The sequence below is a fragment of the Saccopteryx leptura genome, chromosome 10 (assembly GCF_036850995.1).
Source record: "Saccopteryx leptura isolate mSacLep1 chromosome 10, mSacLep1_pri_phased_curated, whole genome shotgun sequence".
In the NCBI taxonomy this organism is placed as follows: Eukaryota; Metazoa; Chordata; class Mammalia; order Chiroptera; family Emballonuridae; genus Saccopteryx; species Saccopteryx leptura.
This window is the reverse complement of record NC_089512.1, coordinates 1205491-1462500: the sequence shown is the minus strand read 5'-3', so window position 1 is coordinate 1462500 and position 257010 is coordinate 1205491. Positions and strand designations below refer to the sequence as shown.

Here is a 257010-nt window from a genome sequence, read left to right as displayed (position 1 = left end):
CCCTCAGAGGGGGCTCGCCACAGAGGAAAGGGTCCCGGCCCGGGAAGCTGGCAGAGTCACCACAAACCACAGACCCTGCTTCTCCGGCCGGGCGGGCCGGGCAGCCTCCGGGAGCAGCAAATCACCGGGCCCAGACCGGCCCGGTAACGACATCATGAATAATGCAAGCCCCACGTGGTGCCCGGAACGCAGCTGCCCTTGGTGCACAGCGGCTCCTCCGGGGCCTCGGGAGAAAGGCTCTTTCTTCTTCCTCTCGTTTATTTATGAGCGAGTGTCAGACTCGCCAGGAGGCGGGAGAGCTCGGCAGACGGACGTGTCCTCTCACTCGCTCTCCGTGAGGGGACCTTGTGGCCACCCGACCGGACCCTCCCCTTCGGCAAGGCGCAGGGCGGCCACGGGCCGGGCTAACCCCCTGGTCAACAGCGGTGGGAAATGATGGACAACGCATGTGCGTGGGAGGCGCCCACTCTCCCCCAAACGCTCTTAAAGACTGTGCACCTGGTCCTCAGGGGGACGCAGACACGTGCCCGCACAGGGGCCACGGGGCCCGGCGTGGACTGCAAACCGACGTGCTGACACCAACGTGCTGACCCCAACGTCCGGTAACTGGTGGCTGCACACAGGGGGACCGCAGGGGGTGGCGGGCGTCCGGGGGACGGTTCCGCGTTCAAGAGAGCACGCCAGAGCGAGTTCCTCGTGCCGGGGGGCGGGGACGAGGGGGCTCGTGTTGTTGTCACCGCGTTTGCTCAGGAAGTCCTTTCAGGGTCTGAATATGAGGGCGGGCGTTTCTCTGGATGAACGTCAGGGGGTGGGGGCGTGGGGTGGCTGACTCATGGCCGGGGTATTCTGTCGTGAAGAATAGCATTTCCAAGCCCTGGCCGGTTGGTTCAGTGGTAGAGCATCGGCCTGGCATGTGGAAGTCCCGGGTTCAATTCCCAGTCAGGGCACACAGGAGAAGCGCCCATCTGCTTCTCCACCCCTCCCCCTCTCCTTCCTCTCTGTCTCTCTGTTCCCCTCCCACAGCCGAGGCTCCATTGGAGCAAAGATGGCCCGGGTGCTGAGGATGGCTCCTTGGCCTCTGCCTCAGGCACTTGACTAGCTCTGGTTGCAACAGAGTGACGCCCCAGATGGGCAGAGCATCGCCCCCTGGTGGGCATGTCGGGTGGATCCCTATCGGGCGCATGCAGGAGTCTGTCTGACTGCCTCCCTGCTTCTCACCTAAGAAAAATATTAAAAATAAAAAAAGAGTAACATTTCCATTCCACAAGTTCATGGTCACCTCCCAGGCTTACCTCATTGCTCCTAAACGTTGGCATTTACTTTCTTTGCCGACCCCGGAAGCCAGTGCAGGGGATGATGATGACTCCTCACAAGGAAGCACAAAGCCCCTCACTCACCTCAAGCCCCATCGCGAGCACCTGCCGTCTGTGCTCTCTGCAGAATGTGAGTAAAACCATAAACATGACAGAGCGAGGGCAGTGACCTGCACACTCCCGAACCTCAAAGGCACAAACTGTTTGTTTTTAAAATACAATGTATCGCATTTCTCTAGAATCATGACACAGAAAAGAACGCTGTCCTCAGATTAAGTCAGTGAGCAGACAGAAGACTGTGGGATGGTTCTCGGTAGACCCGACGGTGGGTTATAGATCTCAGACACAAAAAGATAGAAAAGTATGGACCTCGATGTTCTCTGGGTGTCCTAGGAGGAAGGAATATTACTGAAATAAGAAATCCGTAAAAAAAAAAATCACAGCGAGGGACAGGCTGTTCTGTAATCCAAGTCGTGTCACCTCATCCTCCAGACAGTTTCTTTCTGAGTTTCTGTGCATTTGACCGTCATTCACAAAAGAGTTGGTCCCTGACTTCTCCGATGATTAATACCATCAAGCCCCACGCAGAGTACATCGGGGAAAGGAAGACGTGGCCGTTGCTCCTGTTTATATTTTGGGAAGACCTCTCCCACTTGACTAAGAGGTAATGACACCGGGATTCAAGATCGCCAGCAGAACTCCAGCATTTTTGTTACATGGTTCTGCATCGGTGACGACCATGCAGCTAGAACAAATCAATTAGAAACACATACAAAGCTGCCCCCGTTTGTTGATTCTGACGTAATAATTTTTTTGTTAAATACAGGACCAGGCTTCCCGGGGGAATGCAGCTTTGATAGTTCCTAACGCTGAGTGACACAGTTCTGCAACTTTACGTAAACTGAGTGTCTGTTGGTCAAATAAGACCGTGTGTGAGGGGGTGGCGCAGCGGATAGAGCGTCAGACAGGACCCAGGTTCAAAACCCGAGGTCGCCAGTTTGAGTACAGGATCATCTGGTTTGAGCATGGGCTCACCTGCTTGGACCCAAGGTCCCTGGCTTGAGCAAGGGGTCACTCACTCTGCTGGAGCCCCCCGGTCAAAGCACATGTGAGAAAGCAATCAATGAACAACTAAGGTGTTGTCATGAAGAATTGATGCTTCTCATCTCTCTCCCTTCCTGTCTGTCCCTATCTGTGCCTCTCTGTGCCTCTCTCTGTCTCTGACACACACACACACACACACACACACACACACACACACACACACACACACAAGAAAAAGAATGTATATGAGCCCTAAACACGTGCAATCTGTCTGCGGACCATTCAGCTAATATCCTAAATTGCTGGACAGTCCCACAGGGAACACACCTGGGTCCTTGACAGCAAAACAGAATCAGTAAACCCATAGGAGGTTTTCTTTCTTTCCTGCTTATTTTTTGGAAATTGAAAACAGGAAGTAGTGTGTTCACGCCCCCTTCCCACGGTGGCCGCCGTTACTGACGCCAGGGGTCACGTTGGGTCCTCTGGTGCCTGGACCTCGCTCTGGGCTTGATGCTGATCGCTACAGGGGGCCAGGCTCCTCCTGGGTGATGGTGTCTGCAGGATGAAACGTCTTCCAGAATGTTTCTCTTAAAGAAGGGAATAGCCAGGTGACTGTCAAAACTGAGCACTATATTAAATACTTTTACATACTTTATGTATTTTTAAAATTGATTCATTAAAGCCCTGGCCGGTTAGCTCGGTCAGTTGGAGTGTCGTCTAGAAACGCAGAGGTTGCGGGTTCAATCCCCAGTCAGGGCACATACAGGAAGAACTCAATGTTCTTCTCTCTCTCTCTCTAAAAAAGAAAAAAAAAAAAATGATTCATTCAACATGAGTTTAACACCTAATATGACCCAGGCATTGATCTGGATGGAGGAATACAAAATTGCCTGAACTAGTGAAGGTCTCAAGCCAATTAGATTTGAGCTGAAAAGTCAAATAAGTACAAGTTAAAAAAAAATAAAAGGCAAAACTACCCAGACATTTTTAGTGAAATGACAAGATATTCTTAACTGTCATTCTAAATAGGTGGGTGATGCTTGAGTTCAGCCCGGAAGGAAACGTCATAGTCAGATGAAACGAGGTTCCGCCGTGGCGAAGTCAGGAGGACGCGTTTCTGGGGGAGTCACGGCTGCACCCGGACCCCGTGATCCGGGGGATCCCGCCTGTGACGACCTGATGTGGGAGAATGGGGGCCCCTTCGCCGGCACGGGGACGCCTGCACTTCCTATGGGCACCAGATCCTCCCTGTGAAACCAGGAGCAAGTGGAGGGCTTTGTTTTACACCCCTAAGATGTTAACGTTTCCATCAGCGCTTCATAATACAATTTCAAAGAAGATTTAAATTAACGGCAGGGCCCTGGCCGGATAGCTCAGCTGGTTAGAGCATCATCCCAAAGCACAGAGGTTGCCGGTTCAATCCCCGGTCAGGGCACATACAGGAACAGATCGATGTTCTTGTCTCTCTCTCTCTCTCTCTCTCAAATCAATAAAAAATAAACATTTAAAAAGATAAATGAAAGGCAGGAGGATGACATTCTAACAGTAAAACAATAACAAAACGGCAATGGTCTACGTAGATTACACAGCACACGAGCGGAGTACATCCTCAGAGTGATCTTTAGAAACTGGTATTGGGGTGTCCAGTTTACAGAGAAGCAAACTGAGACCCAGAGAGGGGGTGGGGGTGTGCTAGGCGCCATCCGGGCGTGCGTCTGACCCTGTCCGGGTGGTGACAGGGACAGGTGGCTCAGCCTCCCTGGGGGCCCCATCAGCACAGAGAGGAGAGGGTTCTTCGTGGGCTCCAAGTTCAGCCGAGGGCAGGGATTCCAAGTCGGCTTTCCCAGCGACGGTCAGGGTGACTTCTGTCCGCTCGGGTCTGCTTCGGAACCACGGACAGCGCTGTGTTCTGGGGTCGCCTCACTTTGGACTTGGATAACCTTGAGACCGTGGAACGTCACCGTGTGGGTTTGGAAACGTGTGATGGTATCTCCAGCCCGTGTCCGCCACTCACCCCGAAACACCACCCCGGGAAATGCGATCGGAAACCACCGCAGATGCGCACAGCGTCGCGCCGGACAGGAACGGGAGCAGCGTCCCCGTTAGTCAGGGTGGATTCGCGAGTGCTGAAATTCCTCCCTGGCCCGCGTGTGTGACCTCGTCTGTGTGCTGTCTGTCTGTGCGCGGCGCTGCGGTCCAGGCGGGCGTAGGGTTAGAAACAGAACCAGGTAACGGGGAGACAGGCGGGTTACGGAGCCATCATTTCCAAGTGAGTTTCTGGGGAGCGTGCGTGCTCCAAGCCAGCCGCGGCTCCCCCAGGCATCGCCGCCTCTCCGGGGACAGACGGGCTCATCCCGGGGTTCACAGTGCAGGGAAGGGGCTACTTCTGAGGCGAACGTACGTGGATGCAGGTTAAGAGGTAACAGGACGTCCACACGACCATGCATGGCTCTCCCACACTCACACCTCCCAGAGTAACGTCCGTCGGGGACCGCAGTGGAAATTCAATAGCAGTGTCCCCCACCCTGAGTGCGTCCCCATCATGACCTGGGGAAAGGCCGACAGGACACATGAATAAATAAATAAATAGTGGCATTTGCTGTTCACACGCTGAAGTTCCAAATAGACAAGACCTTGATGGACTGGGGACTTGTTTTCTGCAGTGTCCTCCCAGTGTCATCGGCTGAATGGGCTTGGTGGCCTCGCCACCCTCTCCACGGAAATATTATTAAGGGATGACGTTAACCGCAGATTTTTATTAAAGAGGGTGTCGCCGTGCGCGCTCTGGCAATAACAGAGTTTAAGTAGCTCATAAATAAAACAGAAGTTCACATTTTAATTGGGAGAGGTTAATATAATACAGAGCATGTTGGGGGAGAAAAAGGCAATTTTTTCAATGATTCTTGTAGAGGACAGGAGGAGCAAGGATGTTGGGATTGAGGAATCCACCCGAGGCCGACGCAGGAAAAATTAACGCCGGCCGGCACTTCCTGTCCACGACCCACTCGTTTGCCTGAAATTGTCTCGCCCCTTCCTTCTCGAGAGCCTTTCTCCTTCCTCTTGAAATATGAGTGACTGGGGAGGGGGTGGGTTGGGGGGGGGGAGGGTGTAAAGAGGGACAGATAGAAGGTGACGGGAAATGATTGGATACTGGGTGACGGGCACACAACATCATCAGCAGCTCCAATGCTATAGAGATGTCCACCTGAAACCTGTGTGCTCTGAAGGATCCAGGTCACCCTGTCAAAGTTGATTTTCTAAAAAAATAAAATAAAATAAAATAAATTATCTGAGTTTAACTTTTTGTTTTTGTGACAGAGACAGAGAGAGACAGAGAGAGGGACAGATAGGGACAGACAGACAGGAACGCAGAGAGATGAGAAGCATTAATTCTTCGTTGTGGCTCCTTAGTTGTTCATTGATTGATTTCTCATATGTGCCTTGAAGGGGGGGGAGACTCCAGTAGATCGAGTGACCCCTTACTCCAGCCAGCGACCTTGGGCTTCAAGCCAGTGACCTTGGACTTCAAGCCAGCGACCTTGGGCTTCAAGCCAGCGACCTTGGGCTTCAAGCCAGCGACCCCGCATTCAAGCTGGTGAGCTTTGCTCAACCCAGATGAGCCTGCACTCGAGCCGGGGACCTCAGGGTTTCAAACCTGGGTTCTCCGCATCCCAGTCCGATGCTTTATCCACTGCGCCACCGCCTGGTCAGGCTGAGTTTAAATTTTAAAACAACCTTATGGTCCTATTAATGCCACTCAACCAGAATCCATTTCTGAGGCCTTGACCTAAGACGACGAGAAGTGTGGGTGGCGATTACGCCTCCTCGGGAGTGTCCGCTGGGTCTTCGCCCAGGTGCCCACCGCTGACCGGGGCTAGCTTCCAGCTCTCCTCTGACTACAGCCACTCTTATCAAACCAGTGGAAACAGGCACCCAGCACGGACATCACCATTTGAACCAAGCGGCCGTCGCCGGAGGAACACCAGCTCTGGAGGTCAGGAAAAAGTAACAGAAGCCAGAAGTAGGTTTTTAAGACAGATATCAACCACTTCCGAGGACCGAAGGCTGACAGACATCCCATCGGAGGCTTCTGATGACGTGATGAAAATCACCGTGACGACTTGTTTACTGCTTTCCAAGATGGAAACCTCGGTGCGCAGACTAGATTTAAATGGTCACGTCAAGGACCGGTTCGGGGTCGAGTCCTCCCTAACGATGAGCAGACCAGAGCCCCGTGGTCCAGCTGCGGTGGGCTGCGTGTCTTGTTCACGTAGAAATACTAGCTCAGACCCTTCATCTTCCCGCGGGAGGTCGCGTTCGCGGCGCGGGGAAAGGGCAGAGGCTGAAATGCCGCGGACGCCTCACGCGGGCGGGGGAGATTCTTCTGTGGATACGTTCGCCCAGGAGTCGTCTGTGGTGTGGGACCCCAGCCCAGAAAGGGGCTTTGAAGGGAAGTGCTCTGGGGCTCCCGCCGCAGAACGAGGGGCCGGAGGAAGCCGGAGGAAGCCGTCGTGCAGACACGGTGCTGGCAAGCCGACTCCGCACACGTGACCAGCGGGATGGAAGACGATCTCTCCCGCGTGCTGAGAGCCGATCCCCTGGCCCCTCGCACGCGCGCCAGGCGGGCAGCTGTGTCGGGACGCCTGTCAGCCACTGACGTTGGACGCAGGGTCCGGAGCCAAACCCGAGACTGGCCGGTGGCTGGCTGTGGGGTGACACGTCCACCAGGGGTCGGATTAGACTCCGCGGCCCGGGGACACCCTGCCAGGGCAACGTTGTATCCACACGGCACCCCGCAATGTCGGGGGGGGGGGTCGAGAGAGCCTGAGCGTGCCCAGGAAGGGATCACCCGTCTACGAGGAAACTCGGCATCGCTGGGGAGTAGTAAATGCCACCACGGCGAAGACTGTGACGTCACGCGGGCAGGGGACAGGCAGGGAAAGTGGTTCCTGTGCCTCTTAGTTTTCTGAGCGTTGTGTCTGTCACAGCTGCAGATAATCCTAGATTTCCCTGGAAACGTCCGAGGCCGTAGAAGAGGAGGCTGCATCTTTGATTAGCATGAGGGAGTGCACGCGTGTTAGGAGGAAGTGTGTGTGAGAGGGCATGTGTGTGTGCACGCGTGTTAGGAGGAAGCGTGGGTGACAGGGCATGTGTGTGTGCACACGTTAGGAGGAAGCATGGGTGAGAGAGCACATATGTGTGCACATGTATTAGGAGGAAGCATGTGTGAGATGGCGTGTATGTGCACGAGGATGGCGCCTGGCGGGTGGGTTTCATCTTGGAGGGACGAGCTGAGCCCCTCAGAGGCGGCCAGAGACCCCGGAGGAAACCCACCGTTTTCCAAATCGCTCGCAAAGAACCAGCTCATCACCTGTCCCCGCCCACCCGGGACGTCCCGTCTCAGGCTCTCAAAGCTGACACACGCTTTTCTGTCCCCTCATTTCCGTGTCTCGCTCGGAGGCAGAAGGAAGTGGGTGGTGTTGGGAGGCAGTGGACGCAAGGAGGACTCTCTCAGGACCGGCCACGTCCGGGCATCTGCGGAGAGCCCCTGGGCAGGGGGCGTTCAGGGAGGGCTTCTGACCTGCGGGGTGTGCGTTTCAGCCGCTGCTGGGAGACAGGACTCGAGGGCGGGGTGGGGCTGGGACGGGGTGGAGCCTTGGAGCCCGGAGGTCTTGTGATGCTGACCCCAGGGCCCAGGGACGTCCGCCCAGGCTGACAGGGGACAGAGCAAACGTGAGCCCGCACGCCACAGAGCCGAAGGGATGCGGGGGAAACTTCTCCACCATCTTCCTCCATCTCAGAGACGCCCCCAGGTTAGCGGCCTCGTCTGTTCAATTCGTTCAAACTCAAATGTAATAGGGAGCTGAGCAATTTTGCCGAGACCAGCATTTCTTGGGATTAAAAATAAAGAAAGAGGGCCCTGGCCGGTTGGCTCAGCGGTAGAGCGTCGGCCTAGCGTGCGGAGGACCCGGGTTCGATTCCAGCCAGGGCACACAGGAGAAGCGCCCATTTGCTTCTCCACCCCTCCGCCGCGCTTTCCTCTCTGTCTCTCTCTTCCCCTCCCGCAGCCAAGGCTCCATTGGAGCAAAGATGGCCCGGGCGCTGGGGATGGCTCTGTGGCCTCTGCCTCAGGCGCTAGAGTGGCTCTGGTCGCAACATGGCGACGCCCAGGATGGGCAGAGCATCGCCCCCTGGTGGGCAGAGCGTCGCCCCATGGTGGGCGTGCCGGGTGGATCCCGGTCGGGCGCATGCGGGAGTCTGTCTGACTGTCTCTCCCCGTTTCCAGCTTCAGAAAAAATGAAAAAAATAAAAAAAATAAAATAAATAAATAAAGAAAGAAAGAAAGAAAGAACAAAAATGAAACTTATCCGTCAGATGTCACAAGACACCAGCCGCGGACATTCCTGCATGGCGGGTGTTGGTTCAGCAATCGCGCAGGACGTAGGCGGTTACTTTTCATTCCGAGAGGTCAGGCCGCTGCTTCCACGGAAAAGCTGTTTGGAGAACCCACAGGAGATGCTTTCTGAAAGCTCCCTGAGTTAGATTAACCGAGGACAAGCCTCTGCGTCACCGTAGCGCGTGGTGCCAGGTGCCACCCCCAGGCCGTCAGGGGAGGCGGCTCGTCCCGGCTGAACCCCAGCTGACCAGAGAGACAGGCACTGGGATGGAGCCCCGCGCTCCTGCATCGACCAGCCCCCCGGGGGGGGCGCTCTACCCTGCTGACCGCTGTGATCTCAGCATGGCCCGCGGTCAGCGTCACATTATCTTAGGTACTGGAGTCAAAGCTCAACTTGATTTTTGAAATGAATGTTTTAGTTGCCAAATAGGTCAACTCGGGTGTCACCTAAGTGACCTTTCTTGACAAAAAAGCAGAGTTTATTTCACACGACACCTTACCCTCCACCGGGGAATCGTCCGCAGGACCGCCACTACGCCTTTCTCGGTCAACAGGGTCACGACAGGGTCTCATCCGCGTGGGAGCGTCACAGCGGCACTGGGCACGGGGCCGCGGTGCTCACGTTTACCCGCACAGCAGTCCTGGGCGGTCGGCCCTGTTGTGCTCTGCTGCTGACAAAAACTAGGGACATTTCAAAATGAATATGAAGCGATAAAAAGAAAAAGGAAGCGTTTGATTTTTTTTTTCATTAAAAAAAAAAAATCAGAAAACCAAACGACAAGTCCAAGAAAGTTGTTTGATGATGCAAATGAGACGCAAATCCAACTTTTATCTCATCGGTGAAGATGCACCGGACACCAGGCTGCAAGTCCTCCTGGAGGATCTGCCTGGTCCCTGACCCCTCACTTCTGGGAGCAGAGTGTTTAGAAAGGCATACGCCCATCAGAACGTGTCCCAGCACTGTGCCCAGCTTGTTTGTGTGTTAAAGATAGAACTAAGAAATACCCAGTTGTGGCCCTGGCTGGTTGGCTCAGTGGTAGAGCATCAGCCTGGTGTGCAGGAGTCCTGGGTTCGATTCCCGGCCAGAGCACAGAGGAGAAGCACCCATCTGCTTCTCCACCCCTCCCCCTCTCCTTCCTCTCTGTCTCTCTCTTCCCCTCCCGCAGCCAAGGCTCCATTGGAGCAAAGTTGGCCCGGGCGCTGAGGATGGCTCTTGTGGCCTCTGCCTCAGGTGCTAGAATGGCTCTGGTTGCAACAGAGTGACGCCCCAGATGGGCAGAGCATCACCCCCTGGTGGGCATGCTGAGTGGATCCCGGTCGGGCACATGCAGGAGTCTGTCTCTCTGCCTCCCCACTTCTCACTTTGGCAAAATACAAAAAAAATATAAAAAAAGAAAGAAAGAAAAAGAAATACCCATTTGTTTAGAAGTAGAGACTAATATATAATATAGAATAACTCAGAAAGCCCTTCCCTCTGTTTCTACCAGAAAGAAAACGATTAAACTAAGAAGCTCAGGATTTTCATGCCCCATGTGTTACAACAGGTCAGTTTTATCCCGCTGTGAAGATTCGAGGCACTGATTCTTCCATGTTAGATGAGACCTGTGTCATTCGTAAAACTTGAGCTAATGAACGTCAGTAATGATTATGAGACAATTTAGAAGCAGCAGAAGTATAAAGTAAGAAATATATACATATATATGCACATGTATATATAATTTATACATAATATCAATACATGCTACGTCTCTAAACTGAACTGCCTGAAAAGAAAGCACCTTGACCACAGGGCGCGTCGGTTCCCACAGGTGTTATTACTTTGAAACACTCCCATCTAGTGGTAGAGTCTTTTAATTACACCTCTTTATTGAAACATAATTATAAGATGCTTCTTCCACATAATTTCATCCAAGAGGCACGTTTGCATGTTGTTTAAAGCCACTTTAAAACACAGTGAATTCTCATACCCTGTGCAGGCATTTAATGTGTTATAATGGAAACGTGATTCCTTCCAAGGAATCACAAACCTACATGACAAACGTTTTCAAAATTATAACTATTCTAAATAGATATTGCATTATAAATAAAAGGTAATTCGTTATAAACATAATTAAACATACTACCTATAAAATATATATTGCTTTTCAGTGAACTTCTCTGTGTGCGACTTGCTGAAGTGTAACCGTTCAAAAACTTTGTGTTGATTCTTGTAACTGGAGTTAATGAGTTATGTAGCTGTTTTATAAAAACGTGAGAAATAATTTTGTTTCCCAAAAGCTGAAGAGAGGGCTTGGCATTGCCTTTGGATACAATGTTTCTTTCTTCTGTGATGAGGCTTGCTGTGGGGGGGGGTCCCTGCCCAGATAGCTGCTTATTAGTTTTTTTAAATTGAGGCATAATTGACACATAAAATTGTATTCGTTTCAGTAGTACAAACAAGGATTTGCTATTTTACATATCGTGAAGCCATCCCTACAACAAACGTAGCACACTGCAAACATTAATTTTGTAAAATATGCAAAACTCAGGTCAGCTGGTTGAGACCGGTGGTGTTTTTCCCACTATTACTTGTTACATTGTCTCCCATTTTTCTCCTTCACTTACCTGGCAGCTCTCTACCTGGACTCTTACCTAGGAGCTGGGGCTGATCCCGGGTGTGGGAGCTGTGAGCCAGACAGACAGGCTGCCACGCGGGCGAACCGAGGTCACAGCTCAGGGACGGTCGCCGTGATGATATGAGCTGATCAGCAGAGACATCTGCTCTGCGCAAGGGACCTCTGAACAGACCAGTTAACACAGGATTTAGGGGAAGGAGATTCCAGACAGAAGGAACGGCGGTCGCAAATGTCCTTGGGCAGGAGCGGGGGTGGCGCAAAAGCATAGCTTTGGGGGGCTGGTGGGGCGGGTAGGAGACGGGGTCGTAACAAGGGCAGGGGCTGCCCCTACCCGGTCCTTGGCTTGGGAACTCGGGGATGTTGGCTACACCGGTGGCGAGACCATGACTACAGCGCAGACGTATGTTTATATATCAAGTCCCTGGCCTGTGTTGTCGGTGGGGGGGGGACACGACACGGGGCGGGAAGACCCCCCCACAGGGAGGAGCGGCCATGGTGGTGGGATCGGTATGAATGAAAGGGAACCCCAGGGTCGGCTCCGACAGGAGGAGACGCAGAATGAAGACAGGGAGTCTGGGCGGGGCCGGCTGTGAGGCTGTGGCCTGAGTGACCGGGGCTGGGTCACTTCTTAGGGCGGAGGACACGGGGATGACAGGCATGTCAGGGCCCAGGGCGACCTCTCTGCGTCTGGACTGGCCTTTCCTCACGGGAGTCCCTGTGTGGAACCTCTCCCCCCGTGACTCCCGTCCTGTTAGGTACACACACTTAGTAAGACGCCAGGCGCAGGGCTGGGGGGTCGGCGTTCCCGGCAGACACGAAGGTGCGTCTCCGCTCCCACAGAACTTCTGGACTCGCCGGGGCAGCGGAGACGGTACCCCGACGGTCACCTCACGGCCACACGTAAGGAAAAACTGCAGTAAAAACCACCGGAGCAGAGAGCCGTGACAGGCCCGCACGTTTCGGGGGGAGGAGGCTCCATGGAGACGCGGCCATGAAACCTGGGCGGCAGCTTTGTGATTCGATTCCGTGCGGGAGAGAGAAGGTTGAGGACCCCACGACAGGAAGGGGTTTGGGAAACACCGGGGTGATCAAGGACAGGAGGCGCGGCCCGGACCCCTTCCTGCACGGCAGCAGCAGAGGCCGCGGGGGCCGGTGAGTGGCCGGCAAGTGGCCGGTGGGTCTACCAGGGAGTGTGACCTCCGCACGGTGAGACTGGGCGGGGAGGGCGCCCAGGGACAGGAAGGACCAGGAGAAGGTGTGTTTCTGGACTGGACACTGGTCCTGCAGAGGACGGCTCTCGTCCAGGGGTCATCCTGGGTCAGGGACGGGCAAGGGACAAGGGAGGAGAGAAGGTGGGACGAGTGTCTGCTCCGTCGGGTGTTAACCCTCCGCGGCCACGCGCAGCGTGAAGGGCCTCCGGGCCAGGGGGCGGCTGCGGCGAGAGGTGCTCTGCGGGGAGCCCAGCGCACAGCACCCCCTGCGTGCCTGGGCACAGCGCCCCCTGCGAGCCCAGCGCCCCCTGCGTGCCCTCGGCCGTGGTCCGGGCAGAGCTGCTCCCTCGGGCAGAGCTGATGCCAATGAGTGGATGAGGCTCGGGAGTCGGAAGGGGCACGACAGGGACCTGGTGCCACCGTGTGCAGGAAGGGGGAAGGGGCGGGGCAGGCTGAGTGATGGGAGGTTCCCGTCCTGCCGGAAGAGCAGTGGGAAGTCGTGTTGGGGGGTGGGGAGTCCACGGAGAGAGAAGCGTGACAGGTCTGCCCTCCCACGGCCCTCCTTGTGCAGGACACACTGCAGGGACAGCCCGTGGACACGACCAGCTGGCATGAACGTGGTCCAGCCAAGGTAGCCGCAGGCAGAGCAGTGGACGGACCCAGGAGCCACAGGGCGGTGGGAGCAAGGGAATTCAGGGATGGATTGCCCCCAGAGGGGGCGGGAAGGCTGGTGTGCAGGGCAGCACCGAGAATCCCGGGACCGGGCCGTCGTGGGCCGGGCGCTGAGGGTGCTGGGGGCGCTGAGGGTGCTGAGGGTGCTGAGGACGCTGAGGATGCTGAGGGCGCTGAGGGTGCTGAGGGCGCTGAGGGTGCTGAGGGCGCTGAGGGCGCTGGGGGCGCTGAGGGCGCTGGGGGCGCTGGGGGTGCTGAGGGTGCTGAGGGCGCTGAGGGTGCTGAGGGTGCTGAGGGTGCTGGGGATGCTGAGGATGCTGGGGATGCTGAGGGTGCTGGGGATGCTGGGGGTGCTGAGGGCGCTGAGGGTGCTGAGGGCGCTGAGGGTGCTGAGGGCGCTGAGGGCGCTGAGCTGAGGGCGCTGAGCTGAGGGTGCTGAGGGCGCTGAGGGTGCTGGGGGTGCTGAGGGCGCTGAGGGTGCTGGGGGTGCTGAGGGCGCTGAGGGTGCTGAGGGCGCTGAGGGTGCTGAGGGTGCTGAGGGCGCTGAGGGCGCTGAGCTGAGGGCGCTGAGCTGAGGGTGCTGAGGGTGCTGGGGGTGCTGAGGGCGCTGAGGGCGCTGAGGGTGCTGAGGGCGCTGAGGGTGCTGAGGGCGCTGAGGGTGCTGAGGGTGCTGAGGATGCTGAGGATGCTGAGGGTGCTGAGGGCGCTGAGGGTGCTGGGGGTGCTGAGGGCGCTGAGGGTGCTGAGGGTGCTGAGGATGCTGAGGATGCTGAGGGTGCTGAGGGTGCTGGGGGTGCTGAGGGCGCTGAGGGTGCTGAGGGTGCTGAGCTGAGGGTGCTGAGGATGCTGAGGACGCTGAGGATGCTGAGGGTGCTGAGGGCGCTGAGGGCGCTGAGGGCGCTGAGGGTGCTGAGGGTGCTGAGGGTGCTGAGGGCGCTGAGGGTGCTGAGGGTGCTGAGGATGCTGAGGATGCTGAGGGTGCTGAGGATGCTGAGGGTGCTGAGGGCGCTGAGGGTGCTGAAGGCGCTGAGGGTGCTGAGGGTGCTGAGGGCGCTGAGGATGCTGAGGATGCTGAGGGTGCTGAGGGTGCTGAGGGCGCTGAGGGTGCTGAAGGCGCTGAGGGTGCTGAGGATGCTGAAGGCGCTGAGGGCGCTGAGGGCGCTGAGGGCGCTGAGGGCGCTGAGGGTGCTGAGGATGCTGAGGATGCTGAGGATGCTGAGGATGCTGAAGGTGCTGAGGGTGCTGAGGATGCTGAGGATGCTGAGGATGCTGAAGGCGCTGAGGGTGCTGAGGGTGCTGGGGGTGCTGAGGATGCTGAGGATGCTGAGGATGCTGAGGATGCTGAGGATGCTGAGGGCGCTGAGGATGCTGAGGATGCTGAAGGCGCTGAGGGCGCTGAGGGTGCTGAGGATGCTGAGGATGCTGAGGATGCTGAGGATGCTGAAGGTGCTGAGGGTGCTGAGGATGCTGAGGATGCTGAGGATGCTGAAGGCGCTGAGGGTGCTGAGGGTGCTGGGGGTGCTGAGGGCGCTGAGGGTGCTGAGGATGCTGAGGGTGCTGAGGATGCTGAGGATGCTGAGGATGCTGAAGGCGCTGAGGGTGCTGAGGATGCTGAGGATGCTGAAGGCGCTGAGGGTGCTGAGGATGCTGAGGATGCTGAAGGCGCTGAGGGTGCTGAGGGTGCTGGGGGCGCTGAGGGTGCTGAGGATGCTGAGGGTGCTGAGGATGCTGAAGGCGCTGAGGGTGCTGAGGATGCTGAGGATGCTGAGGATGCTGAAGGCGCTGAGGGTGCTGAGGGCGCTGAGGGCGCTGAGGGTGCTGAGGGTGCTGAGGGCGCTGAGGGCGCTGAGGGCGCTGAGGGCGCTGAGGGCGCTGGGGGCGCTGAGGGCGCTGAGGGTGCTGAGGGCGCTGAGGGCGCTGAGGACGCTGAGGACGCTGAGGATGCTGAGGGCGCTGAGGGTGCTGAGGGCGCTGAGGGCGCTGAGGGTGCTGAGGGTGCTGAGGGTGCTGGGGGTGCTGGGGGCGCTGGGGGCGCTGAGGGTGCTGGGGGCGCTGAGGGTGCTGAGGGTGCTGAGCTGAGGGCGCTGAGCTGAGGGTGCTGAGGGTGCTGAGGGCGCTGAGGGTGCTGGGGGTGCTGAGGGCGCTGAGGGTGCTGAGGGCGCTGAGGGTGCTGAGGATGCTGAGGGTGCTGGGGGTGCTGAGGGCGCTGAGGGTGCTGAGGGTGCTGAGCTGAGGGTGCTGAGGATGCTGAGGACGCTGGGGGTGCTGAGGGCGCTGAGGGTGCTGAGGGCGCTGAGGGTGCTGAGGGCGCTGAGGGTGCTGAGCTGAGGGCGCTGAGCTGAGGGTGCTGAGGGTGCTGAGGGTGCTGAGGGCGCTGAGGGTGCTGGGGGTGCTGAGGGCGCTGAGGGTGCTGAGGGCGCTGAGGGCGCTGAGGATGCTGAGGGTGCTGGGGGTGCTGAGGGCGCTGAGGGTGCTGAGGGTGCTGAGCTGAGGGTGCTGAGGATGCTGAGGACGCTGAGGGTGCTGAGGGTGCTGAGCTGAGGGTGCTGAGGATGCTGAGGACGCTGAGGATGATGAGGGTGCTGAGGGCGCTGAGGGTGCTGGGGGTGCTGAGGGCGCTGAGGGTGCTGAGGGTGCTGAGGGTGCTGAGGATGCTGAGGGTGCTGAGGATGCTGAGGGTGCTGAGGGCGCTGAGGGCGCTGAGGGTGCTGAGGGTGCTGAGGGTGCTGAGGATGCTGAGGATGCTGAAGGCGCTGAGGGTGCTGAGGATGCTGAGGGCGCTGAGGGCGCTGAGGGTGCTGAGGGTGCTGAGGATGCTGAGGATGCTGAGGATGCTGAAGGCGCTGAGGGCGCTGAGGATGCTGAGGATGCTGAAGGCGCTGAGGGCGCTGAGGATGCTGAGGGTGCTGAGGATGCTGAGGGTGCTGAGGATGCTGAAGGCGCTGAGGGTGCTGAGGGTGCTGAGGGTGCTGAGGATGCTGAAGGCGCTGAGGGTGCTGAGGATGCTGAGGATGCTGAGGATGCTGAAGGCGCTGAGGGTGCTGAGGATGCTGAGGATGCTGAGGATGCTGAGGATGCTGAGGATGCTGAGGGTGCTGAGGATGCTGAGGGTGCTGAGGATGCTGAAGGCGCTGAGGGTGCTGAGGATGCTGAGGATGCTGAGGATGCTGAAGGCGCTGAGGGTGCTGAGGATGCTGAGGGCGCTGAGGGTGCTGAGGGTGCTGGGGGCGCTGAGGGTGCTGAGGGCGCTGGGCTGGGCATCACGCTCTGGGAACAGGGACTTTGACACAGCCCTCCGGAGTCACCAAGGGGCGGCCGAGGAGGAAGTCAGATGTCAAAGCCTCAGACGGAAGGAGAATCCTGGGCTGAAAGTCCCCGAGATCACCTGTCTGCACGTGACAGCCAGCCTGGGACGGACTGGACAGGAGGGAGGCGGCTGCAGGGAGACCCATAGACGGAGTCCTGGGAGCTCCAGGTCCAGCGAGACTGGACGCTCCGTCTCTCTCCTGAGGAACTGCACGCAGCCCACCCCCCAGGGTGCTCCCACCGCTGCTCCTCAGACTGTGCCCCTCGGCTGCTGACTCTCAGATCAACACTGATTGCTCCTCCTGCTTCTGTTCTGACCGCCTGTCTACAAACCCAGGACGTGTCTGAACACGGTCCATCGGTCAACTTTAAACGCAAACCCCTCCTTCTCCCGCATTCCTGAGAGGTGGAGGGACGCGGGGTGACCGGCGCTCCGGCAGGATTACACACCCGGATCAGAAGCCGGACAGCTCTGCTGCCACTCCCGTCTCCAGACCTCACCGGTCACCCTCACCGGTCACTCTCACCGGTCACCCTCACCGGTCACCCTCACCGGTCACTCTCACCGGTCACCCTCACCGGTCACCCTCACCGGCCCAGCTCTGCTCCCACTCCCGTCTCCAGACCTCACCGGTCACCCTCACCGGTCACCCTCACTGGTCACCCTCACCGGTCACCCTCACCGGCCCAGCTCTGCTCCCACTCTTGTCTCCAGACCTCACTGGTCACTCTCACCGGTCACTCTCACCGGTCACTCTCACCGGTCACCCTCACCGGTCACCCTCACTGGTCACCCTCACCGGCCCACTCGGCCCCCCAGGGTCTCAGTGCTGCAAACAGGAGACGGCTTCTGCGGTTCGACGGGATGCCGTCTGTCTGCGAAGTGCCCAGTGCACATCAAACACTTCTAAAAACGGCAGTTTTTCAGGGGAGTGTCTGCGGGGGTGTCCCCGTTACCCACCCCCCAGCCTGACTTGAAATCACAGCTATCAAACGCTTCCCTAAAAGGTAACACCTCTGCATTGTTTTAGAAACGGCCAGAGGCATATACATTCTCCCTCGTTTTACATTAATCTGAGGTACAGAACCTCAGGGCGTGAGGACGTGCTGCAGGCATTCATTTTACATGGTCTGTGGCAAAGGCAGCCATCCCACTCAAGATATTTTCCGTAAACTTCCTTCCCACCTTACCGATTGCCACTTCCCTCATCGACAATCCGGAACCGGGGGCACCTGAAGACCAGGGCGGGCGGTAGGTGAGGTCCCCACACCTCTCGTCCGGACAGAAAAGGAGACAGACCCCTTGTGCGTACACGAAGTCAGACGTTTATTTGGAAAGTTGAAGCGCACGTATAATGAAAATATCTTTTAAACCAAACACAGTCACAAGGCATAGTACACACACCACCACCTACAACACAAACACATTGTAACCAAGTTCCGCTAGGAGTATCAATCTAAGTCAAAAAAACGAAACAGACCAAGGAAGGGAATCAGGTCGTTTTCCATACCCTTTGTCTCTGGTCGATGATGTCACCAATTAAAGGTACAAAGCAGGGTCAGCTTTGGCCTGACACTTCCTACGTCACTACAGGGGCGCGGGGGACTCACACACCGCCAGCCACGGAGGGCAGACCAAATAAACCCCTTTGAGAACCGGGTTCAGAATGGTGTCCAGAGCCCTATCTTCCCGGCAGGTCCCTAAACATAGTCAGGGTTTCTGTTGACGACTGGGTTTTCACGGCTTAGAAAAGCAAACAGACCAATGTCAGCCCACGATGGGTCTCTCTTTAGCTCAACTCGCCCATGAATATAAAATAGGGGGGAAAAATATTATTTGCGACGTCCAGCACAACCTCACTGTGCTTTTTGTACATTTTTTTTTTTTTTAATAAACAGGAGCCCATCTAAAATATCAGATGCCTTTTAGGGGAATAGAATAAAGCCACCGAACTCAACATTCTTTTTCTTATCAATCCACATGCAAAGCCAGCGAGGAACGCGGTGTGTGCGGCGAAGACCCTGCGCTCTCCCCTGAGGAGTCCTTCCCGACGGCCACGTGCACACCGTGCTGCTCGTTGGACGGAAGCCGTGTTTCCTTTCCTGTAGATCGTTTGGGGGTTTTTTTCCTATAAAAATATATTTATGCGCTCGCAGGACAAAAAAGCGCTGCTTCGCGGTGTGCGTGGGGGTGACCGCTCGGTGTCTCGCGAGAGGATGGGTTTGCTTGTGGGAAGTTAGAAGGCATCTTAGCTTTTTATTATTTCCCTTTTTTTTTTCTTCATAGAAAAAGAACACCCTGTTCCAAAGATAAGGTAACTGAGATCATCGTCAGCACTTCAGCTGAAGCCAAGGGGTCAGGTGACCTGCCCACGTCAGGGTTTTACGGACAGAGTCGGGGCACCGTCACCAGAAGGGGACGCACTCCCCGCCCTCAACCCTTTCCTGAGAGCCCACAGCTCTCAGGAAAATCGTCCCAGCCACAGTCCTCGGCAGTGTCCTCACTCTGTCCCCTGACTGGACTAGGAAGGGTCAGTCATGGACCTATTTCTCCTGCCCTGAAGGTTCCCTGACAGAAGCCAGTGCGTCTGCCGAGAAAACGTTGACAGACAGACGGCAACAGGCAGCCATGAGGCGGTCTCATCTTTTCATGCCCAATCGTTTCGGCCACCCGGACCCTATGAGCAGGGACATCGTGTTCCTCAGACAGCGGAAGGCGCTCTGAGACGCAGGGAAAGGAAACATTTCGTTCCTGGTGTGAATCTCTCGTGGAAGGATTATTATTAACCCTTTGAGTCACGAGTTTCTTTTTCATACTCGCTGCCCCCCGGGGGTGAGTTGTTTTGTGTTTTTTGTTGTTTTTTTTCAAAAAATAAAATTAGTTCCAGTTCCAGTTTTATTAAGTTAAAATCATGTTTGTTTGATAACCAATTTAGGGAAACAAGAAGAACAGACATTGGCCTTTTTTTAATGTTGCCTTACACCTTTATAAAATAAAAATTTCAGTTACGATCCTACTCCGGATGGTCAGGAGGCACGAGGACGTACATGAACGTTCGTGCTCCTCAAAGGATTAAATTTACTGTCAAAGTCTGCACCCAACGCTCCCCCTTACGTGAGTCTCTTAAGACCTTTCTGACGGAGGACAGAGGAGAGACGCTGAGAGTGTCCGGGACCTGACCTCCCAGGGTCTGACTGGGCCTCGCCCGTGGCTGAGAGCCAGCAGGGAAGTCAACAGGGCGAGATCCTGCCCCCAGAGAGGCTGTTCCTCAGGAGCCCGATGGGACGCAGTTCCAGGCGCAGTGCTGGGGTCTGCGCGTCCCCACACTCACCCGGGGCCCGGACCCACCTGCGCCCGCCCCCGTGGGAAACGCTCGCTTCGGGAGCGCGCTCCCACCCTGACCCACGCGTCACTGCTTCCGATGGGACGTGCTTCTCCCGCCTCCGCGTCCTGGTCGACCCACAGGCTTAAAACGACGATGACCTAATTCCACGTGAGTTCCCGCATGAAACCGTCACACACGCTCCTCGTTCTGGTCCGCGGGGAGCCCAGCCAGCTGCCGGAATCAGAACCCCAGGTTTCGCGGCAGACGCCGGCCCACGGCCAACAGTTTAAGAACAGAGTGTCGTCCGTGAGTCGATTTCACTCCCACATAATGAAGTTTTGTGGTAAGGTTAAAAAAAAAAAAAGTGTCCGTCAGCTGAGAAGCTGAACACCGAATTTTACTCACATGCATGCACAACGCGTCCGTCTCACTATTTCTAAACTGTCTCCACGTTCAACGTCAGAAGGACTCATAGCCCACCTGCCGGGAGGGAGCCCCCCGAACGGGCGCGGACAGCAAGCAGGGAAACGCCCCGCCCGGAAGACAGGCGTCCGAAACGGGGTGTCGGCCAACGGGGCGCTCAGGGGTCCCTGCTGTGAAGTCAACGGTTCCTCTCGGGGGGCCCGGGGCCGCCGGGCGCTCAACAACATCATCACCTATTCTGAAAAATATGAAAGCGTGCCCCTCCACGTGAACACGGTTATTTTCTTTATTGTAAGACTGTCGGGAGAGTGATATCAGGACAGAAACCAAGTGCTTTTGTGCAAAGTCTTCCGGCCGGAGCCACCCCCCATCACCCCCATCACCCCCGTCACCCCCGTCACCCCGTCACCCTGTGTCCCGGCCGCGGCTTCGGGCGGGGTCAAGAGCCGTGTCTTCCCGGAGGGGCTCCCCTGCTCCCGCTTCCTCCCCAACCTCAGAATAAAACCATTTGTGCTTTCAGCCGCGTGACGGTGAACATCCTATGTACAAGGCGTTCGCACGAGACACGCCTCTGTCGACACAGAAAGAAGGCGAAGCTGTCAGTGCAGGCGTGAGACGCTGGGGCGACCTCCTCGCGACCCTCCCACGCGAAGGGCCCCCCGCCGGCTCCTCCGCCCGCACGGTGACCTCTGGCATGCTGACCCGCGTCCGAGCAGAGAGCCGGAGGCTTTGCGGAGAGCCCGTCCGAGAGGAATAAACGGTCCACGCCGAGACGGAGAAGGTTGAGTTCCACTGATGGATGAGCATCTCCGGGCAGACGGTGACAGCTCGGTGAGTCCCGGTGGACGCTGACCTATGGCGTCTCCGACTCGAATTTAAATAATAAACTTTGCCTGTGTGTGGTCCACGGGCAGTGTAAATAAGACGTCTGTATTCCTCTGTCCGCTATTAAATAACCTCCTGGCCTGCGGGGAAGCGGTCACTCAGACGGCCCTGGGGGGGCCCAGCGCGTGCGTGCCCCCCGGGAGAGACCCTGCGAGGCCGCAGCGTCTGCGGACGGGCTGCGGGCAGGGCGGGGCCCAGCACGGGGCACCGACGGACACTTTGGATTCGGCTGAGGTGAGTCTAAACGCAGGTCTGTGCCGCCGTCTGCGTTTTCAGCACCGGAAAAGAAAAGAGACAGAGACAGAGGGGCCTGCAGAGCCGTGTCCCTCGCTTCCCGGGGGGCGGGGGGCTTCCTCAGCGTCCCTGCAGGTGCTGCCGTCGGGGCGGGGTGTCTGCCGGCGAGGTCGTCCTGTCCCCACGCGCAGGCTCTCGGCGCGGGGCCGCGGGGACCGGCCACGCTCCCGGCACGCGGTCAGGCGCGCAGAGGGAAGGTGGCGCTGGAGCTGCCGTTGCTCTCGGCTGAGCCCTTCTCCTTGGAGCCCGCGTAGGCGCCGATGAAGGACCCGTCCTCGCTGAACAGGCCGTGGTCGCCCTCCCCGTACTGGACCAGGCTGTCGGCGCTCTCCGTGGCCTGCGCGTCCCGGGTCAGCGACCGCAGGCTTCCCTTCAGAGGCTTCTCGTCGCTGTCGCTAGGAGACAACAGAGCACAGAACAGCGTGGGGGCGCCCTGCCTGCGCGGAGCCGCTCGCGGGGCGAGGGGGACACGGACGCGCCGGGCGAGGGGGACATAGACGCGCCGGGCGAGGGGGACACAGCCGCGCCGGGCGAGGGGGACACAGACGCGCAGGAAGGCCTGAGGCTCGGGACGGCCGTGCGAACGTGGACACCGGGTAGAGAAACCCCGAATAACAGCAGCCCACACATTTCCAACGTCCTGACCCGCCTGTGTCACCCCGAGGGCTGGAGACACGACCCCCGCCATTCAGAACATTTCTGCTTCCCTTTCCCACGGGGGGCTGGGCGGACACGGGGACGTCCGTCTGTCTGCACAGGGGGCGTCCGTCTGTCGGCACAGGGGGCGTCCGTCTGTCGGCACAGGGGGCGTCCGTCTGTCGGCACAGGGGGCATCCGTCTGTCGGCACAGGACCGGGTCACTCACTCGGTTCTCACCAGCTTTGGAACTCAGGCCACCGAGTCTTATTAACCTTCTGTCCTCACGGTCCCCCGATTCCTTCCCAAAATGACTCCCTTGCGTAAGTTACTGAATCAAGTTCTGTTCCTTGTAACCAAAGAAGGTCCTTTCTATAGTTTATAAACTCGGCTGGTTCGATTACAATAAACGGCGGGTGTCGTCAGAACACAAACGCTACAAACATCCTGTATTGACGGTTTGGGTTTTGTTCTCCGTGAACACCCGCCCTGGGTGCCTGAAAAATCTCTGTAACACGACACAGTCTTCTAAATTCCTGATCAGGATTTTTTTTTTTAAAGTAGTACTAATGACTATCAGACCGTCAAGTCCTATAAAGTTAGATGGTTTTATCAAATTTGAAAAAGGAGCCTGACCAGGAAGTGGCACAGTGGATAGAGCGTTGGACTGGGATGCTGAGGAACCAGGTTCGAGACCCCGAGGTCGCCAGCTTGAGCGCGAGCTCATCTGGTTTGAGCAAAGCTCACCAGCTTGGACCCAAGGTCGCTGGCTCGAGCAAGGGGTCACTCGGTCTGCTGTAGCCCCACGGTCGAAGCAATCAATAAACAACTAAAGTGCCACAACGAAAAACTGATGATTGCTGCTTCTAATCTCTCTCCAGTCCTGTCTGTCTGTCCCTGTCTATCCCTCTCTCTGACTCTCTGTCTCTGTAAAAAAAAAAAAAACACTTGAAAAGGGATGACTTTGGGAAAAAACATTACTGGACTGCGGCCAGCACTTGGTAAGACAAGGCGTCATCGGGCTGCTGACCCAGCCAGCCGGATGCTCAGTTCTGGACGCCGGCCGAGGGCACTGCCCCTCCTCACGTCCCCACGGGACACACGGGCTCTGGGACGCGCGGGCGGAGGTGGCGTGTCCACGGGACACACGGGCTCTGGGACAAAGGGGTGGAGGTGGCGTGTCCACGGGACACACGGGCTCTGGGACGCGCGGGCGGAGGTGGCGTGTCCACGGGACACACGGGCTCTGGGACGAGGGGGTGGAGGTGGCGTGTCCACGGGACACACGGGCTCTGGGACGAGGGGGTGGAGGTGGCGTGTCCACGGGACACACGGGCTCTGGGACGAGGGGGTGGAGGTGGCGTGTCCACGGGACACACGGGCTCTGGGACGCGAGGGCGGAGGTGGCGTCCCCACGGGACACACGGGCTCTGGGACGAGTGGGTGGAGGTGGCGTGTCCACGGGACACACGGGCTCTGGGACGAGGGGGTGGAGGTGGCGTCCCCACGGGACACACGGGCTCTGGGACGAAGGGGTGGAGGTGGCGTGTCCACGGGACACACGGGCTCTGGGACGCGTGGGTGGAGGTGGCGTCCCCACGGGACACACGGGCTCTGGGACGCGCGGGTGGAGGTGGCGTCCCCACGGGACACACGGGCTCTGGGACGAGGGGGTGGAGGTGGCGTCCCCACGGGACACACGGGCTCTGGGACGAGGGGGTGGAGGTGGCGTGTCCACGGGACACACGGGCTCTGGGACGAGGGGGCGGAGGTGGCGTCCCCACGGGACACACGGGCTCTGGGACGAGGGGGCGGAGGTGACGTCCCCACGGGACACACGGGCCCTGGGACGAGGGGGCGGAGGTGACGTCCCCACGGGACACACGGGCTCTGGGACGAGGGGGCGGAGGTGGCGTCCCCACGGGACACACGGGCTCTGGGACGAGGGGGTGGAGGTGGCGTCCCCACGGGACACACGGGCTCTGGGACGCGCGGGCGGAGGTGGCGTGTCCACGGGACACACGGGCTCTGGGATGAGGGGGTGGAGGTGGCGTCCCCACGGGACACACGGGCTCTGGGACGAGGGGGTGGAGGTGGCATGTCCACGGGACACACGGGCTCTGGGACGAGGGGGTGGAGGTGGCATGTCCACGGGACACACGGGCTCTGGGACGCGCGGGCGGAGGTGGCGTGTCCACGGGACACACGGGCTCTGGGACGAGGGGGTGGAGGTGGCGTCCCCACGGGACACACGGGCTCTGGGACGCGCGGGTGGAGGTGGCCTGTCGCAGGCGAGCCGGCTCTCGGTGCCCACGTGCGGTCCCTGTGCTGTGGTCGTCTGGACGGTCACTCCCCAGCCAGTCCCCTTGGGCCGGGATCAGGGGAGCGTGTGTGCCGGACACAGCGCGGGCTGTCCTGAGGGTGCAGTCACTGCCCTCAGAGTGACAATGACAGGACCCGAGAGGGGCACCCCTGGGGCGGGGGCAGCGTCAGGACACCTGTCGCCCAGGAGACCGTGGAGGGCAGAGGGTTTCCCGATGAGCACGGGGTTAGGGGAGAGGACGAGACCCAGGAAACAGGGCGGATGGGGCCACCTGCATTCTACCCGACGCCCAGACCCTGGTGAGCACTGTGGCCCCAGGTGGACGCCATGCTGACCTGTAGTCACCGAAGGTCTCATCCTTTCCCGACTGGACTTCCGGGTCGGGGTGCAGGTCCTCCTTCTCTTTCACTGAAAAGACAGAGAGAGAAACGGTCGTGCAGAGGAGGGTCAGGACACTTCTCCGTCCTGCCGGGCGGCGGGCATCCCTGGGCACAGCGGGGCCGTGGTGCTGACATTCCCGAGCCAGGTGGCTCTGTCCGCACCCGCCCGCCCGCTACCTCTAAAGGAGAAAGAGGACGTCCTGGGTCCCCCCTCTGGGTCATCTGAGCTCCCCGCACGCTGAGGACGTCCATGCGTTTCCTCGACATTCTGTGGGCTGCACACAGGCCTGCTGGACAGGCAGGCTCAGCCGCGGTCCCTGACTGGAGACCAGTGACTCCCCCGACCTTCCGGAAGGTGCCGTGTGCTCACATCGACCTACGTCACTCAGCTACAGAGAGAGAGAGCCCCCCACCTGGTCCTCACGCGCTCTCAGCCCAGGACTGCCTCCCTCACCCGCACACTCGGGTCGACAGCGAGGTGTCACAGCAGGTGTTTTCTGAGCAGGACCAGGAGGGACTTCTCTCAGGAGGAGGACACGACAGGAGGCTTTCCTCACGCCCCTCTCTCCATGTGCAGGGTGGGGGTGGGGCTGGGGGACCCCTAGCCTCCCTACGGTGTGGAGTCCGACTTTTGCTCCTTTCGAGAGCGTCACTTGAAGAAGCCCTTTCAGACCCCGGAGAGGGACGCACTTCTCGAGAGAGAGCTCCCAGTTAATCACCTGCAACATCCCTAGTTCTCAAACATCTCAGTCACAATAATTTACTCTTCACGGGGGAGAGGGGTAAGATGTACAACCACATACATTTTCCATGTAGTTTTATAAAAACATAGAAATCGGCCCCGGCTGGTTTGCTCAGTGGTAGAGTGTCACAGGAGTCCCGGGTTCGATTCCCGGCCAGGGCACACAGGAGAAGCGCCCATCTGCTTCTCCACCCCTCCCCCTCTCCTTCCTCTCTGTCTCTCTCTTCCCCTCCCGCAGCCAAGGCTCCATTGGAGCAAAGATGGCCCGGGCGCTGAGGATGGCTCTGTGGCCTCTGCCTCAGGTGCTAGAATGGCTCTGGTTGCAACAGAGCAACACCCCAGATGGGCAGAGATCCCAGTCAGGCACACGCGGGAGTCTGTCTGCCTGCCTCCCTATTGCCAACTTCGGAAAAAAAAAAAAAAAAAAAGACATCATGCCCCTTTGCTTGTTCAATATAAAATAACGGGTCCCCAACAGACACCTGCTGGGTGGATCACGGGCCAACGAGCTGTCACTGACCGGCTCGTCATCCGACCAGAGCTGGGGGTCTGAGCCCGCCCCCTGCCTGCGAGCGTCGTGGGCACTGACGGGGACACAGCGGCCCGAGCGCAGCACACAGATCCGAACAAGATAGAATACATGTGGAAACTGGATGACGTGAGAGCTACAGCAACCTCAGCATCACCCAGGTGGTTTTCTGTTAGTGTTTTAGGTGCCGTTGATCTGAAACAGAGCACCCAGCTCAGGTCCCAGTGAGAACGAAGGCAGCCCGACCGTGGCTGACTCTAATTTAGCGGATGAGGGGGGCTGATGCTGTTAGAATTCCTCAGCACAAAACAATCCCCGAGTTTTAGCCCTGGCCAGTTGGCTCAGTGGTAGAGCGTGGGCCCGGCGTGTGGATGTCTGGGTTTGATTCCTGGTCAGGGCACACAGGAGAAGCGCCCATCTGCTTATCCACCTCTCCTCTCCCCCTTTTATCTCTTTCTCTCTCTTCCCCTCCTGCAGCCATGGCTCAATTGGTTCAAGTGAGCTGGCCCCGGGCACTGAGAATGGGTCCGCGGCCCTGACTCAGGCACTAAGAATAGCTCGGCTGCTGAGCAACAGAGCAATGCCCCAGATGGGCAGAGCATCACCCCCTAGTGGACTTGCTGGGTGGATCCCGGTCAGGGCACATGTGAGATTCTGTTTCTCTGCCTCCCTGCCTCTTAGTTAACAGGAAAAAAATAAAAATAAAAATCCCTGGGTCATGAGTGGGACGAGAGGCGTCCTTTCTTTTTAAGAGATAAAAGTGTGTGTGTGTGTGTGTGTGTGTGTGACTTTGTGATATGTGACATTTCACAAATAAAGAAGAGATTCTGGAAATGCCGTGAGCCTCATCAGAGCCCATTCTAAGGACAGAAACGAGCAGAGTCACTGCCTGCAGATGCCAGTTCCGTTTAGTGACTTAGTTCAGGGATGGGCTTCCTCTCCATGGGGGCTGTGTTTGCTGCTCTGATATCAATTTGACTGAAATGTGTAATTAGAAGAAGAGGCATCTGTGAAGAGGGCCTCCTAGAGAATTTAATAAATGGAAAGTCACATTAGAAGTAACTCTGGCCTGACCAGGCAGTGGCACAGTGGGTAAAGCATCGAACAGGGACGCAGAGGACCCAGGTTCGAAACCCCGAGGTCACTCGCTTGAGCACAGGCAAACCAGCTTGAGCATGGGGTTGCTGGCTGGCTTGAGCCCAAGGTCGCTGGCTCAAGCAAGGGGTCACTCCCTCTGCTGGAGCTTCCCGGTCAAGGCACATATGAGAAAGCAATCAATGAACAACTAAGGTGCTGCAACAAAGAACTGATGCTTCTCATCTCTCTCCTTTCTTGTCTGTCCTTGTCTGTCCCTCTCTGTCTCTGTCACACACACAGTAAAAGAAACGATCTGCTCACCACCCCATGTATGAGTGAGACCTGCGGGTCCCTGTCCTTCCCCGCCTGACCCAGCTCACTGAGCACGGCCCCCTTGAGCTCGGCCCACGAAAAAGGGGCAGCCGCCCCTTTTTCTTGGCTGAGTAGTACTCCGTGGTAGAAAGGCAGCGCATCTCTCTGCCCCTCCCCCCCCCCGTCAGAGGATGCCAGGGCTGTCTTCGCAGGCAGCGTGACCCCCGCACGCTGGGAAGGACGCAGGACGCCCCACCTGAGTACTTGCCGCCGCGGTTCCTCTTGACAAAGCAGACCGTCAGCAGGGTGAGCGTGAGCAGGGCGACCGCGCACATCAGCCCGATGAACCAGCCCTGCGTGGCGATGTCCTCGGACAGCCCGGCGTACTCTGCGGCACAGGGGGGGTCACACGCTGGGGGCGGGGGCCACGGGGCCCCTCGGGGGAGGTTTCAGCCTCATTTCAAACACACGAGATAGCATCCGTCCCGTGTCCCCGTCCAGGGGCCCCCGAGGGAACGAGACGGGGACGGCGCCGGAGGGGACACTCACACACCGCACGCTCTCGCCCTAGGAGGGGTCCCGTGTCCCCGTCCAGGGGCCCCCGAGGGAACGGGATGGGGACGGCGCCGGAGGGGACACTCACACACCGCACGCTCTCGCCCTAGGAGGGGCCCCGTGTCCCCCGAGTGGTGCCCGGGGAGGGGGCGGAAGCCAGAGAGGACAGGGCAGGCGGGTTAGACAGCAGGACAGGCGCAAGCAGAGGCGAGCTGGTTACTGCGGTTACTGCAGGTTGCCATGGCGACTCCCTGGCTCCTATTTTGTTTTGTTTTTCTAGTTTTTATCATTATTTTATTATTATTATTATTATCGTTCGTGTGTGTTAACAAGCAGGAGATATTTCTAGGCACCTGTTCTGGTAGAAACGACAAGGGAAGGGGCCGCTGGAGCAGCACGTATCTCATACGGATACTTTTGAGACGCCTCGTGGAAATGAGGTGAGACCGCTTTTATACATATTTGTATGTAGCTCCTGCACCGCCGTGTCCGCCTGGCCCGCAGGGACAGGCACACTCTCCGCGGGACACATGCACGTCCGGTCTCGGGCTCTGCCCCGAGTAGACGGGTCCTCACCTCTCCCCCTCGCCTCAACCACATCTTCAAAAATGCTACTGTTGTCCACCCAGGTCTTAGTCAGGAGGCGGACTATGTGTTCGGCTCCCGGCTCGAGCGCCTCTGGTGGGTGGCCCGTCCGGGTCCCATTGGCTCCCTCGGGGATCTTCCCGGGGCCCCGTCCTGAGAAACGCACAGAGTGGAAGCGCACAGAGCGTTAGCGTGGAGTGGCGGGGCGGGAAAGGGACACGCAGACAAACGAGAGAGCCCTCCTGCAGCAAGTCCCCCCCTTCCGACGGCTCTCGAGCGAGCGATCGGACCCACAACATCGCTCCAGGCGGCCTCTGTCCACACGAGCTTCTGCCGCGTCCCGTCAGGAGGAGGTGGGTGCGTGCTGGCGGGAACGGTCCTGTTAACCCGCCCGGGCACGTCAGGAGGAGGTGGGTGCGTGCTGGCGGGAGCGGTCCTGTTAACCCGCCCGGTCATGTCAGGAGGAGGTGGGTGTGTGCTGGCGGGAGCGGTCCTGTTAACCCGCCCGGGCACGTCAGGAGGAGGTGGGTGCGCGCTGGCGGGAGCGGTCCTGTTAACCCGCCCGGTCACGTCAGGAGGAGGTGGGTGTGTGCTGGCGGGAGCGGTCCTGTTAACCCGCCCGGTCACGTCAGGAGGAGGTGGGTGTGCGCTGGCGGGAGCAGTCCTGTTAACCCGCCCGGTCACGTCAGGAGGAGGTGGGTGTGCGCTGGCGGGAGCAGTCCTGTTAACCCGCCCGGTCACGTCAGGAGGAGGTGGGTGCGCGCTGGTGGGAGCAGTCCTGTTAACCCGCCTGGTCACGTCAGGAGGAGGTGGGTGTGTGCTGGCGGGAGCGGTCCTGTTAACCCGCCCGGGCACGGGAACGGTTCGGAACCGGGATATTACACGCTGCCGTCCCGTGGATTCTGAACTCTCGCTAACCTAGCGGGACCCGGACTGAGGCCCCGGAGGCTCGGAGCGGAAAGCCCGCAACACTTCGCTATCTGTTACTTCTCTCCTCGTGTTCCCCGCGAGCGTCGACGGAGTAGCATCAGAACACAGCCGTGTCATCAATACGGGAAATCTGTGGGAACTTACACCGCATAAAGTGCAGGTTTACAGGGACATTTAAGTGGGAGGCACTGAGCTTTGGAACTGTTCTGAGAAACTGACACTTCTCAAGAGAGCGTGACCGTACCGAGGTATTCACTGGGAAAATTCACAGATGCAGGTAAAAGGATAACTCAAGTGTAATTAAAAGCCATGTGTACCTTCACATCTTGCAAAACAAAAATCATCTAAAGAACTTTCTCTGGCTAAGAACCAACTCTACAGAATAAGTGGAAACCAGGAAATGTTAACAATTTGTACTGAAATCAGATTCCACCATATTGAGGGCACCGGGTTCCGTAACGCTGTTCTCAGCGGGACACTGTGTGACGTGTTCAGCTTTACTTAAAAAAAAACAAAACTTTTCCGTTGGCTAGAGACTGATCGGCTAGCTTCCGACCGGTCACCAGCGGCAGCGTGGAAGACACGAGGCCAGCCGTGGTAGTGGAGCAGAGCCGTCGGACTGCGCAGCCCTGGGGACAGAAGGCGGTTAGCTGGGACTCGGAGAGGCAGGAGTGTTAATGGAAGAAAGTAGCCCAAGCCTCTGCAGCGCCCGCGAAGCAAGCCTCTCTGCTCCCCGCCCTCAGGCTCCTCGCTGGTGTCTCTCCTGCTCCCCAGGGTCCCTCCTGACGCCCCGCGGACTCCAGTGCACGCTGGGCGCACATGCTGTGTCCCAGCCGGGGAGGTCATTGGGGAGGGAACCGGTTCTGAGTTGGAAAATAGTGAGCGCAGGAAAATTTATTTTTACAAAAAGCTGTGCAGATGAGACCAGATGTATTGGCCGTTTTCAGATCAGATACTGGGCACTGACCTGTGACAGGAAAACAAAACTGACACATGAGGCCATGTGTGTGTCTGTGCGTCCAGACACGGAGGTGACCCGCATCGATCGGATCAGTGCTGGGAACTGTCCTCCGGGGCAGGGGACAAGCTGTTTATCTTTTTGGTATGAAAACAGTTCCAAAAGAAAGACATCCTCCTGCCATCCCTGTGAGTAACTTCGTGACCTTATGTCCCCTGCGTTAATTAAGTAAAATGACAGCTCCTGCCCCTGTGTGCACGGCGGCTGCCGCTGGACCGCTGTCTGTCAGTCGGATCCACGTGAACTTCACCAACAAGATGAACGAGTTCTGTGTCTGCGCCCCAGGAAAACGCACAGCCGGGCAGACCGAGGGCACAGTCGCCCCCAATGGACCGCGGCCGGCACACGCGTGTGTGCACCTTGCCCGTACTCACGGCCTGCACACGTGTGTGCACGCCTCCCCCGCCCGTACTCACGGCCTGCGCCCAGCGTGACGCTCTCCTCCGTGACGGGCTTCCCGCAGCCCGCCGAGGTGCACGCCCTGACGTAGAACTTGTACTTGGTGTTGGCGCTGAGGTTGGACAGGCGCCAGCCGGGCTGGGACGGGGCTGTGATGTGGACGTCGCTCAGGTCTCCGAGCTCGTGGGTGTCGTTTACTGACGGGACAAAGAGCAGGCCTTCAGCGCGTCGGCCTTCAGGGTGGGGGCACGCCGTCCCTGCCGTTGGCGTCTCTGGATGCCCCCGGGGGTGCCAGGCACCGACTTATTCACAGCGACCCACGTGCTGACCTGCACGAGGCTGGCACCTCTCGTGTGACCACAGCCCCCGGGGGGAGACCGAGGTCCGGCGGGAACGGCCTCCTTGCCTAGGGCCAGAGCCGGCCAGGGGCCCGGGTCTCCCACCAGTAAACACTGAACACGTGTTTGCCGGGACCACCTGGCACATTGCTTTTCCTAAAGCAGAGTCCGGCACACCTTCCGGGAAAGGACTAGACTGTCACCACTGCGGCCTTTGTGGCCCGTGGGGTCTCTGTCGTAACCACGCCGCTTGGACATGAGAAACAGCCGTGGACAGACAGACGTGAGTGGACATGGCTGGGCTCCAATAACATTTCCTTCCTGAAAACGGGCAGCAGGCCAGAGGTGCCTCCAAGCCGGTCACAGACCCGCCGCCCTGAGCTGTGTCCGGGAGAGCGTGTCACCCGCAAGCCGCGGTCACACGGTTCTCTGCACAGCGAGCCCAACGCTCAACAGAAACGGGACTGTTAACAGGGCACCCGACTCGAATGTCCACTTACTTGTCTGGAACTGTAACAGGTAGCCAGTCAAGTTCCCGTTCAGCTCCCTGGGCAGCCCCCAGGACAGGGTGGCACTGTCTCTGTCCACTCTGATGACCTTGAGGAAGGCTGGCTGTGCAGGGACTAGAGTGTACGAGACCAAGAACAGACACTCGTCACCTAACACTTTCCTTAGGAAAAGAAGGAAAAGAAGAAGGCGGGAAGGCAAGAATGGAAGGAAGGGAGGGAGGGAGGGAGGGAGGGAGGAAGGAAATGAGAGAGGGAGGGAGGGAGGAAGGGAGGGAGGGAGGGAGGAAGGAAAGAAAAGAAAAGAGAGAGAGAGGAAGGAAGGAAGGAAGGAAGGAAGGAAGGAAGGAAGGAAGGAAGGAAGGAAGGAAGGAAGGAAATGAGAGAGGGAGGGAGGGAAAGAGGGAGAGAGGAAGGAAGGGAGGGAGGGAGGGAGGGAGGGAGGGAGGGAGGGAGGAAGGAAGGAAAGAAAAGAAAAGAGAGAGAGAGGAAGGAAGGAAGGAAGGAAGGAAGGAAGGAAGGAAGGAAGAAAGGAAGGAAGGAAATGAGAGAGGGAGGGAGGGAAAGAGGGAGAGAGGAAGGAAGGGAGGGAGGGAGGGAGGGAGGGAGGGAGGGAGGGAAGAAAGAAAAGAAAAGAGAGAGAGGGAGGAAGGGAGGGAGGGAGGGAAGAAAGAAAAGAAAAGAGAGAGAGGGAGGAAGGGAGGGAGGGAGGGAGGGAGGGAGGGAGGGAGGGAGGGAGGGAGGGAGGGAGGAAGGAACCCACAGCCCCATTAGTTATAATTTTTCCTGGACACTCGACGCTGTGGCAGGAAGCACACATCCACCAGGCCTGAGACGGGACATGGTTAATCCCCCCCAGCACCCCCTACACACGGGCACCAGGGCGCACGGCGGGTCTCACCTCCCTCGGGCGTGTGGAAGGTGAAAGGTGTGCTCTCCGGGCCGGCGCCCTTAGAGTTGTAGGCGGAGACGGTCAGGTTGAACTCGCTGAACGCGTCCAGGGAGGGCAGCATGCCCTGACCCCGGGGGCCCGAGAACCTCAGGACACGCACTTCCCTGGGATGTGCCTTTCCGTCTGCCAGACTCCTCGTCTTCCACCAATTTATCTGCAACAGAACCGGGACCGTCACCACGCGGGGTTCCTCTCGGCAGGGGCGCCCCCCGACCACCACGCGGGGTTCCCCTCGGCAGGGGTGCCCCCCCGACCACCATGTGGGGTTCCTCTTGGCAGGGGTGCCCCCCGACCACCAGGAGAGAGCTGTGGAGACACACCTGGTACCCCCTCAGACGGCCGTGGACCCTGTCCTTGGGCACGGGGGACCAGGTCACGTTGATCAGCATGCTGTTCACGACGTCCACGCCCAGGATGGTCGGGGCCGCGTCAGGATCTGTGAGGGCGTGAGGGGAACGGTCAGCTTCCCGTGGTCTCCGGACGGGATGACCGGGACCTCTTTCCAAAGTGACTTTTCACACGGCTGAACCCCTGGAAAGTACTCTTGTGGACTCAGTTCCAATGGAACCGGGAGGGTTTCTCGTCCTGGGGGGTGGGCTGCCTCTACCCACGAGGGCGTCCAGTGGGGAGAGATGCCGTGAGCCTGATGGACACAGCGTGGCAAGTCCACTTGACGTCCAAAGCCTGGGTGGGCGGCTACCCTGTGGCCTGCTGCCGTGGAAGCACATGAACTGGACTAGCGTCCTCCCCGACACCCTCGGGAATGTCAGCCGTCCAACATCAGTAACGGCAGCTCATGTTAGCGGAGCGAGCGCGACCCGTCAGGCGTCGTTCAAGGGCCGGGCCCGGACGGCTCACAGAACCCTCAGAACCACCGCATCAAGTTTGGGTAGAAAAGTCCAGACAGCAGGTGAACAAGGAGTCATTTCTCCATCTCGACCTTTTCATATTTTTGGGTCAAAAAGTCACTTTAGGTCCCGGGCAAACGTGGGGTGTGACTCCCTCAGGCAATCACACGGAATGCAGGCCACGTCCTGCCTCCAGTAATCTATCTGCAAGGCTTATGATGGTGTCTGTAAGTGTGGTCACACCATCAGTACCTCGCCACTCGTGTGTGTGTGCGTGTGTGTGTGTGTGCGTGTGTGTGTGATTCTGCACACCCATCTGGGTCTGTCTCCCCTGTGCGGGGAAGGCTCAGACGTGGCACGGTGGCAGGTGACCCTTAGGAGGCTGTGACCTCTGGGGGCACATGCAGCTGGAAGCCACAGGACAGTTACCCTGCTTCACCAACAGATGTGATGAATGCAGGTCTCTGATTCTCGATATCAGAATAGCTTTATCAGGAGTTAGACAATCGCAACCTTCCACCTACGTCCTCACTGCTCTACCCGGACCCCGGACCGCGCAGTCACCCCCAGGAGGAAGCAGGTGCCGCACTGACGCCTCCCGGCTGGCACGCCCCCCACCCCCCACTCCGCAGGCCGAGACTGAGGATGCACTGAGAGGGACTGCTCTCTGGGCGGGGGGCACCACTGAGAGGGACTGCTCTCCGGGCGGGGGGCACCACTGAGAGGGACTGCTCTCCGGGCGGGGGGCACCACTGAGAGGGACTGCTCTCCGGGCGGGGGGCACCACTGAGAGGGACTGCTCTCCGGGCGGGGGGCACCACTGAGAGGGACTGCTCTCTGGGCGGGGGGGCACCACTGAGAGGGACTGCTCTCCGGGCGGGGGGCACCACTGAGAGGGACTGCTCTCCGGGCGGGGGGCACCACTGAGAGGGACTGCTCTCCGGGCGGGGGGCACCACCGAGAGGGACTGCTCTCCGGGGCGGGGGGCACCACTGAGAGGGACTGCTCTCCGGGCGGGGGGCACCACCGAGAGGGACTGCTCTCCGGCGGGGGGCACCACCGGGAGGGACTGCTCTCCGGGCGGGGGGCACCACCGAGAGGGACTGCTCTCCGGGCGGGGGCACCACCGAGGGGGACTGCTCTCCAGGGCGGGGGGCACCACCGAGAGGGACTGCTCTCCGGGCGGGGGGCACCACCGAGGGGGACTGCTCTCCGGGGGCGGGGGGCACCACCGAGAGGGACTGCTCTCCGGGCGGGGGGCACCACTGAGAGGGACTGCTCTCCGGGGCGGGGGGCACCACTGAGAGGGACTGCTCTCCGGGGCGGGGGGCACCACTGAGAGGGACTGCTCTCCGGGGCGGGGGGCACCACTGAGAGGGACTGCTCTCCGGGCGGGGGGCACCGAGAGGGACTGCTCTCCGGGGCGGGGGGCACCACTGAGGGGGACTGCTCTCCGGGCGGGGGGCACCACTGAGAGGGACTGCTCTCTGGGCGGGGGGCACCACTGAGAGGGACTGCTCTCCGGGGCGGGGGGCACCACTGAGGGGGACTGCTCTCCGGGCGGGGGGCACCACTGAGGGGGACTGCTCTCCGGGCGGGGGGCACCACTGAGAGGGACTGCTCTCCGGGCGGGGGGCACCACTGGGAGGGACTGCTCTCCGGGGCGGGGGGCACCACTGAGAGGGACTGCTCTCCGGGCGGGGGGCACCACCGAGAGGGACTGCTCTCCGGGCGGGGGGCACCACTGAGGGGGACTGCTCTCCGGGCGGGGGGCACCACTGAGGGGGACTGCTCTCCGGGCGGGGGGCACCACTGAGAGGGACTGCTCTCCGGGGGCGGGGGGCACCACCGAGAGGGACTGCTCTCCGGGCGGGGGGCACCACTGAGAGGGACTGCTCTCGGGCGGGGGGCACCACTGAGAGGGACTGCTCTCCGGGCGGGGGGCACCACCGGGAGGGACTGCTCTCCGGGCGGGGGGCACCACCGAGAGGGACTGCTCTCGGGCGGGGGGCACTCACAGTCTTCCCCGGAGTAGAGAACCACTGGCTGGGGCTCGGGGCCGGCGCCCAGGTGATTGACGGCTTGGACCTGCACGTCGTAGGGGGCGTAGACGGCCGGCGTCATCACCCGCAGGCTGTGCTCTCGGACCGTCTCCTCCTCCCACTCCATCAGGGCTCCCTGGGGCTTCCAGGCCACGCGGTACTCCAGCCCCGGTCCGTTCTGCTCCATGGGCTTCAGAGGCTAGAGCACAAGGCGGGACTCGTCAGTGACGGGGCGGGGGGGGGGGGCGGAGGGGCGGGGACAGGCCCCCTGGTGTGGCACGAGGAGGTGGTGGACAGGTCGGGTCCAGGGAGATGACCACCCTCTCTGCAGTTAGAGAACGGTAGTGAATGTTTCCGTCACTCTGTTAGGTTTGAATGTGTGTCCGATCTTCCCGCGTCGTAAGGACCCCACGGCTCAGATGCCTGGATTCTGTCCTTGGGATCCAATCTAACTTTACACAAGAATCTACTAGGAAACCCCACACAGGGGGGCGGGGAGGGTCAGCCTTCGTCCACCTGCTCGTGCCGTCCACCTGTCACCCCCTCAGAACTGCAGACGGAGGGGCCGTGGCCCCGAGTCCTGGGGCCGCGAGTGGGATCCGACCTCGCCTCCCACCAGATCTCCCCCGCCTCCCAACTCCAGCCTCCCCCACCTTCTTCCCAGGGGAAAAGCAGAGAACAATCTTTATTTCTGGAGAAGATGCATGTTTATACAGTGGTACCCAGAGCAGGTAACACCTGTCAAAAGTAACATAATGTCCCAGCGCCTGGTCATTCTGTTTCTGTTTCTTTAAAAAGAACTCCCACCTCGCCCCTCACCCCAAACACACACACACACACACACACACACACACACACACACACACACACACACACTTTACTTTGCTGCAGAGGAATATTTAGGGGCAGAATTTCTAGTCCGGGAAAGCGGTGGTTTACCCCTCACTTGTTTAACAGCAACACCTGAACTCACAAAACGTTAACGTGATGTAAACCGGCACATGAATTTCACAAACACGGGCATGTGCATTGAAGGAGAGCCGTTATGGAAAAAACACACGACAGACATGACGTCCGCCCCTGACGGTAAGGTTCTCTTCTACAAGCGGTGACTCTGTCCGTGTGTGTGTGTGCGTGGCTCAATAATGTCGCTCACGGTGTTCCCACGGAATCAGCAATGCTCCCTGACTCAACCGAATTGACTAAACTACTCGTTAGAGGCACTGGTTGGCATTAAGCGGAAAGCATAGTGTTATAAGCCGGCGAAATAATTTCAGTTCTATGTTGATTCCAAGGGGAATACTTGCATTAGCTAGCAGACACACACACTCACAAAAAAATTTTTTTTTAAAGCTAAAAAAAAGAAGGAAGGAAGGAAGGAAGGAAGGGAAGAAAAGAAGAAAAAAAGAAAGAAAGAAAGCTTCTGAGATTTCCCACGTACTCGTGCCTTCCTTGGGAAGTCTTGCCCTAAGAGAACTTTTACCCTCGTCTGGATATAAATTCACCAGGAGCGTGGCACTGCCCGGATGAACCAGGCCACGGCTCTAGTCCGGTGCCGTCCTCCAGAATGACTGTGTCCTCCGCCCGACCAACAGCAGCGTGTGTGTGCGTGTGTGTGTGTGCGCGCGCAATGGCGTCCCTCAGTGTGCACACGCCCGGCGCCAGGGTAAACAGCTACAGCAGGTGAAGCTCTCTGAAAAAACGTCAAAATGAGCCATGCCGTCATAGGTCAAGCTTTTCAGAAAGAATTTTATCTACGAGGCCGGTGGCCTCCTTGGTGGCTGAACTCCTCAAGAAAGAGCAGGGAACTCTGCTTTCGGCTTCCAGACAATGAACACCAGAGGCTCGGCCAGCTCTCAGTAGGGAGTCACCAGCCTGCCCCCTGAGCAACACGTCTCTAAAAGAGAGGTTCTTCACTTGGGGCCGGAGGGGTGTCTCTGGAGGGGTGTCTTGGGGCCTGGGGGCATCTCGGGGCCTGGGGGGGCATCCTGGGGCCTGGGGGGCGTCTCTGGGGGGGCGTCTCAAGACGAGTCCATGGACGTCCTTCAAAGGACCTGAGGAGTCCAGGAAATTATTAGCAACATTTTCCATGTTTGATCTTCAAGAAGAAGAGCCCGCACGCCCACCCTGTTTTCAAAGAGACCCAGGAACAAAGCCAGGTCAACGCCGGGTCCAGAAACTGGACAGGCGGCCACACTGCTGTCATTCCGTCTGAATACAGGTGAGGGAAAGTTCCTATTTCACCAGACCTCAGTAGAGCTGGGTGTTCCGGGTCTTGTTCTGTTTGGGTGTCCATGAGATTAGAAATTGGTTATTTTATGGAAGCTCAATTTTTCCCCCCATTTGATTTTAGAGAAATAGAGAGAGGGAGGGGGGGGGGGAGAGAGAGAGAGAGAGAGAGGGAGAGAGAGAAACATCAATTTCTTGTTTCACTTAGTTATTCCATTTTAGTTGTGCATCCATTGATTGCTTTTCATAAGTGCCCTGACAGAGATAGAAACTGTAGCCTCGCCCCGGCCGGTTGCTCAGTGGTAGAGCGTCTGCCCAGTGTGTGAATGTCCTGGGTTTGATTCCCAGTCAGGGCACACAGGAGAAACACCCATCTGCTTCTTTACCCCTCCCCCTCTTGCTTTTCTCCCTTTCTCTGTCTCTCTCTGTCTCTCTCTTCCCCTCCTGTAGCCATGGCTTGATTGGAGAGAGTTGGCCCCGGGCGCTGAGACGGCTCCCTGGCCTCTGCCTCAGGTGCTAAGAAGAGCTCAGCTGCTGAGCAACGGAGCAACACCCCAGATGGGCAGAGCATTGCCCCCTACTGGGCTTGCTGAGTGGATCCCAGCCAGGGCACACGTGGGAGTCTGTCTCTCTGCCTCCCCTCCTTGCACTGAATTAAAAAAAAAAAGAAAAAAACTGCTGGGATGATGCTCTATCCACTGGGAAACCTGGCCAGGGTTGAAGCTCAAATTTAACATACCTGTACTTGCTCTTAAGAGCAAGAGAAAATGTCAAGCAAAAATCATCCTGCTATAATCATTTAACGAATTGGGTAACAGTGGGGTCTTCCTTTCTGTTCTAAGGAATAGGACATTATCATTTTTTAAACACTTAAAACATGCCATGACATATGACCCACCGTGTATCGTAAAGTAACTTTTAGAAGATAATGCTAACCAAAATGACTAGTTATATTCAGTTTTAACAAAAGGCATTACTTTAAAAAATGTCTTTAATATTTAATGTGAGTGACTGATTCATAAAGGTAATTCACATGCAATATAGAACATGAGCTATAAACTGTAAGATAAACTAAAATTTGTTTTGATTGTAAACTAAGAAAAGGTCACCCATTAAGTTACAAAATGATCAGTGACCCGCACACAAGGCTCTGCCTCTTGCTTTCTATGTAGAATTTTTCATTAGTTACATATTACTTTATTTCTAATGCATTTGTTTACCGTCTGTCCTTCTAACCAGAACGGACGTCCTGGGAAAGCAAAGACCTTACTTTTTATTACTTCCCCGTACAAACAAGGCCCTCCTAATGCATCAATTACTCCCAGTTGGTCCATGATTAATGCTCAAACAAACAAACAAACAAAAAAACCCACAAAACAAGCAAAAATAAGGAATCGGGGGTGCTTCCTCTACTGCTGGTGCTCATCTGAGTTCTAACAATCCCTTTGTGAAAGGCCAGCTTTTCTAGAAACAGACTTCTTCTCTCTGGTCACTGTCATGGAGACAGATTCCAGTCTCTGGAGGGTCAGGGGATTCCCTCCCTGTCTGTCTGTCTGTCCACCTGGGGAACACCTGGCACCCGCCTCCAGCCACCAGGACGAGCCCCGCAAAACAAGCTCCAGTGAACAGATGTGCGTCAGCTTCGCTGGTGGGCTGGCAGGGATCAGATCTCTGACATCTCGATACAATGTCACACACATCTCTGACATCTCGATACAATGTCACACACATCTCTGACATCTCGATACAATGTCACACACAGCTCTGACATCTCGATGCAATGTCACACACATCTCTGACATCTCGATACAATGTCACACACATCTCTGACATCTCGATACAATGTCACACACAGCTCTGACATCTCGATGCAATGTCACACACATCTCTGACATCTCGATACAATGTCACACACATCTCTGACATCTCGATACAATGTCACGCACGCTGAACTGCGCCCTGAAGGCAGCTTGTCAATGCCGCTCCAGACCTCCCTGACGATGGATGACCTCCTCCCTCTTGTCAGTTAATTGCTTAAGTGCACGTCGCTTACGCTTCTAAGACAAACGGCAAACCCTTTCTTAGTGCCGGCTCATCCTCGCTCTTGTGCACCTTGGGGCATGACCTCCACGAGGGACCCGGCACACAGCCCCGGGTGAGGTCACTGACCCTGGAGCCCAGCGCCTCGGTGGCAGGGTGGGTGGGGCTGACGCCAAGGAGCTGCCAGGGCGCCCAGAGGACAGGTGCGGACCGGCGCCTGGAGGTTGGCGCTGCGCCCTCTGCAGACCTGACCCGCTCATCAGTCACACGGCGTCGCTGTCCCGCTATCGGGGGTGGCCTCTGCCTTACGGAATCTTCTATGGGACTTGGAGGGAGGGCAAGACAGAGATACTCTACAGGAATAAATCACTGACATCGTTTCGGATGGTAAGTAAATGAAGCAAATATCAAGATAACACCGTTAGCAGCTACCTCTGATCACAAGTTCAAGTGAAGAATAATATTTTTGAATATATTTAGTGTCTGTCTATTGCCAATTTTTATTTTAAGTTGGCAAAACTTAGTTTCACTGACACGGTAATAAGAGGTAGGCACGGATACAAAAATATTCACTATTTTGCAGGCGTGGGCCATGGGATTGCGGAAAGAAATCCTAACACCAAAAAGTACACGAGAGAAAAAAATCAGACTAAACTTCATACATCTTAAAACTCTCTCAAAAATCATACCTGGAGTGAGGTCTGGAAATAAATTAGTATATTCCAGCACACATTCAAAAACATTCTGTGTTCATGTAAAATTCAGTAAGTTCAACGTTTTCAGAACTATTATTAATCAGAACGGCTGAACGGTGTGATCTGCTTCTTCTAAGCAGGTTAAAAAAATACTTGCTCGTGAAGTATGTCCGCATAATAGAGGAGGGACCTGTTCACCACACGGACAGAAGAAGTTCAGAAATCACACGAACGTTTGCTGAGCAGATATAAAATGATATGCCATATTTAAAGAGTAGCATCTATTTAAAAACTTTTAACAGAGATGAGCGGTGGGGGGTGGAAGCATTTCAAGTCCAAAGACATCCATGTTTAGATTCTAGCTGGTGTGGTCCTCAGTGTCCAGGTCTAGAACATGGTGTAAATGATGTTCTTGGTGACAGGGTTGTCCTCAGAACCAGATGTATACACAAACCCAATGCTAGTGCTGCGTAAAAACGTTGACTATTATTTGGGAATCATTCTTTTGATAGACATACTATGCCAAAATTTAGTAAAAAGTTAAGATTTTCAGATTGTTTTCCTGAATGGGAGAAAATTTAAAGAATACTGGAAATAAAACTGTTAGGACTCTGAAACATTTCGTAACGAGGTATAATTAAATCAACCTGAATAAATTTTTAAAAATTATTGACCACTGTAAAATGTTATTTCACAACATTAGAATTCCAAAGATCTTTGAAACCTACACATAAAGTGCATTTACAAAATATAGTAATAGATACGGCTCTCAGAAATGAGGGGGTATTTCAAAATGAACATGAAGCGATACAATATCCCCTCAAGTTTGTGAGCAGTGAGAGAGAAATAGCTGATCTCCCTTCCCTTAAAGCAAACGGATCGAAAGGAAAGAGGAGAAAGAACACAAGAAAAACGGCAATAGAGGTCACGTACCTCCCACTTTATAATCATCTCCTTGGGTTGAGAGGCCTGAACCCGGATGTTTTGTGGGTTCCTGTCGGGAGCTGAAAAATTACAAGCGTTAACATTGTGTTTTTCCATTGTAGGGTCCATGGGCAGGCAAATCACCAAATCTCCCCCCACCCTGCAAAACTCGGCTTCGTAACTTTGATATATTTATTACTATCAAGCTCAGTTTCTAAAACAATTTAAAACAGCCTTATTGAGATTTAATCGACACATGCCATTGTGTATGTGCAAGGCGTCCCATGCAGTATTTGATAGAAGTAGATAGAAAAATACGGACATCGTATATTTATGTAATATAATCATATACGTTGCAAACGATTACCAGAGTGAGAAGAGTTCACACATCCAGCCCCTCACATAAGGCAGCTTTAAAGCGTATATTTTATCTAAAGGAGCAAAAGGGGTGTCCCTGGCATCACAGAATTATTCCACGGAGAGAAGGCGGTTTACTTTCTTCTGTCTTCATTTAAATTTGCTCTTGAAATGTTTACATCTGAATTTTAAAATCCTAAAACGACTTTTAAAAATGCGTTTTCATTTTAAACCTGCTTTATTTTTTTTTTCTATTAGAATTATCACTAGAAATTTATGTTGTACATATTTGCCTCTAAGCTAATAAAATGAAAACATCAGGTATTGATATCAACAGCCGGCCACAGGAACTAGAAATAGGAACTGCTGGGTCACGTGCCCGGAATCTGTTATACGGAAGAGCTGAGTGCGAAGTTCAGTGCCAAGTTCAACCGATACTCAGAGCACACGAGGGTCTGCTCAGCTGCTGCTCCTCCTTGTTCTCAGTCCTGAAAGGGAACTAATGTCCTAGCATATTTATTTCAGCCGGGGGATGAACGGCATGTTTTATTCTGCATTGATGACCGAAGCCAATTCAGTAACGTATCAGCACTGCCATTCTTGGAATTAAAAAAAAACAAAAAACAAAAAAAAAACAGAAAAATGTGAGTCTTAGGAATCTAGGTAAATATTGAGGTACGATAAATAAACCAGGTGGCATACAATTAATGACGCCCGATGCCCTGAAATTTAACAAGCTTCCTATAATAAGAGTTTAATTAGTGGGGTCCCTGACCTTCTCTCTGTAGCTGAACCCTCTTTAGACCTGATTTGAACGTGATCTTGGGCTCTCAGAAGTCGCCCAGTGGGACGTACGCTCACACCCCTGCCCTCGGATTTCTGGTCGGTATCCAACACTGAGGTGATTCTTCACCAGACGGCGCGATCTGAATGTTCTTCTGCGTGTTGTTAATTTATTGGAGAAAATCTAAAGCCCTTGCCTGCTCCAGAGATGACTTTCTAAAGACAGTCACTGGCTGGGGCAGGACAGAAACGTCTGCTTGGGGACCCGACGTGGACACCCACCGGCCGGAGGCGTCTCGTGGTGGTCGGACGGCTGGCTGGGGCGGCTCCTGCCGACCTCGTTCACGGCCAGGACCCTGAACTGGTACCGCACGTAGGGCGCCAAAGGTAACAGGACGGAGGTCTCCTCCCCACCGACCACGGTCAGCTCCGCCCACCTGCCGGGCTCCTCCTTGTCGCCCTCGAACTCGACGACGTACTCTGGGGGGACAGAGTGACCGCGGGCGCGTGTCTGAGAGACGGGGAGATGGATGCCTGGCAGTCACGGTCAGTCGTAAAGGGCGCTGCAGGGAGGGCGACTCAGCGGCTGGGGCCACGCGCGGGGAGGGCGACTCAGCGGCTGGGGCCACGCGCGGGGAGGGCGACTCAGCGGCTCGGAGGTCACGCTGTCTGGGGGTGAGGGTGGGCGGGGGCTGTCTGGGGGTGAGGGTGGGTGGGGTCGGGGAGCAGCTGCCCCGGGCGCCCCTACCGGTGATGTTGCTCTGGTGGCTGTCCCCCGCATCCCACGTCAGCCGCACGCTCCGGTTCTGCCGTTCCGATAGGCGGAGGTTTTCCGGGGGATCCGGGACATCTGGGGACAGACAGAAGGGGGGGCTGAGGAGGGCACAGGCGGCGGCTTCACTGCCCTGACCCCTCACTCGGGCTCGTGGTCAGCCTCCGTCCCGTCTGGGCCGGCCAGGTGCCCTCCGATTTCCTGTCACAGGCCACGTCCCCCGGCCGTCCCCTGTTGGAAGCATCACCCCTGCTCCAAGCACAGGAGAGGAAACCGTGAAGAGGTGTCAGCCCCCCGAGTCTGGGGAGCTCACAGCTTTCCACCAAGACTCTCAAAAGCCGCGGCAGGACGTCGGGCGCGGGGGAGGGGAGCGGTTCCCGGAGCCCCATCAGAGACCCGTCTGGGGAGGGGACAGCCTGGGTGGACAGAGCCGGCCTGCGGGGAGGGGGCGGGGAGGACAGCCGCCCCCACCCTCCAGGCCAGGGCCTCACGGCTGAGCAGAGCCTGAGAGGAGTGAGAGTGTGCTGACCCTGGGCGTGCAGGGCAGGCCTCCAGACCACGGAGGAGGGTTACTGCGGGAGCCAAACTGGGGGGACACCCAGCAGATGGTCCAGGGCTTCCACCGGGGGTTAATCGGGGGTAACTGCCTTCATCGCACAGTCCAGGGGTGCACCCTGCTTTCTAATGAGGACTGCCATTTGAAAAATCAACGGAAGGCATTCCCGTGCAGAAGGGCTGAATACCCCCTCCCGTCCTGGAGCCCTGGGGGCTTGGACTTTCCCCCTAGTTGCAGCCTGACCACTGCCCAGAGCCAGGGCCCAGCCTGGAGCCTGACCACTGCCCAGAGCCAGGGCCCAGCGTGGAGCCTGACCACTGCCCAGAGGAGCCAGGGCCCAGCATGGAGCCTGACCACTGCCCAGAGGAGCCAGGGCCCAGCATGGAGCCTGACCACTGCTCAGAGCCAGGGCCCAGCGTGGAGCCTGACCACTGCCCAGAGGAGCCAGGGCCCAGCATGGAGCCTGACCACTGCCCAGAGGAGCCAGGGCCCAGCGTGCAGCCTGACCACTGCCCAGAGGAGCCAGGGCCCAGCATGGAGCCTGACCACTGCCCAGAGGAGCCAGGGCCCAGCCTGGAGCCTGACCACTGCCCAGAGGAGCCAGGGCCCAGCATGGAGCCTGACCACTGCCCAGAGGAGCCAGGGCCCAGCATGGAGCCTGACCACTGCCCAGAGGAGCCAGGGCCCAGCGTGGAGCCTGACCACTGCCCAGAGGAGCCAGGGCCCAGCGTGGAGCCTGACCACTGTCCAGAGGAGCCAGGGCCCAGCGTGCAGCCTGACCACTGCCCAGAGGAGCCAGGGCCCAGCCTGGAGCCTGACCACTGCCCAGAGGAGCCAGGGCCCAGCGTGGAGCCTGACCACTGCCCAGAGGAGCCAGGGCCCAGCGTGGAGCCTGACCACTGCCCAGAGGAGCCAGGGCCCAGCGTGGAGCCTGACCACTGCCCAGAGCCAGGGCCCAGCGTGGAGCCTGACCACTGCCCAGAGGAGCCAGGGCCCAGCATGGAGCCTGACCACTGCCTAGAGCCAGAGCCCAGCGTGGAGCCTGACCACTGCCCAGAGGAGCCAGGGCCCAGCGTGGAGCCTGACCACTGCCCAGAGCCAGGGCCCAGCGTGGAGCCTGACCACTGCCCAGAGCCAGGGCCCAGCGTGGAGCCTGACCACTGCCCAGAGCCAGGGCCCAGCGTGGCCCCACACCAGCCGTCCTTGCTCCTGAGCTCCACTTCTCTGCTCACGGAGGGCAGCCGAGAGCCCCGGGACCCTGAGCATGCCTCAGACTCCTCAGCCGACAGCCCGCCTGCCCCCCACGGCGACGGGCAATGCTCCTCACGGAGGGAAAGGGAGTCAAGCGTGAATCAACTTCTTCACAGACGGAAGAGGAGAAAGTATATGAGATCAGAGTGGCCACTTAATTGAAAAATTCAAACGTATCAGTCTCTGCACAGGGCCTCGGATAATATCTGGCTGGATTTAGTCCGTCTCGCAGGAGGAAGGAACCGGCATCCCCCCCCCCCCCAGCCCGCTTACCGAGGACCGTGACGTGAGTTCGGTCGGTGACGCTGTCCAGGGCGGTGTGCGCGGAGCAGGAGTACACGCCTTGGTCCTCCGGGGTGACGTTAGAGATGGTCAGGTGTGCGCCATCGATGGTCACCCTGCAGAGGAACGGCAGGGACCAGATGAGGACGAGGACAGCACACGGGCCTTTCAGAGACACGTGCCTGGCGAACCCCCTTCCGCAAGAGTAAGAAAACCAACATCACACGATGCAAATATCATCACAGGCTGCTGCAGCACCACGGAGAACAGAGACAGAAAGCCTCACTCCTCGGACACACACACACACACACACACACACACACGTCCACACGGCCATCGGAGAACGGAGACAGAAAGCCTCACTCCTCGGACACACACACACACACACACAGCCACACGGCCACACAGCCATTGGAGAACGGAGACAGAAAGCCTCACTCCTCGGGGACACACACACACACACACACACACACATGTCCACACGGCCATCAGAGAACAGAGACAGAAAGCATCACTCCTCGGACACACACACACACACACACACAGACGTCGACACAGCCATCGGAGAACGGAGACAGAAAGCCTCACTCCTCGGACACACAGACACACACACACACACACACACACGTCCACACGGCCATGAACGGGTGCGTTTCCACTTGGCTTTGCTCTTAGTGACCACACTCCACCGCGTGCTGTGGGCTTGGGCTGTATCACCTGGTGTGTCTGCACACACACCGCACACCAGCTCCACAGGTCTGAGGAAGTCTCACCCAGATGCCCAGATGCTCGTGTGGGGACCCCCACAGGGACCAGCCCCTCTGCTTCCCCAGGGGCGGAGTCTGCCGCTCACAGCTCCTTGGAGCCAGTGCCCCGCCCGGGTGGGGACCGGTGACCTCTGCTGCTGACCCGTCCCTGCCCGTCCCTGTCACCCCCAGCAGACAGCACCGAGATGTCTGACGGTTAAACTGCGGGTTTATCTGGACAGCAGAGGGCAGGCCAGCCTTCCTTTTGCATATTGTCTGCTGCACGCAGCTTTGATCACCTGCCAGGTCATAATCAAGCTCGTTATGTGAAAAAAAAATTTATATAAATTACAACTCTTACCATACCTTAAAAAAAATATCACGTCCAATCACCTTTGAACTATGTTTGCAGCAGTTTGCTATTCAGTTGAAATAAATGCTGTCCTCTGTATGGGGACAGACACTCGAAGTGAGAGGTTTCACGCAAAACTCACACCAACTGCTGAGAAGCTGGGATCGGAGGAAACCACGGGAGCTGCGGGCAGTGTGACCTCGTCCTGCCGTCTGATTACGGGCACAGGGGCCACTGTTTCCCCGCTGTGGGCAGTGTGACCTCGTCCTGCTGTCTGATTACAGGTGCAGGGACCACTGTTTCCCCACTGTGGGCAGTGTGACCTCGTCCTGCAGTCTGATTACAGGTGCAGGGACCACTGTTTCCCCACTGTGAGCAGTGTGACCTCGTCCTGCTGTCTGATTACGGGCACAGGGACACTGTTTCCCCGCTGTGGGCAGTGTGACCTCGTCCTGCTGTCTGATTACGGGGACAGAGACCACTGTTTCCCCGCTGTGGGCAATGTGACCTCGTCCTGCTGTCTGATTACGGGCACGGGGACCACTGTTTCGCCACTGTGGGCAGTGTGACCTCGTCCTGCTGTCTGATTACGGGCACAGGGGCCACTGTTTCCCCGCTGTGGGCAGTGTGACCTCGTCCTGCTGTCTGATTACGGACACAGGGGCCGCTGTTTCCCCGCTGTGGGCAGTGTGACCTCGTCCTGCTGTCTGATTACGGGGACAGGGGCCACTGTTTCCCCGCTGTGGGCAGTGTGACCTCGTCCTGCTGTCTGATTACGGGGACAGGGGCCACTGTTTCCCCGCTGTGGGCAGTGTGACCTCGTCCTGGCTGATTACGGGCACAGGGACACTGTTTCCCCGCTGTGGGCAGTGTGACCTCGTCCTGCTGTCTGATTACGGGGACAGAGACCACTGTTTCGCCACTGTGGGCAGTGTGACCTCGTCCTGCTGTCTGATTACGGGGACAGGGACCACTGTTTCCCCGCTGTGGGCAGTGTGACCTCGTTCTGCTGTCTGATTACGGGCACAGGGGACACTGTTTCCCCGCTGTGGGCAGTGTGACCTCGTCCTGCTGTCTGATTACGGACACAGGACCACTGTTTCCCCGCTGTGGGCAGTGTGACCTCGTCCTGCTGTCTGATTACGGGGACAGGGGCCACTGTTTCCCCGCTGTGGGCAGTGTGACCTTGTCCTGCTGTCTGATTACGGGGACAGGGGCCACTGTTTCCCCGCTGTGGGCAGTGTGACCTCGTCCTGGCTGATTACGGGCACAGGGACACTGTTTCCCCGCTGTGGGCAGTGTGACCTCGTCCTGCTGTCTGATTACGGGGACAGAGACCACTGTTTCGCCACTGTGGGCAGTGTGACCTCGTCCTGCTGTCTGATTACGGGGACAGGGACCACTGTTTCCCCGCTGTGGGCAGTGTGACCTCGTTCTGCTGTCTGATTACGGGCACAGGGGACACTGTTTCCCCGCTGTGGGCAGTGTGACCTCGTCCTGCTGTCTGATTACGGACACAGGACCACTGTTTCCCCGCTGTGGGCAGTGTGACCTCGTCCTGCTGTCTGATTACGGGGACAGGGGCCACTGTTTCCCTGCTGTGGGCAGTGTGACCTCGTCCTGCTGTCTGATTACGGACACAGGGGCCACTGTCTCCCCACGAGCGGCTGACCGGCTTGCCTGTCGCTGCCGCCAGTTTCCCGGTCAGCACTCACCGCGGTTCTTGTGGTCAAGCTCTGACGGAAGGTCATCCCACTGTCCTTCCTGGTCATGTGTCCATTCGGGACGCTATCAGGGTACCGCTCACACTGACCCCCCAGCCCTGTGTTTCTCAGTGCCCCTGCACACGGGCCAGGAGGGGCAAACATGAGGAGGTTTCTTGTAGGAACAGCTCCTGGTAAGACCCATGTTGGGCCAGGGAGACGGGCCCCTGAGAGCTTCAGGTGAAGGGAGCGGTCACCGTCCCCTTGGGCAGCGTGAGCGGATGAGGCGTGGTGGGGGCTGGACTCACAGGAGCCCCGGAGGGGTGGGGTGGCTGCAAAGACAGCAGGGGGCCCCACGTCTGCATGTCACCCGACTGCCAGGTGACTGAGAACCAGAAAGCCTAGAAGCAGCCCTTCCGAGGGTCTGTCCTGGGTCGTCCCTGCGGTCTCGCGAGCCCCCCGAGCCAACAAGCCTCGGATGCCGGATGGGACTCCGGTTCACACGCAGCGAGGATGGTGCACCGTGTACGGAAGTCCGTCACGGAGACAGGAAGGTAAACACGTGAGTGGACAGTGCGGCAGATCCCTGGAGCTCTGTCGAGACCCCGGGGTCTGGACCCTGCGGTCCGACCCTGAAGACTGCGGTGGACCGACCTGTGTGTCGGAACCCCGAGTCACACCGCTGGCTGCGCCCGCTCCGGTCACACGCGCCCCCTACTCACCTGCCGTCCTCCGAGCCGCCGGCCCTCAGGGCCTCGCCGTCCTTGCTCCAGGACAGCCGCAGGCTCTGTCTCAGGTGCCGGTCACACTGGCTCTCACAGTGCAGCTGCAGGGCGTGCGACTTGGGGACGCGCGGGGTCCTCGGAGAGATGTGAAGCGTGGTGGCATCTGTTCACACCAGACAGAGACGCGGGTTAGAGCGTCGGGACACGCCCTCCTCGCTGCCACGGGCCTGCAGCTCAGTCAGCCCCAGCGGTCAACTCAGCAGCCAAACCCCCATGGGATTCCGGCTACACAGGAACACCCTGAGGGCAAGGATGACCCCCGTCCCCTTTCCACCCCGGCCGGGGCCGCTGACCGATTCCAGGAGAAGCATTCGCTCCAGCTCAGCGGTTCCCTTACTTCCTGGGCTCGGGGTGTAAGGGGTGCGAGCAGACAGGACAGGACTGTAATTCCTGCTGCTTTCGGACACGGGAGCCGACGTGAGGCGGTCCTGCTCCCTGGACAGACCCCAGGGTCTGACGGAGCTGCAGACGGGGCTACTCAGCGCACGTCGAGTGAGTGACAGGGAGTGACATTTATCTAGAAGTGAAATGGTGGGTGAATGAGGTGAAGGCATGGAGGACGGATGGATGGCTAGAGGACTGACACAGGACGCAATGCACGGCGCAGGGGAGACCGTCGGGAGCCCTGTACGAGCTGCGTCTGGTGCCAGGCAGGGACTGGAAACATTGTGGTGGGAGGGACCCTCCATGAAGCACATGAGTCTCTAACCGCTGTGCCGGGCTCCTGAACCGAATATAACATTGTCGATTGTGATGGCAACACAACATTACACAGTAACACGGGAGGAGGGAAGTGGGTGTAGGTCCAGCTCGGAGAGACCGGCCGTGTATCGGTCCTTGTTGAAGCTGGGTGACCAGGAACAAGATTATCTGAATCATCCTAAATACGTTTGACCAAAGTTAAAGTTCCATATAGCTTTTAGCACTTTTTTTTTTTAAAGAAAAGTAAATCAGCCGTAACCATAATATGAAGCTCAAATACTAGCACTCTGGTTTTCTTGAAAAATGTTTTGTTACAGTTGTTTTAAAACACGTAATTCTTACTCTCAGAGGCCGTACGTAAGGGACGTACTTCACCGCACGGTGGCACTTGGTGACCCTCTTGGAGGCCACCCATGTCTCACGAGGTGACCTATAATTCCAGTTACGTTCTAATATTCACTAAATAAGTGTTGCTTAAGGAACTAATTAAAAGATAAAAGTGTTAATGGATTTGATTGGTTTGGGTAGCACAGGCTTGACCGTCTCTCTGGCCACCGGCTGGGCCAAGGTCCACCATGGGCCAGCGCGGAGGCCGGACATGAGGAATGTGGTCACGTGACTCCCGGGCTTCGCGCTCGCTGACTGAGCCCGGCTGAGTTGCCCGCCCTCGATGCGGGCTGGCTTTATGAAGCCTAAGAGGGGTCCGCCTCACGACGGCAAAGGGCATTTTGAAAACTGCAGGTGACACTTGGCAATGCAGAGGGACAGCAGAGAGTGGCAGATGTCACAGGAGAGTATCTGTGTGCTTTTAAAGGGCAGCCCACAGGGCTGGCCTGAGCCACTTAGGACAGAGAAGGTCACAGACACAATGCATGACACACCGGAGGCACAGCAAAGAAAACAAAGAACGAAAGAAGAAAGGAAGGAAGAAGGGAGGGAAGGAAGGAACGAAGGAAGGAGGGAGGGAGGGAGGGAGGGAGGGAGGGAGGAAGGAGGGAGGGAGGGAGGGAGGGAGGGAGGGAGGGAGGGAGGAAGGAAGGAAGGAAGGAGGGAAGGAAGGAAAGAAGGAAGGAGGGAAGGAAGGAAGGAAGGAAGGAAGGAAGGAAGGAAGGAGGGAGGAAGGTAGGAAGAAAGGAGGAAAGGAAGGAAGGAAGGAAGGAAGGAAGGAAGGAAGGAAGGAAGGAAGGAAGGAAGGAAGGAAGGAGAGGGAAGAAAGGAAGGAAGGAAGGTAGGAAGGAAGGAAGGAGGGAGGAAGGGACGAAGGAAGGAAGGAGGAAGGGAGGAAGGAAGGAAGGAGGGAGGGAGGAAGGAAGGAAAGAGGGAAGGAAAGAAGAAGAAGGAAGGAGGGAAGGAAGGAAAGAAGGAAGGAAGGAAGGAAGGAAGGAAGAAGGGAGGGAGGGAGGAAGGGTATGTGTAGGGGGGAGGGAGAGAGAGAGAGAGAACTGTCAAGTTATCAGTGAAAACGGATGGTGAACAAAATGCCCGCCCCGACCTCTAAGCAGTGGCCGGTAAGAGGTCATCATGCTGACACGTTGCAAAAAGAACAAAAACCTACCCTCCCCCACACATACAGTAGGATCTTTCTTTCTTTAGTGTTTTCCTCCCAAAAAAATTCTCTGAGCAATTTAAAAATCAAAGTATCCATGAAACCCAGAGGATTATTAACGGCGTCCCGGGACTCTGTCCTGAATAGGGCCAGCCGTCTCCGCATCAGAGAGAGGAGCAGGCCTCCCCACCCTGCCCTGGTCCCGGGACTCTGTCCTGAATAGGGCCAGCCAGCTGTCTCTGCATCAGAGAGAGGAGCAGGCCTCCCCACCCTGCCTGGTCCCGGGACTCTGTCCTGAAGAGGGCCAGCTGTCTCTGCATCAGAGAGAGGAGCAGGCCTCCCCACCCTGCCTGGTCCCGGGACTCTGTCCTGAATAGGGCCAGCCAGCTGTCTCTGCATCAGAGAGAGGAGCAGGCCTCCCCACCCTGCCTGGTCCCGGGACTCTGTCCTGAAGAGGGGCAGCCGTCTCTGCATCAGAGAGAGGAGCAGGCCTCCCCACCCTGCCTGGTCCCGGGACTCTGTCCTGAATAGGGCCAGCCAGCTGTCTCTGCATCAGAGAGAGGAGCAGGCCTCCCCACCCTGTCCTGGTCCCGGGACTCTGTCCTGAAGAGGGACAGCTGTCTCTGCATCAGAGAGAGGAGCAGGCCTCCCCACCCTGCCCCGCCCTGGTCTCTGGGAGGCTGAGCTTTTATCAGTTTATTTGTGAAGTTTTTAAAGATCAAAGGGCTGCTGACCTGTCACAGTGGCTGAGCTGGCTATCACCCTACAACGTACTGTAGTGACAGAAATGCCCAACGAGGGCACACTCAGACCCTGCCAGGCCACACAAGAACACCCAGCTCCCTCTTCCGTGGTATAAACTAGCCACGGACACATCGCCGGCGTGTGCTGGGACTCTCACGATGGCCTTGGGGACAAGCCAGCCGCTAGGGCTCTGCAAACATCCCGCAGAACCTGAGCGAGGGCTCAGAGGCCAGACGCATCCCGTCTGGGAAGCGGAGGACCCGGGAGCCCGCGCGTCAACTCAGGCAGCGCGAGAACAAAAAGAAATTACTTCGCACGTCCAGGTTGGCGGTGACGGCGGTCTTGCCCTGGGCGTTCTCCACCCAGCAGGAGTAGGAGCCGGCGTCCGTCTCGGTGGCCCCGTGGATCTGCAGGGTGCCGTTCTTGTGCTGCTGGTACCGCTGGCCCTCCAGGGGCTTGGCCTCGTCCACCTTCTGCCTGTGGACGCAACGGCCAGGGTCAGCGCAGGCCGAGGCCGCCGGGCACGCGCTGAAGCCCCGCGACTCGCCCCTTCTCTGGAGCTTCCCGGGCTCCTGGGACGTCCCCCTGGGGCTCACGTTCTGCCCCACGGGGGACACGGGCGGCCGTCACCGTCTGCTCTGCCCCCACGGGGGTCACGGGCGGCTGTCACCATCTGCTCTGCCCCCACGGGGGACACGGGCGGCCGTCACCGTCTGCTCTGCCCCCGTGCACGGTGCCGGGAGGACTCGGGCCCACACCCCCTGCGTCTGCCCTATTTCTCCACGCGGTCAGAACCGTTTTGCCCCCACGTTTAATAACTGTTCTCGGGCTCACAGATGCTGAGCTCCTCAGGGTCTGAAGGGGGAAAGCTCGGAGCTGAACGAGATCATGACCCTTCGGCCCCTCCCGCTCTGCTGGCAGCTCACTGGTCATCGGAGAGGTGACGGGCCTGGGAGGCTTCCCTGTCCTGTGGGGACTCCATCCACCTTGGTGAACCCCAAATCACTCTTCTCTACAAGCACCCGTATTCCAGCCCCAGCATCCCACAGTGAGAGGCGACAGGGCTCAACTTCTATGGGACAGACTCCCGCTGCTCCCCCAGGACTCACGGGGCCGGCAGGTGCAGGGGGGGAGGCCAGGCCCCCGCGCCAGAGGGTAAGAGGCTGCCAGAGTACCTCAGTCACCAAGATAATATCTCAGTTACCAATATCTTGCCTGACCAGAGGGTGGCACAGTGGATAGAGCGGCGGAATGGGACGCAGAGGACCCAGGTTCAAAACCCCAAGGTCGCCGGCTTGAGCATGGGCTCATCTGGTTTGAGCAAAGCTCACCAGCTTGGACCCAAGGTCACTGGCTTGAGCAAGGGGTTACTCGGTCTGCTGTAGCCCCCTGGTCAAGGCACATATGAGAAAGCAATCAGTGAACAACTAAGGTGTCGCAACAAAAAACTAATGATTGATGCTTCTCATCTCTCTCCGTTCCTGTCTGTCTGTCCCTGTCTATCCCTCTTTCTGACTCTCTCTCTGTAAAAAAAAAAAAAAAAAGAAATAAAACATGTCTTCTTTAAAAAGAGGAAAAAAAAAACTAAGTTGCTACAATTAAGAATTGATGCTTCTCATCTCTCTCCCTTCCTGTCTGTCTCTGTCTCTCTCTCTCTGTCTCTCTCTCACATACACACAGATGAAGATCTTCATGGAGTGCTTTTAAAATAAAAAGAAACAACACAATAAAAATGTATGATGAAAACATCCCAGAGTTTAGATACAGGCAGGCTGTGACCCCGCCTCGCCGGCCGCCCTGGACCTCAGCCCTCAGGGACAGACGAGTGCCCCACGTGTGCCCAGTGAGTGAGCCCACCGGTCAGACCCACGCCCCAAGGTGGGCGGACGGGCCGCAGCAGCGACACGGCGACAGGGAACCGAGGCTGGTGCCGACATCGTCAGCCCGTGTTGGGGACGGAACGCAGGCTGAGAGAATGACTCAGACGTCCTCTACGACAATAAAGCGAAACACCGCTCCGTCTGCACGCGGGGTTTCCCGGCCACTTCCGTTCCCTGCGGGCAGCCATGGCTCCCCAGGAGTCCACGAGGGAGGGGACCCCGCAGGCTTGCCCGCGGTCCCGGGAGGGGGTGGCGGCCGAGTGGCCACCCTGCGTCTCCACGGGGACAGACAGCCACGGAGAGGCGGCGGCCTGACCAGGGACGGAGGAAGGAACGAGGGAGAAGCCGCCGCTGACACTCCCTTCGGAGAACGGACGTCCGCTCACCAGGACACCGAGGCCTCGGGGGAGGCGAAGTACAGGCAGTGCAGGAGGGCGCTGGACCCGACCACGGCCGCGTAGTTCTCTCCGTCCTCCGTCTGGATCAGGGGCCGGACGTCTGTCGGAACAATCACACCAGGAGCTCTGAGCTTTCGCGAGAGAAACGTCCCCTGGGCCGCCGCGCGGGGGAGGAAGGCACAGCGATGATCTCAGACCCTGTTCTCTCGTCACAAGAGCATCCGAAGGAGATACAGATTGGAAAGGGCGCTGTTCCCATCAAGCCCGAGCCCGGACGGAAGGGGGAAGGGGCTCCGACTGCCCCCGGCTGTGACAGCACATCCCGACTGCAATGTGCTGCTGAGCGTGGACCTTGCCCCTGTCCCCTGGGCGTGGCCGCGACCGGCCTCCCGTGGGGACGCTTACCGACCACATCGATGTTGGCGTTGGCCAGGATGGTTCCATGCACGTTGGAGGCCTCGCACTGGTACACGGCCGTGTGGTTGGGCTGCAGGTTCGTGAAACTCACCTCCCCGGGGGAGAGGACGTCGCCGGCGAGCGGGTTTTCTGCCGGAGAGGAACGCACGTCAGTGGGGTGAAAAACAGGACCTGAAATGTTCACGCACCATCGATGGGGCCTGCCCCGCGGGATTTATATTTTAAGAGCGGCGTAGGGTGAAGAAGGGGTCACTGCCCCGGCTCTTTAGACTCTCCCAGCATCGCCCGGGGGCTGGGATTGGTGGGCCGCCCCCCCTCGGGGTCTCGGGTCCCTCACATAACGTTTCCTGTCACAGTGTCGGCTACGTCGAGCTCATGGACTCTCCACAGTCACACCCCTGGGAAGACCCGCTGTCCCATGCAGCTATGGATGGGTGTCACCTCTCCCGTGAATGTGGGTCCCAGCACGGCCCAGCCCCCAGCTCAGGTCAGCCAGCCGGTCCCCAGCCCGCCCCTGCTGGCCGCTGCCCAGCCCTGCTCCTCTGCGCCCCTTCTGCTGGACACTGTCCATTGGCACAGTCCCTTTAGTCCGTTACCAGCCTCGGGCACACGGCTCCCCCACTGCACATTCCCTTCCAGAGACTTCCGTACACGGGCCAGCTTTCCTGTCTAACAACAGCCTCTCTCCCTCCCTCCCAAGTACCATTCTGGGAGTATCTTTTGGAATTGCTGGTACTGAACACTCTGCTGCATTGATTCGGGCCCAAAGGCCTCTGTGGGTGTCCCACAGGTGTCACCTCCTCCACGCTCTCAGAGCCTGCCGGCTCAGCCCCACCGCGGCCACTGCGGAGGTGGGCACCGCGGAGGTGGGCACCAGGGAATGGGCATCACGGAGGTGGAAGGCTGCAATCGGCAATGGCGGGGACACGGACCACGGCCAGGCCGCGTTGCTGGCTCAAGGCCCCGGCGCACGTCTGACCCTGGCCCGCCCACGTTCTGACCCTGGCCCCGCCCATGTTCTGACCCTGGCCCCTTCCACGTCTGACCCTGACCCCGCCCACGTTCTGACCCTGGGCCCACCCACGTTCTGACCCTGGCCCGCCCACGTTCTGACCCTGGCCCGCCCACGTTCTGATGCTGGCCCCGCCCACGTTCTGGCCCTGGCCCGCCCACGTGCTGACCCTGGCCCCACCCACGTTCTGGCCCTGGCCCGCCCACGTTCTGACTCTGGCCCACCCACGTTCTGACTCTGGCCCACCCACGTCTGACTCTGGCCCCGCCCACGTTCAGGCCCTGGCCCGCCCACGTTCTGACTCTGGCCCCGCCCACGTCTGACCCTGGCCCCGCCCACGTTCTGGCCCTGGCCCGCCCACGTGCTGACCCTGGCCCCGCCCACGTTCTGGCCCTGGCCCGCCCACGTTCTGACTCTGGCCCACCCACGTTCTGACTCTGGCCCCGCCCACGTCTGACCCTGGCCCCGCCCACGTTCTGACCCTGGCCCTGCCCACATCTGACCCTGGGCCTGCCCACGTTCTGACCCTGGGCCCCGCCCACATTCTGACCCTGGCCCTGCCCTGGTTCTGACCCTGGCCCTGCCCTGGTTCTGACCCTGGCCCCACCCACGTCTGACTCTGGCCCCGCCCACGTTCTGACTCTGGCCCCGCCCACGTCTGACCCTGGCCCCGCCCACGTTCTGACCCTGGCCCTGCCCACATCTGACCCTGGGCCTGCCCACGTTCTGACCCTGGGCCCCGCCCACATTCTGACCCTGGCCCTGCCCTGGTTCTGACCCTGGCCCTGCCCTGGTTCTGACCCTGGCCCCGCCTACGTCTGACCCTGGCCCCGCCCTGGTTCTGACTCTGGCCCCACCCACGTCTGACTCTGGCCCCGCCCACGTTCTGACTCTGGGCCCCAGCTGCCCGGGAGGGCGCCTGAGCCGGGAGCAGCGAGCTCAGGGCGGAGAGGCTCAGCTTTTCTGCGTAAACGACGTGACAAGAGTCCAGTCCCCTGGTTTCCTTGTACTGACCGTGTCTCCACGACACTGAGCGGGGGCTGCCGCTGAGATCCGAGTCATAGGAAACACTGGCTCTTCCACATAAAAATGTTTCTCTGCCTCTTCTCCCCCCTGGGGGTCAGGAGCGAACGTGTGTTCACACCGGACCATGAGCTCACGGGGTCGGGGCCCGTCCGTGTGTCCGGCCTGCGTCCCCAGCACATGAACAGTGGCCACCAGAGGCGGCAGCCAGTCACCACCTCCCGGCTGACTGAGAAGCATGTCGGGTGGGGGCCCTGCATTCCTGCGAGGTCCCTGTGGCAGGCAGGTGACAGCCCCCCCCGGCAGGTGACAGCTCCCCCCCCCGGCAGGTGACAGCCCCCTCCCCCGAAGACCTCCCCGGCCTCAGCTCTGCAGCTTCTGATCTTGTCACCTCACGTGGCAAAGGGACTTGACAGCCGTGATTAAAGGCAAGGACCGTGACGCGTGGGGAATTTATCCGGGTCATCCAATGACCCGGGGTACCCGGTGTCATTACTGAACTCCTCGGAACGGAAGTGACCCTCTTGGCTGTGGCCGGCCCAGAAGTGGGGACCACGGTTGGGTGTCAGAGACCAGGGGGCGCAGGGTTGCTGGCTTGAACGAAGGGAGGGGCCCCGAGGCAAGGAGTGCAGGTGCCCCCGGGCGCTGAGGGGAGCCCCCTCCAGAGCCCTGTGGAGCCGAGTGTCCCAGAGCTGAGAACGATGAGTGTGCACGTGTGAGTCACTAAACCCGCAGCGTCTCTCAGGGCAACAACAGGACGCTCACAGCCCTGCCCAGGGGGGGGGGGGGGTCATCGCCGCCGTCTCAGGAGGGAGCAGGTGGGCGGCTCTTCCAAGTCCTCCGAGCCCCGGTCGAAAAATGCCGGGAAGCCGGGTCTGACCCCGCCCTGCTGTCCTGCGCCCAACGCTGCGTCCTGCAGCCTCCGGGTGGGACTGTTACCCCGAGGTCCCCTCGTCCGCTGTGCGCCAGGCACACGCAACCAACACAGAACTTCAGGGGTCGGGAGACCAGGGCCTCAAGTGTGAGATGGGAAACAGGACCTCCGGGAGGGACGTGGCGGGATCTACGGAGGACAGCCCGGGGGAGGCGCCCCGGAAGGTCCTGAGAGCCGCCCCCCTCCCTGGGCGCCGAGCAAAGCGCAGCGGTCCTGACACACGCGGTCCGTGGTCAGCGCCACGGGCAGCAGGCCCTAGAGTGGCAGAGGTGGCGGCTGGGACAGTCATTCCCGGCCGGGTCCTCAGAGGGCGACACGCCCCCCTCGGGGCCGCAGACGCCCCCCCCAGCAAACCACAGAATGAAGACTTCTCTGGGGCTCACGAGGAGGTCGGGGTGCTGCTACCAAGTGTATGAGGAAGGTGAGGCCCGCGACCAGGGTCATTCTGAGTTCAGTGCAGTGTGATGGATAAAGCACGTGTCATTCTACAACTGTGAACTCAAGGAGACGCCAGCCCCCACCTCGGACCCCCGCCATCAGACACCGGGTCCATGGGCGTCACGGTCACGGCCTGCCCGCAAGGACCGCGGTGGGAGCAGCCCCCGGCCTGCGCTCCAAACACGGAGCGTCCGCTCCCAGGCCCCTGGGCTGTGGGCACACGCTCACGTCCAGCCCTGACCTCCTCGGCCGCCTCCTGGCTCCGCCGTGACCCACGCCCGGCCGCGACCCTGCCCAGAGAGCGCCCCTCCTCCACGCCCTCCCCGCCGCGCCCGCACTTACCCTCAATCGGGGAGCTGTTGACCCGCCACCGGATGGTGGGGGCCGGGTCTCCCTCCGCCTCGCACAGCAGGATGCCGCTGGACCCCGTGCTGTACACGGCGCTCTGGGGCTTCCTGGTCCAGTGCGGGGGCTCTGGGGACAGAGTCAAGGGCTCCTCAGAGATGACCCAGGACCGGGGGTCCCCCAAACGTCATGGCCAGCACTTCTGCGACGCACCAGCAGGTGGCAGACACAACACGGTTTCTCGGCAGTGTTTGGTGCGTGTTGTGTAAGGACAGGGTGTGCGTGTGTGTGTGCATGTGTGTGCATGTATGTGCGTGTACGTGTGCACACATGGATGAGAAATTCAACATACTAAGGCTAGGCGCCGGCAAGCACGCCTCGGCTGCCCCAGTGCCCATCTCCGTCCCAGGAAACGGGAGGAGGGACAGCAGATGGCGTGTTGCTGAGCGCTGGCCGCAGCCCACTCCAAGCAGCAGCAGGGAATTCAAAAACGCTGACGTTAAAACACAAACAAACGAAAAACACCTCTTTAATAAAATTAAAATGTTCGGCACTTATTTTAAATATTTCTTCATGGATGACTCTACAGCATTTTTATATCTGTAACTACAGCTCTCTCGTGCTCTAGGAAAGAATCAGACGTGTTATTTCCTAGAGAGAGTGTTTTATTGTTTGTTTGTTTCTTTCTTTTCTGTAAGAGGCGCAGGAAGGCCTGAGTGCAGCATCAGCGTTTTTCCCTGAAAACAACGGAGAAGGGGACCCGTTTCCCCGCGCTGCGTCCCTCTCGGCCACACGCTCCACCGCGGTGGTTCCAAGTGGGTTCGGTGCGGAGGGAGACGTGTTCCTTCGGTGCAGGCGTGACTGTCATGTTTTGTCACCGTGGGTTCATCACCGTGTCAGGAGCGCGTGAGGGATTTAGACTCAAGTGTGGCTGGTTTGGGTAATCTGATTTCTGAGAAAATTGCACATCCCCGCAGGTAGTAATTCCCGGAGTTGAGGAGTTATCTCCCAGACACACCGTGGATTTCATGTTAGACAGAGAGGCGGAGTGCCTGCGGTACACGGATATGCAAGATGAAAAACGTCACTTAACCGTCATTTCACAGCAAAGGAGGAAGATAAAGGATCACGTGAAGAGACAGTGCTTCTTAATTCACCGGGAGACCCGCAGAATATATCATACAAAGACCCCCGCCCAGTTCAAGTCCCAGCAAGAGAAGTGCTTTTCTATTTACTCCACAGAGTGTGGGCTTCGCTCTGAAATCCCGGGTTACTTACCTATATCCATCATTTACAAACTGTACATACTTAGTTTAAGTGCAATAGTCACATTAGAGACTGCATCTCACTCTCTGCGGGGAAGGGCTTTCTTTTATACATATATATATGTATATGTATATATATATATATATTTTTTTTTTACAGATGTCTATATGTAATTTTTGATAGTACTGGGGTTTATTTTTTTGTCTTTTCATAAAACCACATTAAAATTAAATACTTGAGTTAAAGTTCGACAAGCTTGAAAATTATCCTATTTTCAACTGGAATCGTTCAGAGCAGGTGAGAACAGAGACCGTGACATGCTCCGTCCACCACGCCGACTGGCGTTAACAACAGCGTGTCGTATGTTTGAGAGCCGCAAAGAGGGACATTCTGAAAGGTTCTCATCACACGAGAAACACCTGCCGCCCTGGCTGGTGACGGACGTTGACTAGAATGACTGGCGTGACCAAAGCACACGGATGCAAATGCCAACCATCACGCTGCACAAGTGCCGCTGCCTGGCTGGACGTCCACGGTGATCGTGCAATAAAAATAACAACGTGAAGGAGATTATGTCCTGACGGCCTCTCCCCACGTCCGTCTAGCGTCGTGAAAGTCGAGATTCCTATTTCTCTTCTCATCCTCCGCATCCCGTTTGCTTCTGGGCGTCTGGCTTAAATAACATCTGGAACGGTCATGGCGGAAAGGGGGCGGCCGTGGGCACCCCATCCAGCCCTTTCCCCCCGCAGACGGAGGACCGGACGGAGCTTTGAGACGTCACCTGACCCGGCCAGGTGCTCCAGGGAGAGGAGCCCCGCCTCCTGTTCCTCCTCCCTGCGCACCTGCGGAGAGACCGCGGGGGGGGGGGGGGGCAGCGCGGAGTGGCCAGAGCAAGCGTGGCGGTGATCCTAATTCATCACCGATCTGAGAGCCTGGACTGCCGAGAGGGACCAAGCCAACTTAATCTACCTTCTCTCCCTTTCTGCTTCCAAACCCAAGTTCCCCCTCCCCGGTCGGCTCAGGGAGTGCACATTTGCCAGGAATCCTCGCTAGACTTCCGGGAGCCCTTCCTCGCCGCCTTCCCTGCAGTGGCTTGGACCTTCTGATGCGTCTCATCTTCTCCCCCCAGCTTCTCCTGGAGACGGACGCTGGTCCCGAGTCAGGCAGACATGGCCGCGGGGTTTGAGAAAGACTCCAAGTCTGTCTTGCTCAGGAACCGAGACTCCTGCCTGGGGTCCCGGTGAGAGCCACCCCAACATGCATCATCTCTAGAGACCCAGGGAGCAACCCTCCCCTCCCGGGGTCTCGTACGCTTGGCTTCGTGAGAAGAGGACACATGGGGAGTAATGCTGAGTTGAACTGAACCGATCGAGCCTGAGACTCTGGTGAGAAAGGCTCAGGGAGGGAAGAAGTGGCCCCGGCCGGGAGAGAGTCACGTGTCAGCTCACCGAGGATCCTGCAGTGACAGTCAGAGGATGAGGACAGCAGGGCAGAGGGACAGGTGGCTGGGGCAGGGGGGTGCATGCAGGGACAGGGAACAACTGATGCCTTCCAAAGCCAGAGCCACTCTGTCCCCCGAAGGGGTCGGTCTGGTTGGAAAGATAAAAAAAGCCTCAGAGGAAAAACGATGGTTCAAGTGGAGAATTCTGAGCTCCATCCTTTCATCCATGACCCTAAGATACATGGTAACTGATGAAGTTACATCTGTTGAAACTTCTCTCATGTTGTCACAATTGGGAACTAAAAAGAGAAGATCATAAATGTATCTTATGCAGCTGAACACTGAGCCAGGAATGTCTGACCCTGAGCAAGCGAGCTAAGGGGAGACAGGGTCACTAGGAAGGAAACAAGGGAATTTGGGGCCTGTAACAGTGACGACACAGGTTACTTTTTAGTAACGGATTCCTATTGAATGTGTCTAGTCTAAGCAAGTAAATAAAAATTGTTGCATGTTCATCAAACTTGGATTTAATTGCAACATTTTAGAAACAGACTAGTTACTTTAAAATGAGGCTTTTTTTGAGTGTATCAATGACTAAATCATGTTTGAATTCATGAGGCCTTTTTAAAGGCAAAGCAACTGTGGATATGTAAGGACGTGTAAGTGCTTTCTTATTACACTATACACCCAAAAGTCATGTGATTCAAAGGTTGACCGTATTGTTGGCGGGGGTTTATTTTCAAATAATCAGTTCAAATGGGATTGAGGCCACATTTTCTTTTATGATTTTATAATGTTTTAGATTTAGATGTATTCAATATATTTTATATATAATTATATTAGTTTATAGGCTAATATATAGTATATATAATTTATATATATATACCACATAGTATAGCATAAATGTAAGTAACAGAAATGTTATGATTAGTATATAAATATGCTTGTATGTTAATTACATAATAATGTATTTATATTGTTTTAATTAACTTATAGGTTTCACACATTGTATAATATTATGTATTGATTATATATATATCACATACATAACTGTGGATGAAAAAGGGGCCACCTGCTGACCCTGACCAGCTCAGGGGTGGCCGGCACGGTGGCCTTGCAGACTCGGAGCCCGAGAGTAACTACACAGGATGGTCTGAGATGACAGCTTTCTAACTAAAAGCAGCTCGTGGTGGTCAGTCACGCCCTAGGCTGTCGTCTTCCCTGACAAAGGTCAACCTTTACCTTACGTGACCCTGTCTGTGGTCTCTGTGCATCAGGATAGCACACTTCTGGGAACGTCAGAGTGACCCCCTTCTCCAGACGCCAGAGGGCGCACCCCCCCATGCAGGCCCCAGGGCCCTCACTGCTGTCTTGTGCCCCCACCCTCTCTCTCCCTGTGCTGTGGGTGCTCACTGTCCCCCACCCTCTCCCTGTGCTGTGGGTGCTCACTGTCCCCCACCCTCTCTCTCCCTGTGCTGTGGGTGCTCACTGTCCCCCACCCTCTCTCTCCCTGTGCTGTGGGTGCTCACTGTCCCCCACCCTCTCCCTGTGCTGTGGGTGCTCACTGTCCCCCACCCTCTCTCTCCCTGTGCTGTGGGTGCTCACTGTCCCCCACCCGGCGCCCCCCACGTGCGGGCGGGTGAGTCCCTCCCCTTCCTCTGCCACCAGGCTCAGCGATTCCCACGTTGCTTTCCCACCTCCCTGACCGGCCGCCCAGGGGTCCCGTGACCCCCCCACCCCTTCCAGCCTCAGAACTGCCACTCTCGGGGGCATTTTCCTATCCATCCAGATTTTCCTGTCCAGCAACTGTCCGTTTGGCTCAAAAGCCTAAGAATTCTTTCTCGCAGGTTTGGACGTTTTCCTATGCCGAGATTATAAATAGAAAAACCGTGACTTCCATACAATTCTGTGTATTCCTCTGTCAGCAGGTTTACCCTGCGTTCCTTCTCCAGTGAGTGTCTCTCCCTCACACCCACGCGTGTTTACAGTCACGGGGCCCGGAGAGGTGACATGCCGGCCGATCCGGGGGCGGCCCATCGCGGGAGCTGACGTGCTTCTGCGTGCAGCCTGTGTGGGCTTAGAGCACAGGGTCCGGCTGTGAGTGGGAAGAAAGAAGGAATTTCACCCGGGGGGCGGGTGCCCCACGACGGGCACGGACGGGCTGGCTTTTCCAGGTTCACGGCCGCCGCTGCCGCCTTCGCCTTCGCCATGGGGCGCATCCCAGTTGTTTCGTGTGAGTTTCCAAGCAAGAGACAACCGTGGGGAGAGAAGAAGTTTCTGGAAGGCGGAAGACAGCTAGCTGCAGGAAAGTGAACTCGGCCGCCCCTAAGACAAGTGACATTTCTGCTGCCTTTTCTCTTGCCAACTGAGAAGAGCTCTTGAGATCGGTGGCTTGTGACCGGCCTTTGCCACACGAGGAAGGTCCTGAAACCCAGCCCGGGGCTTGCTCTCCTCCGGGGTGGCTTTCCATTCAGGGGAGAGGATGGACTGTTCCCCAATAAAACACACCATTTGCATCTCAATAGCGCTAATCGCTGCTTCATGAATGGTGGGGACAATCTGTCCGGGGAACCTGTATTCCTTTGGAGCGGGTCCCACAAGTCAACATTTCAAACGGGAGAATTTATTTGACGCCCTTGACTCTCTCTTTTCTGCAACCCTTGCAACTCTTGTGAAAGCCCGTCTCAGAGCCGAGCAACCGTGGCCAGATTGTTAAAATATTCAGCTCCTGGAGCAAGGCTCCTGCCATCTGGAAGGTTTCTCGCAGTCAGCAACTCCAGTCGGAGCGGGTGGTGAGCAATTAGGAGGGTCGGGCTCCTGGGCCGTGTTTGTGCCAGGGCGGGGGGCGGGGGGCAGGGGTAGAGACCGGGTTAGGGAGGAGCAGCCCTGTCCCGCGGTGCGGCCCAATCACACCGACACAGCCAGGACAGCTGAACACACAGCTGACGGCCGTCTCTGAAACCCCTTCCTCTCTAAAGCTCCGTGACCACCGTCCGGTCACGGGCAGGTGCCCACACCTGCGTCTGTGAGCAACACCGCCTTCGCCGATTGGGCGTTGCTGTTGCTGTTGAACACAGGGCGTGATTCTCCCGTCTCCTTTTATCCGTTCCTCCTGACCTAACTAATCGCATGTAGAGGCCCCAGAAACACGGCGTGACTCCAAACGGCCGCCCGGCGGAAACGGTCATTCTAACGTCCGTCTGAATCTGGGTGCCTTCGTTTACTTCCATTGAACTGAAACGGGGGGCCTTGACCTGGTGTTCCTTGTGCAAAGGGAAACTTTAGGAGGTGAACTTTATTGGACTATGAAGGGGTCCCTGCGTGGAACTCTAAAAGGGACGATTCCCTGCAACACAGACGGCACATCACTGCGTAAGGACACGCCCGGGAATCACTGCACTGACGTGTTCAGCACAGTCAACCACCCCCCGCCCAGGAGACCTCAGCGTCGTGGGACCCAGGGGTACTCTCTGCGCCATCACGGTCCTGCTGGGCGACCCAGGGGTCTTCACCTCTGCTCAGCACGCACGGCTGCAGTCTCTACCTTCGGGGGTTTTCTTCTTAAATGATGACATCACAGCCTACTTACTTCTGCGATGCCACAGGCAACAGCCACAAGGTGATGGATCAAAGTCTCAGTGTGCAGAGAGAGAAGCTGGATATAATGTGTTTAGATGGGGACTCGATCCTCACTCCACAAAATCTGTGATTCCTTCCTCATAACTAACGCACTGAATATCACTGAACCCCAAAATGGGGACAGAAAACAATGCATCCGGGAGAGAGGTCTGACGAGGACTAGGCTGCCTCCCTCGTTCCACCGGCGAAGACACCGGGGGTCAGAGAGGGGAGGAAGCTCATCGCGGACACGGCAGGTTCGGGACAGGAGGGAAATGCCACCTCCACCGCAAAGCCTCTTCCCCGAGGATTCGACCTGAGGCCGCGTCCTGTGTCTATCGCACTAAAAAACGATTTCCCACAATACGCCCACACAAGAGACTAGTTTTAACGACCACCGTATTTTCCTCTCCGTGAGACGCACCTGACCATCAGGCGCACCTGGGGTTTTAAGGAGGAAAATAAGAAAATAATATATATATTCTGAATCAAATCGTGTGTTAAAATATTTAATAAAATACCGTATTTTTCGCTCCATAAGTCGCACGGGCATTTTCCCCTCCACTTTGGAGGGGTGAGTGCATTTTATAGAGATAAAAATATGGCATGCGAACGAATCCCGGATGCCGTCTGTGCACTGCGTCCCTAACGTGACCTGGCCCCTTCCACGCGGCGGCGTGAGCAGATGACAGACGGAGGGACTGAGTGAACTCACGCAGGGCCCACTCCACGGTCAGCGGTGGGAGCACCCCACCTATTCCCACACGAGTGTGGACGGGTGTGGGTGCCCGGCACGTGCGGATCCCCGTGTGCGCTGGACGGGAGGCGCGCCGGCGCGGGAGGGCGGGCGTACCTTCTACGACGACGTGGAAGCTGTGGGCGGCCGCCCCCAGGGCGTTGCTGGCCTGGCAGCGGTAGTGCCCTCCGTCCTGGGGGGTCACGCCGGCGACCTTCAGCGTCTTGCCGTAGTTGTCCTTCGATTCCCTTCCTCTCGGTAAGTCGCCGCCCACTTTGCTCCACTCCACCCGTGGGGTGGGCCTGGAAAGAGACAAGAAACGAGGAGCGTCGATGAAGGTGCAGAATGACACGGGCAGGGGACCCCGGGACACGCTTCTCATCACGCCGCGCTCTGAAGTGTCCTCCCTCCCCCTCCCCGCCCCCGAGTCTGGCCGAGCGGCGTCCACACTCCCAGGGGACAGCCCACACCTTCAACGCGGACGTCGGGGCGGGTTCACGGGGTCCTGTCCCGCCCTCACAACCTCCGCCACGCCCTCACAACCTCCGCCACGCCCTCTCAACCTCCGCCACGCCCTCTCAACCTCAGCCACGCCCTCACAACCTCCGCCACGCCCTCACAACCTCCACCACGCCCTCTCAACCTCAGCCACGCCCACAAACTCCGACACGCCCTCAACCTCAGCCACGCCCTCTCAACCTCAGCCACGCCCACAACCTCCGCCACGCCCTCTCAACCTCAGCCACGCCCTCTCAACCTCCGCCACGCCCTCACAACCTCAGCCACGCCCTCTCAACCTCAGCCACGCCCACAACCTCAGCCACGCCCTCACAACCTCAGCCACGCCCTCACAACCTCAGCCACGCCCTCACCACCTCCACCACGCCCTCACAACCTCCACCACGCCCTCTCAACCTCAGCCACGCCCTCACAACCTCCGCCACGCCCTCACAACCTCCGCCACGCCCTCACAACCTCCACCACGCCCTCACAACCTCCACCACGCCCACAACCTCCACCACGCCCTCACAACCTCAGCCACGCCCTCACAACCTCCGCCACGCCCTCACAACCTCCGCCACGCCCTCACAACCTCAGCCACGCCCTCTCAACCTCCGCCACGCCCTCACAACCTCCACCACGCCCTCACAACCTCAGCCACGCCCTCACAACCTCAGCCACGCCCTCACAACCTCAGCCACGCCCACAAACTCCGACACGCCCTCAACCTCAGCCACGCCCTCTCAACCTCCGCCACGCCCTCAACCTCCGCCACGCCCTCTCAACCTCCGCCACGCCCCTCAACCTCAGCCACGCCCTCACCACCTCCGCCACGCCCTCACCACCTCCGCCACGCCCTCACAACCTCCACCACGCCCCTCAACCTCCGCCACGCCCTCACCACCTCCGCCACGCCCTCACAACCTCCACCACGCCCCCTCCACCTCCGCCACGCCCTCACAACCTCCACCACGCCCTCACCACCTCCGCCACGCCCTCTCAACCTCCGTCACGGTTTCCTCCCGGCATCCTCCTCCTTCTCCCAGCAGGGCCCACAGCACACGCCAGCGCCCCACGCGTACACGCAGTCACGGGAAGAACGGGTAACCGGACGCAGAGCTATTCCAGCCTGTGTTTCCAGTGCGAGCCCCCCACACCCCGTGGGTGATGAGAAGTGGCCAGAAGCAGCAGCCCCGTCCCTGCGTGAGTCTGAGCAGCAGAATGAGAGCCCGGGGGTCAGCCCAGGGAGCCCACAGAACCGCCCCCCTCGGAGTCCCGGTGAGGCCGGCGTTCGGGAGTAAGGCCCAGACGAGAGGGCCACGGCGCTGGCCGGCCCAGGAGGAGCCACAGTCAGGGCCGGTGGTCTCTGCGCACAGGCCCGGGGACCCAGCGGCCTCCTCGCTGTCCGGACGGGAGGCCAGGAGGGGGGCCCAGCACCTCGCCTGCCTGAGAAGACCCCATCATCCAGTCAAAACAAACAACAAATGAAGCAGAAACAAAAACCAAACTGGTCACTTGTCCCTCACCACGAGGGTCAGCCTCCTCATCTGCCCCAGTGAGGGGACTGGAGCGGGCACTGGAGCCAGCTGGGTCAGGGGACCCCATCACGGACAACAGGCCAACCAGTGGGGCGGCGGCCTGTGCTGTACACGTGGCGAGGGCAGCAGCGGTGGCCGGTTTAACTGGGACACCTCTGGGCCCCTCCAGCCGGGCTGAGGTGACCGAGGGGGAGAGGGTCATTCTGCGGCCACTACAGGGGCCTGTGCTGTACACGTGGTGAGGGCAGCAGTGGTGGCCGGTTTAGCTGCGACGCCCCTGGGCCCCTCCAGCCGGGCTGAGGTGACCGAGGGGGAGAGGGTCATTCTGCGGCCACTACAGGGGCCTGTGCTGTACACGTGGTGAGGGCAGCAGTGGTGGCCGGTTTAGCTGCGACGCCGCTGGGCCCCTCCAGCCGGGCTGCGGTGACCGAGGGGGAGAGGGTCATTCTGCGGCCACTACAGGGGCCTGTGCTGTACACGTGGTGAGGGCAGCAGTGGTGGCCGGTTTAACTGGGACACCTCTGGGCCCCTCCAGCCGGGCTGAGGTGACCGAGGGGGAGAGGGTCATTCTGCGGCCACTACAGGGGCCTGTGCTGTACACGTGGTGAGGGCAGAGTGGTGGCCGGTTTAACTGTGACACCTCTGGGCCCCTCCAGCCGGGCTGAGGTGACCAAGGGGGAGAGGGTCATTCTGCGGCCACTACAGGGGCCTGTGCTGTACACGTGGTGAGGGCAGCAGTGGTGGCCGGTTTAGCTGCGACGCCTCTGGGCCCCTCCAGCCGGGCTGCGGTGACCGAGGGGGAGAGGGTCATTCTGCGGCCACTACAGGGGCCTGTGCTGTACACGTGGTGAGGGCAGCAGTGGTGGCCGGTTTAACTGTGACACCTCTGGGCCCCTCCAGCCGGGCTGAGGTGACCAAGGGGCAGAGGGTCATTCTGCGGCCACTACAGGTGCTGCGTCCCCCGCCCCCGCCTTCTTTTTATGTTCAATAGTGAGACGTTATCCGGGGGGTTCTGAAGGTGGGAATGACCACAGCCATCTCCCCACGAGGATTCTGAAGCCCTGAGGACTTAGCTACTTTGCTTCAGGTCCTGGGGTCGCACGAGACCTTGGACTGGACGCTGCCCTCGATCCCTCCGTCCCCGTGGGCCCTCACATCAGTGCTCTCTCCGTCCCTTCTCCTCCCAGACACGTGTGCATAGCCGCGCCGGTTAGGACTGGCCAGTCACTGGACACGGGTCTCACAGTGTTGGTGTCGCCCGCCCCAAGTTGTACAGACAGGCAACGGTCAACACAATTCTCCACCCTGAACCAGGCATCAGGGTCAAAGTGAACATCCGACCCCCTGCACACGAGGCCACTCTGCTCACCTCCCTCTGACCAGGCGGGCAAGCGGGCGGAGAAGCGTGGGCACTGGCCGCGGGCCTGCCAAGCTCGCCCCCCTAACAGGTGCAGAACCCGAGTCCCCCGACAGCCTGCGTCCCGCCCCATCTGTCACCGCGGCGACGCGCCAAGTCACCGGCTGCCCTGGGCCTCCGCTCCACCCAGACCGGTGTTTTCTGAGGGTCTGTGCTCTGACCAAGTATTACATAAGACGGCCCTGGGTTGCAAGGACTTACGATGCTCACTCAATAAATGCAACAATTTCCAGATAAACATGGTGATGGGACCTAACCTGACTTTGGGTGGTGGGCACACCATGCAGGATACAGATGATGGATCATGTACCACAGAAAAGCACGCTTAAAATGTATATCATCTTATTATGAACCCGCGTCACCCCAAAGCATGTATTTGAAAAAGGGAGAGAAGAAAAAGTTGTGACTGGGTGAAGGTCCCTCTCACACTTTTCTGGGAGGATTCGAAAACGCGGGGACAAGTCCAGGTTCTAAATGACATGGCCTGGCCCCCCTGGCGTGTGTGACAGCCAGGATGATGACCTGAGGGGCCCCGGGCTCCTCGGAACCTGAACGGGGGAGCAGGACAGGGAACGAGGGGAGGGGGACCGAGACAGCTGCCTGCTCCGACCGCTGGCTCTCAGGACGGCACCCCCATCGACAGCCAGCCCATTGTCCCCTCTGCTCACGCTACCTCAGACAGACAGAGCGCTCGGACGATGAGTCCACCTCCGTCCCAGCCGGGAACCTGTGGCGTGACGTGGGAACTTCCGGCTCCACCCACAGAGGGACCCATTTTGTTAAAATAAATAAAAGGGAACGAGTGACTGTCGTGCGGGCGGGCGCGGCTTCCTGGGGGTCACACTCCTGACACAGCGGGGGGGGGGGCAGGCGGGCGGCCAGGACAGGGGTGGGCTTACTCACAGGCCCTCGGCGAAGCACTCCAGCAGGAGGGTGTCCCCTTTGAGGACGGTGACGGAGGAGTCGGAGCCCGCATCTTTCGGAGGCAGCAGCAGCTGGGGTCTCCTCTGCTTGATGGAATTTGCTAAACGGAAGAGAAAAGTCTCATATTTTTTTTTCTCGGAACTAAGAGAGTTAAAGCCCTGCAGCACTACATCTTTCTTAAAACATCCCTCACTGTGTGTCCCTCTGTATACGTGCGTGTGTGTGTGTGTGTGTGTGTGTGTGTATAGACGCAGACACAGTTACACTCAGAGAGACAGACGCTCTCTGGCCACGCGGCCCGGGCACACACAAGGAAAGGCACAGGTGTGATGACGCGTGTCGTAACCATGTCCTCGGTTCTGTTAGTTCAGACACGGCTCAAGGGCACTGGTTTCCTGAGGAGAGCCCAGCGGTGAGCTGGCGTCTGATTTTATATTCCACACGTTGGTCCTGCCTGGTCCTGTCCAGTGGGCTCCGTGTGCCTTTGCCTGGCATTTAACGTGTCCGAGGACTTGCGATGATTCCCGCTCTAGTGCAGTTTCCCAGACCCTCCCCACAGAGATCCTGATTCCAGAAGCCTGTGAACCCCCCGTGTCCTCCAGCGACTCAGCCCCGGGCTCAGGAGGAATGCGGAGGGACCCCCCGCACCCTCGTGGGCTGCACGTGGAAACGCCCCATGTCTCCCTGTGCTGAGAACCCGTTCCGAACGCAATGGCAAGTGAGGAGACGCCATTCTCCACACTGCTTCTGACGTCATTTCCAAACGGTCACCTGATGGGCTCTTCCTACTCGATGATGTCAACGTGACCTGGGCGTGGTGTGCGCAGAACGAGCCACCGTGGGTGTTAGCGGGGGGGGGGGGGGGGGGGTGGGGAGTGGAGGGGCGCAGGCGGGGCCGGCTGTGTGCCCCCAGCCCGGCTCCTCCCGAGTGCGTCTGCCGCAAAGAACTGCGAACGTGACTGTTTTTACATAGAACGTCATTAAGTTACAATGATAGACTTAATGGGAGATATCAATTACATTAATGTCTACACTAATGAAAACGTAGACAGTGCTAATGGATTTAAATACCACTGAATACGTTACTGCAATTACACGTATTTCTCCTGTCTGCTGTGCAGGTGTGACACCCACAGTTGAGATATTGACCCGAGAAAGAGTGTTGGGGTTGTCTACTGGATTCATCCACCATCAGGCTGAGGGGGCACCTGTGACCGCCCCCAGCTCCGCGGACGCTGACCGCGCATTAGACATTGAAGGCAAGCCGCCAGGCCCAGGACGTGTAGACCGTTTGCCACATTCATACCAATGCCCCTGCCCACGGTGGAGATGAGCTCACTAGGTACATAAAATCCAGGTCCACGCAGGCAACCTCCACACAGCACCAACTGTGGAAGACGTCCCCCCGGAAAAATAGAAAGTCTTTCAGAGGCAAATGCGTTTGGAAAATGCTGGCAATGGGCCCTTTCCCGAGCTGGGGACAACACCCTGTTCCGTACGAGGTGTTCTGAGAAGCCGTACAGGAAAACAGACTTTTAACTTTCTGAAACACAACCTCTCCTCCACTTCCGTTGACACTCAAAAAAGGTTTTTGTTTCCTTTCCACGTGTAACAGCTATTAACCCTTTGAGTAGTGAGTTACTTTTTTTCATGCTCACTGACTCCCAGGAGTGAGGCTGGGGTTTTTTTTTTGCAAAAATTGAAATTAGTTCCAGTTACAGTTTTATTAACTTAAAATCATGTTTGTTTGATAATCTATTTATGGAAACAAGAAGAACAGACATTGGCCTTATTTTAATGTTACCGTACATATTTTTAAAATAAATTAGCGGTACTCTGTATGGTCAGGAGGTGTGAGGACGTACATGAACGTTTGTACTACTCAGAGGGTTAATCATCTAACAACAGTGAGTGACCGTTAGGAAGATCCAACACACTTACTCCATTAAAAGTAGGTAGTTTCACATGTGTGTGTATATATCTGTATGTGTTCATCACATCACATAGACATATATGGTTATATTTATGTAACTATGCGTTTATAAATATTACCGCTTTGGGGGTAACATCGCCTCTATGTTAAGGGATTTCCGTTACCATGAACATTAGTGTTTTAACAAACTCACTAAGGTGTTAGAGGAAAAGGTCAAGCTCTGAGGTGGCCACGAGCTACAGGGCTGGAAACTAAGGCCGACACTCTACACAGGAACACTTACCCTCGGAACCCAATTGTGTGGATGACCTTGACGCATTAGCGTGCTTTACTGAAATAAAGAGATGGAAGAAAAAAAAACCCTCAAAAACATATGCTGGATGTGGACATCAACAAAGGATAAAAAGCCGCAGTTGATGTAAAAATAAAAAGTTTTCTGAGAAAACTCACAAAACGAGGTGTGTTCAGGCTTCACTAGAACATGGTCCTTAGGGAAATAGTTGAAAAAATACTGATACGGAGCCTCACCCTGAACCTTCACAGAGGAGTCCCGGGGGGTGGGGGGCTCACCCTGAACCATCACAGAGGAGTCCCGGGGGGGGTCACCCTGAACCATCACAGAGGAGTCCTGGGGGGGCTCACCCTGAACCATCACAGAGGAGTCCCGGGGGGTGGGGGGCTCACCCTGAACCATCACAGAGGAGTCCCGGGGGGGGGGCTCACCCTGAACCATCACAGAAGAGTCCCGGGGGGGGGGCTCACCCTGAACCATCACAGAGGAGTCCCGGGGGGGGGGTTCACACTGAACCATCACAGAGGAGTCCTGGGGGGGGCTCACCCTGAACCATCACAGAGGAGTCCCGGGGGGTGGGGGGCTCACCCTGAACCATCACAGAGGAGTCCCGGGGGGGGGGGGCTCACCCTGAACCATCACAGAGGAGTCCCGGGGGGGGGGGTTCACACTGAACCAACACAGAGGAGTCCTGGGGGGGGCTCACCCTGAACCATCACAGAGGAGTCCCGGGGGGTGGGGGGCTCACCCTGAACCATCACAGAGGAGTCCCGGGGGGGGGGTTCACCCTGAACCATCACAGAGGAGTCCTGGGGGGGGGTCACACTGAACCATCACAGAGGAGTCCCGGGGGGGGCTCACCCTGAACCATCACAGAGGAGTCCCGGGGGGGGGTTCACCCTGAACCATCACAGAGGAGTCCCGGGGGGGTTCATCCTGAACCATCACAGAGGAGTCCCGGGGGGGGTCACCCTGAACCATCACAGAGGAGTCCCGGGGGGGGTCACCCTGAACCATCACAGAGGAGTCCCGGGGGGGGGGTTCACACTGAACCATCACAGAGGAGTCCCGGGGGGGGTCACCCTGAACCATCACAGAGGAGTCCCGGGGGGGGTCACCCTGAACCATCACAGAGGAGTCCCGGGGGGGGGTCACCCTGAATCATCACAGAGGAGTCCCGGGGGAGGTCACCCTGAACCATCACAGAGGAGTCCCGGGGGTGGGGGGCTCACCCTGAACCATCACAGAGGAGTCCCGGGGGGGGGGGGTTCACACTGAACCATCACAGAGGAGTCCTGGGGGGGGCTCACCCTGAACCATCACAGAGGAGTCCCGGGGGGTGGGGGGCTCACCCTGAACCATCACAGAGGAGTCCCGGGGGGTGGGGGGCTCACCCTGAACCATCACAGAGGAGTCCCGGGGGGGGGGTCACCCTGAACCATCACAGAGGAGTCCCGGGGGAGGGGTTCACCCTGAACCATCACAGAGGAGTCCTGGGGGGGGGTCACACTGAACCATCACAGAGGAGTCCCGGGGGGGGGCTCACCCTGAACCATCACAGAGGAGTCCCGGGGGGGGGGGTTCACCCTGAACCATCACAGAGGAGTCCCGGGGGGGTTCATCCTGAACCATCACAGAGGAGTCCCGGGGGGGGGTCACTCTGAACCATCACAGAGGAGTCCCGGGGGGGGTCACCCTGAACCATCACAGAGGAGTCCCGGGGGGGGGTTCACACTGAACCATCACAGAGGAGTCCTGGGGGGGGTCACCCTGAACCATCACAGAGGAGTCCCGGGGGGGGTCACCCTGAACCATCACAGAGGAGTCCCGGGGGGGGGGGGTTCACCCTGAACCATCACAGAGGAGTCCCGGGGGGGCTCACCTTGAATCATCACAGGAGTCCCGGGGGGGGTCACCCTGAACCATCACAGAGGAGTCCCGGGGGGGGGGGTCACCCTGAATCATCACAGAGGAGTCCCGGGGCGGGGCTCACAGAGGAGTCGGGGGGGGCACATCAGAGAGAGAGTCCAGGCCTCTAGAGACACTCTAGTGAAGCCTGACCACGTACGTCACACAAATGATGAAAAGGTCACTCAACAGGAGACACTGAGGTGTCGCCGCCCACGTGGACTTCCCCAGAGCGGGCGGTCTGCCCTGCACCTCTGCGGTTCTCTCTCCCCTGACGACTTCCGTTCTACCTGCTCGGGCGCCCAGGCTCGAGGGGGGAGGAGAAGCCGGTCACGCAGCTTTGTCAATGTGGGACAGGCAGCCTGGCTGTGGTGACAGCGGTGACGTGGCTCCTGGCTGTCTCTGACCCGGCTGTTCCCTCCCACGTTTTCAGCCCGCGGGTCGACCCCGGGAGTCCAGGCCTGAGACAGGAGCTCGGAAAACCCCGGAACTGGGCTGTCCACGTCACGCTCGAGGTGACGGAGGGGCCTGCGGACGTCACAGGAATGCCTGGCTCTGAGACCTGAGGTTGGGACCTCTGTCCGCGGGAGGCAGGGTCTCTGCGGGGCTGGGTGAGGGTCTCTGGGTGAGGGTCTCTGGGTGAGGGTCTCCTGGGTGAGGGTCTCTGGGAGAGGGTCTCTGGGGTGAGGCTCTCTGGGTGAGGGTCTCTGGGTGAGGCTCTCTGGGTGAGGCTCTCTGGGTGAGGGTCTCTGGGTGAGGGTCTCTGGGTGAGGGTCTCTGGGTGAGGCTCTCTGGGTGAGGGTCTCCTGGGTGAGGGTCTCTGGGTGAGGCTCTCCTGGGTGAGGGTCTCTGAGTGAGGCTCTCCTGGGTGAGGGTCTCTGGGTGAGGGTCTCCTGGGTGAGGGTCTCTGGGTGAGGATCTCTGGGTGAGGGTCTCTGGGTGAGGGTCTCTGGGTGAGGCTCTCCTGGGTGAGGATCTCTGGGAGAGGGTCTCTGGGGTGAGGGTCTCTGGGTGAGGGTCTCTGGGTGAGGGTTTCTGGGGTGAGGATCTCTGGGTGAGGGTCTCCTGGGTGAGGGTCTCTGGGTGAGGGTCTCGGGGGTGAGGGTCTCTGGGTGAGGGTCTCTGGGGTGAGGATCTCTGGGTGAGGGTCTCTGGGTGAGGGTCTCCTGGATGAGGGTCTCTTGGTGAGGCTCTCCTGGGTGAGGGTCTCTGGGTGAGGCTCTCCTGGGTGAGGGTCTCTGGGTGAGGGTCTCTGGGGTGAGGATCTCTGGGTGAGGGTCTCCTGGGTGAGGGTCTCTGGGTGAGGGTCTCGGGGGTGAGGGTCTCTGGGTGAGGGTCTCCTGGGTGAGGGTCTCCTGGGTGAGGGTCTCTGGGTGAGGGTCTCTGGGTGAGGGTCTCTGGGGTGAGGGTCTCCTGGGTGAGGGTCTCTGGGTGAGGGTCTCTGGGTGAGTGTCTCTGGGTGAGGGTCTCTGGGTGAGGGTCTCTGGGGTGAGGATCTCCGGGTGAGGGTCTCCTGGGTGAGGGTCTCCTGGGTGAGGCTCTCTGGGTGAGGGTCTCCTGGGTGAGGGTCTCTGGGTGAGGGTCTCGGGGGTGAGGGTCTCTGGGTGAGGGTCTCTGGGTGAGGCTCTCTGGGTGAGGCTCTCCTGGGTGAGGGTCTCTGGGTGAGGGTCTCTGGGTGAGGCTCTCTGGGTGAGGGTCTCTGGGTGAGGGTCTCTGGGTGAGGGTCTCTGGGTGAGGCTCTCCTGGGTGAGGCTCTCCTGGGTGAGGGTCTCTGGGTGAGGCTCTCCTGGGTGAGGGTCTCCTGGGTGAGGCTCTCTGGGTGAGGGTCTCTGGGTGAGGCTCTCCTGGGTGAGGCTCTCTGGGTGAGGGTCTCCTGGGTGAGGGTCTCCTGGGTGAGGGTCCCCTGGGTGAGGCTCTCTGGGGCTGCCCTGACCGAGCGCAGGGGACACGCCCCCGCCCCGCCCCCGGGCTCACGCTGGCCTCGGCCGGAATGAAATCGCAGACGCAGCTGCACCGGGCACGCAGGACGCCGCGGCCCGCGGCTCGGACTCACAGCTGCGGACGGTCAGCTTCATGGGCATCTTCTGCACGATGGTCCTCAGCTTGGGGAAGGCGGCGAAGCAGCAGTAGTCGTTCCGGCTGTCGTTCTCCTCCACGTTGGCGAAGTACAGGTCCCCCCGCTGGCTCATGTAGACCCTCTCGTCCTGCTCGATGTGCTCCAGCTCTGCAAGGAGACGCCGGTCGCTAGCACGGCCGCGGGCGCCCCGGTCTCACCCCGCCCACCGCCTTCCACCGCCTCACGCGTGTTCTCCCTCCGCCCCTCGAGCCCGGCCCCACCCCAGCACCGTGACTGGGCAGGAAGGAAACAGAATTCGACAAAACCCCGGGGGGGGGGGGGCACACACACTCTTCACCGGGAACCAGAGGTCCCCTGGCGGACGCCTGTCCCCACCGTCTCCCCTCCCCCACCGTCTCCCCTCCCCCACCGTCTCCCCTCCCCCACCGTCTGGACCCGCGTCTGCTCTGTGGGTCCGCTCAGGCGCCTCAGAACACGGGTCCTGTTCTCATAACGGCCCGATCGTCCCTTTTATTTTCTTAGGATAACGTTTCTTTTTTTTTTTTTTTTTTTGTATTTTTCTGAAGCTGAAAACTGGAAGATAGTCAGACAGACTCCCGCATGCGCCGGACCGGGATCCACCTGGCACGCCCACCAGGGGGTGATGCTCTGCCCCTCCAGGGCGTCGCTCTGCCCCGACCAGAGCCACTCTAGCGCCTGGGGCAGAGGCCAAGGAGCCATCCCCAGCGCCCGGGCCAACTTTGCTCCAATGGAGCCTTGGCTGCGGAAGGGGAAGAGAGAGACAGAGAGGAAAGCGCGGCGGAGGGGTGGAGAAGCAAATGGGCGCTTCTCCTGTGTGCCCTGGCTGGGAATTGAACCCGGGTCCCCCGCACGCCAGGCCGACGGGATCACGTTTCTTTAAGCAAGGTCTCCACAAGTGTTGTCTCTGAGATGTGAGTCCCTCCCGGACGCCACAGCCTGGGAGTCCCAGGTGGTGGCGGTCCAGACGTCCGGCCGGCTGCGGCCAGGACTCGCCGCCTCTACTCCACCGGGCACGGCACACATGCTGTCCCCTGTCTCCCAGGACCATGGAGACAAGGTGGAGGAGCCTCCCTAATGTGCATGCCGGACGTGGACGTGGCCAGCAGAGGGATTTCAGCTCAAAGGGTCATGAAAAGGTTTTGAGAACTTAAGCATGGAGGCTCACACCACTTTCTCCGCGGGTCACGGCACGGCGCGGGCGAGACATGGCCAACACAGTGGCAGAGAGCTAGGGACGTCACCGGCCATGCGCAGCTCCGGTGTGGACGCTGTCCCGAAGGGAAGCAACCCGCTAAGAATGTGAAGTCTCTTCTTCACAAACACACCTGATCATATCACTGGCCTCTGCCCTCTCCAGACGGGAGGCAATTAAGGGATATATTCAGTGGTTGCCAAGTGTTTTCATGCACACCCCACAGTGTATACTTAACACTCGGTGCAGACGACAGACAGGTGGTTAGTTTTGAAAGTACATCTGCTTCCACAGTGATGACTGGTGAGTACTTGACCTTTGGCTCCCGGCTCATCGCCGGACATGCAGGGAACGGACGGGGACCGCCACTCACCGATGTTCATCCAGTAGATGTGCAGGGGGGGCAGGCCGGCGGGGGGGTTGCAGCGCAGGACCACGGGGTCGCCCTCCTCCACCTCCAGCGGCTCGATCTTCTCTTTGGGGAATTTTGGAACATCTAGTATAAACAAGACACGTTATGAAAGTTAATTTTCAACGTCACCAGCGGTATTTGAATCCCTTCTCCTTTTTAAAAAAAAAATTGCAGCGTTTTTCATCAATTCAACACCCCCTAATCCTGGTTCTCACCTCTCCCCTGCAGAGGGTGGGGCTGCTGGGAACGTTGGGTGCAGCCTCACACCCCCGTGAGGACACCCGGGCATTCAGACGACAGACATCGTCGCCGCGACGCCGCCCAACAAGGCCACGCGGGGCCCCCGTGTGTCACTGCGCGGAGGGGTGAGCTCCCCGTCCCGCGCTCGCTCATTTTAAGTTGCGACAGTTTCCCCCCCAAACTCGGCGGTCTCTCCGCGGGCAGAGACGTGTTCTCTCGCTCTGCGGTGATGCTCTGAACGGGACGGGCACATACTTCCATCAGGGTACACGCAGGCTAAATAAACAAGCCCACACGGGGCGGATGGCACCGGCACAGCGAGCGGCTGACGTGACCTTGTGCAGCCAGAGAGCCGTCCACACTGCAGTCCCTCCCGGCCGATGGAGATCTCAGTGCCGGGGACACCGTGACGCCCCTGCCTCCTCCTTCCTCCCCGTGCGGACGGTCCCTCAGCGGGCACGGCGGCCACAACGGGAAGGAGAGCCCAGCTGGGCTAGATGTGACGTCCAGCACCGACACCCAACAGTTATGAAAGTGTTTATAAAATAGCCCAAAGGAAACAAACAAAAAAATAGCCCAAAGGACACTCAGAATGTGTGCCATGTTGGTACCCATCCAGCCCCAGGAGGGGCGCTGGCACTGGGACCCCAGTTGTTACAGAAGAGGGGCCTCGGGGAGGTGGCACTGGGACCCCAGTTGTTACAGAAGAGGGACCTCGGGGAGGTGGCACTGGCACCCCAGTTGTTACAGAAGAGGGACCTCGGGGAGGTGGCACTGGGACCCCAGTTGTTACAGAAGAGGGACCTCGGGGAGGTGGCACTGGGACCCCAGTTGTTACAGAAGAGGGGTCTCCGGGAGGTGGCACTGGGACCCCAGTTGTTACAGAAGAGAGTCCTCGGGGAGGTGGCACTGGGACCCCAGTTGTTACAGAAGAGAGTCCTCGGGGAGGTGGCACTGGGACCCCAGTTGTTACAGAAGAGAGTCCTCGGGGAGGTGGCACTGGGACCCCAGTTGTTACAGAAGAGGGACCTCGGGGAGGTGGCACTGGGACCCCAGTTGTTACAGAAGAGGGGCCTCGGGGAGGTGGCACTGGGACCCCAGTTGTTACAGAAGAGAGTCCTCGGGGAGGTGGCACTGGGACCCCAGTTGTTACAGAAGAGGGTCTCGGGGAGGTGGCACTGGGACCCCAGTTGTTACAGAAGAGAGTCCTCGGGGAGGTGGCACTGGGACCCCAGTTGTTACAGAAGAGGGACCTCGGGGAGGTGGCACTGGGACCCCAGTTGTTACAGAAGAGAGCCCTTGGGGAGGTGGCACTGGCACCCCGGTTGTTACAGAAGAGGGTCCTCGGGGAGGTGGCACTGGGACCCCGGTTGTTACAGAAGAGAGCCCTCGGGGAGGTGGCACTGGGACCCCGGTTGTTACAGAAGAGGGGTCTCGGGGAGGTGGCACTGGGACCCCGGTTGTTACAGAAGAGGGACCTCGGGGAGGTGGCACTGGGACCCCGGTTGTTACAGAAGAGGGACCTCGGGGAGGTGGCACTGGGACCCCAGTTGTTACAGAAGAGGGACCTCGGGGAGGTGGCACTGGGACCCCAGTTGTTACAGAAGAGGGGTCTCGGGGAGGTGGCACTGGGACCCCAGTTGTTACAGAAGAGAGTCCTCGGGGAGGTGGCACTGGGACCCCAGTTGTTACAGAAGAGAGCCCTCGGGGAGGTGGCACTGGCACCCCGGTTGTTACAGAAGAGGGTCCTCGGGGAGGTGGCACTGGGACCCCGGTTGTTACAGAAGAGAGCCCTCGGGGAGGTGGCACTGGGACCCCGGTTGTTACAGAAGAGGGGTCTCGGGAAGGTGGCACTGGGACCCCGGTTGTTACAGAAGAGGGGTCTCTGGGAGGTGGCACTGGGACCCCGGTTGTTACAGAAGAGGGGTCTCTGGGAGGTGGCACTGGGACCCCGGTTGTTACAGAAGAGGGGTCTCTGGGAGGTGGCACTGGGACCCCGGTTGTTACAGAAGAGGGACCTCGGGGAGGTGGCACTGGGACCCCGGTTGTTACAGAAGAGGGGTCTCGGGAAGGTGGCACTGGGACCCCGGTTGTTACAGAAGAGGGGTCTCGGGGAGGTGGCACTGGGACCCCGGTTGTTACAGAAGAGGGGTCTCGGGGAGGTGGCACTGGGACCCCGGTTGTTACAGAAGAGGGACCTCGGGGAGGTGGCACTGGGACCCCGGTTGTTACAGAAGAGGGGTCTCTGGGAGGTGGCACTGGGACCCCAGTTGTTACAGAAGAGGGGTCTCGGGGAGGTGGCACTGGGACCCCGGTTGTTACAGAAGAGGGGTCTCTGGGAGGTGGCACTGGGACCCCAGTTGTTACAGAAGAGGGACCTCGGGGAGGTGGCACTGGGACCCCGGTTGTTACAGAAGAGGGACCTCGGGGAGGTGGCACTGGGACCCCGGTTGTTACAGAAGAGGGGTCTCGGGGAGGTGGCACTGGGACCCCAGTTGTTACAGAAGAGGGTCTCGGGGAGGTGGCACTGGGACCCCAGTTGTTACAGAAGAGGGGTCTCGGGGAGGTGGCACTGGGACCCCAGTTGTTACAGAAGAGGGGTCTCGGGGAGGTGGCACTGGGACCCCAGTTGTTACAGAAGAGGGTCTTGGGGAGGTGGCACTGGGACCCCAGTTGTTACAGAAGAGGGTCTTGGGGAGGTGGCACTGGGACCCCAGTTGTTACAGAAGAGGGGTCTTGGGGAGGTGGCACTGGGACCCTAGTTGTTACAGAAGAGGGTCTCGGGGAGGTGGCACTGGGACCCCAGTTGTTACAGAAGAAGGGCCTCGGGGAGGTGGCACTGGGACCCCAGTTGTTACAGAAGAGAGTCCTCGGGGAGGTGGCACTGGGAGCCCAGTTGTTACAGAAGAGAGTCCTTGGGGAGGTGGCACTGGGACCATAGTTGTTACAGAAGAGGGGTCTCGGGGAGGTGGCACTGGGACCCCAGTTGTTACAGAAGAGAGTCCTCGGGGAGGTGGCACTGGGACCCCAGTTGTTACAGAAGAGAGTCCTCGGGGAGGTGGCACTGGGACCCCAGTTGTTACAGAAGAGAGGTCTCGGGGAGGTGGCACTGGGAGCCCAGTTGTTACGGAAGAGGGTCCTCGGGGAGGTGGCACTGGGACCCCTAGTTGTTACAGAAGAGGGTCTCGGGGAGGTGGCACTGGGAGCCCAGTTGTTACGGAAGAGGGTCCTCGGGGAGGTGGCACTGGGACCCCAGTTGTTTCGGAATAGGGGCCTCGGGGAGGTGGCACTGGTACCCCAGTTGTTACAGCAGAGGGACCTCGGGGAGGTGGCACTGGGACCCCGGTTGTTACAGAAGAGGGGTCTCGGGGGGGTGGCACTGGGACCCCGGTTGTTACAGAAGAGGGGTCTCGGGGAGGTGGCACTGGGACCCCAGTTGTTACAGAAGAGGGGTCTCGGGGAGGTGGCACTGGGACCCCAGTTGTTACAGAAGAGGGTCTTGGGGAGGTGGCACTGGGACCCCAGTTGTTACAGAAGAGGGGTCTTGGGGAGGTGGCACTGGGACCCTAGTTGTTACAGAAGAGGGTCTCGGGGAGGTGGCACTGGGACCCCAGTTGTTACAGAAGAAGGGCCTCGGGGAGGTGGCACTGGGACCCCAGTTGTTACAGAAGAGAGTCCTCGGGGAGGTGGCACTGGGAGCCCAGTTGTTACAGAAGAGAGTCCTTGGGGAGGTGGCACTGGGACCATAGTTGTTACAGAAGAGGGGTCTCGGGGAGGTGGCACTGGGACCCCAGTTGTTACAGAAGAGAGTCCTCGGGGAGGTGGCACTGGGACCCCAGTTGTTACAGAAGAGAGTCCTCGGGGAGGTGGCACTGGGACCCCAGTTGTTACAGAAGAGGGGTCTCGGGGAGGTGGCACTGGGACCCCAGTTGTTACAGAAGAGAGGTCTCGGGGAGGTGGCACTGGGACCCCAGTTGTTACAGAAGAGGGGCCTCGGGGAGGTGGCACTGGGACCCCAGTTGTTACAGAAGAGAGGTCTCGGGGAGGTGGCACTGGGAGCCCAGTTGTTACGGAAGAGGGTCCTCGGGGAGGTGGCACTGGGACCCCTAGTTGTTACAGAAGAGGGTCTCGGGGAGGTGGCACTGGGAGCCCAGTTGTTACGGAAGAGGGTCCTCGGGGAGGTGGCACTGGGACCCCAGTTGTTACAGAAGAGGGGCCTCGGGGAGTTGTTTACAACAGAACCCCGGGAATGGACTCGGTTTGGGTTCTCTGTCTCCGTATTTCACTCTTCAGCTGTGGTTCACACCAGACGCTCACTGCCCTCGGGAGTCTGACCCCACGCTCCTTTATGGTAAAATGTCTCCCGTGGAAGCGCTGTGCGTTCCGTGCTCCGCCCGCCCCTCCGTGGCCGAGGGAATTCGCTGACATTTCTCTTATCGCTGCAGCAGCTGGTGGCAATGAATTGCTTTATTTGTGTAAAATCAAGGACCTTTCCCAGCTGGGCGGTGCGTGCGGGGTGGTTATTACACCGCGTCTCCGCCACTTTGGAAAGTTGGCTCCGTCACGTGATGGCCCCCAGAGGGTCCCCTCAAGGTCGCCTCACCCCAGCACAAGTCTGCCTGCTGACCGGTCTGGAAACACATTCGGAACCTCGGACTCCTGCTCCGCTCGGGGTCACACGCGATCCCCGTCAGAAAGCGGGGAGCCCCCTTCGCGCAGCCTCTGCGCGCGGGTCTGGCAGGTGAAGTATCAAGGCCGCCTGCCCGGTGAGCCCTTCGCTCGGACCGAGAGCAGGTGTCCAGCGAGTCACCTGCCAGGACGTCCACCTGGCGCACGTGAAGGACTTGCAGACGGCGCCCGCCCAGAGCTCGAGTTCCAATCCCGGGTTGAGCGCATCCGGCTGGACCTGGGGCCCCGCGCTCACGGGAACCTAGTTAGCAGGGTGGCTGGGTCGTCGAGTCTGGGCACAGTCGGGGACGAGGGGCCACAGAGGAAAAGGAAGACTCAGATATGCAAAGAGGACGCAGCTCTGACCCTGAGGATGCACTTCAGGGACCGACTGGCCCCGCCCCAGGTGACCCCTGTGGTGACCTGGGTGATTGACAGGCTGCACGAAGCCCTCTCCGGAGAACTGCCCCTCACGGCAGTCGGGGGGGGGGGGTACGCTCACCCCTGCATCAATTAAGTCTGGGTTATAAAATCCCACTTCGGAGAAAAGGAAACATGTGATCCGACTGGCTTCCGGGGCATCGAGAACAAACAATGAAGTGACATGAACCGTACAGTCTACTGGCCTCTGTAGCACCGGCCCTAAATCTGTGACAGCTTTTTAGCCAAAGACGAAATTAACAACCGGGAACCGGGAAGAGTATTTATATACGTAATAATTTAAGGTCCGAGACTAGAACTGACAAAGGGCGTTAATTCATCAGGTTTTGTTTTTTTATTTAGGGTTTACTCTTTGACGTTGGAACCCTTCCGGGGGTCCGATGCCCCACTAGGAAGCAAACACGCCGACGGCCGCAGACAAACTGAACTGTAACGAGGGTCACTGGTCAGCAGACGTGAATCTGCTTTAATGCAGATGAAGGGACGACTCCCTTTAAAAATAACTCCCGCCCACGACGTGGCTGGTGGTTGTTTCTCCGGCCACAAACCTCCGTGCTGCTGAGCTGGACACGCGCGGCGCTTTGCGAAGGGAACTGACCTCAGCGGCCGGGTTTCTTCTGTGCATTAGCTCGCCCGTAGTTCCGAGGAGGGGCCCCCCAAACCGCACACCCCGTCCCTTCCCTGTGCCTGGGGGAGCCGGGCTCGGCCGGGGTGCTCTCTCTGCGCAAGCGCGGGGACACCGCGTGCGGACCCAGCTGAGATGCAGCCCGTTTCCCCCTGCACGTCTGCCCCGGGAAACCCCGTGTGCCCCGGCTCCTCTGCCCCGGGAAACCCCGCGTGCCCTGGCACACCTGCCCGGGGAAACCCCACGTGCCCTGGCTTGTCTGCCCCAGGAAACCCCGTGTGCCCCGGCACACCTGCCCGGGGAAACCCCACGTGCCCTGGCTTGTCTGCCCCAGAAAACCCCGTGTGCCCCGGCACACCTGCCCGGGGAAACCCCGCGTGCCCTGGCTTGTCTGCCCCAGAAAACCTCGTGTGCCACGGCATGCCTGCCCTGAGAAATCCCGCGTGCCTCGGCTCCTCTGCCCCGGGAAACCCCGTGTGCCCCAGCTCCTCTGCCCGGGGAAACCCCGCGTGCCCCGGCTCCTCTGCCCCGGGAAACCCCGTGTGCCCCGGCTCGTCTGCCCCGGGAAACCCCGCGTGCCCCGGCACGCCTGCCCCAGGAAACCCTGCGTGCCCCCGATAGTCCGCCCCGAGAAACCCCGCGTGGCCCTCGCTGGCCCCTTCTGGGCCTCCGTGTTTATTTATCGGGAAAGCAGACGCATTTTCTCTGACCGCACCATCGGCGTAGCTCCTGAAACCCAGGCGGGGTCAGCGTGAGAAGCTCCCCCAGAGACAGAGAGCTGCACACCGTCTTGTCTTCCCGTTGGGGGGCCCCCCACACACACACACAGCCGCCTGCCGAACCCAGACCCCCGCCCCGGGAGCGCTCCAGGGGCTGACGGCTTCTGAAACTCCCTGCTTCCTACCCAAAATATGGGAGACTTCTGATGACGTATTTTATGTCTGAAGGTCACACCTAGGGGCCAAGCTGGGCTCCCTGTACCCAGATACTAGAACCAAGGGTCCCTGCAGCTCCGACCCCTGTCCTTTTCTGCGGCACCCCGGAGTCTTCTTGGGGACCCATGGAAATGTGACAGGAAGTGTCCCAGGGGCAGGACACTACAGAACAACGCCCCCATGCCGACGTGCCTCATAGTCAAGACTAGCCGGGACCAGGCGCCAGGACAGTGTAACTAAACACTAACCATGCTGGGCAGCCAGCTTGGTGAAATTGCACCAGGACTGAGTCCCCGCCAGAGGCTCTCAGGGGGGCCCTTCCCGGCACCCAGGCATGAACTCTGGTCTGTCTGAGATCTCCCACCTCCCGGTCGGACACGGCATTGCTGGGCATTCATTCGCTGCAGGACCAGGCGTTGGCAACAAAGCTGGACACGCCTTTAGCTCAGCTGGAGGCTGTGGCCTGGCTGGTCCAGCACAGGGACCCTGAGCAGCATGAGGTCAGCCCACGCGCCCCGGGGCCGCTCCTGGGCTGCTCCCTGCCTCCCTCGCACGCTGTGGGGCCCGTACCGGCTGCCCACGGTGCTCAGCAACCTCATTCACGATGTGGCCCCCAAGTCACGGGTTTGTGTCAGAGGTTAAATAAGCCACTGCATATAAATCAATTAAAAAGTGTCGGCCGTTTAGAAATCCCTGGCTACACGGTGGCTCTTGTTCAGGTAGGTCCCCATGAGGCACCCAGTCACGCGGCGCAGGGACGCATGGGCAAGGGGGCAGGGGGTGTCCTTCTCCTGTCCAGCTCTGCGGCTGCAGGCAGACGCTGAGGTTAGCTTTGCAGGAGGTAGGGAGGTCCAAGCGGAGGACGCCTGTGGAGCCAGGGTCTGTCCAATGGATTGTCCCCTCCCTCCCCAGGACCAGGCCACCCTCCTGGACCCAGAGCTTTAACTACGTGACCTCCCCTGTCCAATGGATTGTCCCCTCCCTCCCCAGGACCAGGCCACCCTCCTGGACCCAGAGCTTTAACTACGTGACCTCCCCTGTCCAGCCTGGAGAGCCTTTGAGTCCCTTGCGTCTCCCTGACCACTTGCCAAACTGCTCAGTAGGCGAGTGTCACCACCATGACGGCAGTTTCCTGAGCTCACAGGCGGGGTCAGCCCGACACCAGGTTCTATCTGCAGACCCTTACCTGACTCCCACTTCCTGTGAGAACCCCATCAGTCCACGCAGGCCTGCCGGCCAGGACCACCTGTCTGTCTGTGGGCGCCTACCGGGTCCACGCCACGGGAAAAACCCACTTCACCCACTTCACCCTGGTCCTTCCGCGCTCGACGGGGGAAGCCGCACGCTCAACGGGACCAGCGGGCTCTGGCCACTCAGCACACACGCATGCACGTGCACACACACACACACACACACACACACACACACAGTGGGAGAAACCAGCACGGGCCCCCGGGCGCGGGTTTTGCTACAGAAATTACCCTGAGGAAGCTACACGGAGAACCCAGCACACGAGACATCCAACCCCCCCCCCCCAACAGTTACACGGAGCCTGTCCTCCCTACGCCCGCTGTTTCTCAGATTGGGCTAATAGCGGGTAGAGACTCCATTTTTACTCTCACTCATTCTTTTACTTCTTGGCCTGTGAGCCAATCTCTCAGCCACTAATGGACCTCCATGCAGCGTCTGCACAAACGCAGAGAAGGAAGCACACACCACACGACACTGTCCTCCTGTTATATGTTTGTTTGTTTTGTATTTTTCTGAAGTTAGAAGCAGGGAGGCAGTCAGACAGACTCCCACATGTGCCAGACCAGGATCCACCCGGCACGCCCACCAGGGGGCGATGCTCTGCCCATCTGGGGGCGTTGCTCTGCTGCAACCAGAGCCATTCTAGCGCCTGAGGTGGAGGCCATGGAGCCATCCTCAGCGCTTGGGTCAACGTTGTTCCAATGGAGCCTTGGCTGTGGGAGGGGAAGAGAGAGACAGAGAGGAAGGAGAGGGGGAAGGGTGGAGAAGCAGATGGGCGCTTCTCCTGTGTGCCCTGGCCGGGAATCAAACCCAGGACTCCTGCACACCAGGCTGACACTCTACCACTGAGCCAACCGGTCAGGGCCTGATATCCTGTTTAAGCATAGCTAACAGATACAAAAATTGTGGCTCTCCCAAACAGAATAAAACTAAATGCTTTGAAACACTGGAGGATTTAGACATGGATACTCCTTGCAGCACTGCTGATAACAGCCAAAAGTTGACAGGAATCCAAACGGACATTGCCGGGTGACTAGATAAACCATGCGGTACATCCATGCAATGGAATATTACTCAGCAGTGAAAAGGGAACAGGCAAAAACAAACCGAAGGTGCGTACAGAGGCTTCCGTGTGTAGGGACAGTCATGGGACGTTCAGCCACTGAGCTCCCATGGAAACTTACGTGGCTAAAACCTTCAAGGTGAACAAGGAAAACATTAAAAAGGGAGAGAGATAAATGACAAAACTTGAAGCACCCAGTCTCTATTTATAGAAACATGGAATCGAATCTCCGCCGTTGAAGAGAAGACTCAATTGATAAACATTACGGAGAGCTTGACCGGGTCTCTGATTTATATAACTTCCCAGGAACCGGGGCGGGGGTCCCATTCGGGACAGAAATGGTCACACAGACAGCGGCTGGGCGGTGAAGTCATTTCAGGAGGGACCGGGCAGGATGCACAAGAAACTAATCTATTTCTCTCTTCTCAGAGCAGTAGAAAAACGGAGCCATGAGCCGCACGTGGCCCCAATCCGTGCCCGTCTCCCGACTGCGACACCGGTGGTTCCTGCCGGCTCCTTACCGTGTTCAGGTCGGTCTCCACTCGGTCGGCTTCAACAGCCAGAGAAAACATATGTTTTGGGTTTTTTTTAATCTTTTAATGGCAGAAGCGTAGACTGCAGCCTGCCATTTCCTTCTCTAGCTGCTGCCTCTGCCTCTGCGTCTCCATAGCAACCGCCACAATTCAGGTTAGGGATCAGCCTAACGCCGCCGTGTCTTCAACAACAGATTTTTAATGACTCTCTCTCTCTCTCTCTCTCTCTCTCTCTCTCTCCTTCTCTCATCTTACTGCAGTGAACTAATTTCAGATAGACAAGAGATAGATGATTAATACTCGACAGACAGAGAGATAGATGGATGACAGGTGGACGGATGACGGATTGATGGACCTGGTTTTACGATCCCCCAACCACAATTTTCACGGCAATCTTTCCTGATCCGGAATTCATTAACATTTGCTACTGAATGTCACTTCAAACGCAAACTGCCGAGACCACTTCCAGGTTCACATGTCCTCGCTCTGTTCTTTACGACGCTACAAAATTTCACTCGTAATCGCGGGACATCTAATTCAGACATGCCGGCGTGCTGCACGCCTGCTCATGTCACCTGCACCTAAGGACCACGGGCCGGGAGAATGTGAGGGGTAAAAAGAAGGAAAAAAATATGATGGACACTTACCCCCCCCCACCGCCCCCGTGGCACCACACACGGGGTGTCACCACGACCTTACTGTCTGCTGAGCGTCTGTCTCCTCCTCGTTCCCTTAGAGGCGATGGCTGTCCTGAATTTTATTGTTACCAACCTATTGTTTTTATTACCGCACAAATTTGGACTCCTAAGCAAGATGTTATTCTTGCATAGTTTTGAACTTCCATAGATACAGTGTGTGCATGTTCAATGGATTCCTACGGTTCATCAGTTTTTACTGCTGAGTTGTATTTTTCTGTCTGACTATAGAACAGATTTATTTGCTCAGTTGTACTGTAGTAGGGTTCATGTTCTCGGGTATGTGTTGTTTTTTTTAAATTTTTCCATTGATTTGAGAGAAAGGGAGGAAGGGGAAAAGACAGAGAGAGAGATGGGGAGAAAGGAGAGAAAGGGACAGACAGAGACAGAGAGAGAAGCATCCACTCACTGTCCACTTATCTGCGCACTCACTGACTGCTTCTCTTATGTGCCCTGACCAGGGGTCGACCCCGTGACCTCAGAGCGCCAGGTCACCACTCTATCCACTGAGCCATGCAGTCAGGGCCTATGGCATGCTTTCTTTTATTTTTATTTTATTTATTTATTTTTTTGGTGACAGAGAGAGAGAGAGAGAGAGAGAGAGAGAGAAACAGACAGACAGGAAGGGAGAGAGATGAGAAGCATTAGTTCTTCATTGCTGCACCTTAGTTGTTTATTGATTGCTTTTCATATGTGCCTGAACAGGGGGCTCCAGCAGACCGAGTGACTCCTTGCTCTAGCCAGTGACCCTGGGCTCCAAGCCAGCGACATTGGGCTCAAGCCAGCGACTATGGGGTCATGTCTATGATCCCACTCTCAAGCCGGATGAGCCTGCACTCAAGCCGGCAACCTTGGGGATTCAAACCTGGGTCCTCCGCATCCCAGTCTGATGCTCTATCCACTGCGCCACCGCCTGGTCAGGCTGGTGTGTATCTTAGTACCAACAACACTGGCACGAGAGCTCCTGGTGTGCGGGGAGCTCCCGACTCCTCCGATGCTGGGGGTTGGTTCCGGGTTCTCCCCGGTTCCACCGGCCTGCACGCCACCATGCGAGCTAGTGACAGTCACCAGACAGGACCCGGGGCCCCCGAATGCACCTTGCTCCTCAAGAGAGGCCCCCCAAAATGGCCCTTTCTGTTCTCCTATACTTGCAGGGAACACTCGTGGGCCAGGCACACGTGTGTTCGCAGGGAATGGAATTACTGGCACAGGTGGGAGCGTCTTCATCTACAGCGGCTGACAACTGCATCCCACAGGCCGGGCAGGGCAGGACATGGCGTGTCACACGTCCCCGGGGCTGCACGTCCCCACCCGAGCTGCGGCTCTCGGACTCTAGGACAGCGCACGGGTGCTCTGCTCACTGGGCTACCATTGGTCGGCTTCTGAATTCTCACGAGATTGAGCACATTTTCATTTTCTTGCTGGTTGTTCCCATTGAGGGGCAAGTTTATCACCTCACTTTTTGTTCCTTTGTTTTCCTTATATGTTTATAAACTTACTTATACCATGTATTATTATATCTAGTTATATTCATTGGCAATTGTTATTATTTTTTCTGGGTTCTGGTTCTGGCTCATATTTTCATTCTCTTCCTGGGGTCTTTAGAATAAAAAGAGCATCTAAAAATCAGAGGCAGCTTTGATGATTTCCTTCACGGGGCTTTCATATGTCGTGTTGATGCGATCTTACCTACCCTGATGTCGTGGACACAAAACACCTTCCCATTCCACGGTCAGTCTTTAACCCACCTGCTGGGGATCTTTTCCGTGAGACCGGACTCCAGAGGGAGGCGTCTCGAGTGGATGACCTGTTGTCTCACCGTTCAAACAAAGACAAAGTGGAAACCCAGGCCAGCAGCTCCATATCCCTCCCATGCTGTGGGTTGGTTCTGGGTTCTCACCCAGTTCCACCGGCCTGCACGCCACCATACGAGCTAGTGACAGTCACCAGACAGGGCCCGGGGCCCCCGAATGCACCCTGCTCCTCAAGAGAGGCCCCCAGAAATGGCCCTTTCTGTCCTCCTATACTTGTCAGTCAGTTTGGTCACGGTTCACAAACAAAAACACCCTGCATAGATTTTTTTTTATTCAATTATTCTGTATATGAATTCATGGAGAATTGATGAGTCCAATTTACTGAATCTCTCAGTCCATAAAAATGGTATATTCCCCCATTGATGTAGATCTTTTAAAGATGTTTTTCAATAAACGTGTACCAATGAAAACATCTGGCCACACACGGCACGGTTTAACTGCTGCAAGCCAGGGTCCTTATGCAGAATTTCTACTGTTTCCCTCCGAAATGAACTCCACTTTCTCTCGCCACGTCTTCATTGAACTGGGATTAGAAATACGGTTATGCATTTGCAAGGCTGTACGGCGCTTCTAGCTTTCTTTCCGCTACTGATTCCTAACTTCCCGGCACACGGCCACGTTTCCATCCTCGCTGAGACACCATCGAGAGTCGGGAAGGGCAGCGCGTGGGTTCAGGCTCCCTGGGCTCCGTGAGTCCTTGTGCCTCCGATGTCTTCTCTGCTCGAGTTTCCAAACGATGAGAAGATAGGGCAGAACCTCTTTCATGTGTATGATTGATCCGTCTGTTCCCTGCACAGAGCATTAGCTTCACACGTTTTATTATCATGCGCGCCTAGTGAATGGGCCTCTGGGAAGCCTTTTTAAAATAAGGTCGACTGGCCCTGGCCAGTTGGCTCAATGGTAGAGCATTGGCCTGGCGTGCAGGAGTCCCGGGTTTGATTCCCGGCCAGGGCACACAGGAGAAGCACCCATCTGCTTCTTCACCCCTCCCCCTCTCCTTCCTCTCTGTCTCTCTCTTCCCCTCCCGCAGCCAAGGCTCCATTGGAGCAAAGTTGGCCCGGGCGCTGGGGATGGCTCTGTGGCCTCTGCCTCAGGCTCTAGAATGGCTCTAGTTGCAACAGAGCGACGCCCCAGATGGGCAGAGCATCGCCCCCTGGTGGGCATGCCGGGTGGATCCCGGTCGGGCGCATGCGGGAGTCTGTCTGACTGCCTCCCCGTTTCCAGCTTCAGAAACATACAAATAAATAAATAAATGAATAAATAAATAAATAAGGTCTACGGTGACTGACACTGATGCAGCCACACCCCCTTTCTTTGGGAAAGTGTTCAGCTAGAAGGTCGTTTCTGCCTGTTTAGTTTGACGGTTCTACATCCTTACGAGGTGGGTTTGTTTGTTCCAAATAATTTACAGCTCTTCGTTCATTAGGAGCATTTTGTCTATTGGCTTTTATCTTGAATTGGTGACTTATATTTGAATGTGTTTCTACTTTGTAAAATGTCTGTGGATCACACTTTGTTATTTTTTTTTTTTTTAAGCGAGAGGGACAGACAGACAGGAAAGGAGGGAGATGAGAAGCATCAGCTCATCGTGGCAGCACCTCAGCTGTTCATTGATTGCTTTCCAATCCTTCCGTTTTCTCTCCTTTCTTGCTTTCTCCTCCTCTGCCTCACAGGACGTAGTTAGATCACCACCCACTGCGTCTGTGATTTCAGCGTCAGTGTCCTCTGCGCAGACGCACACTTTACACGAGTCGGCACTGATCAACAGCCTCCCGTCTGCAGTCACTTAAACCAGCCGCCACCCCAGCTCGTAGGATGAGGCCGGTGTTTTCCCGGTGTGTGTGGGAAGGGTGTCCTCCTCCACATTCTGAGCGGCTTATGCCTCTGAGTCACGTCAGTGCCTAGAACACTGTAAACAGAACTCTCCATATGGCAGCTGAAGACAGGCTCACGGGTAAGAATTTATTCTCCGTGCCTCTGGTGGACTCAGGGGACACGGGACCCCTTATTAACATCTGGGAAGATGAACGCCCCTCTGTGAATGCTGGTCCTCAGAGGCCCCGCACACAGAGGCCAAGCATGGCGGTGACGAGGTCACAGTTTGGGTGATCATTATTGATAAAGGGTACCCTGAACGGCAGAATACTTCCTTGGTTTCCATGGTTACTGTCTACGGCGACGTCACTGATAAGGACCGGCTGGCCTCCGAGCATCAGGGCAGGAATGTCGGAGCCGGGGTGCTTCAAGGCTCGCTCTGCGCCCCCTGACTTACAGGCAAGGAGCTGCCCGTGGAGTCCTCGTGGGAAGTGGACTGTGATGCCCCCTGCTCCAGGCCCTGACCCTGGTGGCCCGTGGGCCACGTGTGTGCCACCGGACAGCGCTGGGTCGCCGAGGGGGCCGCGTGGGGACCCCTGGCCAGGCCCAGGAACCCCATGACTAAGGAATAGCCTGTGGTCACAGGGCGTGGGGGTGGCCAGTTACTGCAGCGTGACCGGCCACGCCCCACCAGTAAGGCCACGCCCCACCAGTAAGGCCACGCCCCACCAGTAACGTGTGTAACTGAGATCTCAGCAGGAGGCAAAACCGACCCTGCGTTTTCCCAAAGCAGACACAGGCGACTGGCAGGGAGGGCGGCGCCCTCAGGCGTCCCAGGTCACCCGCGGCTCAGGGAGGGTCTAGCTGCCGCCCCCCCCCCGCCGTCTCCCGTACAAACAATGCGCCCGGCACGGGAAGCTGACTCAGTTCACTCCCGGTTGCTCCATCGCGCCCCGGACAAGACGCCCACCCAGCCCCGAGCTGGCGTCTGTGAACGCGATCTGCGTGGGCGGTACTCACTGGGGACGATAAACTCTATCTCTTCCGACATGGCGACGCCCAGCTTGTTGGCAGCGAAGCAGCGGTACTTCCCCTGGAAGTGAGCGACGTGGCCCTCGTTCGGGATCCGGAAGGTTCCTGAGTCGTTGGAGGGGATGATCCGAGGGTCGGAGAGGTCAAAGGGCTGGTCGTCTTTCGTCCACGTGAACCTGCAACACACACTCAGCTCAACGATGTGGGAAAAGCACCACGTGTCCGGCGGGACTCATCCACAAACGCAGGGAAATGGCCAAACCAAGACATTTGATTTATGGTATTAAAAAACACACATATCTGATGAATAGAAAAGAAGACATCGCACAAGCTGCTGAATGTCTGTGTCTCCTGAAACTCATTTGTGGAACCCAATCCCCAATGTCAGGGTGTTGGGAGGCGGGGCCTGTGGGAGGTGATCAGGTCATGAGGGTGGGGCCCCAATGAACAGGATCAGTGTCCCTGTGATGCAAGCTTTCCTGCCCTCTCCTCCCCCCAGCCTGTGGGTCACAGGAGGGGACGGCTGTCTGTGACCAGGGAGCGGCCTCACTACAGGCCAGACCAGCGGGCGCCTGGACCTCAGACTTCACACCCTCCAAACAGTGAGAAGTTACATTTGTTCTGAGAGCCACCTGGTCTCTGGGGTTTTTGTTACAGCACTCTGATCCGGCTGAAACACAGACGAAAACACTGTTGTGACTGAGACATTAAGACAGTAACCATTAAATTAGGCATTGTGGTGTTCTTTTCCAGTTAAAGCTATTTTTTAATCTTTCCAATTAGAAAGGCACACATTTTACTAATATTTTGGAGATGACAATCAATGTCAAATACTTTTTTTTCAATGTCAAATATTTGAGGTTACATCAACATATAATTTCGCTGAGTTTTCTAGTTACAACAGCGCTAGTCACGACAGTCAAGCATCTACAGCAGCGGTTCTCAACCTGTGGGTCGCGACCCCGCCGGGGTCGCCTAAAGCCATCGGAAAATACATAATGCATATCAGGTATTTACATTCCGAATCATAACTGTAGCAAAATTACAGTTATGAAGTAGCCACCAAAATAATTTTTTGGTTTGGGGTCACCGCAACCTGTGGGTCGTGACCCCGGCGGGGTCGCCTAAAGCCATCGGAAAATACATAATGCATATCAGGTATTTACATTCCGAATCATAACTGTAGCAAAATTACAGTTATGAAGTAGCCACCAAAATAATTTTTTGGTTTGGGGTCACCGCAACCTGTGGGTCGCAACCCCGGCGGGGTCGCCTAAAGCCATCGGAAAATACATAATGCATATCAGGTATTTACATTCCGAATCATAACTGTAGCAAAATTACAGTTATGAAGTAGCCACCAAAATAATTTTTTGGTTTGGGGTCACCGCAACATGAGGAACTGTACTGCGGGGTCACAGCATTAGAAAGGTTGAGAACCCCTGCTCTACAGTCTTATGGCCATTATTTAAGTTACTTCACTATGTCCATTTATTTCCCTTATGAGCAATACTGTGACAAACCATCGCTATTTACTTTCTGGTACTTGTCCAAATTTCTCTGTAGATCCAGAGCGTTCTTTAGGCCAATTCGTAAGACGTCAGATTGATAGACCAACAACAGAAGTACGTTTCTTACGGTTTCTGGTCTGTGCTGTGAGCTGTGCCACACAGAATTACACCCAGTTCAGCCCCCACCCTGGTAGGTGACAGGGTCTGTCCCGTGGCCAAGGCTGAAAAAGCCTTTATCAATCAATCTCACGGACACGTCACGACCTCCCCTGTGAGTTCATTCGGCATGTCACCCAGGATAGACTCGTGTGAACTTGGCTCTTCCTCAGGACCCTGAAGTCTCAGCTAACCACCGGATCAGTCCCTCAGAAGGACAGCTAACCTCCACGGGGCACATTTCCGTAGGAGGGTCCTGCCTTCTCCTCCCTTCCTGCAGCCTCCTCTCTCTCTCTCTCTCTCTCTCTTTTCTCTCTCTCTCCCTCCTCTCTGTCTCTTTGTCTGTTTTGTGTTTTATTCGTTTTACTTCCCAAAAAACTACACAGAATGTATTCCTTTAACATCACCAGTGATTATAAGGGGCCTAGAGTAACAAGTATTTAATTCATAAAAAGGACCACCCAGAGAGCATTCCACCATCTGGAGGACTAAATATTTCTATGACAGCTTTAAAAACATCAGTAACAACCTAGTCACCGAATGACGTACGCGTCCCATTTAAAGACACGCAATCATCGCTGCGCACAGAACACCATGAATAAATGTATTAACTTCTGGCTGAATAAATGCGAACCTTCCCCCAGAGAGACACAGAATCTTTCAAGGTCGGAGCGAGATTTACTTTAGAGGAAAAAAATCATCATTTCCACTGGCGGAAGATCACTGGTCCACAACCAGGCTTCGTTTTTATAGACCTGCCTGGTAGACCCCCCCTGGAGTCAGGTGCAGACTCCTGGTCCCGTGAGCGGGCTACGGCCGAGCACAGAGAGGGGGGCGGGGGGCACAGGTCGGCAGCCCTCCCTCGGACGCAGGGACGCTCCTCACCTGGGCTCGGGGTTTCCTTTCGCTTCGCACTCGATCTGGAAATACTCGTCGAAGGGGAAGGCCACCTGCACCTCCGACTGCTTTGTGATCGTTGGGACCTGTTGAACTGAACGGTGACAGAGTGTTTATACCTCAACACCCTTCAGAAAACCGAACGAGGTTCAGGGACCTGGGACAGAAATGCTTGAAGCGTGCTGTTGGTACCGATGAGTAAAAAGGACCATAAAAGAGTAACAGTTACAGAACAAAACTGACTTCTCCGCTTTGCACAAGGTGTTTAACACAATTCAGTGACCGTTGTCACGTAGCCGTACACGTCCGTTTCTCTGTAAATCCAGAGTCATGGGCCAGTGTTTAAAGCAGAAGAAAAAGAAAAACTGCTGTGTCATTGCACTTTCACATGATCTATTTTGAAATTATTGACAATTAGCCTGCATTGAGGTTTACATACATACTCTTACATATATACATACACACATGTGTACTCTTACATATATACATACATACATATGTATATTTATCATCTTCAATTAGTTCTGTCATCTTCATGGTTCTGTTTCTTTAGTTTTCCTAAAATATTACATTTAATGTATTATTTTTACCTTATTTCTTTCTGTTGAAATGTGATAACTTACCTAGTAATTTTCTTATTATTGGAAATTACAGTCCAGGCTCAGACCCCGCAGCCACACCCTGCAGCCACACCGTCCGGAGGGAGCACAGACCAGGCTCACACCCTGCTGCTCACACCGTCCAGAGGGAGCACAGTCCAGGCTCACACCCTGCAGCTCACACCCTGCAGCCACACCGTCCGGAGGGAGCACAGTCCAGGCTCACACCCTGCAGCTCACACCCTGCAGCTCACACCCTGCAGCTCACACCCTGCAGCCACACCGTCCGGAGGGAGCACAGTCCAGGCTCACACCCTGCAGCCACACTGTCCAGAGCGAGCACAGTCCAGGCTCACACCCTGCAGCTCACACCGTCCAGAGCGAGCACAGTCCAGGCTCACACCCTGCAGCCACACTGTCCAGAGCGAGCACAGTCCAGGCTCACACCCTGCAGCTCACACCGTCCAGAGCGAGCACAGTCCAGGCTCACACCCTGCAGCTCACACTGTCCAGAGGGAGCACAGTCCAGGCTCACAACCTGCAGCTCACACTGTCCAGAGCGAGCACAGTCCAGGCTCACACCCTGCAGCCACACTGTCCAGAGCGAGCACAGTCCAGGCTCACACCCTGCAGCTCACACCGTCCAGAGGGAGCACAGTCCAGGCTCACACCCTGCAGCTCACACTGTCCAGAGGGAGCACAGTCCAGGCTCACAACCTGCAGCCACACCGTCCAGAGGGAGCACAGTCCAGGCTCACACCCTGCAGCCACACCATCCAGAGGGAGCACAGTCCAGGCTCACACCCTGCATCCATACCGTCCAGAGCGAGCACAGTCCAGGCTCACACCCTGCAGCCACACCGTCCAGAGGGAGCACAGTCCAGGCTCACACCCTGCAGCCACACCGTCCGGAGGGAGCACAGTCCAGGCTCACACCCTGCAGCCACACCCTGCAGCTCACACCGTCCAGAGGGAGCACAGTCCAGGCTCACACCCTGCAGCCACACCCGACATACTCACTCCGTCCTCACGGGTAAAATCAGGTGTTCAGGCTGCACAAACTCTCCTTGGTCTTGTGGTCTCAGGGTCACTTGGCATGCTTAAAAACTGTTGATTCCAAAGTGCTTTTCTTCATTTGAGTTATTTCTAACAATGTGTACCACATTAGACACTGAAACTACTTTAGCCCTGGGCCAGGTAGCTCAGTTGGTTAGAGCATTGTCCTGATAGGCCAAGGGTTGTGGGTTCGATCCCCGGTCAGGGAACATAATAAAAACATCAAGTAATGAGTGCATGAATAACTTGAACAATAAAATCAATGTTTCTCTACCTCCCTTCCTCTGTCGCTAAAATCAATAAATAAGAAAAAAAAACATTTAAAAATTTAAAACTAAAAAAAAAAATTATTAAAAGCAATTCTATGACACATTAAAATAAGTAACGTATTTTTATCAAAAACACTAAATATAATGAGCACAGTGCCCTTGTTTTATTTTGCTGCAAATCCCTTTGATATCTTAATAAGCGTTGATTCTCACATATGTCTGATCAAAGCTGAAAGCAAAAGTTGTTTTGCTTAAAGACACAAAGAAAAAAATAACGAAAGGTATGAGGAAAACCCAGCCTCACACAGAGCTGTATTGACAAGGGCTGACAGGTGTCACAGTCTTCTCTGACTGAGGACAGTGCCTTTGGAGAGTGCACCGAACCTAAACATTGTTGCAAGGTGGAATCTGAAACCATCGCGTAAACTTGTCCCACTCGGTTGCATTTAAATGTCTTAGCCCCGTTCTTTTTCACCAAGCATGCTTTTGTAACATCAGAAAATAACCATCTGGACAAAGTGCTGGTTCACCGAGCCAGGCAGATCCGCAGATGCTGAGACATTTCATGATACAATATCCAAAATTCACACTTGTCATTATCTTCTCTGCTCTAACCAGGAAAGACTTAACCTTGGGAAGCTGTCAAGCTCAGAGTGGAGGATACAAGGTTGCTACAATTCTGATTTTCGCTTCAACGCTCAGATTTCCTCAGGGTCTCGTCAGCTGTCTGTCCGGAGGTGACGGGCTCCCTTGGTCCATGCTCAGTAAGGAACCTGGCCGGGCCGTGAGAGCAAACCCAGCCTGTCTGCTGCCCCTGGAAGGGACCAGGGTGCTCGCCCTGGTGCTCACACAAGGACGCAGTGAAGGCCCTTTGCTACACACAGAATTACTTTGTGTCTGTTTCTTCGTTCAGCCCACAGACTATGAAGAAGCAAGTACTCAAGGATGGACGTGTAACAAAAGCAATAATGTTGAATGGTTTCAACAAGGACAAGCTCAAGAAAAACTCTGTTTTTGTTTTTGTTTTACTGAGAACACATGGTCGTGAAGAACACCGTGCGTGCTGGTCTGCCTCGGCGACCGCGCCTGGATCTGCACTAAGGCAACGTTTTACCCACCCGTGCTTTTGTGACACAGTGTACGAATCCACACAGTCAAGAACCAAAAATGACACTTAAGTGTCACCATGCAAGACTTGATCTCGCGGACGCCTGAATGCATTTCTGAGGCCCTGAGCGGTCCACGGGTCACCTATGATGGACAGCCAGCTGAGCATAATAGCTCCATGCCATTTACAATGTTAAAATTCAATTTCTTTTACTTTTTGCCTAATGAATCTGATAATTGAGTTGTACTGGCTTAGGGACATTAGCCCAAGTTCAGGCTGTATCCACTGGTTATTAATAAATATTTTAGTAACATGCAAAAAACATCCACGTCATCTTGTCTCCGATGACAACTGTTTCCAAGCAGGGCAGGTTGTGAGCTTAACTGCAAATTCATACAATTTAGATGTTACTACAGCTGTAAATGGTAAGGGGCGGGGGGCACACAGCAGCAAGAGTCCCCGAGATATCAGTTAATGACTCGTGAACAACCTGTTTATCAGAACGTTATTCTGCCCTAAATTTGCCAAGGTTGTAAAGTCTCAGCGATAACTAAGTACTCGGGGAATGGAGCTCACGACCTCCAGGTGTTTATAAGAATATATGTTCCACGTTATAAATCCTTTCTCCATAATTAGGCCAATTACAGAGACACCGGACGTGTTGACATTCCGATTGAATACCTGCTTTGGTTTCATTTGCTGGTGAGTGCTCTAGCGTTCGGTAATAAGTGGGTGACATTCACCACTTCCGGACACACGCCATTAATATTTCATAACAACTGCTGTCTGAGGACCGTGTGTCCCAGAAAGGCGTCAGGAGCGGAGACAACCAGGAGGAGAATGAGGCTGTGGGTTAAGACAGACCCTCCCATCCTCACCACCAGGACCCAGGTGAGGGGATGGAGAGAGAAGGGGCATGCTCAGAGATGACAGACAGAATGGTGAGGGAGGAACTGCCCTCGGGGAAAGGGGCAGCTGTGAGCCCCTGCCCCACAGGGTCAGCAGGACCTTGCTCTCTGTTAGGCACTCCCTCCTTGAACCAGAAGAACCCAGAGAAGGTGAATTATTTCCGGGTCCTGCCAGAATTTCTGCCGCCTGGCTGGCACGCACTGTGTGTGTGTGACCAGGTAGGTTTCGGCTTGACTGAAAGTCCCCCTCGGATCGGCACATCCGTGGAACCAGTGAGTGGGATCCTCTCAGAAGGGGCAAGAGGGACACGGAGACCTGACCGCCTGCCCAGGCGAGTGGAGAAGGGACTTCTACCTAAGCGGAGGGGCTGCCCACCGCCTGTGGTGGGAGACTGCGGTGTTGCGTGGCCTGGGGGGGGCTCAGACAGTGGTTTGCAGCGCGTTACGTCACCGTCAGGTGCTTGCAGCCTCTTCTGTCCCCCTGCAGAGGGTCAGGGTCAGGTCTCTGACGGCACGTGGAACGTGTGCTCAGCTTTCTGAGGCCGAGACTAATTCTCCAGAACACAGTAGGTCTGGAAGGTCACTCCCAATGCCGAGATCCCAATCAACAGCGAGCACGTCCTGTATAGTGACCCTCAGATTCACGTATGGGAAACACGGTAGAGATACTGAACCTTATGGATAAAACATCTAAACCACCTCTCAAGAGTCTTCATTGCCCTGTACTGAAAACACAGGAGAAATTCTCCAAATCTGCACACTACAAAGTGAATACGCTATTTCAGGCACTGTGTTTGCAGATGCAATACTTTTTAAACCACTGACTAAGCACTTATATAATTTCACAGGACAGTTACTTAGATTGGCGGCTGATACCCTATGATGTGCTGATCTGTACACTATAGAAATGTCTATTTAATATATTAACTCGTTTTACATTCTTAAACATATGAGCATTTTGAAAAAGCCTATACATTTTATTCAGTTTTTTTTTTTTTTTTTGGTCATGATTGGTTGGATAGCAGTCATTTCTAAATCATAATTGCCCCTAAAATAAACCATGTTACGTATATAAAAAGAACAGTGATTGGTCGTATTTCAGACAATGTTAGTGGCAAAATGCCTCCTGGTCCACAGTGTAGGCTCCTTCGAGCCGTTTGCACAGAAGACACAAAGTCTGAGCTGCAGAAGAATTAGAGCCAGAGCCAGCGCCAGACACAAGCCGTCCAAGAACTGGCAAAGGCAGAGAGAAGTTCTGAGGCCAGCTTGCTGGAAATACAGTGGTACCTTGACACACGAGTTTAAGTTGTTTCATGGCCAAGCTCGTGACTCAATTTGCTCATGTGTCAAATCGAATTTCCCCATTTAAATGAATGGGGATGCAATTAATCCATCTGGCCCCCAAAAGCCACACGAATTTTTTGTTTTATATGCTTTTAAATGAGAAAATGTACTTTATAAATAACAAGTACATATATATAATACATATATATATAATAAGAGAGAATGTAAAGAAATAAACTGGTTTATGAAGTGTATTTACCTTCAAGGTCAGGCGAAGATGCTGGTGGTGGGGGTGAGGAGACATTAGCATAACCAGGGCCCTTCCCAAGCAGGAAGGTAATTAGCAATTTCACATACAGCTGCCCAGCACCAATTTTAACAATAAAAGCGAGCAAACTCAACACACACAAATTTTACAAACTCATCTGCCCAACCCTCCTGATTCCAGTATCCGCTTGTGACTTAAAGCAGAAAGTCCCACGAGTGACTGCTCGTCTCTCAAATCGCTCGTGATTTAAAGTGCTCGTGTGTCGAGGTCCCACTGCATGTAGAGACGAAGAGAACTCAACCCCTCCTCAGTCTGCAAGTGTCCTACTTAAAAGTCAGACTGCCGTACGAATGCCGTGCAGCGGCCCCGCGCGCCAGCCCTTTACCTGAGAGAGGTATGTCGGAGGCGGTGGCGGAGCTCAGCAGGAGGAGGACCAGGGAGGAGACCTGCCCCCCGACTCCCGGCAGCCACCCCATGGCTCCGCAGCGAGGAGGGCACCCAGGGGAGCCGCGCTCTGGACCTCTCCTCTCCGTCTGGCTGACAGCTGAGGTCGGTGGGGTTCACCTGGAAATTCAAGGAAAAGAGAAAAAGTCGGAATAAAATAGACCTGAAGCTCCTATTCCCTAAAAATGTCAACAAAGCAGCAATCCAATATGTTTTTTCTGTTGGCAATAGTTATCCATGGTTAGTAGACTTCTCGAATAACCAGCCGGTTCTTCAGATCAGGCACCTGACCCCGCGGAGTCATGGATTAGGCATCCCAAAGGTGTCGGGGGCACAGCTCCAGGACACGTCTCCGTGGACGGCGCTGTGTGCTCAGCGCCCCGAGTCAAACCTCCCTCCATCAGCGTCTCTGTCCTCCACCTCCCTCCATCAGCGTCTCTGTCCCTCCGCCTCCCTCCACGTCCCCCTCCCTTTCTCCCTCCAGCCGGCCCCTCACTGTCGTCTGTGTCTGTGAGCTGTTTTCTTTCCCATCACCTTTGTCACCAGGTCCCCAACCCCCACCCCCTCTGGCAGCTGCCCGCCTGCCATCTCTCTCTCTCTGTGAGTCGTCTCTATTGTGCTGGTTAGTTCCTTTTGTTCATCGGTTCCACATGAACGTGCAATCACCTGTCCTTCCCTGCCCGGCTTCTCCCACTCAGCACAGTGCTCGCCGGGTCCCTCCCCGCTGCTGCCGAAGGTAAGATCCCCTTCCTTTCTTATGGCTGAGTAGTATTCCATCCTGTAAATGTACCACAGCTTTTTTTTTACCCACTCAAAATATTTCTTAAAATGAAAAATAATCCGTCACGTTAGTAATAAAAAAAAATGTTTTCAAATGTCTCCTTATGTGAATTGACACCCACGTTCCTGGTGTAATTAATTATTCCAAACAACCAAATAAGATGTATTTTAAACAAAAATACTTTCATTATGAAAAGCAGAACATGGTCTGACCGCCAAAACAGAGGTCTACGATCTGTAAACTGCGGGTGGGGCTCACCCAGCCATGTAGCTGTTTCTGAGACGAAAAGTCTGAAGAGAGAAGAATATGCCCTTTGAATCCTCCCTTCCCCCCTCGTCTGAGACACCTGGGGAACAGTCATCTGATTCAATCTTCATAGTTACGTAGCTCCCGTCCCCTACAATCTGCTGTTTAATATTCTGTCCCGTTAATATTCACAGCTGAGTTCTTTAAGGGTGCCTCACGTCCTTGTCCAGTGAGCTGTCCTCTCTTCGCGAGGAGAGAGGCTCTGCAAACCATGATGTGGTTAGGAGGCCATATGTCCAGCTTCACAGGTCCCCTTCCCCGGGCTGCGGGGCTAGCACAGGGGACAGCCGCGGGAGTGAGGACCGCTCAGGCCCAGGGTCTCCTAATTCAGGCCAGGGGCCCCATGGCCTCTAACGGCCACCGCGCCATGGCTCATTGGGACCAGTTGTACAACGGTGAGGACCTGACTTCCGTTGCTTCCACGGTTTTAACTACGTGGTCTGGACCCAAGACACTCTCTCCCTGAAAAAGGAGGGAACCCTGAGCCACTGGCTTAACATAAGGCTGTAAGTTAAGAGACATGGCCTGACCTGTGGGGGCACAGTGGATAGAGCCTCGACCTGGAATGCTGAGGTCACCGGTTCAATACCCTGCACTTGCCTAGTCAAGGCACATATGGGAGTTGAAGCTTCCTGCTCCTCCCTCCTCTCTCTCTCTCTCTCTCTCTCTCTCTTCTCTAAAAATGAGTAAATAAAAAATAAATAAAAATAAATGATGTGACACATCGATGACCCCATCCGTTCCCAAAGTATGAAGGATGTTAATTCCACATCTGACCCTCTCCTTCCCGGCAGGGATTCGCTTCCATTGACCTGAGACTTAGAAGGTACGAGGCTGTTCCATAAACATCGCTGAAGATAAAATGTGACACCCCCCCCCCCAGCAAGTGGACGTGGAGGGCGCACCGTTCAGTGATCACGCTGGGAAGCGAGAAAGCGGCCGTCCAATCACGTTCCTGCGAATCCTTGCTCAGAGAGCGGCCGTCCAATCACGTTCCCGCGAATCCTTGCTCAGAGAGCAGCCGTCCAATCACGTTTCCGTGAATCCTTGCTCAGAGAGCGGCCGTCCAATCATGTACCCGCGTATCCTTGCTCAGAGAGCGGCCCTCCAATCACGTTCCCGCGTATCCTTGCTCAGAGAGCGGCCGTCCAATCACGTTCCCGCGTATCCTTGCTCAGAGAGCGGCCGTCCAATCACGTTCCCGCGTATCCTTGCTCAGAGAGTGGCTGTCCAATCACGTTCCCGCAAATCCTTGCTCAGAGAGCGGCTGTCCAATCACGTTCCCGCGTATCCTTGCTCAGAGAGCGGCCGTCCAATCACGTTCCCGCGAATCCTTGCTCAGAAAGCGGCCGTCCAATCACGTTTCCGTGAATCCTTGCTCAGAGAGCGGCCGTCCAATCACATTCCTGCGAATCCTTGCTCAGAAAGTGGCCGTCCAATCACATTCCTGCGAATCCTTGCTCAGAAAGTGGCCGTCCAATCATGTTCCCACGTAGCCTGGCTCAGAGAGCGGGTTCAATGCCCCACACCAGACGAGGACCTTGACGGACACTCAGGGTGGAGCTCAGACTAAGCCCAGGTCAAAGGATACAGATACGGCCGAGACCTCGTCACCCAGGGGCTGCCGTCGGACGGCTCGGAGCTGGGGACAGCAGCTCTGCTCAGGACGGGCTGGTGCATTTTTGTGAATCTGGACGGATTGAGTTCAGCCTCCCTGGAAAGAGGGGAATCACCCCGACCTCTACCTCGAAGGGAGTAGACGTCCCAGTTCCATCAACGGGACCCTCCCGGACGGCCGCTGCCCCCCTGCGGGGACCGGTGGGACAGGGTCAGGACGCACAGGTTCCCAGGAGAACAGACGCGCGGACAGACACGCACCCCACGCAGAAGCACGTCCAACATGAGGACAGGAAATGAAGCTCTTTGCTCCTGCACTGCAACAGCCTCTACTGTACGCACATCGCCGTGGTGACAACGTGACCACACAGGTGGCTGGAGGTTCTTCCAGCAGCTCCGAGGAGGTGGCGCCAGAAGCCACGGCCTCCCCTACGCTGTAAGAACCGGACCTGGGTGCAGGCTTGGCCCCTGTCCGTTCACCGGACTCCCGACTGAAGGCCAAGACGCTGTGGCCTGCTGACAGCGTAGCCTGGGCAGGAGAGAGTGGGGTGTGGACACTGGTCCAGCACTAGGTGGGTTCGGAGCCGCTCTGTGGAGCCCAGGGAGGCGCCCCCTTTCTGGCCACCAGCACAAGCGCACAGAGGAGTCGCTGCCCCAGGACGCAGCACCTGAGGCTGCGGGGGGCAGCGTGCGTTCACCGTAGGAAACAGAGCAGAGGAAGGTGACACGGTGCCCTCACAGAGGCGACGGGGATGGGACTCCGTGTTGGGGTCATGAGGAAACAGCCCCCAGCAATGCCCTGATCCAGGCTGCGGTGACCTTTGTACGGCTTCTGGCAGAGTTACAAGATCGTAATGAGTTTTTTTTTATTTATTTATAGAGATACAGAGAGAGTCAGAGAGAGGGATAGATAGGGACAGACAGACAGGGACGGAGAGAGATGAGAAGCATCAATCATCAGTATTTGTTGCGACACCTTAGTTGTTCACTGATTGCTTTCTCTTGACTGCAGGCCTTCAGCAGACTGAGTAACCCCCTGCTCGAGCCAGCGACCTTGGGTCCAAGCTGGTGAGCTTTGCTCAAACCAGATGAGCCCGTGCTCAAGCCGGTGACCTCGGGGTCTCGAACCTGGGTCCTCCGCATCCCAGTCTGACGCTCTATCCATTGCGCCACTGCCTGGTCAGGCTCGTAATGAGTTTTTAAAAATGTGTTCAGACTATTCATGAGTTGCTGGTAAAATAATATTAGTTGAGCGCTGCGTCCGCCATCCTTCTCCGTAGACAGGGCCTGGGGACGGTCCAGCCACGCCCAACCCTGGACATCGCGTAAGCGCCGCCCGCGCTCAGTTTCAAGCAGCACAGTTCTACTCGGGAAGCTCGGACTAGATCAGCAACGCTGATTCCGTATTATGACCATGACATGCAACGTGGAGTTCTAAAAATAAACTGAATGGATTTATAGGACAGCCGGGGCCTGTGCTGTTATAACTTAGAATGGTTTCCATGTTACTTCCTCTCCCGACAACAAGGGCTTGAGAATCACTGAACTGCAGAAGCAGCAGCTTCCCTGAGGCCCCGACCCGCTCACCGTGGGCTGGTCCCCTCACTGCCACCAACGTGTCCCTTCCCAGAACTCTTCCTTATGTGGCTGTCAGACTGGGACATGCTGCCCCCCCCCCCCACACACACACACACACCCTGGCAGGGGAGAGAGCCCCCACCCCACGATCCCAGGAGCCGGAAGTGAGATCCGACTCACTGGACACCTTCAATCTGGGGAAAAGAAAAGAGACACAAAGGAGACCAGGAGGCCTTTGTTCCGGTCCCTGCTTGGCGGGGACCATCAATCACTTTACGAGTGTCATCAACACGGGGACCCTGAGATAACTGTTAATGACTTTCAGCTCCGAAAACAAAGGGAATATTGTACTTGACGGCCAGACCCATTCACGCTGTGTCAGGTCCCTGCCGTGACAGAGGGTGGCTCAGAGCACGGGCCACCCTCCCTGCAGGCGGGCGGAGGAAGTGGGCTTCACCATAACCAGCAGATTAATGCCATTGGGAAGATGTCCACTCTAACTGATAACTATGCCGGATAAACTAATATCATTAATAACAGCGTTGATTTCATTAGATAGGAAAAGACTGTGGTTGATTGTGCTCCACGGGCCTATAACTGCCCGTGTATAACTGACATTGTAGCTTTTCCCCATTATCTACTCAAACATCCAGATTCTACCAGGGAGATGCTGTAATGACGTTTAGTCCACATTCTCTCGTCATGCGGGACGAGGCAGGAAACCGCCCCACGACCCAGCTCACTCTCCGCGGAGACAGAGAAAACGACCTTACATCCCGCCCCGCACGTCACGTTTGGAAACACCTCTCAAAGGACAGCTCACGGCCAGCCGAGGTCCCTGGGGAACTTCTGTTCTGTGAGGAACAGCACCGATGTCCCGGGACACACAAGACTCAGGTGCACAGCTCGGTGAAATTTTACCTGCGTGTAAGTTTGTGTAACCGCCTCTCACACCTCAAAGGGGTTTCCGTCACCAGACGGGTCCCGCTGGCTTCGGTCCTGGGGGAGTTCCAGCCCCTGGGAGAGAAGACCCGTTCGTGTTCTGCTGACGCCCGGGTCCCAGGCAGCTGGTGCCTCTCCCCCTCCCGGGGAGGGGGGGGGGAGTGTGGGTTACACGGACTTTCTGGACCTCGAGAATTAGAACACAGATGAGAGCCGTTACAAGAGAGCTCTGGCCAACTAGGACCGCGGGTCAACTTCGGGAAGCTGGTTCCTAAAAGACCCTCACCCCTCCCCTCACAAAACCTAAGATCACAGACGATCTCATCAATAGCTGAACAAACGCACCGTTGATGCCAGCAGGTCACCAATGGGAGCTCAGCGTTCAGAACTTCACGACTTTCCTCCTCTGTTAAATCTTCCCCTCCGTGAGGTCTCTGCGCACTCACTCCTTACGTATTTCAATGTTGTTCAGGACCAAGAAGGAACTTTCCAGAAAAGAAATGGGGCACGTCCAGGTAAGTAAAAAAAAAACACCAAAAAACCTCTTTTCTTTATTTTCCAATCGTAGACTAATGACATAAAAAAAAAAATACACGAAATTAGCAACCGTTGCGTCAGGACATCTTTGCTGAACATCAACCAGAAGCAAGGAATTTGGGATGAAGAAAATAATAAATGACACAGAAAGTATGTTATTGTAACTATTAATTGCACTTTTAAAAAATGAAAGGACTGGTTTTAAAAATACACCTGAGGTCTGGATGATTTTCATCCATCTTCCTCTCTTCTGTATGAATCAAAGGTTTTAAGGAAATTTAAACAAGGCTCACGAGTTGTCACGCACCTGCCTGGCCCACGTCCATGAGGAGAGACCGTGGCTTCCCTTAGGTGGACGCCTGGTCCCACTCAGCCCCGCTGGACCGGCCGCAACGCGGGAGGACACCGGGTCCACTGAGACGAGTGAATGGCTGAGGGAGGGAATGTCATACATGTGTCTACAAAACACAACGCACTCCGCATGAGCAGAAAAGGTCAGTGAAACCCCAAATAACACGTCTTTCTCATTCAGCACAAGACAACCAGGAAAGGGATTTTCTGAATTACTTATTAATGTAAACATGACTTTGAATAGGAAGAACATTGATCTAAACATGGCTAGGCGTCTCGCAATCATACAGGCTAACAGAAATAGAGCTTTCAATGAATCTCATTAATTTTATCAGCGTCCACCCGGGGCCAAACCGTATTCCCCGCTTCTGGAAGTTGTGGCAGGTGCCCAGAGCAGCGACGTAGGATGTTTCTGAGATTCGCTTTAGATTACACCAGACCAGGACTGGCTGACAGTTCTGCTGGCGGGTGGATTTTATTCTATTTCGTGTTGTAGTAAAACAATCTCTGAAAGGTTTTAATAACACACTTTGCTGAAATTCTAATCCAATGTAGCAAAATTGGCTACTGCAAGAATTCTGGCCCTCTTTATTTTTAAAATATCAGGTGGTCTCTGGCCCTGGCCGGTTGGCTCAGTGGTAGAGCGTCGGCCTAGCGTGCAGGAGTCCCGGGTTCAATTCCCGGCCAGGGCACACAGGAGAAGCGCCCATCTGCTTCTCCACCCCTCCCCCTCTCCTTCCTCTCTGTCTCTCTCTTCCCCTCTCCTCCATTGGAGCAGAGTTTGCAGGGTGCTGAGGATGGCTCTGTGGCCCCTGCCTCAGGCGCTAGAATGGCTCTGATTTCGGCAGAGCGACGCCCCAGATGGGCAGAGCGTCGCCCTCTGGTGGGCATGCCTGGTGGATCCCGGTCGGGCGCATGTGGGAGTCTGTCTGACTGCCTCCCCGTTTACAAGTTCAGAAAAATGCAAAAAATAAATAAATAAATAAAATAAAATAAAATATCAGGCAGTCTCTGAATACCGAGAAGAGACGTGAGGAGAATGTTCTGTAGTCAATAAAACCCGTGGTGTTCACATCACAGGGGGAGTCGCTAGAAACATCTGTGCAGACAGCAGCGCCCCCGTGTGACGGGGCTGGGAACTGCACGCGAGCCCCCCCCCCCCCCCCGGGGAGGGTGGCTGGGTCCTATAACTCGAACACCACGCAGCCCCTTCCGGGGAAGCTGTCCCCCGGGTTTCTATTGGCAACGCCTCAGACAAACTGAAACAGGCTCTCGGCCACAGAACAGACCACTGGTGGCCAGAGCGGGGGCGAGGGGGGGCGGGATGGGGAAGTGCACATCGGTGGTGACAGAACAGTCACGGGGACGTCACACCCACACAGGGAACAGAGTCAACAGCACTGTGATAACTATGTACAGTGCAGGGGGGGGTGCTCCACTTACTAAGAGGGGTCATTTTGCATGTTACATAAGCATCTAAAAACACTGTGCTGTACACCTGAAACTGATATACAATTGAATGTCAACTGCAATTAAAAAAGAATTTTTTAATTTAAATTAAACAAGCAAACTGAAACATCTCAAAGGTTAACCTCTTAAGAGTCCACCAAGCAGACAATAGCGAGCGTACCCTGTGTATAGTGCGTGCGTGCGTGTGAGCACACGTGAATGAGCGGGTGTGAGCAGCTGATGGCCGAGGGGTATTTGTTCACCCGGGAAACGTCAGCCTAAGGCTTCATCCCGCTGCACCTGGTACCGGGTTACGAGAGGAAGAACAACAACAACGGCAATAAAAACACCTCATCTTCCTCTTCCGTCTTGGAAACCACCAGTATGCACAAACAGAACCCAAGGATATGACAATGAACAGACAGGGTTGTCCGGGTGCAGACCACCAGCAGGTACCGTGTGCTGTAAGACTCTGCGCAGAGGCGAGAAAGCGAGACACCATTAACCTGAGACCACTGGAGGGCTCAGAAGGGTGAGCTCCAGCCACCGGCCTCGACTGTCAAAAGGCTCTAAGGATCCCACGGTGACTAGAAGGTCATGCTCACCGTCAGCGGCTGCAAACAGCAAGCACACGAGCAAGACACTGACAGGCCTTTCAGGGGACAGGCTGCACGGGACGGGGCCGGTCCACACTCCAGGGCAGCCCTCTGCTATCTGCCGTCCACTGCACTGCCCTGGTCACTGTGTTTTGTGCCCTCACTTCCTTTGTTCGTTCTCTGAGAGAGCTTATTGTTTAAAACATGATCAAGTCCAGACATAGTGATACTAATAACACTTTTTGGGTTTTTTTCTTCAAATCTGTAGTTCATAAAAATATACCTTTTGTGGGCCCTAGCTGGTTGGCTCAGTGGTAGAGCGTCGGCCTGGCGTGCAGAAGTCCCAGGTTCGATTCCCGGCCAGGGCACACAGGAGAAGCGCCCATCTGCTTCTCCCCCCTCCCCCCTCTCCTTCCTCTCTGTCTCTCTCTTCCCCTCCCGCAGCCAAGGCTCCATTGGAGCAAAGTTGGCCCGGGCACTGAGGATGGCTCTGTGGCCTCTGCCTCAGGCACTAGAATGGCTCCGGTTGCAATGGAGCAACACCCCAGATGGGCAGAGCATCACCCCCTGGTGGACATGCCGGGTGGATCCCGGTCAGGTGCATGCGGGAGTCTGTCTCTCTGCCTCCCCGCTTCTCACTTTGGAAAAATACAAAAAAAAAAAAAAAAAAGTAACAAAAATGCAATTATCAGCTTATATGTCATTCTAAACCAACTACTTCCCCCCCCCTTTTTTTTTTTTAATGAGAGGCGGGGAGGCAGAGACAGGCTCCTACATGCAGCTGACCGGGATCCACTTGGCAAGCCCACAAGGGAGCAATGCTCTGCTCATCTAGGTCATTGCACTGTTGCTCAGCAACCATACTTTTCTTAGTGCCTGAGGAAAACAAGAAGGAAAAGCTTCCCACCCCACAGGACCCTGGTGGAGACGGGGCACTCAGGAACAGGAAGAAAACTTCCTTCCAAAGGGGAGCCAAGGCTGCCAGCCCAGAACATGCCTCTTCGGTGTCAGAAAGACTCCGGGATGCTCATTTTTAAGACACAGCCGACACAGGAGACACTGTAAGACCAGAGCAGGACGCTGACCCTTGTGCAGGAGGCGATCACACCTGTGAGGAGGTCTCTCGCTGCGGCAGGGGAGGGCTAACACACAACCTCAACCAGCCCCTCCGTGCAGAAGGCGGCAGCCTCACCCGGGTTCCTGGGCTTCTCCTCGTCACCCCGTCTCCGGCCTCCCTCCCCTCCCTCCCCCCCCTCCCCTTCCCCCATCCGTCCCCTCTCTCCCTCCCCTCCCCCCCCTTCCCCTCCAGCGTCTTGCTCACATCCTCAACGGAAGCAGGCATGTCAGGAGAGAGGGCTTGGGCCAGGTGCGGACACGACTCAGTTTCCCGGGCGACTCCCATGTTACTGAACTTCTGTGTGTGTCTCTCCTGTTAGTTCAGTGGTCGGCAAACCGCGGCCCGTGAGCCACGTGCGGCTCTTTGTTCCCGTGAGTGTGGCTCTCCCACAAAACACCACGTGCGGGCGCCACCTCGATGAGGAATGTACCCACCTATACAGTTTAAGTTTAAAAAAATCTGACTCTCAAAAGGAATCTCAGTCCTTGTACTGTTGATATTTGGCTCTGCTGACTAATGAGTTTGCCGACCGCTGTGTGTGTTAATCTGTCTTTTTCTACACGGGAGCCTCAGCAGAGAGCCGGCAGGGCAGAAAGAAAATGGCCTTCCCTCGCCTACGCTTTCAAAGAACAAAACATTTGACCACTCTGAGGTCATGACCTCCCCTCCTTGTCCTTCTTGTTAATCTGCTTTTTGTTGCTGGTCATGTTGCTGGAATCCCTTGAGTTTAAGTCTCAGGGACAGCAGTCCTGTCCTCTCCCCCATTAGTCAAAGGGCAAAGCATGTTTGAGCAGCTGCTCCTGTGCGGCGTGGGGCCCCGGAAAGGCTCACGGTTCAATACTGCGCACTGGACGGCTTCTTCTCCAGCCCCTCCCCCCCCGCCATGGGGGGGGGGGACACACCCCTGTGAGGACAGCCAGGGTCCTCAGCCCCGCACCCCTCCCACAGGCCCCCCAAGAGCAAAGCACAGCTTGCTTTAAACAGCCTCCACTGGCAGAGAGCTGCACCCCCCAAACGGAAGTGACACAGTGGGGTCCCGTGGTGATGGCCGAAACACCCAGGAAAGGAAGAAGGAGGCAGGGAGGAAAGAAGAGGCACAGCCCCGCCTACCTGTACACGCCCACTTAAAGGTGCATGAGGACAGCAGGGCGCAGTCTGAAACGGTCAGGGACGGCGGCAAGGTGCCCGGCGCCCAGCACGCACCTCACGCGTCCACCACGGACGGGGGACCCCGGGTCAGTCCGGCTCGTACCTCCCGCGTTCCCGTGGGGAGTCGTGGGAAGGGCTGAGTCAGCTCAGCCTCACTCCCGAGGGGGTGGCCTTCTGGCAGGCGGTGAGGCAGGCTCGTTAATTATGTTGATTATATGAGCGTCCCTCCGGGATGCCTTGTTCCCGATGCAGTGTCTTACATAATAACGTAACATGCAGAAAAGCGAGAATTATTTTAAAAGTCCTACCTTCCAAAATCCAGTAGCAGTAACAAACTGGAAAAACACACAGACAAAAATATGAGAGGGCCTCTCCTCGGCGCCAAACGCACGATGAGGACTCTCGGTCCAATCTGACAGCGGTCAGTGCTGGCCAGCGGGCAGGCGGCCATTCCAGCCGGCTTGCTCTTCCGAGCGCACGCAGCTGAATGCGATTCCATGCGGGTCACAGGGGTTCTGATTAAGTTCTCTCTCCGGTTCCAGTCAGGACCCTCGAAAACCCCTCGGCTCCCGCTGCCGTTCCGAGACCTCCAGCGCCCGCCCCCCGCCCGGCAGGAGCGCCACGCAGACCTGCCGGGGAGTGGAGTCGATGTCCTCACCCCACGCGGGCTCTGACCCTCGCCGGAACTTTGACGATCACTGGACGTCGGGACACGTCCTGCCTGGCCCATGATTTCTGCACACGAACCCCACACACTTTCTTCTGTTTTATGTGCTGCTTTTATTTATTTTTTTTAGGAAACCGGGAGAAAGACCCTGCTGGTTTAGGGCTCCAGCTCTTTCTTTCTTCTCCGGCTAAGAGACATTTCTGTAATAGTGTCTGTCTCAGCATCTCTAAGCCTGCATCAATCTGTAAAAACCTTAAGACTGAACAGAAAGACAACGTTCATTTTATAAACTAACTTAAAGCACTGGGCTGTACCCACATAGTTAGATCCAAACCACCGTGTCAATCCACAGGCGCTGCGTCTGAAGATGCGCCCACAGGTCAGGTGGATAAAAACCATTAGAAAAGCAATGGCTTCTTCATTTAGGTCAGAGTATCCATTTTCCCACAATGAGATTTACCTCCTGGGCTGTGGTGAGTCACACCGGGCCACTAATGTAATAATTTATGTAGAAAATAACCACTTTAAAAGGAATTTACTGAAGGGCAATAAAAGCCGACTCTTGACCCCCAGAAGTAAAACAGCAATAAACACGTGTGTAATAAGCACATGTGTAATGAATACATGTGTAATGAATACATGTGTAATGAATACGTGTGTAATAAACATGTGTGTAATAAACACGTGTGTAAAGGGAACAGAGCGGTGTGTTTAAACACAGGCTGTGTCGCCCCTCAGAGTAACGATCCGTCCAGTCCGCAGCCAGAACCTGCCGGTTAGGCTCCCGGCTTCAAGCATCTTTAAGGAAAAAATGATGTGTCTGCCGCTCAGAGATGTTGACAGGGTTTAAAATTCAAGAGTCAGCGTTTCCGGGGTGCGAGATGGTGAGGGACGCCTTTATCCATCCCAGAGCTTGTCCGGAGCAGAAAAGGCAATAAGGAAAGAGATGATTAAAAAAATAATAAGAAGAACAGTTTTAATATCACGGAAAGAACAAGACGCATCCCTGTCAGCTTTCCTCCTCCCGTTCGGCACTGATTTAAAATCAGCACTTCTGAGTCCCCCGGCGGGGGAGGCCCCTCAGTGTGGACGTGCGGGGAGCTGCGGGCGCCGTCCGCTTGCTGGGAGCCAGCGGGAGGGTGAACAATCTCCACAGACACGTGTCGGGGATCCCTGGACGGGCCCAGCGCTCACCACAAGGACTGGCCGTCGCTCTGAACGCACCGGCCAGGCACAGCCAACGTGCACGCAGAACAGCTGATATCTCAGGAGGAAAAGGGTGCCCTTTGAAAACCTCTCATTTGAAGAGTAATAGTACGTTATGAATTGAAAATATCAATGTTCAGAAATTTTTTTTTTCCTTGACTGCATAGGCGACCCGAGTGACTGATTTCAGAGGTTAAATCAGGGTCCTAAAACTGCCGTTCCAGGGCAGCCAGTGTGTGGTTTGAGGGGTGGGGCTTCTCCCCAAAACTGGATATTTAATTCCCAGTGAGAGGGGAAAAAAATAAAAAATAAAACCAATGTCGACGTGAGGACAACTGTCCTGTGTGTTCATCAGTGTGTTTGGCAAGTGACCTCTGGAATGAAGACACAGGCAGGACGTCTTCCTAAGAATAAAGAACTAGGACTAGGCACACGTGTCTGGGAGTCTCCAGCGGACACTTCGGTGTCCCGGGGTAAACAGTGTCCCAAGCCCTTCCTGCTGGTGACTGCAAAGCTCACCGAGGTCTCTCCTTAACCGGCCTTCCTCCTGCCCGTGCCGATGGGGCCGCGAGCTCATCACGACATGCAGGCGCCCACCAGGCAAGCCCTCTGGACAGCTGAGAAAGGGCCCGTGTTACTGTGTGAAACTCTACAAGACACTTATAAAATTAGCCACACTGCCATTTACCATGTTATTTAAGGTAATAGAATTGTCATCGTAGTTGATGCTTCTGCATATCAGCACAGCACCCCCCAGCGTTCCTGGCGCGTACACACGAGGTGAGGGGTTCGTGCCGCCCTCCGGCAGGGGATCGGTCCAGGGCTGGGGGTGGGCAGGCAGGGGGTGGGCAGGGCTGGGGGTGGACAGGGCTGGGGGTGGGCAGGCAGGGGGTGGGCAGGCAGGGGGTGGGCAGGGCTGGGGGTGGACAGGGCTGGGGGTGGGCAGGCAGGGGGTGGGCAGGCAGGGGATTGGTCCAGGGCAGGGGGTGGGCAGGGCTGGGGGTGGGCAGGCAGGGGATTGGTCCAGGGCAGGGGGTGGGCAGGGCTGGGGGTGGACAGGGCTGGGGGTGGGCAGGCAGGGGGTGGGCAGGCAGGGGGTGGGCAGGCTGCAGGCCGGGACTGGTGCAGCCGCGTGTGTCCCGGGTCCATCGGGAGTGTGACTGCTGAGAGCTGGGCGCTCAGGTGAGCAGCTACGGAGCCACGAGATGGAAGGATATACGCACCCCCGGCCTTTCCTGGCTGGTTCAGGCCCAAGAGCACCTGCCTTCTCCTCCCAAACCTCAAATGCGCGTCCACTTGTCCCTCGTCCATTGCAGAAGCCATATTTGCAAGTTCACCGCGGGGCTGACCCTGGTTTGTGGTCCCCACATCTGTACTCAGCATGCTCCCGGCATTCTCTCTCTCTCTCTCTCTCACACACACACAGACACACACACACACACAGACATACACACAGACACAGACACATACACAGACACACACACACAGACACAGACACACACACACATACACAGATACACACGCACAGACACAGACACACAGACACATACACAGACACACACACACAGACACAGACACAGACACACAGACACATACACAGACACACACACACAGACACAGACACACACACACATACACAGACACACACACACAGACACAGACACACAGACACATACACAGACACACACACACAGACACAGACACACACACACATACACAGATACACACACACACAGACACACACACACAGACACAGACACACACACATACACAGATACACACACACAGACACACAGACACATACACAGATACACACACAGAGACAGACATACACATAGACACACAGATACACACACACAGACACACAAACATACACAGACACAGACACACACACAGAGACAGACACACACACATATACAGACACACACATAGACACACACAGACACATACACAGACAGACACACAGACAGACACACACATAGACAGACACACACACACATACACACATACACACACACACACACTAGACACACACACACACACACAGGCCTTGAAAATTGCGCCACTGGCACAGAGATGCCCAGCTGGGGTTGAAGGAGGTCATTCCCTGCCCTCTCTTTTCTGTCTCCAGACTTGAAAATAAGTGTCCTATTTATGACCTGCTCAGGTTTTTTTTTCTCGTTTTTATGCCTTTTGCTGCTGATGTCACTGTTCTGAATGACTCACTGCCCACAACTGCGGCACTAAGAGCTGTCGGGGTCTCGGGTACAAGAACGTGTGGGGGGCCTGGCAGGGAGCCGCCGGCTTAGGGTCCTGCAGAAATCAGCTACATGCAGCCTCAAGTCCAATGTCAAAGAGTCAACAGTGACTATCAGATAGGGTGTCTTCAGACACAGGGGGAGCGAGGCTGTGCGCTGATTGGTTGATGAAAACGTCATGAACAGCAAAGGCCCCTCCCCCGGGAGCAGGGCTCTGGGGGTTTCCGCTGATTCCGTGTTCAGGGTTACTTTATAGAATGTGACTATCCAAAGTGATGAGAATCACCTATAAAGATGTTTTTGCTTTTAGTTAGACTGTATAACAGATGTCGCAATTGTGCGTTAGTCTCAGAATAAAACCCCTTGTTTTAATCCATGACAGAAGTTCCATCAAACAAAGTCAAGGCCTAAGTAACACAGTATCCACAAATCCACCCACAAAGGTAAACACGGGATCAAGTTTTCACCTCTTTAAGTAGCAAGTATCTTTGCAATCCCAAAGTAGTACATGAATGTTTCACAACTCCCTTTAAAATGAAAAAAATTAAAAAGGTGCTTTTCAAAGTCCAATAAATTAAAGGAACACAAAGGATGTGGGGATTTTTTTTCCTTGAATTCCAGGCTTCTGGTTCACACATTCCCCCCCCCCAGATCACACTCCAAATTACCATCTGATCTGTTTTCCAAAGAAATGACTCCTGAGTGAAGGCGCCCAGACGAGGAAGCAGCAGGAATCAGCCCCGGGGCCAGACAGATCCTCAGACTCAACCACAACGGGCCTGTCCCCCTCTCACTGGGCTGACGGAAGGTCCCGGGTTCTCCAGAAACTTCCGCCTCCACAGTGGAGCCCGGCCTGGGCTGTTGAATAATAAGCAGCTTCTCCATATGGAGGGCTCTGCTGCTCTAAGCCATCCTCACCATCCTTCCTGGGGACACGCTTGACACCGAGACAGCAAAGATGCGACACCCGCCCACAGCCCATGGCCCACGGCACACGGCCCACAGCCCATGGCCCACAGCACATGGCCCACAGCCCACGGTACACGGCCCACAGCCCACGGCACACGGCACACGGCCCACAGCACACGGCACACGGCACACGGCCCACAGCCCACGGCCCACAGCCCATGGCCCACAGCCCACGGTACACGGCACACGGCACACGGCCCACAGCCCATGGCCCACAGCACACGGCCCACAGCCCACGGCACACGGCCCACAGCCCACGGCCTAGACCGAACGGGAGAGCGGGGGCTGGAGGGATTCGCTGGTGGCCCCCAGCATGTCCCCTGCTGTGACAAACAGCCTTGGTGGACAGCGGCCCGGGCAGGGGAGGTCTGTGCTCCTGGAGCAGGGCCGAGTGACAGACTGGGAGGACGGCAAGTCAGCAGCTTGGACTCATCAGCGGCAACGGCAACCAACTGCCCAACTGCTAAGTGCCTTATGGTCACATTGTAAACTGTGTGCGCACACTGTGTAAGTGTGCGTGTGAATTACCTCTGTGTGTGCACATGTGAAGTCTATGTGTGCACCTGTGAGGTATGCAAGTGAGCATGTGAATTCTGTGTGCCTGTGAATTGTGTGTACATGTGAATTCTGTGTGCGCCTGTGAATTGTGTGTGCATGTGAATTGTGTGTACATGTGAATTCTGTGTGTGCCTATGAATTGTGTGTACATGTGAATTCTGTGTGTGCCTGTGAATTGTGTGTACATGTGAATTCTGTGTGTGCCTGTGAATTGTGTGTACATGTGAATTCTGTGTGTGTCTATGAGTTGTGTGTACATGTGAATTCTGTGTGTGCATGTGCATTCTATGTGTGCACATGTGAAGTCTATGTGTTCACGTGTGTGGATTCTGCATGGGAGCATATGAATTGTGACCAGTATGTGCACATGTAAATTCTAGGTATGTACATGTGCATTGTGTGTGTGTGTGTGTGTAAATTCTGTGTCTAAGTCCATCAGTGTACATGGTTTTTCATCCCTAAACCACCTCGTGAGAAAATCTATAACCATGTCTGGCCACACTCCTGGGCAGCACGGTCCGGCCACGTGGACCCCTCGAGTGAAGCGAGACAGGGACCCCACGGACGGGCCGGAGCGCTGACGTGCCCAAGCCTCAGAGACTCGTGCAGCGCTGACAAGACCGGAGGTGGGTGACCCGAGAGGGAGGGTTTCCCGTCTGGGAGAACCGACCCGATCGATCAGGCGTCAGTGACTCCCAGGAGGCTGGGCGAGGGGCACGGCTGGGCGACTTCGCCATCAAACGTTAACGGCAGGCGCCGTGGTGAGAGCAGGTGAGGAACCAGCCAGCACTGGCCTGGACACTGGCCATCAGCCCCCAGTGGGGGACAGGTCAACTCCCAGGCCCCCCAGGCAAGTTCCTGGGGGCCAGAGTGGGAGAAGGAGGAACTCTGAAATAAGGAAGAATCACCAATGAGACAAAGCCTCCCGGCTTCTCAGCCTGACCACTGCTGACATCTCCGACTGGGTGAGTGTTTGCTGTGAGGAGGGGCCCCTCTTGTGCAAGGTCAGTGCTTAGGAGAACTATGGCCTCCACCCGGGAGAGGCCAGTAACACCCTCCCCTCAAGTGGTGATGGACAGAAACACCTCCACACATCCTCGCTTGCTCCCTGAGAGACAAATCCACCCCCGCTGAGAACCCCTGCGTTAGAGAACGTGGTTCTTACTCATCTGGAAAAGTCTAAGCAACAGCTATGAATGCGTGTGCGTGTGTGTCTGTGTGTGCATGCATGGGTGTGCACGCCTGTGTGTGCACATGTGCACGTTTGTACGTGGTGTATGTATGTGCATGCATGGGTGTGCACGTCTGTGTGTGCATGCATGGGTGTGCACGTCTGTGTGTGCACGTGCGCACACGTTTGCACGTGGGTCACTTGCTAATCATTACCTCCTAAGGTCGGGGAGGAAGGAGGTCCCTTCTCCTGCCTGGGGGAGGAGAGTGTTTACTAAACTGACCATCCACCCAGCAAACAGCATTTCTTCTGGGTCATCTCTCCGCACATCGCTGAGTCCTCGTGGAAAGGGTGGTTTATGGGGACGGACTGAGACCTGACGCGGGGCGGTGAGCACACGGTCCAGTGAACAGATGACGTGTCGTGGAATCGTGCACCTAAACCCGTATAATTTTGTTGACCAGTATCACCCTAATAAACTCACTGAAAAAAAGAAAGGAAAAGTGATTTATTGGATTCGAGTCAAAGGAGTGCTCTCGGCTGCGGGACCCCCTGACTCATGGTCGGCAGGCGCCGCTCTTGAACACGGACCTTCACCAAGCACAGGCGTCTCCCAGGTCCCGCTCACACGCAGTGCACAGGCCGGAGGCGCTCGGCCAGCTTCCCTGGAACGACACGGGTCAGCACCTCGCTGCCCACCTGGACTGTTCGGCCGGACCTCAGTCCGCTGCCGATGATAAAAGGGGTTTGCCGTGAATTATTTCCTTTCTTTTTAGGAGGACTGATTTCCCATCTTCTTGACCTATTTGTATGAAAGAATAATTTAGACACCACCCCCGGCAGGACTACAAGAGCCTCCTGGAATCAACCCAACCCCAGACGTTAGGCTCCAAACAGCCGTCCCTGCTGGCGATCAGATAAACACCATCGTCTACTGGTGACATTGTAAATTGTGTGTCGTATTTCCAGTCTCACCCTGGTTCCGACTCAGCAATGACACGCAATGGGACGGGTCTCCGGACAGCCTTCTCTCACTTCCTTCTCTGCGTGGCCCCCGGCTTGTCGGGGGGGGACCTGCTTTCACCCCAATGTCACCACCCCCGACGGTTCAACAAGCACACTGACCAGTGTGGGAATAGACCCATCTCCACGTGACGGTTCTGTCCTCGGGGAGCACACTGACCAGTGTGGGAATAGATCCATCTCCACGTGACAGTTCTGTCCTCGGGGAGCACACTGACCAGTGTGGGAATAGATCCATCTCCACGTGACAGTTCTGCTCTCGGGGAGCACACTGACCAGTGTGGGAATTGATCCATCTCCACCTGACGGTTCTGTCCTCGGGGAGCACACTGACCAGTGTGGGAATAGATCCATCTCCACGTGACAGTTCTGCTCTCGGGGAGCACACTGACCAGTGTGGGAATAGATCCATCTCCACGTGACAGTTCTGCCCTCGGGGAGCACACTGACCAGTGTGGGAATAGATCCATCTCCACGTGACAGTTCTGTCCTCGGGGAGCACACTGACCAGTGTGGGAATAGATCCATCTCCACCTGACGGTTCTGCCCTGGGGAAGCACACTGACCAGTGTGGGAATAGATCCATCTCCACGTGACAGTTCTGCTCTCGGGGAGCACACTGACCAGTGTGGGAATAGATCCATCTCCACGTGACAGTTCTGCCCTCGGGGAGCACACTGACCAGTGTGGGGAAAGATCCATCTCCACGTGACAGTTCTGCCCTCGGGGAGCACACTGACCAGTGTGGGAATAGATCCATCTCCACGTGACAGTTCTGCTCTCGGGGAGCACACTGACCGGTGTGGGAATAGATCCATCTCCACGTGACAGTTCTGCCCTCGGGGAGCACACTGACCAGTGTGGGAATAGATCCATCTCCACGTGACAGTTCTGCTCTCGGGATCACACTGACCAGTGTGGGAATAGATCCATCTCCACGTGACGGTTCTGCCCTCGGGAAGCACACTGACCAGTGTGGGAATAGATCCATCTCCACCTGATGGTTCTGCCCTCGGGAAGCACACTGACCAGTGTGGGAATAGATCCATCTCCACCTGATGGTTCTGCCCTCGGGAAGCACACTGACCAGTGTGGGAATAGACCCATCTCCACGTGACAGTTCTGCTCTCGGGGAGCACACTGACCAGTGTGGGAATAGATCCATCTCCACGTCACGGTTCTGCTCTCGGGAAGCACACTGACCAGTGTGGGAATAGATCCATCTCCACGTGACGGTTCTGCCCTGGGAAGCACACCGAGCAGAGGCAGCCACACACTTCAGGAGACGTGGGAGGAGCGGTTTTCTCCCCGGGCTCAGCGCGTCGTGCTCACGGCGCCCATAAATCACATCTGAGCGGCGGGTGAGCCCCCGTCCCGACCGCGGGTGACGTCAGCCTGTCCTTCCTGCCTTTGTCTCCGGTGTCCTCGTCCGGCGTCCCCACTGCTTCCGACGCGGACCTCTGCGCCCCTCTCGGTCATCCCGACCCTAAGAACAGCCACCATGCGTTTCCAGGGCGAGACAGCAGGGCGGGTGTGTACACACGTTGGAAGGGAACCCCCTGCAGAATAAGGGCCATGAGGGAAATGCCGGGCGGGGGGGGTTGCTCCAGAACTCAATGCATCCAGTCCCAATGAAAGAACAGCCGCGTTCGGCCCTCGGAACAGGCGCAGAGGAGAAAGGAAAAGCCGGAGGCATGTCTGTTCTCCGTGGCGCTCGACCGTGAAAACTCACGGGACGTAAGAACACGGAACTGATTCAATAGACAGAGACCCGCTGTAGAAGGCCGCTTCCCGCCAGTGAGAATCGATGTGTCCACACTCGACGGGCCCGTGAGAGCGGGGCCAAGGAGGTCCCAGCCGGCACCGTGAGGCAGGGGTCCAGATGCCTTCCTCTCCGAGAAACCGTCCGAGCTGCACACGCTTACCGCGGCCCAAGGTGGGAAGCCACGCTGGGCTGTCCACCTCCCTGTGCTTGTCCTTAAAAGTAGCTGATAAGTTGTGAAGAGTATCAGGGTGAGCATCTTCGATCGGTTTTCCTCGGAGAGCCGTCAGTTCCGCATGCTGGTCACCCGGAGGTCCGTCCCGTGTGTGTCCCCGGGAGACCGCGGAGTTCTGGCGTGGAACACGCAGAGAGACCTCCGTGGAGCCCTGAGGTCGCCTGAAACAGCCGGGAAGCGGAAGGCTCCCCTCCGGAACCAAGCTGCCTGGACTTTTCTTCCACACGTTTCTCAGCCCGAGGCCGTGTCCTGCTTCCTTTCTGTTCTGGGTGGAGTTGAGACACCAGCGTCTGGCTCCTGCTGCGGTTTGCAGAGGGGCACTCAGACCTTGGTAAGATGCCACCTTCGCCGAGTGGCTCTGGGTGCCGTGCAGGGCGTGGTCCGTCCGCTCGGTCCAGACCCCAGGCCTCTGCTTTTTGTTTCTTGAATGTGACTGACGGTAGGTTGCTCCCCAACACAATGTCTCCCCATCCTCCTGCATGGATATTTAAAAAGCCGAATCTCAGAGAGGGAAACAGGTTACGTTGGTGCCAATCCGGGACCCTGGTGACAGGTGTTGCCATCTGTTGCGACAAGCCCCCGCGGCCGTGGGTGGCTGCTCCGAGAGGCAGCGTGCAGCGATGTGACACTCCGAGAGGCCCCCGGGGTCCCTGCGGGGGTCCTGTGACAGGGATGGCATTGCTTCATGCCATCACGGTCTTTCACAGATGTGACGGCTTCCAGGCCAGCTGCCACTTAGCACAGCGGGGGCCGGGCAGCAACCGTGACATCCCCATCCCGTCAGCGGGGTGTCGTCTGGGCCAGCAGGAGAACCGCCCCGTGGAGAGTGGTGAGCAAAATTAGTTACAGAAGGCAGGGGTCACGTACACTGACTGGAGTTAGCTTCTCATTTTAATTTGCTTCCTGGACAGATTTCCACGGATTAGATGCATAAAGTGTTGAGAATTATAATTCTGAAGAGCCGTTTATCTCTTCCTTGAATTAGAGCAAGAGTTTCAGCGAGGAGTTGAGCACATTGCAAACTCTGCAGTAACCACGCCCGCCCCAGATACTCAGTCACACGCACTCACACACACATACATGGACACACATGCACTCACACACACACTCCTGTGCACACACGCACACACAAAGCATTCACATGCACACATGTGTGTGCACACACACCTATGCACAAGCCCTCACCTGGACACACACACACATGTACTTTCATGTACTCGCACTCACATGCACTCACACACACATACATGGACACACATGCACTCACACACACATACATGGACACATCTGCACTCACACACATACATGGACACACATGCACTCACACACACATACATGGACACACCTGCACTCACACACACACTCCTGTGCACACACGCACACACAAAGCATTCACATGCACACATGTGTGTGCACACACACCTATGCACAAGCGCTCACCTGGACACACACACACATGTACTTTCATGTACTCACACTCACACACACGGACACGCATGCCTAGGCCCTGTCTCTGCCCCCGAAACAAACACAAATGCACAGGCTGCCGCTAATTCCTCATCCTCTTAAACGCGGGAGTGTGACCAATGTCGCCACCGCTATGAAACTGCTCGTTAGAGAACAGAAATATGGTGAGAGGGCAAAGCCATCCACAGGTGAATGAGAGAGAAATACCAAGGAGGCTTTTCCAAACGACACAAGCCCACCGATCCTGCCCAGCCCGTAGGAGCGGGGGTGCACAGCCCTGTGAACACACACACACTCCGCTCACTCTGGGCTGAGCTGCCGTTTTAGGGGCCTCCCCTCCCCAGTGCACATACAGCCAGAGTGTGAATGGGTTACTGACCTGTGTGTATCTCCAGCTTCGTAAAACACCAACTGGCTGCCCAGCAGGTTGAACCCTGCTCCTCGCCATAGGCAACCCCCACAAAACCCTGTCTGAGGCAAGAGCGTAACCACCTTAACGTTTTAATGGCCTTCCTTCAGAACCCAAGGTGATGCGTTCAAGGTCTTTTACTAAGTGTCTATGAGGGACGAACATCACATACAGTATAGACACTCAACAGAGTGGTGAATGGAACAGACGTAATCTCTATGCTCACGACCTGGATGCTCGTGGGGAAAATACAGCCTGATCATGACAATCAATTTATAATAACTTATCTTTAAATAATCTTTAAAAGAATAGTAGTAAATAGTTGATTTAGACTTTGGAGCCCACCAAGTCTTCAAACACAAGTACTCTGATGACTAGTTTTTTAGAACAAAAATTACTTTCTCACACTTTCAAATTCTCACTTTTTTCATACACGAGATAAAATATAAAATGCTTAGAACACTGCGTGGTACACAGAGAGGATATCCAATTAAGAGTCGCTTTCGGGGGGAGATACATTCGGTGGGACATTTGAATCTATGTAAAGACAAATTAAAATAATAAAAAATAAAGAGTAGCTTTATCTTATGGCTCGAATGCCTCGTTTTACACGGCTTTCCTTCTGTGTAAGTCATCTAGACAGGTGTTCTTTTCAGACGAAGGACCTTCCTTTTGAATAGGAGTCATGGCCTGTTTTCGTGGCGGCAAATAAATATTTCTCCTTATAGAACAATAGCCCTTTTCTTAGACTCCTCACTCGATGTTCTTATGGATACATAAGACGCCAGACTGCTGGAGAAGACAGGACACCTGGTCCCTGAGTGCCCGCCGCCCACGGCACTGCACAGACCGCCTGCCAGCCAGCGGTCCCCACAGCAAGCCTGTCACTGCAGCCGACACCACCATCACCCCCCCGAGCGATGCAAACAGTGCCGGGGTGTGCGGTGCTGCTTCAGAGACGGGGCGGAATCAGAGGCGCTGGTCTGCCAACGCGCGTGTGCCGACAGAAAGAGCGGATACTACGGAGGACGCCGAGCGCGCCCACGTGTAACGGAACCACGTAAGACACCCGCCTCCGTCCTACAGACGGACGACTTCTTCTCTCAGCCTCCAGTCGGAATCTGACCGGTGAGTCGGAAGTTTAAATAACGAATTACGTTAACACAGTAAAACGCACCCACAGGAAGTCAGCACGGAGCTGGCCAACGGGTCACAGAGATGAGCGTGGCCCCGGCCCCAACACCCAACAGTCCTGTGAACTGGGCCACCCGCTGACCCCCCGACACACACACTCCCTGAGGGGCGGTTCCGTCATCAGGAAGCAGGTGGAATAATCCCCACCCTCAGGCTCCCGGAAGATCGGAGCGCCCAGGTGTGCCCCGTGCACGCCAGGCACTGGACACAGGGGTGAGCGGGGCGGACACGTCCCTGCTGACAGAGCTCGGTCTGGGACGCCCGGTCAGAGAGGGAGGCGACGCCTCCTGCCGTGTGGAGGGGCTGAGGGAGCACGGTCCACCCAGATGACCAGTGACGCCACACGTCACAGCGCTCGTCCAGGCACGGGCGCAAGTCCTCAGGGTGTCGACAACGCTCCGTGCACACCTGCCGTCGGGCAGATCCTCATCTAAGTAGAAGGATCGCAGAGAAAACACTGCGCTGACTGAGGTGAGATGCAGTCACTCTTAACAAACTGGGCAGCGGGGGCGGGGAGGGGGCATGTCCATCTGCAGGTGCCTTACCTGCTCCTGAAAACAGGCAGTTACCCCACTCTGATTGAGAAAACCACGCGAGGGGATTCAGACCCAAACGATGTGCTGCTCACGGTGAAAGGGACGGATGGGTGTCAGCCCACCCAGCACCGGAGTGAACGTTTTTCTGTGTTTTTTGTTTTGTTTTGTTTTTTTAGTGACAAAGACAGAGACAGACAGTCAGAAAGGGAGAGAGATGAGAAGCATCAATTCTTTGTTGTGGCACCTTAGTTGTTCATCAATTGCTTTCTCATATGTGCCTTGACCGGGGACTACAGCAGAGTGAGTGACCCCTTGCTCAGGCCAGTGACCTTGGGCTCAAGCTGGTGAGCTTTGCTCAAACCAGATGAACCCACATTCAAGCTGGCGACCTCGGGGTTTCGAGCCTCGGTCCTTGTGTTCCAGTCTGATGCTCTATCCACTGTGCCACTGCCTGGTCAGGACGGAGTGAACATTTAAAGCAAACACAGCCGCCCCAGATGGCGCTCAGGCCGGATCTGAGCTCAGGATGCTGGGGGTGCATGACCGGGACGCCAGCTCTCTCCTCACCGCACGTGTCCGAGGGGGTGAGCATATTCGTTCTGTAACCTCAGGACAGCCGCAGTCAGCTCAGCGGTTCTGCGTGCTCTAACGTGAGCACGGTTTAACGGAGACCACACCCGGGCAGGATGTCTGTGAGGGTGGCGTTATTAGAGAGAATTCCAGCAGCCCCCACGGCTCGTCCTGCACCTGGGACACTGCATCTGGTCCACCAGCGTTCACAGTTTTTTACTAAAAGTGTTCGTGTGAACCTAATTCGTCACCTGTCAAATGAGGAAGAATGGAGAGCACAGGTCTCCACGGAGACGGGTCAGGGACACAGGACGCTCACAGCCCGTGTGAGGGGGTGACGTCAGAGTCCCAGCAGACTCTGGCCAGCCGCTGACGCTGCGCTCCACGCACTGCGCGGGCGTCCCCCGACTCCGTTCCCTAGTAACCTGCAGCGAACGCCCCCACTGCCCCTCCTCACAGACGGGGTCCCCGCAACGTGAGGGCGTCCCCGGCCACGTCCCCTCGGCCGGCACCTGCGGTGGCCGCGCACGGTCCTCTCAGTGGTTTGTTCCCAGAGCCCAGTCTCAGCCACGTGGCCAAACCGCCCCTCGGTGAACGAAGGTGCGCTGTGCCAACAGGAGATGAACACGGCACCTGGCCCGGGGCCGCGAACCCGGGGGGCGGGGGGCAGAGTCCTGCCAGCAGGTCTCAGAGGCCTCGGACAGCATGGGGCTTCCGTCACAGGCTGCAGGGTCATTGCAGCCAGGGGACACGTCACCCCTGCCCAGGCCGGACCACACATGCGAGGTCTCTGCTGCCCAAAGTGCCGACCCTGCCAGGGGTCAGGCCTTCGGCAGGGAGCAGCGGCTGGCCAGGGCTGGGCACACAGAGTGGCAGACGGAGCCCCTTGGCTCTGGGACGCGCAGGCGGAGGCCCATTGTGAGAAGGGACAGAAGAGCTTTGTTTCCCCCGATGACACATTTCCGACAGACCCGAGTCCACTTCACGAATCAATGTCCTTTGTTAGGAGCCCGAGGGTCATTCATCCTGAGCGCCGGACCACGAGAGCTGACCTCGGCATCCCAGAGGCCCCTGGCCTGGGGCCCCAGGAGGTGAGCGATCCCTGCGGCCGGGTCGCCGTGGGCAGCCGCGCAGAGGGGACTCGGGCCAGATGGCCACTGCGACGGTGCAGAGTGACCTGTGGTACAAACGCCCACAGCTCTGCTCACTGTTGCCCCCCGAGAGGACTGTGTCCACCACGACGTCCCTCTCCACACGACTTGTCTACTCGGCACACGGCACAGTTTGACGAGCTCTCCCTGCTACTGGAATGCAAGTCGGAGTCATTTCCAGAAGGGCTCCCGGGGGGCGGGGAGGACAGCCCCCAAGGCAGGGTGGTGACCGGTATCGTTCTCCGCAGGGGGGCTTGTTTTAAAGGCGCCCAAGGGAGTAACCAGCTCGTCCAGGTCACGTGGCAAGGGGTGTCTTGTCATTGGACGACAGTTCATAAAAGACTTCAACTCACTGAACAGCTAATTGGTTATCCTTAGAGAGAGTGCTGTCTGAGGGACAGAGCGCCCGGGCAGGAATCTGGGAGGAAGACAGTGGGTGCCCCTAACCTGTCCCCAGGGACAGTGACGGTGACGGTGACAGTGCGGCCGCCCGCCCCAACCGCCTCCCCGGAGGAGCCCATCACGGCACGGACGAGACTGTCTCAGGTGCTCACACGTTGTGGGCACTTGTTTCTCCCACTGACTTCTCCGAGAGCTGTCAGGTCCTCACATATCAGCGCCTCCGGGGATGAGATGGAGTCCACCCTTCCGGAAGCGGGAGTTTATCGGACGCGTCACGAGGGGCTGGGCATCAGAGTGGGCAGAAGCAAAGCGGTCAAGGAAGCGGCCCCTCTGTCTCCCCGAGGGCTCGGGGGCCGGCACCCAGATTCGGCTTTGGTGCCGCCGGCGGGGCAGAGGGAGCTGTGGGAGGGCCCGTCGTAGGGACTCCCGTCCCTGTGCACCATGTGCAGGGCTGAACTTCCCGCGGTGCTCGTGTGTGAGGGCCTCTCTTAATTCTGCCCCTCCCCCACATCACAACCAGGCTGCCGGGAGCCGTCACTGAGGATTGCCAAGCGTCAGCAGTTCACCAGGAGCTGAGTGGATGGATGGGGACTCCGGAACCCTGAACCCCAGGACAGACTGTTCACAGGGAGTCACCTGTCCTGGGATGTTTTAGAACGAATGAGTTATTTCTTCCACATGAGGAGTTTTCACATTAAAATCCTGATTTCTGTCCTTTCTTTAAAAACATGGGAAGTCACAGTGCCCAGAGCGCCAGCCCCTGCGCATCTGGACGCGTGACCCTGTCTGGAACTGCCGTGTGTGTGACCCTTGGCTGCAGGCAGACGAAAGCAAGGAAGACCGTCCCTCTAAACGCTGGCTTAGAGAAGTTATTAGGAACAGAGACCGTGTCATTTATTTTTATTACATCATTAAAGACCGAATGACAGTCCAGCGATAATTGCATTTCACAATTATCGTCATCTAATCAAGATTTATTCCTCCTCGGAATGCCCAGTCACCTCCTGGGGCCGGTCCTCGGCCGTGGCGGACGCTCCACTCTCGGTGCTCCAGACGGGACCGATGTCGTCAAAGCCAAGGAGCCACACAGCGTCCGAGGCTGGACTGCTGCTTCAGGGTCACTGACCTCCAATTCGCATGTTTTTACAAGTAAGAAATCTTAATACACTTGCGACCTTTGAGAGCACACAGGCACTGAATGTGCTATTCAAGTAATGCTCAGATTTTAGTAGCAACTGGCTCTTCCTGTCCTGTGCAGCTTCAGGAGGAAAAATACACCCAATTTCTGAACATGGAAGTTCCTGCATCTCTAATTTCCGCCTCTCACCTTCTCCTCTCTCTCCTCCACCTTCTTCCAGTTTGGAAGGCCCAGCAGTGTCCTGGGAGGTAAAAATAAAATCAGTTCAGCTCTGGGTCCTGTGTCCGTGTTCTGCAGGGGTCCCGGGTGGGACATGGCGTGTCCGTGTTCTGCAGGGGTCCCCGGTGGGACACGCCGTGCCTACTGGCTCACGGGAGCAGGTCCCCAGCTTAGTTCACTCTCCACATGGTTCCCATTTCCTCCTGAGACACAAATCAGTCCAGTTCCCGCGGCAAGCAGCACTCGGGGCAGACAGACCGCCTGTCAGGCCGCAGAGCCAGGCTGATTCCGGAGGCTGCTGGTCTGGGAGCCGCGGCGCCACAGGGGACGTCTGGGGGGGATAATTCCATTTAAAAGCCGTTCTGGCTTTCCTAACCTCGTTTGCTTCCTGCAGCGCCCGCGCCCCGTTTTATCAGCCGGGAAGTGGGCAGGGCCCCCGCTGTCCGAAGGCCGTGGGCCCCGTGAAGCCTCTCGTGCGCAGACAGCTCCCCCAACGCAGGTGGAAACATGTGGAGCGTCGCCAGACCCGAGACGTGGCCTGCAGGTTGTACGGGACACGGCGTGCGCTCACAGCAGAGCAGTCGCACGGAGAGGCGTCCGAGGAAGCCCAGCAGCCGGGACCCTGCAGCAACGCCGAGTCAGCCCGTCCGACGGGGGCCCGGGGCTCGGCACACACGGTTCAAGTCCGGGTCCTGCCGCGGCTTAGTTACTGGGCTCTGTCCTTGTGAGAAGTGCGCTCTCCGCCAGGTCCTGGGGGCGGAGCTGGACACACCCGGCCGCCCTCCGCTGGGTCAGCACCGACAGTAAACAGCGTGACTGCTTCATCGTGGAAAGAGCGACGGTAAAAATCACGCAGGATAAAGAGAGAGCTGGCGTGTGGACGAGGAAGCCGGGGCGTCCGGCCGAGGCCTGAGGCCGGGCGTTGCAGAGAGAGCCGCTCAGGAGCCCCGTCTGGGGAGCTGTGCCCTGTGCACCGTCCAATAAAAACAGAGCCGGCGCCCCGCTTCTCAGCTCGACCTTGGGGTCCGATCTTCCATATCGTATGTCTTCAAATTCCCAATATCTCCTAGCAGCGACCCAGACGTCCCCGCAAATCCTGCCTCCTCTCCCGCACGTACACCGGGCGCCAACCACACCCAGTTTGATTAGAAAGAGGCTGGCATGACTTTAAAATAAAGAAGGTGTGGCAAAGCTGTCATATTAAAAATAAAAAAATAGAAAAGATTTAGCTAACGGAACCTTGGTGAAATGGCCAAAAAGTTGGCCATCTTTGGATGCAGTAAGAACAATCTTTTGAAAAGTATTAGAGCCAGAATGGGAGTCTCGGGTCGCTGCACGCGAGGAGCCCGCGGCACGTCACCCGTCACCCGGGTGGGTCTCGCGCTGCAGTCTGAAGGCAGTGGGAGCGGCTGCGCTCACGCTGGGGCAGCTCCCCACTGGGGGAGGCAGAGGGACCGGCTTTACTGGAAGGGGAAGCAGGGAGGTGGGGGCCGGGGTGTTCCTGGAAGAGGCTGACTCAGCCACAAAGACTCCCTTCAGACTCCCAAGGGTCCCAGAGCAGGCACTTGGCCTCGTCCCCGGGGCCCCGCGGGGCGGAACCAGGAGCCACAACAACAGACGGCTGCCGGAGAGACCCGAGCTTCAGGCCTGACGCTTACTCCAGGCGGGGGCCGCACGGCGGGGCTGCGGGGGCCACAGGAAGGGACACCCGTCAGAGGAGCGGGACCCCTGGGGTCGTCCTGCGAGGGCCGGCAAGCCCCACAGGACAGAGTCCTGCTCAGAGGACCCACGGGGCCCGACGCACAGTTCAGGGCTCGTCAGGGTCTGGCGGGTTCCCCGGGACTCCCACAGCAGGACACACAGCCACGTGGGTGTAGGTGACATTCTGAGGGGACGCAGTGGCCTTTCCAAGGGCCCTCGCGCCTCAGGGCTTGCTCCGCCCTCCGGGGCTGCCTCTTCCGGCGGCCTCGCGCCTCAGGGCTTGCTCCGCCCTCCGGGGCTGCCTCTTCCGGCGGCCTCGCGCCTCAGGGCTTGCTCCGCCCTCCGGGGCTGCCTCTTCCGGCGGCCTCGCGCCTCAGGGCTTGCTCCGCCCTCCGGGGCTGCCTCTTCCGGCGGCCTCGCGCCTCAGGGCTTGCTCCGCCCTCCGGGGCTGCCTCTTCCGGCGGCCTCGCGCCTCAGGGCTTGCTCCGCCCTCCGGGGCTGCCTCTTCCGGCGGCCTCGTGCCTCAGGGCTTGCTCCGCCCTCCGGGGCTGCCTCTTCCGGCGGCCTCGCGCCTCAGGGCTTGCTCCGCCCTCCGGAGGTGCCTCTTCCGGCGGCCTCGCGCCTCAGGGCTTGCTCCGCCCTCCGGGGCTGCCTCTTCCGGCGGCCTCGCGCCTCAGGGCTTGCTCCGCCCTCCGGGGCTGCCTCTTCCGGCGGCCTCGCGCCTCAGGGCTTGCTCCGCCCTCCGGGGCTGCCTCTTCCGGCGGCCTCGCGCCTCAGGGCTTGCTCCGCCCTCCGGGGCTGCCTCTTCCGGCGGCCTCGCGCCTCAGGGCTTGCTCCGCCCTCCGGGGCTGCCTCTTCCAGCGGCCTCGTGCCTCAGGGCTTGCTCCGCCCTCTGGGGCTGCCTCTTCCGGCGGCCTCGTGCCTCAGGGCTTGCTCCGCCCTCCGGGGCGGCCTCGTGCCTCAGGGCTTGCTCCGCCCTCCGGGGGTGCCTCTTCCGGCGGCCTCGTGCCTCAGGGCTTGCTCCGCCCTCCGGGGCTGCCTCTTCCGGCGGCCTCGTGCCTCAGGGCTTGCTCCGCCCTCCGGGGCTGCCTCTTCCGGCGGCCTCCCGGACACGCAGATGCAGCCCTGACCACCCCACTCTCTCAGCACCACCGGGCTGGCCCACAGACTCCGTCTTCTTCAGGTCGAGATGCCGCATTAATAAAATAAATTCTGTGCTTCTTATTTTTGATTAACTTACTTTTCTATTTTGGATAGAACGTCAAGATGACGTGTCCCATCGCGACCACATATGGGAAACCAACCCCAGTTTACGCAGAATGAACTACACTGAAACAGAACCAAGTTCTAAATGGACGTTGTGACCACATCAGCTCACTCTCTGACCTTGAGGTCTGGTCTCCCTTCGTGAAAAAGCGACGACAGAAAGTATTACAAATCAGTGAGACCACAGGCCCCAGACTAGCGTCCAACTGCATCTGAATTCAGCCCGCAAGACAGAATGAAAAAGGAAAAAATGTTTCCTTTTATATATGTCTGTGTCTTACTTCTATTTAATCCTAGATCGCCTGAGATCGTGCCGTATCCTGTCAGTGGTACGCAGCCCGCAGTCTGAGAAACGCTGGCCCGATCAAAGCTAATGTCCCCGAACTACAGTGACGTGAAACCCAGCCCACGAAAGCTGCCCCGGTGGACAAAGCCTGGAGGAATAATGAGTCAGGGGCCAGTGGGCACCGTGGACATCCTTAGAGACGTCTCCCGTCACCTACACACGCGTCCCCGTTCGGCTGGAATGACCCTGTGAGGACAACCACAGACTCGGGCAGGACTCCCACCATGTCCGACGCAGCCGCCATGTGCCGTGATCCGAGGCTGCAGATGCAAAGCTGTGTGGGTCAGGTCTCCCCTCGGGGCGGCACCAGGGGTGAGCCGTGTCCTACCGCGTGACGGGTGACAGCGCCGTGCACTGGTGACGGACGGCAGGCCCCTGCGTGACCTCGCTCTGCACAAGATCATTTCACCGTCATGTCGATGAGGAGGAAAACAGACGCCCGTGTCCTCTGACGTCCACCACTGTGACGTGAGGAGAACGCGCCCACGCTGTCACGGTGAGTGAGGGTGGGGGTGGGGTGGGTGGCCCGTGGGGGGGGCGTCCTGTCCCAGTGGGTCCCTGTGCCCTGAGCCTCCAGGAGGCAGTCTCGTCGCCTGTGACCCTGGACTGCAATCAGCATGGTGGGAAACAGTCACCTTCCTTGTTGTGTATCTTTCTTAAATGTACGTAGAGCTCACATCTGTTTCAACGTTCAGCATTAGAGTGTTTGGGGTTATTATGTGGAAGTTTGGTGATACCTTTGTGGCCAGAAATACGTCGTAGGAGTCTAACTTTTGTTTGTATCGATGCACCTAGGGTGTGATTTCTGACACTATGCGTCGTGGTGCTGAGCGTCCAGGGCGCTGAGGAAGTCAGTGAGGACAACACCCTGGGCACTGACCGCAGGTTTAACAAGGGGCCAGGCCAGGGCTCTCGGGAAAGGTCCACGGTATCTTTCCTCTGCGTTCACGCCCTGCTTCCCTTGTGCTTTCTCCGCCCCTCACACACACTCAAGTGCATGCACACACCCATTACCACACACACCGGTCATCTCACAGACACACACGCAGTTATCACACATGCAGTGAGCACACATGTGCACACAACTATACAGCCATCCCACATGCAATTAGTGCACACACATGCACAGTTACCACATACCTGTTATTTCTCATAGATACACACACAGTTGTCATGCATGCAGTTATTACTCACATGTGCACAGTTATACAGTATCACACATGCAGTTATCACATATGCAGTTAGCACACACACACCTGTCATCTCTCACACACACATGTACACACACAGTTATCACACATGCAGTTAGCACACACACCTGTCATCTCTCACACACACATGTACACACACATGTACACACAGTTATCACACACACACACAGTTGTTGTACACACATTATCGCACACAGGGTGGCACGGTGACCCACTGTGATCTCTGTGACCAAGAAGGCCCTGAACTCCAGGGGTCACAGAACGACCCTAACTGTAAACCTGTGTGGTACAAACAGGCACCACTGGGAATTTATGAGACGTTTTCAAGATGACATGAAGTTCTAGGAACTCGCCCGGTGACTCTGAGTCACAGTGCTGGAATGCTAGGCTTTCAGGACAGAGACTTCTTAACTGCGCACAAATGACCAAGTCAAACTCACAGCTCAAAACATCCTTTTCCCAGAAAACAGCTGCTCTGAGACTGTGATGACCGTAGGAAGCCAGGCAGCAGGCTGAGAACGAGAGGGTCTGCGAATAGCATTCTGAGAGAAAATAAAGTTCCACTTCAACTTCCTCGGGCAGGAACGGGCCCAGAGGTCAGAGCCAGGGCCGCCAGAGCTGGTGGGCGCGTCGTCCAGAGAGCAGGGGTCGGGCCCCTTTGGCCGGTCAGCGCCACGCAGGCTGGGCCTGCCGCCCTCCAGCCCCGTGTCCCCACACCAACGGTCAGCTCTCACCCCAGAGCCCTCCAGCCCCGTGTCCCCCACCAACGGTCAGCTCTAACCCCAGAGCCCTCCAGCTCTGTGTCCCCACACCAACGGTCAGCTCTAACCCCAGAGCCCTCCAGCCCCGTGACCCCACACCAACGGTCAGCTCTAACCCCAGAGCCCTCCAGCCCCGTGACCCCACACCAACGGTCAGCTCTCACCCCAGAGCCCTCCCGCTCCGTGTCCCCACACCAACGGTCAGCTCTAACCCCAGAGCCCTCCCGCTCCGTGTCCCCACACCAACGGTCAGCTCTAACCCCAGAGCCCTCCAGCTCCGTGTCCCCACACCAACGGTCAGCTCTAACCCCAGAGCCCTCCAGCCCCGTGTCCCCACACCAACGGTCAGCTCTAACCCCAGAGCCCTCCAGCCCCGTGTCCCCACACCAACGGTCAGCTCTAACCCCAGAGCCCTCCAGCCCCGTGTCCCCCCACCAACGGTCAGCTCTAACCCCAGAGCCCTCCAGCCCCGTGTCCCCACACCAACGGTCAGCTCTAACCCCAGAGCCCTCCAGCCCCGTGTCCCCCCACCAACGGTCAGCTCTAACCCCAGAGCCCTCCAGCCCTGTATCGCCACACCAACGGTCAGCTCTAACCCCAGAGCCCTCCAGCTCTGTGTCCCCACACCAACGGTCAGCTCTAACCCCAGAGCCCTCCAGCCCCGTGTCCCCACACCAACGGTCAGCTCTAACCCCAGAGCCCTCCAGCTCCGTGTCCCCACACCAACGGTCAGCTCTAACCCCAGAGCCCTCCAGCTCTGTGTCCCCACACCAACGGTCAGCTCTAACCCCAGAGCCCTCCAGCCCCGTGTCCCCACACCAACGGTCAGCTCTAACCCCAGAGCCCTCCAGCTCCGTGTCCCCCCACCAACGGGGCAGCAGGGGGAGCGGCCGGCCGTCCCGGGCCGACCTGGGCAGCAGGGCTGCAGAGCCCACCAGCCTGGATGCCTGCCCGCCATCGTCTCTTCTGCACGAGGGGGACGACACACTGATGACCACAAAGGGGCACAGTGCGTGACCCGGTGGCTGGCCGGATGGGACATTCTCTTACGTGTCACACCTGCATCTTTCCTGCTGCACTCGGGAAAGGGCAGGGGTGGACACCTGGTTAGGGAGCATTAAAGAAACAAAAACAAAAACGAGAAACAACTCCTCCTTTTCTGCGTGCATCCGAGTTCACCCTGTGCTCCGGATCAGGGTGCGTCCGGGGCGGGGACGTCCGATACCGGGGGCAGGAGGACAGCCAGTCCTCGTCCGAACGGAGCTACTGCTTTAGCAACGAGATGAAGGAAAACAACCAGTACGCTGATCAGCAACGCAATGGAGTCGCGCGTCGTCAGCGTCACCTGACACTGAGGTGCTGCATGATGGGACGCCGTTGGGGCCACAGAAACTCAATCATTCTAACTTCACGGACGGGAACTTCCTGGCCCACAGACAGAAGGCAGCAGGGAGAACAGAGTAGTCCCAGCCAGCAGCTCTGGACACTAACCCCAGACCCCTGGACGCTGCCCCCAGGCCCCTGGATGCTGCCCCCAGACCCCTGCACGCTGCCCCCAGACCCCGGTGAGGCCCTGCGCTCTGTCCTGTGCTCTGTCTAGCTCCTGTCTGCTCCGTCCTCGGAGACCGGCTCTCTGATCCCAGCTGGCCTTCAGCATGTCCCCAGCACTGAACTCTACGTGACGCATCTTCCAACGACGGAGCTCAGGGTGCGCCGCTGATGACCGGCTCGTGACTGGACGTGCCCCCACCCTGGTGGCCCGAGCGGTCACAGTGACACTTAACAGTAATTACCAGGCTTTTACCGTGGACTGACTGTCTATTAAAATATAAACTCGGTGAGCACTATTCCCACCTTTTAACTGGTGAGCAGCCTCCTGCTCAGAGGGCTTACATTAGGGGTCCCCAAACTACGGCCCGCGGGCCGCATGCGGCCCCCTGAGGCCATTTATCCGGCCCCCGCCGCACTTCCGGAAGGGGCACCTCTTTCATTGCTGGTCAGTGAGAGGAGCACATTGATCATCTCATTAGCCAAAAGCAGGCCCATAGTTCCCATTGAAATACTGGTCAGTTTGTTGATTTAAATTTACTTGTTCTTTATTTTAAATATTGTATTTGTTCCCGTTTTGTTTTTTTACTTTAAAATAAGATATGTGCAGTGTGCATAGGGATTTGTTCATAGTTTTTTTTTATAGTCCGGCCCTCCAACGGTCTGAGGGACAGTGAACTGGCCCCCTGTGTAAAAAGTTTGGGGACCCCTGGCTTACGTCATCTGAAACAGCACACGTTATTCGTCAGCACTGAGGGTCCAGTTCAAACCCACTTCAATCAGTCCCCAAAGCACAAGCTCAACAGCACTGGGTGACTGGGCGATGACGATGAGGGCAACTGTGTGGTGACATTACAGCTAACTGTCCCTTCACCTCAGTGGACCCAGGCTGAGTTACCGGCCCTCCGTCCACGGGGAGGCATGATCGCCGGACGTTCACAGATGGGCAGCACCTCCTCACAGAGGTCAACCAAACAGGAAATCAACAGGGAGCACCATCGGACGCTCTCTGACCGCGGAGGTCACTCAGAGGACGCCTGACCGGTCTCACCAGTCCTAACTCACACTCGGGGGTCCTGCAGGCCCCCATGCGGTTGGCGAGGGCCCACACTGCACCGGAAAGTCCACGAGGCACTGTGGAGCACACCCTAGCCCACAGGTTAGGAGCTGCGAGCTCTGATTCTCATTCAATAACTACGTGGTCGGCCTTGAGCGAGTCACATCGTGTTTTATCACCCGTCACCTTATCAGGGGCCTGTCCTAACCACGTGATACCTGTGAGCCCCCTTAGGGGGAAAATCAATACGAAAGCGCTCAGAGCATTTGCCACGCTAAACATGAGGCTGGCGTTTTAAAACAGCAAAACGGGAAAGATACATGTCCGTGTATAAATCCGTCTTCTCTGAGCTATCTCTGACAGCACGAGAAGATGAACTGTTGAACACAGCACAGACGGTCCCGTCCAACGAGACGTTTACGCATCTAAACACATAACGAGGTCGAAGCCGTTCTCCTCTCTCCAGACTGAGTGATGTCCTCTAACGTCACTCTGACCGCGAGAGCCATCGAGGCGCGCGCCCGCGCGTGAGGAGAGACAGGTGGACACGGCTGCGGGGACCCTCCTGACGTCGTGCTGGGTGGCGCCCCCCAGCCCGGAGACGCGGCCCCATCATTTCATCTTACAAGTCCTTGCATTTCCGTTTCCAACTCAGCCTGAGATTTTTAGGAGGAAACCTAAATGCATTTTAAACGGGACTGTAAAAAAATAAAAGGGGGACAATTACGAAGGGAGTGATTGGAGGGACGCATCATAACGGGGACTTAAACATCCCACCGCGACACTAGAGAGGCGTTTCAGTGGAAGAAATACGTGCGATAAAATTTCATCTGAGATAACAGAAACTTCCAGAACGGACTTATAAAAAATCTAGGGGAAGCTGCTGAAAGGTGGACAGTGCTTCTTTCTGATGTCTGCCCCCCCCAAAACAGCGGCTCCCTTGCCTGCTGCGGGCAGCCTGCCCACCCCGGACCTGGAGTGCCCGGGTTTACGAGGGCGGGCCAAACCACAGCGAGTGATAGCAGGAAGGGTCTTCTATTTTTATATTTTATTTATTGATTTATGGAGAGAAGGGGAAGAGAGAGAGAGGGAGGAGAAGCGGGAAGCATCTCCTCACAGTAGTTGCTTTCCCATATGTGCCTTGACCAGGCAAGCCCGGAGATTTGAACCGGCAACCTCAGTGATCCAGGTCAATGCTTTATCCACTGCGCCACCACAGGGCAGGCCCGGGAGAAAGTCATGAAGTCACTTATTACAACGCCCATTTTATAACATGAGGAAGTTGAAACTCAAAGCAATAAAACATCCCTAAAATCAATGCTGGACCCCAAAGTGGTGGAGGTGATGGTGATGATGGTGGTGATGGTGGTGATGGTGGTGATGGTAATGAAGGTGATGGTGGTGATGATGATGATGATAGTGATGATGGAGATGATGATGGTGATGATGATGATGGTGATGATGATGATGGTGATGGTGATGGAGATGGTGATGGAGATGATGATGCTGATGATGGTTGTGGTGATGATGATGATGATAGTGATGGTGGTGGTGATGGTGATGATGATGATGATGGTGATGATGATGATGGTGATGGTGATGGGATGGTGATGATGGTGATGATGATGATGATGATGGTGATGATGATGGTGATGGTGGTGATGATGGTGATGGTGATGATGATGATGGTGATGATGATGGTGATGGTGATGATGGTGATGGTGATGGGATGGTGATGATGGTGATGATGATGATGGTTGTGGTGATGATGATGATGATAGTGATGATGGTGGTGATGATGGTGATGATGATGGTTGTGGTGATGATGATGATGATGATGATGGTGATGATGGTGGTGATGATGGTGATGATGGTGATGATAGTGATGATGGTGGTGATGATGGTGATGGAGATGATGATGGTGATGATGATGGTAATAATGGTGGTGATGGTGCTGATGGTAACTAACATTTATAAGGATGATTCTATGACATAAAGATTATAACCAACAGCTTGAGGTTTGAAGAGGTTGACTGATTTGTCCAAAGCTGTGCCAAGCAGGCGTAGAGCTCAGATGTTCCACGGGGTGGTGGAGTCAGGCCAGCCACAGGCAGGGCAGAGAGCCGCAGGCAGTGTGCTGATTAGAGAGTGGACTGTAGGGCCGGCAGCTGTCCTTTCTGAGGCTCTTCAGAGCAGCAGTGTTCCACGTGCACGATCATCCGATCAATATGTGTCCCCCGTACAGAGTATGACCTTGAGGGAGCCACCTCTGTCAGCTTTGTTTGCTGTCACACCCAAAGCCAAGGGGCCGGAAACCGCTACACAAAACTCACTGTTGAACAAATGATTATTTCTCCAACCTCTGACCTCTACAGGATGGAAGAATCCGACGTGAGCCACTGGACAGCTACAGATAAGAATTACTTTCCCTGCAGTGCCGTGTGCACATGGCGCGGGTTTACAACGTCACAAATCACATGCAGCACGCATGACAGGGGAGCACAGTGAACAGGCAGGGACCCTGTCCACAGCTAAGGGACCGGCGATGCTCACACAGGGAAACACAGTCACACAAGGGCTGATGACCGGAGTAAGAAGGTGGCAAGTAGCACGTTAACATGGATGAGGGCCTCTGACCCGGACGAGACTCGATGGACAAGAGCTTCCCGATATAAGACCAGGCACCTGGCCGGGAGGAGCCCCTCGGCAGGGACCCGCACAGTGAAGCCGCGGCCTCGCGTCGGCCTGCAGACAGCGCCCTGAGCCAGGGGCCGCCCCCTCCCCGCCAGGAGCGGACAGCCCACGCGCGATCAGGAAGCTGACACGGCTCACCGTCGTTTCTACGGCAGCGCACACCGCCCTCCCTCCGAAAGGGAGCCCTTACCGCGTGGGCCCCTGCGCGGCTTCGGTGGCTTCTCCTCCGACCCCTCCCCTCGGTTCTCCAGGCAGAGACATGGGGCGCGGGGGGCGCGGGGGGGCGGTGCCCCTCTGGTCTCTGCGCACCAGGCTTCCTTCCATGGCGGGTCGTTCACGACGGGCGACGGCAGCTGTGCCCCGAGCTTCGTCTGGGTTTCCCCGATGCCCTCCTCACCCGGGCGGGGCGACACGTCTGCCTGCCCCTCCCCCGGCCGGGCCGGCGAGCGCAGTGGGGGGTTCCATCCTCTGCCTCCGCTCCCAGGGCCCCGATGTCCACACGCGGGTGCAGGTCAATGCCACCCGCTGTTGGGGGGAAGAAGGCGGCGATTTGTGTCCGCGTCACACCCGGTCTTTTCCCCAAACGTGGACACCGTGGGCCAAACGTGGCATTTTGCTGAGGAAACACAATCTTCTCTCTTCGTCGGCTTTTATTCTAAGTCATTCCTGGGCTGTGCGACGGATTTGTATGGACGTTTTATCCGTGCCGAATGCCTTGCTTGGACTTGAAATGTCCTCTTAAACATAAGGTCCAAAGTGTAAGTTTATGAAAAAGATCGCCCACGTTCTGCTGGGTCTCAGCGTCTCTTTGTAGCATTTTAACGGTCATTTGACTTCAGATACTGTGGCAACTGTTTTCCGACTGAGAGAGGACTGTGCCTTCGGAAACGTCAAAGAACGGAAAACTGCAGAGAACATGAGAGAAAAGCTACGTGGGCTGAACCTGAACCCATCAAAACCTTCCAACCCAAGGGACCGCCCGTGACAACGGAGACCGCGCCAGGACCGCAGAGTGAGGCGCAAAGACAGAGTCCTGCCCGGTGGCGCCTCCGCGGTCCCCACGGACCTCCCCGGGGACGCACCACCGACCTGCCTCTGTGCTCGGTTTCCCCGGGGCGGGGGGGGGGGGGTGAGCACGGAGTTCCCAGTTCTCAGAAATCACATCTATCCGTGCACATACGGGACTTGAGTGGACGCAACCTCAGCGAGTCTCCAGTGGAGGCGAATGCATGTGTTGGCAGCTCGGTACCAAAATTAAGTATGCGCGTGGGAGGCGGTCCAAAGACCGGGCGGGAGGAGGAGGCGCAGGGCGTCTGAGCGTCCCAGGCTGGGCGAGCAACCAGGGACCTAGCAGCTCATAAATATTTAAAGGTGTAAACGTCCAAGACGGACAGGAATGATTAATTTCTGGGACGAGGGGCAGAACGGGAGCTGATGTATTTACATCATGGCCGGAAGGAAGGGAAGGGACGCTGTCTGGTGCCGTCGTCCTGAGGCAGGAAATGCTGGTCGTTTATGCAAACAGCCTGGCGCCGGATGGGACGGCATCCTCCCCCCCTCCCCCGAAGGTCCCGTCTCAGAGATGGGGACGGGCGCCCAGTTATTCAGCACGGGGAACTTCTTTTCTGAAGTGACGATTTTAGGTGGTTTCCACTCAGGGTTTCTGGGGAAGAGTTTCATTTTGCGTAATGCTCGCTGGACAGGACCTCACGCTTCCATGTCTTAGGGTCCTGAAGCGAATCAGCCGCCGACCGAGGACAAGAGCGGGACCCCCCCAGCCGCTGGGGCATCAGCGGGGAGTGAGGGAGCATTGAGATGTGTCAGGAGCCAAGCTGAGGGGAGAGGAGGACTCCTGGCCAGCGGTCCAAGGTTGTCGGACTCAGAAAAGCAGTCCAGGAATTCGCACGGGGAGTGTCCGAGGGTTGGCCTGCCAGGGCGCGCTCCCTCCCTCCCTCCCATCTCGCTCCCCGTCTGCCGCCCCCACTCCACGACACTGTCAGTATGTGCTCGTCACTGTCAGTATATGCTCAGTTCCGCGCTCGGCGGTAACGCGGCAAGGACGCACCAAAGTGGACCCTGGCCCCACAGACAGAGGCAGGACACAAACGTGTAAACGATTCATTGCAATTATAAGGTCTATGAAGAGTTAGGACAGACAGATGCAGAATTGGCCAAGCAAGTTGAGTTTGTGCAGAGCAGTAGTCGGGGTTCTCCAGGGAGACAGAGCCCACTGGTGGGTGGGTGGTGGGTGGGTGGATGGACAGATAGATCTATAGATAGATAGATAGATAGATAGATAGATAGATAGATAGATAGATAAAGGTAGATATAGACATAAGCATAGATACTGATAGATGGATGGATGGATGGTAGATAGGTGGGTGGATGGGTGGATGGATGGATGGATATAGAGATAGGGAGAGATATACGTAGACAGATTTATTGCAGCAATTGGCTCACACGATTATGGAGGCGGAGTTGCAAGCTGGAGGCCAGCAAAGCTGGTGGTGGAAGTCTCTCAGTCTGAGTCTCAAGTCCACAGCCAAGAGCGCGGACAGCCGAGGGCAGGCGACGGGTGTCCCAGAGCAGAGAGCAAGTCCACCCTCCGTCGGCCTTCTAGCCCTCCCGCGGCCTCAGCGGACTGAGAGGTGGCCACTCCAGCTGCGAGGGCGGCCTTCTTCACTCCGTCCAGCGATGCACATGCTCACAGTGCTGGAAGCGCGCTCGCACTCCAGCGCACACCTGGACACGCCTGCACCACGCGGCACCCAGTGGACCAGGTGACGAGAGAGTAAACCGTCACGTGCAGCGTCGGAGAACATCACAGACACGGGGCTTCTCAGCACCGTCCTCCCAGAGGACAGGAGCCACGCCCTGACGCGTGTGTGTGGTCACTGCCAGTGGACGTGGACGCCGCTGGACAATAATCAGCGCCTTCATGAAAACGTCACAGGGCAGCGAGGGAAGGCAGCTGGAACCCCCCCACACGAGAGCACCCAGTTGAGACCTCCGTGAAAACCCCACCCTCTCCCACCCCCTCTCGGGGCTGCAGCCTCGTCCTGAACATGCTAGAACCCACCACGCCCGAACACCAGGAGGACCCGTGTGTGGAGATGAGCACCATCAGCCAGGCCCAGCCTGTGGCCCAGGGGTTTCCCTCGTTAACGGAGCACGTCCTTTGCTGTGACTTGTAGTCTCCGTCACTCAACTACCGCAGCCTCTGGGAAGATGCTGGATGAGCCCGTCTCTGGATAAACGACACGTGGGTCTGGCAACAGTTTCAACGCCAGAGAGACCCGCGTTAGGCAGCCCTGCACAGACTCGGGCTCACACGCCTGCGCACACCGGTGAAGCCCGTGCTGTGAACCACGTCGGGTAAGTTCGGGTGTGAGAAATACGTCCCAGCAAACGTAGTCGCCGTGTGCTCCACAGCGAGGCCCCCACACAGCAACGGGGGGGGGGGGAGCCGCGTCTACGGCGTGGTCCCCACGGCGACAGCGCGGCTGACGGGGGTGGGGGGTGGGGGCGTGTCTACCGCATGGTCCCCATGGCGACAGCCGGCTGAGAGGTGCCCAGCACCCGCGACAACGAGGCCAGCGTCAAGTCGGAGACAACGCGTGGCCACTACCCGCGAAGGCACCGCCGGGCCGTGCTGGGCGGGGCAACAGCCGGGACTGGACCCGTGTTTCTCAGGTGCCCGGCCTCTCGGGGCTCCCGACTGTGTCCAGTCAGAGCCTCCCAGGCTCAGCGGTCACTTCTCAGTACTGGGGGGGAGCTGGGGAGCTTCAAATGAGAGATCTCGAACGACAGTCATGCTTCTACGTGTGTGTGTGCATGTGCATGTGTGTATGCATGTGTGTGTGCATGTACATGTGTGTATGCATGTGTGTGTGTGCATGTACATGTGTGTGTGCGTGTGTGTGTGTGTGCATGTGTGTGCGTGCAGGCACACGTGTGTCCTTCGGCTCCACCGACGCTCCTGAGCAGCTGCAGGGGTGAATTCTCAAGCACACAGCGAGAACAGCACACGGGACCTCATTCTGTAGAACTAAATAATTTGATCACTAAGCGGAACACGGGAAGGAACATGTGATTCTGTAAACCCGAGAAAGAAGGCGTTGTTAGGAGCGAGCATGCGCTTTGCAGGTGGCTGTCCACAGTCACGACGTCAAGGGACGCAGGTACTGACACATCACCATGACACAACCACAGGTCAGGTTCCTCCTGGTGGCGCAGGACACCTGATTTTTAAAAATATTTAATGCCCCGGACATTGTCTTCCACCCTTTATTTTCCAGACGGATTTCCCATGGCCTCTTAATCGACTAGCAGTTTAGCTCACGTGAAATCATGAAAGTGTTTCCGCGGGAGAGATGCCCCCGCCCCTGCCAGCGCATCATCCCCACAGGGGTGGCTCGGTCAGAGCCAGGCGGAGCTTTCTCTGAGGACGCGAGCGCGGATGTCACACGCTCCTCAGCCCCGACCCGACCTGCAGGTGCCCACGGGGTCAGCCGGGCTGTGCCCAGGAGGCCCCAGGAGCCAGCCAGCTCCTCGGACGGGTGCGGAGTGGAGGCAAAGCCACAGCGAGTGGGACAGCCTCCTCGTGGACTTCCTGCGGTGGCACCTTTCATTGAGAAGCCCCTCCCCCGTCCCGGGCGCAGGCGTGCTGACCACGACTCACGGAATCAAGTGTCCCATCTCTTCCCGCATGGCCCTCAGTGTGGGATGGTCCCCAAGGTCCCTGTTTACAGGGAGCACACGCCCAGGCGCTGTGTCTGCCGAGAAGCTCCTCGTGCATTCTCCAGTGGGTAGCAATATACACTCTTTCTTTTATTATTATTTTTAGAGAGGAGAGGGAGAGACAGAGAGGGAGAGAGGAGAGACAGAGAGAGAGAAGGAGGGAGGAGCTGGAAGCATCAACTCCCATATGTGCCTTGACCAGGCAAGCCCAGGGTTTCAAACCGGCGACCTCAGCATTTCCAGGTTGAGGCTTTATCCACTGTGCCACCACAGGACAGGCGCAATATACACTCTTGACTGAATAGGAAGGATATTAATCCTTCATTCATATCACTCTGTCTTTAAAAACTAGGAATGATATGAATGTGTGACATTTAATTTACTTCACAATACTATGGATTAAACAAGAGGGATGCTAATACGCATTATAAAAGTAATCTTAATTTAACCAGCCTTTGCGGGCACTTACAACTATGATTCCAGTTTTCTGAGTTAGGAGACAGATGTTTAAAAGGACTAAACAGCTGCCCAGAGCCATGTCTCCCTGGCCTGTGAGAGTGGGTGTCTCCTCCTCCAAACTCTTTGAAATCAGCTACGATTCAACTTGGCGTTGACCAAAGAATGTGGAAGAGCCCCAGAGCGGCACTCGGGTCTGATGTCACGGGGATCCAAACCCAGGGGCAGCTACCAGGGCAGCTGCCGCTGACCACGGAGGGCTGAGCTCCGTGTGACCCACGGACACAAGTTCGGGCTTCCCCACTGAATCGCCAAGCCACGAGGCCGACCAGCTCAGGTGCCGGCGCTAAAACTCACTTTCCTATTCAAAACGACAGTCACCTAAATATTCCCGAGACACCGCGTCCAAGTGGGCCAAGAGGTCAGCAGACGAGAACAGCGACTTTCCGCTCAGGGCTTCGATCTTTCAAAAATAAGCATCACGGCCACGGAACTCACAACCCATGGGCCGCGTCCATACTGGTCATTCCGCTGGCCGCGCTCGTCCGCCCCGCAGGGCGACCATTACACACGCTCAGAAACCCCCCGAGCCAGCGTGGGGGGCGCATGCTCACCGTGGTCGGCTCCCCTCCGTCCTCCGTCCGCGGCGGCGGTGGCGAGCTTCACGCCTCAGTCCAGGGTCATCGTCCGCGGCTCTCAGCACCTGCGGGCAGAGTTCAAAGCTGTCCTCTTAGCGACGCTTCCCAGGTAGAGAACCACTCTCAAATTAGTTTTTACCTTCTTCCTGATTAAAAGATTTAACTTTTCTTTCTCCCCAGCCCTCAGGGGTCCTCCCCACACCCCCGACTCTCAGCCTCGCCTGTGCTGGGCAGGGACACCTGGGCTCCCCGTTGGGGACATACTTGTACACATAAAGCAGAGGCCAGACGTGCGGGAAATGGCCCCGTGGTGACACGTCCCCCTAAGAGAAGCACAGGCGTGTCTCCCCGCTCCGATGCACGAGTTTCGCAACAGACCACAGTTGGTAAGAATTTCTGCTTGGCTGGCCTCCCGCAGCCATTTTTCACAAGAGTCACTTCTGCGTAGGACGTGGGGTCATCCATCCCCGCACGGCAACAGCACAGACCGCGGTGCTGAGGGCTGTCAGAGGGTGAGCCGGGGTCGGGGGAAGGGGTCCCCGTGCAGGACCCTCCGGCTCACAGGGCCCTCCCCTCCCCCAGATGTCTCCTCAGCAAGCCGCCCGCCTTCCCAAAACCACTTGTGAAATAAAGGAAGCATGTCAACCCACATACAAGATCCTTCTACCTTCCATTCCCGGGTCATCGGGGGGAACTGGCTCCCAGCACCCACGAGCCTGCTTCAGAGACTGCCCCCTGCGGACGCCCCTGCACACCCAACTAAGGTTTGGTCAAAACAAGGCGGAGACTTCCCGCACGCCAGTCACCCTAACTCAGTGAGCGTATCATCCGAACCCCCAGTCCCCCGCGGGGAGAATGCTCACTCGTCCCGGTGGAGTCAGGACTTGGAGTGGCTTCTGCAGCTCTAACCCCTGGGGCCCTAAGGAAAGAAGACCGACTAGAAGGTGCGAGAGGGCCCCTTCCTTCTCAGGCACTGTGGGGCCGTCTCTCTGGCCCGATCCCAAGAGCTCTTGCCAAAATGTTACACACAGATTTACAACGCCTCTGGAGAGAACCTCTCCTCACGCTAGGGCTGGAAAGTAAACCCCCCCCCCCCCGGGTGAGTGTCTGAATGGTCCCCACTGCTTCCCAGCGGACCAGGCGACCCTCTGCAGGCTGTGTCCGCGTCCGTGTTTAGTGACTGTGTTCAGTCCCACCGGGCCTCCTCTGACACCATTAGCATCTGCACTATTGTAACAAACACAACTGTTTACAGACGCCTAGCCCTGCCTGACACAGCACTTAACCACGGCTCCTGGCCGCTGGGTCCTTGTCACGTCACCGCGGTCTGAGTCTGTGTACTGAGCTCGCCGGGCAAACGGAAGCCGTGACGCTGTTCTCCCACTCGAGGGCTGCAGACACGGCCATCGTCTGTGTGTGACCACGTCACTCAGCGGGGACAGAGAAGATGAAGTGTGTGTGCACTGACTGCAGAGGAGATCTGCTGACCTGCGCCCCAGTGACTGGGACTGCAGTTCAATGTGTCAGGAGGGCCTTCCCACACCCAGGACATGAGGAACGTCCCGTCATAAATGGGGTGCATTCCAAAACCCCGGGGGGCCACCTTTACGGTTCCAACATCACATCTCTCTGTGACATCGCCTCCAGTCCCCTCTGGGTCACACGGCTCCTGCAGGAGGCTCTCCCCAGGGGTCTCAGCTCTCACCTCCATCAGGGCACCGGGAGAGCCAGCCGGGCGGCCAGGAGTCGGCCGCTCCTGATCACATGTATCTGTGTCCCGCCAGCAGCCGCTACCGGGCTGAGGACGCCCCCTTCTCTCAGCCGGCTGAGGGGCTCAGGTCAGGCCTGGGTGTAAGGCCTGTGCTCCTGCTCTCCTGTGTGTGTGTGTGTGTGTGTGTGTGTGTGAGCATGAGCGTGTGTGCATGAGTGTGTGTGTAAGTGTGTGAGCATGAGCGTGTGTGTGTGAGCATGAGCGTGTGTGTGAGCATGAGTGTGTGTGTATGTGTGTGAGCATGAGTGTGTGTGTGAGCATGAGCGTGTGTGTGAGCATGAGCGTGTGTGTATGTGTGTGAGCATGAGCGCATGTGTGTGTGAGCATGAGCGTGTGTGTGTGAGCATGAGTGTGTGTGTGTGAGCATGAGCGTGTGTGTGTGAGCATGAGTGTGTGTGTATGTGTGTGAGCATGAGTGTGTGTGTGAGCATGAGCGTGTGTGTGTGAGCATGAGCGTGTGTGTATGTGTGTGAGCATGAGCACATGTGTGTGTAAGCATGAGTGTGTGTGTTTGTGTGTGAGCATGAGCGTATGTATGTGTGTGAGCATGAGCGTGTGTATGTGTTTGTGTGTGAGCATGAGCGTGTGTGTATGTGTGTGTGAGCATGAGCGTGTGTGTTTGTGTGTGAGCATGAGCGCGTGTGTGTGAGCATGAGCGTGTATATATGCGTGAGAGCATGAGCGTGTGTGCATGAGTGTGTGTGTGTGCGTGTTGTATGTGAGGCATCCTCTCTGTATTATCGGGTCTCTTCTCACTGCTTCATGGTGTCGGTCCACATCCCCTCCCCCCAAAATGGGAAGCAAACAACCCTTTAGTTTAGACTATACAGCATGTACGACTAACACATATATGCAATTAATATTAAAATACATGCGTACACACGTATGTATAAAGATGTTTTTACTCGTTCTTTTTCATTTCTGTCTTCTATTTTCTTACAGCACACCCTGCATCTGCACAGTTTGGGTTACATGTATTGGAGATATAGGCTCGAACATGACAATTAAGGCGCACACACACACACATACATACGCACGTGCGCACACACACAGCTGTACCCTAAGAGAAGCTGTTTCATTCAACCTTTGTTATATTCAGCAGAAAATGTAACCCTCTGAGTGTATTTAATCTACACGCCTTTCTCCTTTCTCCTACCACCACTGATACAAATAACATCTTATTCTCTTTTTGTTAAAGGAGAGCAGTTTGGTTCCTTTTTCAAAGTCCCTGATCTTCTTTAACTTAAGAAATACGAATCCACACACCAAACAAACACCCAGGGAGGTGCGGCAGTAATCCTGAAAGGAAATTCTGAGGAATTCAGGAGTCCGTCAGAGCAGAGAGGGCTGTGAACCCGTGGGGTCTCTGTTTCTCACTCAGCACCCGCATGACTGACAGGCCACGTGGCCTCAGCACCCGACAGGACGTCAAGCTCCTCCCCTTGAGGAAAGGACAGAGAGAGGAGGAAGCCCACTGGAGGGAAGGGACCAGGACTGCTGGCCAGCGAGGGGCTGGACAAGTGGACGGCAGAGACTGAGGCTTGGGGCCCCCTCCCTGGACAGCGCACCTGGGCAGGTGCAAAGCCGAGCCCGGGTCAGCTCCCCCAGGTCCACCCACCTTCCTGATATGAACAGCTCGCTGCCCTCAGGACACCTGGTTTCTGAGACGGCGTCCCCGCCACACGACCCCTGAACACACTCCCGCCACGCCACCTGCAAAGGCACGGCAACCTCGCGGGCTGCGTAGGATGATTCGGAGACCATGCACCCCTTTCTGCACGGCCCTCTCCACGGGTGTGTGCAGGGGAAGTTCCCCCGCCCCCCCAAATTCACAACACAGCCTGTGTAACTGGCCCCTGCACTCTAGGCAACCTCAGCAGAGACCCAGCTGTCACAGACCTCCCTGCCGGTCTGGCTCCACGTGGAGGGACACAGTCTTGAGTCCCCCAGGGCACAGCTCCTGGCTGCCGTCCGCTCTGCCACGTCCTGGCCGGGACAGAGCTCCTCAGACACACGTGGGAGGGACAATGGTCCGATGCGTGGAAGCGACCCTCGTCGGAAAAGAGTGGTTTGTCACAGGCCCTTGACCGGATGCCCCAGGTGTGAGTGTCGTCTGAAGGGGCCGGGGACACATTGTCACCACGGCCTCTCTCAGGGGGGACAGGGCAGCAGCGAGAAGGGGACAGCGGAGCAGAGAAGGAAGAGAGCGGGCTTTCTTGCAGTGTGAACGTAGGGGAGTCGCACAGCCTTTCAGACTCCAGCCGTCCGCCCAGTGAGTGCGGGACGGGGGTCCCCACCTGCAGGACAGGGGTGCGGGGGAGGGGGGGACTCTCACGTACAGTGTGCTCTGCTCGGGGCTGGGCCCTGGAAGGAGCTCAGTGACCAACGGGCCACACAGGGCCCCATCACCACCCCGCAGTCATCACTGGGGCCAGAGGGCACGTGACCAGTCCCCACTCATATGTGGCGGAAACGAAGGCACCACACACTGCCCAGGGGTGACTCGGGAGCCCCGAGAGCTGGTCTGGAGCTCACCTGGGCGGCAGCTCCCTGCCTTATTCTCACAGGTCAGGAAGGCGTTTCCTTACAATGTACTTTCCAAGTGGATGGGTTCCCCAAGGCCAAAAAAGTAAAATAAAATGAGTTCATTAATTTCCGCCTCCCCTCACTCCCTACTTACCAGAGTGGCTGACAAATGTCAAATATCAGTTGAAAAAAAATGCCTGTTCTTTGTGTGCGTGTAATTTGGAAATAAGGGTGGCTATTTTTTCTTTTTTCCTTTCAAACACGCACTTAATCTCAATTAATCTCTAAACATTGGAGATTGTCTACTGATTGAAAACACAGACTGAGAGCATCTCGGCTTTCAATCGATATCCAGGTCAATATTCTTAAGAAACTGGGATGGACAGCCCCTCATTTTCTGTTATCAGCTAACATCTGCCGGGTCAAAGTGAGCTCGATTCCGACCAAGGAGGTCCCTACCCTCCAAGCACGCGCCAAGATGCCCGCCTCCCCTTTGCTGAACGAATACAGAATCTTTACAAAGGAGACGACAGACGTTGTCCATCACAGTCTCCAGAACGGAAGCTAGAGCCCCAAATAAGGAGGAGCACACGGCAGAAATTCCTGGAGATGCCTCGCCCGCAGGGACGCACAACAGAGCCAGGACGAGGGTGACGTCAACGCTGGCTTCTAGAAGTTACCCATGAGCAAATTCTCACACAAGCGGACACCCTGACCTGGGTTTGTTCCCACGACACTGCTGAGAACACCCTGCCTCTGATCGGGGAATTAGTTCTGGTTTATTGAGAAGCAATCATGGACCCCCTCGTATCAGTTCCTCTTTTGCCACTCACAGAGGCCCCCTAAGGTGCCAGTGACCCCAGCAAATAAAACGCGCCCAGAAGGTGGGCAGCCCAGACGGAGTCCCGCTGAGGGTGAGGGTCAGAGCCACCCTGTGCACAGGGCACGGAGGCCCCGTCCACGCCTGTGCCCACACAGCTGCAGGGGGCCATGCGGTGAGAAAAGAATACCATGAATACTATTTCTCCGTCTCCCGCTATATTCTAGTAAAACATGCGTTCAACTGTTTTAAGGAGACAAATAGCATGATCAGCAAAAAGAGCGATCCACCCAAGTCAGAGGCCGAATGGCCGCCATCCCTGGCGCTGTGACCAACACGGCGGATGGACAGCAAGTTCCTGAACCAACACTGGGTCTCACTACCCCCACCTGCGACAAGGGGGTGCTAACGATAGTTTAGAGTTGCCTTTTCCCTCAAAACTCCACGACTGCAAGGAAACTGCCTTTGGTCACGGCGGCGAAGGGGGTACAGAGGGGGGGAAGGAGAACATTCACCACGCGGGACCCCGAGACTCGCGGGCAGGGGAGCCCAGGGAGACGGGGAGTCTTCTTTGGGGGGGAGGGTACAAGGCACAGGCAGAATGACATCCCGAGGGGGCTGGTCAGGTGACGACTGTTTTCTGCAGCCGGGACCTTACTGGAAGGGGCGGGGGTGTCCTCGGAGATACATGGAGACAGCCCGCATGTGGCAGGATGCTGTGGCTGTGTTAAGTCACATAAAGAAGTGACTCCCCAGGAGGGCGAGGCGCTCCACGTCTATTAACAGTCAGGAAGGTACGCGTCTCACTCCCTGAGGACATGACGTCAAGGAGACATCGCACCCCCGAGGAGACCTGCCCAGTGATGTCACGGAGACACCGCAACCCCGAGGAGTCCTGCCCAGTGACGTCACTGAGACACCACACCCCCGAGGAGTCCTGCCCGGTGATGTCACGGAGACACCGCACCCCCGAAGAGTCCTGCCCAGTGACGTCACGGAGACACCGCACCCCCGAGGAGTCCTGCCCAGTGACGTCACGGAGACAACGCACCCCCGAGGAGTCCTGCCCGGTGATGTCACGGAGACACCGCACCCCCGAGGAGTCCTGCCCAGTGACGTCACGGAGACACCGCACCCCCGAGGAGTCCTGCCCAGTGATGTCACTGAGACACCGCACCCCCGAGGAGTCCTGCCCAGTGACGTCACGGAGACACCGCACCCCCGAGGAGTCCTGCCCGGTGACGTCACGGAGACACCGCACCCCCGAGGAGTCCTGCCCGGTGACGTCACGGAGACACCGCACCCCCGAGGAGTCCTGCCCGGTGACGTCACGGAGACAACGCACCCCCGAGGAGTCCTGCCCGGTGACGTCACGGAGACACCGCACCCCCGAGGAGTCCTGCCCGGTGACGTCACGGAGACACCGCACCCCCGAAGAGTCCTGCCCGGCGACGTCACGGAGACACCGCACCCCCGGGGAGTCCTGCCCAGTGACGTCACGGAGACACCGCACCCCCGAGGAGTCCTGCCCGGTGACGTCACGGAGACACCGCACCCCCGAGGAGTCCTGCCCGGTGCACAGGCAGCCGGCCTGGGGGTCCGAGACCTGGTCCCCCACACCCCGCCCCGGAGCTGGGCTTTGGCTCCGCTCTGGGAGGGGCACCCGTAGGTGACAAGCGAACACGGGCGGGAATGTACGGGAATGCGCTGCCCTCTGCCTGTGTCGCCCTGGGAACGTCCCCTGCCTGACCTGCACTTTCTCTGCCACCAGCGCGGACACGGTCCACCCTGATGCCAAGTGCAGAGGCAGGACCAGCGTGGCCGCTCTCCCGTGGGACGGGGCCCTGACCAGTTTCCAGGTGGCAAGGCAGCGCAGAACCCCTGGGGAGCAGGCCCCGCGCCAGCTCTGGTCGCCCCACCACGACTGCTAGAGAGCGGGGAGTGGGACAGCACTGCGGCCACGGCCCAGCCATGTGTGTAGCCACGCCCACAGACACGCGACGTAGTCAGGCCGCACCGCTACATCACGTAGCCACGCTCACAGCCACGTTGTAGCCACGCCTATAGACACATGACATAGTCAGGCCGCATTGTAACGTCACGTGGCCACGCCCACAGCCACATTAGGTAGCCAAGTTTTGTACCCAGGTCACACGGTCACGCTGCATAGCCCCGCCACCCCACCCCTGCGACACCGGAGCAGCTCTAGCCACTGGCAGCCCCCCTTCCAGAGGCCGTGGCCGCTTCCAGAGCTGTGATTGCTGCCTGTCACCCTGCAGACGACAGGCGGGCCCCTCCTGCTCCCTTGGTACTGTCACCTATAGCGAGTCCAGTGGAATCGAATTTAAAACGGATTCAGCAAAAAGCGCAGACACGCCCACGTGTTCCATGACAACCGGATCACAGACACTCATCTACACCTCCACGGGTCCTCGCTGGGCTGTCACATACTTCCCATGGACCAGGGGTCGGGACCTTTTAGGCTGAGAGAGCCATGAACGCCACATATTTTAAAACGTAATTCCTGAGAGCCATACAGCCCCCCCCCCCGCCCCCCTCCCACATGACGCATTATCCAATAAAAATGTGGTGTTGTCCCGGAGGACAGCTGTGATTGGCTCCAGCCACCCGCAACCATGAACATGAGCAGTAGGAAATGAATGGATTGTAATACATGAGAATGTTTTATATTTTTAATGTTATTATTATTTTTTTATTAAAGATTTGTCCGCGAGCCAGATGCAGCCACCAAAAGAGCCACATCTGGCTCACAAGCCATAGGTTCCCGACCCTTGCTGTGGACTGAGGCCGCCCCCCCCACGTGGGAATGGCCACGACACACGTGCCGTCACCGTTCTGAACACAGCTGGAGGCGCACTGTCCTTCTGTATATGACCCCAAATGACATCATATGTGACAATGACCTCGAGTACCAGCCACACGAGGCTCCTTCCACGGGGGCGGTGAGAACAGCTGGGGTTGGGTCACGTGGCACCATGGTCAGGCTCATGGTAAGAACAGCGGGGCCACGGACGAGGGGCTGGCTGTGACCCATTCATTGTATCCTTGCCGCCTCCCCCGGGCTACATACTTAACAAACTTGCTATTCCATCAAGTCCTCTTTCAAGATGAGAAGACTGAAGCACAAGGAAGTGAACACAACCGAAAGTTGCCAAACCACTTCTCCAGCAGCCTCAAGTTCTGCCAAAGGTGGTGCCCACAGCAGGCCCCTGAAAGCAGACTCATGGTCACTGGGGCTGTGAGCTCTGTGACACACATGTTGCCCATCAAGATGAAATTGCAAGTCACTAGAAGTCACAGTGAGGGACACGTTTAGGTATGAAAGCCGCCAGCCAGCTTGGCTCTTTTTAGCTCTTTTCGTCCCGGAGCCCCAGACAAAAGGGGATTTGTTCCTTCCTTCGGGCATGTATTTACTTGACTGCTCTGTGTCCGGTCCCGTGGTTGAGGCACACCCATGACAGGGGAACCCTGTGTCCTGTGTCCCCAAAATAGAAACTTGTCCAAAACAAATCCAGCCCCAGGATATTAATCCCAAGTTCCTGCCTGGGTCACGGCACCTGCGCTTTGGTCTGAGTGTTTGCTCAGGGAAATCTCCACCCCTGACCAGCCTCCATCCACAGTTCCGTGCCCCTGGCCGCGGGCCTCACACCTTCTGCTTCCCCTGTCGTCCCCAGAGCTCGGCCAGGGCTGCCTCTCCTGACGCCCCTGGAAAGCGGACTATGTGGGTGGTCCACACGGGCCCAGATGTTACCAGGGAGTCTGCCGTTTAGTCTTGATTGCCTCCAGGGTCTCACGGCAGTGAGCCTTCCGAGACAAGACAGAACATTCTGGTGGTCTCACTATTCCACCCACAAGAAACTCATCTTTACCCTCAAATTCAGGTGACAGAGGTTTCTCAGGGGAGAACAATTACTTAAGATAGGTAACTCTGTGGGTTATTTTGCTTTATTATAAGAATAATAAATGCTCATTGAAAACATGTGGTCAGAGACAAAGGTATTTGCATGCACATATAGACATACATGCGTATGCCTGTGCATATACAGGTAGAGTTGAAGCATCCGTCAAAGATAAATAGTAACATTTTAGTGCAATTCCTCCCCAGTTGTTGAATCAGCATTTAACTAGTCTGACAGCTACATACACATACCTACATGTTTGTACACATATCAACATGTAAACACCACACACTGTGTATGCGTCCATCACATTATGAACGTCTGACCTTACTGACTACTCTACTTACTGACTACTCTAACGTATCATTTTATGATCATATGCTTGAGCTAATAGCCACACAGCCAGAAAAAACAAGCTTGAGTTGAAACATATGAAGATAACCTTAGTGACATAAAATGTTTACTCAATATAATTTATAACAATGAAATTTACATTAGCAACCTAAATGCTCCTTAATAGAGAAATAATTAAGTACTTAGAATATAGCGATGTATTAGGAAAGTCTTCAGGCAGGTTTAAAAATAACTCTTTTCTTATTTTTATTATTTTCAGTGAGGGGAAGGGAGACGATGAGACAGACGACCGCATGCACCTCGACTGGGATCCACCCGGCAACTCCCGCTCGGGGGCGATGTTTGACTCAACCGAGCTTTTTTTAGCACCTAAGGCTGACGCACCTGGACCAACAGCGCTATCCTCAGTGCGTGGGGCTATGCTTGAACTAATAGGACCGCTGGCTGTGGGTGGGCAGCAGAGACGGAAGGCGGTCTCATGGACCAGGCCTGTTTTCTAATGGTCATACACTACTTCTGGCATCAAAATAAACATGATAAATAAAAATAAAAAACACCCCGCCTCCACACACACAGACACACACAGGACGCACAGTTATCTGAGCTCAGTAAGTACCTGGCCCAACGTGTGGAGCTGGAAAGGAAGTCTGAGGGCAGGCGGGGTGGCAGGAGGAGCCTGAGGAAGGACGTGCGGGGACGCGGAGGAGCCCCACGCAGGGCACAGGCTGCGCAGCGAAGGTCGAGGGGGCGGAGACCTGGGTGCCCCGCAGCGCAGCCGAATCACACTCCGCCCTGGAAGAGAAGACCACGCAGGGCACAGGCTGCGCAGCGGGGGTCGAGGGGGCGGAGACCTGGGTGCCCCGCAGCGCAGCCGAATCACACTCCGCCCTGGGAGAGAAGACCACCCAGGGTGCTCAGCGGGAAATGCTGAGATGAGGACTCCGTCAGACCTCTGCGTCCTCCGTTACGCTCCTGGCGTCAAGGCCACCAGATGGCTCGATTCCTTAGGAGTGAAAGAAAAAGGAGGCGAGAATGGGCGGCACTGATCTTGTCGGGGGAGATGCTTCAGGTCGGCCCCCACCCCGGAGAGAGACCGTGACGTAGCTCCTACCCGAAAGAGGTCCGCGCGTGGAGAAGGGAGGACGCAGCAGGGAACGTTCCGGGTGGTGATGGGAAGTTAAACCGTGGGAACTCACACCCCGACCCCTGAGCTCACGAACCGCGGCCTGGGGTTGTCCCAGACGCCCTGCCGGTGCCGCCGCTGTTCTACATGGAGTAGCGACGTGGACCTCGCCTCCCCTGGGGAGGGGCATTGAGCCTTTGTAAACGGCAAGTGAGCCGTGCAAGACGCACCGTCCACGAGGTCGGGGTCTCGGAGCAGCATCTCCACACTGCCCGCGCCAGCCCGGTGTCTGCGCGTGACAAAGAAGCCAGGACACACACACACCACCACACACACCACACACACACACACACACACACACACCACACACACACACACACCACACACATACCATATACACACCACACACACAAACACCACACACACCGCACACACACCACACACCACACACACCACACACACAAACACCACACACACCGCACACACCGCACACACACCACACACACACCACACACACCACACACACAAACACCACACACACCGCACACACCGCACACACACCACACACACAAACACCACACACACAAACACCACACACACCACACACACACACCACACACACACACCACACACACACACACACCATATACACACCACACACACACACCACACACACACCACACACACAAACACCACACACACCGCACACACCGCACACACACCACACACATACACCACACACACCACACACACACACACCACACACACACACCACACACACACACACACCATATACACACCACACACACACACCACACACACACCACACACACAAACACCACACACACCGCACACACCGCACACACACCACACACACACACCACACACACCACACACACAAACACCACACACACCACACACACACACCACACACACACACACCACACACCACACACACACCATATACACACCACACACACAAACACCACACACACCGCACACACCGCACACACACCACACACACACACCACACACACACCACACACACAAACACCACACACACCACACACACACACACCACACACACACCGCACACACCACACACACACCACACCACACACACACATCACACACCACACACACACACCACACACCACACACCACACACCACACACCCTCTCTTTCTCTCTCTCCCCTCCCCCTCGCCCCTCTCTAGAACATGACCCAGACACCAAACAAGAAGGGACTTGCGCCACTTGCAACAGCCTGGACGACCCCGAGGACACTCTGCCGCGGGAACACGTCAGACACTGAAGGGTAAACGCGGCCTGATCTCACTTCAGCGTGGAACCCGGAAACGTCCGGCTTGCAGAAGCGGAGAGGAGAAGGGGGTCCCCGGGGCTGGGGGAGGGGCGCGGGGAGATGAGGGTCAAAGGGCAGGGCCGTTCGGGGAGGGGTACGTTCTGGGGCTCTAACGTACAGTGTGGGTGAGTATAGCGAACAGGACTGTGTTGTGTACTCGAAATCCGCTGAGAGAGTGGGTTTTCAGTGTTCACACCACACACACAATTGGCACCTGTGTGCGGTGACTGATGTGTTAATTAGCTTGATTGCTCTCATCACGGCACAATGTATACACACGGCACATCACCATGCAAATATATTCAAATTTTACTTGTCAATTATATCTCAATAAAACCGGAAATAAAGAATATAGCGTTTTGATTTTTAAAAGGCAAGCTAATGCTTACAATAATAATCAGTACACGTGGACTCACTAGCAATTTTTCTGTAAAAAAAAAACCCAAGTGCAAACACCTAACTTGCAAAGCTGTGAAAATAAACAGCTCATCAGAAGAGCATGAGTCAGCTCCTCAAACCACTCAACAAAAAAAACAGAAAACCCGAACAAACAAACCTAAAACTGCTAAAGAAATGTCCTAAGATGTGCAGAAATCCAAGGGGCGCTACTCCCTGCCCGACGCTCTGCACGGTAACCGCTTCACTTCTCACTGATTATCATAAAAGCCTCCTTCTTACCACGTGGAGTGTATCAGGAAATACGCAAAATCAGTGACAACTTCTCAGTATCTGTTCTGTACAAATAACAGCACTGTGTGAAGAGCTCCTGGGAACCGCGTGTGGGCAGAGGACGGGGACACTCCTGTGGCTCAGGAGACCACGTGGGCCGTCTGTCACAGGCGCACCATGCGGGGCGGGGCGGGGCGGGGCGGGACTGGGCACAGCCTCCTCGGGAGGTCCGCCCACCGCAGGCCCCAGCCGCTCACAGTGAAGGAGCCGCTGTGGGAATCCAGCCACAGCCTTCTGGTCGACCAGCGATGGCCGCCGTTCCTTCCGCTCCTCTGTGAGAACGGATCAGCTTGTCGGTGAGAACCGTGAGGGGACCCAGGGTTTTCTGATGTAAAGAGAGTATACAGGGTCAGTAGTGATGCGCTGAAAAGTATTCATTAAAATGAAATGTGCATTGGGCTACGTCAGCTGCAAGGACAGCGCAGGGTCACACCGACAGATCTAGGTCAGTAGAGAGTAAGAAATGATGTCTGACTGCCTTCCCAGTTAGAAAATTCAATGAATATGAACTGTTGATATAAAATGGGGGAAGCTGTCTGGTCTCCAGTCGGCACTGATCCTCTGCCCCCAGGGAATGTGAAAGAGAGACAACCTAGTCTGCAGAATTTCCGCTGGACAAGAACATGTAGTGAACATGACTCTTCTACCACATTCCCTCTGGCTCTGCCGTCCCACAGTGATGGGACCAGGTTCATGCTCGAAGCCTCCGTGATGATAACCCAGTGAAGGGCCTCTCCTCCCCACTGGGATCGCAGCACGTGAGGTCTGGAGACAGCTTGGGGCTCTTTCTGCAGGTACAAACACAACGCCATGCATACTACACGCTGCTACGCATACAAAATGCCACCATGCACACAACAATCCACCATGCGTACAACAATCCACCATGCGTACAACATTCCACCATGCGTACAACAATCCACCATGCGTACAACACTCCACCATGCGTACAACAACCCACCATGCGTACAACAACCCACCATGCGTACAACACTCCACCATGCGTACAACAACCCACCATGCGTACAACAACCCGCCATGCGTACAAACCCGCCTTGCGTACAACAGTCCACCATGCGTACAACAGTCCACCATGCGTACAACATCCCACCATGCGTACAACATTCCACCATGCGTACAACAATCCACCATGCGTACAACATTCCACCATGCGTACAACATTCCACCATGCGTACAACATTCCACCATGCGTACAACAACCCAGTGGTCAGGGTGCAGCCTCTGCTTCCTTGTCTGCGGAACGCGAGGGACCCAAGGCCAGGGGGGAAGCACCCCTTCCTCGACGCCCCCACGTGACCCGGCCTCACCCCAAGCACTCGGACACACTGATTGCCTCTCGTGTGCCAAGCGCACTAGTTTATTCTGCGAGAGACCTCTGACCGTTCAGAAAGAGGCCCCTTCCGAACTCAGGAATATTGTGCTAGGACGTTCTCCTGGCGGGGGGGCCTGTCGGACACGGGGCTCACACTGGACGCTCTGTCCAGACTGCGCAGCTCCTTGTTGGGGCTTCTGCATGCTGCTGACCCCCAGGGCAGGGAACAGAGAGCCACACAGAGTGAAAGGAAGCCACCGCATCACCAACTCCGCCTGGCTCAAGCCCTTCCCAGAGGGACCACGGTGAAATGGAGCGGGAAAGATCTATCATCAAGTCTGGGATGGGGCAGGGAGGGCGCAGACAGGTGACTGATTTGCAAGTTCACAACCAAAGCGTCAAGATGGAGGCCTAAACTGCAGGCAGTCAACGTTATTTTCAGTTTTCTCCAAACCACAGAGGAGGTCACAGAGAATACAGTCTGAGTCCAGTGGCAAGGATCCCATGAAGTCTCAACGGGCGTCTGACAATCCCACAAACTGCGCAGAGACTGTAGCTGAGACCCGCACTAATTATCTGAACATTCAACCCAGAAGTCCCCTTCCTCTCATCTCTCCACGTCCACGTGTCTTTCACGGATGATCAGGCTTCCGAGAGCTTCGCAGTCCGGGACAGGGGACTCGGCACAGGGTGGCCGGCTCCCCTTCGGACACGCTCGTTCTCTTCGAGAAACGTCCGGACCCTCGTGTGACTTCTGGCATGCCCCGCCCCCTGCAGGGAGAGCCCTGGACTGGCCCGTGTCCTGGGGAGAGATTCAGGCCCCTGACAGTGGACACTCGGGCAGACCGGCTGGTCCAAGACCGTCTGGTGAAGGCCGTTTGCTCCTGCCCATTTTTTACAGATCAGTGCTCGAAATTAATGATGTTTCTGAAGGACGTAGCAATTAAAAGACAAGATTAGGGCAGAGGTTTAATAAGTCGTCTGAGGCACACACCACGTGGGCAGACCTGACCATTAATAAAAAGAGAAAGGTAACAACACCGCCTCACACACAAAGCGGGGTCTCCTTAGAAACAGCACGAGGGGCTGGTGCAGAAATCAATGCGGACTGCGGAATTACTTGATGAATCCTCTGCGTAAACTAACCACCGCCGGCCGGGTCCGCCGCAGGGTCCCTGGGGACTCCCCGGCTGCCTAACGTGCCCCAGAAAGAGGACTATAATGAGATCCCCTGAGAGACGGAAGATTTAAGTCCCATTTTCCTCCATAAAAGGACATCGTTAACTCCACTTAGGGAATGTTACTTCCCATCTTGGACACACGTACTGTCAGGGACACGATGACCTCTCTCGCCAGGAGCCAGACGCGGTCCCGCTACTTCTGGTCTAGACCACGCTCCTCTCCCATTCCAAAGAAATAGAGGATTTAGACATCGACACGGAAAAAGATGCCCCTTGATCTTCGTGGATCCGACAGCAAGCCGTTTCTATCGTAGGTCCCCGGACCCCCACAGGGCTCAGAAACTGCTCCACAATTGTCTGAACGCCCCGCGCACCACACAGAGACGTGTGGACCTGTGTGCCTTTGATACGTGTAAATGGTGATTGGCCTGTTCCACTACAAAAATCAATAGAAATAAAAGCACCCCCATAGGTAGGTATGATCCTTTTAGAAGGATGGCCCCTCGCACACGTCCGCACGTTTACACGACTGGGTCTGTGGAACGGCGTCACCGTCACATGCAGCTCTCCCGGGAACATCTAACGCTGACACAGACAGTTTTGCACGGTTTAAGCAGGAAAGCAGCCAAATGTTCTGGTGATTGGACTGAGTCTTTTAGGGACTCGTTGTAACTCCAGATGGCATGTCCTTCGTCCAAATGCTCACTGCCGGGCAGAAGCTGAAGGCCCCTCGCCCACGGCCCCGGGGTCTCTCTGTGGACGGACCTGAACTGACCCTCCCTGGAAGAAGCAAACACGTTACGTTACGGTGAAAACTGCACACACATTCCCGTGACATCGTTAAACCTGGTCTCAGCGCCTTCTGGGTCCTGACTCTGGACCCAGAGCCGTGTGCCAAGGAATCACCGGCTGGGGGCGGGGGATTGATCAGTCACTCTGCTGACAGTCACTCTGCTGACGGACGGACAGACATCACTCCGCTGACAGTCACTCTGCTGACGGACTGACAGACATCACTCCGCTGACGGACAGGCAGACATCACTCCACTACAGTCACTCTGCTGACGGACGGACAGACATCACTCCGCTGACAGTCACTCTGCTGACGGACTGACAGACATCACTCCGCTGACGGACGGACAGACATCACTCCACTATAGTCACTCCGCTGACGGACTGACAGACATCACTCCACTGACAGTCACTCCGCTGACAGACGGACAGAGATCACTCCACTACAGTCACTCCACTGACGGTCACTCCGCTGACGGACGGACAGACATCACTCCGCTGACGGACAGACAGACATCACTCAGCTGACGGACAGACAGACATCACTCCACTGATGGACTGACAGACATCACTCCACTGACAGTCACTCCGCTGATGGACTGACAGACATCACTCCACTGACAGTCACTCCGCTGACGGATGGACAGACATCACTCCGCTGACGGATGGACAGACATCACTCCGCTGACGGACGGACAGACATCACTCCACTACAGTCACTCCGCTGATGGACTGACAGACATCACTCCACTACAGTCACTCTGCTGACGGACTGACAGACATCACTCCGCTACAGTCACTCCGCTGACAGACGGACAGACATCACTCCGCTGATGGACGGACAGACATCAGCACATGAACCGCAATGAGTGCAGGAGAGAGAGGCTGTCAGTCATCTCCCCCGAGCCGGCAGGACGGCGTGCGGGCAGGGCACAGAGTGGACACTGTCAGGGTCACCACCACGAGGCCAGAGCGTCCACATCTCGGGGAGGGAGTGGGGACAGACAGAAAGAGGGACATCTGGAGGAAGCAGGTCCGCGGGCGAAGGGGCTCGGGGAGCCAGCCGGGAAGGCAGGGAGGCAGCGGCAGGTCTGCTGTGACCGTCCCCGAGCTGACACTGGTTCTCCCCACCCCGTGTTTTCATGTCCCCTCTCCCCAGACATCACCTGCCGCCATCTCAGCGTCCACATGGCAGGTCGCAGCCACCGAGCGTGCTCAAGAAGGAACGGGGTTTGGGGGCTTTTCTCCCCTCGCTCAGGGGCGTCAGCTTGCCCGGCAGCCCGGACCCAGCGCCCACTTCACGGGGGCGTCTCTGAGCCCCCCACACACACCAGGGGCTGTCCCAGCCCCAGCATCCGGCCCGCCTCCCAGGTCAGACCACAGGTCAGACGACACCTCCTGCCTCCCTGTTCCTTCTCACGTGGCTTTTCTGGAAAACACAAAAACTGCTTCACGCGATGACTCCCGGCTTAGCGGTGCTCAGAGGGCACCTGCTGGTGGCCACCAAGGTGACAGTCACGTGTGCCTGGGGTAGAGGGTGCTGACAGTCACGCCCCGTGTCGTCTGTCCTGCCTCCTCCCCCACGGGCGACACAAACATCAGGGCGTCTACGCTGACGCCTGGCGAAGCTGTTTACCTGAAGTAACAAGCATGAATTCACCCGACACGCATTTCAGCTGGTGCCAGTGTTTTCCCTGCGACAACAGGAAATATTGTGACAGGGACCAAGGCGCCCCTCTCGCTGTGTTTTCAAAGCTCTTCCCCACCTGAAGTCTCCTCGGAAGCCTCGCTCAGGACAGAGCTGTCTACCGCGTGGGGGAGGGGTGCGGGAGGTGTGGAAAATACCGGGAAAGGTAAAAGTTATAAGCAGCATCGGGTAAAAACAGTTTTCTCTGAAAAGCCATAGAAATGGTTCCACTTTAACAGAAGGCAGACGGGTGGTCATCACCCCTATTCGTAGCTGTCCCTCCCTGAAAGTCAGATGATCCAAACAAGCACAACCATCTACTTCCTATGCAGCGCTAGTGTGTATGTGAGCTGTGCTGTGTGTGTGAGCACTGCTGTGTGTGTGAGCGCTAGTGTGTGTGTGAGCGCTAGTGTGTGTGTGAGCGCCGCTGTGTGTGTGAGCACTAGTGTGTGTGTGAGCGCTAGTGTGTGTGTGAGCTCTGCTGTGTGTGTAAGCACTGCTGTGTGTGTGAGCGCTAGTGTGTGTGTGAGCTCTGCTGTGTGTGTGAGCTCTGCTGTGTGTGTGAGATCTGCTGTGTGTGTGAGCTCTGCTGTGTGTGTGAGCTCTGCTGTGTGTGTGAGCGCTAGTGTGTGTGTGAGCTCTGCTGTGTGTGTGAGCACTAGTGTGTGTGTGAGATCTGCTGTGTGTGTGAGCTCTGCTGTGTGTGTGAGCGCTAGTGTGTGTGTGAGCTCTGCTGTGTGTGAGCGCTAGTGTGTGTGTGAGCTCTGCTGTGTGTGTGAGCACTAGTGTGTGTGTGAGATCTGCTGTGTGTGTGAGCTCTGCTGTGTGTGTGAGCACTAGTGTGTGTGTGAGATCTGCTGTGTGTGTGAGCTCTGCTGTGTGTGTGAGCGCTAGTGTGTGTGTGAGCGCTGCTGTGTGTGTGAGCTCTGCTGTGTGTGTGAGCACTAGTGTGTGTGTGAGATCTGCTGTGTGTGTGAGCTCTGCTGTGTGTGTGAGCGCTAGTGTGTGTGTGAGCTCTGCTGTGTGTGAGCGCTAGTGTGTGTGTGAGCTCTGCTGTGTGTGTGAGCACTAGTGTGTGTGTGAGATCTGCTGTGTGTGTGAGCTCTGCTGTGTGTGTGAGCACTAGTGTGTGTGTGAGATCTGCTGTGTGTGTGAGCTCTGCTGTGTGTGTGAGCGCTAGTGTGTGTGTGAGCGCTGCTGTGTGTGTGAGCTCTGCTGTGTGTGTGAGCACTAGTGTGTGTGTGAGATCTGCTGTGTGTGTGAGCTCTGCTGTGTGTGTGAGCGCTAGTGTGTGTGTGAGCGCTAGTGTGTGTGTGAGCGCTGCTGTGTGTGTGAGCTCTGCTGTGTGTGTGAGCACTAGTGTGTGTGTGAGATCTGCTGTGTGTGTGAGCTCTGCTGTGTGTGTGAGCTCTGCTGTGTGTGTGAGCACTAGTGTGTGTGTGAGATCTGCTGTGTGTGTGAGCTCTGCTGTGTGTGTGAGCTCTGCTGTGTGTGTGAGCGCTAGTGTGTGTGTGAGCGCTGCTGTGTGTGTGAGATCTGCTGTGTGTGTGAGCTCTGCTGTGTTGTGAGCACTAGTGTGTGTGTGAGATCTGCTGTGTGTGTGAGCGCTAGTGTGTGTGTGAGCGCTGCTGTGTGTGTGAGCGCAGCTGTGTGTGTGAGCGTTAGTGTGTGTGTGAGCGCTAGTGTGTGTGAGGGCTAGTGTGTATGTGAGCTCTGCTGTGTGTGTGAGATCTGCTGTGTGTGTGAGGGCTAGTGTGTATGTGAGCTCTGCTGTGTGTGTGAGCACTAGTGTGTGTGTGAGATCTGCTGTGTGTGTGAGGGCTAGTGTGTATGTGAGCTCTGCTGTGTGTGTGAGCGCTAGTGTGTGTGTGAGCGCTAGTGTGTGTGTGAGCTCTGCTGTGTGTGTGAGCACTAGTGTGTGTGTGAGATCTGCTGTGTGTGAGCTCTGCTGTGTGTGTGAGCGCTAGTGTGTGTGTGAGATCTGCTGTGTGTGTGAGCTCTGCTGTGTGTGTGAGCGCTAGTGTGTGTGTGAGCGCTGCTGTGTGTGTGAGCTCTGCTGTGTGTGTGAGCGTTAGTGTGTGTGTGAGCGCTGCTGTGTGTGTGAGCGCTAGTGTGTGTGTGAGCTCTGCTGTGTGTGTGAGCGCTAGTGTGTGTGTGAGATCTGCTGTGTGTGTGAGCTCTGCTGTGTGTGTGAGCGCTAGTGTGTGTGTGAGCGCTAGTGTGTGTGTGAGCTCTGCTGTGTGTGTGAGCGCAGCTGTGTGTGTGAGCGCTAGTGTGTGTGTGAGCGCTAGTGTGTGTGTGAGCTCTGCTATGTGTGTGAGCGCAGCTGTGTGTGTGAGCGTTAGTGTGTGTGTGAGCGCCGCTGTGTGTGTGAGCATGTGCGTGAGAAAATGAACTGTTTGTGCCGGAAGATGCGTTCACGTTTGCTTCATGATCTGTCCTTATAAACAAACAAATAAAAACGTTATGCCGAGAGCTGATGCAGGCTCTCCCTGACTGGACGGCTCTCTCAACGACACTCAATTTCAGACAGGGAAGACGTTAACACTCAGGGTCAACGGAAGGGCAGTGTGACACCGGTACAATGTCCGTCACATGCTCACTGCCACCTGTCACCATCTACCTGAGCTGGCCCGGGTGCTCCCGACATCACGGGATACATCCAGCAATCCCATCTGGGGCTGGTGCTCGAGTACCAAACTATTTTTAGCACCTGAGGCAGATTTGCTCAGACCAACCATGCTATCTATCCTCAGTCTCAGGGGCCATGATGGAACCATCAGAGCCACTGGCTGCGGGAGGGGAAGAGGGAGAGAAAGGGGAGGTGGAAAAGGGTTAGAAGCAGATGGTCACCTCTCCTGTGTGCCCTGACTCAGGAATCAAACCCAGGATGTACATACTCCAGGCCAACACTCTATCCACTGAGCTGCCAGCCAGGGCCCAAAATTAATTAATTGTTTAATGTCAAACTATGTCATGATTTCTTAATGACCCGGGCCCCACCGTACAGTCATTCTGACTTCTGAGCTGTCTTCTGGTTTTTCTATCCACCTCCCCTGATGAAGGGATGTGCGCTGTGACTCCTCTGGTCTGTGAGTGGCTCGGAAACACTCCCCTCGCCGGCTGGAACGTATGGTTTGTCCTCTGCCGTCCACCGAAGTCACACTGACAGCTGTGCTTAGCGGCACGGGCGCGGAATTCAGAGCAAACACAGTCACCGGGCGCGGGCGGTCTTTCCGGAATAAAAGGCTTGTATTTGGTGAGTTTTTAACAGAGACGGGGACTTAAGCTGCTACAAGGGCTCTTCTTGCTCAACTTTGAGATATCCGCCTGCGATTTAAGTGCTGGAGGGACTCGCGAGAGTCAGCCCCGGGGGACGGCAGGGCCGGGACCGACGCTGCACCCTCATCAGCAGCCGCACATCAGCTCAAGGGACACAAGCAGCGTTTGGCAACAGCCAAGACAGGGTGACACCGTGCGTGCCATTCGCTACTTTAGGACTGAGGTTGAAATAAACCGGAGCCCTGGCTGGTTGGCTCAGCGGTAGAGCGTCGGCCTAGCGTGCGGAGGACCCGGGTTCGATTCCCGGCCAGGGCACACAGGAGAAGCGCCCATTTGCTTCTCCACCCTTCCCCCCCTCCTTCCTCTCTGTCTCTCTCTTCCCCTCCCGCAGCCAAGGCTCCATTGGAGCAAAGATGGCCCGGGCGCTGGGGATGGCTCTGTGGCCTCTGCCTCAGGCGCTAGAATGGCTCTGGTCGCAACATGGCGACGCCCAGGATGGGCAGAGCATCGCCCCCTGGTGGGCAGAGCATTGCCCCATGGTGGGCATGCCGGGTGGATCCCAGTCGGGCGCATGCGGGAGTCTGTCTGACTGTCTCTCCCTGTTTCCAGCTTCAGAAAAATGAAAATAAATAAATAAATAAATAAATAAATAAACCGGGGTGGGGCAACGTCACACCGCACAGTCATCACAGACGGACGGACGGACGCCCCTGGGTCGTTAATTCACAGCCTCCAATTTTATTTTTATTCGGTATTTGTGGACTTGGGCGTAGCTGCGTCACGACCCTGTTTTCCATCCCCTTTGCGTCCGAGCTGTGACCAGGGCCACCTGAGTAAAGCGTGTTTCCTTCACGGAAGCCGTGGTGAATGACCAGGAAAAAAGAACCTTCACAGACAGTAAGTGCACGGTGAACCCAGCTAAATAAAACCAGCCCTGGGACCCACCACCCTCTGCGCCGGTCACAGAACCAGAAAGGGCGGGCACACGGGTCTCCCATCAGAGTCACCCTGGTTCTCGGGGGAGACGCTCCCAGGACCCCACACGGTCGCATCTGGCCTGGGAAACCCGTTATGTAAATGAACTCGGGGGCTGAGGACAGACGGATGGACACCTCTCCATCCTCCCCTCCTCAGCTCTGACGGTGGAGGGCTGGTTCTCGGGGGAGACACTGGTTCTCGGGGGAGACGCTCCCAGGACCCCACACGGTCGCATCTGGCCTGGGAAACCCGTTATGTAAATGAACTCGGGGGGGGGGGGCTGAGGGCTGAGGACGGACGGACGGACACCTCTCCATCCTCCCCTCCTCAGCTCTGACGGTGGAGGGCTGGTTCTCGGGGGAGACACTGGTTCTCGGGGGAGACTTTCCCAGGACCCCACATGGTGGCATCTGGCCTGGGAAACCCGTTATGTAAATGAACTCGGGGGGCTGAGGACGGACAGACGGACGCCTCTCCGTCCTCCCCTCCTCAGCTCTGACGGCGGAGGGCAGAGGAAGTGAGCGCACGCTTCATTGAGGTCTTAACCGCGAGGCGGGCCCAGATTGTTTTACCGCTAAATACCGTAATGGGTTTTTAATGGCCGCTGTCCAAATTCACGCTGCAGAGGAATGGTTTATTAGTAATAATAAGGGCTGGCACTTTTATCTCCGAAGCACTTCCCAAATATGAGCTCATCAATCCTCCCAGGCTGCGGGTACACGCTTCCTTCCGTCCCCAGGTTAGTTACAGCTGGGGAGACCGGGAGACGGGACCCCGTCCTGGTGGCCTCGCCTTCACAGGGAGGCTTCTGTGTGCGGGGGTCACCGTCCCCCCTATAGCAACCCACGTCGGACTGTATGCAGAATTGGAGGGCGTTCGCTCTGAAGGGCCCGCTGCTTAAGGTCAATTCTAATTTATCTGAACTCGACTCACAGAAGCTCCCGCGAGCTGCACCTGAATTGCTCAGGGCTGGTCCCTTTATTTCCAGCGAATCAATGGAGGTCAAAATCTATTCCGCCCAAATCAATTCCAGGCAGAAATTCGTCTGCGCCAGGCGGCGAACGGTGATCTGCTGGAGCCCTTTGAAATCCCGCTCCGCTGAGAATTGCTAGGGGTTACCAAGCGACACAGGGTCAAGGCCCAGTTTAAACACCGTTATTATGTGTCTTACGTTTATTCATTCACTTAGATCTCCGTCACGGAATACAGACCGGGTCTCAAATTGGTGAACGATACCAAACAACCCAGAGGGGGGTCTCCTGTGCGTCCTGACGCCGCTGCCTGCAGACCTCGGTGTCGCCATTGTCCCTGCTGGGACACCGTAGCTGGCGGCACCCTCGATTCTTTGCGCTGGTAGAACGCCTGAAATGTTTCCATCTAGTGAACCAGTTCTCCGCAGGGCCACCAGACGCACTTTACAGGAGGAATTCGGAATGTCTCTGGATGTATATGACATGAACAAAATCAACGCCTGAAATGTTTCCATCTAGTGAACCAGTTCTCCGCAGGGCCACCAGACGCACTTTACAGGAGGAATTCGGAATGTCTCTGGATGTATATGACACAAACAAAATCAACGCCTGAAATGTTTCCATCTAGTGAACCAGTTCTCCGCAGGGCCACCAGACGCACTTTACAGGAGGAATTCGGAATGTCTCTGGATGTATATGACACAAACAAAATCAACGCCTGAAATGTTTCCATCTAGTGAACCAGTTCTCCGCAGGGCCACCAGACGCACTTTACAGGAGGAATTCGGAATGTCTCTGGATGTATATGACATGAACAGAATCAACGCCTGAAATGTTTCCATCTAGTGAACCAGTTCTCCGCAGGGCCACCAGACGCACTTTACAGGAGGAATTCGGAATGTCTCTGGATGTATATGACATGAACAAAATCAACGCCTGAAATGTTTCCATCTAGTGAACCAGTTCTCCGCAGGGCCACCAGACGCACTTTACAGGAGGAATTCGGAATGTCTCTGGATGTATATGACACAAACAGAATCAACGCCTGAAATGTTTCCATCTAGTGAACCAGTTCTCCGCAGGGCCACCAGACGCACTTTACAGGAGGAATTCGGAATGTCTCTGGATGCATATGACACAAACAGAATCAACGCGTTGACTGGGAAGCTGGGGGCCCCGGTGGGGGCTCTGGGGAATCAGGCCCGGGTCGGACAGAGGCTTAGAGCAAATCCACCCCGCGGGGTCCGAGGGGACAGGAACTGTGGCCGGACAAGCGCGTGGGGCCCCAGTCTACAGCACAGAAACCGTCCTTTGCAGTCACTCAACACTTGAGAACGCTATTTATATTTTGCACGTTAAAAAAAAATTAACATTTACATCTAAATATATAGGCAGCCCCTGGATAACAAATGAGATAGGCTCTGTAGTTTAAAAATCTGTAAGTGTTTATTTGCACAGAAAGGTAAAAATAAACATCGTGCTAAGACAAACATCTGGGCCCTGGCCGGCTTGCTCAACTGTGTGGAAGTCCCGGGTTCGATTCCCGGCCAGGGCACACAGGAGAAGCGCCCATCTGCTTCTCCACCCCTCCCCCTCTCCTTCCTCTCTCTCTCTCTCTTCCCCTCCCGCAGCCGAGGCTCCACTGGAGCAAAGTTGGCCCGGGCGCTGAGGATGGCTCTGTGGCCTCTGCCTCAGGTGCTAGAATGGCTCTGGTTGCAACAGAGCAACACCCCAGATGGGCAGAGCATCGGCCCCTGGTGGGCGTGCCGGGTGGATCCCGGTCGGGCGCATGTGGGAGTCTATCTGTCTGCCTTCCTGCTTCTCACTAAAAAAAATAAATAAAAGACAAACATCTGTGTGAGTTGTGGTTAATAGGCAAATATACCTGTTTGAACTTCACTACAAATTAAACCTAAGAACAAACCCGTGGAGCCGATCTGGTTCATAACCCAAAGACTGCCTGTTTCCCAAACCCAAAAAATAATCAAACACCTTTCTCAAATCCCAGAGAGATTCAGCACGCCTAGAATACAGTTGACTCTTTTTTTTTTTCTCTCCAAAGGCTTATTGTCATTGGCAGCTGATCACAGAGATGTGTCCCCATTATGACAGGTGTCATTTCCAGAGCGGCCAGGTCCTGGCCACTGACCACCGGGTCTGCCTTCCTCTGCAGGAGCAGAATCCCATCTGGGTGAAAATGGCAGCCACGTGATGCAGTCGATGACACGCAACAGCAGACGTGAGAGCCGCCCGTGCTCACCGGTGTTCCGGGGCACCGGAAACACCCCACTCCGGAAGCAAGAGAGGGTACCAGGGCAAACAGAAGCCAGGGAGGGAGGCTGAAGGTTGATTTTTTTTTTAATATTTATTTATCTATTTATTTATTTATTTACAGAGACAGAGAGTAAGTCAGAGAGAGGGATAGACAGGGACAGACAGACAGGAACAGAGAGAGATGAAAAGCATCAATCATTAGTTTTTCATTGCGCGTTGCAACACCTTAGTTGTTCATTGATTGCTTTCTCACATGTGCCTTGACCGCGGGCCTTCAGCTGACCGAGTGACCCCTTGCTGGAGCCAGCGACCTTGGGTTCAAGCTGGTGGGCTTTTCCTCAAAGGAGATGAGCCCGCACTCAAGCTGGCGACCTCGGGGTCTCGAACCTGGGTCCTCTGCATCCCAGTCAAACACTCTATCCACTGCGCCACCGCCTGGTCAGGCTGAAGGTTGATTTTTACAGACGCCGGTGCCCAGGGCCGGTCACAGGAAGGGTCGGTCCCCAAACGCCGTCACGGCGTGAATTTGGAGAGAACAGAAGGGTCCACTCTGTTGGCACATCATCCCCCACACGGACGCCCCTCACGCTTAGCCCCTCAAGCGGAGGATAAGTTTAGATCCTCTTTTTAAATGCCCCTGGTCCTGGGACACGTGTGCATCTTCACGCAGCCCCTTAGGGGCCGTCCTTTGTAGCCACCGGTCACGTGTTTCCGTGAGCTCGGGAGACAGAAAGGATGGGGCACAGGCACAGCGAGCCTGGTCCCCGGAGAGGACCCCGCTACACAGTCCTGCTTATCCAGACGGCGCCCACGGAGGCGGCAGGCCTGGGAATCAGAGTCGCCGAGGAAAGTGAGGGCGTGCAGGGGGCTCGGTGTCTGTGCCTGCACCCAGCCCCACGGCTGGAACCCTGCTCCCCCCGGGAGGGTCACGGGAGGGGGGCTTTGGGAAGTGATTCGGGCATGAGGGTGGGGCCCTGGTCAATGGGATCAGTGCCCTCAGAAGAAGCCCCATGGGCAGCGTCCCCTCTCCCCACTTCCTACCAAGTGAGGACGCAGGAGAGGTCAGCTGTCTGCCACCCAGGGCAGGCCCTCAGGAGACCCGGACCCTGCGGGCCCCCTGACCTCAGACAGCCAGGCCCCAGGGCTGTGACGAGTTCTGTCTGCAAACGGCCGTGCCTGGTCCTTTGTCGCAGCGGCCAGAACCGAGGCCGGTGCTGCAAGAGCCCGCGGCCGGCAGAGGCAGACAGACAGACAGACAGACAGGGCGGCAGGCTGAGCTTCCGGTGGGACTCAGACCCTCCTGGGGCTGACTCCTGCCCCTGCCCCTTCCAAGTCACACCGTGGGACCTCGGACGGAGGCCGCCTACATCTCGGTCACCCAGCTTTACGTGGGGACGACCATGATAGGAGTTTCCCCAAACCCCTGATGCAGAGATTGCAAAATACATGACAAGCCCTAGTGAGTGGTAGGTCCTGACGTCCCCGGCCCGGCCTTGTTCCCCCTGACCCCCTGTCCCCGGCCCGGCCTTGTTCCCCCTGACCCCCTGTCCCCGGCCCGGCCTTGTTCCCCCTGACCCCCTGTCCACGGCCCGGCCTTGTTCCCCCTGACCCCCTGTCCACGGCCCGGCCTTGTTCCCCCTGACCCCCCGTCCACGGCCCGGCCTTGTTCCCCCTGACCCCCTGCCACGGCCCGGCCTTGTTCCCTCTGACCCCCTGTCCCCGGCCCGGCCTTGTTCCCCCTGACCCCCTGTCCACGGCCCGGCCTTGTTCCCTCTGACCCCCTGTCCCCGGCCCGGCCTTGTTCCCTCTGACCCCCTGTCCCCGGCCCGGCCTTGTTCCCTCTGACCCCCTGTCCCCGGCCCGGCCTTGTTCCCTCTGACCCCCTGTCCACGCCCCTCTGATGAGACCTCACGGGAAGGGGGTAGGTTTGGCCTGGAGAAGTCACGGAGCTCTGGGCCCCTTGGGACCACCCAGCAGCCCTGCGCCCCACCCAGTTCCTGCCCATGCTGCTCACTGCCATCTTGGCATTCGGGTCCAATACGCTAAGAGGCACATGTTTATCAAGTAAGTCAGAAATGTGAATTTTTATCTGAAGTCTCCAGGGTTTTTTTTGCTTTGTTTTTTTATTTTATTTATTCATTTTAGAGAGGAGAGGGAGAGACAGAGAGGAGAGACAGAGAGAGAGAAGGGGGGAGGAGCTGGAAGCATCAACTCCCATATGTGCCTTGACCAGGTAAGCCCAGGGGTTTGAACTGGCGACCTCAGCATTTCCAGGTCGAAGTTTTATCCACTGTGCTACCACAGGTCAGGCTCCAGTTTTTAAATATGGGCTGAAATATTTCTTCCACACCCCTTGGGCCAAACCAAACACATATATGTAAGTGGGGTTCCGTCCAAGGGACATCAGTTTGGATCCTAACTAGAGGGTGGTGCCTCTTTTCTAGGAAAAGGAATATGTTTTTCACCAGAAGACATAATCATTACGAGAAAGACAGAGGTTCTCTCTTCCATGCGACTCCTCACGACACAGTTATTTAGTCCAGAAAGAGTCACTCCCCCACGCCCATTCGGAATCTCAAGGCGTCCGGCCAAGAGGATCTGCCGGGAGGACCCACCCAAGTCCACGGTGCTGGTTCCTAACCCTGGAGGGACATCAGCATCTCAGGGCGGCTGCCATCATCCCCAGCCTGGGCTTCTCTCCCTGGACTGTCCCGGTTGGTACTTTGGAAGAGTTCTGTAGGCAGACACTCTCAGGGCCTCTCGAGTACGTGGGTCCTCACCAGTGAGTCTGCACAACTGACATGGGTGGCAGCCATGTTCTATTTGCTGGAGCCATCATCACAGCTCACAGTTACTCACATACACAAGGCAACACACACACACACACACACACACACACACACACACACACCCCTAGCTCTCTATCCATTCATTCACAGCATGGACTAGAAGGATAGCCATTATTACAATAAACGCCAGAATTAATTGAGTGCTTAATAATACGTGCACTGAGCTGTCTGGGTAAGAATGGCCCATTTCACACTCAGACTTGCCGCCCACGAGCTGGGTGTGACTCTTGTCCCTCAATGCCATCGAAGAGCACAGTCTCGGGGAGGCTAACACGACTGAGCCAAGGTCACACACATGGAGGAGGGAGCAGAGGGAGACTCCGCGTCCTGCAGCCAGGGCAGGTGACAGGCACGCCTGCAGCCTCCCCCCGAGCTGGGCACTGGAGGGTTTATGAGTGCACACAGGGCGCCTGCAAGGACTCAGCGGTCGGAGAAGGGGGTCATGATGCACTCACGTTCCTGGGCTGCCACGTGCAGTGTGCACGGTCGTCCCTGGAGCCTGGGAGAGAAGAATGAGGAGACAGGCAGCCGGGGCCTGCGCTGAGCTCCTGCTCGGAGCCTCAGGGGCGGCCAGAGGCGCCACATGTCCCGTAGAACGTGGGAAGGCCCCCGCCAGGCGGGAGACGAGCCCTGGTCCAAGAACAGAGTGCCCGCCTGCGTCTGCCAAATCCCAAGGCATTGTCATTCCTGTGAGCGACCTCAGCCTCCTCCGGATTGGACGCTCACAGCTCCCTAAATTCACCCAATTCTCAGCTCGGCCCGCACACCACGGTTAATAAAGAATTCAGCTCAGCCGAAATGCTATTCCTGGTGCTTACTGAGAATGTGTGAATAAATACACACACGCAAGCACACGCACACACAGACACACACACTCCCACTCCCAGTAACGTGACTTCCGCAGAGAGCAACGCGCTGTCACCTTCGGGTCGGAACCGAGACACGTGAGATGGGAATGACCGTTTCCTCTTCCAGGAAATAAATTTAAAACACGGGAAACAGAACCGGGCTTTGTGTCCGCATTTTTGTTGTGGTGGTTGTTATCTCAGCACAATGGGAAGGTGAGCAGGACCGTTTTTGTTGTTGTTGTTTTTTACCCACAACACAGAAAATCTCAATTAGTGATGGTCCATTTGTGCACTGACTAAGAAACATTCGTTAACAAAACAGAATTTTCTAGTTTACTGCATAAATATAGCAGGAGAAATTGCAGAATAATGCTAGGTTGCCAAGCAACCACAGCCCGACTGCCCCCACCTCCCCCCTCCCCAACTCGGGCTATGATCAATGCGGCTCATTCATCGGGCTTCTGAGCTCCGGTGCGGGAGAGCCCCCAGCCAGGGTGCTTCTTGGGAAAAAACCACAGTGACTTTCTGCAACACAATCACTGGGTTTCTTCTCAGGAGATAAACTTAAGATGTTCTTTTTGATCAAAGGGATGTGTTTAATTCATTACTCTCTACACCACGGTGCTAATGAGAAAGCTATAATTAACTAACTACTCTGTTGCGACACACACACACACACATAGACATAAACTGCAGTAATTAGTCGTGTTTAAGGTGTTAACCAGCCTCCAACGTTTAGAAAATAGAGAATCTTTCCCCCAGTGAAAATGTCGAGAAAGGAGAAAGCACCATAGCTAATTAAATGGAGAATTTTCTCCTTCCTCCCCCCTCCACCCCTCAAAAGAGGGTGGGAAGCCCCTGTTGGCCAAAATGTGAGAGATTCCACTTTAATGAAAGCTGAGAACCGGCTGGGTGCCAAGGCCCTTTGTAGGTAGACATAAAATGCCAGAAAATGGGATCTTTTCTTTGAAAGGACGTTCAGCACAGTGTTTTTTTTTCCAGGAATGACGAGAAAAGAGCTGCACGCTTCCTACTCATTAGCTGTGTTAACTTAGCATATTGTATGTAAATCACCATAATAATTGCATTCTCTTCAGACCGAATTAGTCAGAATGAAGCTGTAATCAAAATGTTCATCATGGAAAATACAGTATTCTCAGTCTGAGTTTGAAGGGGGGAGAGAAATAAATAAATAACAAGGACCGCTGATTGAATCAGAGAACACAGGGGCCCGTCATGGAAACAGCCCCAGCAGAGAGAGACGGGCCGGGCCTCAGGGTTCCACCCTGGCATGTCCGTTAGCGCCCCGCACGCGGGCCTGACACCTCAGAACCCTCACGGCGTCCGAACCCTCACCCTTTGTCTACTGGCCTGACTCCAGCTGGTCCTGTGCACAGCTGCCCGGACATTTAGGGGAGACACACAGAATAGTGCAAAGCTACATCTCTGTCTTTAAAATAGACCAGGCTCTGGAGCGCTGCTGGAGGTCATCAATCAAAGGCCAAAATAATTTCCAACAAGTGGAACTGGTTCCTGCCGGTGCTGCCCAGGAAACCAAGTGTCAGCGGTCACGTGCATCTCAGGCAAGCTGTCACTCTGACTCCTCAGGTACCTTTGAAAGGTGGCATTTGCTGGGGAGGGGCGGGGGAGGGGGTGTCGTCAGGAGAAAGTCAACCCTGAAGGCCCACTCTGCACTCTGAACAGACACTCACAGGGCTTCCTGACGTGCGTGCCTGCCTTCAAACCGGGGCCATTTGCCCCCTTCTGTTCCTTAATGTCCTTTTGTGAGATTAACAATGACTTCACCATCTTAAATCAGCCTTGATCATTACTCTTACTTAATTCTTCATCAAAATGAATCGGCCTAATTATTCCAGCAAAGCCATTTTAGGTCAAACAAACCTCCTATCTTCAAAGATTTCAGGAGTAAACCATAAAAATCAAGCTTCTATCCAGCAAGTCTTTTCCTAGGTGGGGGTCTATTTTTGTGAAGTTAGAGGAGCCCTGTGATGGAGACACCTGTCTGGTTTTACTTGCTTTGGGTCTGAGACGTGTCTATATTTTAGTAAGTGATTTTTAAAAGAATTTATTTTAAACCGATTCATTTCAGGGGTGAAATTAACTGAAAAGCAATGCTTCTATTATGAGCGATATCAGTCCCGTCAGTCTTGCAAATACGTTCAGGGGTACATAGTTTGCTCATCACCAGGTAAGCTAAAGCACGTATGTCACAGCCATGATAAACAGGGAAAAATCCATAGATACAGATAGAACAGAGAACAATCCGGGAAACATATATTCCCCACCACAGTCCTGCACTGATGCCGTGAAGTGGGTACAGACATGCCCGAAAGAGATTTCTTTTTTTTTTTCTTTTTTCTTTTTTTGGATTTTTCTGAAGCTGGAAACGGGGAGAGACAGTCAGACAGAATCCTGCATGCGCCCGACCGGGATCCACCCGGCACGCCCACCAGGGGCAATGCTCTGCCCCTCCGGGGCGTCACTCTGCCGCGACCAGAGCCACTCTAGCGCCTGGGGCAGAGGCCAAGGAGCCATCCCCAGCGCCCGGGCCATCTTTGCTCCAATGGAGCCTGGGCTGCAGGAGGGGAAGAGAGAGACAGAGAGGAAGGGGGGGGGGGTGGGGGTGGAGAAGCAAATGGGCGCCTCTCCTATGTGCCCTGGCCGGGAATCGAACCCGGGTCCCCCGCACACCAGGCCAACGCTCTACCGCTGAGCCAACCGGCCAGGGCCCCGAAAGAGATTTCTAATGAACTGCCATCACCAGCACTCTGACCTGTCCAGACATAACTGTCTCCATTTTGTCAGGGATGGTGCTCAGGAGCTTGTGAGGAGTGCCCAACCGCCGCCCTCTGCTATTCCTGGAAGGCAGACCCGCCCAGCAGGCAGGGCCGTGCACACCCGGGTCCCAGATCCACATCACGTTAACTTACGAGAGCCCCAGGACACCACGCCACCACAAACCCAGCTGCGACCCCGGAGGCCACAGAGGGGCTAAGTCTCAGAAAGCCGAAGGTTAGCATGCTCTCCTTGTCACTCAATTTCCCCAAAGGGCTCTCTAAGCTTCTCTCTCTCCACCCACCCCCTGACAAGCCAGCGTGACCTGCAGCTGGCAGGTGTCTACCTTCCGATCTGCTGCAGTCCAGAGCTTCCGAGGCGCTGGTCTGCACAGTCCAGGTTAATGCTCCTTGAGAGTCAAGAAGACCTTCTGACGGACCCCAAAGGGGAGGGCGTTGGGGACGGGTGGGAAAGGGGGAGGGGTTAAGAAGGGCCGAGTGGCAGCTACTGAACAGTCACGGAGATGTGGAGCACGCAGCGCAGGAAATACAGTCGGCAATGTTGTAATAACTACGGCTGGCGTCAGACCGGTGTGCGATTGACTGGGATGATCACTTAGTAAGTTACCTCATGTCTAATGGCTGGGGTGTGCACCTGAAACTAATATAATTATGTGTGTCAACTGTAATTGAAAATAAAAAAAAGTGATATAAAAAATTAGAGCACAGTGGTTTGGCTTCAGTACGCATGCAGAGAAACGAGAAGGCGCCACATCTCATTAAGGTAAGGAATAGTAATAATAACAGGAACTGGCCCAGCAACCATGAGGACCGGGCGGGCGTGCACCCTGTGTGTGTCAGACACGAACCAGGCTGCCCCGTCTGCGCGGGTCACCCGCTCCGGTCGCGCTGTTAACAGCCCCGGAGGGCGGTGACAGGACCCCTCCCCACTCAGGACGCCCGGGGTCCTGGGATCGGATCGCTGCTGCCCAACCTCACCGCACAGGTGGCGGCACTGGATCTGAGACCCATGTGGGCGCGGAGGGCGGGGACGGGCCCAGGTTGCTCCCGCGGCCACCGCCACGCGCGCACGCGCCGCGCCCCCGGCGTCCCGGAGCGCGCGACCGCGCACGCGCGTGCCCCGCGGCCACGGGTCGGTTCCGCGGCTCCGCGCGGCTCTGCGCGGCTCCCGGGACGGGCGGGGCTCAGCGCGGAGCCCGTGGCCGGGGCCCTGCCCGCTGCTCCCCACGGGGCCACCGCGCGCCCACCTCCGCCCTGCAGCGCACAGCCCCGCGCGCCAGCCTGTCCCCCGGGTGTCCGCGGGAGTCGCGGCCCCGGCCACGGGCGGGCCGGCCTCCCCGCTCCGAATTAATACCGCACCCGCGCCGGGCCCTGCCGCCCGCACTCTGGAAAAGGGGGGAAGGAGAGAGGAGGGGGGAGGCGCACAAAGAGGGGGCGCGTGACCGGCATCGCCAGCGCCCCAGGTCGGTCCCGGGAGCCATGGCAACCACCATTCCCTGCCCTCCGCCCCTCGGGGCTCCCGACCACCCCCTCCGCTGTCCCCCCACCCACCACCACCACGCTGTCCACACAGCCTCCCCGCGAGCTGGCACCGTCTACGGAACCCACGGGGACCTGAAACCCTGTCCCGAGTGGGCGCAAGACTGGGCCTGGGGGCTGTGCCCCGCACCCCCGGAGATGGTCTGGGCAGGGAGGGGTGAGGCCAGGCCAGCACTGACTGCAGACCCAGTGGACCTGCCCCCCCCCCAGCCCCCCACCCCCCGGGGACGAGGGCTGGACGTTCGGGGAGGGTCTGGAATCCTCCCGGAGGGCTGGGAGCCCGGGGGTGGGGGGAGGCTTTAGCCAGAGGGTTATCCTACCGGTGGCCGGGCTGAGAAAGTGGGAGCTGGACGCCTCGGGGACCTGCCGCCTCCAAATGGACCAGCTGTCTGAATGCAGCCTCAGCCCCGGGAGGCGCGGCTGGGAAAGGGTGTCCCTCCCGGGGGAGGGCTGAGGAGCCCAGGGCCACCCGCGGGTGCCAGGATGGAGCCCTGGTCGCGCACCTTCTGCTGCCACGATGGGATGACCCCGCCCCCCACCCAGGAGCAAACCCCAAGCCCTCCACGCGTCCCGCCCAGAGAGTTGGCGACTGCGCGACGCAGGGCAAGCCAGCTACCTGCCAGCTGGCCCACCTCGGACACACCTGCTTCGCCGGCGGCACCCGGTGCGCTGGGCACTTCCCTCGGGGTCTGGCCGGGAGCGGGGAGGACGCGCGGGTCCCGGTCCGGGCGGCGCACGGCCCCCGAGTGTCGGCAGCGCTGGCAGTGGCCGCGGGCGCGGGACCTGCTCGGGCTCGCTCGGCTCCGCGCCCTCCCGCGCCGGCTGCTCGCGCCTCCGCTCCGCTCGCGTCTGCGCCGCCGCCTCCCTCCCCTCCTCCCTCCCGCGGGACGGGGGCGGTCACGGCCTAGGACCCTCACCTAGCGCAAACTTGGACCGTCCCTGTCACCGCCCGCGGCCGGAGAAGGTGGGATCCCGGTCGCTTCTAAGTGCAAAAGGCGGAGAGATGGACGAGGAGCCCCTCCCGCGGGACCGCTCGGCTCCGCGCGTATTCCAGACACGCTGGCCGGGCTGGTGCGCGTCGCCACATGCTGGAGGGCGTGGTGCCACGGGCCCCGTGGAAGATTCCTTTGCCGCCCTCCTGACACAGAGGCGTGGTGGGGCTCGAAATACAATGTATCAAGGATGCTACCTCCGTAGACTGCCAAATTAACTCTTACCTAAACTAAGGCGGCTACCACTGTGATCATTTTTTTTTTCTCCTAATTTTGTCCTGATGCGTATACAGTACCAGCACCACATTGTTCCCTCACGTCTTCCTCATTCTGTGACTTGGCTGTGTTAGGGTAGGGGGGGGGGGCGTCCTGCCTGCTCACGCCCAATGCAGATGGCCATTTCTGATGCCTCCTCTAAGCCACCAACAACGTGCATTTTATTTTAGCATTCCAAAGTTATTTTGGGGAAAAGTGACAGCCTTATGCTGTATAAGTGATTTACATTTCCTTTTTTATTTTTTTCTCACCATGACCAGGTGTTTCCAAAATCCCCACACCAGCTCACTTTAGAAAACAGGCCGTTGAATTGAAGTCCCCCTTTGACGGTGAGGGAACGGCTGGACTGGTTCTCACTGTGCCCAGGCCCTGAGGCAGACCTCCTGGTTCGGCCTGGTCCCCACCCAAGACAGGAGACAATTAAGGAAGTTTCCAGCTGTGAGGCCCTCGGGGGACCGGATGCCACCACCCCTGAGCCGCCAGGAGTCGGGCAGGCTCTAGATCCTGCTTGAGGGGCAGCTGAAGAAAATATTTTGAAAATGAATGAATGGGCTTGTCAATCTTAATTATCGCTCACCTTGGAGCTCAGGATGGTTCCTGCGGTTCGTGTGTGGGCCCAGCTCCCACTCGCTGTGCTGCTGTTGCCAGGGCAGGTGGAGGCAGGACTGGTCCTGAGTTTAAATTGCAGGGCGAGAGCCATTTCTTTGCCTGAGGCATCATTATTCACAAGGCATGTTTTCTAAAATAGGAACAAAAAAAAATAAAAGAGTTTTGAATAAAATTCCAGCAGGGAAAATGTTCTGCCTGTAGGAACACATTCCAAGGTCAAGGGGACAGGAAGCCAAGGTCAAGGGGACAGGAAGCCACGTCGGTCTCAGGTGTTGACCCCTCTGGGTGGACGTCCATCCCAGCCTGGCCAACGGGCCCCTCTCAACCAGCGGCCCTGTCCTGCCTCTGTGATGTGTTTGCCTCACATTAGAATTATTTTTAAAAAGACGAGTATTTATCGAGCTCCTGCATTTCTCGGTCATTGTTCTGGGCACTGCAGGTCCCCTGGAAAACTCAATAGACAAGGCCAGTGGCTTCTTTTTAAATCAAATATCCAAAACGTCTTAGAGCATACCAAGGCACAGCGCCTTCAACAAGGAGGTGGAGAGTCAGTTCTTAAATATCCGTTTACCCTTTAAGGGTGAAGAACCTCTGGGTCTCTGACAAGGTGTACAGATGAGGAACTGATAGCCCAATGGGCTTCCGAGGGACTCGGGGGGGTCAGCCTGCACACAGTGCCTTCCACCCAGGCAGGGGGATTGAAGAAAGGAGTGAAGATAAGAGGGAAAAAGGTATGTAAGAAGAAAAGGAAGGAAGGGGGGGGGGGAAAAAGGAAGGAAGAGAGAAGGAAGGAGGGAAAGAGGAAGGGAGGGAGGAAGAGTGAGAGGGAGGAAGAGAGGGAGGCAGGGAAGGAGGGATGATGAAAAAAAAAGGGAGGAAGGGAGGGAGATAGATCATTATTAGCCAAGGAAGAAAAAGTCTTTGAGAGAAAAGCAGAAAGTATGTAACAAGCCAAAGGAAGGGTGTCATTTTAAAGGAATGCAAAATGGAGGCAGATGAATTCAATTTCCATATCCAAGAAACACCTCTGAGCTGTTATCTGCAGGATAGGTTCACAGTTGTAATTACCCAGGGCAGTCAGCCAGAGGGGTTGTGTGTGGACAGTACCCTTGGCTGCTGTGCTGAAACCCTCCCTGGGCTCCCGCCCCCTGACCTACCCTGTGGTCAGACTCGCCCCCTCTGGACAAAGACCCTGATCCGTCAGCATCCCTGGCCACCCCTGGGGGCTGGGGGCAGACTGGACTCTCAGGTGTCACGTGGGGATGGGATTGCACTGGCTTTGAAAGGTGTGGACTTATCTCTCTCAGCGGAGGAGGCCCGTGCAAAATAAAATGAGGATATCCCGCCAGGGAGGAAGAAGGGGAGGCGAGGGGACTCGGGCGGCAGCAGACGGTGGGAGAGATAGGCCAGTCACCCGGAAAAAGAGAAAAGGTATTCCACCCCGGGGCAGTCTTGCGCTGGGCCCTGCTGATTTACGGCCTCCCTGGCTGGCCTGCACCAGCCTCCGGGATCCTTCCCAGAGCAAGGGAGGGCTCTTCTTTCGTGGCAGGAGAACCGCCTTTGGCAAAGCCCGGGAGCTGGTGATACGGCATCGCTCCTGGGAAACCTGTGCAGCCGCGGAAAACGGTTCTGGAAACACCGTCTCTGTCTGGCAGGTCCCAGGCTTAGCCTGACCGGGGCTTGCTGGCCAGCTGGGCTGCTGCGGCCGCGGCGTGCGTGCGGGAGCGTGAGCGGCTACTCCTCCACGGTAGGACGGGCCGCACCGGCGACCTTGAAGCACAAAGCGGCCACTTGGGCTTAGCTCTTAACAAAGCCAGAGGAGAATCTATTCACGGCGGAGATGCGCTGACAGTCAGTCCTCCTTGACTGTGTCCTTTTGATACAAAAACCAAGGGACGAGCGCTGACATCAAAGGGCAACGCTTCCGGAACAAATAAAAAGGCCAAAACTCGTATTTTGTGCCGTGGATCGTGAATAGGTGCGATCCGTCTGGCGTGAGGAGGTCATGGGACCAGATAGTCTCACTGGGTTTTAAAGGAGCCGGGCAACGCCAGGGGGCCCTGGCTGGCATCATGCTAAGTGCCATCCACGTACGTGTTGGTTACTCCTGGGGCACACACCCACCTACTGAGAGGCGAGATTTCTGTGACCAACTTTGGCCCCAAGGCTAAAGGGACCTGGGAGAGAGATGGCACCCCTGAAGTGAAGTCCCCCTCCCCCGAGTCCCTAGTGACCATGTAGCACCGTGAATTAAACGTCTGTCTTCTCTGAGCCAGTGTCTCTACCGGAATCTCTTTGTTATACCTGCTTAACCTTTCCCCTAATTCACGCCATCACAGTCACTGTCCTCAGAACCACGTTAGAAGAGTCCACACAAATAAAACTGGAGGCCACAGCGGATTGCCAGGTACCTCTCTGTGTTCTCACAATATCTCTGGGCACAGGGCCCCCTGGGGGCATTCCTAGTGCTCCCCGTCCACCTCTGGGCCGGGTAGATGACACGGGCAACACCAGCCCAGACGTCCATCCCTCGCCTGTGGTGCTCGGAGCAACGAGAGGCATCGACTCGAGGAGCCAGTGAGACAGCTGCTCCCCCCCCCCACAAGCGACAGACGACAGACTCATGAGGTGTCAGGAGAAACAGGACGCTCAGCAGGCATGGCCAACGCAGGAGAAGCTGGCTGCCTCTAACCCCGCTTGGAAAGAGCACTCCGGAGCATACAGCCTCGGCGAGGAAGGGAGAGGGGAGAGAGAGAGACAGGACAGGGGAGAGAGAGAGAGACAGGACAGGGGAGAGAGAGAGACGGGACAGGGGAGAGAGAGAGACAGGACAGGGGAGAGAGAGAGACAGGACAGGGGAGAGAGAGAGAGACAGGACAGGGGAGAGAGAGAGACGGGACAGGGGAGAGAGAGAGACGGGACAGGGGAGAGAGAGAGAGACGGGACAGGGGAGAGAGAGAGAGACAGGACAGGGGAGAGAGAGAGACAGGACAGGGGAGAGAGAGAGACGGGACAGGGGAGAGAGAGAGAGAGACAGGACAGGGGAGAGAGAGAGACAGGACAGGGGAGAGAGAGAGACGGGACAGGGGAGAGAGAGAGAGAGACAGGACAGGGGAGAGAGAGAGACAGGACAGGGGAGAGAGAGAGAGAGAGACGGGACAGGGGAGAGAGAGAGAGAGACGGGACAGGGGAGAGAGAGAGAGAGACGGGACAGGGGAGAGAGAGAGACGGGACAGGGGAGAGAGAGAGACGGGACAGGGGAGAGAGAGAGAGAGACGGGACAGGGGGGAGAGAGAGAGACGGGACAGGGGAGAGAGAGAGACGGGACAGGGGAGAGAGAGAGACGGGACAGGGGAGAGAGAGAGAGAGACAGGACAGGGGAGAGAGAGAGACAGGACAGGGGAGAGAGAGAGACGGGACAGGGGAGAGAGAGAGAGAGACAGGACAGGGGAGAGAGAGAGACAGGACAGGGGAGAGAGAGAGACGGGACAGGGGAGAGAGAGAGAGAGACAGGACAGGGGAGAGAGAGAGACAGGACAGGGGAGAGAGAGAGAGACGGGACAGGGGAGAGAGAGAGAGAGACGGGACAGGGGAGAGAGAGAGACGGGACAGGGGAGAGAGAGAGACGGGACAGGGGAGAGAGAGAGAGAGACGGGACAGGGGGGAGAGAGAGAGACGGGACAGGGGAGAGAGAGAGACAGGACAGGGGAGAGAGAGAGAGAGACGGGACAGGGGAGAGAGAGAGACGGGACAGGGGAGAGAGAGAGAGAGACGGGACAGGGGAGAGAGAGAGAGAGACGGGACAGGGGAGAGAGAGAGACGGGACAGGGGAGAGAGAGAGAGAGAGACAGGACAGGGGAGAGAGAGAGAGAGACGGGACAGGGGAGAGAGAGAGACGGGACAGGGGAGAGAGAGAGAGAGACGGGACAGGGGAGAGAGAGAGAGAGACGGGACAGGGGAGAGAGAGAGACGGGACAGGGGAGAGAGAGAGAGAGAGACAGGACAGGGGAGAGAGAGAGAGAGACGGGACAGGGGAGAGAGAGAGACGGGACAGGGGAGAGAGAGAGAGAGACGGGACAGGGGAGAGAGAGAGAGAGACGGGACAGGGGAGAGAGAGAGACGGGACAGGGGAGAGAGAGAGACGGGACAGGGGAGAGAGAGAGACGGGACAGGGGAGAGAGAGAGACGGGACAGGGGGGAGAGAGAGAGAGACGGGACAGGGGAGAGAGAGAGAGAGAGACGGGACAGGGGGGAGAGAGAGAGACGGGACAGGGGAGAGAGAGAGATGGGACAGGGGAGAGAGAGATGGGACAGGGGAGAGAGAGAGACAGGACAGGAGAGAGAGAGAGACGGGACAGGGGAGAGAGAGAGACGGGACAGGGGAGAGAGAGAGAGAGACAGGACAGGGGAGAGAGAGAGACAGGACAGGGGAGAGAGAGAGACGGGACAGGGGAGAGAGAGAGAGAGACAGGACAGGGGAGAGAGAGAGACAGGACAGGGGAGAGAGAGAGACGGGACAGGGGAGAGAGAGAGACAGGACAGGGGAGAGAGAGAGACAGGACAGGGGAGAGAGAGAGACGGGACAGGGGAGAGAGAGAGAGAGACAGGACAGGGGAGAGAGAGAGACAGGACAGGGGAGAGAGAGAGAGAGACGGGACAGGGGAGAGAGAGAGAGAGACGGGACAGGGGAGAGAGAGAGACAGGACAGGGGAGAGAGAGAGACGGGACAGGGGAGAGAGAGAGAGAGACGGGACAGGGGGGAGAGAGAGAGACGGGACAGGGGAGAGAGAGAGACAGGACAGGGGAGAGAGAGAGAGAGACGGGACAGGGGGGAGAGAGAGAGACGGGACAGGGGAGAGAGAGAGAGAGAGACGGGACAGGGGAGAGAGAGAGATGGGACAGGGGAGAGAGAGATGGGACAGGGGAGAGAGAGAGACAGGACAGGAGAGAGAGAGAGACGGGACAGGGGGGAGAGAGAGAGACGGGACACCCTTCCCTCACGTCAGCCGAGAGTCTGTCGTTCATGAAAAGCTGAAGTGGGTATCCATCCCGACTCCGTCGCTGGAAGCTTTAACCTGAAACGGTTTGAGCCGGCCCTCTCTTTCTTGTTGTGGATATGACTTTTATTCGCTACAGTTTCCTCAGCAAGATGACGGACTCTCTTGGGATAGGTGGTTAGTAAAGGCATGAGAATGGCAGGAAGTCTTCCTTGCGAAAGATAACCCATCTAATCGGCAGAGACTCCCTGAGATCCTGGGTCCACAGGACCCCCGCCCCGTATGTGAGCTCAGCAGGAAAGGACAGAGGAACCTGCGAATGACACCTGCCCCTGATCTTATTCAAGAGCCGGTTCTCCTCTGGGGGGTAGTCATCATCCTTACCCCACGGCATTCTTAGTTCACTGTTGGCATAAGCGTAGACACGTGTAGAGACTATTTTTTTCTAATTATGGTACAATGATAATTTATTTTCAGGCATATTTTTATAACACTTTTTTAAAAAGCTATGGACTGCCTGACCAGGAGGCGGCGCAGTGGATAGAGGGTCGGCATGGGACTCAGAGGACCCAGGTTCGAAACCCCAAGGTCGCTAGTTTGAGAGCGGGCTCATCCATCCGGCTTGAGCACGGGTTCACCAGCTTGAGTGTAGGGTCGCTGGCTTGAGCGTGGGATCAGAGACATGACGCCATCTTCGCTGGACTGAGCCTGAAGGTCGCTCGCTTGAAGCTCAAGCTTGTTGCTTGAGTCCAAGGTCACTGGTTTGAGTCCAAAGTCCCTGGCTTGAGCAAGGGGTCACTGGCTCTGCTGGAGTCTCCCAGGTCAAGGCACATATGAGAAATCAATCAACAAACAACTAAGGTGCCACAACTATGAGTTGATGCTTCTCATCTCTCTCCCTTTCTGTCTGTCTGTCCCTGTCTGTTCCTCTCTCTCTCTCTCTCTCTCTCTAAACAAACAAACAAAGCTATGGACCAAATAATTCTTTCCACGCAGTGCTTAGGGGCCATAATTTATGCTTTCAATTAACTTTTTTTCCAGCAAAATAAACAAACTAATTAGCAGACATACATTTACATCACAAGTTTCCAATGTGTGATGCTCTGTGCTAACACAAACCTCTACTCCGTCATCCACAGGCACTGAGCTGCATTAATTTCCCTTTGGGTGTTAAATGAGACCGATGAACCCATTTTTTTTATGCTGTTTCTCAGAATAAGGTAGACGGACAGACCCACAAGGTGATCAGAACCCCGGGCCACAGTGCAGCCCTCTGCATGGTGCCGGGTTCCCTGCTGACCTGACAGGGAAGGTTTGCTGACCTGACAGGTGTCTGTCCCTCCATCCTCTGCCCTATCTTTGTGTTTCTCACTCCAGGGTTTCTGCCGGCTCTCACTAAAACTCTGAGGTCCCGGGTGCAGACACGAGTCTTATGTAACACTCACGTGGCCAGGGGAGTGTTTCCTCCACCCAGGGAATGTTTATCCACCCAGACTCCTGTTCCCATAGGTCAGCCCATCCACACCCATGTACAGGTGAAACAAGTTTGCAAGATTTCCTATTTTGCATAAAGGAGTCATCTTAAAAGTTTCGGAAAATTGAATGTCTGGACTGTGTCTAAAGGAGGAAATTTGACGGTGAAAGTCTGAAATATGATACTTCACGGTCCCAGTGATTTTCAACCTTTTTTTTTTTCACGGCACAAACACACACTAATTACTAAGGTCAGTGTCCCTGACTAAATACAACCATTTTCATCTCATGGCACAAATAAATTAGTTACTAAAGAAGAAGAGGCCAGGGCCCCTTTTTCTTTAGTAATTAGTTTATGAGTGCGTGAGAAACAAAAGTTGAAAACCACTGCTCTAAACTATCGTGACACAGTTATCTGAAGAAGACAAAAAAAAAGTTAATAAGCATAATGGATATATATACATTGTAGACGATAATGAACCAACACAGAACACAAATCAAATGAAATAACTTGATACTCTGTTTTGCTAATTAAAAATAAACAAAGAAAGCAATGCCCAAATAGAATCACATTATCCAGTTGAAGAGGGTTGCCGTTTCAGACACCCTTCATTCATATGACCCTCTTAGGGGAAACAATGACATTATATAAAAATTACATGATAAAATGATGAATTATAATCAATAGGCTTACAGATGTCCATACATATGAACCCAGAATTCCCACTTCTAAGACGCATACAATGTAAACAGGCTGAAACACCGATAACTCGATATTCCTGCAGGTACGTAATCAAGGACAAAAGTAATTATAAATATGTAAGACTATATACCCACTAATGTAATCACTAGATTGAATGACTTGAAATGGTTAGTATTTGGCCATTTCTGACCTGCAAAAACAGCAATTTCACATTGTTCAAAATAAACAATTATTCTTAACTTTAGGATGGATGTCTAAAGTTACCTATTTTTTAAAGGTTTTGTGATATAAGAAATTATTTCTATTATAAAGTTGGGGGTTGCCAGGAATGTTTTTTTTTTCCCCAGGACCAACCCTCCTGCAGATCAAAACTCTCAAGTATAGACAACATATGATCTATTAATATAATACCCAGAAGCACCAGAAAGTGACCCAAAGCAGACACCTGGAAGAAGCAAGCATCACGGGGTGAGTTTCCCGCTCTGTGGCTTTCCTCTGGACGGCAGGGCCCAGTGGGTCCACGCGGAGTGGGTAAAATAAGGACGGAAGATGTGAGTCTCGCTGGCCTGAAGAGACAGAGCCCAGGGCTTTCGCAACCAGACCAGCTGGGGAGTGAGGGGACTGTCAGCAAGATCACAGGCAGAGGAGGGGCCACCAGCTCTGTGTCAACGCTGCCCAGCCCCCGGCCGTGCTGTGAAACACGCCTGAGCCGGGCCGTCGGCAAACAGGCCTGCTGGGGTGCAGGAACTGAGCCGGGAGTCCACCATCCGCTGCCCAGGGGGCCGTGGTTGGCTCTCAGCTACGCTCACGTCCTGCGAACAAAAATCAAAACCAGAACTATTTGGAGAACGTAAGAGGGCCCAGAATCCCCACAAAGTGGACACGACCCCCAAACAGCTCAACACGTGGTCAGACGTGTGCTCTGAACCCAAAGAGAAGGTCGTGGACAGCAGCTCAGGGGGCACGGGGTTTAAAGCACGATGATCATTATGCACAAGGAAATGAAAGAGAGCATTCTCAGAGCGAATAGAGAATCAGGAAACCTAAGCAGAGAAGTAGAAACTGTCTACAGAAACCAAAGAGAAAGTCTAGGTCTGAAAATCCTAATATCTAAAATAAAACATTTCCATGATCTTCACGGCGGTTTGGAGGTGATGCAATTGTTCCAACCGGAAGGAGAAGGAAAAGGTTGGGGAAGGAAAAATGAATTCTGACTCAAAGGACTTAATACATGTGTGATTGGAGGCCCGAAGAAGAGAGGGGGGGAGAGAGAGAGAGAGAGAGAGAGAGAGAGAGAGAGAGAGAGAGGAAGAGAGGGAGGGAGAGAGAGGGAAGGAGAGAGAGAGAAAGGGAGAGATAGAGGGAAGAGAGAGAGAGAAAGGGAGAGAGGGAGGAGAGAGAGAGGAAGAGAGGGAGGAAGAGAGAGAGAAAGGAAGAGAGGGAGGGAGAGAAAGGGAGGGAGAGAGAGAGAAAGGGAGAGATAGAGGGAAGAGAGAGAGAAAGGAAAAGAGGGAGAGAGAGAGAGGAAGAGAGGGAGGAAGAGAGAGAGAAAGGAAGAGAGGGAGGGAGAGAAAGGGAGGGAGAGAGAGAGAAAGGGAGAGATAGAGGGAAGAGAGAGAGAGAAAGGGAGAGAGGGAGGAGAGAGAGAAAGGGAGAGAGGGAGGAGAGAGAGAGAAAGGAAGAGAGGGAGGAAGAGAGAGAGAGAGGAAGAGAGGAAGGGAGAGAAAGGGAGGGAGAGAGAGAGAAAGGGAGAGATAGAGGGAAGAGAGAGAGAGAAAGGGAAAGAGGGAGAGAGAGAGTAAGGGAGAGAGAGATAGAGAGAAAAGGAGAAAGAGAGGGAGAAAGAAAGAAAAGGAGAGAGAGAGAGAGAGAGAGAGAGGACATAAAAAATATATGTGAAGAAATAGTGGCAAAAAATTTACCAAATGTGAGGGGTATGCAGCATAATGAAAGGTCAAAATAATCTGGAGATGTTTTCTCGGAACATATGTACCCTGATTTATCAATGTCACTGCATTAAAATTAATAAAAATAAGATTTAAAAAAATTTACCAAATGCAGTGAAAGCCAGAATGGTATACCTTCAGCAGGTTAGTTACAAAGAAAGCTTCATCTAGATAACGCAATAATCAAGCAGCTAAAAACAGAGATAAAAAGCGGACTCTGAAGAAAGACAGGAACACAGCACATGACACACAGGTAAGTAGCCAAGTTCAAGTGCTGGAGAAACAAACACACAAACAAACACAGAAGAAAGAAACCAACCTAGAATTGTAGAACCAGTGAAAGTATTCTTCAGGTGTGAAGGCAAAATACAATGTTGCAGACACAGGAGAAATAAAGATGGGTGCTGCTCAGAGCGTGCCCCGCAGGAAACGCTAGACGTCCTTCTTTTAGTCTGAAGGGAAACAGGACACCGTACCAAGTAAAACTCAGTAAGCCAGAAAACAAAAAAAAAAGTGCTAGAAGTGGTAAGTATAAGATATTTTTAAGTGGTAAATTTAAAAGACTATTTTTCTTTCGATTTACTTCAAGTGTCTATGTGGCTGTTAAAACTGAAAAGCCTTGCCTGACCAGGCGGTGGCACAGCGGACAGAGCGTCAGACTGGGATGCAGAAGGACCCAGGTTCGAGACCCCGAGGTCGCCAGGTTGAGCGCGGGCTCATCTGGTTTGAGCAAAGCTCACCAGCTTGGACCCGAGGTCGCTGGCTCGAGCAAAGGGTTAGTCAGTCTGCTGTAACCCCGCGGTCAAGGCACATATGAGAAAGCAATCAATGAACAACTAAGGGGTCGCAATGCACAATGAAAAACTAATGATTGATGCCTCTCATCTCTCCGTTCCTGTCTGTCTGTCCCTGTCTATCCCTCTCTCTGTCTCTCTCTGTCTCTGTAAGAAAAAAAAAAACAACTGAAAAGCCTAGCTCTTGCTTTCAATAAAACAGACAATTCCCCTAACTCAAGAAAAAAAAATGTACATCATCATACGTACATAAAAACATCATTTTATATATGAAGATATGTTCCAATACTCTGTGTTTCCTGAACAAAAACTACAGCATCCTTCATGCTGATTTCTTCCAGTGCATCTTAATTATCAGCCCAACCACGGAAGCCCACAGAGACTGTGCCGAAAGATCGTCCCAACTAGGTCAAAACAGAGTCCTCTTTCCAGATCTAAAGTTTACACATTCTCTCTCTAGGAAGAGGTCACCAAATTATGATTTAGTCACAGGGCTCTTTCTGAGTAGAATGCAGAGCTCTAGGCCATTCGCACTTGACCACAAAGTAGGGTAACTAGAGTTCATTCACTTAGAAATAAAATGAAAGGGCTTCGAAGTTGCCTAAATCTGAGTGGCCTGCTTTAAGAGGACGTGTGTAGCTGCCCCCTGCCCAACACGATGGCTGTCTCCTGCTAGGCGTGTCCAGAGGAAAACCTGCCTCTGCTGAGGACAGCTAGGACTGATTCAGTGATAAGGATCTCCTACACAAGGCAATTAACACTAAGTTTTGTCCATCAAATATGTTTTCTTTGCTTTCTCCTAATGAAAAAGGTAGTATATTTGGAGGTGGTTCATTTTTTTTTTTTTCCTGTATTTTTTTTCTGAAGCTGGAAATGGGGAGAGACAGTCAGACAGACTCCCGCATGCGCCCAACCGGGATCCACCCAGCACGCCCACCAGGGGGCGATGCTCTGCCCATCCGGGGCATCACTCTGTCTGACCAGAGCCATTCTAGCGCCTGAGGCAGACGCCACAGAGCCATCCCCAGCGCCCGGGCCATCTTTGCTCCAATGGAGCCTTGGCTGCAGGAGGGGAAGAGAGAGACAGAGAGGAAGGAGAGGGGGAAGGGTGGAGAAGCAGATGGGCGCTTCTCCTGTGTGCCCTGGCCGGAAATCGAACCCAGGACTCCTGCACGCCAGGCCGACGCTCTACCACTGAGCCAACCGGCCAGGGCCTGGAGGTGGTTCATTTTTGATTCTCAAAATTACACTGGTCATTCGAGGACCAGACACAGTGATTATGAACGAAGAAGATATTCCTCTATGGTATATCTTTCTTTCTCTTTTTTATTTTTTATTCCGTGAGAGGAAGGGAGGCAGAGACGAACTCCTGCATGTGCCCTGACCGGGATGCACTCCACAAGCCCATCAGGGGGCGATGTTCTGCCCATCTGGAGCATTGCTCTGTTGCTCAGCAACTGAGCTCTTCTTAGTGCCTGAGGTGAAAGCCATGGAGCTATCCTCAGTGCCCAGGGCCAACTCGTTCCATTTGAGCCCTGGCTGTGGGAGGGAAGGAGGAAGAGAGAAAGAGAGAGAGAGAGAGAAGCGAGAGGGGGAGGGGTGGAGAAGCAGATGGTCGCTTCTCCTGTGTGCCCTGGCTGGGAACCTAATTGAACCCGGGACTTCCACACACAAGGCCAACACTCTACCGCTGAACCAACCGCCAGGGCTCTGTGTTATTTCTGAAATCACATCATACCTAGTCTTTCATGTATCAGCTGCATATCTTGAGCAGAAGAAAGACAATCATTTTTAGTTTTTCATCATGACCTAATAACTAGAGTCTGTAAAAGCCTAATGCATTTTTATGACTTTTCAAGACATTGACAAGTGCTCATCCGGGTCAAAGGGAGGACGGAATGGGATACAAAAGTTTCCGAAACTTTTCTCGTTATGCAGTCAGTATGTGGAGGATACTATACTCTTTCTCAACACACATAAAAATACCACAGATACAATGTACATACAGGAAACACAATTTCTCATTAATGCTACTCAAATAAACGCCAATGAAGTGTTTATAAACTGATCCTACCAGGCAGTCTAGGTACATCTTTACTGGTGCACCCACCAGAAATATTTCGATATTTCACAAATATAGATATAACACAAACCTGAAATGCTCCCCAAGATACCTGATGAAACATAACAGCAAGCTTTGGAGAAACCTAAAACGCTATTGAAATAAATTACACGTTGACAGTAAGTTACTATATTTACCAGGGATACATGACAAAGCCTTAGTGACTAATTCTAACTGAAATGATTTAAGCATCACATTCCGGTGCCAGATTGTGAGGGTGTCACTGGTAACTAACTTCCCTGAGAGTCTGTGAATGTGGCCGGGCACCTGTCCCGCACTTGACGGATTACCCACATCTATTATAGGAGCTGGGAACAAGAGCCTCTGCCATGCCAACCCCCAGGCCCTCCCCAAGAATGTGTCCAAGCCATCCCTCGACCCCCGTGACAGAGCAAACTGCAGAAAACGGGGACGCTCCCAAAGGAACTGTGCACAGAAGGGTCCGAAGAGGATCCCCATAAAAGGCTGTCGGGGCCCCACGGTCCCGCCTGAGTTTATGCCTGTCCCGTCACCAGCTCCTGTCCCGTCACCAGCTCCTGTCCCGTCACCAGCTCCTGTCCCGTCACCAGCTCCTGTCCTGCAGGGTGACAGCGTGTTCTCACGGCCACGTGATGTCAGTCGGAAGGCGGAACAGTCCCTAGTCCGGAGCATCTCAAAGAGGGAAGATGAAACGTGTCCCCCGGACAGGGACAGGGGTTTTGTTTCTATCCTTGTGCAAACGCGCCGGCCTCCTTGGGAACTGGTCGCTCAGTGGCCTTGCGCCGTGGGCAGCGTCCGTCCGTGGTCTGCTCTGCGGCTGGGCCGTCGGCAGGGGCGGCCCCGGTGCGTCCGCGGGGAAGAGGGGCGAGCTGGGGGTGGTGCTGCTGGTTCCCGAGAGGGTGAGCTCAGGGCCAGGCCCGGGAAACCCTGTTAGACGCCTCCCGGGACGGCGCACGCTCACGTCAGGGACGCGCACAGTGAAGGTAGGAAGATCACACGCCAAAGGCACCCGCAAGCACTGCTCCCCGAGATTGAAAAAAAAAACAGTCATGGGGAGAGAAAGAGAAAAAGCAGACATTCGTTCTGAGACACAGACAGAAAACGCTTCACCGAGAAAACAGAGTCTTACACATTTCCTTCACAGTTCCTGAGAAATGCGGTAAAAGCCCCAATCAGTGAAATATGGGGCATGCCAGGGTCAACACGGCCAAGTGGACATAGAAATAAGATCATGGACAACTTAAAAGGGAACTAGAAACGTGTGCGTACACACACACAGTTGGTGACCAGAGGCACTTTGGGGACCTCAGGTTCCACATTTACCTCTCGGGCTCCGCAAGGGAAGACTCGGGAAATTAATTCCATCGGGGTCATCGTCCTCACGAACGGTCTCAGCCTCAGAACGGCCTGGGATGCCTCCCGGGGTCTTTAGCTAACACACGTGTACGCCCACTTCGCACAAGGCACCCCGGGTCTGGCTCCTAGGTCAAGAGTAATCGACTTTCTCGTTTTTGGAAGAAATGTTTGGAAATTTCCTCTGTGAAAGAGCAAAGACGACCCCGAACGCCCTCAGGAAGCAGCCTTGCCCCCTGTGTCTCCAGGCGGGGGGATTCCTGCAGGGCGTGCACCGGAGTCTCAGCCTGGCCCAGTGAGTCGTGGGGATTTTCAGACCGGGCCACCACAGCGATCCGCTCATCCCCCCGTGTGGCTCTGGGCAGGATGACCTGCAGGGTCCTCAGGGAATGGACGCAGCAGCACATGGTGCTCTGAGCTGGAAGGCACCAGCAGGGTCCCCACCACTGTGACAGCCAACGCCAAGGCTCGGAGCACAAAGGGACCCCCCCTAGTTCAGCTACAACTCACGCAGGTGAACTGCACCTGCAACGGCCGCCTGGTCCTCCCTCCGCCCCTCAAAGCCATTCTGGTCCGATTCTTACAAACGGCCTTGCTACGAAGGCCCTGGGTAAACACGGGCGGGGCACTGCAGCTGGCCAAGGTATTCCGAGAGAGAAACTTCAAAACCAGCTCCCTGGCCTTGATGATCAGCCTGTTTGATCAAAGCGACAAAGCCAGCAGAGTAGAGACAAATAGGACGACTCTGTTTGCACTGCATGATTTATTCCCACGATGCACACCGTGGTGGTGTCCCCGCACAAGCAAGATTCAGTGGAGTAATGAAGCTCTTAATCGCCATGCAGCCTGCCTCTCGGAACTGTGATCTGCTGATTTTGTGCTTTAACTTTCCAGCGGTGGAGATGACTCGGCTGATATCTGTAGTCTTTCTGTCTTACAACAAAGCACCAGATGGGTTTTTTTTTTTTAACGATAAATTAGCCTTGATTTAATGGTATGGAATATAACCATGGAAGAAACGACAGAATGAATACATCTTCTGAAAATCAAGTGATCCAAAAAGTTCTAAATCATTTGCTTAAGTCAAAAAAAAAGTTATATTTTAATAAATGATAAGTATTTGCTGAATAGTTATTATGTACAAACAAGAAGAACCCTCACCGCCCTGGCTGGTTGCTCAGTGGTAGAGCATCGGCCTCGGCATGTGGAAGTCCCAGGTTCGATTCCCAGCCAGGGCACACAGGAGAAGCGCCCATCTGCTTCTCCACCCCTCCCCCTCTCCTTCCTCTCTGTCTCTCTCTTCCCCTCCCGCAGCTGAGGCTCCATTGGAGCAAAGTTGGCCCGGGTGCTGGGGATGGCTCTGTGGCCTCTGCCTCAGGCACTAGAATGGCTCTGGTTGCAATGGAGCAACACCCCAGATGGGCAGAGCATCGCCCCCTGGTGGGCATGCCAGGTGGATCCCGGTCGGGCGCATGCGGGAGTCTGTCTCTGCCTCCCGACATCTAATTTTGGAAAAATAAAAAAAAAAAAAAAAAAAAGAAGGAGAAGAAGAAGAAGGAAGAACCCTGAAGCAGGTTGGGTGGATGGATGGATGGATGGATGGATTGATGGACAGGTGGATGGATGGATGGATGGATGGTGGATGGATGGATGGATGGATGGATGGATTCTCTCTCTGATTCTCTCCCCCTCTTCACAGCTGTCAAAGGCACGCCCTGGAGAGTTGGGGAGTCAGTGGTCTTCCTCAGAGCCACACATCTAAGCAGTGGAGGGGCCATGCTTTATTTATTTTTTTATAAAGCACTTACAGCCACCCGGCATTATAGAACTTCCTTAAACATGTCTGCTCGCTAACGCAGATCAACAAGTTAGCCATGTAACCTCACCTAAATGTCGGAGACACAAGTCCATCAACTAATTATTTTAAAAACCGTGAGGATTCCTTTCGAAGCCGTGACTTATCCAGCCGCGTGAACGAACACCTGTCATGGTCGTCAAACATGATCCGGCGCCGATCAATTTCAGAACGAAATCTGGAAGCAATTTTCCCCTTCCGCATCCCCCTGTTCACGGTTTGTACCCTGGAGTTCCCCACACTGGTGTGGAGGCAGCGTCACTTCCAAATCAATACCGCTATTAAGTCTGGGTCCTTAATTAGTGATCTATTTTTCTGAGTCCAGCAGAAAATGACACGGGAAGCCGTGACCATAAGGGGTCAGCTCTGTCCAAAGACTAATGTCATGATCGATAAGGTAACAATAAAAATTCAAAATGGTTTTCCAAATTGATTTTAGTCAAAACAACAAAAGCCAGTCCGTGTAAAAACACAGTTTGAACCTGGCCTTTCCCCTGGGGTGCCCCGGGCAGCGGGCAGGAGGGGAAGACCTCACTCACGGGGACCTGCCTCCCCTGCTGGGCCGCCCCGGGCAGGGCAGTCTCCGGAAAGCACATCAGCCTCTGGGACCGCGGGAGGGGCTCCCCCATTTCTCATGGGTGTCCTGAGTTCAACAAAAGTCCGTGTGGGCTCTGGTGGCGGCTTCTTCAGAAGGAAGAAGCGTTTACAGCGCGCTTCGCGAAGGGCAGATGGGGCTGAAGGCGGGAGACGCGGGGTGGCCAGGGCTGCGTGTTCGGACAGAGGCAGCAGCCTGTATGCAGCGTGACCCCCGGAGACAACGGGGGGGGGGGGGCGCATTCCCAGGGACGTTCCCTAATCCAGTGTAGAAATGGCTCTGAACGGTGGTTCTGAACTAGCATCCTCCTTGTCACCTGCCTGCCTTTGCCCGGGGCCACCCACAGCCGCCCTTATATTCTGCAGAGCCCAGCACGAGGGCCCGCGCCCGGCCTCCGCCTGAGCAAAGGGGGAGGCGCCCGCGGAGGCGCACGTGGGCCCAGCTCCCCACGCGCCACTAACATTGGCATTGCGCCGTCATCGGCAGGCTGGACAGGGGACACACTGGCCGCCTCTCTCATTCCTTCGCCAAAGCAAAGCAGGCGCTCTGGAGTCCATCACTCGCCAGCTCTGCACCGTTCGCCACAGCGCAGGAGGGCCCCGCGGCAGGGGGACCGTGCCTCAGCTTTGCGCACGGAGCCCCCACGCCCACAGCTTTGCGCACGGAGCCCCCAGCCCACAGCTTTGCGCACGGAGCCCCCACGCCCACGCTCATCCCCCTGCCCACGCTCATCCCCACGCCCACGCTCATCCCCAGGGAAGGGCCCGGCCTCCTGTCCTCCTGTGGCTTAAAAACACGGGCTGTGGTCCCGCACTCTCCTCTGTGAAACAAGAAAAAGCTCAGGGTGGACAGGAATAGAAACACCGGAAAACCCTTTCCCAGTTAACCTGGTGGCTGCCCCTGACCTGTGGTTAATTAACCCAGTCCCCTCCTCTGTAGCGGCCAGTTTCTTGCAAGATTTTCCTAGAGGGACCCCACTGAAGAGTTCGGACAGATGAAGCTTGTTTGGGGGTGGTAGTCGGGGGGCAGGGGGGTGCTTGCTCTGCTGACCCGTGCTGTCAGATAACTGCACACCAGGAGCTGAACTCAACTTTGAGAATCATCTCAACAACAACTCCACCTCCGCACAGCCTCCCGGACCTGGTCACGCGGAGGGAAGAATGGGAACCAGGTTCTGGTCTCCTCGGATACACAGCGTTCCACATCCCTGCCGGGGGAGGGGACGCAGCACCCCACACCCACCTCCCCTCTGGCCCCGGACACCCTGGTCACCACGCCGGGGCCCCCTTTTCTCTGCTGGGCGGGTAGTGGTGAAGGCGGCCGGTGCAGACCGGAGGCCAGCTGTGTGTCTTAGGTCTCTAATAACTCTTTCATCCTGCCCTGCACGCCTGTAATCTGTAAATCCTGTTTGTGTCTTGCAATCCCAAGTCTAGAAAATACACATTTGGAGTTACGTCCATAAAAACTCATCCGTATTTCACTTTAAACTCAAACTGTAAGCCCCGAAAAGCACTGGTTGTAAGTCACATTAATGAAGACATTAATAAAACCCAAGTGAGATTACTGCAGCTCAGTGCAAAACACAACCCCAGGAAGACTGTCATCTGTCACAAGAGGAACGTATTTTGCTCAGCTGGTAGGAAGGACGTGGACCTCATTCCATCACTGCTGTTGAAAGACCCAAAGGTCTACTTCCAGACTGTCAGACAAAACGTGGAAAGCCACCTGTAGGTTTTCAAAGGGGTGGGTGTCTCACAGTTTGTCACCTCGGGGCTCACTTGGGGTCAGGGGTTTTGCTTTGCAAGGCTGCAGCTGGGAACAGCTCAAGGTCACTCGCTCAGCAAGGAAGAACGTGGAGTGGACGTCCAGAATCGCTCCGGTTCAAGTGAAGACTGAGTGATGTGTGAGTTAGTGCCCCGTCCCAGAGCACACTGGTGACTCTGGAGAATTTAATAAACTTAAAAAAAATTATGCCCTGGCCGGTTGGCTCAGTGGTAGAACGTTGGCCTGGCGTGCAGAAGTCCCGGGTTCGATTCCTGGCCAGGGCACACAGGAGAAGCACCCATCTGCTTCTCCACCCCTCCCCTTCTCCTTCCTCTCTGTCTCTCTCTTCCCCTCCCGCAGCCAAGGCTCCATTGGAGCAAAGATGGCCTGGGCGCTGAGGATGGCTCCATGGCCTCTGCCTTAGGCAATAGAATGGCTCCGGCCACAACAGAGCAATGTCCCAGATGGGCAGAGCATCACCCCCTGGTGGGCATGCCGGGTGGATCCCGGTCGGGCGCATGCGGGAGTCTGACTGCCTCCCCGTTTCCAACTTCAGAAAATTAGAAAAAAAAAAATTAAAAAAATAAAAAGAAGTTAAAAAAAATAATTTTAAAAATTATACCTATATACAGTTTGCTTTCCAGAAGGACGAAAACATTCGTCTCCACACAGAAAGAACTCAGTTGTGACTTTAACAGTATCCATATTTTAAAGACCATGGAACCTGTCTCTGGGTGTTAGTGGAGCTGATATCGAACGCATCTTTGTCGACGGCACCCAGCACTGCGACGCTGTGCACAGGATCTGCAAACTGTAAACAGCCATGTAGACTGTGGGAGGGCAGATCTGCTCTGAGTCCCATGAGAGGAGATTTACGGGGGGGGGGGATCAGTCTCTGCACGGACGAGAGAACCAGCTGAATGGGGAGACCTCTACTCTGCGTCCTATTGTCTGGAGCGCCCCCCCCCCCCCCCCCACCCCCAGCTCTGTCAGCTCAGACACGCAAAGCTGAAAAGGGCAACATTCCCAGAAAGAGTCAGAGGAGTTCTGCACCAGTTCATGCGAAAATCCATCTGTAAACACAGGGTGGACGGCGAGGTATTGGGAAGAGCCTGTTGTCACCTAACCAAAAACAAGTCAAGCTGAAAACGTCCAGTCTCTTCATACCGAGGAACTGACCTTGCAAGTAAGCCACGTCCAGAGGCGAGGATTGCCCTGACCTTTGTTCCCAACCTACACTAACGTAGAGTTTTATTGACCAGACGGTGACGGGCGTGCCTGTTGGACCAAGAGTGATTCTGAGCCAGTCCACGTACGCCTCTTTCTGGGGCTGCCTACGATGGGTCCCCTGGAGCTTTCTGGCCATTTCCCTCAGTTCTCCGATTCCCCGTGACCTTGGGTTGAGAACGGATCACCTTCAGATACAAAGGAAACATAACCAGGTGATATCTTGACATGATCGAATGCAATCGAATAGATGACAGACTAGAACAGAGCCCAGCGTGGGATCACTGAGCAAATGCATAGGGAAGGGACGATCGTCCCGTGCTGATTGTACATACACAGAGGGCTCGGGCCACCGGGCAGGAGGGGGTGGGGTGGAGAAGACGGGAGCAGGAGAGGAGCCGCCCACTGGGGACGAGTGACCGCAGCGAGGCAAAGACGCACGGTGTACGGGAAGTTAGCCGTGGGAACCCGTGGACGGTCTGAGACAGAGCAGGTGACTCGGCTGCAGACGCGTGACCCTCACAGCTGAGCGGGAGGGGTCGGCAGAGGGAGAGGGGATGGGGAGACACAGCCACCGTCCGGGAGTGACTGAGCTGTGGTCTGTGGTCTCGGGATGGGGACCGGGGCAGGATGAACAGGAAGACCCTTCAAAGACAGGACTGAGGGACCCGGAGTCTTCATCCCCGTAGAGAAAAGCGCAGCTACAGAGCCGCACCGGGCTGCAGGGAAAGTGGGAGAGAAGTCCCCGTAGGAACACGCGCTGTGTGGCCCGTGAGGTCCCGGTCCGACATCTGTGAATGAGCTGACCGCCCGGTGCTGCCCTCAGCTGGGGACGCTGCGAGCCCACGAAGCACCCTGGAAAAACAGCCAGGGCGACATGCCGGGGATGAGACGCAGAAACAGGTCAGAGGGGGAGGGGGTGCTGTTTGAATAAAATACAGAATAACTGGGCATTGACTGTGCACCAGGAATGCTTTTTTAATTTTTGTCTATTTTAGAGAAAGAGGAAAGAGGAGGAGGAGGAGGAGGAGGAGGAGGAGGAGGAGGAGGAGAGAGAGAAACATCCCCTTGCTGTTCCACTTATTGATGCATTCATCAGTTGATTCTTGTGTGTGCCTGACCAGGGACTGAACCCGTAACCTTGGTGCATCAGGATGGTACCGTAGCCAGCCAGCCAGCCAGCGCTGGAATTGTTTTAATTATTTGAAATGTATCCTCTTGTTTAGTTCCCGTAACAAGCGGATAACAGAAGAGGCCGGTAGAAGGAAGAAAGACAAGTGGACAGGACGGCTCACCGTGGGGGCAGCGGAGCGCCCTCTGGAGTGACCGGCAGCCCGGTCAGCGAGCACCCGCGGACGTCAGCGTGTGGGAGTCGGCCCCGAGCACCCGCGGACGTCAGCGTGTGGGAGTCGGCCCCGAGCACCCGCGGACGCTCAGCGTGTGGGAGTCGGCCCCGAGCACCCGCGGACGTCAGCGTGTGGGAGTCGGCCCCGAGCACCCGCGGACACTCAGCGTGTGGGAGTCGGCCCCGAGCACCCGTGGACGCTCAGCGTGTGGGAGTCGGCCCCGAGCACCCAGGGACACTCAGCGTGTGGGAGTCGGCCCCGAGCACCCGCGGACGTCAGCGTGTGGGAGTCGGCCCCGAGCACCCGCGGACGTCAGCGTGTGGGAGTCGGCCCCGAGTCTGGCCCAAGCGCGTGAGGAGTTCACGGTGAACTCCATCGTGGCCCCTGTTTGTCTGATGCCTGGCGGCCCCTCTGAGAAGCAGGACAATGACAGCTCCTGGTCCGCAGGCGCCGCAGGGCCGTGACCCTGTTTGTCTCCGGGACCGACGCAGACCGCTGAGCCCCACGGCTGACTTGGCACGGCTCTGTCAAAGCTGCCTGCATCCTTTGCCTCTGTGACCGGGCACTGAGGAGAGGGGAATTCAGAGCTCAGGTTGACGAGGCCACAGCTGACTCTCATCACCTGTCCAGCCTGGTCACCTGGCAACCCCGTCCTTTCTCTGCAGAGACACACCAGTGTGTGCTTGACAGGTATTCTACAGCAGACAGCGCCCGGGTCACCTCCCTCGTCAGCAGACGCACACCACCTGCTTCTCCCTGTGTCCTTGTACCTTGTTCCTGCAAGGTCTGTCGGCAACAACAGACTCTGCTGTGTAATAGCCTGGTTTCAATAATGACCCAGAGCCCGACCAGGCGGTGGTGCAGTGGATAGAGCATTGGACTGGGATGTGGAGGACCCGGGTTCGAAACCCCAAGGTCGCCAGCTTGAGTGTGGGCTCATCTGGTTTGAGCAAGGCTCACCAGCTTGAGCCCAAGGTCACTGGCTTAAGCAAGGGGTCACTCTCTCTGCTGTAGCCCCCCAGTTAAGGCACATATGAGAAAGCAATCAGTGAAAAACTAAGGTGTCACAACAAAGAATTGATGCTTCTCATCTCTCTCCCTTGCTGTCTGTCTGTCCCTATCTGTCTCTCTCTGTCTCTGTCACACACACACAAAAATTATGACCCAGAGTCCCGCAAAAATACATATTTTAAGTCATTTCATAGAAAAACACATCAGCCTGTATGTAGGGAAAGGAAGAGATAGCATTTTTGAGGGACGTCTAAAAATAAAACACTATTTGTTAGCTTGACAAGCTAATATTAACAGAATTGTGAAAGTTTTAAGATTCATGCTGGAACCTTGTTTTGGCTCTTTTAGATAATATATTTTTAACCTAGTGTGCTTAAAATAATTTCGGTGAAACACGTACGTACGTACATGGCCTGTATTTGTTTTTGGAAGAGAAATAACTAATACATTCTTGCTTTATGAAATATTACAAGATTTTACTTAAAGCTTTGCTATACAATCTTTTTTAAAGGCAACTAGTTGCAAAAATGTCATTGAATCAATTCCAGACAAATTATTCTCAGCTTTCTAGACACAAAAATATGAAAAGCCAGGTGAAAATCAGAGACTACAAGACGCTGGTTAAAGATCGTGGTCTCCCCACTCCGGGCTCACAGACGTGCGAGGGAGAGAATGAGCAAACCCCAGCACTGACCGCCCACTTCCCCAGCAGGAACTGGCAGGACCGGGCCCCCGGCTCTGCTCACGTGGTGCTCACTGTGACCAGCCAGCGCCTTCTGGCTCACCGCCATCGCTCAGCCGCACCCACTGATCCCAGAAAGCACAGAGTGGCTCTTTGTAACCCGCCTCACGGAAGCGCAGGAGCCACAATCAGCACTGAGATTGTTGCCATTCCTGCCTGCAGGAGTACAAATGGTGCAGGGTGGTGAGAAATGGGGAGAGGAGAAATGCTTAAGTTCTGAGTCAGTCAGATATGCATGTGCACATCCATCTGTCCATCCGTTAGTCCATCTGTTCATCCGTCCATCCATCCATCCATCCATCCATCCATCCATCCATCCATCCATCTATCTGCCTATCTGTCCATCTACTACCCCGTCCAGCCCCACCCACCCATCCACACATCCACCACCCACCCATCTACCTATCCATCACTGACCCATCCATCCATCCATCCACTCATCCATCCATCCACCATCCATCCACCATCCATCTGCCCATCTGTCCATACATCCACCAATCTGTCCATCCATCCATCCACCCACCCATCCATCTATCCACCATCCATCCACCATCCATCCATCCATCCACCATCCATCTGCCCATCTGTCCATACATCCACCAATCTGTCCATCCATCCATCCATCCACCATCCATCTGCCCATCTGTCCATCCATCCACTCATCCATCCATCCATCCACCATCCACCCACCTATCCATCCATCTGATATATATGGACTGGACATTGTGCTAACTGTTGGAATAAAGGGCAATTAGGCAATGTCATTCTCTGCTTGGCTGTACTGACATCTCGGAGAAAACATGTCAGGACGGAGCTAGTGAGTCACATTGAGAACCAACCTCTCTGCAAGGGTCTTATTTGAATAACCAAATGAGGTCCAACCCAAGTTCTCCCTCGGTCTCCACCTCTCTGTCCACAACTCTGGTCCACGCCGCCCTCCTGTGTGGTCTGAAATCAAAACTTTCTAACTAGAAGCAGTTCATGGCGGGTAACCATGTCCTAGGGAGGTACTGTTCTCTAACACAGGTGCATGCTTACTTTATCCAAGTCTGTCTGTTGCCTTTTGCATCTACTGTAATGTACCTGATAACAGGACAGGCATCCCACAAGAGCAGGAGCCAACAAACTCCCTCACTGTTATTCCTGTCTTCTTCATTGTTAACTGTTAACTATCTTACTCCTGCCTGTGTAAAAGAAGTCTCAGTGTACACATTTTTCCTTTGTATCCAACCCCAGGCATTTCCCCCTTTGCTCTGTCCTGCCTCCCTAATCTACCACCAACAGATTTCATAGACTCCCTGTCTGTCTCCCCTTTGCGTCTAACGTATAAATCAGTGGTGAGACCGCCATTTTCCTCAACACCTTCTCCGTCCCGTGAGACGCTGCTTCCTGGGAACTGTCGACAGTTTGGCTCCAATGAACGCATTAAAAATTCTAACAAGTTTGTAAGTTTTTCAAGTGGGGTGTCTATCGACTCACTTTTGGTCGACGGCCCAGAATTTTTCTTAAGAAAAAAAAAAGCTTTGGTTGAATATTAAAATGGAGAACTGTCCTGAAAAAAAAAAAAAATCATCACGTAGCCATGGTAACAATGGTCCCTCTCCTCCAAGGGCAGGACCTTGAGTGAAGCAGAAACCGCGGTGGACACTCGGTCCTCCGGGAGTGTGTGGCCTTCTGGGTACGAGCGCACCCCCTCTCCACCCTCCCCTGCCTGCCCCAACCCCCCCCCCCTCTTGAGGCTGCACCTGCCTCAGGGTGTAGCCCAGTGGTCCCCAACCTTTTTTGGGCCACGGACTGGTTTAGTGTCAGAAAATATTTTCACGGACCAGCCTTCAGGGTGGGATGGATAAATGTATCACGTGACCGAGACAAGCATCAAGAGTGAGTCTTAGATGGATGGAACAGAGGGAATCTGGTCATTTTTAAAAAATAAAACATCGTTCAGACTTAAATATAAATAAAACGGAAATCATGTAAGTTATTTATTCTTTCTCCGCGGCCCGGGGGTTGGGGACCACTGGTGTGGGACACGTGCCAGGGACCCAGCGGGCAGAGGTGTTTCACCTGCTCTGGTCATTCTGCCCTGGACTCCCTCCTCGATGACACTTGCTGTGCAATGACATCCTTTCTTCTAGTTTGTCTCTTAGTTTCCCGGGGCCGACTGCCTCCCCCCTCCCTTCCAGGGAGACTGCAACTCACTCCCTGACGCCAGAAACCCCCCCGCGGATTCTGTGTGCCGTCTCTGAGACAAGCCAGACCCCTGTCAGAGACGAGAGAGCTTAATAAATATTCATCAGCTTCTGCCGAACGAATGACCGGAGAGCATGGCCATTAGCCACTTGAGTCAATTACACGTCCCCTTATTTCTAATTACTCTCCAGAACTGAGCCTGCGGTCTGGGGCTGGGGGGCGGGGTGGGGCGGTGGAGGCGCGTCACAACGTCACTGTGTCAGGGCAACACTGTGTCAGCGCCGTACAGGTTTGGGGGATAAACACCTCATCTTTACCGGGGAGAAGTGACTGACTGGCAAGTGCGTCCGTCCGGGAGGGCTGTTGGCCGGACGTGTGCCCTGCGTTAAATCCTGGTAAGGTCGTCCCGGCAACCCACTGAATGGATCCGGGTCTGGTCTGCATCTTTCTCACTGTTTTCAAAGCACAGGCCTTAATATGTAGCTTCCCCGCACCTCGGGTCAAGTAATAAAGAAACTTCATCACACGGCAGCTCAGGGAGGCTCTGAGCCCCCCTTGGCCGGGGAGTTTTAATAATCAGGGAAGCTGCTGAGGTAGGGCCGTGATAAATGGCTTTGCCACAGGGTAATATAAACCTGAACCGGCGAGATGGATTCCGCTTCACCGGGGGCACCGAGAGGCTGAGAACTGGTTACATATGTAGTTCCTGATACATGAAGACAGCCGCCTGCAAATATCCTGAATGAGATGCAAGATGACTTCTACGCTCAAGTGAAATGTCTTCCTCGGGGCCAGGTGGGGGCGGGGGGGGGGGGGGTAGAAAGGTTCAAGAGGAAGAAGACAGCTCGAGAAGGGACACGGGCCCCGGATGGCATTGTCACCTCACCGGGTGTTTGGTGGAAACATCTTGGGAACAAGGATTTTTTAAAAATTCATCTTCCAATGGCCAGCGGCCAAACTTAAGAATAAACTGGCTTTCAAAACGTTCTTTCTGAATGCTCGTCCGTGGCTGATGAAGGCAGATCTGGTGAACAGGGAAACCCCTGAGGCTCCAGGTCATTAACACACAGAGCGCTGGCTCTCCTCCCATGTCGATACTAACATGTGACCCCTCCTCCAAAAGCAATGCCAGTGGAGGCATCTCTGTGCACAGGACACAGGACAGCAAGACCCTGAAATTGCACAACAATGTGACAGGAACACTGGCTGCATGCTGTCCCTGTCTGGGTGCAGCTCGCCGCTCTTATTATTTTGGGGGTGTCTCATTAATTTATGTGTAATTAATTTATGCTCCTACCTTTATTAATGCACCCCCTCACCCCCACCTGATATTCCTCAGCTGTTCTCCTACCTTCTGGAACTCTAAGCTTATTTGTTTTAATTTTTTCATATATATATATAAAATACATATATTATACATTATGGTATATAATATGTAACATATGTTACACACATAATATATATATGTAATACATAATATATAATATGTATGCATGCATATACATATCACACAATATGCACATTACATGTATAATATGTATAATATATATTACAACTGTAATATACATATGTAACATATACAACATATATATTATGTATCTTATAATATATGTAATATATCATATATTATATATTATATACAGTGTATATATAATTTTCTCCTTTTAAAACTTAAGAAGTGAGTGCTCATCATCTTCTAAGACATGATGTTTGGCTATTCTTTAATTTGTAATTGTTTAACTTTATTACCCCTTCATTGAATTAAATAGGCTATATCATTTCTTCTGCTCTGAAGACGGTAAGATTTTTATTTTTGACCTAACACAGGAGCAATATTTTGTTCATAGTTCATGTGTTTAAAAAATATGTAAAGTCTCTATTTAGGGTTAAAAACTCTGGAGAATCTCAGTCCTTCTATAAAGCTCATTCCACATATTCCTCATAGTCACCTCCTCTGCTCACTTACATTGTCAACCTGAGATGCCAGTTGTTAGCAGGGAGGTGACGTTCACTGGGATGTGGGCGAGGTCTTTTGTTTCTATTCGTTCTGCAGACAGTGTTCCAACTTCGTGTGTTTGATAAGAAACCACTTTGCAGTCCTGGCCAGTTGGCTCAGTGGTAGAGCATCAGCCTGGCACATGGAAGTCCCAGGTTCGATTCCCGGCCAGGGCACACAGGAGAAGCGCCCATCTGCTTCTCCACCCCTCCTTCTCTCCTTCCTTTCTGTCTCTCTCTTCCCCTCCCACAGCCGAGGCTCCATTGGAGCAAAGTTGGCTCGGGCGCTGAGGATGGCTCTGTGGCCTCTGCCTCAGGTGCTAGAATGGCTCTGGTTGGGGCCGAGTGACGCCCCAGATGGGCAGAGCATCGCCCCCTGGTGGGCATGCCGGGTGGATCCCGGTTGGGCGCATGCGGGAGTCTATCCCTCTGTCTCCCCGCTTCTCACTTCGGAAAAATATCAGAAAAAGAAACCACATTGCAGATGGGATACAAAAAAAGTAGAAATGTGGACAAGCGAGAGAAAGACAAGGGAAAGCACAGCCGCTCACGTGGGGGGGGGGGCTGAGGTCTCCCAGGGCGGCATCTGGAGCAGGCGGACCTGGTGCTGGGCGGAGCACCCCCGGCAAACGCACCACGTCGTCACAGGGCTGCGAGGTGCCACGTCTGCTCCAGAGAAAATGTCATTAAACGTGAAATAACGGTTTTTGTAACCGAGTGGAGCAGGAGTCAGGGGACAGAGTGGGAAGAGCAGGGCCCCCTGGCTTGGATGCAGAGTCCCCTAAACACCTGCTGACCTTGGGCCAGTAACTGTGTCCCTGGGCCTCAGCGTCCACACTGGAGACGGTAACGCCTTCCCGACGAGGTTGTGCCACGGGTGAATGGCATCATTGGCGTTAAGGACCTAGCGAAGTGGAAGTCCTGGCACGGAGCAGGTCATCAGTACCGGTCAGTGTCCGTGTTGGGGTGAAACCAGTCTCCTACCCGCACCTCTTCTTCACCTCTTCTTCTTCCTGCAGCTTCTCAGTGAAATAGCACTGGAACCACGTGGAAGTCCGTGGTGACCGAGTCCTGCGTAACAAGAGCACATGGAGGGGGCCCAAGGCGGCACGTTTGTCACCTCCCCGGGTCTGGGCCTCAGCAACCAGGCCCAGCCCAGTGGCCTGGCCTCAGGGCTCCCACAGCTGCAGGGAAGGGGCTGCCCAGGACCCGGGACGGGGCTCCCGCCGCGGCCCAAAGGGGGAAAGAGCAAGTGTCCTGGCCGAATTCTGTTCCTTCCAGCCTGTGGGGCTGAGGACCCTGGTCTCCTGCGGCTGTTGGTCAAGGCCAGCTGGTGGCCTGTTCACCAGGGCAGCCCACGGCAGGGCAGCGGGCTCCTGCAGAGCCAGGGAGGGCGGGAGGGCGTCCCCTAAGCAGGGAGATGCCACAACCCTGCCCGACAATCCCAGAAGGGACACCCCTCTCCTGGGCTGCCTGCCTGTGGGTGGAGGTCACAGTCACAGCAAGGCAGGAGGTCACACGAGGGCACAGACACCAGAGGAAGGGAGCAGGCACCCCCTCGGGTTTCTCCAGCACAGGTCGAGGGGTGGTTGGGCTTCATTTCGGGGGGATATTAGAAGAAGTGGAACTACTCCGGGAAGGGAGGGGCTGCCCTCCGAGGAAGGGCTCCCTCCCCTGGCCAGAGGGGTGGTCCCGATATTCCATGACATACAGTATCAGAGATATTAAACGTGTCCCGACGGACATTCTGGGCAGCCCACGCCTGTCCAGGTGTCTTCCCAACATGCCTTGCTCTCTCCAGAACCCTGCTGATGGGGCTTCTCCACCATTTCCCTCGAATTCTATCCTGGCTGTTTGCTTTGGAGGCCACATCCTTCCTAAGAAAAGGGCGTTCAGGACGGAAGGTGTAGGTAGGACTTCAGACCAGAGTCACCCCCTGCCGACCCTCCACTGTCCCCAATCACCTGTGACACGTAAGGATTCCTGTGAAATCCAGCTGTTTCTCCCTGTTCCGTCTTTGCGAATACCAGGAAATAACCTAATATACATGTAGTTACATAATAAAAAATAAATGAAAAGAAGAAAGAAAAAAGAAGCTGCAGCCACAGCCAACCATTAGATTGACGGAAGAGGTCCACACAGAGGTCTAAGGGACGGATTCCACGAGGGATAATCTCCCAGCCCGCGTTCAGGAAACCGTCACGGAGCTCATTAAACAGGTGCTGGACGCTGCACACATTTTGCTGGAAGTCAGGACTAAGAGCGGCAGGGTTCTAACCTTTTCCAGTAATCACTTAGCGGGACCTGGGGCAAGTTACCTAATGACCCCATTGCCTGGGCTTCCTCCCCGGTAAAGGGGTGGGGGGTGGGGGATGGGCATGCAGCTCCTCACAGGAGAGCTGCTTTTCCAGGTGAAATGAATTTACGGCGCTCGAGCTGTGGCCTCCTGTGCTTAATAAGTACTAGCTCCTTCCATCACACAGTGTCGTTGGAATGGTTCAGAACGGAGATGAGAGATGGCTTTGGAGAATGAAAGAGGTGGGGTTTTCTTTTGCTTTTTATTTTAACCAATGAATTGCTGCTGGTCACTGTGTAACTAGCTTTCCCCAGCCCAGCCCTCGCCTCGTCCCACCGCCTCTGGGCTCGGTCACAGGCACGCAGGGAACCAGCGGTCCCGGCTGGCCGCAGCCACGTGACAGCGCTTCTGCTGTTCCTAATGAGAATCTCCGTGAGACTGAAGGGCAGGAGAAGAGGTGGTCTTGCTCATTTGAATAACAGCAGTTTAATGAAGCCTTTGTCTTCCCGGTGAATTAATAAATTGTCCCCCTTTAATCCAAAAAAAAAGCAGTCCTGGCTCCTGGTAAACAACCAGCCTGCCAATCTTTGTCAGAGGAGCTCACGGTAAACCGCCCTCGGCCGGATTACAGATGTCAGCGGGTCCAGGAGCCCTCCCTGCTTGCCCCAAGGGTGGCGTGCGGCTAGATCAGCTCGGAAAGAACAGGAGGATTTGGAAGCGCGGGTGAGAATACATTAGAAGGCGTCTCCCAGGGGTGCCGGTTGACATTCCCGCACAGACCGAGCACCGACATTCCCTCACAGACCGAGCACCGACATTCCCGCACAGACCGAGCACCGCAGCCCCGTGACCCTGGCTGAGAGCACTGCTTCCATCCCTTCCCCTTCCCTTGTGAAGGGGACTGAGACTCAGGAAGAGAAGTCTCACGCTGATGGCGAGAGTCTCAGAGTTAACCCGGAGGCTGAAGTGGTGCCGCCTGCCTTCAACCACCTTCCGCTTCCTGGTCCACGGGAAGTCTTTCTCTCTGATCTGTCCAAGTCACACCCATCGTCCCTAGGGTGACAGTCACTGGGCACAGACGGGATGGACCTCGCCCATGCCTCCATTCAGGACTCATCAGATAGGAACGGCTTCTAAGAGATGGTCTTTTGTCCTCCCCTCTTTACCCTGCCGTTCCTCTTCTCTGTGACACGTGTTTGCAATGGGTGTGTAATCACAGAGTCATACATTACAAAGATGCAATATGGAAGACAGTACGGAGGTTTCTTACAAAAGTCAACACTCTCAGAACCATACGGTCATCACTCGCAGTCCTCCTTATTTACCCAACGGAGCTGAAAACGGATGTCCACCCCAAAGCCTGCACACTCGTCATTGCCGAGTCGTGAGAACCGCCGAGATGTCCTTCCGCGGGGGAGTGGATGATGGACTGTGGTCCATCCACATAGTGGGACACTAGCCCACAGTAAAAAGGAATGAGCTACAAGCCATGGACAGACACAGAGGACACAAACGTGGATGTGACCCTGAGGAAGAAGGGTGCAGATCTGGAAGGCACCACGTATGATTACAGCCCTACGACATCCGGAAAAGGCACAGCCGTGGGGACAGTGGGGAGAGGTCAGCGGGTGACCCGTGTTGGGGAGGAAAGAGATCCACAGGAAGGGCACAGGATTTTAGGACAGAGAAAACACTCTGCATGACACTATCACAATGGATACATGGTACGTATTATACACGTGTTGACACTCACAAAATAGAAACAGCAACAGGGAACCTAAGGCCAACTGTGGACTTTGAGTGACCGTATGTCCACCCCCTTGATAAAAAACGTGCCGCTCTGGTGAGTGATGTTGCTCATGGGGGGTGTGGGGGTGCTAAGCCTGTGTGGGGGAGGGAGAGGTATATAGAAAAATCTCTGTTCCCTCATCTTAATTTTGATATAAACCCAAAAAGTCTCTAAAAAAAAAAAAAAAAAAAAGTGTGTGGAGGCAATCAATCCTTCATAAAGCGAAAGGGAGATCAGCCTCCCCCTCCCCCATGACTCCGCACAGCAGAGACCCCTGCTCAGGGTGCGGGTGCTCCGTTTACAGCGGGCCCACCCTCCCTCCCCTTCCCTGGGCGTGGTCACTGACGTGGCCGTTAAATCAGGTCGCTGTGTATTGTACGGTGCGCACCTGTCTCAGCCGCCCGACCACGTGGGCCAGCTGAGTTCACATACCACTAAACAGCAAACAGACACCATCACAGACTCACGCTACCCATCTTACCTACCCGTACACACATGCACACGTAACTCTGGAAGGAGTAAAAAGTTTGTACAGCTAGAAGAAATAAGAAAAAAAGCAGTGAGGACACAGAAAATTCCTTCTCTCAAAATGCCCCGACTTGGGCCCTGGCCAGTTGGCTCAGTGGTAGAGCATCGGCCTGGCGTGCAGAAGTCCCAGGTTCGATTCCCGGCCAGGGCACACAGGAGAAGCGCCCATCTGCTTCTCCACCCCTCTCCCTCTCCTTCCTCTCTGTCTCTCTCTTCTCCTCCCGCAGCCGAGGCTCCATTGGAGCAAAGATGGCACGGGCACTGGGGATGGCTCTGTGGCCTCTGCCTCAGGCGCTAGAGTGGCTCTGGTCGCAACAGAGCGACCCCCCAGAGGGGCAGAGCATCGCCCCCTGGTGGGCAGAGCGTAGCCCCTGGTGGGCGTGCTGGGTGGATCCCGGCCAGGCGCATGCGGGAGTCTATCTGTCTCTCTCCCCTGTTTCCAGCTTCAGAAAAATACAAAAAAAAAAAAAAATGCCCCGACTTGAATACGGAGGAGTCACAGAGCGCCAGGACACTCTGGACACGGGCTGGCCGGCTCTGTGTCGTGTGGCCCTTGGGCAGGTAGTCAGTGGTTTGGTGTGATTCCTTCGTTTCCTCATCCGTAAAATGGGAGTCGTAACAGATCCTGTATCACGAGGCTGTTATGATAACGAAGTGAGCTGCTGTAGGTAGAGTCTACAGTATCTCATCTGCTGTACATGATGAATGAATACTGGGTAAAAGCAATTGTACTCATTGTAACAGAGCAGCAGCAGCAGCGATATGAGTCTATCCTCTATTTTTCTGAGCCCAACAGGAAATTATAGACAGGTAGGTAGGTGGGTAGATAGATGGACGAACACTGTGGACAACATCCTTCAAATAGCAAGAGTCTGCCTTTCTTTCTCCACCCTACCACTCAAATCAACTTAAAAGAAAAGCAACAATTAAATTAAATTAAATTAAATTAAAATATATATATATATATTATTTTTTTGGTTCAAGTCAATGACAAATATTCATTGCAATTCCTATATGGGGGCCCATAATTTACTTTCAGGAAACAAAAACATCTCTGTGATAAACACTGCTTTCAAACATGGTGTGAGAACTGTTCAGAGGTAAACTGAGGCACATTACAATTTTTTTTTTTCCCAAGGGATCTGAGCATCCGTGGACAGAAACAGGGCCCTGTCCAACCAAAGGGCTAGGGTTAGGAGCGCTGCCCCAGAGAAGCTGGTGGAGGCTTTTATACAGCAGAGGCTGAAGCAAAGCAAAGCATCTGATTGGCTGTCGTAGGTGCCTTATTTGGGAATACCAGGTTGGCTCTTTCTGATTGGCTGTCGCAGGTGCCTTATTTGAAAACGCCAGGTTGGCTCCTTCTGATTGGCTGTCCGCCTGTATCCTTTTCTCAGACCAGAGCAGACAGGCGCTGGCTCGGGTTTGGTGGCTTCCACAGGTCACCGGGGCAGGAGAGCAGCTTCATGGCCTCCACACTGGACACCCCGTCACAAACTCCGGTGCTGTGGCTGTGACCACAGCCAGAGGGACGGTGCTGGCCGAGATGCCGTCGTGCTTTGCACGGGGTCCTTTCTGACGGAAGCCACACTGACCACCTGGGAGCGCCACACACGGAGAAGAGGAGGAACGATTGACCCCTTCGGAACCGATCGGGAAATGAAGGCATCTGGGGAAGGAATCCACCTGAGTTCTTCCTCATCGATATCGCCTCTGTGGCAACGGGCCGTGTAATATTAAATAAGATAAGAAATATTATTAATATTAAATAAATATTGATAATATTGAAACATTATTGAGATATTACCGGTAATGTTGAAAATATTGAAATAGTATTAATATTAAATAAATATTGATAATATTGATATTAAATAAGATAATATCAAATAAGATAAGAAGGACCTTCTTGATGTGTCTCTGCTTTAAAAAACAAGGACCTGGCGTGAGGGAGGGGATGCCTCGGGGGAACAGCTCTTCCCCCGAAGGTTTGGGTGTGTTGATCAATGGACTGTTATTTGAATGCAGGCGTTTCTATGATTTTACAAAGGTTCCCTGAGCTCCGATGGAGGGGTAAATAATAGGAGCGCACTTACACGTGTTTCCTTAACCTATAAGACGTGTATTACAATCATCCTAGTTTTTTTTAAACAATATGAAAAAAAAAAAGAATGGTAAAAATTTAAGTGACGGAGACATGGGTGGTCATTATGAAATCCTTTCCACTTGTAAAACGATCATTGCGGTTTGGCACATGAAATAGAGGCACAGTGGAGGTAAAGGGGTGCCCCACGCCAGACGCACGGCGGAGGAGGGGCCAGGGGCGCGCTATGGGCGGTCCTGCCCCGGAGCCACGCCCTCAGAGGCCAATTTCTGATGCTATTCTCACACTCCCACCCCTCAACCTGCGCGTGTGCACGTGAAAACTGGGGCACAGACCGCTCAGCCCCCCCACGCGGAGGAGCCAGGACCTGCCCCGCGCAGCGACGGTGGTCCCAGAGGACTCGCCCGTGGGCCGGAAAGCCGTTCTGTTCCGCGCTCTGGGGTGCGCAGTGGTGAGGCTCGCCCGCAGTTAACGCCACCGCGCTGCACATGGGAGCGTGGCTGAGATCAGGGGTTTATAAAGAAAGAAACCTGTGCGTTTTTATGAAGACAAAAGCAAACAAACACAAAAGTCCGACTTCCTGGCCCGGCTTCCGTTGGTAGAAGAGGCGGTGAGGCCACCAGGAGTGCACTGGGCCCCCGGTGCTGGCCTTCCAAGGGCATCTGGCCAGGAACGCCCAACATCAGTGACGCGTCCTGTGCCGAATGCACCTGACCCCGTGAGGACGGCAGCACCCCTGTGCACACCAGCGCATCCACGCACCATCACAGACCACCCCGCAGCGGCTTAGAAAAGAGGGGGCCCCAAGCCATGGGCCACACAGTTCTGCTGAATGTCCACAAGGGGTAATTTTCCTGTAAATCCGTGGTTGTTTCGAAATTAAAAAAAACAAAAACAAAAAACCTGACCGGGCGGTAGCGCAGTGGATAGAGCGTCAGAGTGGGATGTGGAGGATCCAGGTTAGAGACCCCGAGGTCACCAGCTTGAGCGTGGGCTCATCTGGTTTGAGCAAAGCTCACCAGCTTGGACCCTAGGTCGCTGGCTTGAGCAAGGGGTCACTCGGTCTGCTGTAGCCCCACGGTCAAGGCACATATGAGAAATCAATCAATGAACTAAGGTGTCGCAACAAAAAACTAATGACCGATGCTTCTCATCTCTCTCCGTTCCTGTCTGTCTGTCCCTATCTATCCCTCTCTCTGACTCTCTCTCTGTCTCTGTAAAAAAAAAAAAAAAAAAAAATCAATTAAAAAAAAAAAGGTAAGAATCTTTCGTATCAGTCTCCCACCACTCAATATGTTACTCTCTCAATGTGAAGGGTTGTTGTAATCATTCTGGCTGCTTTTACAATCTCTGCATTTTAATGGCCGTCGTCGATGTTTACCACCCCAGAGAATTTCTTTAAAATTCAATTATTTTTCTAGTTCGTGTGGTATCTCGCTGTGATGCATTTACAGACGGTGCCCAGGGACCGGAGGATAATAGGGGAAATCGATGGTGTAACCGCGAGCGCCCGGCCCTGGGAGAGCCACACGGCAGCCTCATGTCTGGTTTCAAGCGCGCTCGTTTAATCCATTTTAGGGCAAAATCCGATAAAATTAAAATTCTACTTGCGTGTTCTCCAGAAGTTAACTGAGCCCCCAATGTAATTAGCTACAAAGAAATTCTAATTAGTCTGATGAAATCTGCCTTTTAAACCAGATTTGGAGATTTGGAGATTCAAGAAAATGATCTGTTGGGTTTTTCTTTAAAAAGGGCAAACAACCCTGGAACTCTAAATTTGTGCGGAGGAGCAGAGACTGCCGGCCTCCCTGGACAGTGGGGCACCGTTTGTTTGTGCGCGGCCTGTCCCTCCGCGGTGGCCCCGGTCTCGGTTGCGGCCCAGGTAGGCACACACAGGAGTGTGAAAGCCGGGATTAGGGCAGACAGTGTGGATTAGTGACATCATATTGCAGCTGATGTCAATCAAACAAGCAGCGGGCGTGTCCAGCACGTCCCTGTGGTGGGGGAGGGGGCCGCAGCCTCACCCTGTTCCCTGCGTCGCTGAAGTCCCTTCCCCCAGGGACGTCTTGCCAGGCCCTCCCAGCTCCTGTCTGACCCGGCCATCTACCTGGACCACATCTCAGACTTCGCGAGGGCAGAGCTGCTTGTGAACTGTCCGTGAAATCAGCGCCAGCCCGCGGCTACTGAGACCGCAGTTGTGCCGGGAATGTGCAGACAGGGAGGCCAGCGATTCTCCCTGCTCGGGAACCCCGGGACAGGCTCGGGAACCCCCGGAGCTGCTCGGGAACCCCGGGAGCTGCTCGGGAACCCCGGGAGCTGCTCGGGAACCCCCGGGAGCTCGGAGCTGGGCTCCTGCTGGGCACCGCGCCCCACCCACTCAGAAGAGGCTCTGGCGTGAACCGGCTTCTGTGCAGATTGTAAAACCAAGGCCGCTCAGTTCTCTGTCCTCTCGCTGGTTGCTCCTCTCCGCGTGCCGCGTGGCACCCAGACGCAGGGTCACCCCTCCTGTGGGTGCCTTTCACCTCCGGACCAGAAATGCGAGGAGGGTGCTGGGCGCTCCCAGCCCTGTGGGCAGGGCCTGGGGACCCCACACCCCGCTGGCACCTGGAGAGAGGACAGTCTCGTCACCGGGAACCCTGCCTGTCACCTGTGGTCTCACCCACCGCGTCAGCTTCAGAGCGGCGTGAAAACTCACGGGCAGACACGGAGGAAGGGTCCCGGCGTGAGAACAGGAGGGGCACGTGGAGCTCCATCTGGGATAACGAGGGGCGTAATGCCCGACATTTCACAGGAGGGATTTTAAAGCTGTCAGGACCTTGGAGAAGGACGGACACGGAGGCCCAGAATGGCTCTGTCCGTGATAGGGAATTAATTATCGCCGGCGCCCTCAGTTCCGGTTTGAATTTAATTACTCGGTTATTTTGTTGCTCAGTAAATGACACATGGAGACGGGGCCAGCGAACGCGGTCAAGGCGCACAGGTGGGGCAAACGCAGGCTCACGGTCGTTTCTGCGGAAGACGATGCAGAGATTAGTCAACGGTGGTGCGTCCGCCACGCTCAGTTCATGGGTCTCTGCTCACCCCGCTCTCCCGGCCGCCGAGGCCCCTGCAGCCAGAACAAGCTCCCAGAGGTCGATCCGGTGCCAGAGAGAGATCCTCCCGTTTTAATGTCCGCGCAGAAAACAACCCCCCCACCCCGCCTGGAGGACCCTAGTCCTGCCGGAGGCGTCCTCAGCGCCACCAACAAGCGGTGTGAAGAACCCGTCTGCGTGCGCACGTCTGTCCCTGCTCCCCCGCACGTGTCCCCCGCTCCCCCCGCACGTCTGTTCCCCGCCCCCCCCGCACGTCTGTCCCCCGCTCCCCCCCCGCACGTGTCCCCCGCCCCCCCCCGCACGTCTGTTCCCCGCCCCCCGCACGTGTCCCCCGCTCTCCCCGCACGTGTCCCCCGCCCCCCGCACGTGTCCCCCGCTCCCCCCGCACGTCTGTTCCCCGCCCCCCGCACGTGTCCCCCGCTCCCCCCGCACATGTCCCCCGCTCCCCCCGCACGTCTGTCCCCCGCTCCCCCCGCACGTCTGTTCCCCGCCCCCCCGCACGTGTCCCCCGCTCCCCCGCACGTCTGTCCCCCGCTCCCCGCACGTGTCCCCCGCACGTCTGTTCCCCGCCCCCCCCCGCACGTGTCCCCCGCCCCCCGCACGTGTCCCCCGCTCCCCCCGCACGTCTGTCCCCCGCTCCCCCCGCACGTGTCCCCCGCTCCCCCCGCACGTGTCCCCCGCTCCCCCCGCACGTCTGTTCCCCGCTCCCCCCGCACGTCTGTCCCCCACCCGCTCCCCCGCACGTCTGTCCCCCTCACGTCTGTCCCCCGCCCCCCGCTCGTCTGTCCCCACACTCCCCCGCACGTCTGTCGCCCCCCCTGCTCCCCCCGCACGTCTGTCCCCCGCTCGCGGCAGTCCTGACACCCAGGGGAAAACAAGGCTTTTCTGGCACTGGGACCAGGGACTCCAGAGCTTGTGTGAGGCCCTCCGTGCTGCACGCAGAATGAAGGAACGGGCGGGCGTGAGAGACACGGGCCGTGGGCAGGAGGAAGGGCCCGGAATGAACGCGCAGGAACGGCGAGGGGACGGTGCGCTGCGGCCAGTCTCCGGGGAGGACTTCCGCCGCCCTCGGCACAAGGTCCTTGTTGTGTGAGAAGAGGTCCTTTTAGGAACAGAAACTGGTTTCTCAGGGTCCTCCCGGCCCCCCTTTCCTCCAGTCTTTGGGGCGCCCGGCGGTTGAGGGGAGGACCCTGAGGACGACCCATCATCCCTCGTGCATGCATCTGATTTCCGGAGGTCGCCCGTGTTTCGGGGATGACACTGGGCGTATGCTCTGGGGCGGCTTCCCCTAATTGCCCGCCCTCCCCAGCGCTTTGGGTGTCTGGCACATTTGTAACTGACAGGAGGGTGACAATGCCATCTGGCTGGTTTCCAAGCCTCACGGGGAACCGGAGGGTTGGGGGGGAGGCTCACGGTCAACCCTGCCCCCCCAGGAAGGCGGGCTGAGAGAGAAGAGAGGGAATGAACAGCTCCAAAATGAAGACACCCTCTGATTGCATCGTTGTCGGCTTCTTGAATGAAGAACACCTTTCACTAACGAGGCAGCTGCGACAGCAAGCTGTGAGGACAGAGCTCTGACGCTGCTCACTCTCCTCCTTCCCACGGAGGCTCTGCCTCTCTCTGCCCACAGCGCCCTGGGCCTTCCCGCGTGGGGAGGGGGCGGCGAAGGCTCTGCCCGCAGGTGGGGGCGGTGGAGGGCGTGCTGACCCCTGAGGGGCGCGTCACCCGCTGAGGCCGAGGCAGTGCCTGTCCTGGAATGACGCAGGGAGAATGTCACCTGTCACACGTGGAAACTGAGTGTGAGAAAAAGCGGTAGTGGTCCCCTCCTCTTTAAACGTGGGTAAAGCGAGAAGGGTGACGTCTCCTCAGAGCAGGTGTCTGTCACCCGGGGAATTCACTAACAGTCACAGGAGATGCTGGGGCCATCTTGACGCCTCCCTTGGCAGCCCTGGGGTGGCTCACCGAAAAAACACACCTCTTTTCTAATACCACGGATTTTTGTTTTGTTTTGTTATTTTCTTATAAATGCAGCGCGGCTGCTTCCCGGTTCGGCGGTCACACTCAGACACGCCTGGGCCCCGATGACAGACGTGTTTTCCATGTCTCTCGCTCTGCCCACCGGCTCCTGCTCTCTGCAGCATGCAGCCTGTCTACAGAGCCATCCACAGACATGGGGGAGATTTCAATGTCATGTAAATAGATATATATTTTTTCCTTTTTTTTTTTTTTTTTTTTTTTTGTATTTTTCTGAAGTGAGAACTGGGGAGGCAGAGAGACAGACTCCCACATTTGCCTGACCAGGATCCACCCGGCATGCCCACCAGGGGGCGACGCTCTGCCCATCTGGGGTCGTTGCTCTGTTGCAACCAGAGCCATTCTAGCACCTGAGGTAGAGGCCAAGGAGCCATCCTCAGCGCCTGGGCCAACATTGCTCCAATGGAGCCTCGGCTGCGGGAGGGGAAGAGAGAGACAGAGAGGAAGGAGAGAGGGAGGGGTGGTGGAGAAGCAGATGGGCACTTCTCCTGTGTGCCCTGGCCGGGATTTGAACCTGGGACTTCCATATGCTTGGCAGACACTCTATTGCTGAGCCAACCGTCCAGGGCCTAAATGGGTATATTTTGAATGCATGACTGAATGGGACAAGCAGGACAGATTGCTGTGGAAGGTTCCGGCATTCACCCGCCCTCCTCGGAGCTGGACGCGAGAGCCCTGTGGAAGGCTGGCGACGCTGCAAGTCCCCACTGCCCAGGCTGGTGGCCTCCGGGCACACGTAGTAATTACACACTTGAACTGCGTCTAGTGCGACCGAAACCTCAATTTTATATCATTTAGACTCATTTGAATTTCATGCCTGCATATGGCTTGTGGCTACCGTATTAAACACCATCAGAGAATCAACCGTATGAAACTAGATGACATTTCTGAACTCAGAACAAACTGTTCAGACCGTAGTAGCCATTTTTTTTTTGAAGGACAAAATAATTAAATCTCTTTTTTCTTTTTTTGGTCAGAACCCTGGCTTTTTGTCCCTTCTCTACCCTGTTCTTGTCCACAGAACTGGGGCAGCTGGTGGGACTTCCCCCTTGGGGGAGACGGCTTTGTGTCCTGCGATGACAGGCCCCCTGTGAAGGTCCCAGCAGCCTGTCACAAACCATTTCAGCTCCCCGGAACCCTGACAGGCCCTGGGGCCACTGGTCAAGGCTGGAGGGGTGAGGGAGCGAGAAGGTCAAGGTCGTGGTGGCCGGTTTGTGGCTTGCAGTCTTCGTCACAGCTGAGGGTCAAGGTGGCGGCCGTCACTCTGTGTCTCCTGCAGATCACAGGACCCGGCACCTGCCGGTGTCGTGACAAATATGTCCCTAAGTCCTCGATCAGGGAGGGACACAGAGACGTACTTCAGCGGCGTCCCGAGTGACGAGGAGAAGAGATGCTCCTCGCAGGGCGCATGCTCACGTGGCCGAGGCAGAAGGACCATGGCCCTGGCGAATCGTCTCACACTGACTGGGCTGCGCAGTGGAGAGTCTGGAAGTGACCAGCTCGGGGACAGAGACGGCAGGCAGTCCAGCTACGGTCAGACGGGGCCCGGCCAGGTCTTGGCCTCCCGATGACCCCACACAGGCAGCTGCACGTGGAAAAGGTGGGTCTGCTTGCAAAGACGTGGATGACAGACATGTAGGTGGGCAGCAGAGTTCCGTGCAGTGGCTGTGGCGTGACCCCGAGGGAAGTGGACAGTGTCCTCTGCGTCTCCTCCTCACCTGCCCACCCCGCCCCGATCCAGGTGACCCTGGTGGCTCCCGTGGAGGACGCAGTGCCTCACGGAGTCCCCTGGGCCGGCGGGAAACCGCAGAGAGTCTGTGACAGCCCAGGGACACACGTGGGGACCAGCCCCTGACAGCCCAGGGACACACGTGGGACCAGCCCCTGGCTCCCGTGGAGGACGCAGTGCCTCACAGAGTCCCCTGGGCCGGCGGGAAACCGCAGAGAGTCTGTGACAGCCCAGGGACACACGTGGGGACCAGCCCCTGGCTCCCGTGGAGGACGCAGTGCCTCACAGAGTCCCCTGGGCCGGCGGGAAACCACAGTGAGTCTGTGACAACCCAGGGACACACGTGGGGACCAGCCCCTGGCTCCCGTGGAGGACACAGTGCCTCACAGAGTCCCCTGGGCCGGCGGGAAACCACAGTGAGTCTGTGGCAGCCCAGGGACACACGTGGGGACCAGCCCCTGGCTCCCGTGGAAGACGCAGTGCCTCACAGAGTCCCCTGGGCGGGCAGGAAACCACAGTGAGTCTGTGACAGCCCAGGGACACATGTGGGACCAGCCACTGTCTCCCGTGGAGGACACAGTGCCTCACAGAGTCCCCTGGGCCGGCGGGAAACCGCAGAGAGTCTGTGACAGCCCAGGGACACACGTGGGGACCAGCCCCTGACAGCCCAGGGACACACGTGGGACTAGCCCCTGACAACCCAGGGACACACGTGGGGACCAGCCCCTGACAGCCCAGGGACACACGTGGGACCAGCCCCTGACAGCCCAGGGACACATGTGGGACTAGCCCCTGACAGCCCAGGGACACACGTGGGACCAGCCCCTGACAGCCCAGGGACACACGTGGGACTAGCCCCTGACAGCCCAGGGACACACGTGGGACCAGCCCCTGACAGCCCAGGGACACACGTGGGACTAGCCCCTGACAACCCAGGGACACACGTGGGGACCAGCCCCTGACAGCCCAGGGACACAGGTGGGGACCAGCCCCTGGCTCCCATGGAGGACGCAGTGCCTCACAGAGTCCCCTGGGCCGGCGGGAAACCACAGTGAGTCTGTGACAGCCCAGGGACACATGTGGGACCAGCCCCTGACAGCCCAGGGACACACGTGGGACCAGCCCCTGACAGCCCAGGGACACACGTGGGACTAGCCCCTGACAACCCAGGGACACACATGGGGACCAGCCCCTGACAGCCCAGGGACACACGTGGGACTAGCCCCTGACAACCCAGGGACACACGTGGGGACCAGCCCCTGACAGCCCAGGGACACACGTGGGACCAGCCCCTGACAGCCCAGGGACACATGTGGGACTAGCCCCTGACAGCCCAGGGACACACGTGGGACCAGCCCCTGACAGCCCAGGGACACACGTGGGACTAGCCCCTGACAGCCCAGGGACACACGTGGGGACCAGCCCCTGGCTCCCGTGGAGGATGCAGTGCCTCACAGAGTCCCCTGGGCCGGCGGGAAACCACAGAGTCTGTGACAGCCCAGGGACACACGTGGGGACCAGCCCCTGACAGCCCAGGGACACACGTGGGACTAGCCCCTGACAACCCAGGGACACACGTGGGGACCAGCCCCTGACAGCCCAGGGACACACGTGGGGACCAGCCCCTGACAGCCCAGGGACACACGTGGGGACCAGCCCCTGGCTCCCGTGGAAGACACAGTGCCTCATAGAGTCCCCTGGGCCGGCAGGAAACCACAGTGAGTCTGTGACAGCCCAGGGACACATGTGGGACCAGCCACTGTCTCCCGTGGAGGACACAGTGCCTCACAGAGTCCCCTGGGCCGGCGGGAAACCGCAGAGAGTCTGTGACAGCCCAGGGACACACGTGGGGACCAGCCACTGGCTCCCGTGGAGGACGCAGTGCCTCACAGAGTCCCCTGGGCCGGCGGGAAACCACAGAGTCTGTGACAGCCCAGGGACACATGTGGGACCAGCCCCTGACAGCCCAGGGACACACGTGGGACTAGCCCCTGACAACCCAGGGACACACGTGGGGACCAGCCCCTGACAGCCCAGGGACACACGTGGGACTAGCCCCTGACAACCCAGGGACACACGTGGGGACCAGCCCCTGACAGCCCAGGGACACACGTGGGACCAGCCCCTGACAGCCCAGGGACACATGTGGGACTAGCCCCTGACAGCCCAGGGACACACGTGGGACTAGCCCCTGACAGCCCAGGGACACACGTGGGGACCAGCCCCTGGCTCCCGTGGAGGACGCAGTGCCTCACAGAGTCCCCTGGGCCGGCGGGAAACCACAGTGAGTCTGTGACAGCCCAGGGACACATGTGGGACCAGCCCCTGACAGCCCAGGGACACACGTGGGACCAGCCCCTGACAGCCCAGGGACACACGTGGGACTAGCCCCTGACAACCCAGGGACACACGTGGGGACCAGCCCCTGACAGCCCAGGGACACACGTGGGACTAGCCCCTGACAACCCAGGGACACACGTGGGACCAGCCCCTGGCTCCCGTGGAGGACACAGTGCCTCACAGAGTCCCCTGGGCCGGCGGGAAACCACAGTGAGTCTGTGGCAGCCCAGGGACACATGTGGGACTAGCCCCTGACAACCCAGGGACACACGTGGGGACCAGCCCCTGGCTCCCGTGGAGGACGCAGTGCCTCACAGAGTCCCCTGGGCCGGCGGGAAACCACAGTGAGTCTGTGACAGCCCAGGGACACATGTGGGACCAGCCCCTGACAGCCCAGGGACACACGTGGGACCAGCCCCTGACAGCCCAGGGACACACGTGGGACCAGCCCCTGACAGCCCAGGGACACACGTGGGACTAGCCCCTGACAACCCAGGGACACACGTGGGGACCAGCCCCTGGCTCCCGTGGAGGACACAGTGCCTCACAGAGTCCCCTGGGCCGGCGGGAAACCACAGTGAGTCTGTGACAGCCCAGGGACACATGTGGGACCAGCCACTGTCTCCCGTGGAGGACACAGTGCCTCAGAGTCCCCTGGGCCGGCGGGAAACCACAGAGTCTGTGGCAGCCCAGGGACACACGTGGGGACCAGCCCCTGGCTCCCATGGAAGACACAGTGCCTCACAGAGTCCCCTGGGCCGGCGGGAAACCACAGAGTCTGTGGCAGCCCAGGGACACACGTGGGGACCAGCCCCTGGCTCCCGTGGAGGACGCAGTGCCTCACAGAGTCCCCTGGGCCGGCGGGAAACCACAGAGTCTGTGACAGCCCAGGGACACACGTGGGGACCAGCCGCTGGCTCCCGTGGAGGACGCAGTGACTCTCAGAGTCCCCTGGGCCGGCGGGAAACCACAGTGAGTCTGTGACAGCCCAGGGACACACGTGGGGACCAGCCCCTGCTGTCCCTCCGGCTGAGCGCTGTCCCCTGGGGACCGGGCGCATCTGCACCAGGTCAGCCCCCCACAAGGCGACCTCAGTGCCAGCGACAGGAGTGGGGTCCCCGTGTGAGTCACACGGTGACAGTGGGGCGGCGGTGGCTCTGGCTTTGTCACCTCAGGGTCACCACCACACAGGCCGCGAGCGACCTGGTGTCATTCAGACACTGGCCATGACACAGCCGCCCCTGTGTCTCTGCAAAGCCCCTCGCCCGGTGTTCCCCGGCCCGACACCACCCAGCCTCAGGACTCATGCCAGGCCGGCAATTCAGCCGGCGAACGGGCCCAGACACCCAGGCCGCTGCCGGTCCTGGTCCTCCAGCGTCCTGCTCTGAGTCCGACACGGCCATGGACCTGGGCCCGGCACCCACGTCCTGCGGGCGAGCAGGAGCCAGGCCTGGTGTGGTGCCCCCACTCAGGGGTCCCGTCCGGGGGTCAGCCCGTCCCTCTGGGGGGAGCAGGGGCCAGGCCGGGTGTGGTGCCCCCACTCGGGGGTCCCGTCCAGGGGTCAGCCCGTCCCTCTGGGGGGAGCAGGGGCCAGGCTGGGTGTGGTGTCCCCGCTCAGGGGTCCCATCCGGGGGTCAGCCCGTCCCTCTGGGGGAGCAGGGGCCAGGCCGGGTGTGGTGCTCCTGCTCGGGGGTCCCGTCCAGGGGTCAGCCCGTCCCTCTGGGGGGGCAGGGGCCAGGCCTGGTGTGGTGCCCCCGCTCGGGGGTCCCGTCCGGGGGTCAGCCTGTCCCTCTGGGGGGAGCAGGAGCCAGGCTGGGTGTGGTGTCCCCGCTCGGGGGTCCCGTCCGGGGGTCAGCCCGTCCCTCTGGGGGGAGCAGGAGCCAGGCCTGGTGTGGTGCCCCCGCTCTGGGGTCCCGTCCGGGGGTCAGCCCGTCCCTCTGGGGGGAGCAGGAGCCAGGCTGGGTGTGGTGTCCCCGCTCAGGGGTCCCGTCCGGGCGTCAGCCCGTCCCTCTGGGGGGAGCAGGAGCCAGGCCGGGTGTGGTGCCCCCGCTCTGGGGTCCCGTCCGGGAGTCAGCCCGTCCCTCTGGGGGGAGCAGGGGCCAGGCCGGGTGTGGTGCTCCTGCTCGGGGGCTCCGTCCAGGGGTCAGCCCGTCCCTCTGGTGGCAGGGTCTCTGTCCTCATGGCCCCCGTCACGTCAGAGCACGGGGCTCTGCACACAGGCTGTGACACTGGACCACGTCACCCTGTCTCGCTGGTCCGCAGTCCCTCCCCTGGGCCAGGTGTGCTTCCTTGAGCACGTGAAAATACCGACTTTCTGTGTCTTCCTAACACCCCAGGGAGGTAGTCGTGACTGCTGTTCCCATTCTAGAGACGGGAAAACGGAGGCACAGAGAGGGCAGTGAACTCACCGAGGGTCACCAGGTTGGCACGTGGGGAGTCTGACGTTCTTCACACCGGGAGGCAGCAGACACCTCGTGTCTCCGTGTGGGAAACAGGGAGCCGCCCCTACAGAGCTGGGACCTTCAGTGGCATTTTCACGTGATGGAGACGCTGGACCGGAACGTGGGCGGCTGCCGCCGTCTGTGGGTCACGCCGGCCGACGGCCACGGTATGACGTCAGCGCTCAGTGACCGCTCTCTGGAGGAGGAGCCCCACTTTGTAAAAAGAGAACGGAGTCCTCCCAGACGTAACAGAAAAGTCACTAAATGCTACTTTGCAGACGGTCGCTGTCTGCAGAGAGAAGTTCCTTTTCTTCACGGTCATCTTAGGAATGACCTCCAGTAAGTTTGCTGTGCGAAGCACCATCCTATTTATTGATCAACAGTAAAGAGGTGAGTGTATGTTTCCCCACTCCATCCTGAGTGTGGGCAGCGGAGCCAAGGCTGGGAACAACACCCAGGACCGTCACAGGGACGCGGACGAGCTCTGAGGGGCCCGGGACCCTCCGGGCTGACGCAGAAGCAATGAGTTCTCGTGACGTGGGATCCATCTCCCCGCCTTCGCGACGGCAGCTCCTCGGGGGCGCGAAGAAGGCTGGGACCTCGCCGCTGTGCTGTCTGCCGTCCACGTCCCCGAGCATCACAGCGCGGGGCTGCATTCTCCCTCGACACGGGACAGTGACCCGCCCTGACCCCGCGGCGGGGGAAGGAGCTGTCCAGTGCAAGGAGCTGTCCAGTGCAGGTGTCACCTTTCAAGGACGGGTGATTTACAAAGGAAACGAGAAGGCTGGAATGCCACTTGGGACCAGGGAAGTGAATTAAAAACGACAGTCATGTCCTCAGTGGTAGGAGACCCTCTGACCTGCATTCTCCATCGAGAATTCTCTCTTCGTCGGAGATCTCACACACATTTCCAGACCCTACACCCTGCACGCCGGGGGGTGAGTGTTTGAACACCGGCAGCTGCTTAGTGGAATTTCTAATGAGGAGAATAGAATGGTTATATATATATATATATATATTAAAAAAGCCACAAACCTTGCTGTGCGTTCAGGTGACGCCTCCCCTCCTACGTTAAGTATGTTCTGCGGACTTGCATAAACTAGAGTCGTCTGCGAGTTCTGTCCTCTGTCCGGGCAGTCATCCTATGACCGCAGACGTCGGGGTAGGACATCTACAGCTCACGCCTGGATGTTGTAAATAACACTTCCTGGGACGTCAGTCACGCCTGCTCGCCGACGCTCCGCTGTGGCCGCGGACAGTGGCCCCCACGGCCTGAGATATCGACTGTCCAGCTCTCCGCAGAGAGGGTCCGCCCACCCCTGATCCGTGCTGCAGGAAGTGCGGGCGACCACGACGCAGAACTTGTGAGTTGGGGCGACGCTTCAGAGCCCCCTGCCCAGCGTCCGGAAGCTGCATGCATTTTACACAGGATGGCCATTAGTTTTCATTGGAAAAATAAAGAACTAATCGAAAAATCAAAAAATATATACATATCATATATATTTTTGTGCCTTTTTTGGAATGGCCCCGCCATCCACCCAAACGTCTGGGACACAAGGGCGGGGGGAGACTCATCCTTAATCTGCCTCTTCCTCTTCCTGTCAACCTTCGCTCCACAGCAGCCCAGTCACAGCCCGTCTCAGCCTTTGGGGACTTGTGTCCCTGCCCCCGACCTCCCTGCTGCAGCCCCCGGGACCACTGCCCTTGTGTCCCTGCCCCCGACCTCCCTGCTGCAGCCCCCGTGACCACTGCCCTTGTGTCCCTGCCCCCGACGTCCCTGCTGCAGCCCCCGTGACCACTGCCCTTGTGTCCCTGCCCCCGACCTCCCTGCTGCAGCCCCCGTGACCACTGCCCTTGTGCCCCTGCCCCCCGACCTCCCTGCTGCAGCCCCCGTGACCACTGCCCTTGTGTCCCTGCCCCTGACCTCCCTGCTGCAGCCCCCGTGACCACTGCCCTTGTGTCCCTGCCCCCGACCTCCCTGCTGCAGCCCCCGTGACCACTGCCCTTGTGTCCCTGCCCCCGACCTCCCTGCTGCAGCCCCCGTGACCACTGCCCTTGTGTCCCTGCCCCCGACCTCCCTGCTGCAGCCCCCGTGACCACTGCCCTTGTGTCCCTGCCCCCGACCTCCCTGCTGCAGCCCCCGTGACCACTGCCCTTGTGCCCCTGCCCCCGACCTCCCTGCTGCAGCCCCCGTGACCACTGCCCTTGTGTCCCTGCCCCCGACCTCCCTGCTGCAGCCCCCGGGACCACTGCCCTTGTGTCCCTGCCCCCGACCTCCCTGCTGCAGCCCCCGTGACCACTGCCCTTGTGCCCCTGCCCCCGACTCCCTGCTGCAGCCGCTGTGACCACTGCCCTTGTGCCCCTGCCCCCGACTCCCTGCTGCAGCCGCTGTGACCACTGCCCTTGTGCCCCTGCCCCCGACCTCCCTGCTGCAGCCCCCGTGACCACTGCCCTTGTGTCCCTGCCCCTGACTCCCTGCTGCAGCCCCCGTGACCACTGCCCTTGTGTCCCTGCCCCCGACCTCCCTGCTGCAGCCCCCGGGACCACTGCCCTTGTGTCCCTGCCCCCGACCTCCCTGCTGCAGCCCCCGTGACCACTGCTCTTCTCAGCGGGCTCACCGTGCACCCTGCTCCAGACCGTGAGTCTAACAGCAGGTGGGGTTTCTGAAAACTTGAGTCTGGTGACGTGCCTCTTCCGCTGACCAACCTCCCTGCGTCCACGTCCAGACCCTGCACGTCGGCTTCCGTCGGCCTCAGCCCCGCTGTCCGCCCCCTGGGCTCCGGCCACAGACCCGCACGGCCCCGCCTCAGGGTCTGGGGAGTGTCCTCTCCGCCCCAGGACCTGGCGCCTGGGCCACCACGGAGTCCACAGTCTACGCCCCACGTCCCGGGTCTCATTCCTACATGAACGCCGCAGAAGGAATTTCTGGACCGCTCTGTCCAACGTGCCTGCCCTGCCCACTGTCCTGTGGCACGTCGTCACCTGGTTAGTGTCCTTGAAGGTCATCACCACCAGAAACCCTCTCCTGGCTGCTGCCTCACCTCGCTGGGGGTCTGCGCGGGCAGGCAGTGTGGCTGCGGCCCGTGCTGCTGTGTGCACACGCCCAGGGGAGCGTGCTGGGCGCAGCGGGTGCTCCGTTTGTACTCGCTGAGTGGAGGGTGTCGGGGGACTGTGACTTAACGGAGTAGAAGGACACATGACGTATCTACACACCTAAAATCTAAGAAGTTGACCCTCGGCAGTTGGCTCAACGGTAGAGCGTTGCCCTGGCGTGCGGATGTCCTGGGTTCAATTCCTGGTCAGAGCACACAGGAGAAGCGCCCATCTGCTTCTCCATCCCTCCCCTTCTCTCTTCTCTCTCTCTTTCTCTCTGTCTCTTTCTTCCCCTCTTGCAGCCAATGTTCCATTGAAGCAAGTTGGCCTGGGCATTGAAGATGGCTCCATGGCCTCCACCTCAGGTGCTAGGAAGAGCTTGGTTGCTGAGTAACAGAGCAACACCCCAGATTGGCAGAGCATCGCCCCCTGGTGGGCATGCCAGGTGGATCCTGGATCCCAGTCAAAGACCATGTGGGAGTCTGTGTCTCTTCTTCCCCACTTCTCACTTAATTAAAAAAATAAAATAAAGAATAAATTCTAAGAAGCGTGCAGCAGTGTGAAGGTCAGGGGGACCATGCCTGAGAAGGACCCCAGGAGGTCAGGGGTCGAGGGCTGGGGGCTTGCACGGGCAGCAGACACCCTCCCTAGGGCTGGGCGCCCGCCGAGACAAGGACCAGGGCCTGTGGGAAAAGGAAGACAGGGACGGACTCTGGGAGACTAACCAGATATGAAATCTGCAGAAATAACAGAAGCTTTATTGGCCATAAAATCAAAATTAACGAGGTGTCTGGAAGCACATGTCCGAGGAAGGGAGCTGTCTCAGGGGCCAGCACGGAGCCCACACTCTGCACCAGGATCAGGGGAGGGGACAGTTTCTCTCCCTGATGTGGTGATGCAGGCGCAGGGGGGGGCGGGGGGGTGTCACAGGCGCCCCCCCCCCCGCGACAGGAAGGACCAGGAAGGCCGGGCACTGGCCGGCTCCCGGGGCCTCTCTCCTCCAGCCCCTCGGACTCTCTCCACTCTCCCTGGGGGCAGGAGCAGTTTCAAAGGGCACTGACCTGGGAGAGGACAGAACAGCCTGACCTCTGGCCCCTTCCTCTCTGACTCAGGGGTCCGTGCTCTGAAACAAGTGGCTAAGCCGTCCGGCCACAGCGCCTGCCCCGTGCTCGCTCAGGACTTCTAACGCCGGCCGGCGGGCGCGTTGTTCCGCGTCCAGGCCGCGGCCTCTCCTCCACTCCGCTGCTCCTCACGTCACCACCAGCGTCCCCGAAACGGCAGCTGCCCACACCCCTGTGCAGCCACGTGCAAACGCACCATCACTCAGACGCTCGGATGCTGACCTCTCCAGGTCCTTACAGCCTCGTTCCTGCAAGAACAGCTAACAGCCGCAAGAGTGTGGCCCAGAAACTCCGGGTCATGCGGGGTCAACTCCTAGTCTCACCAGGTTCGATCCTTGTGACCCCTGAAGCATCGTCCGCATTTTACGGATAAGAGCGTTGGGGCCGATGGACGTCACGTTCCCTCCCAAAGGCCATGCAGTTTTAAGTGCCACAGTCCCGACCTGAACTCGTCTCTGAGTCCAACGCCTGCCTGTGCTCACAACGACTGAATCCTAGGTCAGCACTGGTCACTCTCCTGCCAGACTCCGGTGGGTTACTCCGTCCACACGCACGACCAGCGCCTCAGGGAGACCTTCCTCGCTGCCAAGTCCTCCGTTCTGATTGGTCCACGTGACAATGCCACATTCATCATTCGGTTTTGAAAATTCACACGTTTATACTCTTTGTAGCAGGCATCTTACTCATGTTTATCATTTTTCCAAAGCTTGGAAAAGTACCAGACACAGGCACCCGCCGAATACTTCTCTCAGGAAAGACGACGGCATGATTAAATAGACGCTACACTCTTCAAGTCTAAACCATGACACTTACCCCCTCAGGCTGCCCCTCGGCCCCTGTGAGGGGCTCGCTGTTCACCCTCTCCTTCCCCGGTTCTGCCCTCAGCGAACATTCTCTGCAGACAAGTCAGGTGTCCGCCTGGGAGCGGGGAGGACCGGGCAGCCGGACCACCGATTGGTCCTGCCCGGCAGGACGGAGCTCACGCCTGTGCCCCAGGCCTCTGCGCCCGTCCCTCACGCGATGTTCCACGTTGACGGTGATTGATGGGCAGGGACGGGTTCAGGGGACCTCACTGCATGTGTGGGCGCAGCCCGGGGACACGGGAGGAAAGACAGAGCCAAGAGGAAGCCTTGTTTACACACGTCCCAGACCTGCGGTCGGTCAGCTGACGGGAGCCGTCTCTAAGAGCAGGGGCTGGACTGAACCATACACGCCCCACGCATCTTTAGTCTGAAACAGAGCACAGGACGAGTCTTTACACGTCGGGCCATTTGCTCTCAGAGGTAGAGCAGCCGGTCAGGGGTCCCCACACCATCACTGAGGGAGTCAGAGGGTCCCTGTCATCTCCCTCCCACAAGCCACACTCACCATAGACTGTCCGCAGGTTTCTTGCTCCATTTCTGGAACAATGAACGAGAACTTAAGGATATGAGTGTTATAGATATAGATGCATATGTACACGTATATGATATATAGAAGTACATGTATGTGCCTGTATAGAGATGTATATGAGTATTTATATGTATATGCATATTAATCTGTATATGCATATATAGATGCATATGTGTAGCATGTGCATTTGTACATGTACATGTGTGTATACAAATATGCACATGCACATATATATGTATATACATGTATGTATATGCATAAGTATGTGTATGTGTATATGTGTGTATGTGTATATATGTATGTGTGCACACATATATCTATGTGTGTATGTGTGTGTATATGTATATGTACATGTATATGTATATGTATATGTATATGTATGGATGTATTTTTAAAATCTCCCACTGCTGTCTCATCACATATAATTTAACAACTCCTTTCAGAAACATTCTTTGGTTTACTCTTTCCAAAATCTTAAAATTAGTTTCTTTAAAGGCACAGTTTCATGTTGGTATTTCATCAGCTTACATTATATACAAGTTAGCAATGTGATTATAACAATTAATTGACATACAGGCTTGGTAGCAGATTCCTGGTAAACATGCAACTTAACTGTCGGGATTGAAAGTCCCAAGTCACTGTGGAGTGTCCTCCTGCCCACCCAGATTCAGGGTCTGCTGAGCGGGGTGAGCGACACCCGGGATTCCTGGGGACGGATGCTTCTCTGGGACTCAGGACGTCCAGTGGTCGCGTCAAGGACAGGGGAGGTCCCCCCCGAGCTGTGGTGTCCGTGACCACGTGCTGCACCAGGACAAGCCGGGCGTTGGGAAACGGGCATAGCCGTTAGGTGGGGTTTGGTCGACGGAGTTGGTGCACGGACTCAAACAGAACATCAGGGCCACCACCCACCCACGTGTTCACCCCATCCTAACCCATCTCCTGGGCAAGAGGTTGGTCATCTGTTCCCACCACCGGAATCACTCTGCTTATCCCCAGACTTGGCGACAAAGGACCCCTCCCCCCACAGACTAAAGATAGCAACTCACGTCTTTCTAAGGTCGGGTGGGTGAGTTTACGTCCTGCTCAGGACCCACGTCTCTACAGGACGCTGGCCAACGGGACCGACTATTTCCTCCTGCAGATGCACCCCCACCCCCACAACGATACGGCCTCCCAGCCGATGCCCCAGTGAGATCAGACTGGGAATGGGAGAGGAGGGTCGTGGGCATCTCTCTACGCACATCGCCCTCTGAGTTACAAGGAAGAGGGAACCTTCGGTCATCAGCCAGCTGATGAAGTCGCTGACAGGTGTAACCCCTTCCCGGCAGGGGCCGTCCTGAGGGTCAGGGGAAACCCTGCCCGGGGCTGCTATAGCTCCAAGGCCTTAATCCCGTGAGTCCAACCTGAGATTGAAGTTGTTAAAAATGGCATGTCTAGGCCCTGGCCGGTTGGCTCAGGGGAAGAGCATCAGCCTGGCATGTGGAAGTTCCGGGTTCGATTCCCAGCCAGGGCACATAGGAGAAGCGCCCATCTGCTTCTCCACCCCTCCCCCTCTCCTTCCTCTCTGTCTCTCTCTTCCCCTCCCACAGCCAAGGCTCCATTGGAGCAAAGTTGGCCCGGACGCTGAGGACGGCTCCATGGCCTCTGCCTCAGGCACTAAGAAGAGCTTAGTTGTTGAGCAGTGGAGCAACAGCCCAGATGGGCTGAGCATCGCCCCTTGGTGAGCATGCCAGGTGGATCCTGGTCAGGTACATGTGGGAGTCTGATTGCCTCCCGGCTTCTCACTTCAAAAAAATACAAAAATGAAATGTCAGGTGTAGAATAATCCGAATGAACCAACGCTGTATCTCTGCTCCCTGGGTCCCCAGGGGAGAGGATGACATGGGACCCATGTCCCTGAGAGATACAGGACGCTTCCTGATGCAAGGACTGATGGAAACGTCTCCATGTTGGCTCTGTTTGGTGTCACACGATTCTTCTCGGGTCTAATGAATTTGTTACTATTCTCAGTGGTCATATGACCCACAGAGATCAGGATACGTCCGAGCGAGGGAGGTCAGCGTGAGTGACCAGGCCCTGTCCCTGGGGGGCTGGAGGGCCGTCACAGGTCGGGCTGGCTGGTCCCCTCGCAGAGGTGAGCCGTGGGAAGAAAGGCACATACAGACGGGGCAGGGACACAGGGAAGCATGTGGGCAGAAATTCACACACCCCTGGGGAGGGGCGGCTGTCCCCCAGAGGGCGGCCACATTCCTGACCCTCACAGTCTGGAACGAGAAGGGGAGCTAATCAACTCGGGACGGATGACCGTGTGGCGACCCGTGTGCCCCTGCCCGGTTCTCAGCCTCCACCTCCAGCAGCCGCCCCCGGGGCAGCAAAGCCCCCCAGGACGGAGTCCCCGTGGCCCCCGGCTGGCCATGCCCCCGAGTGACCTTCTTTAAAGCTGATGGTCACAGCTGAGATGACAGGAGAGAGTTACGGACCCACGGAGCTTCCTGTCTATAAATAAAAGCCTCCAGAAGAACCATTTCATAATCTGCTGGAAACTGCGAAGAAGTCGGTGAAAAAAGATATAATCTGAGTCAATAAAATTTATTAGAGGTTTCTCCGTCATCACCTCGTCTGTGACGTGAACCCTGCGACCCCAGCATTCGTCAGCAAACTGTCTACATAGGAACACTTATACTTCTTTTGGGAAGAAATGTTCCATTTTTTTCTGGCCCTCACTTTGTTGGTTTTTAGTAAAGAATCATCAAATCAGCAGCCTTGACGAAACAGTCAGCGTGTGTGCAGACAAAGCCAGGACGTGGAGTTTCCCGTGTCCCTGGTCCCAGTCACGTGGTGATGCGGAGCATGCCAGCCGGGCATCTGGGCACAGCCCCTGCCCCTCCGAACAGGGTGACCTCGGAGACGCACCGGCCACCGACATCCTCGCTGCCCTCCTCTGCACGGTGCCGGTGCGTGACCCCCGCCTCCGAGAGTGACCGTCAGAAGCACGTGACACTGGGCGTCTTCACCAGTCACCGCGGCTCCTGGGCCGGAAGTAGAAACCACCAGTGTGGCCCCTCTCAGCACCAGCAGACACGCCCCACGTGCAGCCCTGTGAGCTGGTCACACTGTCACCTCCACTCTGTGGGTGGGGACCCAGTAGCTACCGGTGAGCACACCCCCCGGGTTACATGTGGATAGTGACAACGAGACACTGTCATCGTCTGTGTCCTTCTCACGCTCTGCTCCCAGTGAGAAACACAGTCACTCCCAGGGCTTCTTCTAACCGGGAACTTCGGTGACATTTCACCTCTGTAGGTGTTCTGTTCTTTTTTAAAACACTGCATCGTCTTGTTGTCTGCAACATGGATGAAAGGTCTGGAAGGAAAGGAGGTCCCGTCCGGGCGGGTGTGGCATGGTGTCCGCGTGGAGAACCTCTAACAATAACCACTGTCGGAGGCCCTCCACCTGGCGGGTCCCCCTGCACCCCCTCCGAGTGCCCGAGGTGGGCAGGTACGCACGGCAGCCTGGGTCCCCACCTGGGCGGAGGGCCGTCCCCTCCCACGGGGAGTTCTCCATGGCGATGTCCATGCTCTTCTGACCCGGGTTCTCAGGAGCGCGCTGTGACCCGCGTCCTACCCCACAGCTAAATTCCAGGCGTCACCCGAGACGGGCGGGGTGCCGGCAGGAGCTGCCTCGGCAGCAGGAGCACCTGTGTCCTCGCCCGCACCGCCGGGCAGACGGGGAAGGGCCGCGTGGGCTCCGGCTCTGCCCGGAGCTCCACCCACGGCGTGGCGGTGAGATGTTCCCGCTTTCGTGGCCAAACGCCCGAGGTCCACACCCTGGTGCCGTTTTTATATACTTTTTATTTTTTATTTTTTTCAAGATATGACTCTAACTGCCTCTTTAAAATATCAGAAATAAGTGAGGAACTGTCCGGCATCTTGCTGTGTCCGTGGCCGGACAACTTAGAGCTTATCCATCAGCCTGACGACTGTTCCTTTCTCAGAACCGTGGACAGCACTCCCGGGGTTTCTGACGCCCTTGTCTGTAACTGCTGGGGCTTGCTGGACCGCAGCAGCTGAACTGGACAAATTCGATGTCTCTTCCTTCGAGAAGTCACTTTTCTGGGTTTGAGACACAGAGCAAGCAACGCCCGGCCTCGTCTGATGCATTTTTTTTTTTTTGCCCACGGAATTTCAGATCTCAACAGGAGACCCGTTCCCCTGAGTGAGGACATTGATGGGGCGGGGCCGTGCGTGGGAGTCTGGGCGTCACCCTGACCACGCCCTGCGTGTGACTGCAGACGGTGTGGACTCTGTCCCCTGACCACGCCCTGCGTGTGGCTGCAGAGAGTGTGGACTCTGTCCCCTGACCACGCCCTGCGTGTGGCTGCAGACGGTGTGGACTCTGTCCCCTGACCACGCCCTGCGTGTGGCTGCAGACGGTGTGGACTCTGTCCCCTGACCACGCCCTGCGTGTGGCTGCAGACAGTGTGGACTCTGTCCCCTGACCACGCCCTGCGTGTGGCTGCAGACAGTGTGGACTCTGTCCCCTGACCACGCCCTGCGTGTGACTGCAGACGGTGTGGACTCTGTCCCCTGACCACGCCCTGCGTGTGGCTGCAGACGGTGTGGACTCTGTCCCCTGACCACGCCCTGCGTGTGGCTGCAGACGGTGTGGGCTCCGTGGAGCACTCTCCCCAGCACCGGCCGGCCGGGGCCTCCTCTGTCTCCCTCCAGAGTGACCGAGGCCTGCATGGACGCAGCTGCTGCCCTCCGAGGGAGCCCAGGGCCTTCACAGCAACTGTGTCCTTTCAGAGTGAGTCTGATAGCCGGGAATGGTCTCCATCTTTGGTGCAGGGACAGCAAAGCAATAGACCTGCTTCTTTTCATTTTTTAATTCAGTGAGAAGCAGGGAGGCAGGCAGACAGACTCCCGCATGCGCCCGACCGGGATCCACCCGGCACGCCCACCAGGAGGCGATGCTCTGCCCATCTGGGCTGTTGCTCTGTTGCAACTGGAGCCACTCTAGCATCTGAGGCAGAAGCCAAGGAGCCATCCTCAGCGCCCGGGCCATCTTTGCTCCAATGGAGCCTTGGCTGCAGGAGGGGAAGAGAGAGACAGAGAGGAAGGAGGGGGGGAGGGGTGGAGAAGCAGATGGGCGCTTCTCCTGTGTGCCCTGGCCGGGAATCGAACCCAGGACTCCTGCATGCCAGGCCGACACTCTACCACTGAGCCAACCGGCCAGGGCCTACACCTGCTTTGTAAGATTCAAATTCTTTACAGCACCGTGACGGTAGTCCATCAGCTGAGATGCTCAGAACTTTTCCCGTCTCATAAACTCTTCTAACCGTCCGTGAGCCCTCCATTTGTTTCTACATATCAAGACTGGGGCTCCCCTGCCCCCTGAACTTTTTAAACAGGTCACGGCTCTGGATCACACCTGTACATGTTATGGTTTCACATGGGCGTTAATCTGGGCTTCGCCTGGTATTGAGCTGTGTCCGCAGCCTCGTAGGTTCAGGAAGGACGTGCTGAACGGCGAGTGAGGGACAGAAGAGTGGACACTGGACCCCTCGCCTCTGAGTATCGGCAATGTCCGCTTTAGGGGACTGTGCCGGGAACTGCTGTCAGTCACCCCCTCGGAGTCGGGGGGTACCGGGCGCACCCCCTGGGGCCCCGACCCCCACACAGGCCGATGAGCAATGCCACGTCCACGGCACAGTCCCCAGCACATGCTCCTCAATGACCGCAGAAGCAGCACCCGGGTTGACCCTGCCCTCTGAGGACCGCAGAACCCCACCCCCGTGGCAGGAAGACCATCTCCAGCGCCCCGGGGGGCAGCCGGCCATTCCTCCAGGTCGACGTGGGTGTCGTGAAGGACTTCCTGAGGTCCCCGGGCTTCCCCAGAGCCCACGGCTGCTGCGAGCTCTCTTCCCTGTCGAGCAGAAGGGGACTCGGGGCTGCATTCTAAGGTGGGGACTCCGAGGGGTGATGCACGCCCCCCACCATGCGTGACCGTGGAGGGGTGAAGCCATCCATCTTCTGACATTAAGTTGTGACATGTGCCCGCATGTGGTCTGACTCCCAATGAGTTTGGCTTTGTCTAATTCCCTGGGTCATTAGCGACGTAATCATAATTGTTTTCAGCTGCGCAGATGACTAATATTTTCCTCATCCATTTCCCTCCCTCCCACCCCACGTCTCCTCAGTGACGGGAACCAGGAGCGAGCCATCTGGTGTCACCTGTGCATGGCTGGCCCCCCGAGAGGCAGCGCTGAGGGACACCCAGGCTTTGCCGCTGGTCTCAGGCCACCTGCTGTCTCTGCAGATGGCCCGGCAGGGGGTCCCAGGCTCCCCAGAGCTGACTCAGTGCAGACCTGCCGTCCCACCCCAGGGACACACCGGAGCTGTCTCTGTGGAGGGCCGTGCAGATGACAGGGATTGTAAATAACTATATTTGCAGGGAATTAACATTTCCTGCCTGTCAGCCACCTGAATGGCAACTGCACAGGCTGCTGCCAAACGAGCATTAGCACAACCAGGAAAGCCTCCCTGTGGGTGGGTCCCCGTCCCCGGGTGTGGTGTGTGCGGCACCCAGCCTGTGAGGGCTCCAGTTCCGAGAACAGCCCTTCCGTGTGCCGACCGCGCCCTGTCACGGGTCCAGGGACTGCGTCCTGCTTGGGAGAAGTTCCCCGCGGCTCCTGGACGCAGAGGAATTGGGAGAAGCCGCCCCCACGTCCTGTGCTCCCCGCAGTTCCGTGGGTCTGGGGTCTTGAGCTCCTTGATGCTCTCAGCAGCTCATTCAGCGTCACGGGGAGGAAAGGGCGCTGGTGTGGAAGCCAGAAGACCTGGGTCCTCGCTGTGGCGTTGCTGCGCTGTGCAGCCCGAGGATGAGCCATCTGCACCTCTGAGTGAGTCCCAAGAGGGGTGCAGGGACACCTGCCTCAGGATCCCCTGGGGGGCTGCTGAAGAATTCACCCGCGGGACGTCTGCTTCCAGGGACACGGAATAGAAAGGCTTTTCCTTACCCCCCCGCCCCCTCCCCACAAAACACAGCCACACACAGGGAACATCATGTACAAGACTGACAGCAGAGATCGGGAGGTGGCGAAGCAATCACGCAGAACCAGGCGCCAGTTCAGAACTGGGGACGCAGACAGAGAAGGACACTCAGCTCAGGGGACGCGCTCAGACGCAGAGGGTGGGAGGCGGGGGGGGAGACGTGGACCGAAAGGAGATGCCGCAGAAATAACGCAGAGCGAACAGCAGAGGGGGGAGCACGGAAGACAGCAGTGTGCAGCCTGGGACCTGACGGGAACGGGGTTCGTGTCGGCAGAGCGCAGGGGCGGGGGAGGGGGAGCCAGGCGCATCCTCAGGCAACACGGCGAGAACGCCCCCGCCCTCTGAGTGACAGTGACCCCGCCAGGCGCATCCTCACGGCAACACGGCGAGAACATTCCCCCCTCTGAGCGACAGTGACCCCGCCAGGCACATCCTCACGGCAACACGGCGAGAACATTCCCCCCTCTGAGCGACAGTGACCCCGCCAGGCGCATCCTCGGGCAACACGGCGAGAACGTCCCCGCCCTCTGAGGGACAGTGACCCCGCCAGGCGCATCCTCACGGCAACACGGCGAGAACATTCCCCCCTCTGAGCGACAGTGACCCCGCCAGGCGCATCCTCACGGCAACACGGCGAGAACGCCCCAGCCCGCGGAGCGACAGTGACCCCAGGACCCACGGAGCCGAGCGCCGCAGCCCTGGGTGAGCTCTGCGAGACCACGGCGACCGAGGCGGGGACGGTGAGCTCGGACACGGCGGGGAGAGACGGCACGCTTCCCTGCGGAGGACACAGCGGGAAAGGCAGCTTCTCCTGGGAGACCCCGGACGCCAGAAGAGACGACAGACCACGTCTCCAGCCCACGGAGAAAAGAGCCTTCCAGGCAGAACCGCTGAGCAGGGACAGCGTCCTTCAGGGGAAACTGGAGCTCAGACAAACTCAGAGAGGGACACAGACTCTGCCACCACCACCCGGTGTCCCCCTGGCCAGAGCTCAGCCCCACCCCGGGGCCACCCCGAGGCAAAGGACCCAGGGCAGGAAGTGTTCTCTGCCGGAACAGGGACCTGCAAGGAAGGGCAACGGTCGGGGTGACTGTGGGCACCCCCAGGGTCTGATACTGACTCTCGGGGTCCATGGCCGAGTTCCGTAGATGCTGCTTTAAAAATGATTGTTTAAAAAACAAAATTTCCTGACCAGGCAGTGGTGCAGTGATTAGAGCGTCAGACTGGGACACAGAGCACCCAGGTTCAAAATCCCCAGGTTGCTGGCTTGAGCGCGGGCTCATAGACATGATCCCATGGTCACTGGCTTGAGCAAGGGGTCACTCGGTCTGCTGGAGCCCCCCGGTCAAGGCACATATGAGAAAACAATCAATGAACAACTAAGGTGTCTCAACGAAGAATGATGCTTCTCATCTCTCCCCCTATCTGTCTGTCCCTCTCTCTGTCTCTGTCTCTTTCACAAAAATAAATAAATAAATAAATAAAAAAATTCAACCGAGTCCACGTGAAGATCTCCCGGGCTTCAGGGAGCGGTTTGTAACTGAGCAGCACCCCGTCTGGCCGCTGGAGGGGGCTCCTGTACCAAACGGGAGGTTTCTGTGGGAAGAAGAGTAGGCGAGGGGGTGGTCAGGCAAAGGCCAGAGGCTTGTGGGGGCCAGGACCCCGTCCTCTGGGGCTGGATGAGAGCCCGGGTTCTATCTGCAGGTTCTGTCTCCGGGCCTGGGGCTGGCCTTTCACGGTTCTGACCCGCGGGAGCAGGGAGAGCAGCACCTGTCACCTGTCAGACCCGACGGTCCCGCTGCGGGGACCCAGTTCTCACCACAGAGCGCGTGGTCGGCCGACTTCTCAGAAAACGGCTGAGGAAAGCGGGCGTGTTGGGCGCGGTGGGCGCTCCACCCCTGGGGTGAGGGTGCCCAGCTTCAGAAACTTGCAGCCATGCACGATGACCCGCGGAATGAGAAAATGCCGGGCTGGGAGGAGTCATTTCCTGGTCCTTCATCACCAGGAAACAGCTGCCACTGGTCAGCACGGCTCTGTGTCCGAGAGAGTGCGTCCCTTTACCCGCCCCACCCACCCTGGAAGGAGCCTATGGGGTTGCTCAGACCCAAGGGCACGGCCCAGAGTGTGAAACGCCCGCCTGAGGCCACACAGCCGCTGGTGTGGGTCAGCACGGCAGCCCTGCGTCCGGCTCAGAGTCGGAGAGAAGCTCCAAGCTGGTCCCACGACACCGCACATCTCGGGCCCCGGCCGGCAGCGGGCAGTGCCCAGGCAGCCCCGTCCCCAGGTGTCCACCCTGCTCCCTGAGGGCACTGACGTCGAGGGCCCACCTCTGGTGACCACCAGGTTCCGGCAGCAGTCCCTAGGGGTGGGCCGAACCCCAACCGGCTTTACCGCGAGCCGGTGATTACGCTGCCCTTTTAAAAAGGGGGTCCCTGCCAGGACTCTCGCCACCAGCCCCACTGCCCTGCGGCCAACACCGTGGCCTCCGGGTGAGAGCCTGAGGAAGGTAAAGCTCCCCCAACTGCTGGGAAGGCCAGACCCTGCCTGGCCGCACGTGCGGAGGGAGACAGGGCCACCTCGGCTTCGGACGCTGGGGGCCGTCCCTGCAGACCCCGGTCAGGCCCCGCCCACCCCCTTGTCCTCCCTACCTCCCCGTCCTCCTCGCATTCCCGCCCAGGGCCAGCCCCGTGCTCTGTCCTGCGTCCTGCGTCCACGCCTCTGCCCAGGCTTTGCTGGCCGCGTCCTCCACGTCCACTCTGCCCGGGTTCTCTCTCTGAGGAGCGCCGGGCAGACCAGGCCTCCGTGGGGGCTCACAACCCGGCGGGAAAGAGCCCCTCGCTGACTACTGAGCTGAGGTGACCGGGCTCCCAGCTCTGACTGCCGGCTGCCAGAACCCCGGGCCCAGTGTCCAGGCCGGACACCAAGAGCACTTAAGAAGCAGCGAGGGGGAGAGAATGGAGCCATTCAGGGCCTCTGCGCAGAGGAGGCACTTCCTCCATCCCTTCCTCTGCACGGCTGCCCGCTGCTCCCGGCCCTCACAGGCCACACTGGACACAGGGCGCCTCTGTCACTTGTGAATGGCCCTGGCTCTGCAGTTGCTGGCCCCTGGCCGCCCTCCGCAGCCCCGGGAAGGGATCTGAAGGCTGGACCCAACCTGTCAGAGGGTTTCCGGGTCTGCAGCCGGCACAGAACAGTCCCTTACTGGTGACAACGGGTAAATAAAACCTCTGCCGGGGAGGCCAGACCAGCCCTTCCCGGACGGCCCAGGGGACAGTGCTCGCTGGGATTTCCCCGTGACCAGGAAAAGGACACGTGTTTGTGAAGGTGGTGAGACAACCTCTGCTCTGACCCTGTGACATCCTCCTGGGTGTGCCTGGCACCGACGGGAGGCTTTCTGGGTGAACAAGATGGGGGACTGTCACAGACAGGCTGAGAGAGCAACAGCCTTTGTCATACTGTGTCCCATGTGCAATGGGATAGGGTTTCCCCTGGGGCTAAGGGTGAAACTCCAGGATGAACACACGTGTGCACACGCACGCACACAGCCACACACACACAAGGCCACGCACACACAAGGCCACACACACACATGGCCACACACACACATGGCCACGTGCACGCACGCACACACATGCACACGACCACGCGCACACACACACACATGCACACACACACAAACGGCCACACCCACCCACACACGGCCATGCACGCACGCACAGGGCCACGCACACACACACACACACACACATGCACACACATGGCCACACATGCACACACACACGCACACACATGCACACACCCACACACACACGCATAAAGCCACACATGGCCATGCACACACACACACACACGGCCACACACACCCACACACGGCCATGCACACACACAGCCACACACACATGGCCACGTGCACGCACACACATGGCCACACATGCACACACACCTGCACACACATGCACACGACCACACACACATGCACACACACCCACACACACGGCCATGCACACACACACACACATGCACAAAGCCACACATGGCCATGCACACACACGGCCACACACACCCACACACGGCCATGCATGCACGCACAGGGCCACACACACACACACACACACACACGCACACACACACACACACACACATGGCCACGTCCCACCAGATCCCGTGTTGGAATGCTCTGCTGAAGCCTCCTTCTGCAGGGTTGTTGTGAGGAGAAACGCTCTCTGTCCCGAACTGGACTCCACTGGGCAAGAACAATGCCCCCTTCAGAGGACCTGGCAGACACAGAGCACGGGGCGTCCAAACCCCACCATGGAACAGTGCAGCTTCCACACGGGGGTGGGGGGCGCTGGGGGCCACGCGGGTCGCTGCATCAATGAGATGTTCAGACCTCGGAACAAAAGCGCTTCTCTGCCCGACGGTGAACTCCTGTGAGCAGAGTCCATTAGGGCCTCTGCGGTCCGGCGTTAATGAGGCGAACATTACCCGGCAGCTTGACGACGCCGTGTTCAGTATTGATTTTTGTCCCTTCGAGTTACTATTCACCACAGAACGAGGAAATCCACGGCCGACACGACACAGCCTGTAGGAAGGATTCATCGGAAGGGACGCGCTGATCCCAGATCTACTTTAGGAGGAAAAGAGTCCCCACTGTAAACAGAAAACATGGCGCTTTGTCCGGGAAAAGCGGGGCCCCTAGAGAGAGGCCCCGGGGAACAGGGGTGCGATGTCAGCGTTCTCAGAGCTGCCCCTGGCACGGGCTTCCACGCCGACGGTGTCCAACCCGCGGCGCCTTCCCCGGCAGGACCGACCGTCAGGAGCGCGGCTGGTGCTCCGCGGCAGGTGCTCTGGAGGAAGCCTGTGCCCGCGGCAGGTGCTCTGGAGGAAGCCTGTGCCCGCGGCAGGTGCTCTGGAGGAAGCCGGTGCCCGTCGATCCTGTCAGCGCTGGGACGGGCAGCTGCTCGCTGGTCCTTCCCCGGCAGGACTGACCGTCCGGAGCGCGGCTGGTGCTCCGCGGCAGGTGCTCTGGAGGAAGCCGGTGCCCCTCGAGCCTGTCAGCGCTGGGACGGGCAGCTGCTCGCTGGTCCTTCCCCGGCAGGACCGACCGTCAGGAGCGCGGCTGGTGCTCCGCGGCAGGTGCTCTGGAGGAAGCCGGTGCCCCTCGAGCCTGTCAGCGCTGGGACGGGCAGCTGCTCGCTGGTCCTTCCCTGACTCCGCTGAGCTCCACTGTCCACGCTCAGCCTCCCCAGGTGCGGCCGGCCAGGGAGGGGCTTGGACATCCCCACGACGGGTCGGGAGGGCTGAGAGGAAAAGCAGCTCACGGGTCTCGGACGCTCAAGCACGCCGGGCAGTGCTCACTCCGCTCGGTTCCGAGCAGCCGGTCGGAGGATTCAGATGGTTGCTTTCTTGTGTTTTGGTTTGGTTCGTTTGAACCGTCTAGAGCAGGGGTCCCCAAACTGTTTACACAGGGGGCCAGTTCACTGTCCCTCAGACCATTGGAGGGCCGGACTATAAAATACTATGAACAAATCCCTATGCACACTGCACATATCTTATTTTAAAGTAAAAAACAAAACAAAACGGGAACAAATACAATATTTAAAATAAAGAACAAGTAAATTTAAATCAACAAACTGACCAGTATTTCAATGGGAACTATGGGCCTGCTTTTGGCTAATGAGATGGTCAATGTCCGGTTCCATATTTGTTACTGCTAGCCGTCATAACAAGTGATATGACGTGTTTCCGGAGCCGTGACGCATGCGTCCCGCGTCACCAGAAGTAGTACTGTCCGTACGACCACCAATGAAAGAGGTGCCCCTTCCGGAAGTGTGGCGGGGGCCGGATAAATGGCCTCAGGGGGGCGCATGCGGCCCGCGGGACATAGTTTAGGGACCCCTGGTCTATAGAAACCGTTGTGGCTCATGTGGAAGCTCGTGTTTATGAAGTATGCAGACATGTGCCTTGCACACGGGCCCGCCCTCACGCAGCCTGCATGCTCGTGGGGGGGAAAAACATGGGAACATAGACACACAAATGAATGAATGAACAATGAGTGACTGGCTTGTGATCACTGTTGGGAAGTCACTGTCCAGTGGGGGCTGGGGACAGGGTGGGGAGGGGGCTACTGCATGCTCTGAGCAGGGACGGGCCCTCTGACCAGCTCAGGATCACTGTCCAGTGGGGGCTGGGGACAGGGTGGGGAGGGGGCTACTGCATGCTCTGAGCAGGGGTGGGCCCTCTGACCAGCTCAGGATCACTGTCCAGTGGGGGCTGGGTACAGGGTGGGGAGGGGGCTACTGCATGCTCTGAGCAGGGGCAGGCCCTCTGACCAGGCCAGGATCTCTGGCCACCAGAGAAAGAAGAAAAGGGTCATGCAAACGGCTGAGGGGAGAGGACATGCTGGACGGGGCTGGGGTCCACCTGGAAAGACCAGGAGATGGGGAAGGCGCTGCCCTAACACGTGTGCACACACACACACACTCATGCACGCACTCAGGTACTCACACTCTCATACTCTCACACTCACGTGCTCACACACACACACACACGCTCATGCACGCACTCAGGTACTCACTCACACTCTCACACTCACGTGCTCACACACACACACTCATGCACGCACTCAGGTACTCACACTCACACTCTCACACTCACATGTTCACACACACACACTCATGCACGCACTCAGGTACTCACACTCTCATACTCTCACACTCACATGTTCACACACACACACTCATGCACGCACTCAGGTACTCACACTCTCATACTCACACTCACGTGCTCACACACACACACACACACGCTCATGCACGCACTCAGGTACTCACACTCTCATACTCACACTCACGTGCTCACACACACACACACACACGCTCATGCACGCACTCAGGTACTCACACTCTCATACTCACACTCACGTGCTCACACACACACACACACACTCATGCACGCACTCAGGTACTCACTCACACTCTCATACTCTCACACTCACATGTTCACACACACACTCATGCACGCACTCAGGTACTCACTCACACTCACACTCTCACACTCACATGTTCACACACACACACTCATGCACGCACTCAGGTACTCACACTCTCATACTCACACTCACGTGCTCACACACACACACACACACACACACTCATGCACGCACTCAGGTACTCACACTCTCATACTCACACTCACGTGCTCACACACACACACACACACTCATGCACGCACTCAGGTACTCACACTCTCATACTCACACTCACGTGCTCACACACACACACACACACACTCATGCACGCACTCAGGTACTCACTCACACTCTCATACTCTCACACTCACATGTTCACACACACACACTCATGCACGCACTCAGGTACTCACTCACACTCTCATACTCTCACACTCACATGTTCACACACACACACTCATGCACGCACTCAGGTACTCACTCACACTCACACTCTCACACTCACATGTTCACACACACACACTCATGCACGCACTCAGGTACTCACACTCATACTCTCACACTCACATGCTCACACACACACACACACTCATGCACGCACTCAGGTACTCACTCACACTCTCACACTCTCACACTCTCACACTCACGTGCTCACACACACACACACACGCTCATGCACGCACTCAGGTACTCACTCACACTCTCACACTCACGTGCTCACACACTCACATACACACACTCCCTCACGCACTCACACTGGACCACGCTGGTGATGAGTCCTGCTGCAGACCGTGGGTCAGCAGGTGGAGGCCTGTCCGCACACCAGCCAGCCTTGATGTTTCTACACAGCACGTGGGCAGGTCCTGATGGGTCAGCGGGCCGTGCCAATGGGAGTGAGGAGGTAGCCAGTGATCCTCAGAGAGACATGGGGTGAAGGTGCTGGCAGCTGCTCACATAAATGAAGGGCAGCTCTGAGTGGATTTGGTGACTTGAAAGCTAATGGTCTTTTTATTATATCTGTTCCCTTAGAGAAAATATTCAGAATGCAGAGTAGGAAGACGGCGCCCGGGGATGCCCCGGCGATGCCCCAATGTCTCCTTTCCCGGGAGATCACCCAAGGCCAGGACAGACCCACCGCATTCGGCGGCAGGACTCACTCTGACCCCACCCCGTTTGAAGCCGAGCGGCCAGGCTCCGTGGCTGACAGGGAGTGGACGGAGTTGGAACCGAGTGGAGGAAGTGTGGGTCAGGACTCGGGGCATCAGAAGGACTAGGAGGGATGCCTGTCAAGACACAACCCACAGACAGCAGAGCTGGAGTCTGGGCCCACGCCCTTCTCACACGGATGTGTAGCTGTCGATAATTACAGCCTACGGCCTGATTACGTAACACCTGACATTCCTGCCCGGGCCTGGAAAGCCCGCAGGACTCAGCGAAGTTCCCCTCTCTCAGTCCCATGGGCGTGGTGAGCACGTGCTTGAAGGAAAGCTGATCTGAGTTATCGATCGAAGCCCAGGCCACTCACACGCATCGACCGCCGGTCCCTCGGCGCCGGTTGAAGGGATCAAACTGCTCGCCTCATTTTAATAACCCCTGTGCGCACACAATCAATACTCTGCACTGATATACGCTGCCCCGTCCTTGCACGAGAATCATCTGCACAGCAGGACAACACGGAAGGGATCACACAGGACCGCATGGAAGGGATTACACGGATGACACAGAAGGGATCACACGGGATGGCACGGAAGGGATCACACGGGACAGCACGGAAGGGACCACACGGGACGGCACGGAAGGGGATCACACGGGACGGCACAGAAGGGGATCACACGGGACGGCACGGAAGGAAGGGATCACACGGGACGGCATGGAAGGGACCACACGGGATGGCACGGAAGGGGATCACACGGGACGGCACAGAAGGGGATCACACGGGACGGCACGGAAGGAAGGGATCACACGGGACGGCACGGAAGGGGATCACACGGGACGGCACAGAAGGAAGGGACCACACGGGACGGCACAGAAGGGGATCACACGGGACGGGACGGCACGGAAGGGGATCACACGGGACGGCATGGAAGGGGATCACACGGGATGGCACGGAAGGAAGGGATCACATGGGGCGGCACGGAAGGGATCACACGGGACAACATGGAAGGGGATCACACGGGACGGCACGGAAGGGGATCACACGGGACGGCACGGAAGGAAGGGATCACACGGGACAGCACGGAAGGGATCACACGGGACAGCATGGAAGGGGATCACACGGGACAACACGGAAGGGGATCACACGGGACGGCACGGAAGGGGATCACACGGGACGGCACAGAAGGGACCACACGGGACGGCACGGAAGGGGATCACACGGGACGGCACGGAAGGGACCACACGGGACGGCACGGAAGGGATCACACGGGATGACACAGATCACACGGGATGGCATGGAAGGGGATCACACGGACAGCACGGAAGGGACCACACGGGACGGCACGGAAGGGATCACACGGGACGGCACAGAAGGAATCACACGGGACGGCACGGAAGGAAGGGATCACACGGGACGGCACGGAAGGGGATCACACGGGACGGCACGGAAGGGGATCACACGGGACAGCACGGAAGGGACGACACGGATCACACGGGACGGCACGGAAGGGACCACACGGACAGCACGGAAGGGGATCACACGGGAAACGCAGCTTTGTTGTGGGAAGTGTTGAGTGGAAACGCTGTCCATCGACATCACCCGGCAGGTGTGATACAACCGTGTCGTCTGCAGAACCTGGCGGAACGCAGGTGTTACTAGACATGACCCTCTGATCAGACACCACCGCCTGCCGTGCCGTCCCAACACCACGCACGTTCCTCCCCCTCACCCCCCCCCCGGCGACCGCACAGGACGACAGTGGTCTCCACACCACGCCTGAGCAGACGGAGCCGCACAGAGGGCCGCTGTTCTCAGACCCACGGACGCCCCAGGGCCCCCACCGCAGCTCGGACGGAGGTCCGCGGCCCCCGCAGCTTAGAGCTCGCTCCGCGCCCGCCCTGCGGACGACGTGTGGCTCGGTTTGCGTGGCGTCCCCGTGTCCCCGTCACTAGGCTGCCATGCCAAAGGGGAAGGTGAGCGTGTTCAGAGAAGAATGAAAAGAACACTTAAAGTAGATGTTTTCTGTTTGAATCGCTCTGATCTGGTTTGCAAAGGCTTTTCATGCCCCTTCGTGCCTCAGGTGAGTTTCTGCAATTACATACACAGTCCTCATGGTGTGGGGACACCAGACATCCAGGACACGCTTAGAAAGCAGTAGCTCACACAAGATTTTAAATTGTTATTGATTGATTTTTAGAGTGGACAGAAGAGAAAGACAGGGAGAGAGAGAGAGAGAGAGAGAGAGAGAGACTCATTCGCTGTTCCACTTATTTACACCTTCATTGGTTGATCCTTGCATGTGCCTTGAACGGAGATCGAACCCGCAACCTCAGCGTATCACGATGACATTCTAAACCAACTGCGCGACCAGGCCAGGGCCACTCACAGGCCTTTAGAGCCGCGATGCTGGTCTGCGGAGGAGAGCAGGGATGTTCCCAGGACGGCCGCACACAGGTCAGGGGAGAGGCCCGTCCGCGGGCTCAGGGCTGGGCCGGGCGACGTTTTATGCCGGCCCCCGGGAGCGGCTGGTTAAACTGGCTGCACTTCAGTTCCTTCGTGCGAAAGGGAAGGTGATTGCGACAAGGATGAGGCTGCGGCCACTTCCCTGCAGACTTCATCACCTCTGAATGAGGCCGTGTTTGTGAAAAGCGGTTCACAGCCGCACATGGGGACCCACGGTCCTGGGGACCCAGGGACACGTCCAAGCGCGCGTGCCCTGCCGGCCGCACAGCCGTAGGGGGCAGCCCCCACCCCCCACCCCCCGCCCGTGGGCTGCACTCCGGACACGTCCGGCGCTCGGCCTGGAACTCAGTCAAGGGCTGACTGTGCCCAGCGCGCTGGGTGGCACCCCCTCTGCCCGCCACTCCCCGCCCAAGCTGTATCAATAAGATCTTTGTCTGAGTATTTCGAAACCGGTGTCCTTTCCCGTGACTGTTCTTGCAACATCTTATTTTGTATCTGAACACAGGGCCTTGCACACCCCTTTCTCAAACACACCCGCTTTGCAGAACTCTGTGCCCTCCAGGAGGGTGGAGGCTTCAGCACCCTGTCGGACGGCATCCTCGTCGACGTCGGCATTGCCCCAGACGAGGGCTTCTGGGCCGTGTGTGTGGTCCTCAGTGGTTCCCTCTCTGTGAAACTGTGAACTGAAATTCTCTGGCTTCCAGGAAGATCACACCCGGCCGGCCGTGTTCTCTCCTGGGCCTGCCTCCTTAGCCGAACACCTGCTCACGTCCTCCGCCCCTATTCTAACTGGCTGTTTGTCTCTTACCGTTGAGAGTTGAGTTCCTCTCCATCTGTTCTAAGACAGCAGTCCTCCGCGGATAGGCAGGTGGCAACTACTTTCTCCTAAGTCCACAGCTTCTTCCACCCGCTTCCTCCTACAGGGGTTTCCACAAAGCGCCAGGTCTCAGTTCTCATGAAGTCCTAATTTATCGGTCTCACCTTTCCATGAGTCCCGGTTCCGGGGTCAAGATCCTCGGCTCTGCCTTTTTCCTAAGATGCTTTCTAGTTCTGCATCTGGCAGTGACGTCTGTGAGCCAGCACGAGGGCTTTGAAAAACGGCCACCCTCCCTCCTTCTTTGGAACTGGTCTTGCCCCTTGGTCGAGAATCATCTGGGCAGACGTATGTGGGTCTGTTTCTGGGTCGTCTGTTACATCTCGTTCATCCCTGTGTCTAGCTCTCCGCCAGCCACACTGTTCTGAGTACGGTAGTTATTTAATAAGCGTTAATATTAGATACAGAGTTCTCCTTCTTCTTTCCACATGTTTTAGCTGTTCTATTTTCTTAACCCTTACATATATAGACATATATATATATATAATATATATAGACAAATATATATATAGACATATGTACACACACATACTGCTCACAAAAATTAGGGGATATTTCAAAATGAATATGAAGTGATCAAAAAAAAAGAAGCATTTGCATACCTTTTTTTTATTTAAAGTTTTTTTTGTGGTTTTTTTTTGTATTTTTCCGAAGCTGGAAACGGGGAGAGACAGACAGACTCCCACATGCGCCCGACCGGGATCCACCCGGCACGCCCACCAGGGTGCGACGCTCTGCCCCCCAGGGGGCGATGCTCTGCCCCTCTGGGGGGTCGCTCTGGCGCGACCAGAGCCACTCTAGCGCCTGGGGCAGAGGCCAAGGAGCCATCCCCAGCGCCCGGGCCATCTTTGCTCCAATGGAGCCTCGCTGTGGGAGGGGAAGAGAGAGACAGAGAGGAAGGAGAGGGGGAGGGGTGGAGAAGCAGATGGGCGCTTCTCCTGTGTGCCCTGGCCGGGAATCAAACCCGGGACCCCTTGCACGCCAGGCTGACGCTCTACCGCTGAGCCAACCGGCCAGGGCTGCATACCTTTTTATGAAACAAGAACGTCAGAAAAGCAAACGACAAGTCAAAGAAAGTTGTTTGATGATGCAAATGAGATGCAAATCCAACTTTTATCTCATTGGTGGAAATGCACCAGACACAAGGCTGCAAGTCCTGGAGGATCTGCCTGGTCCCTGACCCCCTGATATTTGTGAGCAGTGTGTGTACATCACACACACACACACACACACACACACACACACACATCTTGCTGGATTCTAACAGCCATTGCATTAAACCTGCAGATCATTTTGGTGAGCAGTGACATTCTCCTCCATGTGGACTTTCTCCGTCCACGGGCCCGGGACGATTCTCCATTCGTGGGCGTCTAGTCTGAGTTCTTTCGTCCGTCAGTGTCGCATCGTGTCCAGCTCACCAGCCCCGCGCGCACGCGGTTAGATTTGCACAGACGCAACTTATTTTAGGGGCCGCACGTGGTGTTGCATTTTTCATTTCCGTGGTCATACCCTCATGGCGAGGACGCAGACGTGGGACTGACGTGCATGTTCACTTTGGATCCGTGCCACCTTGGTGAACTCACTCACGGATGTTCAGAGCACGTTGCAGACTTCTCAGGATTGTCTATAGGGGCCATCATGTCATCTGCAAATAGGGACAGTTTCATTCCTTTTTGTGTGTGTGTACTTTTTTTTGTATGTTTCTGAAGTGAGAAGTGGGGAGGCAGAGAGACAGACTCCCACATGCCCCTGACCGGGATCCACCCGGCATGCCCACCAGGGGGCGATGCTCTGCCCATCTGGGCCATTGCTCTGTTGCAACCAGAGCCATTTTAGCGCCTGAGGCAGAGGCCACGGAGCCATCCTCAGCGCCCGGACCAACTTTGCTCCAATGGAGCCTTGGCTGTGGGAGGGGAAGAGAGAGACAGAGAGAAAGGAGAGGGGGAGGGGTGGAGAAGCAGATGGGTGCTTCTCCTGTGTGCCCTGGCCAGGAATTGAACCAGAAACTTCCACAGACAGGGCCGAAGCTCTACCACTAAGCCAGGTGGCCAAGGCCTCATTTCTTTCTTTGCAAGCTTTCTGTGCCTTTTATTTCATTTACTTCCCCCATTCCATTGGCCGAAGCCCCCAGCACTGCTCTGGGTAGGAGGCGAGAGCAGACACCCTCCTGCTTCCTGACCTGCAGGACTGGTCATTGCTCATACAGTGTGGGCTCTGCTCACTCCTCTGGCTGGTCCTTGTTGAGCTGGGGGAGTGCCCGCCACTCCTATCCTGAGATTCTTCCTTTGTGATGACTGGGTGTGTGATTTTGCCAATGGCTTTTTCTGCATCGACTGATATGATCATCTGATTTCTATTCTGAGGCTGTTCCGATAGCGGGTTACATTGATTTGTTTTTGCATTTTGTGCCTATCAAATAAGCCCCACTTAGTCACAGTGTATAATTCTTATTGAATCCTAGTGGATTTATTTGCTAAGCTATGATTAACGATTTTTATCTACACTTATAAGAGATACACTTTTTTTTTTTTTTGTATTGTCTTTGTCCAGTTTGGTCTCAGGGCAACAACCGTTTAGTCAAATACACTCTTCCGTATTCTGGAAGAGAGCGTGTAGAGTTGGCGTTAACTCTTCTTTAAACGTTCGGTAGGATTCTCCAGTGAAACCATTTTTAAATTATAGACTTGATTTCTTTAATGGTTACACGACTATTCAGATTACTTCTTTCTTACTGGGTGAGTTGGACTAGTTTGCACTTTTCGAGGGCGTGGTCCATGTCACGTACGTTGTCAAATTTATGTGTGTAGAGTTCTCACAGCATCTCCGTATTACCTTCTGATGCCTGCAGAGGGCGCCACGGTCGCCTGCTTCGTCCCCGACATCGTGGTTTGTGTCTTCATTCTTTTTTGTCATTCTTGCTGAGCTTGCTCAATTTCATTGATTTTTTTTTTCTTATTGTTTCCTTATTTTTGCTTGCTTTGGGTTTATTTTGCTCATTGTCTTTTTCCTAGGCCCTTGAGGTGGGTGCTTATGTGATTGGTTTGAGACATTTCATCTTTTGTAACAGAAACATTTCAGGCTCTATAAATTGCCTTCTTGGCTTTCGCTGGGTCTCACATAGTTTGATTAGGTATATCTTAATTTTTTATTCAATGTATTTTTAAAAATTTCCCTTGAGGTGTCCATCTACCTTAACACATAGATTATGTGGAAGTGGGCTTCATTTCCAACTGTCCGGAGATGTTCCTAATCTTACAGGTCATTTACTGATTTCTGGTTTGGGTACATTACGGTTAGAGAACACACTCCGTGTTACTTTCATTCTTGTTAGTAAATTGAGGGTTTGTGTTGTGGACAGATGTGGTCTACCTTGGCATACGATTCGTGGGCACTTGGAAAGAACATGCATTCTCCTGCTGTTGGGTAATATATGCATTAGACCCTGTTGGTTGGTAGAGGTGTTGAGTTCTACGTCCTTCCTGAATTCCTGTCTGCACGTCCTATCGATCGTTGAGAGAGGGCTCTTGTGGTCTCTACTTATCCCTGTGGATGTTTCTATTTCTCCCTTCAGTTAAACCACGTTATTGCTTCACAGATGTTGCCGTTCTCTCATCCCACGCCCCACGTGCACGCTATTTCCCCCCCCCCATCCCAGCACCCCTGGAAGTCTCACCGCATGACAGCAAAGACTGAAGTCCAAACTGGCATCTCAACATCACCCGCCCAGAGCCACCCATCTCAGTCTCATCAGCTACATCGTCTCGAGCAGATCTGGGCACCACGGGGGAGAATTTGGACCCGTGAACCCGAGGAAAAGACGCATCTTCCTGCACAGCGCTGAGGCTGACAGGCCGGGGAGGAGAGCACAGAGGTTCCCGTTCTGAGACAGAGAAGATGAAGGACTGAGAAGTCACCGTCCCAAGTGCACACACAGCCCCCAGCGGGTGAACTTCCGGAGGGTCCGCGGCCTGACCTGACCACGGCTCTGGGGCCGAGGCTGCCCCAGGGGGCCGCAGCTCTGCGCTCTGCAGCCCGGCGAGCGCCCGGCTCTGGCCCCGGAGTCCTCCCTCCGGTTCTCAGGTGCTCCCTGCTCGCGGCTGAGTGGCTGAACCAGGCAGCCCCCGTGCCAGGCGATTCTCACAGGTCCCAGGGCTGGGACACGGACGGAACATGGACGTCTCCTTGGGGACCACCGTCTGGCCGCCACAGCTGTAAGACCTTACTCCACGTGCCACACACTGCTGGAAACATTTTAAACTCGCCTTTCATTTAGTCCTTAAAATGATACGTACCTTAGCCCTGGCCGGTTGGCTCAGTGGTAGAGCGTCAGCCTGGTGTGCAGAAGTCCCGGGTTCGATTCCCGGCCAGGGCACACAGGAGAAGCACCCATCTGCTTCTCCAACCCTCCCCCTCTCCTTCCTCTCTGTCTCTCTCTTCCCCTCCCACAGCCGAGGCTCCACTGGAGCAAAGATGGCCCGGGCGCTGGGGATGGCTCCTTGGCCTCTGCCCCAGGCGCTAGAGTGGCTCTGGTCGCGGCAGAGCGACGCCCTGGAGGGGCAGAGCATCAACCCCTGGTGGGCGTGCCGGGTGGATCCCGGTCGGGCGCATGCGGGAGTCTGTCTGACTGTCTCTCCCCGTTTCTAGCTTCAGAAAAATACAAAAATAATAATAATAATAATAATAATACGTACCTTAAAGAATGTATCACTGTCTCCACTTTGAAGATGAAGGAATGAGACACGAGAGGGGTTACAACACCCCCAACCTCTCCCAGCTAATTTGCTTGTTCCAGACACAGAGACCTCAGACCTGGGACCTCACCCATGACATCCTTACCTTTTTAAGAGAGGCGCACGCATGACACAGCCTCGGTGCCGTGGTAACCCGTGCCTGTGCCTGGTTCCTGCACATCGATACACTTGAAGAATAACCAGGAAATTAACTGACCTAACTGCAAGGCGGCACCCTGTGGGGCAGCGTTGATCTGGGTTAGGAAGGCCCATCCATTCCCGCTCTCTGCCCCAGGTGACCGACTGGCAGCGGCCAGTCCAAGCAGGAGGGGGCTTGTGACTCCACCCACGGCTTTGCCACGCCCCGCGTCTGGTACAGGGTCAGGGGGAAGGGTGCGGACAGAGGGAGACAGAGCCCTGCCCACCCTGCAGGCCCGGCCTCCGGCTCGCTCAGGGGCGCCCACTCGTGCCCACCGAGATGCGCGTGTCAGCACACTCACAGAGCAGTGCGCGGGTGGGGGAGGCCAGGATCGGGGTGGCCCGGGACGGGGGCGCTGTGGTGGAGAGCGGTGTGGACAGACCGTGCGTGGAGTAGGGGCCGGGCAGAGACGCGGGGGAGCAGGAGAGGGCCGGCGCCGCCCACGGTCCTGCGGGCCTTGTCCGACGGGGAAGTCAGGGGCCGACTGGAGCCGGGGAGCCAGGGCATTCTCTCCCCCAAACGCCATCTTTTTCTGCGCAACCTTTCAGTTATCACTATTATCATTACACACCTCATCTGCGCTCACATGAACTGCGTGTCTCGCAAACGCACGAGCGAGCACCCAGAGAAGCGAGCCTGCCAGCTAGGGCGCCCTGCAGCTGTGCCCAGCTCACACCGGACACTGAGCCTGACCCGGTCAACTGCGCGTATCCATCCGCGCCTTTGCACGCACTGTCTAAACTGGGATTATGATGCTCAACCCACCCTTTCGCCGGATTTCTCCACTTAAAAGCCTGCTGTCACACTTTTCAAGTAGTTAAATATTCCTCTAAAACCTGAGCTGAGTGGCTGCGTGGTTTCCGATGGCTCGGTCTGTTCTCCTTCACCAAGAAGTTCCCTAAGATGGACTCTTTAGGCCGTTTCCCCGGGTCACCCTGCTGTAGCTGTCGGCCTGGCCAACACATTTGTGTGTTTTGTTCCGAAAAACTGACTCAGGTCCAAGCGAGGAGCAAGAAGCCCAGCAGTTATTCAATATTAATATTCTTTCTCTCCCCTCCCCCACACACATGCATCTCTGTGTGTACTGTGCACCCCACACACATGTACATGGTATGTATGTGTGCACACGTATACCAATACATCCATATATATTTGTTCTTGTAGGAGTATTATGTATGTGGTTATTAATAACCTACAAAGGCTGTTCTATATGGTATCTAGAGCCTCTGTTGGTTTCATAGGATTGTAATCTATCTAGGAATCCTGCAGAAGACGTAACAACAGACCAGCAGGGCTAGAGACGTAGGTGAGACACATGAGGGGTGAATCCAGGGCTCACACACCATCTCTTTCCCACCGAGACCTCGGCCCTTTCTTCTAGGACACTTTCTCCGACAAGGTTACCTGACGGGGCACTAACTAGATGCTGGGCAAAGTGCTAGTGCCCTCAGAGAACTGTCTCACACAACCCTTCCAACAGTGTGTGCACCGGCATGACCACAGAGACCCGTGTCTACAGGTGTGTGTGCACACTCCTCCCGTGTGTGCATGTGCATGGATGTGTGTGCACCGGCATGACCACAGAGACCCGTGTCTACAAGTCTACAAGTGTATGTGCACACTCCTCATGTGTGTATGCATGGATGTGTGTGCATAGGCATGACCACGAACATCCGTGTCTACAGGTGCGCGTGCACACTCTTCTCATGTGTGTGTGTGCATGGATGTGTGTGCACAGGCATGACCACAGAGACCCGTGTATACAGGTGTGCGTGCACACTCCTCCCATGTGTGCATGTGCATGGATGTGTGTGCACCAGCATGGTTGCGGACACCCGTGTCTACAGGTGTGCATGCACATTAATCTCGTGTGTGTGTGTGTGTGTGCATGGATGTGTGTGCACAGGCATGACCACAGAGACCCGTGTATACAGGTGTGCGTGCACACTCCTCCCATGTGTGCATGTGCATGGATGTGTGTGCACCAGCATGGTTGCGGACACCCGTGTCTACAGGTGTGCATGCACATTAATCTCGTGTGTGTGTGTGTGTGCATGGATGTGTGTGCACAGGCATGACCACAGACATCCGTGTCTACAGGTGCATGTGCACACTCCTCCCATGTGTGCATGTGCATGGATGTGTGTGCACCAGCATGGTTGCGGACACCCGTGTCTACAGGTGTGCATGCACATTAATCTCGTGTGTGTGTGTGTGCATGGATGTGTGTGCACAGGCATGACCACAGACATCCGTGTCTACAGGTGCATGTGCACACTCCTCTCGTGTGTGCGTGTGCATGGATGTGTGTGCACAGGCATGACCACGAGACACCCGTATCTACAGGTGCACATGCACACTCCTCTCGTGTGTGCGTGTGCATGGATGTGTGTGCACAGGCATGACCACGAGACACTCGTGTCTACAGGTGCACGTGCACACTCCTCTCGTGTGTGCGTGTGCATGGATATGTGTGCACAGGCATGACCATGGACACCCGTGTCTACAGGTGCACGTGCACACTCCTCTCGTGTGTGCGTGTGCATGGATGTGTGTGCACAGGCATGACCACGGACACACGTGTCTACAGGTGCACGTGCACACTCCTCTCGTGTGTGTGTATGCATGGATGTGTGTGCACAGGCATGACCACAGACACCCGTGTCTACAGGTGTGCGTGCACACTCCTCTCGTGTGTGCGTGTACATGGATGTGTATGCACCAGCATGGCTGTGCACACTCCACCCCACAAGCCACCGCACACCAGCTCTCAGCCCAGCTGCACACCTGTTGTCGGGAGCCACTGACGACACCCACGGCGGGAGTGGGGGATAACTCACATCGAGCTGTTTCCGGACCAGGTAGCCATGTCTCGCAGCAACAACGGCAAACTGCATTTCCAACAGAGGAGGCCTGGAATGCACAGAGCAAGGGTTCTGTGACCGGAGTCCGCAGCTGCGCTCGGGGCTCCCTGCTGTCACCGGGCCTGCCACGCGCCAGGCGGTGCTGCTCCAGACAAAGGAGCCCCAGGAAGTCTCCAGGACTGCGTCCCGTTTCTCTCTCCTTGGTCACGGAGCGTGTGCCAAGCCACACCCACCCTGCCCCCTTCCGTGATGTCAGGTGACTGTGCCTCAGCTCTTTAACGAAATATATGCCAAGGCCCTGGCCGGGTAGCTCAGTTGGTTGGGGCATCATCCTGATGCATCAGGGTTGTGGGTCCGATAGATAGATCCCCGGACAGGACTCAGACAAG

General features: G+C 56.6%; 1 protein-coding gene across 8 annotated transcripts; it reads right to left on the bottom strand.

Annotated features, from left to right (window-relative positions):
- Positions 1-20716: 20716 nt before the first annotated feature.
- CHL1 (cell adhesion molecule L1 like) lies at positions 20717-180350 on the bottom strand. 8 transcript variants are annotated; one of them, XM_066351109.1, is made up of 28 exons: positions 180237-180350; positions 145213-145301; positions 101402-101580; positions 95513-95618; positions 92949-93136; positions 77810-77932; positions 76200-76370; positions 72230-72277; positions 69993-70113; positions 65751-65935; positions 58570-58701; positions 54809-54949; positions 54392-54503; positions 52436-52602; positions 49071-49236; positions 45539-45663; positions 43435-43536; positions 42969-43166; positions 41556-41626; positions 35635-35857; positions 33089-33204; positions 32718-32922; positions 31811-31933; positions 30990-31169; positions 28617-28778; positions 27742-27873; positions 24781-24853; positions 20717-21881 (listed from the first exon to the last, which is right to left on the bottom strand). In XM_066351109.1, the coding sequence occupies exons 3-28, from the start codon at positions 101490-101492 to the stop codon at positions 21665-21667; spliced, it is 3678 nt and encodes a 1225-aa protein (XP_066207206.1). In that variant the 5' UTR covers positions 101493-101580; positions 145213-145301; positions 180237-180350; the 3' UTR covers positions 20717-21664. The 8 variants fall into 8 exon arrangements, with proteins under 8 accessions (XP_066207206.1, XP_066207205.1, XP_066207204.1 ...); XM_066351108.1 differs by lacking the exon at positions 180237-180350 and adding an exon at positions 179309-179447; XM_066351107.1 differs by lacking the exon at positions 180237-180350 and adding an exon at positions 179035-179284.
- Positions 180351-257010: the final 76660 nt, after the last annotated feature.

What these genes read in the sequence shown, in the direction of transcription:
- CHL1 (XM_066351109.1), bottom strand. Translation starts at nt 101,492, where the DNA reads ATGGGGTGGCTGCCGGGAGTCGGGGGGCAGGTCTCCTCCCTGGTCCTC. An exon ending in CTCCGACATACCTCTCTCAG is followed by an intron (nt 95,619 to 101,401) that starts GTAAAGGGCTGG and finishes GTCACCGTTCAG; the next exon opens with TTCAACAGGTCCCAACGATC. An exon ending in CAACAGCTCCCCGATTGAGG is followed by an intron (nt 54,950 to 58,569) that starts GTAAGTGCGGGC and finishes CCTCTCCGGCAG; the next exon opens with AAAACCCGCTCGCCGGCGAC.